The following is a 228,597-nucleotide window of genomic DNA, read 5'->3' as shown; positions in this document are numbered from 1 at the left end:
TAGAGCAGCATCAGTGTTATCTGATAAGTTGTTTCTCGACAGCATGATATTTCTACCTGGTTGTGTTCAGATTAAAAAGCTGCTATTACTCTTTGTTTTCAGAGGACAGCAGAAGCAGGCCTCAGACCACAGGGGCCAGATAGATTTGCAGGCAGCCCTTAAGCACTCTCAGAGTTATGGTTTTAATAGAATAGAATAACCATGTGATCCAAGTCAAATTTTTTGCTCCCATAAGTTGAAGTGATGCCTCCAGTTCTGTCACTTCTAGTGGCCAACATGCAGCTCAGAAAATTTCAGTCTGTAGAAAGGGGAGCAGGCAGGTCATCCAGCATCGGGAATGAAGGGAGGAGATATTTTAGTAGTAGTTCCAAACATAAAGATGTTAATCCCTGCCTGAAGGGATTATAAACTTCAGCTTTTTACAGTTCAAGGAGCAGCCCCTACCACTGTTAATCGTCCCAAATAACTCTTCACTGAGAGCAGGTTAAAAGGTCTGCTGCAGGAAGTACATTCTCAGTGCTTCAAATAGTCCTGTCAACGTTGAACAGAGTTGGAGATCTCTGAAATGCAGACATGACATTTCCTACCTATTACAAACCCTTTGTGTATTTTTTAACCATTAGTGTTTGTCAGGGTCAGCAACTTCATGGTACACAAAGGAAGCCAGAGAGCAGGAGAAATATATTGCATTTGCTCCTGAGCTAGGACTGAGCTCTGCCATCCTCACCATGCTGGTTTGGACATGTCTACACGTGCAGCATGCCTCCATCTGGTACCTGAAGGTGAGACTCCCAGCCACAAGCACAAAAGAAATCAGGATTTCAAGAAAATCCTGAGGGATCTTTAAGAAATGCCATTACTCTGAGAAATTAACACTATGAAGAATCAGAATTAAACTGTTATTTTTAGAAGCAGAAAGTCTGTTTAAAAGGAAAATTGCTGGCAAATATAATTCAAATAGTATGTTCGTGTAGCTGTAAACCTCATTCTTTGTTTAATGCTTGCATTCTCAGCATCTTTGCAAGTGCAAAATAACAGTTCTTTCACTTCTGGGCATATCTGTGTCCTTTCATGTCATTGAACCTTCTTTCTCCATTGCATCTGCCACGCTGAAGTGTGTCAGCCAATGTGGCTAACCTGTGGTTAACACTTGCTACAAAAGGGATTATTTGTAGCACAAAGTATTTAATCTACAGGACTTGGATGTGGTGTAAGGAGATGTACATGGAAAAGACTAAAGAAAATGCTTCTTCTCAGCTAAACAGATGTAAACCTGTGACTTCATGATGTGCTTCTGTTGCACTCTATTATAAAAAGAAAGTTGAACATTTAGTTCTGCTCCAATTTTAGCATCATTTCCACAGATAACACAGAGCACTTCACAGACTTTTTGAGAACATTTTTTCCCCATAATGTTTATGGAAAAATAAATTTGTCATGCTACCTTGCAAAAGGCGGTTGCTTTGTTGACCAGATGCCAAAGTGAAATTCAGCCATGGATGGCCAGAAACAAGATTTACTTTAATCCTACTAATCCTGAGCTGTTGATTGGTACAAGGCACCATTATAACTGGGTAAGCTTCCCAGGCTTATCGCCTGATTCTCTTTGGAGTCATGAGATCACTTTGGATTCTCAATCTTCCCCTTGTAAAGGGCAATGTTCCTGTCTCATGTTCCTTTTTTTGGCTATAAGCAATAATGAGCAAAAGAAATAATGTACTTTTGCCAGAAAATCCAGAAAACTCAGGGCAGGTGTTGTATTGAGCCTGGTGATGTGTTTACCAGGGAGAGTGGAATGAGGAGATGTGGGCTGTCCTTGAGGAGATTAGCAGCCTGTCCAGGTAATTACAGGGCCTTCTTGTACTCACTTCAGTGAAGCTCCAAGACATCTTCAGAAGCTGAAATTGTACTTACAGAATCATAGAATTATTTAGGTTGGAAAACACCTATAAATCATCAGTTCCAATTGTTATCCCAACACTTCCAAGCCCACTATTAAACCACATCTCCTAATGCCACCTCTACATGTCTTCTAAATAGCTGCAGGTGTGGTGACTCCACCACTTCTCTGGGCAGTCCATTATAATGCTTGACAACTCTTTTATCGAGAATTTTTTTCCCAATATCCAATCTAAGCCTTCCCAGGCACAACTTGAGGCCATTTCTTCTTGACCAACACTCACAGGTCATTTTCCATTGGGCACTTTTCAGACACTCTTCCCCAAGCCCATAGTGTCACATGAGGTCGTTGTGACCCAAGTGCAGGACACGGCACTTCACCTGGTTGGCTCTCATACAATTGGCCTCATCCCATCAATCCAGGCTGTCCAGATCCCTCTGCAGAAGCCTCCTACCCTCCAGCTCGACCAACTTCGTGTCATCTGCAAACTGGCTGAGGGTGCCCTTGACCCAAATCATCAGTAAGGATATTAAACAGAACTGGCCCCAGCACTGAGCCCCAGGGCTGAATGTAAGTAAATCTGTTTCTGGCCATCCATGGCTGAATTTCACTTTGGCATCCGGTCGACAAAGCAACCGCCCTTTGCAAGGTAGCATGACAAATTTATTTTTCCATAAACATTATGGGGAAAAAATGTTCTCAAAAAGTCTGTGAAGTGCTCTGTGTTATCTGTGGAAATGATACTAAAATTGGAGCATCACTGAGCCCACTAGTGCCCAGCCACCAGCTGGATGTCATTCCATTCACCATCACTCTCTGCACCCAGCCACTCAGCCCCTTTTTTACCTTTCATCCAAACCAAGAGCAGCCAGTTTCTCCAGCAGGATGCTGTGGGAAATGGTGTCAATGCTGTCAGGTAAATGATATCCAGAGCCTTTCCCCAGGCACTCAGCACATCACCCTGCCATGGGGGGAGGTTGTCAAGCAGGACCTGCCTTTCCTAAATGCGTGTTGGCTGGGCCCCAGTGCCCTGGTTGTCCTGTATGGATGGCACTGAAGGTGATCTGCTCCATGACCTGCCCTGCACTGATGTCGACTGACAGGCCTGTAGTTCCCTGGGTCCTCCTTCTGGCCCTTCTTGTAGGTGGGTCAACTTTTATCAGGAGGGTTTAGCCTTTTTTTTGCTAATGGGAAGAAGGGGAGAAACAGAACTACCAAACAATTTTCAGCTGGATTTGAGGACTCCCAGAGATCTGGTGGGATCATATTGATGTTTCTCTTCCATCTGGAAGCAGCCAATAGACTTCCACAGGTTTGTGAATTATAAGGTGGGCCAAGTACTCCAGGCATGAAGTACTGACCCAGTCCCATTAGCAGCTGTACCCAAACCCTGAATGCTCACACTACCTGGCTGAAGAATGAATAAGGCCCTTAGAGTAAGGTTGTCTCTTGACAAAAATCTGCTTTGTTTACTTTTTAAAAATGTACTGATTGTGTAATGTGTTCCAACTTGACAGAGCTGTATCAGTACAGAACACTACATTTGGTGTGCTTTATACCTCACTGTAATGCTATCTGTAAATCTGCTGTCTGTATTCAAGATCCTCTGGAAAAAATTCCTGCCCTTGAAGCTTATCTTGTTGTATGGTAGTTAGAAGGACATAGATTCCAGTACATCTGATGTACCTTATGTTGCAATATTATCAAGTTAACACCATCACATCAGCAACACAATTGGAGTTGAAATAAAAAGATACATATTCAGTTTTAGGCTTAACTTTATCTAAGGACTTGTAGATAAAACTTGAAAGGACAGTAGATAAGTAACAAAAAGCTTCTGAGTCATAGTTTCACCTAGAAAGAAAAGGTGAAAGTTTTAGAGATTAAAACAGCTGAGTTATGTTGATTTTTCCTTTAAGGTGTCTTCAGGGATACCTCAGAACAGTTTTTGAAACTGTGACTCTCTTTTTTTGTGTGTTCATGGTATCCTTGAAATGAATCCTGTTCTATTTCTGAGGCTTACAGGTGCTATGGTAATACAGGCAGTAGCTGGTAGTAAACAGCATAACCTCCCACGCACAAGATCTGTATAAGGCACATGATTGAGAACACTTCTTATGATCCCTTTTAGCAGTGGATGCAATTAATTTCTTAACATTTCCCCATAGTCTCACAAAGAAGCTGAGCAATATGGAAATATAAACTGGATAATAAATGTACATCGTTGATTCATCTCAGCCCCAAGAAGTTATTCATCATTTGCTCTAAATATATTCAAACACACTGAAGGGGAGTCTCCTCTTCTGTCAGTGCACAACACATTCTTGAGACCATGAAGTCCTTCCAAACATAATTCAACTTTCCATGCCACTTTTGTTAGGGTAGAAGTAAGAACTGCATACCTGAGGTCAGTTGCTGTGCTGTTGAGGTCATCACACTGATCAACATCTCTAGTTACTGCAGCCTACCCAACTCTTGTCACTTTCCTGAGGAATTTCTAAGGGTTACTGGTTTACAGAACTACTATTTGCAAATAATATCACGAATGTATGATTTGCAAAACTAGCAGCTCAGAGAGTGATAAATGGCTGGGTGTCCTCTCCCTAATCCTGACTCCCAGAGATAGGATGTGGGAAAAAAACACCTTTGGAAAGTGCTACCTGGCAGAAATATCAAATGGAAGGAAATATGTGAGAAGCAGTAGATCCAAGCTACCCCAGGGTTTGGAATGCAGCAGGAGATATAAATGCTTGCATCTGCGAGAAGCTGCTTGAGGGGAACAAAAGAAAGTAGCATCCTGTCCAATATATCTTATCTCTCCCAAATGTGGTGCATAGGCATGACTAATAGGCCTGACTGTGCTGTTGAAGTCAGTGGAAATCTCTGCCCTGGTAAGTGCATAGTTGATTCCAGTGGTAGGAACTGGACAGTGTTGAAAAGAGCCTTTTAGCTGTTGTCATTAATACAGCAACAACAATTTTCACTGTTAATGGTCTGTCTGATACTGGAGGAGAATCCCTAAAATACCCTTTTGGAAGAGTATTGTGCTTGCAAGGAATTATTACAGTGAGGTCAGGGGATTACTCCAGTAAGTTGACTGAACTTCTCCTAAAACTTCTGTCCTAGTAATTTTAGTGGTGATCTCATTCTCCAGTCAGACAATGGGCATTTCTCCATCTGTTCCCATAAGAAATGGGCAGAGATGCCTCTGACTGTCCTAGCTTATTGAGTTCTGGTTATATACAGCTTATGGTTCTGACAGTTCACATAAATAGTCTTATTTAATGCAGACCTGATGATCTCTTAATGCTTTTCTAGGCTAAAGTTTCAAAAGAGTTTTCTCTTTAATTTAGTTTATGGCAGCACTGTATTTCACAGCTGGTTTTAATGTATTTTTGGAGACTATATGGAATCAGTGCTTGAGTTACAAGGTATGTATATCAGATGGAGACATAGCCACCATTCCTTGGCAAACTGTTAGATCAAATGAGCTGAATCTCCTCTACTTTATTGCCTAATTAATTCTTGAATGATTGCTGAATTGCTGGAGTGGGAAACATTCCAACTTTGGTCACAGTCTGTATTGGGTTATGTCAGAAAGGATTGGAAAGTGAGGGTTTTCTTTAATCTGGGTACACAGAGGGAAACTTCTAGGTAGGTGGGCAGGGATTGCTTTTGCCTGCTTTTACAGCTGAATAGCAAGAGGAAGCAGCTCTTCAGCCAAGGGTCAAAATCTCCAGGGAGGAGCAGATCCTACTGGGAAACAGGACCATGAAAGTGCTCACACTTCTCAGTTGCCAGCTTGCCGATAAACAGGATGGGATTGGTTTTCTGCAGAAAAGTCTTCCATGGATGACTAGATTTTTTTCTGAGTTTTGCAGGCACTTCCAGGAGTGGGACAGCAGATTAGTTGGAGAGGTAAGTTATGGGCTGCTGAAAGTGGAGTCACAGCACAAAAATTTTTTTCTGAGAGCTGATCCCTGAGGAATTAAAGAAACGATTACTTAGGAAGTACATTGTTTCTGGCAGGGTAATGTTAGACACAGGACTGCCAGTGAAAAACTTTTTATTTTTCTGGAGCAGCAGTTTCCTGTTTCTGCAGCTTTATCCTGGTTTTGAGCAGAGAAAGACTCTTTGGTATCTGGCGACATGACAGGCTTACACTCCCTCCAGGAAAATAAAAAATATTTATAATACAGCCATAGGCTTCAGGAGCACTCGACACACTTACTGCCTCAGGTACAGGAGGGACAAGTCCTTAGTTCCTTTGGGTATCTCTGCACAGAGCTGCCCTATGTCTGCTAGCTGCACCTTGGAAATTTGAGCAGGAAAGGAATGAGAGCATGTGCAAAAAACTACCACTCACTCATCCCAGTGTTGCCTCCAACAATGACAGTGATTAGAAATAGGAGTCAGAAAAAGCACACAAACCTACTAATTTTTCTTTCATACTTCCAGCATCCACAGTTCATGTTTTTAGGATGTCAGAGGGTACTTCCCAGTCTCCTGCCTTTAACATTTGTGCATATAAATGCTGTCAGTGAATTTGCCCAGTTTGTCTAAAGCAATAGGGTGGAAATGTAGTTGGCAAGGATACTGGTTTGTAAGATATTGTGGGTGTTGTGGCTATGCTTATTCCTGGAATGAAGAATGCAGTGGAAACCTTATGAATGAATGACACTGCTTCCACTTACTGTGTAAGCTCAGGCCAGATCTCTCAGTGGGTGTAACTGAGGTCAGTGACCCATGCATTTTTTTTTAATGAATGGGATAAAATAGCTAATAGAAAATTCTAGATATGAAACTTAGTGGCTGTTTTACATCTGGATGGCAGGCAATCAGCTTTGAACTGCTACCTTGGCTCGGCATTAGGGAGCTCTTCTTTTCCAGCAGATTGAAGCTCCTAGATAGGAGTCAACCAGAGGTGTAGGAGCTCAGCACTGCAGTGAACACCAGCAGTGGATCCAAGGCAAAGTCCTGTATCAGTACTCAGGCAGACTTTGTTTTTCTAAATGTTTGTTGAGATGCTTTATGTTTTTTTCCCCTCCATATGATTTCTCCCCAAGTATCACCATCCTTTTCCCTGGCACTTGGCTTATGTTCTCATAGAGTCATAGAGTCACAGAATATCCTGATTTGGAAGGGACACACAAGGATTACTGAGTTCAGTTCCTGACTCTGAACTTCTTCTATGCTACACAGTCCTCTGAGGATTCAATGGTGACCTCCTCAGACATAATGTGGAGTTTCTCTGCAATTGAAGAATTCCCCCTGGAAGACTGGTGCTCAGATGGTGTGCAAGCAATGCCTTCCTTCCCAGTGCCTTGGCTCACGTCTGCAGTAGTTCCCTGGGAGCAATTTTCCCTGAAGAGCTATCTCTGACGGGCCACGAGAGCAAGCAAACTTTTGCAACGAATAAAACCTCTGCAACAAGACCCACTGTCTGTTTTGGAGCAAAAGCTTTCATAAAAAATCACAGAATGTAACAACACATACTAGCTGAGTTAGACCCTCAACAAGTAAGTGAAAAAGATAATGCAGAACAGCACCACCTCATGCTGTCTATCACTATTGCAGCAACAAACACCTCCTTTACATTTTCACTGCTCTTATCACTATCAGACTTCCATGGACCGGGAAAAGCAATTGAGAAAAACTAGCCTGTTTCTAAACAAATGTCTGTTGGCCACATATGAGCTTATACCTCTGCTGGTCACATTACCCAGGGATTATGAACAAAAAAATGTTGAAAACACTCCTATTTAAACTGTATTAAACTTGTACAAAACCAGACCTGTTCCAAAAGTCCCTCTGTCATTCAGTGGTAGTTACAGAGGAGGAAAACTCTCTCAGTGATATGCTCCTACCATGATCTCTTCAAGGACTGGAGAGAGGAGGATACTGAGCTCTCAGTGTAACAGGGAGCACACTGGAAGGTAGGTGCTGCTCTCCAGAGTATTTTTGCCTGCAAGAGTGTTGTCTATAGGAGCTCATGGTAAAAGCATGAACAGAAACGTGCTTGCTCTTTCATGGGCCTCCTGAGAGAACTGCATTGTATCCTGGATCTAACACTGGAGACACCCATTTCCCTGCAGTGCTTAATATGTAAAAATGAAGGGGGTTGACTTATTAAAATACTGACTCATCAAAATTTGCAAGAGACTAACTCTTCTTGCAGTTTTAGTGCACTTTTTAAGTCTTTGCTCAGAACTAATGCAGACAAGGACAATATTAAATTCACTCTACAAAATTACCTGTTTCTTTTCTTACCACATACCTAGGAAAGTTTTAGGGAAACATCATGCCTCTTCAAAGAGAAATTAAATGAACATAAGAATATTCATATGAATAATGTAAATCATATTACTTTACAGGACCACTTTTCATGCTGATTTAATTAATCCATATTCCCAGAACACTCAATACTTTTTTTTTTCTCACTGCAAGCTATTATTTACACTATCAACTTACTTGTGGATTATTTATCCTTAGAGCAAGTCAGAACCAATGTCCAGAAGGTGAGGAAGAAGTGGCCCGAGATGGTGGCCAAGAGCTGCAAAATGAGGCAGCCCTAATGCACCCACTTGGGTGCAAGGAACGCTGCTCTGCTGTGGTGCCCCCACTCTGTCTGCAAGAAAACAGGATGGAGGGAGGCAGGCATGTTGTGTCGTGGCAGCTTAAAGAGGCAGGAGCTGCTGATCTTGCTGAAGAACCATGCCCGTGGCTCCTGCAAGAAACTCAATTCACCCCTCATGCTGCAGAGCTGTGGGCGCTGGCACAGCTGGTCTCACGCCAGCATCACTGCTGGAGCTGCCCAGGATTTCTTGCCTGCCCCGTTAGCCCAGTCAGCTGTGGTTTGTGTTGTGATAAGCCTCCTTGGACAGAACCACATGAGAGTGCTGTAAGTGAGCTGGCCCACAAGGAACACTTTTATTCTGGGAGCATTTATCTGTTTTGGCTGCTCTGTTGTATGCCTGTGACACTATAGCATTCATCAATAGATATAGATCAGTGTTTGTGTGCTCAGCACCTTTCTCACATCTGAATTTTTTCCAAACCAACAAAGTTACACAGATCTGGTGATATGTCTGAAGACTACAAACTTCCTTTTTTCTGCTCCAGCCTGTAATATCTGCCTGCTGCTGATTAGTTTGCTAATTAGCAAGGGTGGACCAAAAAGAGAAGGAAAAAAAGAGCTTGTAATTCAAAGACATATCCCCCAGGCACATAATTGAGGGATCACCATCTCCTAAGAGAAGCTGCTTGCCCTGCAATACATGTATTTATATTTCACATTGCATGCCATATCCTGCACTTTCTTTCAGAAGAGTTAAATACAGCAGAAAATTATACTTAATATTTTAATAACCTTTAGCAGTGAACCCCTAGCCTCACTGCCCTGAAAAGGAAGAGACCCAGGAAAAAAATACTTATTGGAGTAACTTTAATTAGCTATGCAACTTGCTCAAAATTTTTGCAGACTTTCAGCACTTTCATGAAGATGGGCTTGGTTCCTCAAGCTTGTTCATACAGAACGACCTGAAGTTATAAAGCTCCACCAGATGCAAACCCAGCAGCATCTTTTCTACCAGACACAACTCCTCAGTTTCACCGCAGCCTCCCTTGCAGAGTCATTGTGGCTATCAGACGTGTAAGCTTTGTTTTGTTTGCAACTACATTTCCCACATTAATGAGCAGCCTCAAGAGTTAAAATTCAAGTGAGAGGACCGTCATAGCACCTTCTGTGCTCCGAAGGCACATGCACAGCGCCTGTCTCTAGCTCCAGGTGCTGTCCTGCTTTGGACAGAAAAGATGCAAATGCGGTTCCCATTAGCAGGGCACTCCTGGAGGACCACACAGGCACATTCCTCTCCAAAAGCGGCCTCCAGCCTTTCACTGTGTCAGCACAAAGAGTAATTCACATGCATATGAATGCATTTGGCTAATCATAGTGTAGGGATAATTCTCTGTATATAATTACATGCAGTACTAGGCAGTTAACACTGCAGGGATGTTAAGGTCTGCTTACATGTAAGAAGGGGGATGGAAGGTTGTTATGCAATGGGCAAACAGGCAGTTTTAGGCCTACTGGTATATTGTGCATAGACATTGAGCCAAAATCTATATGTAACTCAGTGTAGCCCTGATTAAAACCAAAAATAGCTGTTGCTGGTGATGTTCAATTTAAACTCTATCCCCTTATCTTGGTCAAAAACTTATGTCTTTGCATGAGGATCTCCATCATAGTGATAGCTGAAGCTGCCTGACTTCTATGCACCGTGCTTGCTGTCTCACTTTCAGAAGTTCTGAGCAGCTCTATATCTCATAGGCAGCAAGGGATTAGCAAGTACTTAGTATCCCTGAATATCATGACAGCTTTGTCTGGGCTTGAGGCTTTTCTGAAAACTGTGAGTGAAAGAGAAATGTGGAGCCTTTTGAGTAGAAAGAAACGAATACAAACCTGAAAGCAGAATGTCCTTTCCTCTCTTTTTTAAAATAACAAGTACAATTCAAAACTGGAGAATAATTATAAGAGAAAAGTAAAACAACATCCTTGAATTAGGTGTCAAGAAGGTGGAGAAAGCAATTTACACCACTGGGGATACAAGAGACAGGAAAACTCAGAAATATGAGCAACTCAATGGCAAGGGAGATCCAAGCAGTCACAAGCTATGAGGCTATTTTCCAAAGCTCAGGAGTCAGGGTAAAAAATGATGAGGTTTTAAAGCAATAGAAACTTCTGTTCCAGTTTCTAAGCATGGAGAAGATACACCAATCTGCTTTTGTCCAAAGCTATTTTTTGCTCTGCTGTCACCACAACTAGAAGCTTAATTCATACAAGCCAAGTTTGAAATCATTGAACAATTAGTCAGCTTTCTAAGAAACAGCAAATATTAATAGACTTGTGAGAAAGTCTTATGAACTGGCAAAGCTGAATTAGGAACCCCTGGTGTCAGAGCAAACCCAAACAGAGACAACAAGAACTGCTGACTGAAGCCAGGGCAAATCTCCCTATAAATCCTGTGTGAGCCAGTGATTCTCTGCGTGACCTTTGGCAAATCGTTTGGTCTTGGTTTGTTCCTCTGTCTACTCAGCTGGAAAACTGGGTTAAAAAAAAAATAAAAATGCAGGAGTGGACTGACAACCAGATGCTGAGCATGAGCTAAGTCTTTCCAGGTAAATAAATTATTTAAAAATAATTAAGATAACAAAATGTTAAGTATCTCTCATGTTTTACTCTATGTATTTACTACTGGACCCAAGCCCATTTCCCCCAGAGGATGTACATGGCCACAGTTGAGAGGAGGGATCTGGTGCCAAATCAACAGGGAGAGCCATCAATCCTTGCAGGGTATATTGGACTGCCAAAGACAACACTGTGATAACAGCAAATCCCCCCCAGATTTCCAACCCAGCTCATGGCTGAGGCCAAGGCCAGGTGCAAATGGTTTTCTTCTGTGCAGAAAGGGACAAGGAAGCTCCTGGGAGCTTGAGTTGGTCTCTGTGGAGCTGAGGAAACCCCACAGGGCCAAGGTCTCTCACTGGGCTGGTTTGGATCCTTGGAAGTATTCCTGTAGTTTCTGCCAAAAGACAGGCCATTTTCCTTAAATCCCATCCCCCCACTTCAAAATAAGTCAGACTCAATAACCTTTCAGACATACACTGCAGAAACCATTTGCTAGAGCTTGTTTTGTGGCGAGGCTGGGGACATATTACAAAAGCAAGGGGGAAAAGGCTGTTGGATTGGGGTTTGGGGTTAGGTTTGTGGTTTGGTTTGTTTGGGCTTTTTTTTTTTAAGCTTTGATTTATTGCCAAAGTTCACTTACTAGCATTCATTTACCTCTGTTGGCAGGCTGAGCATGCATGCTGCCTAACAGATTTATCTGTTAGACTGCTGGGTGGTCACCATTCTTGTGCTGTAAGATTAATTGTAAAAACTCCTAGGGCAACTGGTACTGGGAAGTTTAGGCTGTATAAGTAAAATAATACTGCATTTTTCTCCATGGCCACATCTATCTACAGTAGGGAAGTCAGGAACTGCAGCAGACCAGTGGTGCAACTCCTCAAGCCAGGGGAGGGGCAGTGGCTCTCTCAGCACAGACAAGGCTTGTGTACCTTATCAGCTCCTTCTCCAGTCCCAGCAAGGCAGCAAAGCACTGAAAACACTGAAAATTGCCTTGCTGCTCTCTTTGTTCCTATGGGAATGCCACAGCTATGGGCTGTAAATTTTTCGCTCCCATGGATTTCCAGACCTACTGGCTCTGTTTAACCACTGGTGAACACGAAATAAGTTGCTGCCTTGGAAATTCATGTCTGAGTCCTCAAAAGGATCTAATTATCTTTTGACACCTAAATGCTATTGATTTCTCTTAGTTTGATTTGGAGGTCAGCACAAAAATCCCTTTTGGGACCTGTGCTTAAAGCCAATGATCAATGAGAAAAATATAGTTAACTCAAATTGCTGTGGTCTGAACTGTGCTTTTCTTATTGTCCTGCCACTGTGGTGAGTTCAGGAAATGTTCACAGAAAGCACTGAGTAGGCACTAATCCATCACATGGCTCCATCTGGGTATCAGAGGTCAGTGATTTGGGCTGGGAAGGAAATTGCTGGCTTCCACCCCTTAGGGCCAGACAGCAATCACCAGCAGCAATGATGTGTGGAAGCACAAGACCTTCAGTGCTGACGACTTGTCTTATTTGAGCCATGAACAAAACCTGCTAAGCCAATAGGAGCTACTTCCACAGAGGTAACTCCACTGGCTTCACAGCCTTGTAGGACCCTTACAGCCATAGTTGCACGTGGGAGCTATTGGGGATGCCATGTGTGCTCACACCTGTGCTGCCAGAGGTGTTTCACCAGTGAGGGGGGATTAATGGGAGTCCCATTCCCTGGCAGATCCAGTAATTATTGTGTTTACAGTTCTTAGAGTGAGGGGAAAACTCCATTGTAGAGAATATTTTTAGACTGATACATTTTATGGGTTTGCACTGAGTAAAAGTGAACTTACTTGCCAGTTCAAATATCAGTTTTAATAAAGCTTAAAGAACTTTGCCAGTTTGGGAACATAGGGTGCTACTTCTCTAGGGTGTAGAGATTGCTGTCTGGGATTTTTTTTCTTTTTATGCTTCAGTGACCATTTTTTTTGCATTAGCATTAGCTTCTCATTTCCTTACAACTGAGTGGGCAATAACAAGACCTTAGACACACAGGGACTGCTGCTAAACTCACAGGCACACACAGCAAGCAGAAGCTTCACAGTAGATCGACCAGACTTCAGGCAGCAAATAACCCCCTTCTGGCTTTCTGATGTTCCAGCTACAGTATGAAAAGGTCAAGTGCCAGATAAAAGCTGCAGAAATGTCCCCTTTCACTTTGTGTTCCAGGTCTGACCCTGTGTTACACAGTGCTTGCACAGCTGCCCATCAAGGAGGGAGAGTGGCTGGCTTGCATCCAGAGGCTCCCAAATCAGCCAGTGCTTGGACAGCCCAGGCTCCCCAGGAGCTGTGAGCTCTGATGTGTGACTGAGACGACAGAGTTTCCCACCCTTGATCAAGCTGGTGGAAGATTAGCAAATGCATGTGCCTGTTTGCTCCTGTGTTGAACAAGCAGTCCAGCATTGGTCTTTCCTGGTATTTTTCCATAATTCCCCTTTCCAGGGATTTCTCCAGCTTGTTTTGCTTCCTCTCCCCCATATTAGCTGCATCTCTGCAAATGTGTCTCTCTTCTGCAGTGGTTTCATCACACAGCTCTTTCAAAGGAGAAGAGACCTTCACCACTGCTTTCTTCTTCCATCATGAAGCCACACTTGCCACATCTGAGCAGGCTAGCAAACTAACCTTTCTCCTCTGCAGCTGCCAAGCCAAGTCCAGGGTGAGAACGTGAAGGTTATTGTGCATGCTCACACCTTTTTATTTCCAAATAAAAATTTCCCAAAACCTTTACTAGGTTTCCAGGAAGTCATCCATCAAATGCACAACATCAGCAGAAGGTGGGAAGGAAGCAAAGAACTGAAATAAATTTTCTTAGACCAGAGCTTTAGACCTCTACTTTTTTTCAGGCTGGAGCAGTCCTGGATTACAAGAGCCTTTGGAGGTACCTGAGAAAGAAAATAAGGTGACACCTTCAGAGGGCAGGCAAAGCCCCTCAGCAGATACATGTACTCAGTGGCTTTTGACTTGTTGGTCCATGAAAGGATCTGCCTTGTCCATTCCAGGGTCTCTGGAAGCAAATCTTTGCTCTCACTCTGATCATACAAACTAATCATGCAAATGTTCTACTGTGGGACAAGATTATAAGTGTTGCTTCTTAAAGGTCAGAAAGGCTTGCTAAGCCCTATGGAAACCTAGGAGTTGAACTAGGTGACCTTTAAAGGTGCCTTCCAAACAAATTATTCCGTGATTCTATGAATACCTTGAGAGCCCACCCCCAGTTATGGTATGTTAATTAATGACCATAAACTAACTCACTCCTGTCTGTCAGAGAAGTATGTCCATGAGCATCCTGGGGCAGCCTCTTCTTTACCACATTACCATGATCACCCCCTTGTACTCTTCTTTCCCGTAGGTAGCTCAGTCAAGAAAATGGGCTGGCAAGGGTCACTTTGTCCTGATGATCAATCTCATGCAATCAAACTGATAAGTCCCCTTCTCCTTTGGCAACTTTAGTCATGAAGGTTCAGATGCCTGTACCATGTCAGGGACAGAATGAATAATCAATGATAGAAATGGAAAAAAAGCTTACAGAATGCACTAGACTTTCATTTTCTTCCTCTCTTAATTATGAAATTACATTGTTTGATAGAGTCTTTTGTAGTTGTATCTTGCATCCATTTTAGTGGAAGTTTAGAATGAGTGAGAGTTTTAGTAGCTAATTCATGATAACCATTGACTATATAACAACATTAGTGCCAGAGAAGATGACACTTTAATGACAAAGTTACCAGTTCTCAATGGAAGATGAAGTATTTTTTCTGAAGCGCATTTGTAAATTCAATGCGTGGTTAAATTTCACTCTCCGCCTTTGAGCACAGTGGTTAGTCATAAAAGCAGATCAGAAGGTGGGGAACAGAAAACACAGCTTTGCAACAGCTCCACTCCATTTTCCTTTTCTTCTTTTTTATCAGTAAAAGGGACAGATATTTTTCACAAGCAGAAAGCTGCTGCTGCTATTTTTTTAACAGAAAGGCCTTCTTGCCTCTCTCAGCAAAACTGAAGCATTCTTGTCTGTAAAAATGTCACATCTTCACCTGGGGCAAATTCATGGAAATTTACAAAGATTTACAACAAGAAGCAAAGTTTTAATTTTCATGAATATGCCCCAGGTGAAAATGTGACATTTTTACAGAGAGGAATGTACCATTCTCCTCAGCAAAAGAGTACTTTCCTAAAGAAATAGCAGTTCAATTTTAAAAGCTGCCTTTCATTTCATTTTTTAGATCTACAAAGGAAAGTTTAATGCCCCTGTGAACTCCTCTCCTTTCCCATTTTTCCACGAACTGGATCTTCTCAGTTAGAGAGACAGTATTATTTTTATTGTCATTATATTTAGTATTCTTAATCACGGATCAAGACGCCGTCATGCCAGGCACTGTGTAAAGAGAGAACATAAGGCTGGTTCCTGCTTCAAAGAGCCGAGCCCCATGGCAAGAGGCAGCAGCACAGGGAGAGTGTGAGAATGAGACAACAGATTATCAGCAGAAGAGGTTTAGAAGTTGATATACTGCAACCACTTTGCCTCGTGCTGGGAGAGGGGAGTCACCACCTATCAAGTCACAAAACCTTTGAATTTGAGCTAGGGATTAAGGACAGACTTTGAAGGATCTTGCTCGTCTGCAGAAGGCAGAAAAAGATGAGGCGCAATGCCATTAATGCAAAATTCTCCATTTGTCCTGCTGTCACTCAGATAACGAGTTGCTTATATATGAAGACAGGACTGATATAAACACCAGAACAGAGCACTGGAAAGCAGAGAAGGATTTAGGGGCAACTGTGGCATGAGAAAACAACAATCTTCTGCTACTGAAGAAGCTGAAAGCATTGTACTGGGGTACAGCATCAGGAGTACCACTTATAAACTGTCTGACACACCTCTTGTCAACTTAGTGCTGCCAAGGTCCTGCCTAGGGTATTTCATTCAGTTCTAAGCACATCTTAAGGGTTTTTTTGAGAGGCCAAAAATCCCATCCCAAGTACAGTTCTTCAAAGTAGCAAAATCAATTAGAGATCTAGAAAATACAATTTATGAAGTAAGACTGAAGGAAATTATGTTGTTTAGTCTAGAAAAGACAAGACTGAAAGGAGATGATAAGTATCTTGAAATATATCCAATTTATCTGCAAATATGGGGAAATAATTTTGATGAGAAGATGGGAAATAATGGACTCTGATAATCGCAAACGAGATTCAGGATGAACATGAAAAGAATTCTAATAATAAGGATGATTAAGAACTAGATAGATTGGCTGGGGAAACTGTTACATGTCTATCATTGTTTGTTTTTGAATAAGAGCTTAGGCAAACATCTGTTGTGAACAGCTTAGGTACAAGCTGATCCTGCTGCTGGGCAGAGAAGGAATCAGGTCTGTGGTAGGGCATCAAGGTGCTCTGAACCACACCAATAGCCCAGCTGGAGCTGCATTTGCCTGAGGGGTACAAAACCCCCAGCCAGACTGAGCGGAGACACGTGGGAGAGACTCTGAAATGTGCTGGGCAGGCCCATCTCTCACAACCCTTTCAAAAGTAGTCAGAAAATTTATGGCATGTGGAGTGTAATTTTTCCTGTGACATGTCTTAGAGTTAGGGGTCCTCAGTGTGTGTGTGTGCTTGCGTACTTTGCAGTTTTATGCAGCTTTTTGAGAAGGTGATGGACACCGGCCCTCTGGAAGCCAAAGGAAAGCTCTCAGACTTTTTAAAAGGTTGTTCCTCAGTCATTCGTGTCCTCCACTAATTCAAGGGCACCTCTGCTCTGCAGTCTTTTCCAGACCAGTCTGGGCAAGACTTAATCAGCATTCATAAAAAGAGATGATTGCTCTTAGAGAGTGTAGAGAAATGGGAAGCAGGAAACGTGGTTACATTGATGAGAAGTACAACGAGTGAGGCTTGAGTACAGCACTGAATCAAACCACAAAAGTGCACAAAAAAGGGATTCTGGAGACATGCAGAAAAGCCAGCAACTTGTGCTCTCCCAAAATTTGTTCTGTGGTTTGGAGATTTGGGTCAGACCACACAGATCAGAGGGAGTTGCAATGACAAGGGTGGGAAGCAGGGAGACCCACACTACAGCAAATGAAATCCTAGAAGCAATTTATAGGAAGTGCCTCAGTTTTAGCCGCCTGAAATCCCTTTCAAGTGGAGCAGGAGGGAGAGACTATGGCTGCCACAACATCCTGCTGCTTCCACTGCTGCACAGCTTTGAAACAGACATATTGGGGTCTGAAGGCATGAGCATCTGAAAAGGATTACACAGACACTCTGCAGCTCTATTCTATGATATGTAGCTTGTCCTGAAAATGGGGAAGAAGCTTTTCCACTGTTACCGGGGTAGGAGCAGACACATGAACAAGTACCAGAATGAAAGACATGTCATAAGATAAAATCATTAAACTTTGTGACACTTCTGCTCCTTACAGTATGGTGGCATATTTAGGAGTACTTAGCTCTATAGTGTTTGCTTGTTTCTCTTTGAGCATTATGACTTGATACATGAAAACTTTGCTCCTTGGAAAGACAAACACCTTGTGATCCACCACAGAGAAGGGATGGTCAAGAGACAGCTTGTTGCATAGAAACCACTTTGGTTCTTGTCCTTCCATCCTGCTGCTATCTGCAGCTGCAGCTTGCTGTGTAGTCAGTTAAAAGCAATAGTTCACTGAGATTACAATTCTGTACTCACCCGTCTTGGCATCACAGATGCATGGGTGCCTTCACAGCTCTCCTGCTAATACCATGGGATTTACCCAAGACTGGCCATGGAAAGTGAAAACAATGATCTCCCAATGCCTCCACGAGGAAATAAAACATCTGGAGAACATGCATTCAATACCTCAGCCCCTCGTCTGCAATGCAACTCCTTACCAAGTGTTTCTGCCCAAAGAAACAAACCATAAGGGTGAGTGATACAGACAAAAAACCATAGTAATAAAAAATTCCTGACTCATCTCAGACCTATCCCACATCAGGAAGTTGCTGCATGTGGAACCTTTCCCTGAAGGTGCTGTCTTTCTGCCTAGCACCAGTGCAGCTCTGGAGAGAGAACAACCACAGAAACATGAATGTCAACCACATTAGGAGAGTTTCAGAAGCACACCCACACAGGTACCAAGTTTCCAGCAAACAAGGGGAGTGTGCTGTATGTGAAGCTGCACTGTGGATGCTGTCAAGTGTATTAGAAGCAGGTGGAAGATTTATCTCTGCCTACATAGACTGTCTGAGTTTTCTTCCAAAATTTACATGGAAAATGTATGTCGCTACTGCTGAGGAAAATTAATAATTTCTACAAAATATGTGCTTCATTCTTGAGTTCCCTCCTTTCAAATAAAAGACAACAGATTTTTTCCTTTTGTAGAAATTTTTTTTTCTTTTTCGGAGGGGTGGTAGAGCAGTGCAAACCAGAAGTGACCAGGAACGTGTTTGTCCAGTAGACAGGAGAGGACCCCCCAGGAAGTATTTTTCCTGACAGGTGGTCTCCTTCTTCTTGTGAAATGCCTGAAAGACCTGGATAGCTCTACCAAAGGTAGATATGCACATGGGAGAGGAGGGTGAGTGGAAAGAAGGAAAGAGATAACACATTACTTTTGAGACTAATTTTGACAGGAAAACACTCTGGAAGTCAGGTCGCCTATGGAGACTGATTCATTTCAGCTTGAAGCACAAATGTGGTTGCTAGCCTAATCCCCACAAAGCCACAGAGAATTTCCACTAAAGAGTTCATTAGACTTTGACAAACTATATGCACGGAGCTGTGTGTGTTTGCTGGGCTTTCCTGAGACAGTAGAAAGTGTTTAATACATCGCCAAACGTCTTAGAAGGGAAGGTGTATTTTCTCATATATTTCCATGTAAAATCTTTTTGAAATATTTATTCAATGTAACCCCAAAGCTGCCATGGAGCTCCCAGGAACAGCTCTGACCTTGGTAACAGATGGGAAATCAAGCAGCTCAGCTCTGAGAACAATCTTCCCAAGCTGCTCTCAAGTTTGATGTTGCAGTTTTATGCAGGAACTTCCCAGTTCAGTGCCCGTGTGGAGAGAAAAAAAGGAAAAAACCAAAAAGGATGTTTCTATTCACCAGCTCAGCCCTTACAAAGTACTATTGTGTTTCCTTCCCAGGGAAGTGCCTAGGGAATTAAGACATTATTTCCTTAAGGACTACCTGCTTCAGGGATTTCCAATGATTGATTTTCATGTTCCTTTTTGGCAGTCTAATTCACTGTATGCCATCAATGGTAAAAAACAGCAATCAAATTAGATCATATTATCAGCATAAGATAAAATAGTAGTGGTTTTATTTTTTCAAGCATTTTTATCTCAATAGCACAATTTGGAGCAAGTCCAACACTCAGAAATTCTGTAGATTTGCTTTTAAGAGCCCAGTAGGGGGTTTTCACAGAAAACACTCCAGTATATGAAAGAATTTTTGAATAGCCAAGCCCATTTACTACAAGATTTAATGTGAGTTTTTGCAGTGTGATTTGGTGAAGTCTGTGTTTCTGGTTGCTACTTCCTACCATTATGTTTTCATTTTAAAATGCAGGAAAGTTTTTCTTTTTAAAAAATGTTATTACACTAAATAGCAAAACAAGCAAGCCCTTAATAGGATTATTACTCTAGCTGTAACGTCATGAAGTTTGTGGGAAGAGAAACATCTTTTGTTAGAACTACTGACAGGCCTTGGAAAAATAGACAAGTCATTTTTTCATGCCTGAAGCTGCTATAGTCAAAGCCCAATTCTGTTTGTCCTCAGAGAGAATGATGAACTCTTACTTTGATGGAAAATTTATTATCCCAAGCACAGCCATGAACTCCTATGCACGTCTATTAGTGAGCTGTGCTCTTAAAAGCTAATGAATCTTCCATTTTTTAGGCTCTGATACAACCCAGCAAGCTTGTTTAAGCTGATGATGTATCCTCAGCCACTGGCATGTCAACCTGGGGCTGAAGGAGCAGCACAGCCATGAGGAGAAAGAGATTTTGCAGTGATTGAGCACCAGGCCCGCACAATGCAGGACCATGCTCCTCCCTTGGTTTCCCTGCCCATGCCACGAGGGTTGGATCCAACCCAGAGACATGGATAGCTCAGAAACCCATCCCAACTCAAGCCATAAAACCAGACATTGAGGTGATGGAGATATCATGACAATGCCCCACTGAAGAAAAGGCATGAAAGGATTCCTAGCTTGGATGTGTAGGAAAGGGTTCTTCACGGGCCCTGCTGCCCTCAGTGCCTTCCTATGACTATCCCATGGCACTCTAATTAGAAGTGAGTCCATTACAGACTGCTATCTGCAATGTAAAACAGTTCTCAGTTCTCAAATGTGGTGTTCACACCACTATCCAAGCACCAATGCCCTTTATCTTGTCCCTGCCACTGCACCCCTGCAGGAGAGCACTGCACAGGATGTGGCCCCAGCAGTTTTCAAGTGATTTTGGCTGGAAACCAGTGGTTCATCACTCTGTTGTTGAGATACTTGAGGATGGTGTAGTCTACTTTACAGACAATGAATTAATGCCTTTTGATAATCTCCAGGAATTAATGCCTTTTGATAATCTCCAGGCATTGTAGAAAGATGGCAACAACCATCACAGACTTGCCTCAGTCTCTAGAATCAACTCTCTCCAGCTGTCACCAGGAAGGGCCTGGAAAGATATAATCTGTCATTCAAAACCTTTTTTTAACTCTGAAAAATATTGATGAGTATTTGTGTTTTCAGCTATCAAAACGAAATCCATCTTCTCAATAGCTTACCTTGAACTTCTTAGCCACAAATAAAAAATAAAACAACAGCTAATCGTCTCTTTTGCCTTCATGAAGCTCTAGCTGTGTATTTTTCCCTATCTTTGCACACAGCTGAGAAGGAGCTGAGCTACCTACTCACTTTCATGGCTGAGAAAATTGCCAAGGAGGTAACTTACCCCGCAGAAGTTTGCAAGACAAAGAAACTTGCCCCCAGCTTCGCTTTGCTGTGCAAAGGGCATCCTTGAGAAACCACCCAGCACTCCTGACCCGGCCTGCAGCCCCTCAAACATTGTACTGACAATGCATGGGTTTTTTGGCTGAAGAGAGAAAGGGAGAGGTTTCACCCAGCTCTCTCAGCCAGGGAGATGTTGGGTCCCTCCTACCACTTCTGGCATAAGCTTGTTTTGCTTCTTGTGAGAGTTTAGGATGCAGCTGAGGAGTTTTCAGCAACATTTTCTGGGGTATCGATGGCCCAAGAGCAGCATAGTTGACAAGGACAGCAGCCAGCTCTGCCATGCCAAGGGCCAGCTTGGCCATTTATCAGGATAATAAGCAAAGCAATTAATTTGCATATAAATTACTTAGGATTTTAATCAGAGATTAATAAAGAAAGGTTATGGTAATTATCTATACTCATATATCTATATTATCACAGCAATAGTTCTTCACACAACGCAGTGGCCAACATCACTTGCTCTTGGGGCTTCAGAGAAATATGGCTGGAAAAGAAAAACCCACTGCTCTGCTGAATCAAACTTCTCCACATATGGCTCTTGTTTCAGCAGTGACTGGACCCCACTAGAGCACGGGTTCCTCCTTTCCCCAGGGGACAGGGAGCTCTGCAGCTCCCGAATCCTCACCTCCTGCTTCTCTTCCTCCTTACTCTCCTCACCAGGAGCCACCCTGCTTCAGCACAGCTCCAGCAGGCTTGGGCTGCCATCCAGACTCCCTGAATTGCCACACATGGACCCTGCAGCATACCGTGACCTTGCTAAAAAGCCACCCATCAAGAAAAAACCCCCAGTGCATCAGTCTTCACTGGCAGGGATCACCTGCCTCCACCATGCCTGTAATAGCTGGGAAGACACTGGCACAGGGTGTGCACAGACCAGGGAGAGTGAAAGAGGGGAAAACAGCTCTCCCTCACAAACACTTCACTCTGAAATAACACAAAAGCTCCGAGAGATTTATATTCCTCTGTATTAGCCTTAAATCACAGATTTGTCTGTTAGTTGGTGCTGTTGATTCCCTTCTTACACACTCAGGGTCTTCATGCATGCATTGGCTGCTATTCAGTTTAGAAATGGAGACTGGAGTTCAAGTTTTCACAATAATCTCAAGCATTTATCTTTATAAATTATTAGCTGCTATAGTTAGTCATATAAAAATAGAGGATTTTAAGTCAATACTGCCTAGAAACTGCTATTGCATGCAAGAGAAAGGAAAAGAGATCTTTGTCCTTAAGGAAATGCAGGACCAAAACTATTCCCTGAGCATAGAGCTGATCTGTTCAGCACAGCTACATCAGTAGCCCAGCAGAGTAAGGTCAAAGAGAATCTGTAATACAATAAAACAGCAGCTCACTTGTCCTTATTTAAGGATTCACATCCATAGACACTGCTAAACAAAAAACTTCTCTAGCAGGAGGGTACTGGAACACATCATCAACATGAAGGACTTGGGTGTTTTTCCAAGAAACATGAAATGATCTGGGCTTTAAGTTTCATTTTCCTCAGCAATGCTAGGCAAGAGCAGGCACAGCAAGACTATTTTAGCTTACTTTTTGTTAGTGGTTTGCAAACGGAAACTCAACAGCTTAACAGTTTAACACAGCTGGGGATATTCAGCTTCAATGACTAAATATGCCTGAAATATGTCATAGCTGACTTGGAGGATTTTATATTTATTCTGCCCAAAGACTTGCTGGAACACTGTTTGGCACCACAGGTAATTGGCTCTGCTCAGTCTCTACATTCAACAAAGGAAGGTTCCAGATTTTCCTGTCCATGGGTGAAGGAGATGATGTTTTTCAGTCTGTCTTGGTGGCAGCTTTCAAGATTTCTTTTCTGAGGAGTTATTGAGAAAGGACTGATTGCCACTCAGGGATGGGCTGGGCACAAGCCAGTGGGTAGGGAGCAATTGGTGCATCAGGATTTAATTTCTCTCTTTTTTCTTTATTTTTTCCCAATAATATTTTTTAAAAATTTTCTTTCCCATCCCACTGGGAATGAAAATAAAAAGAAGGCAGATTAGTCTACAGCTACTTCTGAGAAGGCCTTCCATCCAGGTACAGATTCACAGGGATGAGCAGAGTTGTGGACAGGAAAGGAAAAAAGAGATTTGCAGTTTCTCTTGCCTATTAGTAGGTCCTGTGCCCCTCTGGCTACACATTTTCTCCCATCCCCTCTTCTCCTGATCTGCTGAAATCTCTGAAATCTGTTGAAACCTGTCCTCATCTTTAACAAACACCTGCCACCAGCACTGCCTTTTACCTCTGAGATGTTTTTGTCCAAGCAAGCACCTCCCCACCTCCTCCCAACCTCCTCATCCTCCTGGGGCACTGGAGGGCTCTGGCCCTTCCTCATCAGCACCTGCTGGCCCAAACTGAGCTTGTGGTGGGTCCTGGCTCCAGTGCACGTGAGGATCATTCCTAGTTCATGTTAATCTGCCAATGGGAAAATCTCATTTGTCTTTCTCACTTCAATGTGCTCAAGATACCACACAAGCACCTTCCCCACACCTTCCTCCATATGGTACTTCTCAGCCTGGCGGGGTGCTTGGTGAGAAGGGTGGAAATTCATGGGTGAGATGAGTGGAAAGGAGCAAGCAGCACCTCGGGAAGAGCTGACAGAGATGCTGCTGCCTGGTACAGTTGTGCATAAGGACCCAAACTTGTGTCTCTCATTACTGAAGACACAACTCAGTGAAAGCACCCCTACTGTCCACTTTGTGAAGAACTTTCTAGGTTATAAAATCCCCCCAAAAATCAGTGTGGAGGGGGCTTTAGGAGGTCACGTGCTCAGAGCAACTCCAGTTAGAAGAAGTTTCTCAGGGTTATGTCCAGTTCTATTTTGAGTGTGTCCAAGAATGCAGAAACCACAATGCCACTGGGGAGTTTGTTCCAAGGGGGTGGTCTAGTCCAGAAGAAGCAGGCATCACCATTTCCCAGGAGATTCAATATGTGCCCACCCTGGGCCTGACACCACTGGAAGGTCTGAGAGAAGGAAAAACTCCAGCTCCCCATGGGACTCCTTTTACATGCCCTGGCATCAAGCTTTGTTGCTTTTTGCAGCAGGGGAGTGGGGCCATTAGGATCCTTGTGTCCAGAGAGGGGAGAGAGCAGCACCTGCAGCACCTGCCTTCTCATGCAATGAGTGACACCATGGGCATTGAGGAGGCTGTGAGCTTTAGTGTCACCCTCTTGTCACTCCCTTCCATGGCTGCCATCCAGGGGTGCCATCTGGTGTGATGAGAGTGCTCAGTGCACACACTGTGGTCTGTCTCATCCTCAGCTCCAGGATGAGCCATGCAAGCTCCTCTGGTTATTGGGAGGAACATGACTCTCCTGAGAATGGGTCCTGACGAGAGGCAGCAGGAACAGTGTACAGCAAGCTCCTGGGCTGTCCCTCTGAACACAGCATGGCCCCCACTGGCATCTTGTGTGGCCTACAGTTCTCTTGTCCATGTCCATCATGCAGAAAATTTCCTGCATCCTGACTGTAAAGATAGAGTCAAAGTAGGACATTTCCTCAGCTACTTCAGGGCTCATTCTTTGTTACTGAAGCACATCATGTAGCAGTTTGCAATTAAAACCATCAACAGCATGGAAGGCCATACCACAATAGCTTTGTAGTCAATTATTTGATTTATAATTAAACATGCTGAATTTCAGCTTACTGACTAGAAAGTAGGACAAGTACTTTGTATTTGCCTGGTTCTTAAAAAAAAAAAAAAAATGGAAAGAAAATCCAGGAATCCAGGCTGCAGTTTTGATAGCATGGATAATTTCTCTCCTACAGTGTGGGCTGTCTAGACAATGTAGCGGGTTAGGACAAAGTAAGTTTTGGAATGCAAATTTTAAGTATTACCATCACAACAATTAGAAGCCCTAAGATAAACAAACAGCTGGTGGCTAGGAAGGCCCGTTAGCCATGTGGGAATGCAAGCAGGGAGAGCTTGCACTCGTGGGTCAGGTTGGGTGCTCCCCCCATGGGGTCTCATCCTGCTGGGTTTGGCCATGCTGCCATCGGCTGAGGCAGTTTTGAGCCAGCACTTTGAATCAACCCCAAGCATCGCCATTTCCAGCTGCTTTTTCACTCACACACCAACATGTCATTGATCCCTTCATTCCCTCTTTACCTTTCCCTCAGATCAGGGAAGATTTGAAGGTGGTTTTCAGAGTCCTGTAAAGGACATGGAGGAATCTTTTATGTTTGCGGAGTCTGAAATAAAAGACAGAATAAAGAAAAGGCCAGGAATGAGACTATTCTCAGTCTGTTGGACCCACTGAACTTGGCTTTGTTAAAACCTCCAAATCCTTGCACTTTTGGGGGCAATCAAACACATATTGGGCTGGACCATCTCAGCTAGGCACACCAGAACCTGACACCTGTGGCCAAGTTTTGCAGCTCTTCATCTGTCTTCCAATTTTTATGCACATAGAGTGATATATGGTTCATTCCATGGGCATCCTGCAAGCAATAAGCAGTGTCCTCGGGCTAAAACCAGGTTTTACTCAGCTGAAGGACAGAGCACTACACTGGATTTAGCCAGTTCATGTTCATTCTTCTCTGAGAAGTGGTGAGTGTATCTTAAAGCTGTTACGCTTTTCTAACCACTTCATACAATTAGCCTTGAGGACCTTTTGAGAAAAATTTTGTAAAATGTACTCTCTCCACTACTCTCTTGTACCCACTAGATTTTGTTTTTTCTTCCACAGCTTTGTAAGAGGCCACTAGAAACTTACAGACTCTTCGCCTCCGCTGGACATGCCACAAAGCTTATGACAACTGCCAGCTCCCAGCTCCTCTGGGATTTCCATGCTCATGTAATGAGAATGAATGCTGAGCCACAGCACATTGTTCAAGATCCCAAACATCTGTTTGTGGGATAGAGATTCTGTGTATCCATACAACTCATTCTGAAAGTGACTTTCATGTGAACACATTGTGACTTGTGCTCAAGACTTGGATGTTTTTCCTACCCACTACATCTCTGGAGTAGCAGAAAGGCTTCAAGCTGTGAGTGGCCAAATGTGTATTTATCTGATATGTTTTTATACCTGGAGAGAAGACTTAGTTTCCTGTGCAGACAAAACCTGCCATTACCTTTCCCACACTCTGGCTTTTGAATATCTCCATTACTTATCCTTGAAAAACATTTACCTTTAGGATCATTACATGGCAGTGAAGTAAGGCCTGAGTAGTGGATATCTGCCTATCCCACCTCTTGACAGTAGAAAAGGGGCTTTACTTGCTGATTTGTACATTGGGACATTTCTGTGCCTGCTTGCTAGTCTGCTTTTCTACAGTGGTGGTGAACTGCAATGTGTAAACAAGACTATTGTGTCATCAGAAGAACCTACCTAATTGCATGTGACATTTTAGGAAAGTGGAGCAGTAATGTTTCCCTGTTTCAGGTGTAAGTTTTCAGCTTGATCAGTAACAAGTATGCCTTAGTGCAGAAGTGGTTCCTCTCTTCTGATGAGCCTAGCCTAAGCCTAGTTCCAAAGGCTTGGATTATTTTGGTATTGCAGTGATTGCACATTCAGAAGAGGCAGATTCCTATCTTGAGAAGGTTGCAGTAAGTGGCCTAATGCCTTGCAAGAGTTCAGAGGAGCTCAGAGGTGTTCAGGTGATGGGTCAGGTTGCAAGACTGCAAAACCACTGACATTTAATAAATGCCAAACAAGGAATGTTCTTTTTGTGTGTCAGATGCAATTAGCACAACACTAAAAGTACTCAACATGGTTACAATTGTCACACAGAAAAGCAGTGTGCAGAGTAGAAGCGACTGGATTTCAATGCAAGAAAACAAAAAAAGAAGAAATTTCCACTTATAAAAACACATATTTCACTTAGTGCATTCTTCTTGCTCAAGTCCCATTCCTCAGCAGACAGTCAGTAGTGGATTTTTTTTCCCTATTTTAATCTTTAGTACACAGAAACACATGTTTTTGTAACCATGAGGCTCAAATGGTAGAGTACTAAATAAGGGTTATGTCCAGTATTACTTCAACAGCAACAATTGTTAAAAATAAAATTAAGACCATTTTGCCATATTTCCTTGCTTTGTCATCCAGCCATTTTTCTCAAATTAACTTTTCAACTGCAGAGGGTGGGGGTTTAAGTATGAGGGAACCAACTGGGATTTTTGTATGACTAAATGTTATTCCCTGGAGTGTGGGAAAGTTTGCATCAGCTGTTGCCAAATCCTGCCCACCTCCCAGTGAGCACAAGGCCATGGCCTCTTGCTGGGAAGGGGCAGATGTTCCTCTGAGCCCACTAAATGGGGAATGAGGTGACTCAGAGTGACATGGAAAAATTTTCTTCCTCCCAAGTCATGGCTCAGGCATAACACCGTACCAAGTGTAGTTATTTACCTCTCCACAGTGTCAAACAGGAGCATCCTTTTTTCTTTCAGCCAAATATCCAGAACACCAGCAGAGAACAGGAGCGCCTGGCTGGTTTTCAGTCTCTGGAAAGAGACTGTTGGCACATCTGAGCTCCTGGGAAGGTTGGCATGCTTAGACAGGCATTTCAGCTTCTGCCTGCCACCACAGTGTCACACCAGTGCATGGTGGGGACCATCTATCCAAGCAGCAGCCATGTGGGTTTTACAGATAAACATTTACTATGACAAACAAGCCAAAATGAGCCTGAGGGTCAGCTCCCAGCAGCATAAACCTTCCACAGTGCATCCTCCAGCGCTTCATCCAGCCGTGATTAAACTTTATGGTTAGTGGTGTGGGATCCTGTTGGCATAACAGAGCAGCAGTGTCCACAGGTGCTGCCTGTGGCCAGCGATTCTGAATGCCTCTGGCCACCACCATGTGCTGTTCTTTACCTTCCCCAAACACCACTGTACTTCTCCCTCACTGGCTTTAGGCTGTTTTGTTTGATAGACAGAAGTATTTTCTGCTCCTCTTCCTCTTTAATGTCCTAGTCTTCCAGTGAAATGTTTACTTTTATCACACCTGCCATTTCACCAGCTGTAACCTGCATCTGAGACTGCTGGCAAGAACAGAATGTTCTGGGTTTGCCAGTTCACTTCCCCGTGGTCTGTAATTTTGTGCATGGACTCCAGTTGCCACCTTCCTGGCTTCCCACAAGTATCTCTATAGAGGAGGTGATTGCAGAAAACTTCTATCTGGGACACTCCAAGAAGGAAGCAATTGGTAGTTGATTCCTACCCAAAGCTAGCTATGTATTTTCTTTTCTGTATCTAGCAGATATGAATCCCTTCCCATAGCCAGGTGTCTGAGTCTTACTCAGCATGACCTGGCTCTCTTCCAAAAAGCCAGTGTTCTCATTTAAAATCTGAGGAGTGATTTGTTTCTGAAAGTGTGCAAAAAGCCCAAGAATTTCTCATCGGTAATTGGCACTGAAAGATGACTGGTTTTTTTCCGTGAAGTTTGCTAGATCTCATTACTGGAACTTAATTTCTAAGAGCCACGCTGCCAAACATTGATTAGCACACTAAGAAGTATTAGAAAAATGCAGCAAGTGTCAAAATCTAGTCTATGTCTCCAAGCCTCACACCTTGCTTTTTCATTACGTTCATTCACTTGCAAAATTCATTTGCTTATTTTTGGAGAGCAAGAGGGCCATTAGGGAGAATTAAAGAGGATCTACCGAAACTGAGAAAGAAAATCTTAAACACCTGCACAGGAGAGAGGGAGGGGCACTTCAGCAGGTTGGCTTGAGGCTGCATGATTAGGACTGTGTGTATTCCTAGGAGAACAGAAATTGTCTGGAATACAGGTCTGCAGTCCAGAACCTACTTCATCCTGGAAATGCTGGTTTCTGCTCTGAGGTTTCTCAGCTGCAGCTGGGGTAATTACACCCACAGACTCATGAGCACGGCAAAAGTGGGGAAGAATTTGTGGAAAGGAGAAAGCCGCTTACATTTTGTTATCGCTCGGTGGAGGTAGTGAGGGATTTAGCCTGATTACACGAGCTGCACCTAATCTTTCATTCCCCAGCACCTGCCTCTTGCAGGGACTCTCATCAGATAATGAGGAGTGACACACGGTGTGAAGTGCCAGCCCTATCTAATCCACGCTGTCATCACCACTGTCACAAGGAAGCACTACGGGAGATAAATTTAAGCCTGACTGCTGTTTAGAATTTGGATGTTGTTTGTTGCTATTTTAATGCAACCACTCTTCAACTCAATTCTCTAACGGAGGCAGAAGGAGAACTGCTGAGTTACTGATCATGAGAAACAATTCCAGCTAATTAGTGTTTCTGACCCACATTGGAAAGAAACGTGGTTGGTTTTCCCCCCTGGGTGATTGTAAAATGCATCTTACAGAATCTCGAGTCTGATGTAGAGGACTCACTGTAACTGCTGGATTTAGCACCTCAGTACCTGCTTTAGGGATAGACTTTGTGAAAACTTTCTGACTATTTTATATGCAGTTTCCCCAAACTAGCTTTGACTTTTCAAAGGTCAGATGTAAACTTCATTTTGTGGCACTGTCTTGAGCCCACATGATCAACTGTACATAACAAAACAAATGCATGAGTCGGAAAATTTCTCCTGTGAGGACTGAAGTTCTAGTTTGATTCTTCCAAGAGATTATTATAAACGACTGCGGGAAAATGATGAAAAAATGTAGAGTCCTTTCATAATTCTTGCACTGAGAAATAGAAGAAAAATAATTCCCCGTTTTTCTCTATTTTGTTATATAATCCTTGATGTTAGAGCTGTGATTGTATCTCTAAGCCTTTTCCTTAACAATTGCTAATTATAATGCACCAGCCACATTTCTCAGATAGTAACTTCTGACCTGGTCATGCAGAAGTTTGCACTCATGTTTAAACTCCTGTACTGTGAACAGCCTCCTTGGCTTAGAACTGCTCCCTGTACAGAAAAGTAGAGCCTGTGTTTGAAGTCCTACAGGAGGACTGGAAGTTGTGACCTCTCAAACAATCTCATTCAGCTCAGCAGCTGTGCAGAAACCTCCTTGCTGCCTGACATTTACAGAGGTCTACCCACACAAAAACAAATGGCAAGATTTTTTTCTCAGTCTGTGGCAATTTAAGATAAAAAGTTCAAAAATATTTTCACATTTATTTTTCCTGAACCAATGAAAGGAGCATTTTGCCATCTCCAGCACTAACACCCATTACCATTTTGGAGCATGCACAGTGTTTGCTTTGCTGGCAATGAGTACAATTATTGTTTGAAGGACTGAGAAGTGAAATTCTTGGAAGTGGAACTCTGTGGGCTTTCTCCAGACCACAGTATCCTCCCACATGTGTCTATAGGACACAGTGCCACTGTGGCTGTACAGAAGCCAGGGGTGTGTGTGCTGCAGTGGGATTAGCCTGTGAAAAGTGTGGCTATCCATGGGGTGCCCACAACTAGAGGGATAATATATACATTTCTATCCTCTTTGGAATATTGTCACTTGCAAGGCACTTTCCTTGGTAGGTGCAAGGTAAGGTGCTTACCCTGTGATAAATGTTACACCAAAGAGTAGCCAAAAAATCCCGCATTTGAGTCCACAGGCTTTCCTATGGGATCCTGTCAAGGCTCCTGGTAGACCCCAAATCTGAACTGCAATTTTTCTTGTAAGCAAATGAAGCATATGCTGACCACAGGGGCTGTGGACCAAATGGGCTGCTCTACTCCAAGACCAACAACCACGTGGCTTCTGCAGCTGCAAGTCTGAAAATCCAAATATATTTAGACTCTTGTAGTATTGAACTCTGTTGCTGACTACAGAGGGGGTTAAATACCTTTTTGTCATCCCCACTCTCACCAGCAGCAACTGGACTATGATTCTGGATGGTGGAACCCCGTTGCTGAGCAGCAAGTTTCTATTTAACTGAGCAAAGGTTTCAAGAGTTATTATCATATTTTGTTTCAGAAGAGGAAAACATAGAATGATTTGTGTTTTCTGGTTGTGTGTTTTCTGCTACTGCATGAAATTTTTAAAGAAATATTCACATACAGTAATTTTGTATATACCTATTACTACAGAAATTTTGCATAAAAACCATCATGCAAGCTCTGCTCCCACTCACCCCAGTCAGTGACTTCACTGACTGAAGACTAAATACTGATCACTAGGTCAAGATCAACATGTGGATTTTGGTGTATTTCTTCAAAGAAAGAAAATAAAATCATTAAAATGAGCAGACCCTCTAAGGCCCATAAACAGCTTCCCAGCCTCTTCCTTGAGAAAAATAGAAAAACGGAATTGTCAGTAGACTTAAATTCCCTATGCAGGGATCCCTACCCCCACAGGAAAATCCTAAATGTTCCAGAAGCCAAAAGTACTTCTAAAAACCTAGCTTTAAATGGTAGGCTTGCTCTCTCCCTTGTGTCTAGGGTATGAGGTTAATTACTCAGAAATAATTATAGTGTCATAAAGGATCCTGCTGCATGCAGCAGAGAGGTGGATACATACAGTGCCACTGCTCCTCTGCCATCATCTGGGAGTCAAGATGTGTCACATCCCTCTGGGAATACAGCACCACTGGCTTCTCATTGGCAATAATGCAGGGGTCCCTGGTGAACCTTTATGCAAATGATCCCAGTGATAAATGAGAGAGGGGAGAAAAACAATAGATCCAGACTAAAATTAAATAAACACATTTCCGACGTTCATCAAAATTTATCTCTTGGTCTCTCAGTCAACTTTATTCACGATCTTCTTAAAGTCCAAGCACCTTCTTTGCTACTTGTTTCATATCTCTTTACTACAAGAGAACCTAAATTACAGCCACAACATGGCTGAAGTGTATCCTAACATACTCCTAAAGTTTAGAAAATCCAGGTTTCTCTGCATTCACTGGCTTCAGACTCAGCTACAGTTTTCTTGTCCTTCTTTGCTATTTTTCCAGCATGACTTGACAAACCATGGATGTCTGGTTATGTCTTTATTTCAACCAAGACATCCCAGTTGATCTCCACTTCTTGGTTGGCAGGAAGTTAATGCCAGTTTAACAAAGGTGACAATACAAAAATGTTCATGAAAAATCTCTCTTTACTTTTCTGAATTTATCCTCCAAATCTGACTTGATTTGATGTGTGAATTGTGAGCCATGTCTTGATCCATGTCAGATGGAATTGCATTTGGGAAAAATACAGTTTTTAGTATATCATTTACTCCTCACAGAGGAAGAAAACTCATTTCAGGTGGAATCCATGTTTCTTTGTAAATGCAGAGCTCACCAGCTGAGGAAGACAGCCTGGCTAGGTCTAGGACAGGGACTTACCACTCTCCTCAAATACTCACAGAGCAAAGAAATCCTCCCAGCTGGCACTGGTTAGGAACACACAAGCTGAACTCTGTGTGTAAGATCCCTTCACAAGACTTCTTAGAAGCAGCAGTAGCACAGGTTACAGCTGGTCCTCTCCTCTGCACCCACCTTCCATTTATTTTTCCTGGTTTTCCAAACAAGAGACTTGAGTGGATAAAGAATATGAGCAGTTGCTTTGGAAAGCAGAAGATCTCTATGGCTGCCTTCTAGCGATGGGGTGGAAAGAATTAGTTTTTGAAGACCACCCCAAAAATACTGGAGATCTGCATTCAATTCATCCTCAGACAGCCTGAGGGAATCAAATTCATCCCTGCCTTGAGATGGACCATGCAGAGGAGAATAGCTTCTTCTCATCAGAGAGAATTTGACATTTATTTGGTAAGAAGAAAGAGGATCCTGGCACCACTTTAAAAAATTATCTGTAAATTTCATAAAAAATCTCCATGGTGAGGGGGTTATTTTTACCTCTCTTCCTTGCCTAATTAATGTTTACTGATTACATGTGAAGTGGGACAGCTTCAAGCTTGAGAGATCTTTTCTTGGAAGTACTTTCTCACTGAGTGATTGACTGAAGCCTGCATCTCTGAGAGAGGCAAGAATAAGACCTGCCCCTTCCATCAGTTTTTCCCAGTGGCAAAAGATATGTCCTTTTGCTCATAAGAATCTGAGACTGGAAACCAAAGGGATGGGTATCAGCTGTCTCAACTCCCTGGAGAAGGTCTGTGTGCTAAGCCTGCAGTGGTTTTCTGTGTCTCTGCAGTGCTGTGGGTCAAGGAGTTCCTGCTGGCACACCTCACTAAGTCACAGCTTTGGGCAGTGCTGTTGCCTTCTCACACAGCTGGCAATGGGATTTGAACTTAAAAAGATGAAAACATCCTTCTCAATGCTCAGAGGTACTCCCTGAGCTGAGCTGAGCTGAGCTGAGCTGAGCTGAGCTGAGGGATGACACACTCCCAGCTCTTTGTCCATGTCAGTCATCCCATCAGTTGTCCCTTGGCCACTGGCACATGATGGACACCAGCTTGCTTGCCCAGCTTTGCTTCACTTGAATATTCACTACAGTGTGCAGCAAGATGCCTCTTCAAGCCACATCCACGTCCCCTTGATGTCTGCAGGCTGAAGTTGCCATGGGAAATAGGGAGGCTGCTTAAACCTCCAGCTCCTGTTTTAAAGACCCACTTGTGGAGATAGAGACTCCTGGCCAGGCAAGCTTCTGGGAAACTGCTCTCTTTTCAGGGAAGAAGAAAAAAAGACATGGAAGCCTTGCAGTCCCACGATGCAACCTTCCACCACAGGTCTTATTTTAATATGAAGGCTTTGGTCTTCCCTATATAAATGTCCCTACAGTGTAACTGGGCTCGCAACCTAAGTTGCTCTAGAAATGCCAGTGGAAAAAGGATCACAAGGAAAATGTGAGTAAATACACAAGTGCAAATGCTGTTTTGCATATTTACTAATTCAACCGTAACAACTGGACCAACTGAATACTGCCAGATTATTTAGCAATATTGTAATTTTAAAACCTGTCTAATCTTGTTTAGCATGGTGGCTTTTGAGAAGTACATCTGAGATACTGACCCTCCTTACAGATGCTGCAGAAAAAGCTACAGCAAACACATCAAAACCCAGAAGGATTTTCATGTAAGTCAATGGGCTCCACTGTGACCTCCTGCAGTGGTTTGGCTGCACACATGTTCCTCAATGCTTTGGAACTTTGGTTTGTGTGCTGGGCTTGACAGGGATGGCCCGTGCCCACTAAGTACCTGTTTCCTCCTTTAACTGGAGCCAAGTGATCACCTCACACTGCTGGCTTTAGTCTTTATTCATCTTTAAGCAGGCCAATCACGTCTGTGCTATCTCTGTTAGATATCCAGCACTAAGCTCTGCACATACAACAACAAAGCCACCATGAAGTTATTCCAGCCGGAGTAACCATATATGCTAAACTGGACATGTGAAGAAATTCTTGCAGGGTTAAGACTTGGGGAGCTGAAGAAATGTGGCCTGATTTGTCAGGGAGTCAGCTGAGTGCTCAGATCTCCTGATGAATTCAAAGGATCTGTAGGTTCTCAGCACTTCAGAAAATCAGTTTGCACCAGATTTTTATAACAGAATGATGCCATGCTGCACTTAAAAATAAACATTTCCCCCTCCTGCCCCCTCTCTGTGTCCCATTTTAACTTACTTTTTTTCATTTGACTTTGTCTCTAACTTTCTCAGTAGGAGCAAAGGAAAAAAATTGCTAAGTTTTAATTAGAAAGTAATCTTTCAACCTACAATGTAAGCAAGACTTTAAAACCAAGAAAAAATGTTGCAAAGCCTGTTATCCTTAGTTACAAAATAAATATTCAAACTATGTCACCATATTCTTCATAAATATCTTTCAGCCGTTCTTTTTAAAAAAAAAAAGATGAATTCTTCTGTATTACTCTGAGTTTAAAGTAGCTCAAATGTTTGGTCTACTAACTTTGACAATGTCCCTTTAAGTTTTCTGATTTTTGTGGAAGATCTAGCCCTGGGGTTTTTTTGGCTTAGACACAGTACTTGTCAAAACCCTTCAGACTCTCTTACTGAAGTGGCTGATGCTGTTCTGGAGGTTTTTTCTTAATATTATTCCTTTTTTTTCCCCCTCAGTATGACCTTATTTCCAGCTCCAATTTCATGAGAAAATACGATCGTGTCAGAATTTTCCTTTGGAGAGAATTTTCATTTTATGGATCTGACAGATTTTCAATTTCATGCTTTGATTTGAAGTTTCTGTGATTCTTTTCCTCTTTCATTTTAATCTGACAGTCTGTGAGGCTAGGGGGATCTATTCTCAAATGGTTAAAGCAAAAGGTTTTGCATCAAGAGATCTGGATTCTATTTTGGTTCTAATCTCCAGACTTGCTATGTAATTTCACCAATATGAATATATGAGTTTGTACGTTTGTGTGTCTGTGTGTATTTTGATGGGTCCTGTCTTATAAATACATAAATAGACATTTAAATACACAACTATAGGCATAAAAGGCAATAATGTCTACCCACCTTCTTTCAATTAATGCTTTTGAGTATTTTAAGCTTCTTGGCTGTGAAAGGAAAAAAAAAAGAACAATCCATGTGAGCATTATGCTATCAGTTGGAATGCTCTCTTCAGCAGTTCAATTTCGACATATTTACAACTAACATTGATTTGCCAAAGTTTTTCATGTTTGTGCATTCGTGCAATATCCTAAACACAATTTTATTTCAGCAAACAGATAGGGAGGGCTGCAGAGCTGAGGTGGTTGCTAGAACGAGTTTAGGCTTCCTGGCCAGTGACTGAAAGGCTCCAGCCACTGGTAAATAGGTGCCTTGAGAGCAGACAAATATTGCCAGAGTTTCCTATTCATCTGACAGAGAGAAATTTAGGTGCCTCTGCTCCATAGAGCATATCTTCTTGGGAGATCTTCAAAGGCATTTACTTGTCAATAGGGAAATTGGGTAGTTACTTTAAAAAGACTATTTCATTAGGTGCCAAAAATGTAGATGCAAATTATGTGCTTATGTTGGCTGGATCCCTGTCACAGAGATGTGAATATTTGGCTTCAAGAGTCCTTCATCTGTTTCTCATCTTGTGGTCATTTATGTTTTTTATATTTCTGTGTTCATAGGTGAGGAATTCCTCATTTATAGAGGTTATCTGAAAATTATTTAAAAAAAAAAAAAAAGAGGTCAGTCCAAAATGGACAAAAGATCAAACTGTTGAGCGCTGAAAATACTGCTCCATGAAAATTGACAATATTCCCATCCAGGCTTAGAGACTCTGTGCTGTTCTTGCAGGCTGTGTCTTGTATTTGTAATCAAGATCAATGCTTTCCTCGTCTAGCTGTCAAACACAACTGGGAAGGGAATGTGGCAACCCACAACTTCACTTACACAGTTCAACTATTTTCTCATTCATGAATTAAATGGGAACTATGGGACTATTTACAATTTGGTTATTAGCTGAAATGTGATCCATGTAATTGGTCATAGAATTCATATTTATTCTCTCTCAGACCAAAAACAATTCCAAGACCATAAAAGAGGTTTCAGTCTTGTGCCACCAGCCTTGCCAGTGAGAGTGCCCAGGTGATGACTATCAGATGAGTTTTCACATGATTTTCATGTTACAGGGCTTTTTCTGGCAAAACAAAACAGAAAAAAACCCCCAAAAGCATTCCAAAAAAACCCTCCAAAACACCACCAAAAAGACCCAACAAACAAACAAACAAAAAACCAACAAAAAAAACCCAAACAAAACCCACAAACAAACAAATAAAATATAAGAAAACTTATCTACTTGAATGGTGGTGGAAAGCACATAAAAGGAGGTCTGATACTGTGAAAGAGAACTTGCTATTGTCTTCAAATACCAGTATTTTATCTGCTACTGCTCATTCAGATGTGATCTGTGTCACACAGAGCTTTTCAGATCTGATGAATGATCTGATTAATTTTCATTCATATTAATTTCGAGGGGAATAATAAGCACATAAGAAGAAATGTGTCTCTTCCATCTCTGGCTATACACCCATGAGTTTGGGCCATGGAAGAGACTGGTTCAAATGCTGTCAGGACCTGAAATCCTGAAAGGATTTTATTCTTGGTTGTGTGGAGGGACAGTAAGTTCTTTTTGGCATGTTTACACTGTGTCTGCTACAAGTGGCTGGAGCATAAACACAAATGGTGCATCATGAGAGTCATATTCTTCAATGAAAGGCACTGCACCTAGAAAGCAATATAAGCTGAGAGGGAAATAAACTTCAGAGGAAATAAAAATTCACAGAAAAATGCTATGTTTTAACTAAGATCACATGCATTGTTTCAATAATCGTCTTTTTTTTAAAGCAGATTTTAAAAACGGCTGTGACACTGATAACTTGCTGCTAATATCAGTTTCTCTGTCTCCCAGGGAGGGAGCAGATCCAGCAGCATCCTCAGCTCTTGGCAGGCCCACAGAGCCATGGCAGAAGGAGCACAGTGGCATAAGCACGGCCCTAGGGGAGACTTCTTAATCCTCCATTAAGGTGAGGAAGTTTACCTTCAGCTGGGAGGGGGATTCCATTTTACTTTTGACAAATTTGGCACAGGAAAAGGGTACAAATACAGGTAGTCATTGAGAGCACATGTATCTCATGTTTTTACAGTAAGTTACTGCACTGCAATTTCCTGAATAATATGCTGTGTATGGTAACCTACTTAATTATGCTACTTTATTTTTCTTGAAATATACTCTCTTTTTGGTTTTGGTTGGTTTAGCAGAAATATGGGGAGGTAGTGAGCAGGGATGGGTTTGAAGTGGGAGAGAGTTATATATGTGTCCAGTATTTTTAGGAATTTATTTCAAATTGCAACCTTTAACTCAGGCAGCTTTTCTCACTTCTCACTGAGCTGTGTTCAAAAGGCCAGGTCAGTTGTGTGTGAAGGAAGCCCCTCAGAAACACTGATGGTCCCCAGCCACTGATGCCCCCCATGTTTGAAGGCTGGCTGCTCAGTGTTTGGGCAGCATAGCTTCCTGCAAAGGACACCCTTCCTCCCATAGCCACAACCTATTTAGTCCCATCTGGTACAGAAAACACTTAGAGAGCCTCCTTTCCTCCTGCCAATACAATTGGAATTTGTTGGTCTCTAGAAAACCATCCCACAGTAAAATGCATCAACTTTTCAATTAGAGGAATGGCAGATCAACCAGTCCTCTTTTCATATCTCCTCCAGTTCATTCCCTGTGTCTCTTCATCATCATTTCAGCCTTGATGCCATTGCTTGTGGAAAGAGTTTATTTGGTTGGCTTCATTAAAATTGCACCTCTTCCAGAAAGGTCTGAAATCCCAGCCATGCTGATTCCTCCTCAGCAGGAACTTCTGTGGATGAAGCACAGTGTTTTTTGCAATACCGAGGACAGACACCTTCTAGGTGCTATTAGTTTCAGGGACAGTTAGTTATTTTAAGTACCACAGAAGTACTTCTCTAGTAAAGAATATTGCAATGCTGCTGGAATGGCTGCCCACTGAAAATTTCTAACCCTTTTGGGGAGGAGTGGTATCACTTACTGCTCACCATCAGCAAGCAGGGTGTTTGCTCTGAGGGAGCTGTGTGCCCTCTCTCGATGGTCTCTGTGGAAAGATTGGTCATGTGAAAGGACAAGATCTCCTTTCTGCTCCACAGAGGGATGAGCGTCAGGGTCACAGCAGCATTTTGTGATTGGATGCTAAGGCTTGGTACTGTGAACCTGAGATGTGTTCAGGGATATGAGAGAGCATTAGGTCTGTCACAGCACTGCTGAGGGACAGCCCCTGAAGGTGTGGGGCAAACTGTCCTGTTAGCAGTGGCCAGCTTTCCTCTTGAAACTTATTTTAGACTGTGTCTGGGGGCGGGTCTCAGCAGCAATTAATATGTGGGGCAGTGTGGGGGGCAGTGTGGGGTACTGATTTGATAGCACAAAGGCATTTCAAGTTGTTGGAATGAATCATCCTGTGGGTGTATTTGTGGCTCCAGGTCCAATCAAGAGAGCTGAGGCAGCCTGGCAGAGCTCTGCACCCTGCTTTCAGACTGCTAGGGCTGGAAGAGAGGAGCCCCACTGGTGTCTCAACCCTTTCCAGCCTCCACAGGTTTGATTTCTCCTCTATTTTACTGTGTCTGCTGGGACACAAGCCAAAGCCACACGGAGCTGGATCTGCTCCTGATGTTCTTCATGTTCCCACTGTTCATCTCTAAGACTTTGGGTTGGCCCTTCAGAGGAGCTGAGGCCAGCAGGGAAATTTGGAGCTTGATCAGCTTCCTGAAGGGGGAGGTGAGTTTAGATTCAGTGGGTTGTTTCAATCACATCCCCACCAATATTTGCTAGAATAATAAAAATTCATTTCTTTCCATTAGCTCAACTTGGATTTGCTATGTTGGTGGTCTCTTTTTCTCTATTTTCTTTAAGTCTTTCTTATAAACTTAATCAAAACAAGTTTTCTAGATTTGCTGAGTGATTCCATGACATTTCCTCACTGCTGTCTTTCATGTCTGCTTTGCCTGTCCTCCCTGTCCTGCAAGGATCCTCAACACAACCCTCTGAACCCACGTAGCCCCAGCCCTTCAGTCTTCCCTTCGTGAGGCACTGACACAGGCTGAAGTAGGCTTGATTATTTGACAGAGTAAACCTAAAGGGTGTCTCTCTGCTGCTCCAAGGGAAAAATCCCTGACACTCATCTCTGATTTACAGCTCACGTCCTACGTGACCAGCAGCTCTCTGTCACCTCTCCCCTCTGTGGCTGTTTTCCAGACACTGGCTCATCATGTCAGTCCTGAGGTACCTCACAAAATAGGAAACTCATTGTGTCATGCTGATGGGTGGTGTTAGAGGTGGGAAAGCCCTGTGCCCCAAGCCTGGGTAGAGGCATGCCTGCTGCTCAGAGGTCAGGGTGCAAATCCCTCCAGCACCCAGGGCTTGCTCCCCTGAAAAGTCCATGCCACCTCTTCTCCCATCCTGCATAACTGTGACCTACCTTTCTGCATCCTTTTACTGCTCTCTGAAGGGATGAATGCCCTTTCTTAACCTTGCAGGAATGTGAGTGCCTACTGACTGGAGGGGATGTATAAAACCTGTCAGCCTGTACCTAATACCATGTGAAGGTGCTTACCTGGAGACACTGGGGCATGAAGACTACAGTGTGCTGCTGGGGAGCAGGAATATTTATTGGTGGCTTTAGGCCTGACAACCTTTTCTGGCTGTCAGAGTGGCAGAGAATAGAAGTAGAGACAGATTTGTGCTTCAGCCCAGCTTTAACTACTACTAAGGAATTTATTGTTCAATCATTAACATTTTACGTAGAACCTACTTCCTCCAAAAGCTGCAGTTATTAGAGGGGAAGGAAAGCTCTTTCTGTCCTTTCCTTGTTTCCTCTAAAAAAACCCAAAAAACCCCCAAGCTATATATCCTGTGGAGTGTTTGTTTTGTTTTAAAAGTCTTTGCAACAAGATGGTCAAAAGTGTCAGAAAAAACCCAGCGGTTGCTTCGTGGTTTTCCTTGATTCATTGTGTTCCAGCTGACCAGCTGCAAACTTTTTTTCATGCCTTCATTGTTGTTTTTACTGTCAGTGGTTTTATTGCTTGATTTCTAATCGGACATTTCTTGCAGGTGTACCTCCAGTGGTAAATCAAGGCTGCCCTTGATTCTTTGATCCGGGTTTTGAAATAACAAAACCAAGCACTTATCTGTCCCTTTTATCCAGGTGGCTGTGTACTTTGCCAGCACTAATGAGTCTGGTCTCACAGCACCGAGGAGACAAGCTGTAAATAACTATTGTCCCCATTTAAACAGAGGCACAGAAGGCTCTCCCAGCACAGCAAGGGAAGGCAGTGGTGCAGTCAGAGGAGCACACCCAGCTCTGGCTGCCAGCACAGCCTCTCTAAACTGACTTCCCCTACATCCATAATGACACAGGGAGAGCAACAGCAAGCTCTGCCAGGTGCCATTGCTCCTTTGTAGGTAGAAAGACTGATCATAATAATGAGAATACATGAAGAAGAAGTATACCTCATCTTTAAAGTGCTTTTCAAAAGTAGTAATATAACTTCCCAGGTACACCCTTTGCCCTGTGATCCCTGCTCAACTTACTGAAACTGCTTATCTGCTGTGCTCTTAGTAATTACTGCCAGAGCTCAGGACATTTTCTCCTGGGAACTAAGGGTGTGCATGAGACAATGGGAGCAAGTCAAAAAAGAGAAAGGACTACAGCATCTCCCTCTTAAAAATTTGCCACCTCTGCTGTGCCTAGACTGCTGCTGTGTCTCCAGCTGGAGACACAGAGGTGAGTGACCCATCTGAAGCTGCAGGGCAAACCAACAGGAGAAGTAGCAGTGTTGCTGACAGGAGTGGGTAATTTTGGTGTAGCTGCCCAAGCTCGCCCACTGAAATGCCACCTCATGAGAAATGACACAAAAGTTGGCTTTTAGTGGCCATATAATCTAGTAGCAGTTTGATATCCACTGCTGACATGTTTTTCCATCCCCTCTAGAACTTCAAATTTTAATTAAAATTCAAATTTTAAGAAATTAAAGGTTGTATATTTCTTGTTATGGTGCAAACTGTGTCCAGGTATAGCTTAATGCACAGATGTGATTTTAGCTGGAGGGTATGGTTTCACAGGGCAACTCAAGCTGAATGACTAACTCACAGGTCTGCTGTTTTACTGGTCCAAATTGGCTTATCTTACAATCAGATGAGTGCCAGAGCTGGTGTAAGGAGTCAGGGAGGTGAGGAGTGGGTAGTTCAGACTGGAGTCTGGGGAAGGGCATAGAGGGGATCCAGGATGGAGGAGAATGAGCTCTCCTCTCTTGTAGCAGCAGAAAGCTTCTGGTTCAGCTCATCCATCACCCAAGCCCTTACTGACCAGAGATCAGATCACAGCAGGGTCTGGACAACTGAGTCACCTCTACAGCTGCAGGGGGAAAGCTTCTGAAGGATCTCATGGCAAGCTCATTGCTCCAGGCCACCATGGTGTGGACTCAAAACTGCAAGAGAGGTGTCAGCTTGGGAGAAAACAAAGGCAGCTCTGCTACCAAGATCCTGCAAGAGCAATTAGTATTGTAGGTTGGTATTGTACTCCCACAAGGGATGCAAGTTAGTGAATGCACTATAAAAAGTAGGAAAAATAAGGGAAAGAAAATATGCATTCATGAGCCATGCTAGTTCAATAAAATGATAAACACTTAATGGATAATCATTCCAAAACAAAACCAAACCAAAGAGGATTGCAGAAAGGTGGAAGAAAATGCAAGTGCAACTGAAACGAGCTGGAAGACTGTGAAATTCTTAATGAGGTCTGAAGTGTGTAAGGTAAAGAGAGGAGCTGGTCAGAAATTTCTGCAGACTTCTCCCTCTAGAGTGTCTCATAAAACCCCATACAGCTCAAATTATTTTACTCCAAGACACACATTATAAAGAAAAACCTATTATTAATGGGAAATTTTCCTGATATGAAAGGCAATATGAATTTGATCTTGTTCTTGCCATATGTCTTCTGAAATGACAGCTAAAGACGGCTGAATTGCCTCCAAGCACTAGGCAGTTGTTACTGACTAAGGAGCTTTTTTATTGGGGAAATTATTATATTCCTTTCCATGATAATAAAATTCTTCATAACCCTCATTAAAAATGCTAAGACTTCCCAGGTAGCTGCTGTGCCCTGCCAGAACATCGTGCTCTCCTGGAGTTCAGGCAAACCCAAGTAATGTGTAGAGCTGTCTGAGTATTTTCAACATCTTTGCAATCCTCCTTTAAGAACTTGTGATTTGAATAAGCCCAGGAGTGTCCTGATGCTTCTGAGCTGATTCTTGTGCTGCTAATCTTTGCTCCACTATTTTTAGATAATTTTCCAATCTGCTTGCTTTTCAGTTACATACTCGCTCAAAGTGACGGCTTATTTATGTGGTCCCGGAGCGTTTGCTGTTTGCCTCAGTATGTCAGTCTGAGCTCTGCAAATGCTTCCTGACAGAAGTAAGCTCCAGTTCCCCTTATCCTTGGCTCCCTGCTGTAGGAGAGGTCTCCATAGGGCACCCGACCGTGGGGTGCTGGAGGAGGAGAGCAGAGTCCAGACCCCTCTCTCACTCCCACTATGTGCCCCTGCTGCCTGCTGTTAAAAGATAATAATCAATACACAGTATTCTTCCTGATTTCAAATATCCAGAAAGAGTAAATGATGCTACAGAAGTGTGAATGCATTGTCAGCACACAGCAGTGCCCCAGCCATGGCTGCAGGAGGGCCCTGTGGCACCTGATAGAGGCCAGGGAAGGTGCCCTGGAACACTTCCAAGCTTGGTTTTGCCCTGTGTCACCCAAAGATAGGCACACAAGTGAGGCCAGAGGGTCTTTGTGGGCTCAGACCCCCTCGAGCCCATGTTTGTGCAGATGTGCAGTGAGCTGCAGCAAGGAACAGGGTTAAAAGTTATAACTTGTTTCTTAATCTATTTTACTCCTGTCTGCCTTTAAACAGCTGCAAACTGAAGACTGATGGTTGGAACTTGGTGGGTACAGGAGCCAGGCTGCTGCATCCTAGCCCCCTGGTCCCAGGGATGCTTTGGTGGTTGCATGGAACCTACTTCTGCTCCCAGATGAAATAAAAACCTCCTCAAGAGCAGTGAGATACCCTGCTGCTACAGCCTTAAGGGACAGAGAGGGGACTTGAGCCATGAGGGTATGTCTGCATGTCTGTTGTCCTTTTCACCATCTGAAGTGCTCCCAGATGAAGAAATGAAGCTTTATTACATTCAAAGCTTCGTTACAATAAATAGTTGGATGGATTCAGAGCTGCCTTCTGTGTCTGAAGAATGGGCTCCTCAGGCTGCAGCCACTCAGTGTGAGCTGCCAGTGGTGAGTGACATCTGTGTTGGCACTGCAGAGCAAGACTGCCATTTTGCTGTGAAAAAAAGCAAAATTTCTTTATGCAGACAGGCAAGTTTCACCTTGACTTAAACTAGGACAACTCATGCAACGTTCGCTACAGGAAATACAGTGAAAACAAACCTGTGATGGCAGAGAGATGGGCTGGATGGTTTTTGCCCTCATCTCTGAGTCTATAAAAGTGAGGAAATCTCACTTAGGGTCATATCTGAGCATCTCTGTGGATATTCACAAATCTGTCAGGTTTTGCTCAAAAAACAGCCCTGAGCTGTTCAGATGAGACAGTTCAAACCCACTCTCCTTCTCTGCTGAAGGAGCCGAGATGCAGCAGAGGGTCAGGGGAGCATGTTCCAGCTACAGTGCACAGTTTGTGTTTCACACTCCCATGCAAACTCTGTGTGTTTGCACTTTTAGGAAATGGGGCTGCCCTCGAGGAAGAAAGAGAGGTTTATCTGAGCTGATGCTGTGAACAGCACTTGGCTGCTATAGCTGCCACTTTTACTTAAGGCCAACATGTTTTACACAACTGCAGATGCTGTGGGTGTTGCAAAAAATCAACAATTGCTGACAATATATCTACAGACGAGCCCAAACCAAAGCTATTCCTTGAATTTTGAACACTGAACTTCACTGGAGTGCCAAATGTTATTTACATATGATATAGGCAGAATCTTAAATCCCAAGATTCTTACAGCTAAAATCTTGATTAAAAATAGATCCAAAGTAGCCAGCTCAAACCCCTCAGTAATTTGTTTATTTTGGGTTTCTTTCTTTCACTTTTGTGACTCAACAACCTGGCAGCAAAAGGCCTCAGTTATTCTTATTATACAGGGCAGTGTGTTTAAAGAAATTGGACTCAGTTATGTAGGTTATGTTTGTCTTGCCAAACTACCTCTTCCAGCAAGGAGTTACGTAGCCAGTATAGTTTCTGTGTGATAAATATCTCTCATTTCCTTCCAAACCACAAGTGTTTTTTGCCCAGAGCAACAGATCTCCACCCTCTGTGCCAGCAGCCACCTCTGCCCCTTGGCACTGCCTTGTGCACCTGTCCCCATCGAGGGTGCCCAGGCCACCTCTTGCCTGGGGTGCCTGGTGCTGACAGGGTTATGCAGCAAGGGCTCATCACCCACTGAGATGTCAGCTGCACTTGGCTGGTGCAGGGTCTGGGAGCCCCAGTTTCACAGCTGGTGAAGCAAAGGGGATAGAGATTGGTTCACCTTTAGGACTGCTGTGTACTACAGTGACAGAAGTCCCAGGGCAGATCATGTGTTGAGAAAAATGTGTCTGTCTGTGGGATTATCACCTGTCTGTGCCATATGCAGGTATGCCCTGACTGAGAACAGGAGCCAGCAGGGACATGTGAAAACCTCAGTGTGGTAAAAGTACAAGCCAGTGCTAAATTTACCATGCCAGGTCATGGCAATGCAGCAAATCCCTTTAATCAAACACAAGAGGTTGTGCAGCTAAACAACTACTTCTTGATGGATCCTCAGTGTTTTCATGTGCTTATACCAGGGCTTAACCTTCATATATGAAGCTGCTCACTGGAGAACACAGACTTGCAAGAAAGTTTACTGCAGACCCTCTTTGTTCCCGTATCCCCTCTGTTCAGACCTTAAAACCTCCTTGCTCTTTCCCTGGCAGCCCCTTTGTCACCTCAGCACTCTGCTCTCCCTGCTCAAGTACGTGCTGCTATCTGCTCCCACCTGCCTGGCATGGAGTCTGCCTTAGGTCTTTATTCCAACAGCAATGCTTCTGGAAAAGCATGGCTGATCAGGGAAGTGCACATGTAAATATCCTCCAGAGAGCAGAAAAAGAAAATTAGAAGAGGTCAGCTTAGCTTTTCCTCCCAAGCACCCAAAATACCCAACCAGTTTCCAGAAGGTAACTAATGTTGGGAAGCTGAGTCTTCAATGGGAAGAATTAAGGATCATGAGAGATGATGCTGTCAAACAGGGCCATTAGAGTCAGTCAAAGAAAAAAGCAGGAATGTAGACAACTGCAGAGAACCACTGCTGTCAGTGGTCCTTCCCTTCTTTTTTGAGTATGTGCTATTCATAGACTTCAAGGGCTCCTAAGTTTTCAGTTAAAATGAGTACTAGTGCAAAAAGTGAAGTCTCCCTATGGATTTATTACTCTAATAAGGAAAAATGATGGAATGCCTTGAGTCAGCAAACCCTGCCCTCTGTACATACAACCCACACAGGTAACTACTGACAGTTCATCAAGATCAGCAGGAAACAGGCAGGGGAACTGGGAGGTGGCAGAGGCCCATTTAATTGTGCAAGCTGAGGAAAATGGAAAATAATATCAGAGGGCATCAAAAATGAGAAGAAAACAAAACTTGACCATCCTTTCAATAGGCACGACTGGTAAAAAAGAGCTTTTTTAAATCTCTAGTGACCTTCAGAGATATCCAAATCAAAAGCAACAAGGGGCTGGGGGCAGGTGGTGGGGCAAGATAGGGATGTAATGACAGGCTGAAGGAAAATAAATAGCCATGAGCTTGCTGAAGATCATAAAGCCCTGACTTCACCCTCCATATTTGTCATGCAAACAAGACAATAGCCTTCAATTTTCCAAGCCTCTCACATTCAAGTCCCTTTAAGGCACCTCTTAGTGAACAGGCAAAATGTAAAGAGCTGAAGTTACAGCCCACTCTGGGAATGACCTGATATATCTACTTTTAGAAAATTTTATTTTGAAATTATAACTAGTTTTATCTATTGAGGATTTTTTAATGTTTTAAATTAGTCATGATTTGCATATTTTGGAAGAAACTGCAATTGTCTTTTATTTAAATGTGGAAACAAAATGGAGCTTTCCTGGTCCTCCAGTCAGCACTCAAGGAGGATTAACCAGCATGCAGTGTATTTCTCATTCAAGCTCATTTGGTCTCTTTTTTTTCCCCCTAGAGAATTTCGGCCTCTTATCTTCAGCTGACAATACACACCAATCACACCATCAGTGCTGAAAGACAGGCTAACATTTGTGGCAGCAGCTACTTCTCAACTAAATCCCCATGTTTACCTTGAGAAATGTCCATCATTCTCCAGTCCCAGGACCCAGACCTTGCAGTGTTGGTTAATGGCAGCATTTACCAACTGCAGCAAAAGCCTCATCTGAGCAAACTTTACCTGGAGAGGCAACTGGAACAGCAATGGCAACCCATGGACCACCTTTCCCTGTGGGAGCCAGGACAGCCAGAAACTCAGCATTGGGAGGTGGAAATATTTTAGGTCAAGAGACACCTGACCCCCTGGAGCCTCACTCAAAAGGGGAAGTTAGTGGAGGTGATAGCTATTTGATTGAAGTTCCTGCTGAAGTCTCCTGTCATCTAGAGCTGAAAGGAAATTCAGCCCCCTATCTCAAGAAGTTTATAAGCTCAAACTAAAATTTCCAACAAATACCCTAAGTTCTGCAAAGATCAAGTGTAAAAGCTGGAGAATTTGTCAGCTAGCTCAATGAAGTGAAGAAAAAAGAAGTGGGAGAAAAAAGAGAAGGGCTTTTAATAAATAAAATGCAACCAGAGCAGTAAAATAAGCATAGTAGATTCAGTATTATTTGTTTTTATACTAATTTTATGCTGCCCCCACAAACTCAGTATACCACAGCTTTGTATATTAAGAAAATATGTGTAATATGGAAAGAATTAAGGACGTGTTGCAGAGGTTGCTTTAGAGGAGGGTCGCTACATTTGGCTGTCTGAGGAATGTGTGTGTCAGCTGACTGAAGCCCACAGAAGTGATTAGTGAGGGAACCCTTAACAACGCTGCATGTCATGCACATCTTGAGGTTAAGGAGTTAATTAGCTCTCTCAAAACTGTGGTTTCATGACTTCTGTAGACCTGGGAAGCAAACTCAATGGCAGTTTGAACTTGATCCACAGTTTTCAAAATTCATTTCACAAATACAAAGGCTAAATATGTCTCCTTTTAATTCCTGCAGAGCATTTTAATGCTGTGTTAAACAGCTAATTCTGTGAAGAATGAGGCAGCCATGAACTACATAAGTGTTTACCCACCACCTCCTCTGTTTTCTCCAACCTTCTATTTTCAGGAAAGCTTTTCCTTGATTTATGAAGTGCACTTCTCCAAGAGTTCAAGTGTTTCTACCTTCCACAAAAGCGCTGATGTACAGCATGTCCTTCAAAATGTCCTTCCTGCCCCTGGGAACAAGCACTGGCCATTCTTCCCATCAAACCATCCTCCTCCCACCCATATAAGCCTGAAAGAATAAATATTGTCCAAAAATTAACAGCTCAAGATTTTATAGACTGAAGGAACAGAAAGATGAAAATTATGAAAATGTCCTGGTGTCTTTATCACATACACATGAGAAGCTCTGCCTGGACCCACCGTGGAGGGCACTGGATACCCTCCATCCTGGCAGGTGCTGCCTGCACAGCTGTCCTGTGAGTGCTGGGTGCCCCTGGCAGCCTCATCTCTCACCTGGACTCCAAACTGCTCACACCCAGGCCACTGCTTTTCAGCTGAAGCACTGGAATGTCACCATTGAGAAAACTAGGAGGTCTTCCACCAGAGGAGTCCCAGGCCATTTCCAGCTTTTAGAGCTGTCTCCAGACAGACCATGGAAATCAGAGATAAGACACAGATATTTTTCAGACAAGATGTACCCAAGGCAAGTGCTGCTTATGTCCCCCACTGCCACTGCTGGGAGGTCTGCACTGTGCTAGCCCAGTCTCAGGGTATGCAGGTATTGCTCTCTGTACTGCAGCCTGTGAGCAAATTAAACCCAGAAAAAGCCACAACTGAACAGAGGAAAAATAACCATTTTTTCAGATCAGCTGCTCTGATCTGCTCACATTTTGCTCAGCTCCCCACACAAGCAAGAGAGATGCATGATAGACATAATCTATAATCAAATGGATCTTTGCTTACCACTAACATGCAGGCACCATCAATCCTACCTTGGCTGAGGCCAGCTGGCTCCAGGTGAAGCCCCACCCTCAGCCAGCCTGGAGTAAATAACCTTTCCTGCAAACCCTGATCCATGTCCCTGCACTGGCTGGCAGGCTGGGAAGGTACAGGGCAAGCTAACAAGCTCAGGCAGTGGCTGCACAGAATCCATCTTTTCAAACAGTAGATGTTGGGATTGATGGCTGTGGACACTTTGTGTCCCTGCCAATAGCTGCTTAACACAACTATGAGTTTCTGCACCAGCAGCTTTAAACAATAGCAGAGGTCCTTCATGACCTCAGCTAAATCTTTAACCTAAGAAGGGGAGAGGAGCTTTAATTTGCACAAGCACCTGCAGTTTCAGTTGTTTGAGTTTTTTTAAAAACAGCTGGGCTTGTCTTCTCTAGATATGAGTTTTTCTAGAGATATTCTGCATTTAATTATCAGCTGGGATAGTAGGCTTGCAAGCACAGCTGTTATTGCAACATTTCAGTGCTTTGACTTTCAGGCCCAGATGGAGCGAGCTGTGCAAAAATGAGGAATCAAGAGTAAAGCAAACTTTCTCAAACTTTCAAAGCAACTCGATGTGAGAAACAGCCTGGGATGGATTAAGAGTGCCCATGGGCCAGCTGAGCCGATGAGTCACGGTGCCACACGGACGTGACACCTCGCTGTGGTACCCTGCCCTGCACAAATGCTCAGAGGAAGGGCTCCTCCACACCCTGCTGCCCTAAATCTCTCTGCAGTGCTGGGTAAGGACTTGGCTCTGCTCTTGGTGAAATAGCCTTAGTTCTCTTCCAGGAGCCCATCACAGGTAATGGCCTTGGTTGCAGAAGGTGTTTGGCTACTGAGTGTAGACATGGGGATGGCGTGGGCTCCTGGCTTGGCTGCTGATCCTTTCCTCAGCCCTGGCTGTACGAATGGCCTTGCCACAAGCCAAAGGAAGGAATTAGTTTGGGGCAAGACAACATGTTTTTTGCCAGGTTGGTGTTAGCTCATTTTTCTCCCCCAGTCAGGCAGCAGCAGGGCTCTGGGGCATTGCCGTGGCAGGAAGGAGCAGCTGCAGGGCTGGGAAGGCAGGAGAGCAGTGCTGCTGCAAGGGGGTTTAAGACACAAGAGTGACAGGCCATGGTGAGGTGCTGGCAGCCCTCCTGTGCTCACCAGCAAGGTGGCATGGCAGGAACCTGCCCTCCTAAAGTGCTCTTCTCTCCATCTTAGTGCAGAGAGAGCCCAGGCAATTGGACATCAGATCTTTAATTCCTTACCAGGTGGAACCAAGAAAGGCCAACTCCACCTCTGATAGCTTTCCCAGACCACAGAAAAGGATCTGAATCCAGATTTACATGGCTCATGCCCTAATGCCTGGACTATCTCTCCTATCTGAGAGCCAGACTCTCGTCTGCAGTGTCAGTGGCAAAGACAGCCTCAACCACTTTTTCCTCTCATAAATAAACAGATTATTTCCTCAGGATAATATTTTATGAATATAACTGTAATCCACCCCATAAATACCCACATTTACTAGCAGCTTCCAGTCAGTCCCACCAGTTCAGGTTCCCCAGTTGTCTTCATGCTAATGCTGAATAAAGTCCAGATCTCTATTTCTTTGTTACCTGGTTACAGATAAGGGGAAAAGCATCCTCTCTCTCTTTGGGGGTCAAAGAATCCAGTCCACAAGCTTAAAGGAGTGAATTTCTAGGAAGGTAGGATTTCAGACAGCTTTGTGGAGCTCTCCCTATTGCCTGTGCAAGAAAATAATCTCTTTGGCTGGCTCATCCCATATTAGCTTCTCAATTCATCCCCCCTACTCCCGAGCCAGGACCATCCTTACTTCATTAGTTCCCTGAGCCCTGTTGCACCTGCCACATACATTTTATTAGGTCACTGCTGATTAAATAATTCAGTCTCTCTGAAAAATTACATTCCTCAAAAAAGTGGGTTATGTGCTGAGGCCAATCCTGTTTGCCTTAAGGAAGATCACTGCTCTCCTGCCTCTCCAGGGCACAGAAACAAGAACTCAGTTTCATTAATTATCCCTGGAGAAACACTCAGCTAAATAATTATGATCAGCTGCTGCCTAAACATAAGATACATACAGGCTACAAATCACAAGCAAAATACAGTAAGGAATGTCTTCTATGGATATGGTGGTCAATGCAGATGGGATATTCCCATTTCTAATCCCAATATTGACCTTGTTTTATCAGGGAATCACACACTGGTTGAGACTGGAAGGGATCTCTGGAAACCACCCAAGTCTAGGTGGCCCTGCTTGAGTTCTCCAGACCCATGTCCAAATGCCTATTGAACATTTCCAAGAAGGGAATCTCTACAACCTCTCTGGGCAATCTGTGTCACACTCATACTGAAAAAAAAGTGTTTCCTTTGTTCAGAGGGAACCTCCTGTGCTTCAGTTTGTGCCCATTGCCTCTAGTCCTGCCACTGGGCACCTAATAGTCCAAAACATTTTCCTCTGAGAAGGTAAGCCTTGGTCCTAGAGGAAAGTACAGGACACACAGGTTTAATCCTTTGCAATGGGTCCTTGGAAGTCCCAGTTACGGAACCCTCCACTAGTAGCAGGACCTTTAGGCTATTATTTATACACTGAATACAATGCTTTAGGATAGGAGCAGTGCATTTGCATGGGTATCAACAGCTCAAGAGCACTGCTGCCTGTTTGCTCTCTCCCAGTATTGACTGTATTTCTTAAAGCTCCAGCTGTTGGAAGCAAGGGATTTAAACAAGGGTAAGCTTAGCTTTAATTCAGAAAAAAATGTGGTCAAGAATTAAAAAGGCACCCTGAGTAAAAATTCAGGGGTCAGAAGTCACATTAAGCAAACTTCCCATTTAATTTTTAGATCTCACTGTTTTAAAGCGCATCTCATGGGTTCATAAATATCATTCACTGAGGCTTGTCACATCTTGGCCAACATGATGCACAGAAAGTGAAAATGAAACCTCTTTTAGGTAAAATTGTTTTTCCTACTAATTTCTTATGCTCCTAAAGAACTTCTAGAATTTAGTATACTTTTGCCACTTTGTGATGTACATTGACTTCGAAATTTATTCTGCCCAAGCAATGAAGAGACCAGTCTCTCTGAATAGTGTGGCTACCCTTGACCTGCACAGTTACTGCTTTAAACCTAAAGACTTGCCTACAGCAAATTTACACAGGCAGCAAACAAGTCCACATTTCCCCTGTGTCACCCACTTCCCATTGCAGTAAAAGATGCATAATGAAACTACTGTCAGAAAGTAACAGCTACAAACAGATACATCTAGGTTGAGGATTAACATAAATAACTTGTGCCCTTCTAACAGATGAGGGGATTATATGGTATCCTATTGTGTAGGCAGTGCATATATCAACCTCATTTCTTTTAGACAAAAGCTAAATTTGAGGCCTGAATTATTACTTCTTCTCTAATGATAAAAGACAGCTGCATAAGGCAAAATGTGCAGTATGTCTGAGCACAAAAATGAGTGCAACTCTCAAAAGGCCTTGCAAAATTCAAAGAAGAGCAATAAATCCTCCTGTTTAAGGGAAGCAAAAATTGAGACATCCATTACTTTTATTAGAACTGATTTTGTTATCTCGCTCTTCTCCTGCCTTTGATCTCGCTTCTTCCTGAGACAAAATAGATGAGTCTGTTAATGAGACACCTCAGCATGTAAAATTACCTGCAAGATGGTCCTGCTCCTTGGGAGCTTCCCAAGCCCATGCTCAAGAGTCACCATTACCATAAATTCCAGAGCAACTCCTGAGCTTGGGATTTGCCTTCTCAGGAGATGCACCAGCAATGCTGTTACCCAGGAGAGTGGAAATCAAAGAGCACAAGGTCTGAGGACAGTTTATATCCTTCTGAAGGGACACCTTTTATTAGCACTGTTTTTCAGGAAGATACAGACTTTCAGCTAAGGACTGCCTCTCCAGCTCTTGCAGAAACTTTTCAATGCAGTTCTCTGAAAAATACAGTTACAGAATGTACATGCTATGGGCAGGGCAGCTCACACCTGCATCTGATGGTTTACAAAAATATTATAACTTTAAAATGATGCTTCAGGTTTGATGCAAACACTGCAAAAAGAGTGAGAGACAGAGATTCACACTGTCTCTTACAAACTTGTATAGTGTTATTTACAAATTCTCAAATCATTAGTATGATCCCACCATTCCAGGATGCCAGCTGATATTTGCAGGGCTGCCAGATAAAGTGAAAAAAAGAAAATAAGAACTATAAACTCCTAGGTGTCATGGTGCTGTATTTTAGAGTTACTGCTTTAGAAATGAGATGACAATGAACTGGATTCAATTCGGCTACCTTACTACTACAAAAAAAAAAAAAATCCCAGAGAGAAGCAACAAAACCAACTAGAGACGAAGAAATGTCTGGAAGAAGACAGGCTGAAGAAATGGGAATTCCTCTGTCTATACTGGAAAAAAATAACACAGGAAAAGATTAAAAAAAATACATATCAAATAACAAATCACAAAAGGAAAAGTAAAGCAGAAACTTCTGTAAATATGTCTGTATAGATCTTATACTGCTGAGTGTGCATTGCAGGTATTTTGAGTTAAGGCAGAGAGAAATGACTGTGGTCAGAAGTGAAGCAGGGCCTTGAGCACATGCTTCAGGTTCCAGAGATGCCAGAAGAAACACTAGCATATCAGCCAAGGCAGTGGTCACCCAAACTCTATTTACTGAATTGGTTTTGACAACTTTAGGGCTCTTCCTTTTTCCTCTAACACTTTTTTAGCAATGCATAATGTCAGAGTGACATCTTGAATAAGATGGGCCAACTTGGAGCTACAGCCCTGTGTGTCCAGTGTTAGTGCTGCTATTAGTCTCAAATATCATTATTTCTGTAACTTTTCCCAAATTATGTCATGCAGTCTTAGGTTCCTGTGCTCAGTTTGAGCTGAGTGCAGGTTTCCACTAACCATTTCAATACTCAGCTTGCAGAGCTGCAAGTCCACAATAAGACCATATCCATCCAGATGATGTGTCATAGGGGCCCCTTGCTTCATCACCTGCAACCAAAGCCACTTCTAGAATCAACTAAATCAGAGCGAAGTTGTAAACCCAACCACACATTTGTACATGAGAACAAAAGCAAGATGAGACCCCTAGGCTATGGGCTGAAAGCAGGACCAGCCAGTAAGCACCTGTGCTTTGCTCAGCCTTCCCAGTTTGTGCTAAACCAAGCAAGAGGTTTAGAAAACAAGGCAATGAATCAAACTAGAGAGAAGAGTAATGAACTACAGCTGAGGATCCAACTCATTCAAATATGAATTAGGCTAAGTTAGATTTATAACTAAGGGGGAGGAAATTAAACTGTATTTTTCTTCCTCAAATTAGAGCTTTCCTATGGTGGTAAAATTCAGAGCAGGAGGAAGATGCTGCTGGCCTGTCTCCACCTCAACACCTGCAGGCCAGCACTAGCCCTGGAGCCTGTCACACTTGACCCAAACACCAACAACTTGTTTGCTTTCACTCTGACATTGCTCCAAGTGCACTTAATGGCCAGCTCTAATTGGAACACGACATACCTGCAGCAGCAGTTTGAAAGGCTGTACAAATAAATGCGTATGTGTTACTACTTTCTTTAACATGAGTGATTGGGTGAGTGATAGGAATAAATAGACTGTAGTGAAATAGGAAGGTCAGTTCCAAATCACAGCCCCTAAAAGTCCTGGGATGCTTGGATCAAAGTTCCCAAGGATTTTTGCAGCAATAAATTAAAAAAAACGCAGCCCTGAAGAGGCAGCTTCTGAGTAACACAACCAGATATTTGGAGAGCAACCAAAGCAATAACTTTTTTTTTCCCCTCTATGTGGTATGGTACTACATGCTGGAAACATCCCTTTCCCAAGGAGGGTTTTTTAGTCCCAGGAGACATTTTGATGAATAGCTTCATGTGACTGATGACTCTGGCAGTACTGGTTTCTTTAGCATCCAAACTGAGACACCCAAAAAGGAGTGGCTTTTCTGTTGGTGGAGAATGGTGCCCCCATTACGACCCACTGGGAGGGCCAATTGCTTTTGGAAGTGCACACCTTCTTCATCCAAGGTGATTACTCTGAAGGGAAATTGCTGTAAGAACTCATTAATGAAACAGGAAGCCATTATTTCTGACCAAGTATACAGTGTCCTTTATAAAAAGCACGAGGCTGGAAAACAAATCCAGGTGAGATCACGTGCTGGCCTTTTCCTCTCAGATCAGAGTGTGAAAACTGCCGTAAACAAAGCATGCTCTGTATCACTCTGCTCAACACCAGTTTTGCTGCTTTAATACAACCTAGACCTGTGACAGACAGCACAAACTACTGAATTGAATGACCTTGGAAGGGAGCAGCTAATGTATCACATGGCAGCCCTACTCCAAGCAACCTGGTAGCAAGTGGAGCATTTTAAAGCATATTATTCTTTCGTGTGGGCATGGTGCAAAGCGGTGGAGGCACACTGACTTCCCTGGCACCCCAGGAGCATAATTACCTTTCCAGAGTCACGTTTTTTCTCCATCATGGTCCTACTAGAGCTGACATACTGCCTCCTTCTCCTCTTCCTCCTCGCTGGGCTCTGGATGCCATTTGCTGTCACAGGGCTGACACACTATCACTGCTCTGCTCCTGTTGCAATTATGTTAAGATGGACTGGACTGACACCATTGTCAGTCCTTTATTAAAAACTCTTCATGCCTTCTTTCAGGCAACTCTGACTCCTTTCCTCATAGGCAGCTCTACATAGGCCTGACTCCTTCTCTTCTCTCTGCAAGTTTCCTTCATCCTTCTGCATGACTGCCTAACCCCAACCTGTCCCTTACCCTGCTGCCTATCCTGTCTGTCCCTTGCACAACCACATGTCTCTTCCTCCTCACAGCACAGCCAGCAAACTCCATCCTCAAACTGCAGCAGTTCTCAAGCTCCACCTGCAACTCACTCTCAACCAGCTGCCCCACTCTTTTATAACCCCCATCCTCACTGGGCAGGCAGGGCTGTCTCCACTGCTCAGCAATCAGTACAGCTGTAATTCATTGGGAAAGATTGCCTTCTGCACTGTCCTTACAAACCATCCTCCCACATGCTCCTGCTCATCTCTGGAGGGCAATGAGGTCCTGGTGGAGAGCCTGTGGCAGTGAGGTATTACCTGCACATCTGCCAGCTGTTATACCCATGTTTTATTGAAAACCACAGCACACTGATGAGCTCCCTACACGAACCAAGGATGGCATGTAAAAAGATAACATTTCTTGTGGGATCAGCCTAAGCTAAGGAAGCAATCTCCCCCTCTCCCTCCCATCTTCTCTCCCTCCCACAAAAACTAGACTAGATGCAATATATAGCCTTAGTCTTGTCTAGCCCATCACATTTCTGATGCATAAAGCATCCTCAAAACGTCCTCAGACAAGATATTTTTCCTGCCTCGTGCAATTTAAGTTAGCAATCAATAAACACAAACCAATCCAGGATTTAACTGGGAATACTGATTCAGCATGTAGTAGGGGGACTACTGAGCTAACACATCTGGGACACAGCTAATGCCACTGCTTCCAGGTGTGTGCCCAAAAGGGTGGGTACTGAGGCGATACTGGGGACATAAGAGCCCGCTGCAAGTGGAGCTCACATCCCCAAGGCCTCCTGCTCCAAGGTGCATTTGAGGGCACTGTAATACAGAAGGAGCAACGAGACCATGAAGTGAAGGAGCTCTGGTTCTGCCACAGATACCTAGGGATTCCATTTCTAAGTTAATTTTCCTTTATTCTGCTTTAATACAAAATCCATGTAAACATCCCACTGAAGCACGCTGTCTTGTAAAGCAGCACTACCTTAAAAAACAGGAGAAAGAAAGGCCTTTGAAGCTTCTCCTACTTCTTTTGTTTCCCATTTCAACTAAGAACTTTCCTCTGGAGCAGGAAGACGCATTTTTAATTTTTAAGAAAGATTATTGGAACCATGAATTTAAATACAGAGAGCCAATCTAGATTTGTATGAAGACACCCCAGAGTACCATCTAATTGTAAAAACTAAGAATGGAGGAGCCATCTAAATCCATCCCACTGCTGATGGAGAATAGCTCCCCACAGGATATTTACAAGTTTTTAACGCCTTGGCCTTGTGCCTCACGTGCACCAGAGACATACTTTTAGGCCAATAAAACATCCCTTGTCATGGCTTAATGCTGGAAGAATTAATTTATCACTCATTATTTCCTCTTTTAAAGCTCTGCTCTTTGGATAGCTGTGACATAATTCTTAAAAATCACACTAGTTAAAGAGCAGAATACGCTGTCCCCTCTGGCTCCCTGCCCACAAAGGGCAGCTATTCAAATGGTTTCCTTTTCCCAGCTTAATTTCAGCTCTTGCAGCTGACAAGGGACCAAACCCACTGATCACAGGGATGCTGGGTGGAACACCTGGAGTCCCCTCGCAGGTCCTGCCTGGCCACCCTCCGACTAAGGGTCTGTTGGAGCCCGGGAATGGCTTTTCCTTCACAGTGGTGAGAATGTCCCTCTTTGGGCTAAATCAGGGAGTTATGTCTGAATTCTGTCAAAGCAAGGCCTGACAAAGCAAAGATGAAGTTTTGACTTAACTGGAGCCTAAGGAAATACGATTTCACTTCAAATAAGCCTGTCTCTATTGTGTACACACAATCCCAATGTAAGTGATTTCATCTTTCAAAGCTGAAGGTCAGCCATTTCCACATGGTATTTTTTCCACGGGGTGTCACACTTTCTGGTCTCCTGGCAGATCTGTACCATCAACATCCTAAATAAACCACAAAAGCAAGGCAATTTGAACTCATTGGACGCTTTTATTTTAATGTAGCACCCAGCTTCATATCACATACATTTTCCAAAATTAGATGGACATAGCATAGAACACTATACATTTTGCAGCGTACCACGAGGACAGTCTGCAGCTGTGAAAACAAATTACTTAAATCTGGCTATCTAATTTATAAGTTAAAATTCAAATATATAATAGCCTTGGGGTATTTTTTTAGATTAACAACCATAATGCTTGCAATACAACTTTTTTATATCAAAAAATCAGTAACAGAGTAAAACATAATGCATATGTTCATAGCACATATCAAGATAGCTGAAAAAAGCTTCAAAATACATAATCTCTTTTCAAAGATACTAAATCACTAAGATTTACTTTTTTCCTGAAAAAAATATTTTACTCTTTAGTCAATAAAATATGTGGTTTCATGAACCCATGTATTTTCTTGTCAAGGACTGTGTATGCTGAAGACTGAAAGACTGATGGTACTGGAAAACAGACATCCCTCATTTCCCAGCTAGCAACTTTTACAGGATCTCTTCCTCCTGATTTGGAAGCTTAGCTGTGAGGAAAGCAACCTATGCATCACCAACAGGCAATTTTCACATTATGCCCATCCTAAATGCTTCCTGTGAAGGTTTCCAAATCCCAACCTCTGCGGCCATTTACCATGCACAGCCTCACCACCCTATGCTGGCTAACCTTGGCAGTGTTGTAGAATCAAGAGATTGGTTTGGATTGGAAGGGACCAGGAAGATCATCCAGTTCCAACCCCCCTGCTGTGGACAGGGACACCTTTCACTATTCAGGTTGCTCAAAGGTCCATCCACCCTGGCCCTAAACATTTCAAGAGATAAGGCAGCCACAATTTCTCTGGCCAACCTCTTCTAGTGTCTCACCACCTTCACAGTAAAGAGTTGCTTCTTTATATCTAATCCAAACCTGCTTTCTTTCAGTTTTAAGCCATTCCCCTTCGTCCTATCACTACATGCTCTTATAAAAGGTCTCTCTCCAGCTCTCTTGTAGTCCCTTTAGGTACTGAAAGGTGCTATAAGGTCTCTCCAGAGCCCTTTCTTCTCCAGGCTGAATAACCTGAACTCAGCCTGTCTTCATAGGAGAGGTGCTCCAGTCCTCTGATCATCTGTCAAGCTGGAACTGTCTGGATGACAGCCAAACGAATTCCTCTTCCTGATGTGGATATGGAAGTTACAGCAGGAAAACTACTGCCATGCAGTCTGAAGATAATATTTTGACTTTGACAGTATATCCAGCAATTTACCAGTAACCAGGCTGCCTTGACTAAATACAGTTTTGCTACATGACCAGAACTCTCTGGAAGAGCAAACTGAGCTTTCTGGAAAGAGCTGGTAATGTTTCTACTGCATCCTAGTATAATATTAATAATTAGGAGAAGGACATTGATCCTTAAGGATTAATGTGTGTTCACAGGTAGTTTGTTCAATAAAGGAATGACTCAGAAATGGAAACTGTTTGCCTTGCTTAATTACCAGGTCATTATTTATTTTGAAAGGCTCAAATAAAAATGGCTTATCTACAAAGGCAATCAGTCACTACACTTAGCTGGGCATTTTTCTTTTTTCACCACGGAATTACCATAGATTGAAGCAAATACAGGTGTCAGGTGATATAAATGTTAACAGACCCATAAAGAAATACATGAACAAAAGGAAGACACATGAGTGCACATTTACACACACACACTCTGAGGAAGATCTTTATGTGCTCTGCCTAGCCCTGTTCTGCAGACAAAAATATTTCCTTGCCCCTGAAGACTTGAAAAGGAGCACCAGGCTCATGGTCAGCACATTGTCTCAGATGCAAGGACGTGTGCTCCTGCTCCATTTATCCTCTCTTGCTGGGCATGTTGTGCTCTGCCCAAGTACCTACAGAAAGCACAAACTGAGGACAGTGAGAGCTCATGCATGGGAATGTGATCCCACTCCTTCATCAGGCTGGCACCTGGGGCAGGCAGACCTTACTTGCTGTTTTGGGTCAGGGATGTCAGGGACTTAAAGCTGATCACTCACCTGTAACTGAAGAAAGTACCCTGAACATTAGGCCAGTGAGGTCTCCCTTTCTGACCAAATGGTATTTGGACATAGGAGTATCTCCCATCCAAAGTTTGAGAAAGTAAAGGTTTCTGCAAGAAATTATGATTTTGCTTCACCCACATTCTTCTAAAAAAAAATTAATTTTGGAGAAAATCTGTAATACTGGATTGAGATGTGAATTTGGACCAGCCAGGGCCTGTTAACAGTAGCCATGAGCATGTCTGGATGGAGCACCTGCCAGAAGCACTGTCATAGCTTCCTGATGCCTTCTCATCACCTCAAAATGCTAACAGCTTCCCAAGAAGAGACACATTTTTTCATTTTGTATGGGCTATCATAAATGCATTGAGATACAGAAGAGTAACCTCCTGCATCATATGTATAACACATCAACACCTCTCCTTGAATATTTCACTTTACTGATGTGTGAAGTATTGTACCATCATCATGGCTGACATTTCACCAAAAAGAATACAAATCAACTCACATTCTAGTAATTGAAGCTGAGTGGGGTATTTGATTGCAATGCTAAAAATGCAGGTATTGTTAAATGCTTTTATTTATTAATTCAGTGGTAAAGTAACAGCCAAGCAAGTATTTCATTGTTGGCTAAGCAAATATCATTATTTCCACTGAATGAGAGAAACTCCTGGATTTTAGAAGGGAGACATGTGAAAAAGACAGTATAAAGCAGACTCTTCCACTCTTCCCTTGAACAGCATCTATTCCATGAACAACTCAGGGGAAAATGGGAGATTATTTCAAAGGAAGTTCCTATCAAACATGAAAAGTCCTCCACTGCCTTAAAAATGCAATGTGCACACTTCTTTGTAATAATTTAAAAGCTGTCCTTAAAAAATCACCCATAAAAAACAAGTGTGCCATACGATTATTTCCTATGAAATAGTAAGGTCTTATTAACTAAATGACAATGTATGAACTAAAAAGCAAACAGGGCGAGCACTTAACCTCATTAAATCTCAGGAATGACTCAGTAGTATTATGAACAAATGAAACAAACGATGATAAGTTCTCAGCAATACCACCATTAGCAAAAGGGCAGTGGCTCTTTTGCAGATTCCCAGAAAAGCTTGCATTCCTCACATTTTGTCACTGACCAGGAATGACCATCTGACCCCAGCTATGCAACAGCCACATGAGAGAAGTCCCAAATCCAGAAGAACAGTTGTTGCTTGTTGACACAGTAATCTTTAGTTGAATAAAAACTAGTGCCTTACAAAAACAGACTTTCAGCACTCTGCCAATGCTTATTTTCACCCACAGACTTCTGGATTCATGTCCCCCTTCCACGTTCCTTTCAGCAAAAGTAGACTGTTTCCTTTAAACACTTTAAACACTCCCAGTGATGCCTTGCTTATCTCTCAACAAAACTGTTTGCTGCTCCAGTGCCCTCTGATAGCCCATGGCAGCCATTCCATGACACACCCCAAGGAGAGGTTACCCAGCTGCTTCAAACCTGCTTCTCTTTCCTCTCAGCCCCAGGGCCAGCCTACAGCCACAGGGAGCAAGCACCACACCCACAAGGGTGACAAAATTGCTGCACGGCGACCACATACACTTAAATCAGGCCAGTGAGACACGTGCAGGGTCATGCTCAAGGTGGACAACAGGTAGGTGACATCTCCTTGCAGTAAAGGACACCACACCCATGGTGGGAGCAGGGTTGGCATTATTATGTCTGAAGTCACCCAATCCAAGAGTATTGCTCCAAGAAATACAGCAACATTCATTAGTCATCTTCCACTGTAAGAACTGACACCAAAGCCACCAAACACTGCATCCATGGAAAACTCCCTAAGGAATTCAGCTGGCCCTGGATCAAACGCAGGTTAAAGATTAATCTTTGCTTCTTCGTTTAGAAAATAGATGGCCATTAGCAGCTTTCTCCTATCAGCAGCATCTCCACTGATGTGCAAAGGAACCTCAACAAAAGCCTGCTGTAAAAGGCAATTACTTCCATCTCACATTTTATAGCCTCATACATAGCACTTCTGCTATCTCCCCTCTTCTGGAAGTACAGTTCTTGTACACATCCTTAAATCAGTAGCTATTAAGACAACAAAGCAGACTAATACAAATGTACATAGAATAGCTTTTATAAAAATGCCCTGAATGCATTTTTAACCTCTTGTAAGAAATACATTGTTGGTTAAAGAAAAAAAAAAAAGAAAAGAAAAAAGCTATACACCAGCCATCTCAAACATGCTAAAAGAATGCAGAGATACTGGTAGTTGCAAGCAAGTGCTCAAATACTGGTGATTAGAAACAGCTGTAGCTCAAAAAGATTTTTTTTCCTAATTTCCAAAATAATTATATTTTAGTATTTTTTACTGTTCTCTTATATGACTTCAACTAATAAAATACAAGTTCTCTAACATTAAAATACATCCGTGATTGCATAATAAACAGTACTAAGAAAATAATTATTTGACATGTGATTGAGGATAAAGATTCTGTACATCTTGCAAGTTCTATTCCTATGGTATGTTAAATCCACAGGTACTCTACAATGATACAATCCTACACGAATCAGTAACATCCAGAAGCACATCTCAGAGGATGAGTTTTCAATTTAAGCAAGAATTCGGGAATGCTGTACCTCTTAATGATCAGGGCAGGAGGTGCTGCCAAAACGCATATAAACCAGGAATTCTTTACATAAATAAAATACTCTCAGGTTATTCATTTCAGTGATAAACTGCATTTACACATTAGGCTGGGAAGGGGGAGGAAAGAAGACAAAGCACCCCCACTCAGAAATATTCCATAGTCAGGTATTTGTTTTCTGTACCTTCCTCACCTGCAAAGGCAAAATGTGCGTAATGGGGTGAAGAGAGAGCCAGCAAAGCCAGTCCTCCCCCCTGCCTTGGCAGAGACCCTGCTCAGCTGCACAGAACTCCTGTCCTTGCAGGGCTGCTGGACACTGCTCTGCTGCTGCTCCTGCACAGCCGTGTAGGAAGTCACAGGACGGTGACAGGACGTAGCTGCTCCAGCTGGGTTTCCAAGGCAATGCGCTCCTTGTGAACCTCCTGCAGGAGGAGAGGTGTGTCAGAACTTTTGGGATGCTCACATGCATCACCCTGCTCCAGGAAAGGGCAGCCAGGCAGGCTCTCACTGAGTTCTTATGAAAGGGCTCCCTGCCAGTGTGGGAGCTGGGCTGCAACTCCTCAGGGTCTGCTTCCCCATTTGGGCAGGCTCAGAGCCCCAGAGTGGGACTGCACTTGAACCCCACTAAGCCTCAGTGCAAGATGTGCTTGAGGAGTGCCCATCAAGTCTTCTGGTCTCCATAAAAACAGCAGAGCCCTGCTCCATCAGAAAGCTTCCAGAGAGCAATACAACTTGAAGGACAAGTTAAGTTTTCTTCTCTTTTGTGAACTTAGACAAACTTCTCTGTCTTTTCCTGCAGAAAAACCCCGGTAAGAGCATTGGCCTGCTGAAGATGGAAGCAAATAAGACCTGACCCAAGGAATGATGGCAATGTGCTCTCATTAAAAGCTTTCATCTTTGTGCTTATTTCAATTACTGTCCTACATTTTGTTCTGATTTCAATACTGCTGGAGGTGACGCCTAGCAGATTGCAGGGAGCTTTGTCTCTGATTTTCACTGTGTTCCTTACCTTCAGCTGCTGCTGGAGCTCACTGTTCAACCTGGCGAGCACAGCATTGGCTTCTTTGTTTTTTCGTATAGCAGTCTGAATAGCCCTTTTCTGCTTGGAAGACTGTCTGCCAGACACATAAATACAAGACAGTTCAATTAGGAGTCTCAACACTGGCTGATGCCAGAAGAGCAGCCACCCATTTTGCTCTCTGCAAACTGGCACCCTGGACTATGCTTCAAAGACAAGGTACAAACTACACATTTAAGAGAAAAAAAATGTAACACTGTAATGAGATGGGTGAATCAGGTGGAATATTTCAAACTTGTTAACCTGAATGACAGAAATACTTTATGCTGTCTCAATTATTTCAAAATCACTGCATTCTCACTGAGCTTAGGAATGATCCCTGCAAAACTGAGCTTACTGCAGCATCTTTGCATTAACTCCTTTTCAGAGACTTGTAGAGTTTAAAGAGTCAGAAGTGGTTAACAGAAAATACAAAAATTTTTCTATGCTGAAGGACATTGGCATGAAAATTCTGTCTCAGAGTTTTGCTGATTATGATGTTTCTTTACTTCAAAAATTAACGCTTCTTTTATTCAAAGCAGTCATTTCCACCAAAACCATATGACATCACAAACATGAAGATGACTGACTGACTTCCCTCAGCTCTTTTGCTGCTAAAATAAAGGATGTATCTTTTTTATTTTAAGAACTTATTTTATTAATTAAGAATTTTTATTGCTTTATAGCCTGTGGTAACTGATCTGGAGGAAATGACAGATATGCAGACAGGTATAAAAAGAGACAGCTTTACATAAGGACCAACCTATTCAAAGCAAGAGAGATAATAACAGCAAAAAAAAGAAAGAAAATATAGAAAATACCGATTGAATGTCTGTTTTCCAAATAGATTATTTTAAAGTTCTACATGAGGAAACAAGAGCTCTTTAATGCCAGATTTGATCTAAAACAGATGCCCTATTTAAATATGGTCCAGTGGCACACAGTCCCCATTAGCTCTTCTCTCTTAACAGAGCTGATGACACTGATTTTTGCAATAGACTCTTTCCCGCAGCACAGCGACAGGACTTTATGCTGTTATCTTCCAGTGAACTGTCAGTTTTCCACTTCACTGTTTTCCTGCAAACTACTCTCCACAGGCTATAAAGTAATAAATGATAGGGAAAAAAATAAAAGCAGGACAATATATGTCTGTGGCCATTTTAACATTTTAGGAAAGATATAGACAAGACAGGATTGAGATGTTAACAAATGCTGTTATCTTTGAACCACTATGGAATATGCACTCCCAAAGCACAAAATAGTACTTTAAGAGCATCCTAGGAGTCTTATTACTTATTCTAATCTCCAATTATGCAGCTCAGATTCAGTCTACTGATAAAGAGTCTGGCAAGAAACGCTCAATTGATTTGGGCAGCTTGATTTTGTATCAGACTGAATCAGATGTCTTTTGCAAGGCCCTGGATGATGGTGGGGTATAATATTTGCACAGTGCTTCAGCTGAGGGAGATGCACAGAACCAAAAGGGTTTCAAGTGCCTTCGCTTACCATTTGTACAGCCCCCTCTTCACCACTATTAAACATACATAGAGTGAAATCCCTACAAGTCTTTGTTGCTGACAGCTTTGACAGCTGTATTTACAAGAGCAAACAACACATGTTGGGTTTGGCCATTATCAGATGGACTGCAAGTGGTCTGTGGCTCATCTCACATCAGTGGAAAGCCTATTTCCAACATGCCTTGCAATGAAGAAATACCACAAAGATATGACCAACATCAAGCATTTCATGACTCAGCTTCCTGGGCATTAATTTGGTCATATCTGTCCACACAAAGGAGCAAAATTCCAGAAGACATGCAAAGCAGAAACACACACCCTCACATATAAAAGAAGTTGTGTTAGAGATGCTGGTGTTAGAGATGGCTGAACAGCTAGGCTTGCTCCTCAGCCATGTCTACCAGGTACTGAAGTAGTGAACTGAAGTACTGAACCTTTGAAGAGGTTATCTACCTATCAAATACCACTGACAGTCACTACAGGCTTAGTCTGCATTTGAGAAGACTGATGCAGATTTCAGAGACCTCTATCTTGTGAAGCATTCTCAGAAGCAGAACTATTAAGCACAAAATTATACAAAGAGCAAACCCTGCTACATCAGATCTCATGTTGCAGTTTGGCATGCTTGGTACAGGTTTTTACTTTTGGACTGGGAGGTGAGGCTTGACTGCTGGCAGGGAAGAAGTCACATTTATAGTGGGAGAAAGCTCGGGGGTCTCCAGCCCCTGTGCCTCGGTGCGGAGCTTCCTGCGGGCAGGTTTGGAGGGTGGTTGAGCAAGAACAACCTCCTGAAAGGAAAAAGCACAGCAATGTTAACTCAGGCCATATGTGTCCCATCATTAGGCTGGAGGGTACTTGTGACACATAAATTGCTGACAGCTGGTTAAGATTTCATAATTTAAAGACATACAGAGCATAATTCCAATTTGGTAATAGCCTCTCAGATTTCTGACTTTGAAAAAGGAACAGTAACTCCTACAATCCCTCCATGAATGAGAGGGAGTTTTGCCTTCATCTGGATGACAGACTCCTCACAACTGGGTTGTACAGCTTAGCGTGCATTGGGTGGAGGTGGAGGGAGGGGTATAAACACATGTACTAGCCCCCAGGTGACCCAAAAGCATTAAAAACAGAGCAAGATTTATTTTTGACTATGCTCAGTTGGAAAGAATCAATAATCATTCACTTGCATCCCAACTTACTGCCTCACACATCTGGCAGTCAGGCCTTCTCCCTTCTCCCCTCCTCTCTTACATGAAGCAACATTGAATACACTTTTGAAATACAAATACATGAAATTATCTGTGCAAAATTAACATGATGAAGTATAGAAGCCCAGCTATTTCTCTTGATAAGTTACATCAAAGAAATAGTCTGGGTTTTCTAGGTAAAGCAGTGTCTTGGATTTTATGACTTCAGTGGTAAGAAGTGTTTTCATTATTATAAATTAAGACATCCTTTCTTTTGCAATGAGAAGTAGTTTTACCACCTTATAGCTGATTTAAATTATAAATATAAATGTATCCTCTTCAGTGTATTTTATTATTAGATCTATTTTACAAATGATATAACTATTACTGCCTCATTTCATGAATAACAAGCTAGGACTCAAAAAGTTAAATTGACTTGAGACAGGTTTTCTCAGCAACAAAGACATAATCAAAGATGAAATTTCACTATCACACATTTTACTGGGCTAGATTACCTCACTATTGTGTTTTCACCAAATGTTAATAAAAAAACCAACAAATTAATGGGGAAACATTTAATGACAAAGCAATTACAAGGGAAAAAATCAACACTGTAGTAAGCAGCCTGACTCACAAGAAAAGACTACTATGAGTGATACAAAATGTAACCAAGACCATCAATCATTCATATTAGAAGGGTTGCAATTATTAAAATAATCTGAATTATAAGCAAAAAGGTATAAACATTAAAAAACAGTTCTGTAATTACTGAAAAAAAATCTAAAAATACTGTCAGATGTTCCGATCAGAATGTCAGCACATCATGATTGCACAGATCTCTGGTAATGCCATGCTCTGAAATCTTCTGCACAGGCACAGCTCCCAGCAAACACACCCCATACAGCAAGGGAGGAATTTGCATATGCCTTCCACAACTGTAATGCCAAACACACCATCCCAGCCTACCTTAAACTACCCAAACCCTACCAAATGCACAGGATAAATCCCTCTTCCCTTTCAAACACAATACTGTATGCAATGTCCAAGCAGATCCCTGGGCAGGGGCTCTTTGGCTGCTGCTGCTGCACCAGGCTTTGCAAGGTGGGTCAGCAGTGCAACAACCACCTGCCTCCCACAGCCTGGGGATTCACTGCATTTTAGGGAACCACGTGAGATGAGGGTGAGCATGAAATAGATGGACCAGAAGGACTTCATTTCCCCAGCAAGGCTACAAAGCAGAGCAAGGAAAAACCAGGGCCAGGCTAGAAGTAGCATATGATGAGCACAAGCAGAACAAGGACACTGCCCAAAAAGCCCTGTCACAGGCAGAAAATTATGACACCGTATGTTTGCCTGTGACCTCTGTTGCACTAAGAAGTGTGATGGTGCTCCCTGGGCAAGGAACATCCAGCACCTGCCAAAAGTTCTTGGTTGGGTTGAGTAAATGTCTTGCAGGTGCCCTCTGGCTGCAGGAGGGGCCAGAATGGGGAGGATCTGTATTTGCCCCCCATCCAAACCTGCTCTGGGTGAGGCTGGTGGAAGGAGGTGGTCAGGTGGTGGACCAGGAGGAGAAAACACTCACAGCCACTGCTAAGGCCACTCCATCCCTAAGCAGGCCCCTTTGAAGTGTGCCATTTTAATTTTAGTGCTTACTTTTTATAAATGAAAGGTTCATACAAAAACACATTAGAAACTGCACATTTTGAGAAAATCTCTCCCAGTCTATGTGCCACACATTTAGTGGCAGATCCTGACCTCTAGCAAACAGGTGTGTTTACATCAAAATCTAATCCTCAATAACTGAAACCAAGAAGTGCATCACAATTTGGAGGAACTGCAGTGAGACAGGGCTAGAGTACAACCAAACTCTTTTTTGTTTTCCCTAAGGCTCCACAAGCCCCTATTGATTTGAAATAAATGGCAAGCTGCCTGTCTCAAAGCACGTGCATCAATGTGTACATACTAAGAGGTTTCTTAATGATTTATCCAAGTTGATGTCACATATGATCACAGTTCTCTCCAGTGTCTTGACCTCCAGAGAATGTAAACATGTAAAAACATAACCCTAACCATCTGTTTAATTGCTCTTAAACTTAAAACAACCACATTTGTTGATGAAGGCAAATCACTCCATAATGGTACAATGTGTGCAGATCTCACCTTTTTTGCTGAACTGTTTTCTTCTGCCTGTGATGGGGGTCTGTTCATCTGAGGATGTAATTCAACCTCAGATGGTTGCTCTGTCTGCAACAACAAATCAGTCATTGCTACACCCAGAAAATGACTAGCAGTCACATACAATAAAGTCAATCAAAGGAAATGTTACACACAAAAGAAAAGTTACTTGAACAATTCAACAGTGGGTGAGATCTAGGGCGATGGATGAATGGATAAGTCTTTCGCAGATTTTTAATGAAATCATATTCTTGCATTTTATTGTGCTGAGAAAATGGGAGAAAAGTTTTTTTAGTGAAGCATTAGGAACCATATCTCTGAATGTAAACAATCTAGTACCCAGAGTTTTTTCAAGAATTACTATTATGGCCTAAATACTCTGCAAAAAACTAAGAGAGTGGAAAAAAGCTAGAAAAATCTTGGATATGCCCTGTCACCTTATTATCACCTGAAACTGATGAAAATCCATAGGAGTAAGCCTCTGTCTTTGAAGTTTGTGAGGCTAAAGTGACAAAGCCGGAATCATACCAAAAATTCCAGCAAAGTTACTGAAAACACAAGTCACTAAAAAGCAGACAAGTCTTCCCTCCTCCCTTCTCACATTTCAAACAGAAACCCTGAAAATTCACCACCCAGATCTACACATCTGCAAAACCAAACACCTGATTCCCAAAATATCTGACTGGGAATCAAATCAAAACACAGGGTTAACCCCTTGCTTTGCCTCTCATGAAAGTTTTTTGCACCCTTTGATTTCCTGCACCAGGACAGGGCAGAGCACCGGGGAGGGTGGCAGGATTTAGAAGTGCCTGTCCCCAGGTGCACAGCAGTGAACACGATATTATAAAAACGGTGTGGCTGTTTTCTGTCCAGAATGTATGGGCTGACTCTCCAAGATGGGCAAGGCAGGCGGGAGCAGGAGGCTGGGGCCACTTGGCACTGGCAGCCAGACTCTTCTCCTCTTTCCCAGCTTCTGCCAAGTTGGAGCCTGGCTGGCAGTGGCCCCCGGCAGCAGGGGCAACCTGCCATCCTGCTCCCTCCTCAAACGAGCCTTGTTTCTACACAGGTGAAAGCCTGTGCTTAAAACCAAGCCCAAGGCAAACCTCAGTCTTTAAAGGGGCCAGTATTTTAGCCATCATAACAATTTGTTGCACAGCAAAGGACCTAACTCACTGCTGCCAAGAGGTTTCTGCATAGGGCCACCAAGCTCTGTAGCAGTCACAAGTTTCCAAGTGCCTAACTGTAAGTTAAATAAAAGCAACAGAAAGCACTGAATTTTGTATATTTAAAAAAGAAGGAACTTTTCTATGCCATTTTTATTTCTTCCTTCCATAACAGACACAATAAGAGCTGTACAAAAAAGTGCATGGGAGATGTATTTCTGTGGTACTGTTCTTCTCCAACCATACAGTAATCAAACATGCAGAGAGAAGGAAGTTTTGAAATTATTTTTTTAAAAGCGTATGTGAATTTCCTCAGGAGAGAGGGGAGAGACGGACTGACAGATTTCTCTCCCACCCTTTTTTAAGTGTGCTACATCTGTAGTATTACTGATGGTTAAAAATACCCCAAAGAGCCCCTCATACTGTAATATTTCCAGTATTTGAATATGAATATCTTAATTTTTTAAGACTTTAATAACTATCGGATGTTTAGACTTGAATTTTGAAAAGCTTTTTATATAATGAAGGGCTTCCTCCCTAAATGTAGTTTTCTAGTCAAATAGAGTGAAATGGAAAAAAGCAATTTTTTTTGTGTATCTATAAAAATCAAAGACCTTTAAAAGTCCATTGAATGCAACAGAACATTTCTTTATCATCAAGCTGAATAGCCCATAACCTCCCTGATTTCTACAGCCACTTTTTAAGAAACGAAGGCTCTAAGCACTGCTAGCAGTAGCCTGGCAAAGTCCACAAGGGTTTAATGGATGATTTGGGGATGGCAAAGCTCAAATGAGTAGAGCCACACAATAAGTTTGGGCCACATCAATTTGACAACCCATTCCTTCATTTAGGGACAGCAAGAGTAAACCCAGCCCTTCAGAGAGGCATGCAATTCACATACTATAAAGTGCTCATGGTGGTACAGCTTTGCTGCTCAACACAGAACAGTGCCAGGGTGCAGGAAAGACAACTTTTAATGACCTTTTAGTGGCAGGAGCACTAGATACCTGCCTTAACCTGGCCAGGCAGGCAGTTTCTGGTGCTCACACTCTTGTTGGAGTCTACACTAAAACTTGCATCAAAAGCAAGAATATATTAACTTATTCCATAGAATGGAGAGGAAAAAAAACCAAAACTACCAACTCCACGTTATTTATGTATAGATAAAAAATGAAGCTTTTGAAGAACCAGTATGTTCAAACAGTGTAGAAGTAACTGAACAGATTGGTATTCTACGATGTCAGTTTCAAATAATCAGAAAAATCGAAATCACTGTCAGATAAGGGGCCTAGAGAGGGAAGAAAAATATAAAAAAACCCAGAACCCGAACTTCTACAGAAACACCCTCTCTTTTTTCCTTTTATTTTTTTTTTCAAATGGTCTCATTGCAGGAGAATACTGTTTTAAACCAAAGGGAACTGAAAAGGGAAAGAAAGGGTAAACCTTGTGTTCCGGTGAAAGCAAATATAGATGGCAGTGAAAACATCAAAAAGGGCAAGATTTCAAAATCTGTGAGAACAAGACATTTCTTGGGAGCTGAGTGCTGTGATGTGTGTGTCAGGGGCAGCCTGCAGCCCATGCTCAGGGCTGTGTTGTGTTACCCACTGGCTGTGGCTGGGTCACTGGGCTGGCCACAGCTCCCTGCTGCCAGGACGTGGAGATGGCAGAGTTCAGCAGCCAGGGTGCAGGGGCTGGTACAAATAAAGAAATAGCTACATCTGACAGAAGAAAATCAAAACAAAACAAAACAAACAAAAAAAAATATCAAACAACCAAAAACCAAACCAAAACAACCCCTCCCAACCCCCCCCAAAAAAAGAAAAAAAACAAACAAAAAAACCCCCAAAAAACTACAAAACCCAAAAAAACCCCTATTTCTGGTGATGCAGCTCCTGCATAATGAATCAAACCAAGTGACTGCTGTGTCCCCAAACTGCCACCTAGTGGCACAGGGACATTGCACTTCTGAGTGCCTGGCACATGCATCGTGCATGGCTGCGAAGAAGGTTTGCTGTGCAGCCAGCCCAACAAAGTCCTCTCTGAGAGGCTTTATGAATACATCTGCACGCTGATGTTTCCCCACATTGCTCCCACGCAGATTTTAAAGGAAAAATAAGTCCTGCTTTTTCTTTTGGCAGAAGGATTCTTCGCAGATTTCCTTCACTGGTTTGGATGTGGGGTATTTGTAGCCTGCTGGTATTGGGCAGAGACAGGCTGGCTCAACAGTACTCTGGTCCTCTAGGGAAGTACAACAAAAAGGAGATCGTTCAGGAGCAACTGAGGTGAATTCTCTTTAGTTCTTCATCATTTTAACACCATGCTTAGCATAGTCTGCCCACAACTCATTCAGAAACATGGCAATAAACTATCCCCCTCTGATCACAAAAATGTATTAAAATTTTCACACATCTTGGCACAATTATCTTTAGGTTTAAATTCTTCACTGTTGGTTTATTAACTATAAATCATGCAAATGGTCTTCCAAAAGAAACTCCATTTATGGTAGTGTAGAAGTGCTTTGATGGAGGTGTCTCACATCCTCAGAATGGAGTAAACTACTGACACTGGGAATGCTGCTCTGCTGGCTGGGATGGCTGGGAACACATAGAGGGTTACAGGAGATGGGCAAAGAATATCCTGGTTGCCTGCACTGCTCATAGTGCATTGCAGAGTCTGCAGACCAGGCCTATGGGTACCTTGATTTTGGGAAGCAGGGTAAGAGACCAGAGAAAAGAGCAAGAGAGTGCTCTATTCCAAATCTCCTGAATAACAGAATCACTAGGTTGGAAGAGACCTTCCAGATCCAACCCACGCCCTAACACCTCAACTAGACCACGGCACCGAGTGCCACATCCAGTCTTTTTTTAAACACATCCAGGGATGGTGACTCCACCACCTCCCTGGGCAGACCATTCCAAGAGATTCTCTTTGCAGAGAGCAGTCCAGTTATATTAGCAGACAGTATCTCTTGTTTGCTTAGCACAGCCTCAACTTTTCTAGGAATAGCCATACCCTTCTCATTCTTCCAGGCAGAAGGCAGAACTGGCCAATAAAGTTTCTGTGCAATGGCCACAGATAGAGCCCAATCTGTGGCCTATGGCCAATACTGAGCACTAGGACAAATAATTCCTCATCGTGAATGAGAGTGTTAAGAGCTGCAAATGCTCATTATTTCGTCACAGGATCCCTGACCAGCCATGATCCTCACTGCTCTATGTGACCATACTTAACAGTACCTTCCTACAAGAATATGTAAAGCTCACTTAGGCACTGAGTGCTTTGAAAGCCTCAGATGAAAGATTTTCATAACCATAAGAGAACACAATATCTTAACAACTGCTTCTTCACTTACATTTCCAGTTCTTTTGCTTTGCAATGCTGGATTACACGTAGATTTCACATCCACTTTTCAAGACAATCCATAACTGATGTTCCAGAACAGAAGATCTACACCAAGCTTTCATATTTCTGTTACCTGATAGCCTTTTTGCAACAGGTGAAGTATATATATATATTCAATCATTCCCACAATTCAATTTCGCCCACACTTAAGCTCCAGGCTAACTTTACACATGGAAATAGTCCCATTGTAGTCACTTGTACTACTCACAGAAATGAAATTATCTTTGTGCATTCATTGGAGTAGCCCATAATCATTACCTATATAGTGCCACTGCTTAGCTCTGCAAAAAACTATTGAGAACAGCTTATCTCTACAAAAAAGTAGGATACTAAATATGCTTAATGCTCTGCATGTGCCCATTTCAATCTTTATCATCTCTGTGTAAGTTCATTTAAGAGGTATTTTGCTCCTTTCTAAACACTCATATTTTTGTGCTTAAAGCCAATTTCTGGGAGTCGAGACATCTCAATTCCAGTTTCTGTGAGTCTCCTGCATCCCACACTGAATCATCAATTCTTTTTATTGCTTATTACAGAAACCAAAAATGCTAAGACAGAAAAAAACCCCACAGGGATGCAAATGCAACAAGCTGCCAGGGTCTTAGTGTGCTGCCTGCTTTCTCAGCACTGTGCAGCCCTGAAGTTTTGATAAGCTTTTTCTTTCCCTGAGCTATCTGAGGGCTGGTGATAAGGTTGAGGAGAAAGGCAGTAAATACAAACAAATTGCTGCAATGTTCAGCTCATTCACAAGGAAAGAATAGGACCCAGATGGAAGCATTAACAATCTGTTTTAATACTTCAACTTCCACAAAACCAGATTAACGTAAGCTAGAAAGGCATATGTGCATTCCACTAGAGATACAGGCATTGGGTTCTTAGCTTCTTTTTTTGTTGTTATGATAAATGTGAAGCCAAATTAAAAAATTGTTACAACACATTTTAATTAAGATACTCACCTTCTTCCACTCTTCCAGAAACCTCTTTAGAACGGATTTTACAGCATCCATCAACTACTCCTCAAATTCAATTTTAAATGTGCTACTTTCCACCACTTCTTAAATCGCAATTTATTTTGTCTGGCTGTCTTAGATTTAATATATAATTTTCATGAGAGGAAGATAATCCATTTGTATTATATTAAAGCGGCAGATGGCAAAATCTTTCATGTTATAGAAGACTTTCGGTTTCATTACTGTTACATGCTTCTTCAGCACCCATTGCATGGCTTATACAACATATGTTATTCTGCAGCCAAGACCATGAAGATAATCAAAAAAACCCCAACCTTTCCTTGCACAGTGGTTGTAAATGCAAGCTAAAAAGTATTCCTTTAATATAAAAATTACTTGAGAGAGTACCATCATGTATAAAATTGCATGGTGCCAAAAGCAAAATCTCTACTTTTTTGTGGGGGAAATTTTTATTTATGTAACAGAAAAGCTCCTTTCTATAAAATTCAAGGTGTCCTGCCAGCACTTAAAATTCCTCATGTAATTTCACAGAATAAAGGAATGCCTGAGTATTTTCTCCAAACAGCCTTGTAAGACGTCCAGCCTCATCCTCCGTGTATCCCTGCTTTAGCCAAAGGCGCTGGTGTGGGGGGATGCCTGGAGCCTGCACATGGCCAGCCTGCTCTGGAGAACCGGAGTCTCAGCAGGACTGATGGGAAACCTTCCCCACCTCTTGGCCTCAGCATGGGCACATGTAATTGATGGTTCAAAATCCAGCCTGAGCCACAGATTCAGCAGAACGTGGAGGCATGTTAGTAGAGACAACTTCTTGAAATGCATCCCAGTTTTCACTTGAAATTCTGGATGATGAATGGCCAAAAAGTTTCAAGGAGCTATGAAGTATCAAGTAACATTTGGAGAGCAGAACATTCAATACATTAAAAAGAGTAATATTTTTGCTTTCCAACACCACCAGGGCCTGTGACTATGCAGGGTGACCCACCCATCACCCTTCACAGTGCTTAATTTCCAGGATTTCACCAAATCAATAACATATAATGGTAACAATGGCCACTAAACTGACAGCTGAATTCTGAGCTCATATAACACAGTGAGATTTTAATCTTCAGAGCTGCACTGTACTCAGGGTATTTCAATTTGATAATGTTAACAGCTGCCTACCTATTCTACTTCACTTGAATGCTTTGCCTTCACCCACAATTTTTTCAGCGCCTGCCAAAACTGCCAGCATGGAATCAGTGGGAAAAACACTTCCCAAGGTCTCCAGAAATAAAAGTGCAGCACAAACCAGTGTGAATTTACAAAACCAACAGGCTTAAAAAATTGTGACTCTGGGAAAAGAGACCAGGAACATCAGTTTTTTCAGCCAAGATACACAGAGTTTTCTTCCAGTCCCACTGTTTTCAAATTCCCTTATACAGCACAGGCAGGATTGAAGATACGCCTTCATTGCTGAACAGGAAGGTACTGAAATAGAGTAATTTAAATAAAGGAATGTTGCTCTAACTGGGCAACATTGCAGATAGTTAGCTGATGTTGGATAAAATCCTAAAGTTATATTTGTTTTTTGGTGTTCATCCGTAATTCCTATTAACATAAATATGTTACTAAATCTCCCAGAGAAAGCAGCTGTGGTAAATGACTTCTGTAAGCTTAAAAGCCAACAGTAATAAAGTATTATTTTGTTTTCCATTAAAAAACTAACAACAGGGGCTTATATGAAATGTGCATACATGTTTGGCTCCAGCAGAATGTTATTCATGAGCACCCAAAGTTATTTTCTATCTGAAATCTGTGTCACTGCAAATCATCTGCATAGCTATTGCCTTCCTACTGTGATTCTTGCACCTCCATGTTACACAAATTTTCTCTGTACAGCCCTGGATCTGTCCAAAAGTTTTGGGGCTGCCTTTATGCTATTTCTCCTTGATGACTTAAGTTTGCTATCAAGTTAGGAACACAGGATGAGGAAAACTTACAGGCCACTGAATTCCATTCTCTAAAAGCCCAGAAAAAACTCACAGTAGGTATCTCCAAAAGCTACAGGTTATCTCTTCTATATGCTACAGCATGCCATGGGAAATAAGCAGAGGTGGGGCATTGCCAGTATCCTAAGTCCACAACAGCTTGTAGTATATGAAACATTTATGGTCAAAAAAGTTGGGAAACCAATATGGATAAAATTGTCCTTAAATCCAAGAAACTACTGCAGAATTGCTAAATGTGAGATGTGCTACTAGAGATCACAGAAGGTGTCAGTGAAGTTACACACAGGCACAAAAGGAAGACACTTCAAAATAACAAATCAAAAAAAACCCCATCTCGTCTGTGTGTAAGTGCTTTTCCATACACAATCTTTCCAAGAACTCTTTACAGAATTGAGGCAAAACTTTAATGACTTTTTTTAATAGGAAAGCGATATGAATTGATTAATTCAATAAAAGAGTTCATTCTGCAATTCACAATGTCTTACTCTAAGTATCAATGCAAAATGGCTTGGGGTGCAGAGAGGTATGAGCTGGAATTAGGGTTAAAAGATCATGAACTGAAAATAATGATGTATCCACACTATTTAAACTGGCCTTTTTTCCATCTTTATTTATTCGGGTTACTGACAGGCACCAGAGGGACCTCAGATAAAAACATCACTGCATCAGAGAAGTGTCTGTTGAAAGCTCTGAGGAAAACTTAAATATAGCTTGTAGATTGATACAAAGTCAATAAAATGCTGACTTTGGCAATGGAGGCACATCCTGAGAAGGAACTACCATAGTCTTTTAGAGGCCATCAAGAAAAAGGAAACACAGAGTTATATCCATCAGCTCCAAAAACTGCCATAGAAGCAAAAAGAGATGCAGCCACCACCTGTAGAGGTGTCTGCCCAGCAGAGGTGTGGAACAGCACGGGCTGGCAGCAGCAAGCTGAGAGAGAAGCCTGCCCTGAGGCTATTTGCCATAAACAGGTCCTCACAGCATCCCAACATCGAACCTGCCACAGTAAGCCTGTGCATCCCCTGAGCTGTGAAGTCAAGGCCACAAGAGTATCAGCTCTAAGTATCACCTTGTGCTCTGCTCACCCAGTGATACAGCCCTTGTCCCTCGTAATTCAGCTGCCTGGACTACGGAAGCAGAGTTGGATGTGGGCATAATTTAGGAAGTTTGTGATTGAGAGGAGGTATTTGGCACACTCTGAATAACCAGTGATTCAGTAACTCACCAAGGTTGATTACCTTGGAGGTTCTGACAGGAAAAATAATGTTTTCCTAAAGGCTGAAATAATTCTACTAAAAAGCACCACAACACAGGACCAAATTCAACGTGTCATTTCTATATTCTGGACTTCTGATCCACTGAAATGTAACACCTACCCCTGGGTGCCTCTGTTTTATGCACTTTGGTCTTTACATCCTATGAGTCCTTTAATCTCACTCTAAGGAGCCAACTGGTTCAAGCTGCTTCTCAGTCATCCATAGAAAACTATAGTCCTCAGAAAGAAATTATTTCCCTCTCCTCCTCCATCAACTGATTTCCAAAGCTGAGCCAAAATAATCATATCATGAGCATACTTATAAGGTGCACAGCCACCTGAAATATGCAGGGTTTGCTTCACGTGCAAGCTACATTTGTCATTAACAGTGCTTAACTGCAGGTGTTCAGCAAAATGACACTAAAGAATGATTTTCAATAACACTGTTGAAAAATAAGTTAATACAAAAATTTAAGGAGAATTTGGTAAATCTTGAAACAAGAAAAAGCTGAATATGCAATTTCAGCCTCATGGCTTTTCTTCAGGTCTTGATCCTATCTCAGCTTTGAAAGCAGATCCCTTCCTCCAACTTCTCTGTGCTCCTTAAATCAAGGTCCCACTGGACTATGGTAATCCAAATGTTCACTATTGTTTACATGTTATTTGCAAAGGTCAGCTCAGCTGAATTATGACCCCATCACTCATACTTCTCCTACTATCTGTTAACTTTATCACAGACAGGAATGCTTGGAGAAAAAAAATTAACAATCTCATGAGCATGAAGCTTATTGTATTTTCACGAACTGGTTTAGATAGAGTTTTGGAAGACATGAGTACAATAGTATTTTGATATTTGATTCAATATCTTTAAGTATCATCAGAAGTAAATTAAGTAAATGTAAGTGAAGCATGTTAGCAAAGCATCAGCTGATATGCATTACTGAGCAGGCAGAGAAAGCACTCTTTCTTTTTAAAAACCAGACCTTTGTAATGGAGAGGACTGGATCAAAACTTCCACATGAGAATCTTCTCATGTTTATCATTTTAGAAAGGTCCTGTATTTTGCATGCCCCATGTAGGGTGAGCAATTGGTTCAGTATTTGGTAAGGAAGCTGCTGGACATGCATAAACAAATTAAGTTGTCCCTCCTCTGCTAAGGAAATGCAACCTGATCACAGGACAAGAGAACAGACAATTAACAGCATCTTGCTTAAAACCAACGGGTTTGTTCTGTGAGAGGAGAATTTGTTGTAGTTAGTGCTTTCCCCACGGCAGCAAGAGGGCTTGCACTGCACAAAGCCAGCACTGTGGGAAGCTGCAGCAGGGGCAGGAGCAACTGCAGGCACACCACTGGGAGGCAGGGAGCTGTGCTGGGGATCTGGGATGGGGAGTAGGGAGCTGTACTGGGGATCTGGGACGGGGAGTAGGGAGCTGTGCTATGGGATCTGGGGAAGCCAGAGGGAAATGCTGCTCTCTGGGGAGTGTCAGACAAAGCAGGAATGTGATGGGGGCACTAAGGGGTGTGTGCTGTTAGCAGCATGGTTAATGCCATCCTGACTGGGGAAACATGCAAGCTCAAACCAGAGTCTACAGTCCTCAAGTCAGAAACTGCACTCAGTGCTAGTAAGGGATGGGGAGAAGGAGAGCACAAGCTGCTGATGGATGTGTGTGGCAGCAAGCCTCTAAAAATTTCTATCATAAGCACTGTGCAGTAAGAGGTGCTCAACAGCACACTCTTAAGGGTACATCCAAAGCTCAAGTGATGACCATTCTAGCCTAAGGAAGGTATCTCTCCAGCTTTTTGTATGTGAGGCCTGTCAGCTTCCCTGTGGATTTGTTTTCTATCATACACGTCATAGAAGTGTATATATATCATATACTTCTAAAGGAGTAATATATTAAGCATATTGCTGCCTAAGACTTAACACAACCAACAACATAGAAAAATATTATGCTCCTCCATCATTTCCTGAAAGGTGAGGAATTATATTGATGCAGACATGCATGATTTCGTCAATTTGTGTTGTGCTGTAGTTGTGTCATGCTCTAAAAACAAAACCCAAAAACTCACTCCAAATTCAAAATAAAAGCATAGCACTAATGGTTTGAAACTTTGAAATTAACAACATAACTGATGTGGCATTCACTTCCTTCAGCATTATTTTTTTCAAGCCCATGGGTGCAGCACACACTCCCATGTCATGGTTCCCTTAGCAGGAACCTCAGTGTTTTCCCTCAGTGTTTTTGAAGCTCAAGAAACAACTAGCAACAGCAGGTATCAAGCCCATGCCTTCAGGCATGAAACTCATTTTAGGAGACTAACTTTGCTAGCCTTTTATTTACACTTAGGTCTAGTGGGTGCATGTCAACTCCATGGCAAAGAGGTTTAATTACTCTGTAATTTGACACTGCAACATGCCAGCCAGCCAGACACAGGAAGAAGGACATGGAACTGCAAAATGCAGATTTTCATTAACTTGAAAGCAATAACAACTGCTATGTCCAAGCCAAGTTGTGCTAACCACTGCAGCAGTAACACAAATAAACAAATAGCACATAGCAGAGAACTAAAACTTTGTCCATACCTGAGATACAGAAGGTCGAGGGGGCAGTGCAGGTGGTGGTGGGGGCAGCCAGCCAGACCTCACAGCTGAACAGTGGGAAAAGAAGAAGATGATGATTAAATACCCCAACCAAACAAAATCACTGTAATTTAATTCCAAATAAACCCACAATTAATTCACAGGATAAGTGGAAATTCCTCCTAGTGAAGAGGCAGTATTCAAGATTTAAAACAAAACCCAAACTTGATCTTTATTGAGCAAAAGCTTGTTTGAAATAACTTCATGAATAGTGAATGAGTAGTGATTTAATTGCTGTAAACCCCCAAATGTTATGACAAAAAGCAAAGAAAGAAGCCAGTCAGCCACAAAACCTGTAGGTAAAGCAATCTAATTCCAGTTAAAGAAACCCAGAAAGAGGGTCCACTTGTTCTTCAGACTTTCTTCTTTGTCATTAAAAATATTGCCCTTCTTAAAAGTGACACTTTAGCACCCAATGTGGACACTAGCATTCACTGTGGAAAAAACACCCTGTGATAGAGTACAGCCTTAAAAAGAAAACATTTGCCATGGAATTAATAGCACAAAGGCCTAAATGAACCAAAAAGAAATCCATTTATTTCGTTTTATATTTTGTATCTGCATGCTCTTACTCAGAGGAGGTATTTCAGAGGGAGGAGGAAGACAAATCCTAACTGCCAATTCAAGCCCCTATAGGACAACATAATATCAGCTTTGAGTTTGAGCCAGCAAAAGGGACGGTCATAATCACGTAGGTGCAACGCTGTAATTTTCAGTTTTCTTAAAATACCTAAAACCCATTTGGGACAAAACTACAGAATAGATGACAGCTTCCAAAGGCAACTGTGAGGAGGCAGAGAGGAGGACTAGGCTGGCACAGATACATCAACCAGGACTAACTGGGTTACCCTCCCCAAGCTCCTGTTGCACTGAATGCTCAGCACTTGATCTTGATGGCAAAGACACCAGACAGTTCATCCTGCACTGCTGTATATTTGTGTAACAAAAAACTCCCAACAGTATTAAATTCAGAAATGCTCTTTACCACAATAATGCTAAGCAATCAATTACATTTATACACTTTCTATTTCCACTTCTATTTTAAAAAGACCACAAAGACCATTAAGAGCCATGTTATAGCTTAGCCATTTATATATTTTATATACCAAATCTAAAAATGCATACATGGTTGAAAATAATAAGAAAAAAGATACTAACCATACAGATAATTGCGACATGAGTAAAACTGTGTGTGAAAACATTGAGAACACCCATATTGACTATTCACAGCTCCAAAGAGACCTGTAATATACTGGTGAGTTTTTTCCATTTTCTGTTTCATCATCTCTTGCATCTTATAAAATGAAGCCTAATATGGCACACAATACCAAAGACAGAGTTAAAAACAACTAAAACAGAAGTTATGCCAGGGAGCCCCTACAGGTGTAAGAGAGATTAAAAAAACAGTCATCAGGATCCTTTCTCTTGCATTTAATTAGTTCTGTTTGTAAGACCATTGCAATAACAGCACGATGTGGTAACTACATTCTCCATCTCTCCAATGCAACTGATCTTTAGAAAGGAAGAAACCTCCCTTTCCTTTAATCTGAACTTCAGGTTATTACTTCATTTATCTGGGCACTGGCAGTGGCTTTGGCATTTACAGCTTGTGACAATATTTGAAAACAACACTTAGCTCAGACACTTAATACTGGGAAAGCATCTCCTGAAGTCATTGGACATACTGTGAAACTCCATGAGTCTCTTGGGATTTGCCCTACAAAATTATAAAGGGAAAAGTAATTGTTCCATAAAATAGTCCAATGAAAAAAACCGCATCACCACACAAAAAAAAAGCCACCACAAAAAACTCCTTCTTCAGCTTTCAAAATGCAACATATACGAATCTAGCATTAAAGAAGTTAGATGCTTACGACATGTGTATTTGACCCAGTTTCCTCTTTTTAATCCTAAAAATTCTAGCTTAAGCTACTCATGAAATATTCATAGAATTCCTGCTGTTGCAGAAGATCTTTGGCCTGTTGTTAGAAGGAAATCATGCTTATGTGAGCACAATTACTAGCAAAAGTTAGCTGACTTTGGAGGACCCCTAACAACTTACAAAAAAATCCCCAGGCTTCAGCTTTCTCTGGTGTTACTACCCTAAAAGAGGACAGTATGAGCAGACACTTGTAGGTTTTCCTGTACTTTGGCAAGTAATTTGTGCTATCTGGCTATTCCAGAATCCTCTCCTTCCTGGGAGACTGCCCTGCACAGGTCAGCTCTTGCTGTCAGAGATGCCAGCACCACTTATCTCAGAGCAAACACAAATACAGGGGAAGGTTTGTTTCCAAAATGAAAGCAAGTACTCTGGGTCTGAGCAGCAAACAGATAAATAGACAAATGTTGTGCTTCCAGGGGCATGCCTCAGAGCTTGGAAAAGCTGATGTCCCTGATCTTTGCAAACAAGTCTTGACCCTTTGCAGAAGCCCAGGGAGCTGCATGGGCCTTGCACAGGTCCTCTTGCTATTGAGCAACTTTTGCTGATATTCAAACCAGGCTGAGCCACAGAATCATGGAACAGTCTGGGCTGGAAGGGACCTTAAAGATCAACTCAATCCAAGCCCCCTGTCACGAGCCGGGACATTTTCCCCTATACCAGACTGCTCAAAGCCCCATCCTGTAAGGCAAATCCCACAGAGGGCACTGTGGAAAGCCCATATAGGTACCAGTAAAATAGATTTAAATATCCATATCACATGTATTCCTGTAAATGACAGCATTTTCATGCACTAGTTACTCCCACAAAGATAGTGTTTTCAGTTCAAAAATCTTCACCTAGCATGTTTACACTTTAAGACAGATTATCTGCATGGAAACTTTCCAAGACCATTTTGCTGCCCCATTTTGGCAATCACAAAGCTCTGATAGTACTAACATGACACCACACCAGATCAAAAAACAGGTTTTCCAATCTGAAGGTAGATTAATATTTTAAAACAAACAGCAGGCTGCAATAGTATACTCTGAGAACTGCTCATGCCATCTTATCTGACCATTCTGCCTCCAGCCTCCCTAGCAGACAACAACACTCAGCACTTAATCATTATTTGTGTCAGTGAAAAATAACAATCCTAGGAATCACCCAGACAGCTCCTTTACTTATTTGATGTAGGAAGAGAAGATGAAGGAAAAAACAAAAGTTTTAACAGCCCCCACAAATGTATGGAAGTAGGTCTTTAAGTCACTAGATACAACCACAGTGGAGAATCCCAAAACTAGGGTGAACGAGTCTGGGCCCATGGGATCCTTTAGAGCAATAAGAGCAAGGTGCTGTACTTCTCTTACCTGATGACAGTCATCTATGCTTTTGGTTTTCAGTATTGAAGAAAAAACTGGCATAATACACTCAGCTTCTGGACGCCTGATATTTTTGAAAATTAATACTGGAATAGAAGCATATAAAACTACATTTCCTGAAATATTTCCATGTCAGATATTTCATATTAATTCCTTACACGTGGATGACATCTTGGTTTTAGATGTCTATCACCTTATCTTGAACATCATCTCAGACAAGTTAAACTTTGGGTAGAAAAAATGTACATCCTTGTTCCCATCTGAATTGAATATGTATATAAGCAATCTCCTGAAAGAAGGGAAGGGTGCTTTTCCTGGGTCAAGGGCCATTTTGTACCTTGCAGGCCAAACTGAAACTAGATCCTGCCTACTCAAGGAGAATGACCTCATCTCAAGTCAAAAGAGAATCTGGCTGATGTATTTGGCATTTTTCAAGTGGATGCCACAATACTGTTGGATCAAGGGAGAGGCTGGTTGCATGGTAGATTTCCATCAGCTTATGCTGCTTCAGAGTCCTGAGCTCCCAGATCAAGTTTAAAAAGACACCAACCAATTAATATTATCAGGAAGCAAAGGGAGTAAGATACTGCAATCAGCTCAAAAAAGATAAGCTAACAGAATGAATTATTCTTCAGTTCCCCCAACTACCTAAGGCTTGGCTCCTCAGGGAAGCCAGCATTTTCACCCTTCCACTCTGCCACTATTCTGGAGAGGTTTTTGAGATATTTTTCCTGCTTCTGTTGCCAAAGGCAGAGCACAGAAAAGTTCTGTGTCTAAGCTGGTTTCTGTTTACCTCCTTCTTACTAAACTTCTATTCTTGTTCAGTGAAATTAGTACTTGGTTATCCCCTAACACTGACACTATTCTTTGCACAACTTCATTTATTTACCTTCCTAACAGAAGCATTAGTAAGTGATTGTGAAATAACCATTTCTCAAGAGGTCTGATTTATTAATTCTCACTACTATGTCTAAAAAATAACAAACCAAAAAAGCCAAGCCAAAAAAAAAAACCACCTGTAAAGCTTCAGCCCGGAATATAAATTTAATAAAGGACTCTAGTAAGGTAGTTGTGAAATACCATTGATCCAGGGATGTTTCAATAATTCTTGCTAATGTCTCCTTGGAAGGTAATAGCATTGCAAAAAAACACCTGTTTTAGACTCCTGACATTAACTTTGTTACCAGGTTTGTAGAAATACTGTAAAAAGCATTGCCAGTGGAAGAACTCTTCTCACATTTAGTTTTGGGAATCTGCTCAGCAGGCAGGTTCTTGTCTCTCAGCAAATGATGCACACACCTGATGTCACAGACACACACTCTTGTTACAGGTCTGTTTCATGTGCTAACCATACAGAATGTTATTTGTACCTTAAGTGAGTGGAAAATCATCCATGTACTTTCCAAGTAATTAGGAAGAGATATAGCCAGGCTTTAATTAATGTTTTTGCACTATGAACTCACAGGTGTGACCATTTAGGACACCGTGATGGGTCACCTCCAAATCAAACAAGCAAAATATCATTGGAGGTTTTTTATGATGTCTGTTTTTAATGTCCTATCTATGAATTTCAGCATGTGTTAAGAAATTCTGTAAAACAGATTATTTTTAAACATCTCTTTTCTGGTTTATGTCATATATCCACAACATCTGTATTTTTACCTCCCTGTCCCTTGTTTTCCTTAAACCATTTCACTTCCTAGTTACTATTTTCTCTACCCTTTCCTTTTCTGTGTGTTTCTATTTGGGGACTGTTTCTCCCTCCTCCCTTTGCCCTTAAACAAAACTATCCAATGTTTTGTTCTGTCTCACTTCAGCTTCATTCTCCACCCACAGGGAGGCACAATCCCTCCACTACCTCCTAGAGATCCATGTTCCCAGAGCTTCTCTCCTCTGGACACCTGGGGGGCAGTGCTGGAGATTCCAGCACGGGCCATCCCTGACCACTTCCAACATGGGCACACTCAGAACAGGCACAAGGGAGCCAGGAAGAGCAGGGGGCTACCAGCCACCACCCCTCTGGTCCCTCCTGTGGCTCACACACTTCCTGGGGACGTCTGCATCTCCAGGGTCTCCCCCCAAGGGAGGCAGCTTGACCCCTGTTCCACACAAGACAGCAGATCCTATCTTGTTTAACCTATAAAGTTGCTCCATGATGGATGAACATTTTTTAACAGAACAGAGTAACCCCCACAGGATCATAAAAAAGGTCAGTGGGGCTGGTGGGGCTAGTCAAGAACATTCCAACCTTCGCAATTTTCTGTAGAGAGTTTTTGGATTAAAATTTAATTTCTAACAACCTGCAACAGGATGAAAATAGACTGCAAATCATTCTTCAGTCCCTGAAAGAGCTAAGATTAGATGAAAGGGAAAATATGATTTTTTAAAAGTTCCATTTATTGACACAAATTGTAAAAAAAAAATCTACACTTAAAAGGCTGGTAAGATTTACCCCAGTCAAGTATCATCCCAACTCAGCCCTTAGAGATAGACATAAAAAACTAAAAATGCAAAAATAAGTGACCCCATCAGATTCCTATAATGTAATAACTATTCATCCATTTATATCACTATTTTCTACATCTTATTTAACTTTAACTATGTTCTTGTCCAGTTGGGCAAAAAACTAAGTTACACAGTTGTAAACACATAAATCCTTCATAAAAAATTCTAAAAGGCTGATAGGCACAAATCTCTTCCATTCAAATAAGAAGGAAGACATGAATATTTCATATTCATGAAATTCTGAATATTCAGAGTAAGCTCAGTTCAGTCATCAAATATATTCTGAAAGGGAACAGGACTAGAAAAAAACAACAGCTCCAGTACCAGATTAGGGGCTGAGTCTCAAAAGAAAAAAATCTCTTTTCTGACTCAAAAAAGTACTTTTGCAGCAATTATTTTTAAAATGTATTTCATAGTCAGAGAAAAAAATATGAGTAGCAGCTCTATTTTGTGTTCTCTGTGCTCTGCCAATAAGACATTTTTAATTTGTCACAACCCTTACAACCAGTCACTCATTTGACTCTACGCTCCTCACTTGATGAAGCCTGCAATGTCTTGTACAATATGCAAACAATAATTTGTGAAATGGCATATTTGGTGAGGGCATTTGCTATTATCTCTTCTCTAAAATAAAGGTCCTTCAGAATTCTCATCTTCCTGACTTAATGTTTAATGGTCTGATTAATAAACACAACACAGTAACGTGCAAGACAGTACAGTATTACAGCATTAACAAAATCCTGAGAAAGTAGCTGGATTTTACTAAATCAAGACTAATGTAGGAGCAACAAGTGAAAGGAGTCCTGAAAATAATTTACTTAATTAAATTCAGTCATAAAAAAAGAACATTACTATTCTAAGTTCCCCTTGTTACTTTGGCTTTCAAATTAAATTTTAGTTAATAAATCTGTATTATAGAAATACAAAAACATAACTGCACCACTCGTTAAGAGCTTGTCTTCAGCAACTGCATCTTTTAGACAGCTAACCTCAATGGACACAGACATTTCCCAGCAAATACAATTGAGCATAACAGAATATAGAAAATAATACAGTAATCATGCTTATCTAGGTTAGGTTTTGCAGGTTTTTTTGTACTCAATTTCATGTAAACAAAAGGGAAAGTCACTTGCATTTGGCTCACTAAGCTAAAAAGACAATCAAGCTGAAAAGATATTCCTGACAACAACTGGGACAACAGTATTGTGATTATTGTTTGGGCCTGTTTGCATCAAAACACCTATGACGTCAGAGCAACAATCATTTTAATTCTCAAAATCCTTTTTCCTACGCAGTTATGAACGGTTTCATTTTACATGTAAACTTAAGACCATTCAGAAATACAAAGAATTTGACTTAGGCCAATATAAAAAAACCTAATTTAGCTATTCACAAATCTCCACACTTGGCAAATAAAACCCACCAAGCCTGTAAGCTCAAGGAAAGGATGTGCTTAATTGAATGAAGTAATGGAAGTCTGATGAAGTAAGGAAGTAATGAAAAATCTTCTTCAAATGTATGAAAAAGAGGGTAAAACGTGATGCTGAACAGTCTTCCTTTAGCACTAATGAAAATGAGAGGGTGCAGAAAGACAATTGTACTGATTGAGTCTTAATGATACATGTACCACTTCCAACTGCTTGGGAACACGTGTATGAAGGAATACAGGAGTGACGTGGGATGCACACCAATAAATTCTATTCCCTTGTTCCTTTCCTGTGAACACCAAATTAGAACAAACAGGACATTTTCTTGTCTGGCAGTCATCACTAGCCCAGCAATGCTAAGTACAGTTGACAGATCTGACTGTAGTCAAGAAAACATCATCTGTGACAGGAAATACTGCACTTGCAAGAAAGTGCTTGTTGTGTTTCCACCTGATCAGGTGTGGAACTTAACACCTCACATTTTAAAAGAGAGAAAACCCCCAAATTGCTAGCCCCTTGTTGCTGGCTGAAACCAGGTTACAGTGAGTGCTTCCTTAGAAACCTATGTAAAAAATGGTGCCTGCATTCCACGTGTTCTTCACCACAGGGACAGCCACAGCAGGAGGTGAGTTTCAAAAGCAAATGAGTGCTGAAAACCTCCAGTCAAAAATTCATTTGTAAATAGTTGTATGGCTGTTTTGTTCAATCCACTTCCAGATAACACAAAACCACACTGTTTATAACAATCTTGTCGTTTCATCAAAGCAAATTCTCTTTTCCCAACAAGTATCCTTTGTTCAACAGAACTGTTAATTAAAAGTAGAAATGAAACTAAATGGGAAATAAAATGCATTTCAGAGGGAACTGTATGAATCTAATAAGACTCACACTGCTGTCACTGCCCAGAAATAAATTCTTTGTCAGCTGTCATGGGCAGCAAACCGAACTGAACAAACCATCAGATGACAATGGGTGCATTTTCAGGTTTTAATACTCAAACTGAGACTTGCCCCAGCCCCAGAGTCACCTCAAGGCAGACTCTAGCTTACTGCTGCTGCTGAGGCTAGAAGGTGGCTGGGGCTCTGCTGCAGGATCTCTGGGCTCTGAGCTGCCCCAATTTTGGGCCCCTCAATACCCAGGTCTTACTCTGAGAGCTCTTGGCTCATATCTGGCTAGAGACTGGGCTAGGGGAGAAATGAAGATGTAAACTAGGTCATGTATGCATTTAAAATGACATTATTGTTTCCACTTAAAACCTGCTGTTGTCCTTCCAAGAATGCATAAACTCCAGCCAAGAATTTTCTTAACATGAACACAGGCCAAATGCTAGAGATTACATATTCAACAGAAAGAAATACATTGAGAATGTAGCAGCAGGATTTTTCTCAGATGCTAACATAAAGTCTACACAAATAAAAACAAAAATAGAAGCGATTCTGTCTCTTAACAGAAATTCACTTGGATATTTCAGAAAGTGGTGCCTTCCAATAAGTTCTCATGCTTTTTTATGTCTGTTCTGGGTAACACTCATTGCAGCATCCCAGAGAAGTACAGCCATGAAGGTGCCTTCTTCAAGTCCAGTAACCTCCCAGTTCAATAATTTTAAAGCACATTTCTACAGCTAATGCATTTCTGGACACGCCAGCCATCACAGATAAATATTCTGTGTATATACTGGCCAGGAGAAAGGCACAATAAGATAATGACAAACATGATATAGCAGCAGTAAATGAATAACAAAAGAAAAAAAAAATCCAGTACCCACAACAGGGATTTGCCACAGTCTTTAACTGAATTTAACTGAAGTATTTTTCTTTTTCTGCCCTTTAAGAAGGAAATAAACAAAACAAATGCTTCAAAGCATTTTACAATTAAAGAAATTATACCTATAGAACAACATTACTTATGTGGAACTGAAAACAAAACTCAGTACTAGTGAGCATTCCTTTGTAGATCTGGAAGCAGATTATCCACCAATCTCCCCAAACTAAAATTATTTCTGAGCTACAATTAGTAGGATAAAAACTAATGCACCAAAATAGGATTATTCTAGTCATGGTGGATATACATAGAAGAATAGAATATCCTGAGTTGGAAAGGACCCACCAGGATAATCAAATCCAATTCCTGGCCCTGCACAGGACACCCCAACAGTCACACCATGTGCCTGAGAGCATTGTCCAAATGCTTCTTGAACTGAGGGCTGGTGCCACGACCACTTCCCTGGAGAGCCTGTTCCAGTGTCCACTTCACAAAGCTGAAGAACCTTTTCCTGATATCCAACCTAAACCTCTTCTGACACAGCTTCAGGCCATTCCCTTGTCACTGGTCACAAGAGGGAAGAGATCAGTGCCTGCCCTTTGTCTTCCCCTCCTGAGGAAGTTGTACCTGCAGTGAGGTCTCCCCTCAGTCTCCTCCAGTCTGAACTGACCAAGTGACCTCAGCTGCTCCTCACAGCTTCCCCTCCAGACCCTTCACCATCCTTGTGACCCTCCTTTGGACACTCTCTAATGGCTTAATGTCCTTTTCATATTATGGTACCCAAAGCTGCACACAGTTTGTTAACTTCCCCAAAAGAAGCCGCTTTGTGACTTTTGAAATGAACCATTGCAAATTCAAGATGTTAATTTTGATTCACAGAATTACTTCTTTAAGAATTTACATTCTTCTTTCATTTGTGTTACAAGCAAAATTTAAACCCAAGTTTATTTCCTTCCAGTTATACTTGTTATCTGGATTCCAAGATTTGTTGCAGTAGAAAATGTGCACTTGGCTCTGTTTTGGGATTTATTTTGATGTATAACAAAACCAAAATTGGAGGTACCAGATCCCTCAAGAGGGACAAAGATAAGGAATTACTCCTTGGTGTAAGGCAAAAAAAAATGTTTATTCCTATTGAGTTTCAGGGATTAGCACACATAGCAGGACTCTTGAATTCTCTCTAGTGTTTGCACAAAAAAAGTCCCATATAGCAAGAGGTAAAACTCTTTCTACTCCAAGAACCACATTAGAGAGCCCAGTTAAACATTCCTTGACACGGTCGAACCTTGGCTTTCTTCTGAAGCATAAGCATGACCGTGTTTAGGCTGGTCCTTTAGTCAGATGATTGGTGTGCAGCACACAAACCTCTGATCTGTTCAAGGGCACTGCTGAGGCACAGCCACGCTGGGTGACTGCTGCCCTCAACAAACAGCTCCTCTTCCCACTTGAAGGCAAGAGGCACACTCGAAGGGTAACGTGCTGAAAAGCCATTTTCTTTCAGTTCACTCCAGCTGCTATTCTATATTTTTCTTCCCTCTCCTCAACATGCACCCATGTCAAAAGAAATTACCCTTTTTTTTTTTTTACTCTGAGTGGCTTCTGATTGTTCTCATGCATATGTTAGACTTTAACATCAGAAATGTTTGCTTTCTTTCTCCCAGTTTAAACATTAAGGGTTTTCTTCCTGCTTCTGAACTACAAAAAATAAATAGTAATGAATATCAATTATACTGTAGTTACTGATGAGAGCTGTCTAAACAGCCAGACGAGTTATAAACAGCCAGTGATGACAGACTCCCATATGTTAAACTTCCCATTACTGTGCAAGAAAACCTTATAATCACCTTAATTATAGAACCAGTGATTTTTCCCCTCAGTGGCCATGTAACACAAGCAAGTGCACAAGCAGAACTCCTGTTCTGCAGTGCACTACTGTCTGCAGCAAAGGCCAGCTCATGCACATATTGCCAAGCATTTCTGCAAACAGATCAAGTTGCCAAGCACGCAGCTAACCTGAATGGTCTCAGAAGCAGCAAAGAAAGCAAACTTTACCTTGTGTGTTTTGCTGAAATATCTTGTTCAGATCCAAAGAGGAAGCTCTGGAATGTGATTTTTGAGGCCTTGGAGGTGGAGTAGGGGGCTCTTCTCCCTTTTTCATAGCATCTTCTATTGATGTGCTAGAATAAGACCTAAGGAAAAACATGTTGGGGAAAAGCAGAAAATATTATATTTAAAAAATTAATTTTAAACAATTATAGTGAATAGTACCTAAAAATACACTGAGTAGAAGTCAGATTCATGGTGGAAATTCCTTGCCCTAATGACTAAGAGTTCCCTCTTATAACAACACAGATTTATTTGGCAACAGAGGGACCTAAGCATGTGGAGAAAGGAATGAGTCATGCTTACAGGGCTAGTATTTTTTAAGGCTTTTTGTAACACAGCTTGAGGCCTTCTTATGTAACTTTGCCAGCAGGATAATTGTAGCAACTATTTTGATTAAACCAAAGTAAAATTCCCCATATACACCCCTTGGAGTTCCTGTTGCCTTTCCCAACTGCAGGGGTAATGTTTATACAGGTATAGATTCAACCGACCTCTTGCTAGTACACATTTCGCAATTGTAATATTCTCACTGGTAGAATACATTTTTAACTATTAGAATAAATTTTCCATAGGAAACTATCACCAAATTCCACAAAATCCAGAAAAATAGAATGGCTCCAAAGTCACTACAACTGGTCAAATACATGTCTCAGTACCTCTTTCCAAGCCCTCTCACAGCACATTAATCCCAATGTGGTGTGGTACATTTGCAAAGAATTTTGATTTTCATGAATACTGTTCAGTTTTTTCAGCTGTTGTAGTTATGAGTTTAGAAAAACCAAGACCAAGCAAGACCAAGATTCTGTTCAAAACGAGCACTGGCAACATGAGATGTTAGACTTACTGTAACACATTCTGCATGTCAGGGCAAGACCAAAAGCACATTTGAGTAAAACAGAAATAACTCCTACTAATGGCAAATGGACCTTTGGACCTTTTTTTTTTTTTTTTTGCCAAACAAGTTCCTAAAACCCAGTGCCAGCTATCCAATTAAGAGCATATTGAGCAACATCCTATTACTCTCACTCTCCAGGTCCCACTTTGTCCATTTATGAGCCACTTTGCACAACCACTCATAAAAAAGCTAATGGAGATTCTCTGTCTCCCTGCTTTACCTCATACAACTTCGCAGGACTCCTAGGTTTTTCCACTCCATTATTAATTCCATATAAAATCACATTTTTATTCCTTTTAATCCAACATCTTCATTCAAATCCCATTCACGATCTTCTTTAGGGAGAAGTTCATCAGGATTTGGTATTCCTGCTTCCCCAGTTTTCTTATCTAGCTTCTCAACTTTTCTCCTACTCAGTCCTTCCTTTACTTCTTCTAGAACTACTCTTTTTTTCTTCATACAGAAACATATTTCTAACCAAACTTATGTATCTCCTCCAGCTAGGTTTATATGTCATCATCACAGATTTAATAATACTATGCATAGCATTTGGATTGTTACAATGAGATGCACCATCCTGTTTCCAAGTCAATAAATCACAGTTAGTAAACAGTACACGCACATAGACAGCTTTCCCAGCAGTCTCACAGTTTTTCTTAAAGCAGCCTGAATCACTGATTTACTCCATCCTCTTGTTCTGGTTCTGCTAGAGACAAGACTTCCTGATTTGCTTCTTTCTCTAATAGGACTGTCAGAGTCCTCCTCACCCTCTGAGTCAGAATTTTTTGGACCCACCAGAGGAGCCACCAACAATTCTACTTGTTTATCATCACCACCAATTTTACCAGATTTATTTTTCACACCACAAATTCTTACACTGTTTTTATTTGTTTTCTCAGTTACTGAATATATTCCAATCTGGTTTTGAAGTTCATTAGTACACATTTTTTTCCTAACATCCGAATCATTCTTTAAAGAGAAAAATAATTTCCCCTATTGTATTTCATTCCATTTCCAGCAAGCACGGCAGGTCCAAGTTCAAGGATGTGCTCAGGCATCTTTATTGTCAACTTCTGCACTGAAGCAGTGACATACAGTCAGATGTGAGAGATGACATACAGCCACATGTGACAGAGTAGTTACATTCAAGTGACTTTTTTTTAAACTTGTTTAAGCATTTGGTGTTCTGTGTATTTGTGCACATTTTTTCATATTTGCAATTTAGTAACACAGCAAGAAAATTTAAAACTCTGCAGAAACTAAAAAGCTTTGGCTAGAAGCAGAAAAAAAGCACACAAGCCAGTTCAGCCTTCCCACTTATAGGTCCTAAGAACAGAGGATTTCAATCTTCAATCACCATGCTTATAGCTGATCCTCTCTTACTAGCAGGCTTTGACAAACCTGTAAGCAGACAGCTTCTGATTATACTCTCATTACCCAAGGAAAAAAAAACCCAAGCAGAGTCCTCTAACTAGCACCAAAACCAAAAACTTTAAAGTGAATTCACAATATGACTATACACCAGTAGGTGACAACCAACTCAAGAGGTAATCCATTTATATAGAATATTTTCTGGCAGAGGTTTCCCTTTTCTTTCAAACATCCAAATTCAGCAGATGTCACTTCTAGCACACAACAGTCCTGAAGTCCTTCCTCACACACCAACCAACCCCAGCCAAGCACACGGATGCCAATAAAGGGATTCACTCACCCACACCTGAGAGCTGAGCTACTGCTGCTGTTTCTGTGGGAATGTGCAGTGCTCCCCTCCATTTGAAATCTCCGTGCAGGCAGCAAGGGCACAGAATTGCTGAGGATGTTCCCTGCAATGGGGTGTCCTGCCACAACACCCCTGGGGCTGGGCTGGAGGCAGTCACCACCCTGGCAAGGCAGCAGGGCTGGGCAGACAGGCAAAACTTCCAGCACCTTATGACCAGAGATCATGGGGCCCCAGTGCAGTATTTATGTAGGGTCTATAGCTTACAGATTCCTCCTGGTAAATCTGTCTGATCTGAGCTGTACTTCCAGTACAACACCAATTAAAAAAAAAAAAAAATCCAACACCAGTTCAGATGCCTTGTATCTAACACTAGAGGAACATATGCCTTTTCCTGAAACAGGAATGAAAGCAGTACCTGGATCGTGGTCTGGCTCTGAATGCATTAGGTTCTTGAGCAGCTGGAATAGAAAAGAGAAAAGAACCACTAAAACATCATATTTTAAATAAATGTCTTTAGCTACAGAATCAGTGACCATTAAACATGTGAGTGTTGCAAATGTGGATGTGAGAGTATACTCATCTCACATGAGGAATGGGGATTGATTTTCATTTCTCCTTCCCCTTTGTTTTTGCCCTAAGAATTCAAAAGCCAACATATAGTGAGAGCTTCACCTTTTTAATTTGGTTACCCGAACACAGGAAGAACAACAGGTCTGATAGTCCTGATCTGTAGTCATGGATGTAGTTGTGATAAAGCAATGTAAGGAACAACAGAAACTTTTTCTAGAAAACATCTTCTTCTTAATCCAAGTATCTATTACTTGTCCTGCTTCCAAAAGCACGAAGGTTTATGTCCTTCCTAAATAATTTTAACTAATTAGTATAAATGTACATCACCCATTACACGTCATGTTGAGACTGTTTTGACCTTGGGAAGGAAAGGTATTTGAAGGAAGAAAGTTTTAAGTCTAAATGTTGACCAAACACATTTCCATTAATGTAAAAATGGGTTTCTATTATTTGGATGAATTCCAAATATCCTGCCACATGCAGGTTTTATGTGATAGGAAAACAACAGTGTTGAATTATCATCTCTGGGTAATTCCTCAAGCTGTTCCTTAGTTTACATTGTCTTTTCTGTTACTCTCCTTACTAGAATCAGATAATTTTGAGAAAACATATCTGCATGATTGCTTTCAAATTCATCCCACTGAGATATCCTCAAGGTATTACAGCAGCATCAATGATCCCAATACATATACAAAGTGAATCCTTGTATATTTTCCCAGTCTACTAATCAAGGTACAACACTCAAAAGAAACAAGTAGGTTGGGGAAAAAATAATTGTCAGAATTTCTAGCTGCCTTCAGATATATGCCTACTTTCAAGTCAGACATTTATCACCAGCTGCTACAGAGCATTTATCATCAGCTACCACAGAGCATTACCTGAGAATACAACAGATCCTCCCAACCACAGAGCAGGAGCTGCTGGTGGCAGCAGCTGGCAAATGCTGAGTGTTTAATGCCTTGCACCGTGGTACTGCACAGACCCGCCATAGGAGGCTTTAGGCTCACAGAAAACAAGTAGCAGCATATGGCACATGTACAGCCACACACTAGCTCTTCATAAAATAAAATGCTTTTAGGATCATGCAGAGCTAGTTGGTGTTTTGGATAGAATAAACCCCACTGCAGCTGGAAGTGACCACCTATAAAACAAGTTCTAGTAGATTGTCATCACCAAACTGGTTTGTTCCAGATTTCTCTGCAGCAAACTCTTCCTAGCAACTAAAGAAGGGAGAGGGAATTAATATTAAAATATGCGGTGGTGATAATCCTCCTCCCTCTCTCTGTGTCAAACTCCCAGAGAATACAACTTCAGACACTGCTTCCCTACAGCCATATGACCCAATTTTCCAATGCTGAAATTGCTGATTATTAAATTACATGCACAATTATTAAATATGCCACTTAGAAATAGGAAGTATAAATCCTTTCCAAGCTAAACCATGTTTAAGAATCTTCAAATTTTCCTTTTCTTATAGAGATTGCAATTCTATTCATACTTCTTTTAGAAAGCCTTTCATATAAAAAACCTGTAGGTAAAACTGACATTCAAACTCTCCAAGGACATCCTGTTGAGGTAAACAGGAAAGCACATAAGGAAGAGAGAATTCCAAAATGACTACTAATAAAAAATGATAGCAATAGAATGCTACTGCCAAGGATTTTCTTCTTAAGCTTTTGAAAAACTAGGAAATTCAAGGCTACAATTACAGAATACCCAGACTTAGCTTTCCTTTCAAAAGAAGTAGTATAATACAAAAAATACTATGAAGCAGGTATTTCATTATTAGGCCATACAAATAACTGTGGCAGGATTTCCAAGAAATGTGCAGCTATTTTGGTACGTTCAATCTGTGCACACTTCATGTCTGAGGTTCAGGTTTATACACACAGATGACAAAATCATTCAAGATGATACAAAACTATTTATCCAGTTTATGAGTTTTCCATAGTTCTACTGCTACGGTTACACAAGCCTAACTTTGCTGAAATGGATAAGTTAAACCTGTTGAGTAAATAATTTACATTGATTATTCAAAAGTTTGTATGATTCCTGGAGTAGTGGAGCCTGACGGAGTGAGAAGCTTGGTCTGCAGTAATTACAGAGGGTCTGAAAGTTCCTGTTTTGGGTGTTGAGCTGCTCCTACAGGCCTCTTGCAAGAAAACTTCATTTTAACATTCCAAAGGATGCTGGTTTGGTAACTTTTGACTGTAGCCTAACATCTTGCACTCAACAGCTGCCTCCTTATTTTACAGGCTTAAGATTGGGTGGAAAATTGTCCTGAAAAAGGTGAAAGGCTGAAAAAAAAAAAAACCAAAGCATTCCCCACTAGTCAACATCAACCTCTGATTCATCTTTTATTGGTCATCTAGGGAGAAATGTACAAGTTAAATACTTGGAAGTTTGGCCCTCAATTCTTTCAAAGGCTAAGGTCAACAATGATCCTGCACTTAAGAGTCTAAATAAACTGGCCAGATATAAAGCTTATAAAGTTCTTACTGATTTCAAATTTCTACAGTATCTGATGGCAGAGAAAACTTTCACAGATTATCATCTTTCCTGAGTTTACATAAACAGCCTAAATGAATAACCAAAGAAGCATGTAAAATTTCTCCCCCTTCATCCCAAATGAGTTTTCATGCTGGAGGTTAATGATTACAATGACCTTTCAGAATGGTGACTGGTTCTGAAAAACCACTCAATTACTGTGCTGCATCTACTCCACTGGATAGATAAACATTTTTACTTTTCACATCAGTTGTAGCATGCAACCTGAGAATGTGCTGGCTCAAATCCTCAATGTGCAGCACAGCAAGAGTGGAACCCCTGCAGGGGAGAGGAGCCATGATGATGGAGTGAAATTCTGTCACTGTCTCCCTTGGTATACAAACACAGCAACACTGCTGGAGGAGCACAGCAGCATGGGAAGACCTTCCTGACCAGGAGATGAAAGACACAGGGGAAGGAGATGTGTAGGTGACAGTAAGTTTTTTTTCCTAAATGTACTAAAGACATAATTGCTGAACTGAAAGTAAAACTCCCCTGTGCTCCTGGGCAAAACCAGGGGGAAGGAGAACGGAACAGAAAGTCGTGCAACCACCCTCCCCTTTCCCTGTGAGGGATGTGCAAGAGTGTCTGTGTGTGTGTAAAGGAGAAGCAGCAATCTTTTGAGAATAGGAGCTCAAGATAGCAAATCTGGCAGCTGCCAAGTGTTTGGGAAGAAGCCAGGAAAAAAGATTTGGGAAATGATGCATGCAGCTGTTGAGCAGCCATGAATAAATCGAGCTATAAGACAAAACTGCTGTGATAGACATGTGGGGTCCAGTTTCTTAATCAAGGATATCTTCATGAGTAAAAACACTAATGTAAAAGGAAGAGAAAGCAAGATTTTAGCTTGACTGTGACCAGGGAGGGCTTACAAAAACTCTTACCACTGTAGAAAGAGATTAACAAAGAGGAAGGCAAGGGAGGTCTGATGAACTGAACTGAATGCAGGGGAAGTTTCTGGAGCAAATAAGTAATTTTGACATATGCTGTTCCAAAAATAACATTTTCCAGAATGATAGGAACAAGGAGTGTATGTTGGAGCTGGAGAGAGAAAAATCGGGAGTGGTTTCAACAAAGAAACAAGCCTGAGTCAAAAGCTTGGGTCAGCGTCTTAAGTGCCTCCAAGGTCTGTGTTTCCAAAAGGCTCTCTGTCCTGTGACTCCTTGACACAAAATAGAAAAGTTGAGCTTTCACAAAGAAACAGGCCATTTCAGAATAGTTACCAAAACATTACATAGTTATTCTATACTTCAGATGAGGTTTTACCAAGAGGTACATTATCCACGCTCTTGCATCTTGCTTATAGCACAGAACTTCAAAATCTTTAAAATGGCTTAAAACATTTGCAACACAGGAAGAACCCATAAACTAACAATGAAGGAAAGAAAGGAAGAAAACCTTTTGATCGCCTGAAGAGCTAATTAACGTTTATCTTACAAACAGTAGTCATTATGAGGTAAAAGCTAGTATCAGTAGGAAAATAATACAAGAGCAAAAGGTTCTTTCAAAAATTAATCTAGTTACACTAATTTAGGCTTACTGTGATATAGAAACACTTGATCAAAATTCTCATGCAAGTAACACATGGCATTTTTTTTTCCTTACCTGCTTTCACAGTCAAGTGCTGAAATTCCTTTGGTATAGTTTTGAGAGTAGTGCTTACTTTAAGAGCTTAAGGAAAAAAAAAAAAGATAATTACTTTAAGTATGTGTGGGTATAATCTAGAAGTATCAGGCCTGAGAAATGAACACCTAAACTGGTATTAGACATCTTATAATGCCAAACATACTTGAAAAGTAGCCAAATACTCTCAGAAAACTGAAGCACTCAAGTAACAATTTCCAAGTGCACAAAAGTCAAGAAGAGAAAGAAAGACCTATGCTCAAATTGCCAAACACTCTCCAATTTTGAGAATTTGTGGGGTGGAGTGGTTATTCCCCTTCCACATTCCCCTACACATCCTTTATAATGGAGCTCTTAAATCCCCACAGTGTATTTGATGCACTGTAAGACTCAGTGTTAAATGACTACTTGGAATGAAATCTCTCCTCCTCTAGGATAAACCTGCTTCAGCAAGAAGGTTGAATCAGATGTCCCTTCCAACCTTAACAGCTCCATGATCTGCCTTTATCAAACAAAATATGTAGGAAAAGTTTTGGGTCTTGTAACCCAGTTCAGTTTACATTATTTTCCAAATTTAACTACATTATAACCTAAGTGAAGTTAATGTACTTAAATACTTTTGAAAATGCAGGCAAATTTGCTTCTACTGTCCTGAACTGCAGGTTCTTGACTTCTGGGGAGATCCCCTCAGTCAGGAGAGCAATCTGCTCTCATGTTTGTCCAATAGTAATAAAAGGTAGAACAAAAGTATTTGTTCTTTGGCTGAAAAGGTAGCAATCTGTGTCATAAATACAGCCTGTCTTCATCCCTGAAGGAGGACTGCATGTCTCAAAACAGGTTCCCATGTGACTTAACACGTCAGCTACAAAAATCAAAGCACAACTTCGTCATCTAAACAGGGAAAAAATATTCCCTTAGTAAAAAGTAAATCTTCCCTAGACATTTTAAAGCAATAACCTTCAAGGTTCAAGTCCTTCACTGGTTCATTTTACATTTTACAACAAAACAAACCTTGTCAATAAAACACTCATTTCTTGGAATATGCTGACGTGTGAAAATGTTTTACAAACACACGTCAACTCTTGACAAACTTTCTTTGAAAAAGGGACACTGGGAATCTGTCAAACCCTGTCACACCTGAGTGTGGAAGGTGAATCAGGAATGTGGACTACCTGGTCTCACAGCTCTGATGCAATATTAAAGTGTGGACATCTGGGAGGCCAAGATATTTTTTATTTTAATTAATACATAATCTGCAGCTCTGTTCTGTTTCTACAACAGAGGGACAGCAAGTAAGAATTGGGAAAAGGGAATATAAAAGGGAATGAATGGCTGTGTGATGATCCAGTGCCAATTCTGGCAGCCATAGAAGCTATTGCAGCAAAAAAAGAGAAAGATCACTTCAACTTCACATGACTCCCTGCTGATGGATGTCAAAACAAATGAATGAATCTAGTCTTTTCAGTCCAATTTGACCAAAGTTTTTGTTTTGCAAGAAAATACAGGGATTTTTTTTTCAACTAGGAGTAAAAACTGATTTTGAAGTGTTGGTTTTTCTTGCAAAAATGGAAATTGAAAATTCGGCACAGTGTAATTTTACTCTCAAAAACTTCCTGACAACAATTTAAATTTTAAGTAAGAAGCACATTATTAATTGCCTTAGGGCGAGACATATTTTAGAAGGTACATTTCATATCATTCACATATGATAGAACTAATTTTGAAGCAAACTCATTCATTTATTTGTCTTCAACTCAGCTGATGTGAGTTGGCTCTTTAAATCTTTAGCAACACACAGCCAGCTTAGAAATTAAACACATCATTGCTTCTGTCAGCAAATATAGGGGCTTACTAAAAACACATAATTTAAACCCTAATTGAAAAAAAAAGTTATTTATTTGAATACCTTGTTTGTCATCTTTCTTTCCATCTTGTAACAGGGCAGAGTTATCAGGTACCTCTTCAGTTGATGACTTCTAAAGAAAGAAAATTTGTTAATTACACTGATTGTTACAGCTCATACCTTTCCACAGTCAAATATTTCAGAATACAGATCGACACAAATAATGGCCACACTTGCTCATGCAGCACAATTTCTTTGTTAGATAAAGAAGAATAGAGGACCTGTAGAAAGACAATACAACTCTGCTTTTCAAGGTACAGCAGTTCCACCCCTGAAATCAGTTAGAGGAGCATTTCAACAGTGAATGGCTGCAGGAGATAAGGACTATATGTAAAGAGAGGCTTCCCCCAACAGAGCCATATGTAACACCTGTGCTAGGAGAGATGAAAGCTTCTCCAGGCTCCATGAGAAAAGTCTCTCTAACCAAAACTCCAGCTGTACTGCAGAGCCTGGTGGGGATGCTTTAAAGGCTCCTGGCTGATGTGGCTGATCCTTCAACTACTCTTTTATTTCAACATGCAGCCACAGAGATGGGAAAAGCCAATTTCATTAGCAAGTCTACTGGAGGGCCCATTCAGGCCTTTGATAGGAAAACAGGGAATTTCTCCCCAGTCTTATTCCTTAATTTTCTATTATTTCAGCAGCAACTTATAGGCATTTATTGTTCTTGGAGCTCCTGCTGGAACAAATTCTACCTCCATTATGTGTAAGAACAAGAATACACTCTGCAACCAAATAAAACATTCAAGCAAATGTCAGAAACCCTAAACTTCTCTAAATATTAAGTGATGCTGTTTTTTTCCCAAGGAGCATGGAAGAGGTTTGACCTGAAAATGCCCTAAAATAAATTTGGCCTAAACAAATGAATTGAGAAACTTAGATTTCATAGACATTTTTAAAAGACCACAAAAATCTCAAGTCAGTAGTTCAAAAAGGAAAACTCCACAGTAAAGGTCTGTGGGATTTGTTTTATAAAGTTTCTGAGGAATGGGATACCTGAGGAATGGGATAACCTTTTCTGGAAAGCAATGCAGCAAAAATACGGCTTGAGGACTCTGAAAATGTATGAACAAAACATTTCACATCCACAGCTAGCCATACACTCAAGTGAAGAACAGGAGACCACAGACCTAACTCAATGCATGCTTTAATTTATGGAATGACTTTCAGAGATTTCAATGAACTGTGAGCATGACATTTCTAAAGGGAGCCCAGGGGAACCCCAGCCAGTCATTTTATGCATGTTTTAACTTTAAGATTTTGGCAGTGAGAAAACTTGCAGAAAAAAGCAAAGGAGAGTGGGAGACAAAAACTTAATAAAATAAAACCTGTGAAGACAAAGCTTCCTCGGTAAACAAAAATCAGTCACCCATGTCATTCCCAAGCATAATATCAGCAGCCTTGGTGCATTTTTCAAGTTTAACAAAGCCTAGCATGCAGGTGACGTGTCTCCTGCCATTATTTTCTTTATGAATGCATTCAGGAACTGTTTCTATTTTATTGCAGTATTGTAGTTCAGCAGTCACAGTAAAAACAGGCATTTGAAATTAAATTAAATATCCTGAATGGATGATAGGTGGAAATTTAAAAAGACGTGGAGGTAAAGCATAACAGATTGCATTGATAATATAATATTTTTAATGTAGTGATCAAGTATCTAAAGTATAAATCCTCAACTAGCCAAGATACAAATGAAATTACAACAGTGAATTGCTGCACTTCCCACTGAAGGAGATGAATGGAAGATGAATTATTGACCTCCCAAGTGATACTCATTCAGTGCATTAATTCTGAATGTAAAAACATGAGTTGAACAAAAAAAATCAAGTCAAAATGATTCTCAAATCACTTTTGAGGAGATTTTAAAGTCCATAACCTTGGACAATGTAAACTGAAGCTTTTTAATTATTTGTATGAAAGATACATGATTATGCATTTGTTTACATTTCAAATATAATTTAACTCTATATTATACCTATATCTTCTTCTTCCATATTTTAGGTTGCAAGCCACGCAAAATAAGGTCACAAGCAAGGGATTAGGTGATTCTGGTGAAGGACTGCCCACACTGCCAACATACCAGCACCCTGCACTACCAGATCCACAGTGCTGCTCCCAAAGCCCAGAGTGACTGCTGTGCTTTGGCCAAGCTGCTGTAGGATGAGCAACACCTCCCAGGGATACAACATGAATTTTAACAGCTCCAGAAGATACACTGGCTGCAGCGTTGCCCAAAGTGAACACTGTACTCCACAGAAGCTGAGGAGACTCTGTTTGGTGGTACCACTGCCAAGATGGATGTGATGAGGAAGCAGGTGGGTTCTGACCCAGGGACTCCCCAGAGCAAGGCATTGGGAGGAAATAGCTGGAGAACAGCCTTGCTGAGCTGCCATGACATACCATTATTTTTAAACTTGGAAGACTGTCAGAAGGGCCAGTTCCTGCAGTCAGTCTGCCACTTGATTAACCACCTTAACACTAAACCTTTAAATCCCACAGCACATATATTGAGAGTTGCAATATTCAGGCACAACTCAGTGGCCATGACTAGTTCAGTTCTAAGGGATCTTTAAAAGTTTGGGATTTTAACCTCAGTGTTAAACTCTTCTCCTTAATTCAGTTTTGCTTGCAGCAGACTTCTTGGAATCATACAACGGTTGGGGGTTTGGAAGGGACCTCTGGAGATCTAGTCCAAAGCTCCTGTTCCATCCATACTGTGTCCAGTTGTGGGCCCCTCACTAGAAGAAAGGTGTGTTCAAAGAAGAGCAATGATGCTGGTGAAGGGTCCAGAGCACAAAAGGAGTGCCTGAGGGAGTTGGAGTTGTTTATCCTGGAGAAAAGGATGCTCAGGGGCATATGAAAGATATATCAAGTGTCTGAAAGAAGGCAGTGCTGGGCTAACAGTTGGAATCGATGATCTTGCAAGCCTTTTCCAAACTACGTTATTTTATGATTCTAATTCTGTGCTGAAGCCTTGTATTTTCAACCAATTCAGACTGAGCAGATACTTCACCTCAACACGGTCCATGTGTCCCACTGCCCCTCCTGCAGCAGCCCTGAAGGACACCAACAGGGAGAGCCTGCACATTCTCTGCACATTCCAGCAACTCACAAATCCTCAGTGATAACCATGAACTCTGTTATGTGGGAACATCTCTTGAAAAGCCTGTCAGCCCTTTCCATACACAGAAGAAATGGCTGAGCTGAGAGTTTGAGATAGCTTAATGAGAAGCTTAGAGATTGCTGAAGTCCTCTCAGAGACTCACAGTCCTATTGCTCACATGGCACAGTCTGTGCAGCTGGGCTGGTCCAGCCCCCTCCCCTCTGTAAGGTAAGGACCCAGCCTACACCTTCTCACCTCCGTCCGACTGAAGTCCCGACTCTGCTGACTGCTTGGCAATGGCTCAGAGTAAGAATCAAATAGTGCACAGTCATGCATGGGCTTCAAACAAGCTGCAGGGGAGAGAAAAAAAGAAAAAAGTTAAAAAAAAAAAAAAAACAACCAAAAATCCTAAAAACCCAGAGCCAAACACAGAGACACACCAAGTCTTCTTATACTTCTTAGAAACCTGTTCTAGCATAGTTTTGCCCTTCATTTCTACATCTCACCTAATGGATGACAAACACCATGAAGAAAATCTTTCTATCTTGCATCTTAAGTAATTCGGTGTCATGAAAGGGATAGCTTGTGTAATTTCTGCTGTAGAAATAATCGTGAAATTTGGAAGAAATCTTTTCTTCTCCCAGTCCAATATCAATTTAATTGATCTTATAGTTTATACCTTGTTCTCTCACAATGTTAAAGGTATTTATGTTACCTTGAGCTGCAATTTTGACTGTTTCAATACTGAAAAGTATAGTGGAATCTACATTATACTCTAAAATTGAAGGCCAGCAAAAAGCAAAGCACTAAGCACTGTGGGTGCTGTAGTATGTACCACCTTCAACTAAACAACATTGAAAGCAAGAGGGAAAAAGAAAAAAGACATATCTAACTTCTCAAAGGAATTTTGACAACAAGCTAATTTCTATCCCACAAGCTCGGGTCCTTCTGCTGGTATCCCTCTGGGATTAGGTCCTCTGAGATAAATCTCTCTTATGAGCTGGAAAACAACTTCTTTTTAAAGATCAATATATTAAAAGGCAGAACAACCACATTTCTAGTTTTTGGCTCGCATTTATTTTATCTCAATAAATTTAGCTCTTGAAAATCTGTCTTAATTTACAGTACAGTGGGTTACACACAGGGCAAATAGCTTTTGAGATTCTGCAAATCAGTTTTAATAAAAAGTTTCCAAAAAGAAGGTGGTGGGTCAAATTGCCAATGGAGCTGTGCCAGAATAGCATTTGGACCAGTTGTGCTTCTAGTTTACAGTACAAGTTATAAAACTAACAAGATTGATGCATTCTTAAATGCTTTTTTGCGCCCAGTCATTTTATTTGAAGCTTTAACAGCACTCTTATCAGATGCAAATACTTCAATTGAACCAAATTATGCCTCATTCTGAAACTAATACAGCAACCTAATAAAAACCAGTTTCTAGTATTCTTCTTCGGGGTCCTAAGAAGCCAAAAAATTTTTGAAAAAAAATTCTAAATTTCACAGAAATCAAATTATGAAAACATGAAAACACAAGATTTCTCTTGAAAACTGCTTTTGACATTTTAGGTAATTGTATGAGACACTTACAAATTTGTCAATGCTTTTATTTCAGAAGTAATACAACCAGGGCTCTACACTTTTCTGTGATTCACAGGTTTATAGTGTGTTAAGATGTTCTGCTTTTATTAATGCAAGTTTTTGTATAAAGATAAAATAATCATAAAAATAATCTGTCTCTAAAAAAGACAGATTTATGAATCCTGACCAGAAAGCAGAATGAGCAGGAGATATTTTCAGACCCTCAGATTAACCAGAATTAGCTCATTAGCTGAGGTATTTAAGGACCCAAAAGAAACAATTAGTCCTTTCACCTCTTCCATGTAGATTTGCTTGGAATGCTTGGTTTCATGCAACAGCATGAAACAATCATCTAAGAAAATGGTAGAACTAAGTGCTGAAAGGGACAAATAGGGAAAAAGAGGAGCCCCAGGGAACAAATGCAGCTTACCATCCTATTTTTCCCATTGACAAAATGATTCCCTGCTACTAGAGATAGTTATTTCCGTTGCAGTTTTACCCAAAAAGGTTCAATGTGAAGACACATCAATGAGAACCTGCATGGATGAGTTTACAAGCCAATTTATCATGAGACCAGGCATGAAAGTAGTGAACAAAGTGGTGGTCCTGGAGGGAAAAACGGTAGTTATAATTATGACAGGGGAATGTAATTAGAGAAAGTGATGAACATTTCAAGTGCATATTTTCCAGGAACTATTGCTTTGGACATGAATATAGTGGATTACAGGGAACACGACTCCACCAGAAATTATTTCACAAATGTGATATGGGGTCAACATTTAATTTTCCTAACTGCAGCTTGATTTGTTCTTTTCTTGCCTTTTAATATATTCAGTGTCATCAAATTTAATGGAGATTTTATTAGGTCTTAAATATTATCCTTTAGCACTATAATTATCATCTGTGATTAATCCTTCTTGCCCTCAAGAGTCATGCACATTTTTTAGATATAACAGTATATATTTCAACATTAATTTATAATTAACAGAGACATAACTGAAGAGAACAAATGAAAGGGCAGGTCTTTCACTGCACATTGTTACTGAAGTATGTTATATTTTGGATTAATTCATCCTCGTGCTACAAAAATTGTTGTAATCCTCCTGTCATTAATGCAAACTACCCACAGACGAACTTGTGGATTACATAAAATAAATTACAAAAAAATTCAACCTTTGATATAACCAGTATCTCCACCTAAAAAAATACACTAGCACATTAAGGTATAATGCAGTCCAGTATCATTTTTACCAAATCTTCAAGAGATAGATACTTTAAGAAAAAAATCATCAAAATAATTAAAAGCTATATCATAGATTCACAGACTGGTTTGGACTGGAAGAGATTTTAAAGATAATCTAGTTCCAATCTCCCTTACCATGGGCAAGAACACCTCCCACTAGACCAGGTTGCTCTGTGCCTTATTCAACCTGGCCTTGAACACTTACAGGGGTGGAGCATCCACAGCCACTCCGTTCCAGTGACTCACTGTCCTCACAGTAAACAGCCTCTTCCTAAAGTCTAACATAAACCTGTCCTCTGTCAGTTTAAAGCCACTGCTGGATTCCCTTTGCTTTACAGGTATTCATCTGCCTCCTTACCTGTCCTGACACCTGAAGCACAGTGGGGCAAAGGGGCAGACATGAAGAGGCAGGTAACTGCTCCACTTTGCATCCCTATCTCTATGCTTTGGTATTTTACTTCTTCAGCAATCACCTCATAACCACAATTAAAAACACGTGCCTTAAATGCAGCAGGAGATACACACATTACACACACGTTGGGATTTCTGAGATGGCTGCAGGGACATGGCTTGCCACAGGAACTTTACCTGCTTGCAGGTACTCTGGCAGCAGTGTTTCTGGCAGTGTCTCAGGCAGCTGGTAACCATTCTTCCTTGCAACCACAAGGTGGAAAGCGGCACAAAACTCAGGGAGTGTCAGCGCCCCATCACAATCCACATCACTCAGCTCCCTGTGGATAAAACAGGCACACGTTTTCCAAGGTGTTACCTCAAAGAAACATATGTGTGCCATCAGGGGGGAGACAAAAACGCAACTCTGAGAAGGGATATTTTAACACAAGACAAGCATCTCTGCCTTGTACACTTGATGCTGACTTGCACATTTGGCTCAGGGAAGATGAAGAAAGTCGATTTTCTGAAACTGACTTGCCGCTTTTTTATTTTTCAGTAAAGTACATTTCTTTAATACATTATGCCATTGAGTATGACGGTATGTGTATATTAGAATGTGAAATACATAATCTATATTTATAGACTCATAGGGTGGATGGTGCTAGAAGAGACTTCAAAGATCATCTAACTTCTACTACCTCGCCATGGAAGGTCAGGGAACCTTCCACTAGACCAGGTTACTCAAAGCCCCATCCAGCCTGGCCATGAATATTTCCAGGGATGGGAAGTCCACAACCTCTCTAGGCAATCTGATCTAAGGCCTCATGACCCTTAGAAGAAGTCCTTCCTAATATCTAATCTAAACCTGCCCTCCTTTAGCTTACAGCCATTCCTCCTCGCCCTATCACTGCATGCTCTTGTGAAAAGTCCCTCTCCAGCTGTCTTGTGGACCCTGCTTAGGTGCTGGAAAGCTGCTAGAAGATCTCCCAGACCTTCTTCAGGCCAAACAGCCCCAAGTCTCTCAGCCTGTTTTCACAGGAGAGGTGTTCCAGCCCTGTGATTAACTTAGTGGGCCTCCTCTGGACTTGTTCCAACAGCTCCATGTTCTTCTGATGCTGGGGAGCCCAGAGCTGGATGCAGCATTCCAGATGGGGTCCTTGCCAGAGCAGAGCAGAGCAGAGGTGCAGAATCCCTTCCCTTGCCCTGCTGGTCCCACCTCTTTCGATGCAGCTCAGAAGGTAGCTGACCTTCTGAGCAGCAATTAATTGCACATTGTTCCAAGGGTGGAATTAATCTTCCAATATTTGGAAGCACTTTTGGCTAATCCATGCAGGATCTTAAAACAGTTCAAGCAGAAAAAGGTAAATATGGACTTTAGCAATTATTACTTAGCGCCATTGACTAACCCTTAAAAACGAACAAAATTAACGCTCTTGACAAATTTAAATATTGTTGTTAACTTCTCACTAAACGGTTCTCTCTAATTCTAGCATGTTTCACAAACACTAAAGTTAAATTTCAGAAATTCAAGAATTCAATTTTATAAATTAATTCTTTGCAAAAATTGATTGATATTTTATCTTGGGCACATGGTCTAAAAGAAACATATAATTTCTTACTCTTTGAAAGTAACAAGCATTTCTCAAACTGCTGAGGTTATAGTGACAAGGACTGAAACATCCCATGTGTTTAACACTGCAGCACACCTTGATAAATCACATTTTTGCAAGTATCTACTAGAAAGCAATACTTTCCGTGAAATTCTGCATAGAGAACAAGTTGTGTCAGCAACAGAAATAAAATCTGATTTGGTAACATATTAGGTTAATCCATTCTTTTTAAGTAATCTTAAATTTAAATTCCAACATTCAGTTCCCCCAGCACTATATTTCTTCAGTTGTTTTTTTTTTTTTTATTTTCACAACTGACAATCCGCTTTGAAAAGATTCCAGACATATCCTTTGACCCTGACAGATGTTTAGGCTCTTGCAAGCTTTTCCTCTCATCTCTGTTCATAAAAGCATATATAAAAACAAAATCACTATCAACATTTCTGATCCATGTTTAAAACTGTTTGTTCCTCCTGTCAGATATGCAATGATGACAATAAATTACAAAGCACCATGTCGTTGATGAAAATATAATAGAATTCTTGTCAAATTTTATCACGTACAGTTCCATCCGCAATTGTTTCTCAATAAGCTCATTAAAGGCAAGAGCGCGGGTTCATTAGAAAAGCACTAATGAATTATGTAGTTGTTTAATTAGGCCTCCTCTGACAGAACAGACAGAAACATAAAACCAGCAACACATGCAAAACATTCCAGAGGTGCTTCTCCTCTGCGTCAGTTCATGAAGAACGCCAGTTCTTTGAGCTAATGAAGCTGCTTACAATACACTTAAGAACAGCTCTCAGCTACCTCGCTGTTCAAACCTTCCCAGTCCTGCTGAGTAGGTGAACATCTCTCCAGAAAACAAGTGTGTCAGGAAGACCAATGACCACCCTGCTGCTTGAGCCTCTAAGTGATTCTGGAGATAAGAGCAATAATTATAATTGAAGATACTTTTAAAATTTAACAAGAACTCTTGAATTAAGCATATTTTAAAAGAACATGATAGGCATCTCCAACACTATTCCAGTACTCACCAGATGTGAGAAAGTTCCGGGATGGGCAGCTTTGATTTTGTGAAGAAATTCTTTGCTACAGAACCTGTTGGGAAAGCATGCCTCATCAACCATTGGAAACTAATTCTCCAAATTCTTCCCTTTGACCAGATCTGCCATGCCAGAAGCAGACAGTTAATTTATGTCTGAGAGATGCTCAGATTAATCAGATGCTACTATAGATGCTGGACCATTTGTCTCCTCCTGAGTAAATGACAGAGAAAGCCAGACAGAGCTGTTGACCTCATTTCTCCATTCCCTCCATATGGGGAAAAATAAATAAAGGGAAACCTACTTTAGTACTAGTAACTCTAACCTGCATAACAAGTATGTCACCAATGATGAAATAACAGACACCAACAGCCCTGCTTTACCCAGAAGTCATGTCTATGGCAATATAGTGCTTTGACATATGCACTGCTCTCCCAAGATGCTGCTTCAACCATGACTTTTCCCTGCAGTGAAAATTTTATGGACGGGGAAAAAAAGAAACTGCAGAAGATTCAGCTAGCACACAGCTCCTGTTTTACTGCAGGCATCCTCACTCACCCTGCCACAGCAGCCCTTCTCATACATCCAGTTAACAAACACATTTCTTCACCATCTCACATGCACAGGCCGTCAGGGAAAGCCCTGGAAGCCCTTCCTGGTTACAGGCTTACAAATCATAAGGAAACAAAGCACAGACTTTTGGGACAATAATCCTTTTCCCACTGGGCAACAACCGGGGAAAGAACCGACACTGAAAAAAAAATTGTTCTTGAAAGTAAACGGCATGAAGGGGACTTAAATCAGGTGAAGAACTGCTGAATCACTATTCACTCTATCACAATTTCAGTTAGAAGCAGGTCATTTCTTTGAACTTTGAACTTGGCTGGATCAAAGCCTCCTGAACCCCAGTGATACAGCAGGTCTCATTACAACTGCCTCAGTTTAAAACCTGTGACATATTCCTTGCCAGACCAATTGTCTGTACATGGTCAAGTCTCCTCTCATAAGCAACCTTCTATTCAGGATGGAAATCCAAGTATAATCAGAGTCATCTCAGTATGCTCTTAACAATATTTTTACCATGTGTGTGCTCTCCAGGATTGTTTCCTAATTACCTAGAGGTCAAAATCTCAGTCCCTCAGAACCAAAAACCCTCAAGCTTGACCACCCAGGGCAGTTAACTGCATGCTTCACTGTCATCATATGAACACTGCCACAGTTCTGCTGGATAAGCCAGCACAACCCTCAGGGGTTTTTCAACTCAATATACACTGCAGGTGTGATCTACAAATAGAGCACAGCAAATGCAGAGAGCTTATTTTAATTTTTTTACCAAATTGCCAACATTTCTCCCTTAGATGTAATTATTTTTCTAAAATCAGGGTATTTAGGAGAAAATGGCCACAATATTGGTTTGAATAGTCTGCCTTAAAAAAAACAAAACCATAATCAATTCTTACAAATGTGCTGCCAGAGAGAAAAAATAATTTATTTACTTAACACTTTTCACCTCCCAGTCTGGTGCCCCTATTTGATGTGCACAGTGTTTGGTAAAAATTACCTGAAATAAAGGCATTGAGGTCAGGCTGCAGGGACCTGAACTGGTTAATGTAGTAATCTCGCTGCTCCTCTGTTATCCTCCAAGGGTCATCTGAGTACTGGGTGCTGCTGTCCTGCTGCTCCCGCTCCACTGAAAGAGACTGAAGGGAGGGACACTGGCACCTGCCACAGGGAGGGCACCAGAAGGGCACTGGGAATCTCAAGAAACCAGACTCACACTCTTCTATGTAGCAGAGACAAATTTTCAGAAGACAAGAAGCAGAAATGGTCACACTGATGACTATCTTACTACTCACCTGATAAAACTGATGCTATGATTAGGTATCTTTACCCCCTGCAATTAAAGGAAGCTTTACATGACCAACGCTCAAAGGAAAAGGAAATCTGGCTACTGCTGACCACTAGAAGGCCACGTCATACTTTATTACCTCTAGATTCATTTTGGGGGTCCATTTTTTCCTGCCATGCACACTGTACACCTCAAATGGATGGAGCCAGTAAAGGAACTTAAGCTGCATTTATGCAGCTTTGTGAATGAAAATTTATCTTTGCTATGAAACTACATATTTAATCTAGGAATGGTGGTGCAACTATGGAGATATTCAACGTCTGGACTCTCTGCTTACCCTAGTAACTCAGCACTCATGCTAAGTCAGGGAGACACACAAGCCTAGAGATCCCCTCAAACTTCTATCACTTGCCAAGGTTTAAGCAAAAATCCTCCTTTGGGTAAAGGAATATTCTGGAGGAGAAGGGTATTTAATCCAGTTATTTCTTTGCTCTGTCTTGGCTATCTGATTAACTTGTTTAAGGGAGGCCTCTACCTTTTGCAGGTGGGATGGAGGTCTCTACAAGAGGGCTGCCAGTACAGCTGGTGCCTTTGTTAAAATGGAATAAATGAGTATTCAGTATTTAAGCCTGCATGATAACAGTCTTAAAAAGGGAGGGTAAGAATGAACAACAATTAGGTGTGAAACCCTTTCTCTGACATATCTGTCTATTTCCTAAGAATCATGCAAAATACCAGTTCTGAAATACATCAAAAGATCCCTGAAACAGGCAACATCATAAAGTTGTAAATTAATTTTCATTTCAAAGTGCTACACAAATGCACCCAATTTCATTTCAAGTTAGCACAAATTATGTGACACTACCTGTAGATCTCTTCTGGAGGCTCAGGTGACATTTTATTGTGGGTGTGAGGTGCTAAGCACTCAGGAAAAGTCCGAGTCTTACTTATTTAGGAAAATCACTTGCTTAAGAGAGCTTTGCCCTCCCTCAGGGCAAATTAATTGTTTGCATAATAAATGCACAGCAGGCATACTGAAACACAGGAAAGATCTGTTTTCCCAACCAGCAGGAAAATATAAGACCCATTTTCATAAAAACAAACAAATACCCAGAAATTGATATATTTTGTTTAAGGTGCAATTTAACCAACTGGAGTGAAAAAACAAAATATGCAGAATGTTTGCCATAAATACTGTGCATGTATTACAAAAGGCAATCTAAATCTAGAAGGAATCTCTGTGAAATTTCATGTACTTGCAATGAAAGTGTTTTACTCGACTTACCTTCAGCAATTTAATTAATTTGATTATTTATTTATTGCAATTTCTCCATCCCATATGATTTCTTCCTCATATACCAAAAAAGCACACTTCAGTCTCTACTCTAAAAACACCATGGAGAATACTTTTCACTTTCAAAGTGAGAATTTTCTGCATTTTTTTTTAATTTCTCTGCCTTTGAAAAAAAAATTTTAGGTGTTTTAATTGTTTTGTTAGAAGTACTACTAAAGAAAAATATGCAATTCTTTACCCGGCTAGGAGTTGAACAGGTGAGTGCAGATTTGGCTCCATAATTCCCTGAAGATGGTCCATCTTGCTGGTGAGTAGAGTGTTTGACTTCATAAGGAGCTACATTAGACATTTAAAATTAAATATATAAAAGGATAATTTTAAAAATACTGCTAAGCTAAAGGAAATAATGAAATACCACAAGATCAAGAATGCAGCTTGTAAACATTGTATCAGAGCATCAAAGTCCATTCAGTCAAGCATCTACAAAGTGAACCTGGTATCACTGTATCAAAGTCCATTTTGTCTTATGCAACAAAATCCCATAGTTGTCTCTCCCATTGCATCATTCTTCTTCAGACATTACTGAGACACTGTCATTTATACACTGCTAGACAACAGAAATCACTGTTCATTATGTTTAAATATACATTTATATAGTTGCCCATGCATTTATACATTTTATACACTTATAGCCACATATAGCACGAGAACTATTTTAAGTAAGAAGAAATAGTTCAACTGGGCTATAAAAAATATGCTTTGACTAAGCTATCAAATAGCAAACCATTACTTCTCCATACAGTTTTCCTCTCTTTTCCCAACTTCCATTGAAAATCAAAATACATGACTCGCTACTTTGTACTATTTGGAGTAAAGTTAGTGAAGAAAAGTAACAATTTCTTCTTCTGCTAAAATAAGTCACTTAAGCTCCACTGTAGCAAATATAGTAGGCAGTGACACAACAAGACATTTAGGAACAATGTTTTAAAAACAGGGCAAGTATGCAAACAAAAAGGCAACTCACTTGCAAACCCTTACACAGCTGAGAACTGCTGCCAGCCTATTTAAAATTTACCATTATAAAGTCTGTTAGACCTTAAAGACTCATGATGAAAAAGGAGTCCAAGAAATCTTAAAACTTTTGATCTCAGGAAGAATTTAAAAATTATACCCCTTAACCCCTTTGTTTTCCTAAGGGCTTTATCCTGTATTGTAACCTATGTTTTTTCTTGTACAAGTGACAGCTAACTTCAGATTAAAAAAAAAAAAAGGAAGGTGAAAGGTAGGAAACCCTTTAGATGCCCTCAGAGGGGATATTTAAGCAGGAATTCATATGGCTGTGTGCTTGCTAGCATGAAAAACTTTCAGAACTATAAAGGAAAATGTACATAGTCATGGCTGCAGTTCCCTTCAAATGCCCTGTACAGTGCCAGGGTCAGATCTGCAGCCCAGCCCAGGGCAGGGGCACAAGCACCTCCTCCACAAGCACTACACACAGCTGTCCTCTGGAGTGCTCTTCAGGAAACTGGAAGGGTCTTAATCTTAAAGACCACGACGAAACAGCAGGTCTTGCATTAGGCCTGGCATTTGCTACAGCACAGGTCATAAAATGTTAACCACCCACTGCCACTGAGAATACATTTAGCTGAAGTATCACCAGTGGGACTAAAATAGGAGAGATTCCTTTTCTGGAAAATAGGAAAAATTGCTTTCTGAAAAATAACCAGTGTTCTGCACCTCTAAGATTTTACTACCTTAGAAATCTGAGCAGTTAAATAATTAATTTTGGAAGACGTTGACAGCTGGACTGGATGCTGCTGTCCCTAGTCACTTCACATAGCTGCTGAGTCCATAAGAAATTTCACAGAAGTTACATTTGCAACCAAATTCAGAAGGAAAAAAACCCCAACACCGAAAATACTCCCTCATAGCACTGACATATGTGGGACAGAGTGCCAGGAAGGAGGAGAGCACTCGACAGGTACAGGGTCAGCCAGTCCTGACAGACACCCCCTGCCCTGCTCTCTGCCACGTCTCTTCTTCACTGGGGCAGAACATGCATTGTACCAGAAAACAGCTGCACTAGAGTGCTTCCTGCAGAACTAATCCCACCTCTCAACAAGCTGCAGTTTACCTATGCAGCAGGGGAATGCCTGTGACTCGGTGCTGGTACAATTTTCAGGTGGAGGCCACTTTATAGTGTCAGACACATTGTTATCACAGCTGTACTGAGGTTCAGCTTGTTGAATAGCTCTTTTGTCACTCATTTGTAAATAAGGACAGAAGGTGAAGGACTAGCATGGTTCAATCTTCACTCACTGCAAACACACTAACATAAAGCAGGAGTGATGATGGTATGCACTAGTGCCTCCTACTGCCACCAACTTGATCACCACGTTGCAATTACAAGAGCATAGGTGCTTTACTATTAACATGAACCTGTAAAACTATAGTTGAACTGGCTTCTGCCCCATTAGGCTCTTATTAAAATCTGAATGTTTTCCCACCACTCTAATGACATCAAAATGAAGGACAGAACATCTATGCAGTGCCTTGTTTTTGTCTGAATTGCCCAAGTTACACTGTGGGACTGCTTTTATATTCTCATCCTATTATTATTTCTGTTACAAAACCAGAGATATTATTATCTGTTCTTGCAAAGGAAGGTTCACTTCCAATCTGAAAATTAATATGCAGCTACTGAAATCAGGAGCAGGCTTTTCTTTCCCTCTAATGAAACCAAAACCTCATGTACTCTGACAATACTTGCAGGCTCTCTGCCACTAGGCTATATTGCAGAGCCTTGTCAGAGATTAGGTATTAGCATTTGTGAGCAGTCACACATAAATCTAATTTAATAGAAAGTGAATAGGAAGACAGGATTGAACTGTCAAAATAAATTGATCAAATAATTTTCCAAAACACCAGTCTAATTGAATTTTTAAATCATTAGGCTGATTGTCACTAGCATTTTCAATCTGGATACTTCTGATGGGGGGGGAGGGGGAAGAAATAATATTTGAATGCAATGTGCTTTGCTGTTTTTATCCTACCTCCATGCTGCTGTTCCAGCCCACTTCTTGCTTTACCATATCCATAACTTAGGGGTATTCTCTGGTAAGTAGATGGAGAAGCAGGAGGTGAGCAAATTGGAGACATCGGAGGAGATTTGGGTTCCTATTTCAAAAACACACCAACACAAAACACAGTTCTGAGACAAAAATTGTAAGAAACAATCAAATAATGCTGCAAAGTGGTCCAAGTGCACACAATATGATGGACAAACAAGAAAAAACACTGCAGCATCCTCAGGCCCTTTATTTCCAAGAAAACGTTTAAAATAGACAAGACAGGATTTGGTACTGAGCCTTTGAGAGATAAAGCATGGCAGTGCTATAACAAAGCTTTACAATGGTCAGCTCAATGTATTTTACTTCCCAAGATTCCTGAAGTAGTAAATGTAGAAGGCTCAATGTGTGTGGATAACTTCGAATTTACATAGTGTGAGTGTGTTCATTGTGGGAGATCATTTTTCATACTGAAAAAAAAAGTTCAAAAAATTAAAATACAGCTCTGGATCGGTATTTTAAACACTGTGGATTTGTAAGTATCTGGGTAACTATCCTAAAGCTTTCTCTTTCCTTTGATTTACTGAGATTTCTTGAGAAAAGAATGTAAGCCTGAAAGGTTGTACTGAATAAAGAGGAAAATATAACACAACACAGATAATTCAGATGGAGCCAAGAGTTTGAGGGCAGTGTTCTACTCTGGTGTCAGTACACAGAGGACAGGCATACATGCTCTTCTTCCTCATCCTGTTATTCCACCTGTGTATGTTGTCATCAGCTCACTCCTGCTGGCTGACCTTGGGCTGGGAGCGCCGTTACTGACGCCTACGCACCAGGATAAATGTGGATAAATGTTCTGGGAAGATAAAATTGCTTCCACCAGGCACTTACAACATGACCTGATACAGCACCAAAGGAGAAGGTGTCAAGCCTGGGGAAAATTATGCAAATCAGTCTTTATGAAAATGATGCAGCACTGTGAAGCTTCTTGTATCTGAACATGCACTCTCTACTCTCCTAAGTATAGGTAATATGAATGTTCCTTGGATGCTTCATTAAACTGGCATCTCAGAACAACAGATGCTGGGACAATGTTTCACTCGGAAAAAAGAAAAGCAGGTATCTTCTGGACTACTCCTTGGGGAGATAAAAATGAAAGAAAACTTGGGGACCTTACCCCACCCAAAAACAATGGCTCATGATTGAATACCTCATCTCCAATTGAGTATTTCCAGAGTGACTAAGGACCATTACCATACTTGCATGGGAAATCACTCACTTTCCTGTTCTGTTTCACAGACAGATTTCTATTTGCTGCTTTTCCCACATCCTTTCCAAGAAACAGTGCTGGATTAAGTAGGAGGAAAACACTGAAAGAACTTACACAGAATATTACAGAGCTGACTGCTTTATACAAGCTCATATAGAGAACGTTCTTCAGAGAAGCACCTGGCATGTATCAAAACCAGAATACAGGCATGATGGGGATTATTTGTACTTCAGGAGTCCATCTCCTGTCTAGTATTGGAAAAGTGAGTAAGCCCCTGTGAGTGTAATCATTTATAGGACTGGACCCAAAATAAGGATGCATAATGACATGTTGGCCTGAAGGAGACAAGCCTGTTACCTGTTTGTCCCCTTCATCTGTTCTTTTGTAGGAATTTTTTTCCAAAGTTGCATGTGGAACCTGAAATTTAACTCCATGGAATTCTGCTGGAGTCCCATAACGTACTTCAGTGTCATTTTTCAGTGCCATAAATCGTGGTAGAGGCAATTCTTTATTAAGAGAGAGAAAAATTCAATTGAGACTACAGAACATTAGAAGCACTTAAAGCAATATCATCTTGTAAAACCAATGAAAAGTTTATCTATTAAAGACTGCTAGTTATATTTTGTAACATTTTTAAGTGTGGGACTCCTTTGATTATTTTATGTCTTAATAAAAATATGAATGTTACACAAAGCTACATTCACTAGCTTTATATATAATCTTTCCATGCAAAGAGGAAGAAATAAGCCCTTGTGCATGTTATTAAAGCAAGTAGCAAATTCATTTCCTGCCTTCAAAACCTTGCCTGTAATGAAAAGAATAGTTTCCCACAGAAACTGCGGGACGGATAAATTAATCTGTCAGGATCACAGTATCCTCAATGCTGCCGTCACAAAAGGAACCAATCAGAAATGGAAGGGTTCAGAGATCACACCAAGGCCTAGAGAGACAGCTGTGCCAAAAGGTCCCATGTCGCATCTGCTGTGCTGAGCACGAGACTGACACTTTGACACTCTTTAAGATTCCCAATTATTTTGCAGAAACACCATTTATTTTTGTGCACAGTCACCCTAAAAGATCAATACAATTAAAATCAACAGAATGCTCAACACCAAGCAAAGCCATTCATCCATTATCTCTGTAATCTTTCACACTAACAATTACAACCACAAAAAAAGTAAATCAATTGGAATTTGGTACATGTTACTCACTCCACTCTAAAGATGCTCATATGTTTTCTGGAGAAAATGTAATTAGCACTGGAAGAGGTTTTATTGAAATTTTACTGACACAGTAAGTAAGCAGAATGTCAATACAAAGACTGCAAGTACTTGCTTTCACTCAAATTTGTGGATTATTTGCATATGCTGGACTTGTAAAAGATACAGAGTAAATCTCAGTCCAGGTTTCTAATTCAGTTTGTTGAGAATTTATTGTTGTGGTTTTCTTTTTTTTCTTTTCAATTAACATCTTTAAAAAGGACAGCAATGCAAAAGAAAGTGCACAAGCTGTCTGTAAGGAAAACTGACAGACAAATCCAGGCCACTTGTCTTCCCCCTTGGTTCAAGCTCCTGTTCCAGCAAGGCACTAAACTGAACTGTGCCAGCTGCATCTGATCCCTCCACTGGTCAGGAGCTCTGCACCAAGGGAGCTCAGCTCACACAGCTCATCATGTGCTTGCCATTCTGTCCTTCCCTCCCTGGGATGGGGCAGACCTGGGAACCCCCTCCCTGTGCCTTGCAATGCACATGAATTGGACGTTTCATTGCCCTTATCAGGGACAGCAGAGCAGAAGCTGTGCTGGGAGCAGTGACCTGATTGCAGAGTTGTGTGTAGGTGCTGCCTTTCCAGCCTTTTCTCTGATCTTGTGGCTGCTTGCACTGCTCCTGCAGTGGGATGGTGCAAGCACAGCCTCAGGGCACGGCTTGAACACCCATCCGGGATATGGGAGCTAAGGGTTCAGACCTGTTCAAGCTCAAGCAAAAAGCCTTGTGTTCTGAAGACTGAGCCCTGCTGAGGCAGAGTGTGCATCACTGAAGCAAGAACACTGAGTTCCTTCCAAGTTGCTATCAAGGTTTCACAGCTGAAAGGGACCTACTTTCTCTCTTCATCGCTTGAGTTAGATAAGGCTCTTTCAAGAAGCTCTCTTCTCCACCAAAAATGGTACATTTAATATTAGTGTCAATTCATTGGGAAGAATATAGCTGTTTTAAAATCTAATATACATTTTCGTACCTATTCACAGTAAGCACTATGATTTTATCTCCACCACCCATTTATTCCAGCAGGATTATTTGCTAAAGTAGATGAGTGTTCCAATCTGCTCCGCACAGAGGGACTCCCTGACCTGCCCATGTCCCCCACAATGTGCCTCCACCCAAAGCAGCTATCAGCTCTCACTCTGGACAGCTGTCAAGATTAGAGGCTGAAGGTGAGAGAGAAATGCATCTCCCACACTGATCATCTGTCATTCCTGCTGCTCCTTTGTAATGCCTTTTCCAGAGGGGGATGTCGTCTCAGATCTGCCATATCTAAAATTCACTGCAATTTTCCACCACTCAGAGCACGTAATATTGCCTTCCACTCTTTCTCTGCTCCTTAAAATTGTTCATAGAAACATAAGAAGAAAGAGTTTACCACCATGGAGAGCTGACAAGCATTGAAGAAAGTGAGAAACAAGTGCATAGCACTGCAAGCAAAATTTGCTACTTACCATTCTTAATGCTCTCAATCCGCACTGGGAACCCTGACTGTGCTGCTGCAATTAACTTCAAAGCAATATAAAATTGAGCAGGACCAAAATAACCCACACGCTTGGCTCCACAAACTTCAGTAATCTAAGAGAGAAGAGACACATTGTCAGTGAAATGCATTTCCCTCTTCAGGAACATCTCCACATAAACAAAGCAAAAACTTTAAAATGCTTGTTGTCTTTGAAGTTTCTACTATGCGTATTTGTTTCAACTCAGAACATTTGTACACCAGAGACAGGTTGGTAGCTGTGACACTTTTCAGAAGCACTGCTGGTTAACACTGCTATCCTAAAAGAAGTTATGGGTTCTCATACTATGTAAGATTTTAACAGCAGGGGAAATTAGAAGTTCTTAAGTACCCTGTCCAATAAAACATTTCCACCAGAGAAACTGTGATTTCTTTGGAAAATTATACTTAATATTAGCCCTAGCAACAACAGTTCAGATAAATACCGTAACTGGAACATAAACACAACAAAAGACCAACACAGCACAATGCTTGAACAAACACTTAATTTTTTGTGTGAAAAATTAATATGGTCTCAGCACTGAAGTTTAAATTCTATGTATATTTCATTATTTACTTCACTCTGCCTCTTTCATGAAGCAAAGAGCACCACGATCACACACTCAGACAATGCCTAAACAAACAGCAGATATCAGCAGGTTTTAAGCATAGGCGCCAATTCTCCCACGCCTGGAGCTCCCAGATGTTCACAAACAACCTCAGACAGGCATTGAGGTTAGAACAAAACTCCATTTGCACCACGCATAATAGGAAATCTCAAATTATTTTCCTGAAAATACACCTAGATTAGCAATGTCTACTGGCTGGCGAGGTGCAGCCCCTGTGACAGCTCTCCATGGGCAAGTGTTGCTTCTAGAAAGCCGTGTCCATGGAGTGGCTCCCAAGCTGCAACAGCATGACAGAAAGTATTAAGTTGCAAATAAGCAAATAGCACAAATAGTCTATTTTTTCTGACTTATTTTTATACATGTATATACACCTACATACACAGTGGCAAAATGTCAGGTCAAACCATTACTGAAAAAATCAAATGTTTTGGAATGGTAATTCTTACTAATCAAAGACAATTGTTTCCAAGCAAACCCTTTATTCTCTGGATGTGCCCTTTGCTTTGACAGAATGAACTCTGGCAACTTTCTCTTTCTACGATTTTCAGACTTGGTCACAAGACACATCAAATAGTTTTCTTTGTCTTACTGTTTGATGAAAAGGGAGATTGAGTCTCTGTGTAAGGACAGCTTCAATTAACCAGAAGCATTTGTCATTCTCTTTCCTCTACTTTTTTCTCTGTAACTGTGGCCTTTTTTATTCTGCCCTTACCTCTATCACTGGCCTTGCTTCCTTTATTTTCCAGTGGGAAAGCAAGGCACTTGGGATGTGCCCGAGATGGATGACTGGGCACAACCCTGGTAGCTTTCCTGAGCTCCAAAGCAGAGTTCTCCCCGTTGGTCCTGGATGCTCCTAATTCACTCAGTCCCGCTGCCCACTCCACCCACTTCTGCATGGTCCTTTGCCAGCCAGCAGCCCTGGCTCTGCCTGGTGCAGTGGTGTGGAGCACAGATGACTGGACTGGATCCGTGGATATGGAACATGCACAGCAGCTGCACTTCAGACTGCTCCTCATGCTCTGGGGACAATGCTGCTGCAGCAGGTATGTGAGAGAAGCCACCAGCCTATCCAACAGCCTGGGGAGAACCAGATGGAGAAGGGGCACAACCAAGCTGAAATTCAATCTGGGTTCACAGCTCTGGTCTGTTATGGGAGGTGTTTGCTGTATGGGAGGGCAGCTGGCAAAAGCTGGGCACCCACCAGCAGCCAGGCCCTCGCTGGAGGCTGCGGGTGCTCAGCTCCTGTGTGACCCACGGGCAGTGCCTGGGACAGCTCCTGCTGTGGGGCAGCAATGGCACACAAAGTCCCTGGGAGTGCCCACAGGGTATACCCTATAGGGACTTTTCTCCTCTTGGACTCTTTTACTGCCAGGGCTACGCTTCCTGCCCTGCCTATGCTTGCTGAGGTGGAGCAGCAGTGTCACCATGATGTGTTTCTTCTCGCTGGCTGCTGGAAAAAGGCAATACTGAGCAGCTGGGACTTTCACAGAGATGCTACTATCTTCCTGAAGAGTTCATTTTCCATATATTTTCTATACATTGAAATATTAAGGGTGTTGAATGCTGCAAATGCTCTGCTTGCTCTTCATATGGAAACATGAACATTTTATTCTGAACAAGCAGGCTAAAAATTTTTATCAAGGACATCTCATCCATCAAAAAATACAGTGATGTTTCTCAAGCACACATAGCCAACCAATCAGAAACTGCCTCTCTGTAATTTTGCTTTTTGATGATAATAACAGAAATAAATTTTGTAGACACAAGGTTTTTTGTTGTTTGTGCAACCAAATTCTGAATGATTTGTTAATGGTCCAGAGCAAAAGATAGAAACTGACAGAGTAGTTAAATTTATTACACAATTATTTGTGGGTATTTATATAGATTAATTGCAGGTACAGGCATTTATTCTCATCAGGCTCCTTGTCCAGTAAAAGCAAAGGGTCTTGGGTTCCTTCCAGCCAGCATTTTACACTATCTGCATCAGAACCCTGCTTAGAGGTGCCAACAGAGCAGCCCCTCTCTCCAGCAACCACAGAAGTTGGTAGCAGATTAGCCTTTATCCAAAAGTAAATCCTCATGCTGCCTGCTCAAATTTCCCTATCAGCTTAAATTGAACACTGCATTATTTTTTTGTTTCCTGGTTTTACCTTTCACAGGTCAGTGCACATAGCTTTTTGATGGGCAGTTTACAATTAGTGATATGCAATTCTGAAATTAGGCTAGTTTGAGTGATGCACTATTAGGACTATCCCAAGGTCCATCCAAGTTAAAGGCACTGCATATGAATGTGATATGGTAATTTTTCATTTAAATCCTTGAACCAGTTGTCAGTTTGGGCTGCATGCTTTTTAGCAAGCCAGCAAGGAAAGAGCTGGTATTTTCTGCTTGTGCACTGCTAAACAAGCACACATATAAATAAAAAAAAACTTGCATGCCTTGATTAGGGATTTTAATGCAGAACTATTGACTGTCCAACTATATCACAACTTTTCCTTTAATTCTCCAGCAGAAAGCTGTAAGCCTCCAGTGATAGCAAAATATTGGGAAAAAAAGTGTAACAAAGAATGTATTGGAAATAATTTTTCATGGTGGTGGGTTACAGATGTTGTTTGTCAAAACTAACCACAGGATGATAAACAGAGTTAGTCCAAAATCACACAGAATCACAGAATGGCTGGGGTTGGAAGTGACCTCTAGAGGTCCTCGAGTCCAACCTCCTTGCTTAGGAGATCAGCATCACCTAGAGCTGGTTGTACAAGACTGCACACAGGAAAGTTTCAAAAACGTCCAGAGAAGGAGAATCTGCCATTGTCACAGTAAAGAAGCTTTCCTCATATTCAGAAGGAACTTCCTTTGTTTTCCTTTGTGCCTATTGCCCCTTGTCCTGTTTCTAGACACCACCAAGAAGCCCGGCTCCATACTCTTGACACCTCCCTTCAGACACTTACATACATTGACAAAATCACCCCTCCATCTTCGTCAGGCTAAACAGGTCCAGGTCCCTCAGTCTCCTCCTAAGAGATGCTGAAGTCCCCTGGTCATCTTTGGAGCAGTGATGCCTAAACTTTAACCACCTGGACCCACCTCCATACCTTCCAGACCTCTAACGTATGGGATTCTTCCAAGTAGATCCTAGAAGAGGCCAAACCTAGCTCTCCTGAAATCCAGGGCTGGGTACCTAACTTTTTGCCCTGTTTCCTCCACACAGGTTCATGAACTCCACCATGTCATGGTCACTGCAGCCAAGGCTGTCCCAACCTTCACATCCCAAACCAGTCCTTCTTTCTTCATTAGTACAAGGAGTAGCACCGCGTCTCTCCATGCCCTCCAAGAGCACTGACCTTGAAAACACACTGGGCAGGCCTAATTTAGATTGCAAGAACTAAACTTCAGAAACTGAATGAGCTGAGAGCTGAAGTTTGTTTTCCATAAGTAGAAAAAGGAGTATAATCAGAAATAACTATACCCTAATCCTATGGACAGGCTGAAATGGTCATCCTGGAGCTTCAAGGCAAAGGTAGACCTGCGACTGACTTTTGTTGTTTCATTTATCTGCTGTGGCATCCTCTGTATCATGATGGCACACAATTTTTGTCTGTTCTCTGTCACCCTGCTGCTACCTGCCACATAGATGGTCACTGCTTGTCATTCGTGGGCAAATCCAGCTCAAAGGCACTCACACCTCCATGTGGGCTGTGGGATCCTGTGAGAGCACCTGTGAGCTGAATGAGTCACCTCATTTGAGAGAAAAAGGTGGTGACCATCACTGGCTCCTACATTAAAGGAAATTTTCTCGCCACAATTTCCATCTCAGCGCAACCCCAGAATGCACATCTATTTTACTTGTCCCTGCTCAATTTATAATGAGGTAGAAATATTTTCCAGTTTATCAACTTCCTCTGAATTTTAGGGAAGATGTTGAAAAGTTTCTGCCATTACCCAATGCACACCTCACCCAGTGCTCTTCCAAGGACAACCAACTGTGATGCTACTGCTCTGACCTCAACCACAGAGTGACCTCAGGCTCCCTTTTGGGTCAACCATCTGCTTATAATAGTTTCAAAGACAAATATTTGCAGCAGTGGCTTATCAACAGCTTATCTCAAAATTGTGTCATGCATCTGACCCACTTTACCCTTTTTTTTTTTTTATTTTGTGTTTACAGACTCTTTGATCTGCTTGTTATAGACAAGTTTTGCTACATTCTTAAACAAGTATTTCTCTCTCAACGGATCATTGTTCAGACATTTGTAATACTACTTGGAGCCCAGGGCTACATATCTATTTCTTCAATATTTAAAGCAAAGTAAGAAATAACACATCAAAGATTACTGACTGGGAAGGCAACAGAAATATGCTGGGGTGTTACATTCCCAGATGCACATAGGAAGAGGCTCTGCCATGGATTAGGTTCTTTACCTCTGCTCCATCGTATCAGTGGTATTTCTGTAACTATTTATTTTATTCTGACATCTTGTCTTTTAAAAACAGATGTTTTATCTATTTTAGACTTTTTAAAACACCACCAGAAACGCTCACTAAAAATCAAGCTATTTTGAACAAGCAGGATTCCAATGCTTAAAACAAAATTGGAAACAGCTTAGTTTATGGTACAGAAGAAAACGCATACATAGTATATTTTTAAAGAGCTAACTTTAATACATTCTCATTGTTTAAGCTCTGCATGATCATCACTTTGCATTTAAGAACACCATAATTTTAAATTGCAAGGCAAGCAACAGATAAACTGCCAAAGCTTCACAACTTCACATAACAGAGTGCTAAAAGCAGCAGAGAGCAACACTTGAGTTAGGCAAAAACCTGCTAACAGCACCATCAGAGTTTCCCTAAACTCCCTCCTCCTCCTAGAGTGACCCAGAACCATTCACATCTGCCTGCACTAGTGCCCCATCACACCTTTGCATATCTGGGGGGAAAGCACTTTGCTTTAGGAACAGGGAAACACTTTTCCATCAGCTCCAAGCAGAACATTTTACGGCAACACTGAGAACCACAAGGCTCAGGATTCAGTGCCCACTCTCCGTGCATGGACAGCCAACAACCACCAACAGAACTGCATGAAACAGACACAAAACCAGGTTCAAACAACTCCAATCTGACAATGAAGCTTAACAGAAGAACCATTTTATGTACTGGAAAATGCTGATTGCATAGCAGAGGTTAAAACTAACCCCAACCTGTAACACAACTGGTTTTAAAGAGCCTGTGAGCAGGAGCAGGGCAGTCACACTGGTCAGTGCAAGGGTCTGTCCAGTCCTCTCTCTTGTATAACAGTGAGCTGTGGATGCCTAAGGAAACCCAAGCATGCGAATCACGCAGTACTTCTCTTCAAGTGGGAAGACTGGTAATGCCAGCATACCACAAGTCACAAAAATATTGATCTGAATTATACAGCTATGAGGACATGTGAGTCAGCACTGATAACCAAAAGATTTCAATTATTAAGGAGTGTTGGCAAGAAAAAGTTTGCCAGGGAATAGAGGCTGCTGATGCATGCTAATACTTATAACCACTGAAGCACACCTGAAAGAAACGCCATCTCCTATGCTCAACCTTTTGTCTTTCATATACAAAGGCTGCTCAACCATTTACCTGCATGTGATGCAGAAACGCTGGACACTTTCATCCCATGTCAGTCTCATAGGGGAGTTTAAGAAGCCCCATTCCTGAGAAATACCTGACAATTGCCACACCAAGTAAATTATTTTTGTGATAACGCTGCCTACAGCATTAGGTCAGAGGTTGTTACATAGATTTGCTGATACTTCATTCTGTTTTTGATAGGAAAACCTAGCACCACCTTCACCAAACATATGCCTTTAGGAGTATGTGAAAAGCCTACAGAGATGAATGAGATGAAGCAAATTATTTTCAAAAACTCCTTACCTTTTTTTATCACTATTTGGAAAACAAATGCTCCAAGAACAGCATTCATGCATCTAAAGTTGTTCTGGGTTTCATATTCATTGTCTGTATCGAATTTGTATTAACAAGATGGATAAATATAGCACATGTTAATAAATATGTGTAGGAGTAGAAGTAAAATTTTAGTAATGCTTGAAACACAAAAATAGTCTGAAAACAGGTTACTCCAGCTTTAAGAACTTGGCATAAAGATGTCAACAATCAGTACATATTTTTAATATAAATCCATTTTTTCACTGAACTGCTTCCCATTCTTTGTAGATAATCAGTTTGCATCTTGATATGGCAACACAGACACTCAGCAGGTCACTCTCTGAAATGCTGCATGCACAGTCTTGACAAAATTCACTGTTAAAACCTGAAAACCCACAGAAATTTGCAAAGTACACAGAATTGAGTTATAGTTGCTTTATCTGCTTTTCAAATCTTGACTGCAAGGGAGTAAGAGCAAGTAAAATGGCAAGCATGGAGCTGTAACACTGCCCCATCCTAACAAATAAATTGCAGAAAATTTCCACAAGGGTTATCCAAATTTCTTCTGATGCAAGTCCCTGCCAAGAGCATTTAATTCTCTTGGACATGAGTTTCATAAAGTTTCATAAAGCTCATCCTACAGATGGTTAACACCATGTTTCATACATTGCAAATATGGTAAAGGCACTACTCATCCCAGGATTTCCGTTCATTTTCCTGCTCACCTCATCTCTTTCAAGAGCACATCTAGGGACATAACACAGAGAAGGTCCAGAACACGAAAGAATAGAGCCCAGACTCTCCAATTCTTGTCCACTCAGCAGAGACATTATGCTGAACTCCCCTTACCCACCAGCAACTGACATTGCAAGAGCCTGATGGAGGCAGGATGTAACCATCCACATCGAAATTTGGCCAGGGCTGGAACCAGGCCAACCAAAACACCCATCTGTTCCTAAAAATTTCATTTTCTGGAGGTTGGACGAAAATTGTATCTAAATCTTACTGCTAGTGAGAGTGAATGGGGAGCTGCTTTTTAGCTCGAGTAGAAATGCCATGTTTTGCACAGGAGCTGCACCAGTATCCTGTGGGAATGAAAATACAGGATGATCATGGGAAAATTAAAGGACAACACTACTTTTAGCATGCAAAATCCTTGTGGTTTGGGCATTTTACACTAGATCAGCAACTAAGTTGTTAATTATTTCAAGTAATACTTTACACAAGCAGCATATCCATTAGCATATTTTGATCTTGAGTGTAGATTTTCATTGACTTAATATATGGCACTCATTTATAAGCTTGAGTTCATTATTAGTCCAATGTATTTCAAAATGCAGGTTTTAAAAAAATCTATTCAAAATGCCATGTGCATATACATATGCAAAATTGAAATTAAATGTAACTTGAAACCCAGCCTTAAAAATCAAACCTTTGAAGGAAAGGTTTCTGCAATCTGTCTAAGCCTTTTTTTACAAAAGAAAAAATTGTCTCTCCACTGCTGCAGTTCAGATCTGGATTAAAACACCTACCATGAGGGTTTTTAAAAAAAAAAAAAAAAAAACACTGAAAACACTGAAATTTTATGAAGGAACTTGAAGCCATTTAAAATGCTGGACTCTCCAAGTCTGCACAAAAGCATATAATTGAATCTTGGCATTTGTCATTCATACAGAAAAGCCTTATCCTATCTTTCTTAAATTTTAGTCTCTTAACAGCATACCACAGACTGAGAAACAACAGATTTTTCTGAAGAAAAAAAATAAATCCTCATTGGTTGGGTTGATGCCTTATTTCTTGTTGGAGTAAAAATTCAGTTTGGTTATTACTCACACAAAACAAATGTGTATTACAGAAAATTCCACAAGGTGTTGCTAGACAGGATTTCATTTACCCTTTGAAGAACCAAACATCAATTCTTTGTTGCAACTTATTCTTCAATAAATGAGTAACATATGAAGCTCTGCAATACAACTCCGTTTTGTTCTCATGTTAAAACATCACCATAAAAAGCTTCAGCATAAGAATAGTCTGTGAAACTATTGCCCCCCACCCATAAAGAAGCTTGCCAGAATCACTTAAGGTGCAAAGAGTATCTCCAAAAAGGCTGAAAAACCTTAGCATTAAGGAAATAACATCTCCGTGGACACACCATAATGTGTTATGAACAATCAAAACATCTTCTCAAATTCAGACTCTTTTAGCACCTAAGGAAAAACAATGGAAATTACTGCTAGATAAATGCTGAAGTCAAGTATAGTGAGGAAAATGAGCAGAAAGGCTTGTAATCTTTTTTGTAAAAGTAAAAAAATTAACTTATCAGAAAATTCTTTCAACAGTTCCATTGTTAAACTCAAGCCAAGGCTACCCAAAATATGTGCCTTTACAGTCAAATCTTTCTTTTCCCATTCTGTCCAAGTAACTGCATTGCTAGAAGTGAACCCCAGAGAACAAAGTTGTTTTAAGTCACCACTGAGAAGTCTAGAGGACTGCCTGGAGACAGAGCTGCAGTGTGCCCCTGCTGCCTCTACAACAGCTGCCTTATTATTTCCACATTTCTGTAACTACAAGGAAATACTTCAGGAGTTTCACTCTCAGATGCTACGCCAGGATAACTTTATGATCTGTTCCATTTGTAGGAGTTCCCAGAGCTGAAAGCATACCAAGAGTGACCGACAGCAAACCTCATGACAATTGCCGTTATCTTTACAAATCCAGGCAAAAACATTTTTCTACTTATCTTGGAAGGTGAGCAGCCTTTTCTTCTTAGCAAACATTTTCCTACTTGTTGATGGGACACAACTCTTCCAGCCACCACTGGCAGTCTTGATGCACCCCAGCACAAACTAGATTTAAATAAATTCCTCATTTCTGATCATACTCAAACAAGGCATCTAACTCAATTTCCCTCTGTACAGGGACAAAACACTTGGATGCTGAGCTATGGGAACCATGGTTTAATTGTGCAGGATAAATTTGTGCGGGCTGTAGGTGACAAAAGATCAAACACAGAGGACACAATGTTGTATAGAAAGATTACAGAAAAACATCCAGTGTTTAGCTTTTTACATTTTAGTGACAATTTGCATCATTGCAGTACAAGGTCTGTGAAGAAATTCAAAATCTTTTAAATTTCAGGATGAACATGAGTTTTCTACTGTTTGAGTTCAAATACCCAGGACATCACCCTAATAACGAGGTACTCGGAAAAACTAAAAAGCCATAAGCAGAGGTCACTGGCAGAGGCAGTAATCAAAATTCCCCTTTCAGCAGTAATCAGCACTTAACTCATTTTGCCAAGCTCTTTTGGCCTCAGGCAGCAGTAGCACTTCTGACTTGTGCAGTGATCTGTTCTTCAGGTTTCCTACCACAAACTCTTAAAAAATCCTAGCCCAAACCTCAAGAGACTTCCACTTCTTGTTCCCATGCTGCCAGCACTATGGCCCTTCCAGAATGGCCCAGCAGGTCAGGGCACAGGCAGTCAGGCTGTACCCAAAAGCACCCAGCTGTAATCCTTCCACTTCCATGGGCTCATATCCCTGAGTGAAAATTTTCAGAGGAATCTGAAAATCCCCTCCCTTGGGAAATGTGCTGACAAAGGCTTAGAGCTAACTAATTTTTCTCTAAAAACTTGGCAATTGAGTCAGGTTTCCCATGACTTTTGGGACAAACCCTTTAAAATGCAAGAGAAGTAACCAGCTTCCACAATTATCAAAAGAAATAAAAGCAGAGGTAGTGACCCTAAACTGAGCTGAGACTTGAATTTTGTGCAGCTGTGCTGAACTGTGGATCAGCTGCACAGCTGCCCATGGGATCCACAGGCTGCCCTGCCAAAAGCCCACTGAAGGCATAGTGGGTTCTCAGGGCCATGGCAGGGCCACAGGCAGGCTCCTGAAGCACCTGTCAGTATTCCATGCAGAAAGCATTCCCAAGATATGCACCTGGGAAATATTCTCAGACCCTACCAAAATATAGCAAACCAAAGCCAACCAGTGATACATAGCAGAGCTGGCCAAAAAAAATACAGCAAAGTTATCAGCTCCAGGTTTCTGGATTGAACTTTTGAAAGCCTGGCACATGGATCAAAGCTGGATGGCCTCTCCCACACAAGACTCTTCAACAGGAAGATTTTTCTACAAGACAAAAATCTAGCTGATCCCTCTGGGTCTATTTGTTTACAACAGGCCTTAGTTCCAGTAAAGTAATGGAATAAAGCTTTTCTTATACATTTTTCTCTAACATATGGTTTATAACACCAGATTTTTTCACTCAGGCCAGTGCAATACAGATGAGAGCTTAAACATTCAGTTCAGCAACACCTTTACACTTGCTTTCATTACATTTCCATCCTACTCTTTAATTGCTTAAAACAACTCTAAGACCAAACATCACAATTTGCAAAAATAAATAATGCAGCACTTAAGAACACCGTCTGCAAAATCTTCCATAGCACTACAGAAAGATATAATTGTCCAGAATTAAACTTTAGCAACATGATTTTAAAGAGTCAGAAACCATTCAGAAAAACTACTTTTTTTTTTAACCACTTACAAAAATTCAATCCTGTACATTAGAAAAGAAGACCAAAAGTCTTAGAGATTGTTTTAAATTATGCCTTTTCCAAAACCCCAGAGGGAGCAAGTGATGAACCTTGTTTTCCAAATCTTGATGGCAGAGTGAAGATTTGTGCAGTTTAAAATTAATTGACGTTATTAGGAGCATTGCACTCAATTGAAATGGGCATAATTCACTGACAAAGAGGTGAATCAGAAGTGAAATTCTGTAAAAGGATTTTCTAACCACCAATTCAGTGGCAATTTGTGTGGAACAGCTTAGGCTGGTTCACTCTGGAAAGGCAAAAGTCACTTAATGGTGCAGCCTATTTCTCAGCTATCAGAGATGCTGCATGACCCATCACATGTCACTGCTGCAGCATTCCTGCTCAAATTTTCACTCCCATTCTGATAAAGATAATGATGGCCTAAATTGCACTTGCAAAAGATTGTCGAATATTGCTTTGGACTTCTAAAACGTCAATAATTGTCTACACAGGGTATCTGTGCACCAAACCAAGGAACTCACACTTCAACAGCTGAGGGGAGCAACTCAATGGCAGAGATTGGTGATAGGTATGCAAATCCCTGTTTCATTTCTCCATTCTTGGCATCACTTTCAACAAAAATTTATGGCTCAATATAGCAAATTAATAAGGGAGAAATTAAAACATTGCACAGAGCAAAGACTGCTGATTTATTCAATTTGGAAAAGATGGGTAAAATGGTGAATGATCTGCGACCAATGTTGCATGCTGATTTCAGCTCTCTGAAGGCACTAATGATCACTGCAGGAAACATACTACTATCTGCAAAGCAAGAAATAAAGGTCCAGTTGAATCTTAGTGATTTTAAAAGGATATGAGTACAATTATTTGTGACCCAGGTCTCATTTGATACAGAACTCAAAAAACTCTGAATTCTGTATCAAATGAGACCTGAATCACAAATAGCTATGCTCAAATCTAAAGTACATGAGCTAGAACTTCTTTAACCCTGCAAGAAATCCTTCCACAATCAAACGGGACAATTGACAAATGGAGCATAACCTAAAAACAGGACAATAAGTTTGCATTTGCCATCAGAAGACACTTGCGTGCTTGTCTTCTGCTGTGCTGCATATTCAGTATTTACAATCTACTCTAATAACTATTATATTAAGCAATTATTTTGCATTGGCCCATCATTCAAGAAAATGAAGCTCAGCAGAGATGCACTGGGAAAGAGCAACTGCATACCAGTTCCACTCATGGCTGTTGCTGAAACACCTTCTCCAGCTCTCAGCACAGCTGTGTGTGCAAGAGGAGCTCACAAGGTATTTGAGATGCAAAATTACTCAGTTTCTCATTTGTTCGGTCTTAATGCAACAATTAACGATATGCTTATTTTAATGCACCTCTATTACCAAGGAGAAAACACAGCAGGCAAAGAATTTAAGAATATTTAAGCTGTAAGGCTTTTATGACTTTCACAGGACTTTCTGGAATTAATCTAGAAAAACAAAAAGACATCTGTATACATTATTACATATCAGAATAAAAAATTATTTGCAAAAGCTTGTCACATGAAGCTTTTCTAAATATCTGTTCATTTTTAGCATTACTTTGCTTCAGTATTGAAAATTAAGCCTATGCACCAGGACAGTGAATGAACTAGCTAGCAATCATTTTTCCTTTCAATTGCTTTATTTTCTTTCTTGTTCTTTAATACTGGGAAGTTTTATATTTAGGCAGAAGTCTCTAGGCAAATTATTGCTTAAAGTAAATGAAAGCTAAATACCAGAACTCAAGCCTGTGTTGCATGCCAATTCATGTCTTAAAGGCAGCAGCCTCTTCCTTCTCCTAACCCTCTCCTTATACTTTGCACAATTTCTGCACTAAATGAAAGAGGAGTCCTGCAGCACAAATAGTTTACCATGCAATTAAACCCCACAACATATTCACAAAGGGAGCCAAAGTGCAGCAGCTTAAAAGGAAGAAAAAAACGAAACAAAACAAACTGCAGAGGACTTTGAATAAAATTATATTTTACTGAGCACATATTCTTTGAATGATTGAGCTAGAAATTTTTTCTTCCAAATTTCTCTCTCAGATTCATATTAAAACAGCCCCATGTGAATTCACTAGGAAAGCTCAAGGGCTGAAAACCCCCGAGTTTCTTAACTGCTATGTTAGTTTGAAGTCTAACTGAGAACAAGCAGAAGTACTTAAATATATACTCTTTCCCCTGTTTTCCTTGCCTAAACCATTTAAACTCCTCAAAGTGCAGGAACCGCTTAAGCTCTTAATTCCCTTAGTGCTTTTGCACAGGAATCTGTTGGCTTAGTACACTTACAACAACCACTTTGTTAGGCATGAGAAGCAAGATAACAAGGAAAGTTCTATTCCCAACACTCCCCTTCACTCCAGTCCCACCTAACAAATATTGCTCTACTTCCCCAGCTGCTGCCCAGCAAGACTGCCACAGAAAGTCCTGTCAGTTTGGGATATCTCAAGTTCTATTTTACACTGAGAAATTAAATTTCACATATTCCTATTACTGACAACTTACTGAAAGAAAGTTTAAGTGAAGAGGAAAATATTTGAGTACAACACAAAACGCATTATTGCCACATTTCTTCACTTGTAATTTTTCAACTATGGCTTAGTTTTATTTTGCTGTTGAAATCGGGTCTACAGTCAGAAAGCAAGACTGGTTTTTCCATGTGTAAGTATTTAAAATAGATATAGATTACATTTCAATGTTGGATTTGAGGGTAGGCTGACAGGGAGAGAAGGGATGATGCGAGATACTGGGAATTTTTGGGAGTGGGGAGAGGAAGATGTTCTAAGTTGCTAAGGCTTGCATAGGGGTGGGGGGGAAAAATGCCAGTTTTACATCTGCTCTCCTGGTGACCCATCCACCAAGAAAACAAAAAAGCACCTCCACTGATGATCTGCTTCTCCCCAGTTGTGGGCTCATTGCTGACGAGCCTGAATGGCAGTTTTTCTTCCTTCTTCAAGTCCTCAGCCATACTAACTTTCTAAGTTGTTCTATAGCATCTGCACACAGGAGTTTCAACACATTAAGAAACTGTTTTAAGTAGAAAAAAAAATCAAACTATTTACCCACAAGCACTTATTCTCTAGAAACAAATGAGTGTATATTTATTTTGCAATACTATCTGAAAGACTCACAGATTTTATTAAAAAGTGAAACATCTAATCTATGGTATGACACTAGTTCTGAATTAAAATGACTTGCCTACTCTAACTAGCAACAAGAAATTAAAAGTCACTGTCCATTATACATTTTAAAAAATGTAAACTTCCCAATTCTCAGAAAAATTTCTGGTGAGTATAAATTCTTAAAATATTTGGGGGAAAAATAAAATTTAAAAAAAAGCCTTTTCTCAACATGTATGGCAGATACATTACATTTACTCACTACAATTTCAAAACCCTGTTTGGGATTGATGTCACAAATCATTCTGACTGTCAGCACTGTATGTACCTTACTGGCACAAAGAGGGTATTTAATACTGACACATAAAACACAGCTTTGAAGAATTTTATGCCAATAGATTCAAGTGATCTTGAGGTACATGCAAAACCAGGATGAATTAACTCTGACAAATAACAAACTGTGCTGCCTTTTTCTCTCAAAAACCCCCTAAGAACTACACAAATTTACTGATAATCTGCATGCTCCTATGCAAACAATAACAAAAAAAATGTGACAATGCAAATGTCACAATGCATTAAGCAGGAAAAAGCATTCAAAATGTCACATAAATAATAGAGTTAGGAACATGAATTAAAAATGTATTTTTCAGAAAGATAACCTTATTGTTAAAATAGCCATGCCCTTTCAGATACTTATTTGCTTACCTGTATGTTTCATCCTTCCAGATTCAGAAATAGAAAACCTTTTGTTCACAATGAACAAGTCATGCAAAAATGACTCAATTACACTACAGTTTATAACAGAATTTATTTGTATTCTGTACCTTTCTTTTTAATGTCACAATATTTGGGCACCATACCCAGGCTCTTATTGTTTTAAATCCCTCAGAACTGCTTTCACAATAATTCCCACAACACTGAAAATCTTTGGCACTATAATGTCAAAAGGAATTAATTCAAACTGAAAGAATACAAAACCTTTTGTCCTTTTAAACAAGAACTTTTAATGAGGTATATAATTGTACTCATTGCACATCAAGAATACAAATTTAATTTAGACTGCATCAGAATACCAGATTTTTTTTTTTCCCCTTCTTGCTAAAAAAAGCTGGAGGCACTTCCACAGAGTATTAACCTTAAAAACCTTGACACTCCCCACAGGAAACTGATTTTCTACAGAAACTTTCGGAAGGGTTCAACTTGGATTCCTGAGCAAGACATTTGGGTCCCAACCTACAACAAAGCCCACAGATGAGACTGCAGCATATGGAAACCAAACTTACTGAAAGAGTCCACATCGGATGAAATTTTGAGAACATGATGAACAAAATGGAAGGATAATAAAAAAAACAATTCTAGAGTTTAACATTTTTCCTAAGTCTCCTTATTAAGCATTCTGCAATGTAATTGTTTGCACAGCAATTTGCTGATTCTTCTCTGAGTCTTGACAGACATATCAGATGGTCATCATCCGACTTATTTTGCTCCCAAGAGCTTAATATATGACTTATTTTTAAAGGAATTAATAAGAAACATTTCTGATTCAAAAAGGAATTTACTGTGAATTCATTCCCTTACTGAGAGATTATTTTTGTGGGGGTTTTAATCTTAATTTTGGGGTTGTTTGTTCAGTTTGGTGCCAGTATTTACAGCTGAGGGTCATTTGAACACTGGGCAACTGTTACAAGGCTTTTATTTTCTGGTCCACAGCTAATGCTGGACTCAGGGACAAGAAGTGTACATGGCAAAGTGTGCACAAGGAAGCCACTAACAGAAGTATGTTTTTAAAACTAGAATTTAAAGGAAGGAACACAGACATAGGTGAACACACCATACAACACAATCCACCATTTCAGCACATGTAGAAACTCCAACCCTGCCTTGCTGGAAACAAACATACTTTTATGAACTCTTTACAGATCAGCCCACTGGGACATAAGGCAGTTTCCAGACAATTCACTGATGGACAGTCAAGATCCTGCAGTTGGTTGATGCATTTTGACTGTCTCGAGGGCCATGATCAGCAGAATGGTGGCACAGCCCTGTCCACAGGGAGGATCTTTCCTGGCACTGCAGCTCCCCAGGACCTTTGAAAACATACCAGTGTGCCTCAGGCACAACAGAGTCCCTGCTCAGACCCCAGAGGAAAGCCACAGCGGAATTCCCACTTCTCTGAAGAACCACTCCCATATGGGCTTTGTTCCTACATCCAGTGTGACCATTTGCACTGTTTTCTGTCTTACTAGCAAACGCTACCTCAAGATTCTTGATGAAAAACTTTCTCAACTTGAACTTTCCCAAGACTTCCTGCAGAAATATCCAAATTTACATGTCAGTTTGCAGCACTAAACTAAAAGGAGGCATGGTAGCAGTTGGCTTGTAAAAGGAGAAGAATGATCTGTTCTTTATATCCTCTGTACACCAGATACAAATAACATAGGGCTTAAAAACAACCTTGGACCCAAAGATTAGGCAGCAGTAGAGTCCATTAGCTATAAAAATTGTAGAGTTAGCACCAAAGATTAACTAATTGCTCAATACATGACAATGGGATTTTCCTATGGGTAGGAAAGGGTATTTAGGGAAGCTCCAAGGTCCTTTCCATGCTTGTAGATTATTCAGCCTGTGGCAAAGATGTGGCTGATGTGACCACACCACAGAACACTCTCCAATTCTTTTCAGAATGCATTATCTTTGGTGTCCATTTGGTTTGAAAAAGGGCAGAGGTGTCAAGAAAAGCATTTCCCAGCCCATGATTTTCACAGGTGTTATCAGTACTGCTGACACAGCTCAGCCTCTTCTTTGTGCTGACACAGCCATCAGGTGTCACGAGTTGTTTCTGAACCAATTAATGTTTCTGCTACAACTGGCCCATGAAAAGTGCTATGCTGTACTCATGCTGCCACATGCCTTTTTCTTAGGGGGAAAAAAAAAAAAAAAAAAAGCGTGGAAGGCCAGGAGCAAGGGATGGCAACCCAGGGGCAACTTAGGACACAAGTCTGTGTCTTGACAAGACTGTGCCCACTAGTCCCTACCTCAGCAGCCATTTCAAGAAAAAAGTACAGCAAGATCACTAATTTTCAATTACACCTAACATCTACAAAAACCTCAGATGTGCTTTTACTGATTACCCTTTCTTTTATTCCCTGTCATACTCTGAAAAGGGAAAAAAGTCAAGTCTTACTGGGCAACATCTCTTACTAATCAGCAAGCCCTCATCCTTTTGTACACTAAAGGGATCCTTGATCACTCCAGATTCACTGGTCTTCCTCCCTACCAGCTTCTTGCTCTAAAAGCAACAGAGTCAGTAATGAAGTGAAGAGCAGAAGAATACTCAGATCCAGCTGAGCAGGACTATGGGGATGAAGGTGTGCATTGCCCACTGACTGTATCCTGCTTCTCAGAGGAACCTCAGCCCTGGCATTTACAGGACATGCATAAACATCTCTCTAGACTGGGGAAGCTGGTTAAACACAATCATACATCCTCTGAAATTATTTTGCATTCCAAATAGCTTTTCAAACAAACCACATCACAAGCATTTTATACAGCTCAAGACCTAAAACACATTTACAAAGTCAAAAGGTACATAGTCAAGGTAAGTTTGGTTCATAATTAGATAATCTTACATAATTTTTTTCCAAGATTTAGTATCAGCAAAAACACTTCTGCCATGAAATGAATGGTGGAGTTTGTTATTTTTAAATTCCTGCACACAGCTGTGCAGGTTTTGTACAAAAAAGCTTTTTCCTGCAACGTTCATACTTAAACATTTTTATAACAAAACTTTAAAAGTAAGACAAATGTTCCTTCCAGGTAAATTAAAACAGGCAGCAGAGGAATACTAAGAAATTAAGGAAAGTCTATTACTCAATTTTACTCATTAAAAAAACCCAGTGGTTTTTATTAAGATAAAAAAAAAAAAATCTGTAAATACTTTCAGAAGGTTCCACAATCCTCTTGATTAAGTATGAAATAGATATGGAGATAATTAATGAGACAGATATATCACAAGAGAAATGTTTTGTAGTAAGACAATCTTGCTGCAAAGGAGACTTAAGCAGAAGAATCTCCTGCACACCAGCACAACTAGGACAGCTCTCTTACCACAGGAAGTGAAACCTGCAGGGACACCACTGCTAAATGATCTAGACTTCTTAGACATAGCTGAAGAAATTACTGCCTCCTCACACAAACGAGAGAGGAATGAGCAAATAGCAATGATATCGGGTATTTAATTTAGAAGTAGCCATCAACTGCAATATGCTGAGCTGGCCCACTGTGTGTGAGGAGCTCATCTCCTTGATGTGCCAAGGATAATCCAGCTGTTCACCTCAATCTCCATTATGAGACATCACTTGGGGTCACTGGGAACCTGGGCCTAAGTACAATTTAAAAAAAAAAAAAAAAAATATGAAGGTGTTGAAGGAAGGAAAGGAACAGATATTCTCTCCAGCTCCCAGGCAGATGGTAGTCACAAAGGCTGGAAACACTGGGAGAAAGAACTGGCACACAAGCAACAAGAATAGTGCTGGGGCACATTGTCTTCAGCTTCATGGGGAGTTAGAGGGAATTTATAGGACAGACAGCTCCCAAAGCCCTGCAGTGATGAAATGGGGGCGCAGGTGCAGGTCATCCTGCAAAGCACTGCATGGGCAAGGGGTGCCTCCTGGCAAGCCCTTAGGGGACAACCTTAAACCTCTCAGTGGCTGTGGCCTATTTAATACCAGAATATTTGAGAATCCATCTCCACTTGCATTTTTCTTAATGCCAGAAAGCTAAGAAAACCAAGGAGGTGATAGGATTCAGCTCTAGTTTCAAGGAAATCTTCTCAGAGTAATGCATTTTAGCAAGGCATACAATTAAAAAAAAGCCCAAAGTAAAGCTGACAAAAAGAACAAGAACACATCCCTTCCGTTTCTCATCCCTCTATTTATTTATTTCCTGGCAGATGCAGAGAAGTGCTGAACCAGCAGCTCTCTTGGCTGGTGGAAGTCGCCAGCTGGGAACTGGGGGAACAAAGAGCAGTGCAGGTGGAGCTGTGTGGGAAGAGACGGGGGAGCAAAGAGGGGCACAAAAATAGCGACACAGAGCAGACATGGAGACACCAGTCCCTGCTGCTCTTCTCCACTCACTACTACAGGGATTTTTAACATGCTATTTTACAGTCATCTTTTATCTCATGCCCACACCACTCTCTAGAATCATGGAATCATTTAGGTTGGAAAAGACCCTAATCCAGCACTGCTCCAGGGACAGTGACTTGACTACTTCCCTGGGCAGCCTACATCGGTCAAAGAGTTGTCTTTGAATAGCAGAACCAATAAACCTCAACTTTCTCTAGACCCTTGCCTGGAGGTGACATTCCTATAGGGATTCTTTAATGCTAAAGTGATTCTGATTAACTAATAACTGACTAACTGATTAACTAATATTAAGGCTGATTTCCTTTTGGAACATTCCTCTCAGCAGCAAAATTAATAGGCTTTTATTTTACCAGATGACTTAGTCTTCCACATAACTCTTAGGTACTCTTCAAAGCCTCTCAATTTTCTTGAAATTTTGTTGGAATAGTTAACAAATTCTTAAGTTATTACAGAGCTGAATTAATAGCATCATTGCACAAGCCTCACTTCTTTCGAAAATCAGACCAAAGAAACCTCAGCCTATGACATAGGAAATTGACAAATTTTAGATTACAGTAAGAAAGTAGAATAAGTTGTAATAAAGGAGACCATCTCTTTCTTTTAGCTGAAAGCACACAGCTATGTAGGAAATAGTAAAATCTTTCAGGAATATAGGTTTGTGGTTAGTCATACAGTGGTAACAAAAGGACCATTAGCTGATAGGTTATTGCTAGCAGGAGATAAAATCTTGAATTGAATAAAAAACAGGGTGATGTGTTAAGCCAGCCCCTAACATGGAGCCAGATGAGGGATGCCTTTCCTGCAGTATACATTACACATTCAGAAACTCAAAGGCGTCTTCAGCCATTTGACCATTTAATGGTTAATGAGACTGATGGGTGTTCCCATAAGGATACAAATAGCCTTCATATTCTCCTTACAACCTTGGTAATAAATGAGCTACTGCTGCTACAGAGGGGTAAACTGAATGTTCTATTGCAAATAAGTACTTCTAGCATTGTGCTTTCAGCAGTTCTACATAGACCACAAGAAAAGGGGAACTAAACAGAGAGCAAGACTATCATTAAAAGCATTGACAGAAAATTCTAACAAACAGAAACATCACCAGCAGAGCAAAAGAAACATTTTATATTACATAGTACTGAAAAACCATTTGAGGTTAAACATTTTTTAACTGTTAAGTTTGGGAAGTGGTCCACTATGGCAATGTATACTAGCTTGTGATTCAAACACACCTTTCCTTGGAACTATACAGCTCCACTATGCTCTTTCATCATAAAACTATAGCCCTGGCCATCTTAGAGCAATGGTGAAATGTTTTTGAAATAGCTTAACGTTCATCTACAAAGGAAAATTTCTGTACAATGTTTCTTGCAAGACATGTTGTCTTGAAAGTGTCATCAAGAAGCAAAGCAGAATTCCAGGTATTTAAAGTTGGTCTAAATAATTTCACTGCTCCAAAGTTTTTCTCTGCAGAGTCACATATGACCCAAGCCACTCAATGAGTCAGTGCTGAGAAAACTGTAGAAGTGCTTTTCTGGGTTAATGCAAATTTGACCATAGGATGCTCCTGCAACTCTCAATTTAGGGCCCTATATATTGCCAGAATCCTCCATATGGATGGGAATCAGGAACACAGAAAGCTAGATAGTACTTCCACGTATTTAAATGTATTTCATATCTACAGCCCTTGACACATGACTTCTCTCTCTTTTCATTAAAATGTGAGAAACCTATAGTTTGAAACCTAACTTGACCAACTTACTAGAAGGACTATAAAAGTCTTATGGTGCTCAGCTATTAATTAGATGGTTACTAATATTTGCACTTATATATTGCCAAATAATTTAAACTATAAAATTTAAACTATGTAAAAAGCGGCAGGGAATAAAGAAAAAAGATTCACAAATGTCTCTCTTACTTTTGCCCTTCTAGATGTTTCCTTCACTCAGATGTTTTACTTTAAGGTCCATCCTTCAGTACCTGAACAGAATACCTTCATTCCATTTCCAGAGTAATCTCTTTTATTGCAGGGCTTAAATTCAATAGTTATACTGAAACCAAGTGCCTTGCTAGACTTAACTAAAGCTTTACCTCTTGCATATTTCCCCTACAATCAAATACATGCATAGTAAGTAATGCAATCTAAAAACAGCTAATGAGTATTTCCCATGGAAAAATACTCCTTTGGAGAATATACTCAAGGACAGTCCTGATTTAGTCTAGATCAAATAAAAGATACAATTACTCTACAGCTGTGGGTGGAGGAGGGGGTGGAGAGAGGGAGAAAGAAAATAAGGGACTGATAACTTGATGTAAATTACACTAAGAATTATTTTCCTGCTGACATCAGTACTGCCCAATCCTGCTCTTTTCTTGTTCTGAAACATTTGCTCTGGTCAGTGAACCTGAGTCCTGTCCTGCTGTGAGGTAGCAGGTGCTGTAACACTGTCAACCCCAGGCTCCCCATCCTGATTCCTTCCTCTCACAACACTCAAAAGATGTTTTGACAGACATGACTTCACAGCTGTATTATTTTAGAGGTATACTGTATCACCAGAGTAATAATATAGTGCTGTTTTTAAAAATAAGTCCATGGTTAGCAGCAGGATATAATACAATTCCAAAAAAACCCCAAGCATACTATCTGTTACAGGGGTACATCTCCATCATATATCAGGCATAGAAAACAGAAAGCTGAGGCTGTCTTCATTTCTAACCTTGGCAGCACCTCATGAAAAAGTCAGCCTGAAAACTGGGTAAGATTTTGGTTTGTTTTGGGGAATTTTGAGGGGTTATTTATTTGTTTTGGGTTTGGTCCTTCTCTTGTTGTTGCCAGGCTTTCCAAAAGATTACCCAAAGACTCTGTAGGAAGCTTCAGATCTCAGCACAGCTTCTCTCTTTAAAGGTTACTGGGCTCTAGCCTGATTCATCTTCCATCTGCAGCAGACATTTATATTTATAACCTGCTCACCACCATGATACCTAAAGCATCTAATAAAAACCAGAAACAAGCAGCTTCCTGGACCCTGCCTTCTATTAACAACAGAGAGCAGCTGCTAACAACATAATTGGGTTTTGTTTATTTTTGCCTTCTGATCTCCTCCCAAACCAGGGAAGCCCCAATAAACACTGGCCACCTGGATGCCTCCTTCAGGCTCCTCCAATCTCTTTCACATCCACTGCTTCCAATGACATTCACTGCTGCCCTGCTTCTACTTATCAGCCTCAGGTAAGGTCTTCGTTCATACATTCTTAAAAGAGGAAACTCAGTTTAGCCTATCTATTCTTTATGCTTCCAACAAGCACCATAAGGGATCTCCTGTAAGTACCAGAACAGAAAAAGCTGCTGGGAGATATGAACTTCACATGGACCAAAGTCAGAAAGGAACCCAGCCAGTAGCAGACATCAGCCCACCATGACCTGCAGAAATGTACTACCTACTTTGGAATAGGCTTATTTCTCCTTCTCATTCTTCTTAAAAAGGGTATTACTATATATTAGGTTCAAAGGAAAATTTGTTTCTATTAACACTGAAGTCAGAGTGTAGAAGAGACAGCCTGAACATATGGGAGATGTCCACATTGCTAAATAAGAGAACACTTCTAGCAGTTACAATTATCTAGGTCTTCTGTAATGTTCAGCAATAATAGAGAAAAAGCTCATTCTTCAGAGATTGAAACAATTTTTTTCTTACTTATCAGGATGAGCTACTGACAACTCTGCATGGCAGATCTGACAGCTGGTGTCTCCCTCATTCAGAAAGCAGTGGCAGAAAGCATTTAAAGTTGCTAAAAACCACTAGAGTTAATATCCATGAAGTGGCAAACACCGCACAAAAAACGTGAGAAATCTTCCCCAGCTAGATGGCAGCCAGCAGATCCAGTCAACTTGAACTAAATTAAATGAAAATACTGCAACATCTTGAATCCCTTCCTGAAAAATGAAAAAAAACCCAACCCAAACTCAATTTACTATGATTCCAGTGAATCTTTAAAATTTCTACCAGGAAGGGAAATGGATTCTTTCCAGGTCACCTTAACACAAAGGTACCATAGAGTGCCATGGAAGCTGCTTGTTTTGATGTTCCACACCTTTGTGGCTCCTCAGCAGGTGACATCTCTGAGGCACCACAGTGCCCCTTCTGAACAGGCTGCCTGGCCACCACCACTTCTACCTGTAATGGCAGAATTAGTGGAAGGAACAGAAAGGAGCTAGAGATGGTGCACCTCTTTCCCAAAATTTGTGTGTTTAAGGTGTCACAGTGCTTCAACATCCAAGCAGCTCAAAACACAGTGTTACGATTTAATTCAACAAATTACAAGCTCTTAAACATTTCCAAAGCAACTTCTCTTGCAAACATCGTTAAATTTGCCCTAGAAGACAGGAAGAAATTTTGGCATTTCCCATAAAAACGCAGTTCTGGGTTTTGTTCCACTTTCAGACAAAATGAGACTTAACTAGTACAGAAGAAAACAGAAATTCTGTGTCACATAATGCATTTTTCCCACAAACAAATCTCTTACAGACATATCTACCACTTCATCAAAATGTATATATTTTTTAAATGAGCTTCTTTCTTCCACAGTTACTGTTATTTGGTTTTTTAGACTGGCTGCTCCAATAAAACCTTGATGCTTTCTGTACTCCTGTTTTATCATATGTGGTATGTTTCCTGAGTTCACTTCCCTAGTGCTTACAACTACAGCAGGTCCTTTTAAAGGCAATATGGCAAATACACAAAACATTATCTTCTACAGTTGTGCAGTTATCTTTATCAATAACATTTATTAAAATCCTTCTTTAGTCAACAGTTATTTTTATAAGACTGAAGAGTTGTCAAAGGTTTTCTCAACTGAAGGTACACCCTTGCTGCTAATTCCATCACATGTGGCATATGCTGAAGACACTTCCAGACACTCCCTGCCCTTCCTTGATCTTATATCCAGTTTACCTCTACTTGGAATCAACATATCTTTTAGAAAAGCAGGTTAAAGTTTTTCTCTTCCACACCACTAAACAAAACACTAAAAATACCACTACTTTACCCAACATGTTTGCACCTTATGTGCAGAAATGCGTCCTTCAGTCAGTGAGAATCTATTTGTTTGTGTCCAAATCAAGGGCTTGTTCTCAATTCAGCTAAAGAGCACAGGATTTCAAAACAGCAACACTAGAGTCAAGGATGACACCATCTCCAGTGCCCATGTACAGTATGCCAGCATCTATGGCACATTTTCTACCACAATTTGCACTTGCAATTCTATCTGTACACAGTAAAGGAAAAGCAGCCTATAGCTATTAAAATATATAGATGTTCTTATAAAGACATCAATTATTCAGAGGAGGGAAAGCAAAAAAAAAAAAAAAAATTCAATATATACAGAATCACACAAGTGAGTTTTGGCCTCTCTCCCCTTTTATTCTTATTTTAGGCATTTGGAACCTCCAAGTACTTCACCTTTTGCTGCTCCGTTGCCATTACTGTTCGCAACAAAATAATTCTGACTCTGTTTGTTAGCCCACAGCAGTCACCCTGTTTTGCAAATGATTAGACACATTGTTTTGTTCTGAGCACCATCATCTTGGCTTCCATAGGACATCATTGTGTAAATTATGCCAGAAGTAAATAATGCATGAAATGTGAAATGTTGCCTATGCCAAAGCTGATCTAATGTTTCTTGGTGTGGAAAGAGACTTTAAGAAAAAGAAAGGATTAAAAAAAAAGGTAAATTAATTTGAAAGGCTCACACCAAAAAACCACTTGAAATTTATAATCATAATAATAAAGTAATGCTACAGACATTTGCTATTGAAAGTAGAATTCAGCTTCATGACTCATACCAGAGTGAGCAAGCAGACACCATGGACCATGTTCAGACAGTTTGAATTCAAGCTCAGCCAAGTGTTTCCCATTAACCGACACTAAATTTTCAGTGCCACCAAGCCAGTGGGAATTATGAGGCCCAAATCCAGTATTTTATTATGGCTATGCCCAAAGGAGCATATCCCCACCACTTCCTGACAATGAAGGGGACCAACCCAGTCCTGCACATGAGACTGGAGGACTACACAGGTGCAGGGCTAAAATACTAGAACCAATATTTGCAGCTTTTTTGGATGGGGGAAATACTGCAGGGCAGAAAAAAACCCTACAGACATAAAAAATAAAGCAGAAGAAAACACTGAAGATGTGCTCTGCTACTCAAGCTATCAAAAGTTACTCAGACCCCCCCCCCTTTTTTTTTTTGCAGGCTTCACAGTGCTGAACGTGGGGCACTCCTGTAGCTCTGCTCAGCAATGTGTGCTCATTGTCAAGGCTTGCATGGCTCCAACAGGCATAAGAGATGATTTAACAGGCAGCCACTGAGTAACCTCAGAGTAGCTCTAAGCAGCCTGCTCCAAACCAGACAGTGCCCAGGGTACAGAGGAGCATCTCAACACCCCACTGCAAACATAGCACGCGGTCTGAAACAAGTGGCAGCACCCAGTGTCTGAACTTCAGTGTTTGCAAGGCAAATTTTTGTGAAAAATAAGCTATTTAAAACATTATTCAAATATTTATCTCCAAAGAGATAAGACCTTAATTTCATAATTATCTAGATAAAGACCTGTCTTCTTAGCTGGTCATCATTAAAACAAGACTCTTACTTTAAAAAAAATACATAACATTTTTGCTCTGAGCACAAAGTAATAATTCAAAATATATTTCAGCAACCACATCACCTAATAGTCATCTTAATTCTTATTTTATAAGAAATTTGCTCCATTATAATCGTTAATAAGAGACACATCTACTTGTGTGGCTATGTATGACATATGCAAAGTTAAATTTAGCTGAAAACTGGAATTCATTTAAAAATACACAGTCTTCATCTGCTAAAAAACCAAAAGCTACACATTTCTTATATATACAAAGATTAGGAACTTTATAAACACATTCTGCCTTTTAACCGTTTTTATAAATGAAGTAAATATAATTTGCAGTTAATGATTTGGTTGATGATTTCTGGTCACTATGTCCTACCAGATCACAGAACTAATGGATCTCATCCCACCACATCCTTCCACCTCATCATCATATCTAAGAGGCAGGAATAAAAAAAGAAAAAAAAAAAAAAAAAAAAAGGAATTTTTAAAAATAGTGATTAAAAAAGTTATTCCTGACCAAATTCTCATTTTTATATAGTGTCAACCAATACTGCTGCTGAATACAATGCATAAAGAAAATATTCCTTCTGTTCAGGAAAAGGGGATTACTATTTGTCCCCAGTTGATTTTCTACTCTGCCAACCTCTTCTAGTTAATTATCCACTAACTCAGCTGTTAAACTGTTTGACTGTCTCAAAAGTTGAACTAGCACATATGGCTCATTAATATTTTATTTTACCACACTGTTGGTATGTTTAGACATTAATACACCTAAGAATCTTGCTTTACAAATATTATATCAGACGTATTTCTCAAATCATAGTATTTTAAATTTAAATAGGTCGTTTATCCTGATTCATTGCCCAAGAAATGCTTGTTCCATCTTTCATGAATCTATCTTGGCTAAGTTTTTCAGCTCAGCTAAATTAATGTTTTCAGACTTTTTACCATCCCTCCTTCACAAGGGGTGTTTGAGCCAGATTCAGCCACTAAAGTGAATTGTGTTCAACATCTCCTTTGCAAACAGGCAACATCAATCTGTGTATAACATCACAATACTTGACAGCAGATTGCAATAGATACACACAAGACTAGAAGAGGTTATACTCTGAGGTTTGGTGAACCCCACTGCATTTGTGTTAAGTACCATGACAAAACCACTTACTGAAAACATAAAAATGAAAACCATTCTTCATTGTCCCTGCTTCATACTGCAGCAACCTCTCATGAAGAAAGCTAACTCTTTTTCATCCCAAAGGATCTTTCTCCCTCATCCCTTTTGTATTATTTTAAATCACTGACACAGCAAAGCATTACTTTCTTGGGAAATTAAATAATTAAGTGATGCTTGGCTGTTATAAGGGTTAATTACTGAAGGCTGCAGGCCCTGACCAGACGAATTCTGACCATCCCACTGAATGTCTGTGACAAGCAGGTCTAAGAGTTTGTTTTACAGTGTGATTTGAAACACACTTGGAAGGAATGGCTTCTACAAATCATCTACTGTGTATGTCAAGGCACTCAAAACTACTAATCTTGTAAGCAGTGACTATGAAGTGATAGTTTACATCACAAAAAATAGTTTAAAGATGTATTAAGACCTCTATTTTATTTTTTTAATGGAACACATCAGCAAGATAGCTCCAGGTGAAGTTTCACCCTTTACTTTGTTGCAATTTTAAAATTTTCTTAGTAAAATACTACTGTACCTTTCACATCTGGGTATTTCATTTTCCTACCGACATAAACACAAGTTTGCCTGTGACTCCAGAAAGGCAACGGCAGCTTAGCGGATTGTGGTCAGAAGTACTGATTCTGAAATGCCAGTTTCCCTTTCCTCCTCTGGCTGCACTGCTAACATGATGTACCACTCTTTTGTTTCTTCCTGACTCAAAGACGTCAGTAGGGTGCAACTTCTCTCTAACACCACTTTTTGATGGACCAACTGTTCACTCAGCAAAATCACACGGCCAGCACAAGCATAATGGCACGTTCTGTCAACAGCTGCAACAGAGTGAACTTCATTTTTGTAAAATAACATTGAGTCCAGACTTTCCTCACTCAAACAGCTCTCATTGTAGCTGCCACAGTTCTTTTTCTTTTCTGCCTGTTCGAAGCAGATAGTTAGTTCCACCCCAGCTATCATGCAGGTAATAATTTATACTTACAAAATTAAGAAAAATAAATCTCAGAAAGCCAATCCTTACAGGCTTTTTCCCAAAGAAATATCAACTTAAACATTTTTTTTTAGTCTATTCACACTTCTGCTTTTTGAACACAATACAGTTAAAGTGTAGAATTGTAACTATAGAGACAAGGCACAATAAACACAAGTTAACTCACGAAGTCTGTGGAAGAAAAGCACGACGTTTGTCTGTGTTCCCTATTCACACAGTGCTGGAAGGAGAGTCCAGCTAAAAAATGCAGTGCCTGTACAGCTCCAGCACCACACAATTAGTACTTGTCATCCTTGGAGCTCAAAATAACACAGTGTGTTCGTTTGCAGAGGAAAGAATGCATTTTCTTAAGAAAATTGGATCTCTGTGCTGATAGTGCCAAGTCCACAAATAAGATTAAGGTTTATAAAAGTGAGAATTAAAGATACTGTCAGACAACCAAGTGAGAATTAATGAAATAAGTGAGAAACTAATGAAAAAAAATAAGCATTTTAGTGTAAATCTTGAGTCCAATTCTGCTCCCCAATTTCTTAAGACAAAAGAGACAATAGTAATGTCAACAAACAGCAAAACTAGCACAAGGTATCTCTCTTTTGCTGATCAAGGGCAGTGATTTTCTAAAAGTTTATTGTATCTGAGATGCCTGCAAACATCAGCCCGTGGCTAGTTGGCACACTTGGGCTCTCAGACTCAAGCAGCAGAGGCTGTACATACTTGCTGGTGGCCAGCTTCAAATCAACTGCCCCAAATGAGACAGGGCAAACCAGCCACTGTCAGCACCTGGCACAGCTGTCAGGGTGGAGTATTGACATCCCAATGCACTCAGGGAGCATAATCCAAGAGATCTTTCAAGGAACAGAATCAAAACCCCGGAGAGTTTGCCCACATGGGCACACAAACCTGTTTTATCACCCACTGATGCCACCAGTGGTGTCTCCAGCCTTCATCCCACACCTCTGCCTGCTGTTTCCCCTTGTTAGAAGGGTTACTGATATTGATCAATGTAACAAAGCATGCTGTGGGATCACCAATGCTTTTGTGGACCCACTGAGTCCAAAACATTTACTTTTTTCAATATTTATTTTTTCTTTGTAGAAATTCAGTTCTTTTCCCCTTTGTTACAAGCCTAAAGCATAGAGAACACCATTTTCAACCTCATCAACATGTATATATATAAATCCAGCAGATGCTGATGAATTTCTTCTAATTCTGACAGTCTGCATAAGTGTATGGTGCATGACTAGTCTGCTCCTTCAACATAAATACTGTAAAGAATAAAAACAACCCCAGCACAGACCTTTCAGGCAAATAATTTCAGACATTTTGCACAGTTACTTTAAATGCCCCTGGTAAATGATCATTGTGCAAGTCTAAATACAATCTTAATGGCTCTGTCTTTAACCAAACAATATGTCTAGCCGAAGACTTTCAGTACACTGGGGAGGTATGATTATACAGTCCACAAAACCCACGCTATTCTGCCCCTGTCATGCCCTTCTTTGTCCTATGAAGTGTCTGACATTTTTAATTTTAGTGCTAACTGCAACCTTTTTTTTCCAGAACTGAAATAACTCTTGCTGAGTTCATTGTTTGATCCTGTCTGTAAGTAAAGCGAAATCAGTACAAGCTCTGCCGCACTCTACTGCCCAGCAGAATTGCTGGCTCTAATGAGCCTGGGTGTAATGAATCTGTGTTCAATCACTTCATTCTTAGCAAGACCCAGGAGTCTCGGGTGCATGCCATCTGCTCCGACTGACCCGGCTGCTCTTGGATTTTTTCCATTTATTCCAGCATTTCCTCTTCTGCCACATGCTCTCGCATTGCCTACCTGCTCTCTGCTACCTAGCCTCTTTCATCCATATAACTTCTTGGATTAATCCAACAAACCTTTAAACCAAACCAAACCCTTGCCTGTTTGCTGTCGGAGAGCACACATCACTGCTTTTCCCCTAGGAACTGACATCCCAAACAGCACTGCTCCATCTAGGAGGCACCCACTGATTTTTGTCTTGACAGCAAACCCTGCCATTACAGGAAAGGAAGTGGAGGGAGATTTTCTGTGATGTCTGTGAGCATTATCCTGATGAGTAATAAATCTCAATCAAAAGGAGTATAAGGAAAAGCTTCTTCTTTCTCAAAGATTTATCCCACTTATTATACAATACAACTGAAGACAACAGCACAGGTCTGAGAATGCCACGGCACTAAATGTCAGTTCTGGAAGCATCCTGATTTGTAAAGCAACTCCTCGAAGAATGCCTTGAGAATAAAAAGCTGCAAATTGCACATAGCTTACAAAACCATCCATAACTATCTCTTGCTATAGCCCATGCAAGGGCCACAGAATGGTGTTAAGTGCCTTCTGGATTGTGCAGGCTCTGCTTAGTAGAAATCCAGAATTGGTTTCCAAACCAAATCTCCCCATTTCTGACATGAATAAACTCAGCATGACCATTTCTCAGTCGGTCAGTAGGGATGCTGCCTGTATACAAAGCACTAATAGTGACAGATGGGGAATTTAAAAAGCATTAAAAACTCCAAAAAACGTTCATACTCAAAAATTATTTCAAAGAAAGCATGTTATCTTAACCCAAATAAGCTGTCTTGGTCTAAAATAGGTGTTCCCTGTACTAGCAGAAAACGTATACCAGGAATCTGTGCATTGCTCCCCTAACTGTTAGAATGGTAGGATTTTTTAAATGTGAAAATATTAGATTGCATTTTTGCAATATAATAAGACAAAACATCAGAAAAATATCACAAACAGCATTGTGGGATTTTCCCTATCAAAACATCCTCAGTCATAATTTATTTTTTTTAACTCATTCCATTAATTCATTTTTCCCGAGGTCTCAGTAAATATAGGAATACCTGACAGAGGTGGGTTCTGAGGACAGGCATGCCAGCGGTAGAGCAGAATGCCACTGTGATTAGTGCCCTATAAACAAGAGGGGGAGGGAAGGAAGGAAAAAGAGAAACAGACCCAGATCCCACAGGCCTTATTATCTGAATATTTCTGAAGCCAATTACAGGCTTCTTTGCCAGTAATGTTCTGCCCACAGCACAAATACACCTGGAAATAATCTAAAATAGTACAAAAGCTCCCAGAATGTCAAAACCAACCAACAAACAAATTCAAAAACAAGACTCCTCAAAACAAAACCAAAATCAATACTTCACCATTTCCAGGTTTAAATCACACATTAGTACCAAAACGATCCTGAAAACAAACTATGATAATAACGTAATAATAAATTTCACTGAAATGATAGGGTAAGAAACCACATAGCAAAAATAAGAGGGTTTTTTCATACTTCTTTGAAAAAATAAGCGGCTATTCGAATAAACAGCCTTATTTGAAATTAAATGCCCTGTTCTTCCTCTTTCCAAAAAGAGGAAAGAGGAAGAACACTCCTAAGTGCTCTATGTATGTGAAATCTCTGCTTTCACCACTTGATTCACCTGCAAGACCAAGGTCACAGTGTGGCTCAATAAGTAATACAGTGTTTGGTAAGATTTTTGTTTTACTGATCGGATAACGAGCACAAGTAGGAAGAAAAACATCCTTGAAAAACCACAATTTTCATTCAGAATCCCCTGTGCAATACGAATTTATATAACCCATTAAGAGACGATCTGCCAGCTATCAGGACAACAGTAGAGTTCACTACCTTTGGGCAGTACCCAGGTACATGACCTCCACTTCAACGTAACTTTTTTCAGCTTGATAAGTAAAAGCTATTGAAGAACAAAATTCCTGAAAATAAAGTTAAATAAATAAATAAACAAACAAACATCCTATCTCTGTTGAGGAAGTATTAGGCAACTACAGAGTGTTAGTTAAATTACTAATCCACAGGTGGAGAAGACCCAAGTCTGGTTTCTCCCTGTTCCTGAAAACTGGCTGGCACCAGCTTTCTCCCAGCCCGGAGAAGCTTTTCCTCAAAAAGCAGGAGGGCTCCTCCTCACAGCCCCTGTTGGAGACCACTCCTGGGGCTCCGCTACTCGGACGGGGCAGAGCCTCGCATTTGGCACCTTGTATTCGCGCTCTAGAACCAGCACTAAACACCGCAACAGCATTTTATCGACGGTTGGGGTTTTTTTTTCACTGAAACAGTATTTAGGAAAAAACCCTCAATGGTAAACGGCACGTCCTTTCATACAACCGCCTTTATGACTTTTAGGGCCCTTTTGAGAAAGCCGACGGCACTACCGACCTGACAGGAGAGCGCGCCCGGAGCCCGCGGGTGCCCAGCCCGCACGGGCGGCCCCGCACGCACCCGCAGCCGGAGGGCAGCACCGCGGAGCGCCGGCGCTGCCAGCGCAGTCCGGAGGACGGAGCAGCCCCGGCCCCGCTCCGCTCTCCCCGCCGCCGGCAGGGCTGTGCCTCGGCCCCGCGGGCAGCGCAGAGGCACCGGCCCGCCCGCAGCCCCCAACTTCCCGGCGGAGGCAGCGCCAGCCCCTCTCGGAAGGGCTGCGGGAGCAGGTCCCGTCCCGCACCCCCCGCACTCCGGGGGGAGCTGGAGCGGACACCCCCGGACCCACCTGGTGCAGCGTGTCCGGGGGCAGCTGTGAGGCCCGGAACAGCTCGCCCACGCTGCTGCCCCCGGCGGCCGCCTCGGGGGGCGGGCAGCACCGCGAGAAGAGCTCGGAGTAGCGCTGCTGCTCGGTCTCGCTCAGGGGCAGGAGCAGACCCCCGGTGCCGGCGGCGGAGCCGGACCCCCCCGCCGGCCCCTGCTCCATGGCGGAGCGGCGCAGGCACAGCCGCTCGGCGGGGCAGCGGGTGCCGCGCCGCCGGGGAGCCGGGGGACGGACGGGGGGACAGGAGGTGTGGCGGGGCCGGGGGTGGGACGGGCGGCGGGACGGGAGGTGTGGCGGGGCCGGGGGCGGTGCCGCGCTGCGGCGGCGAAGGTGCAGTCCCCGCCCGGTGAGCGCCGCGCCGGCTCCGCAGTGCCCCGGCCGCCGCCGCCGCCGGCCCCGCCTCTGCCCTCCCCGCCGCCCCTCCGGCTGCCCGTCCGCCTTCACGGGCCTGCCGCTCCTGCCCCGCTGCGGGACGGCACTCCCGGCGCTCAGCAGCACGCGAGTTTCTCTCCAGAGCGTGGAATCACTGAATGGCTTGGATTGCAAGGGGCCTTAAAGAACGCCTCGCTCCCACCTCCAGGCCGTGGGCAGGGACACCTCCCGCTAGACCAGGTTACTCACTGCCTTGTCCAGCGCGGCCTTGAGCACTGCCTGGGACGGGGCTTCCCTCACCAGTAGCGGGTTCAAAGTACCACCTGCTGCTGAACGTGCCACGTGGGCACCAGAGAAGAAATGGCATAATTCGATACCCTGCAGTGAGTCCTAGTCGATTAGCCATGACGGTTTGAGAGAGAAGCATCTCACTGTGTTCTCTACAGCCTTTGCTTTAACGTGAAGAGCAAAGAGCCCCTTGTTCATGGAGACGACATTCCTCTTTATTTCTTCCCAGCAGTTGTTCGGGGAAATTCAAGGAATAAGCTAATCACAGATACAAGGTGATCCTTGTAAGTATCTGTGACGCACAGAGGAGTCAATGCAGCAGCTTGGTGCATAGACATGGCCTGGCCCAGGAGAAATCAGACTTACCAGCTGTTTGTTTCCATCCTGTACCATTAGCAATGTTGGGCCAGCGTCGTTACCTGTGTTCCTGAATGCAAAACATTTGGGACGTCAATGTGGTTTAATTTTTATATGTTTCTTTACTATTAATTCAGAAAAAATATGAAATCCAAGTGTAATAATTTTACATAACATTTTTACTAGAAAATAGTTCCATTTGTGGTCTGTAAAGAAAAAAAAATAAAATTACTAGCTCTTCACTTCTGTTCTTGTTAACTGAACATTGTTATTCCTTTTTAAAATCTTTTTTTTAAGCTACTTTATCATCTTCACACCACATTTCTGTGCTTTCTTCTCACTTGCACAAAACATGCAAACTCTTAATTCCTCTGATCCAAAATGAAGATCTGTTTGTGCCTTCTCAATGTGTGGAACGCTGTTAGATACAGCTATTAGCAGGTGAATAATTGATACTTGTGTTTAAGGATGGAGTGTTATGGAGAAATATTTTTTTCTTTTAGGGATGATTATGATGGTATTTTCTCATTTTAAAATATATTGTTATGCAGGAGGGCAAGACTATTTCAGCAACTGAGTTTTGTAGCTCAACTTAAAGTGGCAAGTGTCTGTAGTAGCTCAAAAAAATTAAGCAAGTCCTCTTGAGAAGGCTCTGCAGAGTGGAGAGTGAATGACCCCCTCAGCTGCAAGGTACATCACCTGGAGAGTCCTAAGATGTCACTGGCCTTTTTCTCTATCTCCAGCCAGAAGGAGATATGCTCTGAGGAAATGGTGCGAGCCATGTGAAGAGGATGTAGGGCCACACCTAACTATTGCCATATTTAACTATATGACTCTCATGATAAAATATCTTTAACCTAGCTTATGGCAGAACAGCTGGCTTCCAGCTGAACTTGAACAGGAGGGATGTTATCCTGACAAGCAAAAGAAAACACTGTGAATAATTTGTGCTAATTGTGCATCTTCCTGTGCCTGATGATGCTAATTTGTAACTGACCAGCTCAATACTTGTGATGTCTCATCACAACAAATCCGCCCTTTGCCAATACTCCAGCAGACACCATTTGATCCTTGTTGATGTATCAGCCAATTCTTTAAAGTTATTCTAAGGTGGACCCTGGCAGGAAGGTTTTGGAAACACACACTGTCCTGAACACAAGCCTGTCTCACCAGCCACACTTCTTGCTGCCAACATACACAGCTGTTTTTTTTTTTTTTCTCCTTTGGACAATTTTCTCTTCTGCCTTGACCTTTAAAACTTGCATTCCTCTCTCCATACTGCCCACTCTGATCAGAAATGACACAGTGGCTGTGTTCACAACCAGTCTACCCCAGTGTTGTTATCTCCAACATGTTGTCTCCAAAACATGAAAGAAGTGAACTACCATAAGCTAAGGGAGGAGGCAGGGAAATCCATGCCCTTTATGCCTGCAATGTAAGTGTGAGCCTAGAGGTGTACCAGGTGTGAGGTGACCACCCCAGTTTGCCTTTGGGGAATAGAGTGGTGCTCAGGTGTCTGCCTGCTCCCTGCAGGTGTTCTGTACTCAGCAGAGCCAACCACATGGACTTAATCTGCTGCACCCACTCCTTATGTGGAGTTTTAATCCACTCCATGTGCCAGAGCCACTTTCTGTACAGTCCAGTGCACCTTGTGCAATGACATTTACAGCCTTTGTGTGCTTTAAAGTTCTTGTGAGGGTACATTAGTTCAGACTAAGAGGCACTTAATGATAACAAAAGCCATACAAATATCATAGGAAGAGAGATTCAACCTTCCTGTTTACATGGAAGCTGTGACATCATTTCAGATTATAAAGCTTCCTTACAACTGAGAAACACTACACATCAGTATCAGAATATGAACAATTCAAGTATTTATTTTTTGCTGGAGAAAATAGTCAGTAATGTAAACTGAATTGAAATCTGACTTATCAAACTATGGCTTAGATCTGTGTGTGGTCCTCCTTCCCTCCCCACCCAACTAGTAATGCAATTACTCTGAAGTCAGCCAGCAGCAGTCCTGCAAACAATTGTGTGATCACGTGTGGGAGGGAAACAGAGGTCGTAGTAAAAAAAAAAAAAAACTAAAATAAATACTACTTCCAAAGATGTGCTAATAGCAATAACAGTAACATGGATGATAGGTACATTTTTGTTCAGGATATAAACTGGTATAAATTGTCATGTATAATATGACATAATACATAACCTCCAGTAAAAGAAAATTTCCCAATATTTTAGTATTTAGAAGATCCTGGGAATTTTTATTTGAGCAATAAAACCAAACACTAGTTACTCAAATTCATGTGTTATTTCAGAAGTCTTAGGGTTGAGATCGTGTCAGACTTGTCCTGGTCCAAAAGACAAGAGATTTGCCTGGCAGCTGCTCTCCATTGACAGTGGAAACACTCCATATATCGCCAAGTAAAGCTTTGGAAACGCATGCAAATGGTTGGCTGGAAAACTGTGATTTAGCTTTTCCCAAACCAGCTCAAGTGAATCTTACCCATTGTTCCTCATAACAATTCTTTTTATTTACTTGCTTTGCAAAATCAAAGAAGACTTTGATGGGGCAAGCAACTGATGGGGCATGTTTCCTAACCATAGTATCAGACATGCTTGGAATATACTTGACAAGCTTGCTGTTTAGTGTATACATTCAGCATGCAAATACTCATATTCTTTGCATTGTTGCTTACATGAAGAGATCCTGTTTCTAAGAAAAGCAGGAGAAATGCTTAATGTACTGTAAAATTTGATTCCTTATTCTCCAGCTTGTTAACACCTTTGATGAAAAAGACTAAGAAATAGTAACTGTTTTCTACTCTGACCAATTCATTGTTTTCAAAAATTAGATGGCATCATAAACTGCACATTGTGGAAGATGCGATTCCTGGCAGGTTTTTTGTTTTCCGTAAGCAACTGAGTACATAATCAAGAATTAGAGTTTGTGTCACAAAGTATTTGACAAATATCCATATATTTATTAGTTGGGAGGAGAGGAGGGAAGGAGGGAAAGAGGACCACACACAGATCTAAGCCATACTTTCATAAGTCAGATGTCCATCCAGTTTACATAACTGACATAATTTCTTTCTAGCAAACAATAAATACTTGAATTGTTTTGATTTACTGGTATGTACAGTTTCTTGGTTCCAGGAAAGCTTTGTAACTTAAAATGATATCACAACTAGTTGTGTTTAGAGATTCTTTTTATAAAGTCCTTTTATGAAGACTTATGCATGTAGTATGAGCTTTAGTGGCAGAAGGCAAAGCCCATGCACACATTTTTGTAAGAGCAAGGACAAAAAAAGTACAGTGCTTTTTAGGTATCTTTCCAGGAAAGTACAGCTGCACTTCTATTGATTTCCATCATAGTGCCTCCAGTTTATTTCCAGCCGTTTAAAATAATGGCTTCATGTGAAATTGAAAAACAATTTAGGTGCACGTTTGTTTTTCTTTTAGTTTTAGTTTTGAAATATCCACTTACTTTTTATTCCATAGAAGCAATAAACCGAGAACTTGAACATGTTCCTCTATCATTTGTATTTTAACTTAGGAAATTAACAAAGCCTTCAGCGACTATTCAAACACTAGATTTCAACCAGAACACACCAAACCTTACTTTGCAGGGTGATCATTCCTAAAGGTCCTATCATCAGACACTTGAATGCCTGAACCAAGAAATGCTGCCAGGGAAAATCTATGTGATCCTGGAAGTCCCACACAGAAAAAATAAAAATTACAAACTATGTAAATAAATGAGGGACTTATTAATGTCTTCTCATACACACACAAGATAAAATGTAAAAGTTTCAATATACTCTGAAAGTTAACCCATTCCTTGTCTCATGGACAAGGAGAGAAACACATGTTAGGCAGAAGGGGCTATTATAAGAGCACAGATGATAATTAAAGAAAATTCCTTAGTGCTTTGTGTGGCAGCTCGTGTACTATTGCTTGTTTCTTTTAACTATCTGTTACTGGTAACCACACTCCTAAGTGAAAAATAATCACAGAAAGGCACAGAGACATTAATCACTGCAATGAAGCCATGAATGCAAAGCAAAATGTGTATTTTCCATTTGAAGAAATAGCAAGTAAAAAATCACTGTACATTTACTCATCTGTGTGTCCTGCAGCTAACGTGCTGCTCAAAATTTTGCCTTCAACCTCGGAAACAAATTCTAATAAGTGTTCAGTTACGAGATAACCTATCAATCATAAAGGACTTTCAGTGCTGCTACTGCAGTCTAAGTTTCCTATGTAGTTGCAACCTAAATCAGTTCCCTTTTGGGCAAATAGTATATGCCCTTATGCCATTTTCCTGGTTACATTTTAGCATAGCAAGTGGTCCACTTGTCCTTCAGTTAATTAATGAACTCAATATAAACCACAAACAAATCAGCTACAATTCACTCTGGCTTCTGCTGTTAGTACAGACAGTGGAGATAAACCAACAATAAATTCTATTTACGACTCATTTTCTCATGCAAAACCAGCTACAACAATGCCATTGCAGCTGCAGAAAGTATCGTGGCAGGCACTTTGAGCAGGAGCGTGCACTGTGCTGTAAAGCTTGTAACCTGCACATAACAAAGCTTTTCATTCAGCATCAGCCTGAGAAGAGCTGTACTGTCACTGCATGGCTGTTTATGCAAAAGGCACTGTAAGAGCAGCCAGTCCTGCAATGTGATAGCAACCTCCAGCTCTCAAATCCTACATGCAAAGACGGAGAAAGCCACAGCCGGCTCATATTCCCCAGCAGCCAGAGCTGCGTCTCCCTCACCCGAGGCACCATGCCCCAGCTTCACTACCTCTTCACAGCCTCTCACAAAGTGGCGTTTGTCGGAGCTGGGCAGCTGTGCCCGGTGCAGGGCAGCGGAGCAGGGCTCAGGAACAGGGACTGGTGGAGCAGCTCCGAGATGTGCCAGCCACAGCCCGGCTGCAGAACAACTCTGATACCGTCATGTAGGAATCTCCTTTCCCTTGTGCCACCCCTCTAAGTTCACAACAGATACTTGGGATATTGTTTTCAAAGATAAGAAACCTGAGAGATCTGAGTGGTGTTGGTTTGGATCAGGCTTTTTTTTTTCTCAGCAGCACAGGAGAAGGTCTTCTCCTTTTCTTGTAAAGCCCTCCCATAGCAGGGACAGCCTCGGACAGTCAGAGCCCCTGAGACAACAAACAGGAGATACACAGGAAAAATAACACAGACCATAGCTTGACTCTCAATGTCACAGCCAGCCCAAACATCTCCAGCTTGTTCATTGTCAGCAGCCAGCAAGCAGGGGAAGGTACCAGAGAGGTAATTCAGTGCCTCCCATGTGGAGGGCAGAGCTGCAGAGGTGAACACAAGAGGTCCCACATGGATTACACAGCTTGACCTGGGCCACAGTGAAGACAGGACACAAATGACTTATGGCATGGTCACAGGAACAACTTTCCCCTGGGAGCCTCTTGCAGCATAGAGCAGGATAGTCTTCTCAAATCCCTCTTCAAACTATGTCCCCTGCTTGCAGACTCCAGGACAGAATAGGGATGGCTGACCCACTCTTCACAGTGTATTGCCAGCTTGTTTCCTCACTCTGGACCAACTTCACTGAAGGTATTCCTAATTTACAGGAATGTGAGAAAAGAAATGGCTTCTATTCTTTGCAATATTTTTAAAGTCTTCTGTAGATTTGATACTGAGGTATCTAAAGCCACAACTTAAAACAGGAATAGAATCAGGCCTGAAATAAAGGCTAGTCTATGCATATATATTTTTGTGTTATTGAGCCATGTCCATTATTATAAAAATCTTATCTTTTTAGCTACACGTGTTCTTATTGCCAGTATTTGACTGACAAAGACTAAATTTTGTTAGAGTACTACTTGATTTGTCATTTATATACATTCAACATTTTTTCAGTGTAAGAATTCCAGGCAGTTGACAGCTGACATATTATTATTCAGTACAGAGATGAGATATTAAATCTCATCACGGTGAAGAAAGATGTGTGCAAGAAAGATAAATTAGTCTTGTGACTGAGGAGTATATCTTAGTGAGACTCAGAAGTGTGGTACTGCTCCTACCTTTGCTACATTTGCTGTGCAAGCCTACAGATATTCTTTAGTAGAAGTAAAAGAAAACATTTTCCAATCATACTGCATACTCCAATCATACTCCAATCATACAATCTTGTGAGATATAGGCAATCTCCTGTGAGATATAGGCAATCTCTTGTGAGATTATTGGGCATTGAGACACTCTGAAAGGGTGAAGGGGACCAAAGAAAAAGAAAAAGAAAAAGGAAAAAAAAAAAAAAAAAAAAAAAAAAAAGAAAAAAAAAGAAGGACATTTCTGCATAGGCAGAGTTTAAGCTCTCTTCACTGGTGCAACCTGTCTCCTGTCTGAGCATTAGCACTGAAGAGCTCAGGTTTGCATGCATGGATCTGACTGGACATATCCTGTGTCTCCCTTTGCCTGTATGGATCCTCTTGGACATATCCTGTGTCTCCCTTTGTCACACAGCACTGCAGGACAAAGCAATAGATGCAGCCTTTCCTGTTTACTACTCTGGGCGTGGTACCTCAACTGGCCCTAATATTAGCAAAACAATTCGAACTGGGCCACAGGATGTGTAGCTACTCTCTCGTGCTTGGTCAGTTACTTGTTTACAAATATTTCTTACAATACCATTCCAATTCTGCTCATAACTAATATTTCAATCCCTTCTGTTCAGGTGTAGGAACACTGCAGTGAAACTCAGGATTAGTTCTGTCCTGAAAAAGCATGGCTAGAGACAAAAGGTTTTACAAAAGATTGCCATTCTACATTAAAACTTCCAGGGATATCAGGTGGTTTTGCTTTTACGTATCAAGCTATTAAAAGTGTCCATGTCTTGTAGCCTTGTGGAAACCTCAAAGGGATCTGCAGAAGCCACAGGTGAAGCATTTCAAACTAGCATGGCTCAAAAGCAAAGCCCTTTCCTGGAATCCCTGGATTTGTAGTGAATATGCACCCTCTTTCCTAGCAAGCAGACTAGCATTTTTGAGCAGTTGTATTTCTGAACACTGTTGTACTTTGCACTTAGTTTAAACAATAAACATTTGGCAAGACTTGCCTTCTCTAAAACTGTGCATATTTTAAGGGAGGAATATTTACAATGTGTTGGTTATAATTTAATGAACATGCAGTGTATTAATTTGAAAGAGTAAGAATTGTTCAGATATCCTGGTTTGGGGGGTTTTGGTTTTGTTTCATAAGGGGGGTTTGATTTTTTGGTTGGTGGGTTGTTTTTTTTGGCAGGAGGTTTGTTGGGGGTTTCTTTGCTAAGTTTTTTTTTGTTTGTATTTCCTTCCAGGTAAATAAGATACAATTTTGTGAAATGTATGTTCTAATATAGTTACAGAAGAGTCTACTTATTTCTAGAAAAGAGTTGCTGTCAATGTCATATGTATCTTGTCAGTATTGTATTTATTAACTAGCAATATTGGAATAAATCAATATGAGTAATTTCATAGAGTATTAATATCTACAGTCAAAACCACAGTATGGGATAAGGGGGGGTTGTGGGGGGAGGGAAATTTTACTGTGCTTTGTAGCATAACTGAGTGTTTCTTGTGCTAACTCTTGGCACTTAAACAGAGTCAGGTAATTCTGTACCCTGACAGCAAGATCTTTTTGTACTTGTTTACCTTTAAAATCAATGAAAGAATACTGAATTTACATAGGGCTACACACAGCTGCTAAGTGAAGCATGTGCTGGTTAATGGTCTAAAAATTTACTATAAGATAGATAGCACTGTAATAGATTTGCAATAAATGACCATGCCAGATGAGGCCTGATCTCAGTATGATTTTCTATTTTAGTGAATTGTCATTGAGTCTTTCATGGAACAGTGCATCCTGAACAGGCATCTAAATGAAAAGGCATCATCTAAAAAGTCAAACAACTTTTCCAGTTATAAGAGATGCCATGGAAAGAAAATTAAATACAAACAAAAGGGAAAGTTAAAAAGAATAGCTAAGCAGGATGACCGGGTATGAGTTCTGCAAAATTCTTCAATATTTAAGAAATGTATAGGAATTTAAAAAAATCATATAGACAATTATCAGCTTTCAGACAAGTATATATCTTCTCAGATATTCACATTAAAAACATTTCAGCAAGGAGAGAAAAGATTATGGTATTGCAGGGTAATATCAGAGATGCTTGAAATTCATAATAGAAAACCAGTCCTTCTGGGACATTCAGTGAACAGATGTTCAGAGTATCTGCTGCTTGGAATAGTTACAAATCAAAACTGCGAGAAATATTATAGATGCTGAAGTCTGCAAGAAGGACAGATTCTCCTTTCTAGATTTTTTTAATGTCAGCTCTATTAATCTTTGATCCTATAGATTCAGAAGAATCCAATTATCTTATCCTGGGAAAACTCAGCAGAGATATGAAAATGGAAAGTTATTTAGTTATCAGCATTCCTTATGTAAGAAAAAAAAAAAAATCAAACCAAACCAACTAACCCACCCTCAAAAATGCAAGATTTTTGAGAAGCAAAATTTCTGCAGCGTGGCTTTCCCACATTTCTCTCTTTTCTGGATACCTGGATGACCCCAGATTTTCCCCAGTAGAAGCACTAATTTTGGTCTGTCTCTACCTTCACAACATCGATAGAAAGCTTTAGTCAAAAAGGTTCTTCTTTTCTGGAGGCTTGAAGAGGTCAGCATTAGGTCTTATTTGCAGCAGTCACCCAAGCCCGTGCACAGCAATCTCATAGCATTATTGAAATATTTTCTTCTTCCTTTGTAGAACTTCCAGGGTTTTTTTCTTGCTTTCTGCAGTCCAGTGATGGAAAAGAATCAGCTTGTTGATCCTTCTTTCCTTTCCTGAAGTTTTATCCTGGGCAGATATGTATTGCTCAAATTCAAAAAGCACTTGCTTGTAGCTTCTCTGGATCGTCTGTGAAATTCAGCATCCTATGCTACAGGGAGAGAAAGCACTATAGCTGCCACAGCAGTTATTAGCCAAACCCTATATTATCAGTTAAATTAATACTGAGAAAAATCTTCATGCTCAGGAGGAAGAAAGTAGCATGCAGCTGGCAGGGAAACTATATTAAACCAGATACTAATCTCAGCATAACCAGAATTAATTAGGAGTAATTGAAATCTACTTCTCACTCAAGAGAGTAATTTTTTTAATGAATATACATTTTCTTATCTTTATGTTTGAACCTTTAAGATTATGATCACATTTTTAAAAGTTGCTTTGGTTTGATAACTGAAAATTATATCTGACAATAGATGTCATTGTGTTAGGATTGTTCTAGATAAAACATCTTCAAAAAAAAAAAATTTAAGAAATAAAGTGCCCCACAATTAGGAAATATCACAAGCAAAAAGCCTATGAAATAACAATGTTATTTCTGGCCTTTTGTGGGCACAGAGGCTGAAAACTGAAAGGTAAAATAAGTTCCTTAATTTTCAGCCATATTTGCAAAATAGTGATGGCATTTTCCAGATTATCTGCAATGTGGTAGATGTGGCCTTACTCTGTACAAATATGCATAGGCACAGATATATACAGTCTGGTCTGACTTCTAAGGATACAGCGATTTTTTAACCATATTTCAAAATACAGTTTGCTTCTACTTCCACAGTACTAAAGTATCACCAAGAAAAAAAATTATCTTTTCTTTTGCAACACTTTTACACCTATGAAAATTTATGTAACTATGTAGCCAATGAGGCACGAATAAGGCCCATGGTTACTGGGAGGAATTCTACTCTGTAATTGAATCAGCCCATGTGGATCTCAGCTCTCAAATCAGATGAAATGCAGGTTGTTGTGTTTACGTATGGCAGTGATGTCTGTATTGGTTTTCTCAGGAGTAAAGATACCTATCAACATACTGCACTAATGACAGGGCTGGTCTGTAACAAAATTCCTCACAGTAAAGGACAGTCATACCTTAAAATAAAAAGGAATACAGAAGAAAAAAGAAGCTCAGCTGATCCTTTTTTTTCAATACTGCTCAAGATATTATGAACATGAAGCACCTAAAAATATCTGAATATTGATTTCCTCACAGTGCTGATGTTATCAGTTGTACTCGTTTCTCTCCAGTGTATCTGTTTGCCCAATTCTCTTGGTCTTTTACTTCTGCTACTTAACAGCAAAAGCTGAGGATGTTACTGCCTCCCAGTAATAGTTGGTAAACAGATGCTTTTCAGAGCAACAGCTGCACTTTCACAAAAAACTTTAATTTTCTTTTGCAATTTTACAATGAGATGAAGTAGCTGGAATGCTTTGGAGACAAAGGAGCTCATGAATAATTCACTTGACACCTTTATACTGAAGTATGGGTGTCTTCATTAAACAAAATTGCCTCCTGTCAAGGGCAGTGAGAGGGTTTTGAGAGGAAGGCAACGTTGTTTCCGTTTGAGACCTCAGAGAATGACAGTTGACGGCAAGGTGGAACTTAATGTCAGTATAATTTTTTTAACTTTTTGTTTATTATTACCCTTTAAATAATTTCAACATAAAAATCACTTGAGTTCAGTACTCTGGAAAATAATGCAAAGTAAAAAAATTCTGCAGGTATATAGATTACAGATGCCTGTGGCCAGTGAAAAAGAACAGATTATGCCTATTTACACATAGGGCTAAAATTGCATACAGCAGCATACAAGGTGTTTTATCCATTTTTTAGTATGAGGTGGTGCTGGACACCCTCCTGAGTATTCCTGAGGGTTCCTGGGGTTCCCCCCAGAGCTAGCTCAGCTAGGCCAGCGTCCTGGGGTGGTTCAGCCCCTTATCTGTGGTTCCAAACACCTGCGGGAGCATGGTTTTGTTAAGATCCAGCCAGATCCTTGGCATTCTTCCCCCACCACACACACCCCCGAGGCAGAGCGTAAACTGCAGGCACTTAACATCCTTGTGCTGTCTCACTGGCAGCATCATGAGAGATGCCACTTTGGTTAATTGCTGCAGAGCAGGAGTGCCAATTTGGCTCTGGCTAACACAGGATGTGGATGGAAGCATGGAGTCTTTCTCTGTCGGTAGAGAAGGCTGCAGGGATCTGAAATAAGGTTAGAGCCTGCGGCTCTCCTCCAAAATACCTGCCTGCTCAGATCTTATAACATCTCAGCTTTCAAGCAAGTCCCTGAAGCTCACACAGCCTGTAAATGTTACTGATGGTGGTGTGAGGGAGCAGGGAAATGTCTTAATCGGGTAGTAAACACTGCATTTAATGAATTGCACAGACAGAAGAGCTGGGACAGGGCTTACAGCAAAGATCCTGAATTACCAGCAGAGCCACAAGCCTTCAATCGGGGTCTCTCAAGAGGGAGATATGTGGAAGAAGCCATATCAAGCTATTTAAAATGTTTTGGGGAGCTGTTCTAGAAATAACAGTGAACTACTTCCTTCCAACCAGGGAACCTGCAAACAAGACTGGAGTAAAACAGAGTGAGAATTTGCAGGCTAGTTCTTCAGAGGGATTCCATGTGTGCACAACTACTACTAGAGAATAAAGAATGTTTGTTAACATTAGTGTATTAGTTAATGTTAGTGTATTACTCACTAGAAAAGTTGAATATACTAAATCAGGAAAAGGCATGTTATTCCATACATCATTTGAGAATAATCTTGTGTCAGTAGAGTCCTCTGGGCAGAGGATGCAAAATCCATGTTAACAAATACTTTCTGACTTCCAGTCACCCCTATGTAGAGAGCTTGACCACTAAAAGTACTGAGGATGTGTCCATACTGCAATCAGTCTGTGACTGCAGCCTGCAGAGACATTCCAGAGTGAACTTATGGCAGGTGGTTTGGAAAAAGATGCTGCAGCGTCTCAAGGTGCCCAGCACACTGAATGTTTACCTGAATTTTTAAATGGGCTTTGGAGCCTTTACTGATCTATGTGTATCATCTCCTATAGTCTCTTTAGCTAGTCTCAAGCTACCTTCAGTACATCTACGTACGTTATATCTGTCTTTGCCTTAGGGAAGAAATGCCATGAGATCTGTGCCCTGACCATGATCCCACAGCTGGTGAAGGAAAGGTGAATACTCCGACTATAGCATCAGTAAAAATCTCCCACTAAGTATTTTTTCACATTTCCACCCTCAACTGTGTATATTTGTGAATATTGCAAATAGCTGCAGCCTTCTAGACAAAACTACTATATTAAAAAGGTAAACTTACTGTCTACCCCAGCTAAATACAAGAAGCAGAGCTGATCTCACTTGGAAGCTTTTGACCAGCTTTAATGAGAGCTCTTCTACTTGCTGGTACTTTTTGATGACAGTGCATCACTGCTATTTTGAGTCAGCCTGAGTTTGGTGCACTGTGAAGAATTTTGTTCACAGTGATTCAGCTGCAGTGCTGTTAGCAGCATTAGCACGGACAGTGCTGCCAGCAGAAACCTCAGGAGCAAGGATAACTGGCATGATACTGAGAGCAATACAAAGCTGTTGACAAATACAGCTCTTAGTACCACTGACTGTGCTAAGCAAGGATGGAAAGCCTCCTGCAGCTTGCTTGGTACAAGCATAAGTGCAACGTCATTCTTTGGGCTTTCAGATTGTCTGGCTGAACCAAGGAACACTATGGGAGGCTGCTGAGTGATGCTGTCTGGCGATGATCCCATGCTAAAAATACAATGGAAGATAACTGCTAGTCTTTTCAGAGTTTTCCTCCTCAGTTTTCTGTGGCTTTTATATTGTGCATATATGGTGTGGAATGGGAAACAGAGCACCTCATTTTTTCACTGAACCTCAAAGCTTCTTTGGTTTGGTACTTCTTTTGCTCCTAGCTGCATTTCTGTGAAGATGTTTCATGGCCCTTGCATGCTAGTAATTACAAATTATTAAATCCTAGGGATTTACACATTCTTGTACCTCTCATTGAGGACAACTGACAATTTATGGACAAAAACATAACACCTGTTAAATTTTAGAATCAGTGAACTTCTAGCCTTTTATTCTTCATGCAGATCTTCTATTGCAGTATTTTGAAAGCTGCATTTCAAGGCAAAAACCAAATAGTATCTCCTTTTCCATATGGTGGAAAAGAGAAAAACTTTTCCCCAATTTATCTCCTGAGTGACTAATAGCCATACTTCTGGATCGGATGTGAGCATTGTATCTATTCCGAACACTCTTATCACCATTTCCAAGGGGTTTGTAAAGGATGACAAAAAGCTATGGTACAGAAATTACTGTGATGGCAGATTAAAATTCCAAGGCTTGTGGGGTTTTTCATTTCAGAAACAGTTGCAGTGATTTAAGATGCTGCCAATCCTTACTCTCCTCACTACCCAGGCCCAGTTATATTTTCCAAATCTCTCACAAGTAACATTTATGTGATTCTAAGCCAATATCATATGAAATCTAGCAGCTCAAGATCGACTGCCTCTCACAGTAATGTGGCTTCTCTTACTAAACGACTAGATCTCACAGTAAAGTGGCTGAAGAAGCATTTTGCTCTACTGATTTCAAAAGGGAGGACATTGAAAATGTGAGTCTGTTCACCTCCGGCAGGAGGACAACAAAGAGTTGGTCAATAACAATTTATATTGTTGCAGCTATTTCTTTCCTGAATGTGTTTCCAAGACCTAAGCTACAATTTTGCAAAACTAAGGGGAATAAATGCAGAGTTAAACTCTGCAGCTGATCACAAAGTTGGTTACTGCACAAACATTTTTAAGTGCTGTGCAATTTTAGTGACTACTAATTGCTTGCAAGCCACTTATATAAATCTAATCAAATAAACCAAACCTTTCTAAGAATCATAAAAGAAAAACTACTCCCTTTGGCTTCACAGTCCTCATTACTTGGCTAGATGCATTTGTTGAGACAGAGCTCCACTAGACTGATTCAAGTCAGGATAACAAATCCCATATTCCAGATGACAAAACATTTTCTATTAGGCTATCTTTCAGAGGCAAATCTCTTATATTGGCAATTCCCATCTTGTGACTAAAATTTATTGTAATTTGAACTGAATACTCTTTATTTTCAGAGACAATGAATGTCTCTGAAATGATCAGTAAAAAGTTTGAAATTATCAATAACCTGTCATAACTGAAAAAGCGTCAAACCCTAGTGTGCCTAATCTTAGGAGAAAATAATGAAGTATCGATTTTAAAAGGTCTTTATCAAGATTTCTTCATGAGCACTAAAAATGAAGAACTTGCGACAATGTGTGAAAGGTTCCATTTTATCTGCAGCTGACCTGACATAGCACACCTGCACCCTGAATATATGCAGCAAGAAGAAACGTCTTGAAATATGTATTTTCAAATCATCATTAAAATGTTTTTGTACTCGGAGTGACCTGCAGAAAGAACTGAATTAAAATGCTTGGTCTGGGGGGAGGGGGAGTTTCAAATTTGATAATAAATGTATTTTTTCTTCATATAAGCTTTGTATTTTCATACAAGCTGTGAGACATTCACTCACCTTCTTTGAGATATTAGGATGAATACTGGTTAGAAAGCAGGAGTAGTAGCCTCGAGTCAAAGGCAGGTAAGCAGGCATTTAAAAAGATGTTCAGTTGACTTCACTGCAGAGTGATAATTAGTTACACTCAAATGATGTCTCTTGAGGTAATGCACTTGAGAGCAAATCTGGCATGCAGCTCAAAGTTTTCTGGGGTCATAGCTCGTATCCTCAGCCAAGTATGCTCAGATGTATTACAAGTTTCTTTACAGCAAAAGGTGGAAAAACTTTTTTTGCCATGACAGTGTATAAAGTTAGGTAACAGAAATACTAGAATTGGTCTGGATGAAAATCCACAACTGTACCAGAACAAACAACAGAGCAAAGTAGCAAAGCCACAGCACAGTGGAAGAGCCATTCCCCTCCCTGTTACCTCAGCACTGACACAGACCATAATCAAAAAGAACAGAACAGGCAGCAATCCTATTGAATATTTATGGAGGATAATAATAAACAAGGTTGTTTAGCAAAAATATTGTCCATAATAACAGTTGATTCCTAGAGAGTTTAAAAACCTGTCCAAACCCATTTCTTGTCACCCACGGAGAGGAACCCAAGAGACATAGTGAGGACCTGAAAGCTATTTGCTGCTGCCTTCCATGGCATACAAATGATCCTGGCAAAACTGGTCAGGCATGCATGTCTTAGTAATTGCAAGTATGTGGGCATGAGTGTGTGAGTGGATAATATCAATTTGCTTAGGGAATTGTAAATTAAAATCATGTTCTGTCTGCCTATGTTCTTGTACTATCTTTTATTGCACTAACAACCTATGAGGACTATTTATCTCCAGTTACATAACACTTTGCTGTGGACCTGGTGTTGTCTTGAGTTGAATGGATCAGAAATTCTGATACTGTTCTCACAACACATCCTTCAGAAATTTCAGATTTGGGTAATTGTGGGCTAATGGAGTTTTCCAATATATACAAGTCAAACTTAGTTAATGGTTTTGAAAGTGAAATCGGACAACTTTGGCATGATTGCTTATGGAGAGAAAGAGCTGGCTCTGGTAACTCTGTTAAACTCTTGCAAATCAGTATCCTGTGAATTGGTGTGGTCAGTCCAAATGCTACTATCATACAGCTGTGTAGAGCAAAATGGCCCAGAAATTATCTCACAGTTCACCCTTCAGCAAACAAGCAGGACATCATAAGAAACAGCATGTTTTAGCCATGAGAGATGTATTTTTTCCACATTCTTTTGCTTGTTCTTTCCATATCTGCTTTGTTTTGGGGAAAAAAAGACAATTTTGGTGGAAAGCAATGTGCATATGCACACAGATACTTCCTGACTTTAAAAAATCTAGAAATATAGCCAATAGCCCATTTGCACAGAACTCCACAGCACTTGCTGATGTAAAGCTTGGTAAGAAACAGCATATCCAGCTGATGGCAGAGATACTGGTGCTTCTAGCCCTCACTTTCCCATGAGAAAATTAGTTTGCAGAATGCTGTAAGCCCTGTGCATATTTCAGAATTACTCTATGCAATAAGCCAAATGTTAGCTGCTATGCAGTGTATTCAGTAATTTTCATGGAGTCTCTTACTTTGCTTTTCTCTTTGCTTGACAGCAACACTTGTGCCAAAAAAGGTTGGGTTTTTTGTCCTTTTTTAACACAAGTTCTCTCTGCTAATAAGAATTTCTGAAGTGATCAAACGTGATCCTGTTAGGAGAAAGGGTCAAAGACCCATTTGTAGTCTGTGTCTTATGCTGAAAGATCACCTAGTAGGCATTATCAAGGTCCTGCTGCATTCTAAACACAAACAAATGAGAATCCTCAATAAAACTTCCATCTCCTCTATGGCACCAACTCCCCAACCAGCTCTGTTGCCCAACACTTGCAAGATTTCAGTGGCAGCAGCTGATTTCTCACTTTCCTCTGAGACAGTACCTGCTTTGGCACTTCTTCAGGCTTCCTGTAAGCTGCTGTTATCCCAGAAAAAAAAGAAGGGCGAGCTGATGTCTGAAAAAAACCCCAGGCATTGTGGCTTAGTATTATATGCTGTCCTACCCCACTCAGAACAGGTCTTCACACAGACTTAATTTTGCATTGTTATGTGAACAACATATAAATGCCATTATCGCTTACTTAGAAAAATGTTACTTAAATACAATGTATTTCAAGAATTCTATTATATTAAAAAAGCTTTCTTGTCTTCATGGCACACTTTTGAGTCTTAAGAATGAATTACAAGTTTTACCTGACTCTGATGGAGTTTAGTATTCTTTTATCCCTTCTTAGGAGGTGAGTTCTGTGCTTTCAATTTTGGAATTAGGTTTTTTCCCCTTGCTACTAAATGTCCATGTTGCAACTTATTTGTACTGTATTACAAAAGCTTTGTTAAATAAATGTGTCTGGGATTTGTGGTGAAAGGAGGGGGAAATTATTATCCTTAACTCTTGTAGCAGTTCAGTCCCAATGAAACTGTGATTCTTCTGTGACCTACTCTCTCTGACCACCATCTCCTACATACATAAGCCTTAAGAGACACAAATGACCCAGTACAGGAGAGGCTGTGGGTAGCTGTACCAGCCAAGGAAAAGTCTGAGGGAGGAACTAGGTTTCACTTCTCTGGGGCCCTCATTTTCCCTGTGGTTGATTGTGAGAATGTGCTACATTACCCCTTAACAACCTGTGGTAATTTCTTCCCTTCCCTTTCTCTAAGTGTATGGAGAACGGGGAGTGTTTCCACATTTCAGCCCACTTCAACGTCTTGTGTTCCACATGTTACCAGAACATTTCTCTTCTGAACATGCTAGGCCTTAATAAAACACATACAAGATCAACAGTATACTGCCCCTAGATATTTCCACTGCCGAGCCAAGTAAGTGGAGAGAAGAGACTGATGAATGACTCCATGGCCACACATGGGAAAGAGGGAAAAGTGTTTCCAAATGTTCTGTTAAAACCTGTAACATACTTTTTAAAACTCTCACATTTCAAGTCAAAATCCCCTGAGACAGAATTTCTGACCTTCACTATCTTTAACTGTGTGTTTCCATATGTGCCACTGCCAAAATGCTGAGTAGGCATTAGAGATATACCTTCAGTACATCATTTTAGCTTACAAGATGCTTACTGTGAATCCAGATACTTTGTTCTGAAACTGGGGCAATTTCACTGCAAATACTAACCAGAGCACATAATGCTACCTAAGCAAATGCCACTCAGGCATTACAGATGATCAGATAATCAGATACCAACATGTTTAAGAAATATAAGCAAAGAGCATTTGAAAATCTACCAAAAAGCTATCTGTATTCCTTTCAACAAAACAATATCAAAGAAACGAGGTACTTTATGTCTAACAGTAGCAAATAGTACCATGGAATAGAAGTGGATCTGTAGAGTAAAACAATTGTTTTTGAGGACCTTGACTCCATGCTAAATATATTTGATAGGAGCATTAATAATTTTAGATTCTCTTTTGTCTGGTTCTGTATATCTGACCCCTTCATTGGCAGGTGGAACATATTTCTGATTTAGTTTCTCTGAAGAAGGGTTCAGTGACCAGCGCTCCGTGACCAGTCTGCAGTGGAAACCAAAGTGCTCTAAGTGGGGACAATCATAAGGTTTGTTTCAAAGTTCACTCCTGATCCAAACTAAAATGTTAATGTTAACCCCACAAGACATGCAGTCAGGGTTCTGTTCTCCTTTGAGAGGCAACCAGATTCTCAGATAAGACCAACCCGGACTTATCTGAAAAGTTATCTCTCCCTTTTTCTTACTTGCTTGTTTCATCCAGGCACAGCTCCCCCGTAAGTATTCACAAAGCCACACTGTGTGTCTTTCAAATTCAAATTTCAGTTCTCTTTCTATATTTTCTTTGCTGCCATGGAGGTTGCAACCATGAGAACTGCTTATTTTGCTCACCAATAATTGCCACCTTGCACTGCCCCGTCTTCCTGTATCCAAACGTCCTGCTGTCAGAATCCAAGAAAAAGACAGATCTTCAGGTCAACAACTGGCATCTCCCTTCGGTGTCTGCGGAGTGCTGACAGAATGAGGTGCTGCCCTGTGCCTGTGGCATGGAGATGTTACAGTAACACATAACTAATAACAGAGCCATTCTGACATCCAACCTACTGCATCTGTGTCACTCCTCCAAACAAAAAATGAGGTTATTCACGCCCTCCTTAACCTCCTATGTGCAATGGTTTTAAAGTAAGAAAGAGCCAAAAATGACTTTTCACACCGAAATATGTTGTCGTGTAGTCTATACTTGTTTCCCTAAGCTTCAGCAAAAAACAGGTCCTTCCTAAGAAACAGGGCAGAGGTGCTATGTTGAGAGTTATCACTGCTCTACTCACACTGCCTCACTGCATCTCACAGCAGAGAATCACAGAAAGACAAAACCCTAAAGTCAAACGTTAGTATTCTGGGCATGGGGCTAGAAATCTGAGCTAGTATTAGCAGTCAGCAGTTCTGATTTCCTAAATTACTTTGGCCAAGTTGCTAGGCTCTGTTTACATTAGATTTCCAGCTGTATGGAGAAATAATTCAAATATGAAAGCTTAGATTTTTCTAAAGCCCCTAGTGCTAGGGATTTTCTCAGTTGATGGATGCTTAGTCTCAGATACCTTTTAAAGAGACTCTCTGCAGTATCTCAAATCACAAGATGCTTTTAAAATTCAGATTTTATTTAATTTGATCCAGTTGTGCTGCCTCTCAGCAAAGCAGCAATTTTGTTAAACCCTTTTCCTTTAAGAAAACCTCTTTGAAGAATATTTTAAATGCATGTTAAATAAGGTCTCAATGGTGTCCCATGATAATGTGAGTTCCTGTACTCGTATTTAGCTCAGTTGTCTCCCACTGAAGTCCTAATTATATATCCTGCTTATACCAATAACTAAGTAGGAATTTTAAAGCTTTCCTCCCATGCCATCAAACGAAAGCACATGAATGGAGTTTTCACCTTCTTTCTCAGGTTTTACATCTGCAGAAGACAGACAAGTGGCAGAGAGACAATACTCCTAGCTGGATGGTTCACAGAACTGAACATTCCAGACTTGGCAGTGAACCAGCAGTAGAGTGCTACAACTATTGACTTGCATAGCCCATGGTGCAGTCTCACGACTGGTGCACACTAATCTGAAACAAGAACCTGAATGAACCATCCCTGCTCTTGCCCACGGCCATGTCCTCCCCTTGGTGCTAGGTTTAAAACGAGGAAGACATGCAATGAGTATGCTCAATCTGATCATCTGGCTGAAAATCAACTCTGCAAAAAAACCCAAAAGTCAGCTACCCTGGGGATCTGATTCAGCTCCCCATTGACCTCATGAATGTTAGCACTAGGCAGAGCAGAAGAGTGAGCAAGAGGGGAGACCAGCTAATATTATCATGATCTTAGACTGGCTTAAACTGTTCATAAAAATATCCTCTGAAATGTTTAGCAAAATTGGCAGCATTGAGCTGGTGCACAGGGAATATAAGAATGTGTCAAGTACTGGCACAATAAGGCCATGCCACTATCTCCATTTCTCCCATTTGTGAACATGTGGCTATACCACTTCAGCTGAGTCACCACTGGGAGTAACTAGCAGAAACAGCAGCAAAGTTTATTTGCTTGGGTACCCACCAATTTTAGAACTGACTGCAGAAATGTAAACAGGCACCAACCTGGTCTCAGCAGATCCATCTGCTTGTTCCTTCTTCCCTTACATGATGCACACACTGTGAATCCATAGTTCCTCTGGCCCCAGCCTCCACCTCCCAAAGTAAAAGGCTGCATGGATGTCTAACATGACACCTGGGTGCAGGACTGTAGTTCTTGGTATTTCAAACCCTTGGAAAGAAGACAATATAAAAAATCAAGATCTCTAGAGCTTCCAAAGACTGCACATGAGGGTGTTCTGCCATAATGACTGACTAAATCAAACAGCATAAACAAAAATCTTCATTACCACAAAAAACAGGATCAGTGAGCTGAAACAACTTGGCATGGTTCCTGTCTCCGTGGATTCACCTCTGAGATATCCTGAACCTTGAAGACAATGCCGTTATTAATTGCTTCAAATCTCGGAAGAGTAAGAGTGAAGAATACAGAGAGAAACCATATGGTGACCTCAGAGAAGTCTCTGAAAAAGAAGGCTTGGCAGCTCAGGTGGGGAGAGACATTCCCGAAGATTAGAAGGCAAGAGTGGAGATCACTTTCCTTCACTGAATACTTGCAGAGACTTTTAAGCCCTAGAGTGGAAGCTGAAGAGGAAATGGATTATAATAAACAACTCCCTTTCACCTTCTTTGGCATGAAAGGCTGAGACTTTCCTGTGCTTCGGCATATCATTGAGAGTAGCAGTTTGCTTCAACTCCTTTCCATATAACTGAAAACAGCAGTGTCTGGATTACAGTCTCCTTTGATTCCTGTGACCCAGACACAGACTTGGGACTACCCAATTTGTGCTCCCTAAGTTCCTCCAAGATCACAAAGAGGGAGGTCAAGGCAACAAGCAACAGGGAACTCCATTAAGCCAAGTGCTGGAAGCTTCAGTAGTCAGAATTCTCCTTCAATTTTATTGAACATCTCCCCGTTGGCATTAATTTAAGCATTTGTACTTCTAGTAAAATAGATTATTTGTCGTAAAAATTTGCATATCTGCTACATCTATCAAAAAGCCAAATTATTTTCTGTTGAGCAAAATGTTCTCTGCCATTTCTTTTAATATCCCTACAGATCTGCAACTCCACATATGGGAAATAACCTGTCCAGCCCAGAGGTTGCAAGGCTACAGCAGACTATACATTGAAAACACATATTGGAAATATATAGCCATGAAAAACAGTGCATATTACAGCACTGTTTCATAAGATGACCTGTTAAAAACTACTCACATATTCCCCTGCTCTTCTGTAATTCAACCAGTTTCAGTACTCTGCAAAATTAATAAAAGTGTACCAAGCCAGTTATATAAACATTGATATCGCTTTCTCAAATAATCTACCTGCTATTATACATGGAATTATTTTTTAAAAAGTGTAGAAAATGCTAAACAAATATCACAGAGCATAGATATAGCCCAGCAAGCACAGTTGTTGAGGGAATATTGCCGTGTCCATGCAAACAACAAAACGGTGTTCAGCAGGGTTGGATTAGTCTTAGGTCAGTGCAGTGCTACTTTGGGAGGTGAACAAGGGACTTGTTATATGAGAAGAGGCTTGGTTTGTACTTTACAGAATAAACATATTCCACTTCAAAGGTAAAACACTATATTCCTGAATACTGAAGGAATCCACAAGACTGCTATAGGATTTCCTCTCATTTGCAGCTCGAAATTCAATACAATCTACAGCAGTTTGCTGAAAGTGTGACAAACAGTGCTAGTTATCCAAACCCTGCAGCTCATGAGTTTCCACTACAGCATCCCAATGGTGGGGACAATGCTGCCCAGAAGGTGCAAGAGGAGTATTTGTCTACAACGCTGGATTTGTCTACAACGCTGGATATAATCCCAGTGAGTCATGCTTTCCCCTAAGTACTGACATGCCCATAAATGCTCTTTATTCAATGCAAAGCAAAAGCTGCCATTTGCACACGGCTGTGCAGCACTCAGATGTTGCACATCAAGGTAAAACACAGTCACAGCTATTTAGAGGTGAACTACTGGAGACTTGCTGTCATTAGACAAACCCCAACGTGCATGTCACAGAGAACATGTCCAAGATACGGCTGCAGCTCAAGACTTTTTGTGACAGCAGTATACTGTTTAGGTGTGATTGATTCTGGGGAGATGATAAGTGCTGGGTAAATAAAGAGAAATATTGGATGAGCAGTGGGGAAAATAAGCATGGTCACATTTCAAGAAATTCTGAGTCAATATTTGCATCAATTAAAACAAAGTGTGTTTTTCTCATCTACACCTTTTAAGAAAATGATGCTTTATTCCAAACAGGCTACTGAGACTATGCAATGATAGCAAATATATTAGAGTAAAATAACTGTTGGGGCTGCTATTTTACTTTTCCAATGGGCAGTTTTGGGGTTTTGTGGAAACTTGTCTTACCCTACACAATTTTCTGACTGAGATGGTCATTCACAGTAATACCTACACCTACTTGCTGAGTTATGCTAAAAAACATCCATCACCTCTGCATAATGTATAAGAGACAGAAGCAACAACAAGCCAGCTAATTCTTTGCAGAGTAATAAATCAGCATACGTGTCTTCAAGCCAAAATTAACAAGTGCATATAATTCTTCATCAATATATCTGCAATTTGAAGCATGATACAGCACACTAAATTGAGGATGCAGGAAATGGTGTTTTTTTACTGAAATGAAGATGCAGTATTTGATGCTTAGGTTTGAAAGAAGTATAGCTTAATAAAAATGAAGCTTATGATTCAAGTCACTCTTTCACTTCAGAACTATTTATGGTGCATTTTACACATACTGCAAATGATGAACAACAGCCTCAGGTAATTGCTTTCCTTATAAAGTGTGGGAATCAAAGGATTCATTTTAGATGTGTGGCCGCAGATATGACCATGTCAATGAATTGCAAATAGCCAACATAAGAGCTGATGATGTGCTGTCTTTGATACACGTAGTGTTATAAATTGTCTCTTCCATAGTAAATCTCAACGGGAGAAGAGCACTTAATAACAGGATTTTTGGTGCAGAGTTTTAACTGAAAAGAAAATATGGTTGTGCAGGTGTAATTGTTAACAAGGAGAAGAGAACTGTGCTGGTCACTTACCAACTATTTTGACATCTGGATGTAACAAGTTTTGTTCACCAAAGCTAGTACTAGTTCTGGAAGCTATTATAATCCAACTGGATTTCCAGATCCTAAACAGAGTTGGCAAAAATTTGTGGAGAGCTGGGGAGCAATTCTTCACTTATAGTTCAGCCAAGCCCTACGTGACATCATTGAAGAACAATTTTGTCCATTATTTTTCAAAACTAATTCACATTTTCCCTGTCATATTCCAGGTAAGCTGTGGCCACAAATACTACTGTTTACAAAAAATCACAAAGAGCATCACAGCCAAATGTGTATACATGCTTCATCTTTCAAGGGGATACACAATCACCCTTCTGGGAGAGCCAACAGAGGTCACTTAAAGCCAGGAAGCCTGACAGAGATTTCCTTTATCCATCAAGTGATCAATGCTCTGTAACAACACACAGGCTCTGAAAGGTTCAGTCTTCACTCTGAAAACATTTTAGGAAGGCCTCAGCACTTCGTAGGAGTAGACACATACTTGGCAGCAAACACCAAAGCATCGAGTAAGCAGTGCCAAAGGGAAGCTGGTGCCACATCTGGCAGAACAAGGCCCTGTGTCTGTGTTAACTCATGCACTCCTATGCAGCTGACTACTGTACAGCCTCCATGCAATTTAACAGGATTCTCATTTCAAATAAGTAAGCCATGCATAGGTATAATTCCAATCTGTGCAGGTTAAGGAGAAGATTAATATATACTTATTAACTTCCCAAAAGATTTCTGTTTTTTAACGCTGATCAGAAAAGTAATGGTTTATTAGGGAAAGCTTCCAATTGGAGGAGCTGGCTGCCTTCCTCAATCTTATTCCCTGATTCCCATGCTACAACCTTTGGCTGCTGTTAGCAGCCTTGGAGTCTCCTGCCTTTGCTAGATATAAACATTTTCCAGAACTGGATTCCTTGTTTGAAAAACTGGTGTCCAGACCCTAGAAGGTTCAGTCCATGAAGAGTGTCCTCACAGAGGAAATGAAAATTAAATGCCAGCTATTATTTGGCTGTTTCCCTCTCTCTCCTGCCACCATCTATAGCAGTGAGCTCCATTTCAGAGTTGATTTTTTTCTGTTCTGGGACTCCAGACATATGAGCCTCAGTGATACAGGATTCATCTCTGTGAGTTTAACACTGAAGCAAGGATTCATCTTAAGACTGTAAGTCACAACATGGCAAGAAAACACATGTTATTTGGAGACAAATAGTTCATTTGAATCTTTAAAGGCATTTGGGAGAATCTAATCTGATTCATAACTGCCTCTATTTCCATTATTGTTCTGGAAAGTGTTATTAGCTGCCAGAAAGATCTACCCTGGTTAAGGCAAGCACTGCTCATTGAAAGCAGTTAAATAAAATCATAGAATGGTTTGAGTTGAAAGGGACCTTAAAGATCATGTCGTTACAGTGCCCCTGAACAGGGCCGGGACACCTTCTACTAGGTTAGGTTGCTCAGAGCTCTATCCAGCTGGCCTTAAACAATCTTTTGACTAATGATTGCTGAAAAGAGAGATCTGTCTGGGCAGGCATGGTGATCAGGCTGTAGGTTTGATTTGGATGATGGTAGGGTCGTATGCTTGATTTGTACGTGGCTGCTCAAACAAAGCCATGCCACTTGCCAGGGTATGAGACACCACCACTCACCCCATCAGAGAGCAGTAGAATTTGAAACTGTGGTAACACTGACTAATCGTGTGTCTGACAGTTCAGTAATGCAGTGCAGTGCCTTCCATGCCAAAACTGCAACTAAAAAATAGTTCAAACATACGTTTCTTCTAGAAAATTAAGCAATATTCAGTATCATTGCTGAAAGAACAGTAACTATTCAGCTGTGGCCACTGTAACCATTTTTACTTAAAGATTTATTTACCTGGTCTAGTGGAAGGCATCCCTGCCCAACAGGGTAGTTGGAACGAGCTGATCTTTAAGGTCCCTTCCAATCCAGACCAGTCCATGATTCAATGATTCTATCATTTCTAGTTGCGAAGGGGGATTAATATCCAAGTTTTTAATGTACTTTAGGACTCATTAGGTAAGACATACTTAATAGAGGTGTCCTCGGAGGCGCTGCTTTACCCACAGCCCCACCTCGCGGCCACAGCGCGGCCCAGCCGCCTTCGCCTTCCCCCGGCCCCTCCTCTCCCTTCCCCGGCCCCACCTCTCCTTCCCCCGGCCCCACCTCTCCTTCCCCCGGCCCCACCTCTCCTTCTCCTGACCCCACCTCTCCTTCTCTCGGCCCCTCCTCTCCTTTCCCCGGCCCCACCTCTCCTTCTCCTGGCCCCACCTCTCCTTCTCTCGGCCCCTCCTCTCCTTTCCCCGGACCCACCTCTCCTTCTCCTGGCCCCACATCTCCTTCTCTCGGCCCCTCCTCGCCGTCCCCCGGCCCCACCTCTCCTTCCTCCGGCCCCACCTCTCCTTCCCCCCCGGCCCCTCCGCGCCCGCCCCGCCCCTCCCTCGTCCCGCAGCCTCTTCAGGGCCGAGGGTGCTCGGAACAGGGGGGGGTTTCGTGGCCCCGGAGTTCTCTGTGGACACCCGTCCCTTCTTCCTCCCGCCTGCCTTTCCAGGGGCTCCTGTGCGCGCTCTCTCCCTTCTTCCCACTCCGTTTCTCCCTGCCGCGTCCTCCTCCGCCGCCTCCTGGCGCCGCGTCTCGCCCGGCATGGCGAGTAAGGACGGTAGGAGCGCCCCTCCCTGCCCCTGTCCCCGGCCGGACTGTGAGGGTGCGTGCGCCCGGGAATGGTGGAGCAGAGCTGGGCCTCTCCGGGATTCCTCCCCGAGAAGTTTCCACGGGAGGTGGGAGCGGGGATGGCCGGCCACGGTTTCCGTCCCGCCGGCCGCCCCCGAGGGCCCTATGGGACCCTGCTCCTGCCCCGTGCCCACCCGGTAGAGCCTGGGCCGGGGCTGCGCCCCCTTCACTCCCTCCTCCGTCGGTTCATCCCATCCCTTCCCTTCTCGCAGTGCTGGAGGACACGGTGGAGGAGCGTGTCATCAGCGAGGAGTACAAGATCTGGAGGAAAAACACCCCCTTCCTGTACGACCTGGTGATGATGCACGCCCTGGAGTGGCCCAGCCTCACGGTGCAGTGGCTGCCTGATGTGACCAGGTGAGAGGACGGGAAAGTGCCAGGGAAGCGCACGGCTCCTTTTCTGTGTGTGCTGAGTTGCTTGAGGATAAAAAGCCGTGCGAGCCGAGAACAATTTGGGTTAGACTTCTCTTTGTTAGCTTGTAGCGCTTTATTTTGCTTACAGCTTTTAAAGCCCTTCGGGTGTGCGGAAGCGTGGAGGGAAAAGGTCACAAGTTGATACTTCATCGAAGTCTATATTCGCCTAGCAGAAGGAGAAGGTGTTGTGAGGTGTGAACACAGAAATCTTTCTCAGTTTATTTCTAAATAAGAGATCTAGTGCTCATCTACAGTTAATTTTGACCGAGAAATCTATTTACTAAATTAGCTCATTATTGAAGACTGTTTTTCCTTATGTGCACTATTATACTCTTCTGTCCAAGCTATAGTATCTATAGTATAAGCTTGATATCTTTTAAGTCTGGATTTATTTAAGAGAATATTCTAAAACTGGTTCTTTGTATCCTGGTTTTGTGCCTGGTTCTTTGTTGAATTCACATGTTAAAATTTCCTATTCTTCCACACCCCCCTGAAAACAACTCTGGGCTCAGTTTAATTTCTTAAAGAATCATGAAGATGGGGATAGAATTTGTTCCTGTGCCAACTAATATAGAACTTAAATTGTTGCAGTAACAGCTCAGGGTTCCACTGAGGTAGTGGCCAAGGACTGGTGTAATGTAGATTTAGGTAGATTTTAAAATATGTGCAAGCTTTGTGCAGTTGTCAGAGGATGGTCTCCTTCTTCTGTAAAGTTCCACTCTGCATATGGGATGTTTTACATGTTGGTTAGGTGATCACTTCATTTGGTGTACCAGGATGTTTGGGGACGATGTTGAGAGATGTGAGCTAACTAACTAGTCATGGCATGGAGAAAATGCAGTGGGGATTTGAGGGTGTGGAGCCCTTATGAGGAACACTTCTGCTTGCCTCGTATTTTGCAGATTGACTTAATATTCAGTTTAAAACCTGGTATTTTCAATTATCCAGTGTCAAAATGTCCAGCCATTTAAGGCAAGGACTGCTTCTTTGTCTGTCATCTGACATGATGGGACACCTGTTCCTGATACAAGTAAGTGTGTGTGCATTGTGTTTCTTGCTTGGTTTTGTATTCTTCCCCCTCTACATTTGGAAGTGGTGTAGTAATATCTGTAGCAGTTTGATTACCCAAATGATTCTGGATTGCTTAGATTCAGGCAACATAATTAGCTCGTTGCATTCAAGAATGCAGAGGTTGCTTGGTTTTTACTGCTCAGATTTGTCCTTTCAGAGATAAATGGCACCATCCATCCAGCGGTTCACTTTTAGCTAAATGTTGCATTCAACCACCAGAAGAGAAATTTGATTCTAGTTAAGATAACTGGTAAAAGCTTCTAAGAGAAGTAACTAAAATAGGTTGACACTTGTCACCTCAGGATTTATGTTTTATGGAAAGGGGTATTGATTGTTTCCTAAATCAATACTGTGAGACTCTAGGGAAGTTAGACCAAAGTGGGTATTGCTGTCACCTTTAACTGCTGTGCCAGCTGTCCCTTTCAAGCCACAGTGGCAATGTTTACTGCCTTGTATTGTCACTTAAGCCTTGCTGGTTGTATCTTTGGTTTGCTCATGGCAGACTCCAGTTTGCTTTATTGTGCAAGTCTTTGCAACAAAGGGGAGGATCTCTTAAGGGAGTGTCTCTTTTCTAGCTCCCTGAAGAGGTTTGGCTCTTCAGGGTTATTGATGCAAGCCATGGAACTTCTGGAACTGAGCACGTAATTTTATTCCAACATTTATAATTCTAAACAGGCCAGAAGGAAAGGATTATGCTCTGCACCGGCTGATTTTGGGAACACACACATCTGATGAGCAGAACCACCTGGTTGTTGCCAGAGTCCAGATTCCCAACAGTGATCAGTTTGATGCTTTGCAGCCTGACAATGAGAAAGGAGGTGGGCATGCAGCATTCTTAGCTTCTGTTTGTGTAGTATCATTACTGCTTTCAGTTGTTCTGATAATGATATTCTAATTTTGTTAAATACAGAAAGTGGACATATACTTACCAGTCCACAGCTGTCTAATTCTAGACAGCTAAAAATAGGAAACTTTTTGTTTCAGAAGAGCTTAGGTAATGTTGATATGCAATCCCTACTACAATTTCTACCAGTTCTCAGTTGTGGTGAAAACTGGTACACATCTACCTCAAATAAAGACTAAAGCTCTGAAAGAGGATTCCAAATATCAAAAGTGTTAATGCTGTTGTGTTACATGGTGAGTCTTTCCTAGTCTTTGTTTATGTTTAATAAGGTTCTACCACTCTTTCTGGGCGTAGGGAAGATGCTGTGGAATGCTGTTTCAGTAGTCTAAAATAATGGATTGGATAAACTGACATTTTTCTGACAACTGTAGAATTTGGTGGCTTTGGATCTGTGACTGACAAAATTGAGATGGAGATTAAAATTAACCATGAGGGTGAAGTGAACCGTGCCCGTTACATGCCACAGAATGCCTGCATCATTGCAACAAAAACACCTTCTGCTGATGTGCTGGTGTTTGACTACACTAAACATCCTTCAAAACCAGGTGGGTCAGATTCCTTGGAGCTAAGCAAAATGCCTCTTGTCAAAGAGGAGTAAACTTGTGTTTAACTGTGACTGGGAGAGAATTGCTGAGCTCTGGGACCCAAAGAAGAAGACCCATATCTTCAGTGACTTTAACTGCCTGGTTATGCTCACTTTTGTAAAAGAATCTTGGTAGAAGCAGCACTCTCTGAAGAAGTTAATGTATAAAATATAATTATTACAACAGAAACAAATTTCTTGGGTAATAATGATGCTCCTATGGATTGATGTACAAGGAAATGCTAAATGAAAGGAATTTACTGTCTTTCAGACCCAAGTGGAGAGTGTAATCCTGACCTTAGATTAAGAGGACACCAGAAGGAAGGTTATGGCTTATCATGGAACACAAATTTGAGTGGACATCTTCTCAGTGCATCAGATGATCATGTAAAAACCATATATTTTCCCCTGTTTAAAAAAGCCCAACTCCTCCTAATTTATGCTGCAGTAGAAAATTGGAGAAAATCTGTCCTAGTTCAGCTGTGTATTATTATGTGGGGAAGCTCTCACATATTGTAATTACATTTCTAAAGGCTATGAGTTGGCTTTAGGCTGTAATCAACCACAAGTTCTTTTTAAGGTTTTTGCTGTAAGAACATAATGTTTTCATAGTTGTCTACTGGAAGAAACCCTTTAAACTGGTTTTAGTCAAGACCATAAATTAGTAAGACTCTCAAAGATCAATAACTAATAGCTTATAAATTTCTTTGTGAACTTTAAAAGTGTAAATTGCTTCTAAATAATCCTTGGGCCTTGAACTTGCAGGAAACTGATTGTTAATTTAGCTCTCATTAATGGCATAATAAGTGTTCTTTTTCAAAAGAAAAGAGCTGCTTCAGGAGTGTTGTCTCTTTATATGTAGAGTGTGATTGATTATTTATTTGAAAGATGATACAATCAGTCTTCATTTCAACAGAATGTGGCTTATTTACAGACGGTGTGTTTATGGGATATAAGTGCTGGACCCAAAGAGGGCAAGATTCTTGATGCAAAAGCCATCTTTACTGGGCACTCTGCAGTAGTGGAAGATGTGGCATGGCACCTGCTCCATGAGTCTCTGTTTGGATCTGTGGCAGATGATCAGAAACTTATGATGTAAGTTAGGAGATTTTTGGGTAGGGCTTGCTGTGTCCTGCTGATGCCTTTTTTTCAACCTAGAAATAAAACAACACACACTTTTGAGAAAATATTAGTATGGGAGGTAATATAAAAGTGAATCTTTATTGGAAGCCTGTGGGCCAGTTATGGATGAATGTGCACAAAAGCCCACACCCCCATAGGGGTGCATACAGTTTTCTAAGTTTAGTAAATTAGCATAATTGACAAGAAAAGCACCAATTAGGCAGACACATGCTAATGCAATTACACCCCAGGTCAAGCCCCTTCTCTGGAACCGCCTTTTGGAACAGGCTGTACTTTGTTTATGAAAATGTGTCTTGATGAGCCATTTTCAACCTTGGTAGACAGGGAGAGCCAAGATAGGATAGGGGCCCTTGGAATAGTTTTGTCTTTCTGCCTAGGAAAAGGGCATGGAAAACTAGCCACTAATACAATAGGCTGTAAATGTATGTGTAAGGAATACAGAGAATATATAAAAGAAAAATGTAAAAACCAAAACAGCATAATTTCCAATGGACCTAGTCCATAGCACTTGGATAAAAAAAGGTCTGAATTTTGGAGTGATTTCATGTAGTTTTTTTTTGGCAATCAGCTACAGTAGTGGTGCAGATTCACTGAAATCTACATGCCAGTTAGTGTGTTCACAGCACTTGAAAAGAAGATGTAACTAATATGTATGTCAGCTTCCTGGTGCAAGCTGTTCATGTACAACAGACATAAAATACTGAAGGTTTTGGAATTAAAACTGTAGCTTCAGAGTTGAGTTTAACAATACAAGCTGTAGTGAAAAAGAATTTCCTATAAAAACTTAAGTTTGTTTGCTTTCCCTGTTTCCTCCCTGCCCCCAACCCTTCCCCAAACCATTCACTGCCACAGCTGGGACACAAGATCTAACACCACGTCCAAGCCGAGTCACTCAGTGGATGCTCACACGGCCGAGGTCAACTGTCTGTCCTTCAATCCTTACAGCGAGTTCATTCTGGCAACTGGCTCTGCTGACAAGGTTTTCACTTGTGTATATTTTATATTCCTAAGCAGTGCAGAAGAAAGTCATTATGGTAAAACCAGTTTCTTGTTGCTTGTGTCTCCCAGACAGTGGCTCTGTGGGATCTTCGAAACTTAAAGCTGAAACTCCACTCTTTTGAGTCTCATAAGGATGAGATTTTTCAGGTGGGCAAACTACTTACAACCTGTAGAAAAACCCAAGTAAAGTACTGGTTTGGACAAGAATATGTAGATTTGTGTTCTTGCAACACAAATTAATCTGTTGAACCAAAATTCACTGTTGAGTTTGACAATTACAGACAGTACCATGTAGTTTATTTCTGCCTTTTCCCCACTTAACTTTGAATCATGTAGTCAACCACTTCCAGATAAAAAGATACTGGGTGTTTGCAAGTACCTTAAGTACAAGTAGAAGGTTTATCTAAAATAATGTGCTGTAGAGAGGATTTGGATTCAAACCTAATTTTGTGAACTCTGCCTATTTAATTAGGTGCAAGTAAGAGTGATTTTTAGATGAATTACACAAAATATGGTAAATCTGTAATAGTGAAATAATGTTGTCTGTTCAGTATGAGAGATCTTAAGACTAAAGCAATTTGTTTGAACTACTGGATAGCCTCTGTGCTGGAAGAAACTTGATTTACAGAGTATAGCTAAAAATTAGTAACAGGGTGCTTTAGAAATCAGTAACTGCTCCACTGAAGTTTTCTTTCAATAGGTTCATTGGTCTCCTCATAATGAAACCATTCTTGCTTCAAGTGGTACTGATCGTCGCCTTAATGTGTGGGATCTAAGGTGAAGAGCAATTCCTTTCTGTTAGTATACATCAACAGATGGTTAAAAAAAAGGCTGCAGGCCTGCTTTATTTGGAAGGTTGGATTTGTGCTGTTCTCTAGCTTTTCTTGCTTACCTCAAGTCTGGTCTTTTGGGTATAAATAGAAACAGCACGGTACATCTAAAGTTACTTCTCCATCAGAATTTCTTGTTAATAGCATTGTTTTCTGTTGTTCACTTGTTGCCTAGATTCAAAAGACAAAACCTGCAACAATGTTGAAGTGGTAGGATAAAAAGCAGTTCTTTAATGAAAGCTTTCAGGTGCACAAATACGGCTATACGTGTATACATGACAAAGGATTTCTGCAATTTTTAAAAGGTTAATTAATTCGTTTCTCTAGCAGGTATATCCAATAGATCAATTGGCCCAGTTAAACACCCTTGGGTCTGCCCCTTTGGAGTTGGTCCAGGAGTTTCTTTGCCCTATTTCTTGTTATGTCTCTCAATTTCTGGTGGAAAACAAAGTGTCCTTGTCAGAAATTGTGTTCTTCAAAATAAGACAAAACAGAATTTCAGGAATGTCTTAGAAAGGGTTAGCTAATTATTCTAAAATGTGAGTGAAGGCAGGAAAAGTACTAGAAATCATACAACTATATATTAAAAATCTACTAAGCTACAAATGTGAAAAAGGCTAAAAATCTTTAGGCATCACATCAGCGATTTTTACCTCCATGTGCTTCTCAAGATTCCATTTCAGTAACGACAGTGCCAGACTGTTGATGTGTTATACCTGCTGCTTATAGATATTTCACAGTGAGAAACACCAATGGCAAATATGGGAAACAAAGGCCGGGAACTGTTCAGTTAAGCTGACAAAGAATGCAACTGTCATTTTAGTAAAAAGTATAATCTACTTTCTTAACAGTAAAATTGGAGAAGAGCAGTCTGCAGAGGATGCAGAAGATGGGCCTCCTGAGTTGCTGGTAGGTACCCTTTTGTTCAGGTTTCAGTGTGCTGGCATGCTGTGTGGCAGTGAGATGTCTTGTTGATGCCTTTCCAGGCATCATTGTCACTGTGCTGCTAAAACTGCAGCTGTTCATGAATCTTTTCACCTCCATGGTTTCCAGTCCATTGCTAATTCTAATTTGCTGTAGGCTTCCTCTCTTCAGTTCTGAAGGTTTCCCCATCTCTTGTGTAAGTGTTCTTAGAGATAATCAAAATGAAATATGGCTGGATTTCACAGCCCAGCCCTGTGTGAAAGGAGACCATTTTGAGGATGTCAGTTGTTGCTGTAATAGCAGGAACTGTTATCTCAAATGCTGTCTCAGCAACTGCATCTGTGTCCATAAGCAGTGAATGGGAAGCAGTTGAGCACACACCTTCCTTATGTCTGTTGTGCATCTCTAGTAGCAATTTTTTCTTTGGATAGTCGTTGACATGATGAATTTAGCTTAAGAATCCTGGGTTTTGAAAGATTTCTGTAGAGTTGAAATGGCTTACTGAAGCTTGTGGGTTTTTTTTTAACAGTTTATTCATGGAGGACACACTGCCAAAATTTCAGACTTCAGTTGGAATCCTAATGAGCCTTGGGTAATCTGTTCTGTATCAGAGGACAACATAATGCAGATCTGGCAGGTGGTGAGTGTCACAACAGCTCTTGTGTTACTCTGAAGCTTGTATAAATGAAACTGAAAAGGCTTGTTCTTCTTAGGGAAGCTTGTGCCTTCAAGGACTGAAAGTTGTCCGTGCCATATACTTCTTGATCTAATCAAAAAGTGTGAGACTTTTAAAAGAAAATAAAGACTAAAACAACTTGAATAAAAGCAACTACTAGTTAATTCTTGATTCCAAGACCTAGGTACTAATTAAGATTTATTCTTAACAAAGCAGTTGCAAACTTATTTCCAATATTAGCCAGGACTTACTTGTGCCCTTTCCCTCCCCCATATGTTGGCTGTAAAGCAGGATGTCTTTTAAATCCCCAGTTAGTTCATATTACTTCGCATTACAGGAAATGGATCAGCTATCTTAGAAATGTGGAATAAAGTAATTTGAGAATAAATTGAGTTAAACTCTAATGGACTTGAATGTATTTCACAGGTCAGGCTTCTTTTTTTAGTACCTGCTCTTGTTTTGTGTGTTTAGACTGTGGTTGAAAGAATTCCAAATAAAATGCTCATATAAGGGCTAGTGGTTAAATGGCCACTGCTTTTGTTGTTGAAATGGAGCAATGCAAGAATGCAGCTGCCATAATGTAGCCACTGTGTACACATTGCTAAATTTGGCAGACCTTTAAGAAAGGGCAAGGAGAAAATCCCTCCAAGGAGGGGATGATGGCTGTGCCACCTTGGTGTTATCAAGGTTTTTTTTTCTATATGAAGTGTAGAAAATTGTATTACAAATGATATACACAGTTGTTTCTAAGCCATGTTTTATTTCATCAGGCAGAGAACATTTACAATGATGAAGAACCAGATGTAACAGCAGCCGAACTGGAAGATCAAAGAACGTAACTTTTCTTCTTTAAGGAACTACTGGGAATGACATAGTCAAATTCTATTACTACTGTATACATAAAATAAAGCCCTGAAAAAAAAACCCCTCAAAACCAAATAGCAAACCAAATGCCAAACCAAAACCCCACAATCACTGGGCAGAAGCGTTATATTAAAACAAGAATATTCCTAATCAGATTAAGCAAAAAATATGACAACTCAAGCAAGCAAAAAAAGCTTGTTTAATCAAGTTGTTATGGGATACCTTTGGTTCTGTGGGCACTTTGAGCTGTTACATACTGTACAGCAATTAGCTTTAGAGAAAATAAGAATTACTTAATACCTTTGTCTGTATTTTTAAATAGCTTCTTGTAAATAAAATGGTCACATCTGTACTCTTCACACATAGAAACTGTATTAAAAAAAGCCCTTTTTATTAATATATAAAGAGTTTTTCACTTTTACACACCACTTTTGGCTTGGTTTTGCATAAATAAAATCTATTCAAAAATGTTTGGTGTATTTCATGTTCACTGGCATAAATTGAATGCTTCTTGCATTCAATAATATAATAAATTTAATTGCTGCTTGGTGATAAAGTTATGTGTTTTTTTTAGTTTAATACTTAGCCCACAGTTAAAAATCTGGGAAGATTAGAGTTGTCTTCATGCAAAATAAAAAATTTGAATAGAGGACTTTTTCACAAAGGGAAGGGGTATAGGAGGAGGTTTAGGGAATCCCTGGCAAGAGCCAGTAGATCTGTAAAGCTCAAGCATAAATCTTGAGCAGACTCAAAGAACTTTATGTTTGAGTGATTGGTGGTTGGATTTTGTTTGTTTGTTTTGGTGGATTTTATATATTAGGGGGTTTTTTTGGGTGGTGGTAAAAGCACTGTCCAATATCATTTTCTTAAGGGCCAAGGTGCCAGTGCCCTCTCAGTGAATTGGTGTCACCTGTGTTTGGTTAGAGCCTTCCTGTTGTACTTTTTACTTGAGGGAATTTGGCAGTTGTCTAAAATACATTAGTGTCTGAACAAATAATTGATAAACAGTTTGCTTCTAAACCTCGGACTGACTGAAAAGCTCAAGAATTTTATCTGTATAGTAGCAAAATTTCATTGTGTTTATCATGAATGTAGACAGCAGATGGATAATATTGGGAGCTGTCTGGCAAATCTAAGTGTCTGAGTTTATAGCTCTTAGCTACCTAAGACCTTAATTTAATTAATTGATGGCTGTCCTGATCTTTCTGCTCAAGCTGAAAAAAAAAAAAGAGATGATGGTGGTGACTGACAACTGAAAATGTGATAACTTGCTCCCCTCTCCACTGGAACTGTAACAAGTTAGTAGACTGCTGGGCTCAGGCTGCACATCTGAAGCTGCCTGTGCTGGCTCTGGCTGGGATGAAGTGCATGTCTGTCCAAGCAGCGATGTGGTGCTGGGGCTGTGGTTTGGATTTATGGCTGGAATGGTGCTGATAAGGCACCCGTGCTTTGGCTCTTGCTGGGCAGTGCTTGCACACGGTGTAGGCTGGGGGGAAGGGGTTTGAGCTGAGGAGACACAGCTGGGACTGCTGACCCCAACTGGCCAAAGGGATATTCCTTACCTTAGGCCATACTCAGCAATAAAATGGATGGAGGAAGGTGAAGAGGGCCTTTCGTGGTGGCCATTGGGCATTGACCTGTGTCAGGGAGGGGGCAACTGCTTTCCATTCCCCCCTCACCCACTTCTGAAAATCCTCCAGCTGTTCCCAGGAGATTTTCTTGCTGTTCTCTTCCCTGCCCTGCTGGGGAAGTGCAAGTGACAGCACATGATAAGTGTCAAACACTGAATTCTGAGGTGGTTTCTGGTCAGGCTCTACATTCTTTTGACTATCATTTTGACACACACAGCTCTTGAAAAGCAGGAAATGAAGATGTCAGTGGCCCAGCTTTCCGAAAAACAGAAATACTTCCCTGAGAGCATGGTGGTGTCTCCTCCTGGTGCAGATAGAGCGGTGCTCTGTGACATGACCCCTCCCTGCTGCTGGTCCTCTTCAGTGCTTGCTTCAAGGAGCCTCGTGGCTGCTTGGCACCAACATGTAGAGCACAGCTCATCCCTAGAATTGGTGATTCCAGCTTTGTGTGTGAAATACAGTTGGGGTTGTTTGCTACAGTCTTTTTACTGCCTCAGTAACTGAATGGGAGAAGGAAAGTGGAATGTAGTAACTGCACTGCTCTTCTCCTTGCTTTTCTTATGCTTTCTTAATTCCCTGCCTGCTGTTACCCCCCTGCTTTGGAGTCACTGGGTCACCATGCAGGGACTTGTCTCTCCACACCTTTTTCAATAATGGTTCCTAATAAAGTGATGCAGGTAGGTGCAAAAGAGCTCGAATATTCCTCTGTAAGGCTGAGATGCTGTTGAGTTGAGCAGAGAGGTGACAAGTGGACAGGATGTGCTAAAGAGCATGGAAGGTCAAACCTGCCAAAGGGCACCTTGGCCACTGCTTGATTGACTGTGCTTTGGTCCTGCTGGTGTTCTGGGTGTACAAACACTAAAATTCTGTGCACAGGAAATGGAAATTAATGAGTTCTCTAACTATGGGTTTGGTTTGCCAAGCCCCCTGCCATGGGCAGGGACACCTTGCACTAGACCAGGTTGGGGCTCCAAACCCCATCGAACCTGTCCTTGGACACTTCCACAAATGGGGCTTCAAGGCATCCACAGCTTCTCTGGGAAACCTGTTCCAGTACCTCACCACTCTTACCATAAAGAATTTCTTCCTAATATCTAATCTAAATCTACCTACCAGATCTGGATCTGTAGGGATCACTGATCATTGAAGGTGGTACCTTGAATGTCCCACAAAGCCCTACTTCCATCTAGAGCACAAAGGAGCAGCCACTTAGGGCCTGGAGGTGCAGTCAGTGCCTGCTCTTACAGCTGAAAGGATGGGATAATTAATAAGGGAACAAAATGAGAGCATAATTTCATTAACTATACCTGCATTTCTATGTGCAGTAGTAAATCCAGCCCCTGCACTGCTTTCTTTTCCCCAAGTCTGGATTGTCTTTCTCCAAAACCTGTGTTCAGTCCAAAACAGTTTCCTTCAGTAGCAGCAACCTCACACCAATCTTTTTTAGGCAGCTCTAAGACGGCTCAGTCCTGCAGCCAGTATTTAATTAGGAGAGTCTACATCTTATTGGCTAAAAGTGTTTTGTACAGAGAATGCAGTGCTGGGAACAATATGGTTTTCAATTTGCAAGTGTTTTTTTTTTTTTTTTTTTTTTTTTTAATGCCTGAGTAGCATGTTTGGAAGATCCTCATATTGAAGTGTATTTATCTGAATGCCATAAGATTTTAAAAGCTGCTGCCTCCCACAGGAACTAGATTACTGCTTTTTGGTAGTAGTAAATATAATGGAAGCTGAAGTTAAAAAAAAAAAAAAAAAGAAACAAAGCAGTCAACCTGAACAATGACTCCAGCAAGAAACTTATTTATTGCATTAGACAAGAGTTACTTTAGGTGTACTTACAGATTATACTTGGTTCAATGTGTTATTCCTCCAAGTTCATATGTGCTGGGGAAAGGAAGCACACCATCAGGCTTTCCATCCACTGGCCTTTCTTTTCAAGGGAATTGTGTACAGTTTTGCGACTTACCATTTTTGGATTGGCTCTTCCCAGAAGACCAGGTTTAATGAAAACTGTAATAGGTAATCTAAACTGAAAAACTGCCAGTTTAGAGGGACTTCCTCCTTCTCAACACCTATGTATTTGATGCAATTTTCCAGTATTTTTTCTCTCCAAGCTTTTCAGCCTACACCAAAGAATGTAAATTCTTTTCTCTTTGTACTGAAATACAGCATGAATGACAGTGAAACTATAAACTGTATTTTAAACCAGCTGTTTTATTTCAGCAGACATGTTTTCTGGAAGTTGAATGACAAAAATCTTCAGCTAGGCTCTTGTCAGACCACACCAGCACATTCTGGAGAACAGCAGAACTGTGGCAGAGTGGTCTTTTATTGCTAATAAAGCCAAGGAGCATCACAAATTTTTGCTCCCACTTTTCCCTAAGAATGGGATGGTTATCATCAACTCCCCTGAAGATGAACTTGACAGAAGTATTTGTGAGGAGCTGCAAGACATTAAGGCTGAAATATTTTGAAAGACTGGTACCTATACAAATCTGAGAGCACATGTAACGCTCCTGCATTCTGCTTCAGTGTGGCAGAAAGCAAGTTTGGGGTCTTCCTTTACCGTGTATGAAGAACTGCATTTGCTTTTATTGTAAAATGCAAGACCCTTGAGAACATGAACTGTGAGATAACAGGTAATTTTTGCTATGTAGCCACACAGTTTATGCCATTATCCATACTATACTTTATTGTTTTCCGTGTGTAGGTGATGCCTCTTCAGCACTGCAACAGCTGAACAAAGCTGTGTAAAGTAACTGTTCCCTGTAGAGAGTTAAGTCTAACACCCAGTTTGACCTGTTGCTTGATGGCCACTGAGATGTTTGGTGGGGTAGATTCTTCGTAATTCTTTTAACATCAGCTTCTGTCCTGTGAGTTTCAAACCCAAAGCTTCTCCCAGTTCAAGCAGAGTCAAACAGGGATAACAATGCTTTGAGAGTTCAACTGTTCTTCCCCTTTAAAAGGCAATGGATTGTTCTTTTAAAACATCAACAGTGCATAAAATCCATATTCTGGAGAAAAAGGTTAGGAGAAGAGTCAGTAACCACCCAGTAGGAAACATCAGATGCAAAGCTTTGATGAGCAGGATTTATAAAACAAGCAGCATGACCAAGATCAAATAGTTTTATATGAATATAGGCATAAGGGCTAGAAACCAACCAAACAACTCCAACAAATTACACAGATTAAATACCAGTATCATCATGAACTTGACAGAACTGAGGTAGCTATTTTAACCCTTAACAGGACATAAACAGTGAACTACATCAATATGGAGTATCTGTTACATGGCTGTATTCAGATTAAGTTTAAAAATTTCTAACTTAAAATCATTTCCCCCCTCAGCTTGTAATATCATGATGTAATAGGGTATTTAAATTTGTAAAGGCTCTAAGAGATTACTTTCTTGAAGTAGAGCTGTAGGAGAAGTGTTCTTGGCATAATCTGGAATTACACAAAGACCTGTTTCAACTGTCCCAGTCCATGAGACAAGCACAGCCCAGATCCCTATTCAAACAAGAAATCCAGAACAATGTGCAACCCCAAAGCTAAAAGATAACAAACAGTTCTAAAGGAAATCGAAATAAAATTTTCATGGGCACCACAGTACTCTTAAATTACTTAAAAGTTCAGGCTCAATGGGTGCCAGAGTCAGCAAGGTCTGTAAAAGCTAGCAGAGTTAGATAAAGCTGAGTTAGGCTGTTAGAAGGAAATATAACCTTCCTTCAAGAAGAAATGGCTAAACAAGAAGAAAAAAGTGAAATTATCAAAATTTAAATGTAAAACTTAAAAAAACCAGAACAACTCAACCAAACAAAACCAAACCAGAAAGGAACAAAAAGTATCTGTGAGGAGTAACTTTCTAAAGGCCTAAAACAAAATATCTCTGACTACATCAAACACAGGTGCCTGGAGGGCTCGGAATGCAGCTGGGAAAAGAGGTTCTTCCCTCAGACCTACTCTTCACTAGACAAGTACAGCTCAAATGTGTGTATACATGTTTGCATGTGCATTAGCAGGAGAGGCTTAGCACTTGATCAAAAAAAATGAAAAAGCCAAAATCCTCAGCTATTAACTGCAACCAAACTTCCCTCTAGCAAAAGCTTGCAATTCTGACCAGCTTTCACAAGGAACTTAGCAAGACGGGGAAAGTCGAAGGAAATAACAGGTTTGTCATCTGTATCAGCATGCACTGGAAGAAAGGACAGAAAGAGGTGTTTACACAGGAGCAGAGGCAGCACCTTTGAGGAGCCAAGTCTGAGATAAAAAGGAATACTTTGAAGTGTAAGGAGAGCAACTAAGAACAGACAGTGTAGTTGGATTTCAAAATACTTGGCACAGGTCTAGAAAAGACTCAGGGGCTAGGACCTCTGTTGCTCGCTTTTTATACAATGGGTATCTTCAAACAAATTAACAAATTTTTTAAAATTAAAAAATTAATGCTATCTTCAAAGAGCCATAGAGCATGAAAGAGTATGTTGTTGTAGAGCAGTTCCAAATCCTACCTAGAAAAAACAGACACAAAGGAAAACTGAACTCAAAACCAGTTCCAAAACAAAACCGTTTAGGGAAGTTGCCACATGTTAAAAGAGTATATACCAAAAAAGGCAAATAGAACACTTTTCAGTATTAGGAAACTAGGAGGAACAAATGACCCCACAGAGTATGACAGAATGTGGAGCACTTGATGAACTGACTAAGAAACCTTGTTTTAGATAAATCCCCACATTTTTTACAGTGCACCCAACTGAACTATGATGGATACATTTTTGGAGAGAGAAGGCATGAGCAGAATTTGAAGCAGGCAGGGGCAGGTTCAGCCAGAGCTCCTGCCCTTCATGGTCCAAGTGACCCTCACCTTAAGACACTCCAGGTGAGGTGAGCAGAGTGCAGCACCTACTCACCCCTTGCCCCGGGCTGCTCCCACCAGATACCACCAGGAATGTGCAAGTCACTGCCATGACCCCAGAGCAGCCCCCTCCCAGGGCAGCTCACTCCAACAATACACTTGAAATCAAATTTCACATCTTTTAATTTTCACTCTTGACTTTTCAAATAAATACAGTTTCAGCAGATTCAGTTAGCAGACATGAGTATGATAAAGAAAAACTCAAGAGTCCAATATATTAAGCATACTTATTTACTTAATCTATACAGAATTGAGTAGATAAAATTTCAGATTCACATTAGTGAAAAATCTCTACAAAATGTTTTTGAAAAGCAAAACAAAGACTGCCTGTTCATTTATCACTTTTCCTCATGAAAGCAGACATGGGTTGTAAAAATAAAGCAGTGTGTTTAGCACAAACTAGATTTCTGCATCACTTTTTTCACAGTTATTTCCATCTACAGTCCAAAGAGGTAGATTTTCTGCAACACCTGAGAATTGAACTGTAACATAACCAGGTGTAATGAAAGGAAGGACAAAACAATACAGATACAGCCCTAACTTACGTGTGTACGTATACACATATCCGGGTCTTCAATCACAGACAACTTAGCTTTTTGCAGCGTAATCATGGTGAAACTGTCAATCAGGCCCCAGTTTTGACAATCAGAACACACTCATCTCAGGCTACATTAGTTTACATCCCAAGGTAAATGGTTTGTAGTAGTGGGAGAAAGGCAGTAATACAAGGTTACTTAAAAACCCAACTGGAGCCCCTCTGGCTGCAGCCTGGCAGTGCAATAGCCTGCAGTATGGCAGATCAGTGACAGTGCCGAGCTTATCCCTAGCATCAGTTTGTATTTTTTTAAAACAACACTTTTTAATCAATGCATGAAACTTTGCTGACTGGTTTCAGGAAGTAAAGTACAGCTTGCCTTGGCCAGACAAGTTGCTATGATAAGGTATGTTTAGGGTAGAAAATAGAGAAAATATCCCCGTTCTAAAAGCCTTTCACTTGCGGCATTCTGCTTCATTTACATATTTAGCCAGTGACAAAGATACTTGTATTGCTGTTCTATACATCTGTTGTGTCTCAAAAAGCCCTTTAATTTATTCTTGCAGCAGGGTCTAAAAACTCACTCTTGCCTCCATGTAAAACAAGCACTACAGAAAGAATTGTTCAGAATACAAACATCCAAATAATAAATTGTAAAAATAGAAAACTGCATGTCCTACCTTGCCAAGGGTATGATGCACCAGATAGAAAGTTTTTCACTTTTCCTCAGGAAAATTACATCATACATAGTGTTAGCTGAAAACCAGTTCTCACAACACTTGTTTTTTAAGCTTGATTCCATAAAGCAAGCAATTTGAACAGCAAGTCTGAAATATTTCTTTCCAGTTATTTTTATGCTATATGGTTAGCAAGATTGACATTTCAAAGCTCTGAATCTAACCTGACTGACTGCTCATTGCTACCTTCTTTTCATTCCTGCATTGTGCTTCGACCACAAACACCAAACCCACACAATCTAGGAGAAAGATGGCCAGCTTCCCATTTGCTCCATGTCAGAAATATAAGTTTTGCACAGTTCCTCTTAGTGGTATGAGCTAAAACACATGTATCAGGGCTTATATAATCTTTCTCTCCAAGACAGCTAGGTTATTTCAACAAACATTACTACAGGAAAAGGACTGAGAGCTCAGTGCAGCCTGAACATTCAAGTAATTTAGCCACTGAACTGCCAAGGGCAATTGGGGTGGGAAGCTCCTTGAGATGTGCTTGATTCAGAAATCCCCTCCCAAGTAAGTGCAAAAAACTTTAAGTACCAGAAAAGGCTACACATGTTCATATTTCTTAAAATGTCAGCAACCAAAACTAGAAAGTAAATGCATAGGAACTAAAGTTAGGGGTAGCTTTTAGTTAGATGACATTGCCTTGCCAAAAATAAATGTTGGTCCTAGTTCCTTTCTAGAAAAGAAGTCATAATGTGGATATCAAATTTTCTAGGAAAATACAATATGGTTTAAGGTTAATAAGGGGACTTTGCTTGTGGTATGTTAGTATAAGAATGTGAAGTACCATCTTTACCAGATAACCTGACTGGGAAGGCACTCTGCCAACTGGTGCAGCTTTGAGGTTGAACGTGCAGGAAATTCCACGTTGTACTTCAGGAGATGTATCTGAATCTTCATGTTCAATTATAACCAGTATAGCCTTAACTAACACTTAAATACATCACATACCTGGCTTTTAGAGGAAGTCTATATGTCAGACTCTTGTCTTCCACACCTCCAACAGTAAGTGTCTTACTTATCAGCTCTTCAGATAATCCAGAGGTGAATGGGTTTCTCTAGTCAGGATAATCATGTGGTGGACACACTGCAGCTAAGAGGGAAGAATGTGACCAACACCTGTGCAACAGGCTCCACAGCTGCAAAAATCCCACTTGGTAGCATCACTGTACATTTCCCCACACATTTGTATTCAGCATGTTCACAGGTAGGGCAAATAGTCCAAACTAACCTTTACAACACAACCCTGAGACATCTGCAGAAAGCTGTACACCCTGTTTCACCAGCTGCAAATTAATGTATTTCAAAGCTGTTTTTTCATACCACAAAGTACATAAAACCCTTTAAACTTATCTTTTACTATAATCTGGACCTTTACTTTTTTATTCATCTATATGAAACCATATATAGGGGAAAAACTGATATTTTTACTGGCCATTAGGCTTCTTTATGTAGATAAATTTACTGTAAAAATCAATAATCTTTTGTATACTGAGTGGCAAATCAATGAACAAAACCAGAGTGCTGTTCTTTAAAACAAAAGTGACCTGCTGTCACCATTTTCCCCAAACAATATTAGATCTGTACAAAGTCTTCCATGACAGTGATTTGTGTTGCGGGGAGGAAACACACATGCATCCTTTTATGGAAAAATATTTTCTTTTAAAAAATGAGGCAGATGTGCAACACAGTTGTGGAAAATTTATAGTTTAAGCTATTTAAAGCTGCTATGCAGCTTCCTGTACCACATAAGTCCAGTAGTTCTAAGAAAATACAGATATGGTAGAAAAAGTAAGAAAATTTTCACCACAAAACCAAATAGTTACCACCAACAGAGAAAGTTTTACACAAAATATATCTCTCAATACAGTGTTTACACTTCAGTTTAGTCTACAGATTCAGTGCCAGGAACAGGACTTGTTGAGACAGTCTTTTCTGAGCTATTTCCCGCACGTGATTCCGCATCGGGTTGGATTCCTGGTTCCATGTCAATGGGAGTTCCCAACTCCTCGTGGGAATTGAGTGTGCAGGACTGCAACACCTGCACAGCCAGATCCACGTCTGCTTCTCTAAGAGAAACCTGCTCCTTGAGCACTTCCACCTTCTCATTCAGCTCGTTCCTTTCCGTCTGAAGGGCCCTGCACAGCTTCTCCAAACGCTCCAGTTTTATTTGAAAGCCTTTGTATTCTTTATCTCTTACTGTTTTCTGAAGGACAAAGGAAATAAAAACTGTGATACAACCATTTCCCTCCTTAAATTAATGAAAAGAATCACCACTATTTAATCCTGAATATTAAGTCTTAATTAATCCAAAATTAGGCCAAATTCCAGCTAAACTAGAGCAAATTTCCACAGAATACTTCACTTAGCCATGAGCTGGAGTGGCAATGGATGCCTTTCAAAACAAGCAATGAGAACTACATAACCACTTAATGCTAACTATAAGTAAGGGCCGGGCATCAGCCAAGGCCCTAACATGGAATCCCACAGCACTGTCAACTACAACCCAAGTAAGGGTAACTACAGGGAGAAGGGCACAGAAGTAAGAAATCCACAATGCACCAGCAGAATCCAGGCCCGAGTGTACCACACCCATGGCTCTCCTAACTAGCTCCTTGTAAGAAGGGAGGGAAAGATAAACAGCAGTGCAGCAGATCCTACTCAACCAAGCAGCTTGCCAAGGCCAGCCCTCACACACCTGAACCAGGCCCTGGACAGTGCAGGCAGAGCTGCACTGCACAGCTCCTGCCAGACTACAAGTAATGGCATTTTGTGACCTCAAAAGCAGCAGCAATGCAAGAAAGCAATGCATCTCTTGCACAGGGGTTACTTCCTTCATGCCCATCTTGTGCATTTCGAACAGATTTCTAGTTGAAACTTTGTTCAGCATATTGAAATACAGTCAATTCCTTCAGCTTGTATGATTTCATACACATTATCTCACCAATTAAACAGTAAGCAAAGCCAAGGCTCAATTTTCTTTGTGCCATCAGTTTAGATTTACATAGCAGCCTTCCATTTTCCATGCCTGAGGAGGACAATAACTTACATAACAGGAAACATAATGCAGTCAATCCAAGAAGAGGCTACAGTGTATTACTTCCAGTTCTCTAAAACTGAAAAACTGTTATGATATTCTCTAGGACTCAGGCTCTAGCTGAACTACACTGCTGCTTAAAAGATGATTACCTCTTCAGCCATTTGCAGAAGAGCCTTGTTGTTGTTTTCCCATTTTGTACGCCATACAATGGTTTCCTTTTCCAGTTTCTTAATCTTCTTTGTCATCTACAAAAGATAAATAAAAGATTTAATTTTGTGGCTTGTGTTGCAATATAGGTGGTTTTACATGAGTAATTAGACTTCTTAGCATTACTTTCCAAGTCCAGTTTGAACAAGTTATTTTGGAAAAGTGCTTCTGCACAGAATCAACCCCACAAATACAGATTCTGCATTCAAAGAAAACAATACTGAGGCTAAAAAGAAACAGACAATCAACTTTCAAGTATAAGTAATAGAAACCTCTCAGAAAAGAAGCTTTAAAAGATAAGCACAGCCAAAGAGAATGAGAACCTATATTTGATAAAACACTGAAATTACAATTTAGGTATTACTTAAGAATGTCAAAATACAGTAAAAAATTACATTTCTCGTCCATAATTCTTATACCCTATCTTATGATCCACATTAAGTTGTCAAAATATTCTTTATGTTTTCAGAGGGCAAATGCTTATAAAATATAAAATGCAACCCACTAACAGTATGCATTTCTATATTACTTTTTATGAAACTAGGTAATCCTATAAATACCTTCTCCATTTCTTGCCTGAAAGTTGTAAAGAGCTCATTACTTTTTGCCATGGTAGTCTGGAATTCTTCAAACTTATCCATGTAAAGAGAAAGCTATTGGAAAAGAGGCAGGGACATTAATCTGAACAGTGTATACAAATACAAAAATATGTAGGTACACAGCAAAATGAAACTAGAAATAGTAAAACACGAACTTACGTTTTTCTTTTAAACTATACTACAATTTCCATTTGAGAAACACATAGACCTTGTCTGAAAATGTGCTACTCAAATTATATGTGAAGTAGAGTCCTGTGTTTATAGAACAGCAATATATTCTGAAGTTAAAAGAATATTATATTTAATAAAATGCTGGAAGACATCACAGTTCATCACTACTTCATTTTTACTTCCCCACTGGAAAAAAAAAATTCGGTGGACATAAACATATACAGGAAATTCAGCACCTGGTGGGTGAAATTAAAACTTAGGAACTACCTGCCTTTACACCTTAACCAGCCAAAGCTAATAACCAAGGCTGGGACAAAATAAACAGAATTGATTTCAGAAATCAAAATACACATTCACAACCAATGTAATCTGCCCAGTGAACAAAAATCATGGAAAGTGAATATTGAAAAGAAATTCACGTAACAGTGAAAAGTATTACACTTTTAAAAGTCAAGAGCATTAACATTCAATGACAGAAAATTTTCTTGCCCTGCACCACAAGGTAGATCAACAAGAAAGAACTGCAAAATATGTTTAAGAATATAGTTAAAAAAACCATGATTCATAATCAGTGTGTGATTTGATGTTCTAAGAATACATGACCATTTCACAGTAACTTCTTACTCCCAGTGAAGAGTAGTAGGTTCTCTCCATTCTTACACCAAGGGTTACAGTACAGTACAATTCAGAGGATAGAAATACTGTGGTTTGCTCTATTAGTAAAGGGAATTTCATAACAGGAATTAGCCTAACTTGTCAGCAGTGCATCATGACTCTTTGCCATTATTGTCAATGAACTTTCCAGTTCATCTTATTCTACAAAAAAATCTGTTGGCCCCAAGAAACCACTAACTAGACCCACCACTGTAACTACTAAAAACAGTAAGAGAGGCAGATTTAAATAAAGTGTAACTAGCTTGGAAAAACCATAGGTTTTTAACCATGCTTAGTTTTCTATCTAGAAGTGTCAGGATATTCCTGTGTTCAAGTCCAATGGAGATATGTGTGATTGCGTCTAACTACATACACATACTTCAAACCTAACTCCTGGAAAGCCTAGAAAAGAATTGGGTACAGTGACTGTGAAAAAAGGACATGGAACAGCTCAAAGACACTATCATGGTTTAAGCTCAGCTAGCAACTAAGCATCACAGATGGGGATGCTCACTCATCCCCACTCCCCACCTCAGTGGGATGGGGAGGAGAATCAAAACTGTAGGTTGAGGTAAGGACAGTTTAGTAATTGAAACAAAGTAAAACACAAAAATAATAGATAATGAAAATATAGAAGAAATAACAAGTGATGCACAACACTGTTGCTTACCACCTACTGCATAATGCCAGATCTCATTCCTAAGCCCACATCAGCCCCCTTTCTGGGTAACTCCTCCAGGTTATATATTGGGCATGATTATGTCCTGGTCTGGAACATCCTTTTGGCCAGGATCATCTGTCCCAGCTGTGCTCACAGTTTTTTGGGGTTTTTTTTGTATACCTCCTCATTAGCAAAGCATGAGACATAATAGCCCTTGACTTAAAATAATCACAATTTAGCAACAGCCAAAACATGTGTGCCATCAGTGTTATTCTTACAGTGAATCCAAAATACAGAAGAGAGAGAAATTTACTCTATTCCAGCTGAACCAGGACAGAGACTTCATACAAAACCTCAAACGAAGCAGTAACAGACACACAGTGAAGAGAACAGCTACTGCTTCCCACTGCTCTGGTACTGGCTCAAACTTCCATTTTCCTGTGCCTTGTGCTGAGCTCACATGCAGTCAATGACTGAAAGTGATCCAGAACCAAAGCATAAAATCTGAAGACCATCTCTCCTCTCTGAGGGGATTTTGCTGTAGCATTTACATTACAACAAGAAAATAATTTGAAGACAGCAGGGTCTGTGGACTGAGATAGTCAGGTTACTACATCTGGATAACTACAGGGATAAAAGGGACATTGCTTGCTCCCAATCCTCCACAACAGGTGGTGCTGGAACAGTAAGAAACAGATTCTAAAACCCACCCGAGTAAAAATCCCCACACAACTCTTTACAGTCACAAGAGAACAGTATTTCAGAGAAGCCATGCTTCCCTAAGCTTTTCTTCTTAAGCTTTCCTACATTCTAGTCCTTGTAGTATTAACACTATTCATTTAGAAGAGCACTAACTCCAGAAATTCAATGTTGAGCACTTTCCAAGAATAGCACTCTCCAGATGTATTAAACAGCAAGTACAAAACACCAATTCTTTACAATTTATATTTCATGCTTCACTACAGTAGAGTTACCTACTGGAAATTAAATTTAAGACTTAATTAAAAAAATACAAAGTACTCTTCACAAGCATTTGATGAATATTAAGTTTTTTCAGATGTTGCCTTATGTTCACTACAGTCACAAATCTCTTGGTATTTTCTTTTTGGAACTGTTACTGAAGACCTCTCCATTAAAATAAAATGATACCTGCTGCTTCAGCTGAGCTTCCTGTTGCTTCATCTGTTCACATTTGTGTCTGGATTCTGTAGCTTCTTTTAGCAGCTAAAAACAATTCAAAAAGCCATATAATGAAAAAAGTACTCCCAAAATGGCTTAACTCAGTCTATGATTAAAAATAAAAAAGCATTAACATCACCTAAGGGCTATTCAACCATGTTTTTTCACACAGGCTTTTTTATTACTACACTATATTTTCATATATACAATTTAATGCATGTGATGGCATGCAGACAGTTTTATTGAGACATTTCTCTAACTGGTAATATGAGTCAATATTTCTATTTCTCTAGCAAGTTTGAACTGCTAAATTATGAATAGTTAGTTAACAAACTGTATGTAATTTATAACTGGTTTGTAACCTAATTTATCTCCCGCTTTCATTTCTCCAGTCATCATGTTATCTTTGCAGACTAGTTCAAACCAATTTTACTTCAATTTGACACCATTTTGTAGGTTCATGTTTGAAGAGATTTTCACCTGCTTACAACTCAGGTTTAAACTCTGATTTTCAAAAAAAACTGAAGAATCCAACACTAGATGTTAAATTTAAGATTATATAGAAAAAAACAATGGTTTTTGTCTGGAAGTTACAGATTCATTGGAAGAAAACTTCTTAGGAGACTGCAAGTATATTGCTGATTATCAACATACAAATAAAACATCACACACAATTTGGGGGGCAAACAGAAAAACATGTGCTTTATTCTGTATTTGTTCTCTCTTGTAGCATAAAAGCAAAGGTTACAACTCTTGACTGCAGAAAGTACCTTTGGTGGTCTACAACATGGTCCCCAGTATAAGAGAAATTTAAATGATATCTAGTATATTTGTTGAGTAAATGCAAACAAGAAACATTACTTGCCTGTTAGCATGGACATCAATATTCTAGGCATAATATACAAAACTTAAATCTCAGTCTCCTTGTTGAAATCTACCCTAACTTCAAAAGATGGTCCTCTCAATTAGCTATTTGCTTTAAATCAGACAAAGTCTGGTTTGGTGAGTTTTATTTCTCTTAGCATATACAGAGTTCACTTACAAATTCCCGCTCTCGCTGATGTTTTTCCTCTGCTTCTTTAATAAGTTGGGTAGTTTGTTGAAGTTTGGCATCCACAAGTTGCTGCTGCAGTTCCTTATGTTTGAACACTTGATCAATATGCTGAAGGGAAAAAGAAAATCATAATAGTCAAACACAGTCTGCTAATCAATGAAGGCAAAGTACTGTTTGGGGAAATGCACACTGTTTAAAAGTTTAATGCAAAAGAGAAAGTGGTGATAGACTCTTTTACACGCCTTTTTTCTCCCTTTATCTCCATATGTTGTAATTATCCTTTTTTGTCTTTCATGGAAACCAGGTGCCTGTTTCATTAAGTTGGTACAATACTGTCAGTCACTTCACACCAGACATTTCAAAAATCCTGTAATAAGCATTTGTACATCATTGCTTCTAAAGTTGGTTTATCTATCTCTAACCCTTATTGTGTTACTTCCAAAAGCTCTAGTCTTCGTAATTAAAGAAAAAGTTCAAAATGGGCAAAGTTTGCAACAAGTTTTATTTGGCTCATGAAATCCCACAAATCATTGCATTTTGCACGCCATAAAGTAGCACAAGGCAACTTCCTATCTTTTCTCTATACAGTCTCAAGGTAGATACAAATATTCCATGACTGCAAAAGGTAAGGAATTACCTTACAGAGAGCTTTCTAACTAACTGATCCAGATTAAAAACAAAACAAAAGCCCCTTCCAGAAACAGCTGAGAAATTATCCTCCAAACCTCCTCTGCCAACTAAGAACCAGCCAACTAATCTTAGCTGTAGAAGTCCATGCAGCTCAGTTCTTTCTTGGACAAGGAGGATTGGCTGTTTTCCATCACTGTAGCTTGGACAAGCTAGCTCATATCCTGGTGCCAATTAAAGAGAGTTCAGTTAGCCCTAGAGTAGAGACATTTCCATGACACCTGGCCAAATATGTTCTTAAAGCATGATAGCTCACTTCAATTCTGTGCCAACAAGAGCAGCTATGTACACAAAAGAGCTTCCCCAAAAGACCCCAACCTCAATGAAATGGAAGAAATAAGACAGAATAACTCTTATACCCCCTCCCATTATAATGTGAAACTATAATTCTGAAGAACTTCAACTCTTAATACATATTTATGTTGGAAGTAATCTTTGGAGGCCATTCAATCCACTCAGACTAGGGTCAACTTCAAAGCCTGATCAGGTTACTCACACCTTGCCCAGCTGAGCTCTGAGTATGTCGAAAGGCAGAGGTTTGGCAATCTCTGGACAACTTATTTCTATTTGATTACTTTCATTGTGCAATACTTTCTCCAACACATCTTGAACTTAGATATTCAAAACCAGTCAGGAAGGGCAGACAGTGAGCCAAAGAGCTACTAAACTTCCCTTAGTAGAGAAGTAAAAAGCATAATTTAAAAAATTATATATAAAATGGCTGTAAAATATGAGTTTTTTCTCCCTTTTCAGTAATTATATGATCCTTACAGCCAAGGAACTAATAAAATCCCATTAGAAGTGTACTGTAAGCACCTCTTCTCGCAATGCATACTGTTCAATGAGTTTCTTCAGTTTTTCCCCCAGCTCAATGTTTTCCTGGCGGAGCTTGGCATTATGTATATCATGCTGTTCCAGTTGAGCCTGAATTTCATTCAGGGTGATCTGGAAGTGTGCAGTTGCTTCTTTCCGTCTTTCTTCTTCTTCACGTGCTTGTTGCATGTTTTCTTCCTTTTATGAAAAAATATTCATAAAATATTTAAATATAAAATATTAAAAGTGTTCAGGTCAAACCATGCCCTTTTTGAGTCAGAAACAATGGCAGCAATTCACTTCTGTACAGTTTCAATTTCTTGAGTGCCAGAACTAACATATAATCATAACATGCCATGCTGACTACCCATGTGAAGTGTGTAGAAAAAAGAATGTAGAATGTGCACAACTTTTAGAAACTTTTATCTTTACCACTACCAACATTACTCAAAGGCTGGTATTAAGATGCTACATAAGTACCTTTGCAAGTGTCAGCATTATCCAGATGTAAAACCCAGCACTGACACTAGAATGCAATTTTTCATGGCAATCACAGACTCTTATTTTATCTTGGCTCTCTTCCATTTCACTCCCATCAAGTCTATTCTGACAGAATTAAGCTTTTTGGTTACCCTGCCATTTCATGCTGCTATTATTTCACTTGTGCTATTTTTTCCAGCAGTTACCAGCACTGCTCCCAGAAACAAATATGACAAGATCAAATACAACAAGTAAAATGAATTGATTTGGGGGAGGGCGGGTGAACTTGGATTAGCAATCTATCCCTGTATTCCTTACCTTAAAATCAGCTACACTTACACTATATGCCATTTATCTCCTACACATACAGGTAACAGGCAAAGTGACAACGAGAAAAGCAGTCGTCCCAATTTTAAACAGTGATCTGTAAGATTTCCATCACCAGCAGCACAGTAACTTATTTACATAAACCAACCTTCAAAGTTTTGTTGTGACGCTGAAGCTCCCGACAGAGAGATTCCAGTTTGCTACGTGCCAAAATGGCCTTGCTATGCTCACTCTGCAAGTGCACTTTCTCCTTCACAACTTGTGCTTGCTTCTTCTGCAGTATTTTCATTTGCTTTTGAACATTCCGGCTCTCCTCCAACTATAGTTAAGAGAGTAAACTTGTTAAATAAACATAGGTGAAACCATTTTTATGCAACTAGATGAGCACACTGAAGAAACTTTTGAACATTTTGGATGAAAACAAGGAAATAAAATTTCATTAAAACCCCAAGTTGATCTTAAAGAGAAACTGCCATCATCCATCCAGACAATTCTAAATGTATAAGGACAGAAAATTAAAACATACAAATTCCAACATAACATTTGCCTTCGAGGAACAGGCAGCATGGACCTGTCGTTGACTATGACCTATCAGCCTGCTTTCATCTACAGGGGTAAGAATAGCCCTCTGAAAGGAAGATGTGGCAGACACAAAAGCCAACTGAGACTGGCTTTTCAACAAGTCACAACTTTTCCCACTCTTATCTTCAAAGTACATGCAACTGTTTATCCAACAGGTCTTGTTTTTGCTATCAAAAAGAAAAAACACACAACTGTATAGAGCTCCTTGTCAGCAGGAGCTCCTACAAAGGGAAGCAGTAATTGACACAAGTTTGTAAAATGCTGTGGTATTTCAGAAAAGAACAGACAAAAAAACTAGCAGCCCTGACAAATCAAGTCAGTTACTATTACGACTACATAATCCAGACTTTAAGAGATCTGCAGACTCAACCAAAAAAAAAGTAAAAAAATTAAATTTTTTGTTCTATTTCCTTTAGGCTGTTTACATGGTAGATGACACAGTTAAACTCTGTATACATATTTAAAAATCTATTCTGTGAATATCCAGTGAAGTTTATTGCATTAATATCTCAGAGTATGTTCCAATGTACGTTATTTTTGGGCTCCCTGAGAAACCATATTATTTAGAGGCTGTTTCTTTGCAAAGAAGGCAACAATGTGAAGTGTTACACTGCTCCTTATTAGACACTGCCGCAGTCTTGGGACACCACAGGAAAAGAGGGCTGGCAACAAGGGACATCACTGTGACAGAAGAATAATACAATGCTGGTTTTCTGAAAGAGCTCAAAATAATGCTGAAGCACAAAAGAAAGAATAAAGTTAAGGACCTCCATGACAACAGTAAATTAAACGTGTATTTAATGCAGTTTAGGGAAATGGAACATTAAGGGAGTATTTTCACATCCAAATATAAAAAGCCCTTTTCTTGCATGGTCAGAAAACACCATTTCAAGTGGTTGCGCTGTCTGCACACCTATGAAACTTCAGGCCTGTAAAACTATGCCAGTGTGAGACGTATCACCAAGGATGCAAACCTTCCTGCACCATAGGCTGATCTCCTGATAGATTCCAAATTACGGAAAAAAAAAATTGTGGAAGATCTTTTGCCAGGAGAGAGGCATTCCTACCTTCATTGTACAGTCCTTTTCATGAGACACCACTGAAAAACCTGACAGTGAGCTTTAAAGATGATGAATCTTTAAAAAAAGAAAAAAAGCATTGTAGGTGCACTGTCATAACAGTTCAAACCTCTGCTGGCATTAAAGCTGACACCTATGCCAGTGGCTCTCCACCACTATCATGAAGAAAAGAATGCATCTTAAAAGGAACACAACCAGATCCAACCTAAACATTCTAAGTGGAACAGGGGCATTCCTCAAACTCATTTAGCTGAAACAGAACTATTCTTACACCCAACAAACTCCCACCCAACTCTTCAGCCATTCTGAGCATCATGAGGAAAACAAGTGGTTTTCTAGGATGGTGACTCTGAATGCTTACTCTGCCTACAGGCTATTGATCCTCTCCTGGGAGGGCAAAAACCATAACAAAGACATCTCTTCTGACTACCAAGCTTCTTGAAGGAGATTACAATTTATTTGGTCTAGCTGCTCCCTAATTGTTTTGAGAACTTTCCATCAATAATAAAACCCAAAGTGAAATAGGGAAGACTCTTTTCTTTCTGCAGATTTGAGGGATTCATACTGGCCTAGCTCCTCATGCAGGCTCTCACCACCACTGTGATGTGAGACAGGAGCTGTGTGCTTAAACAGAAAAGGCATCACATGCATGAGCAATTGCATAAGGAACAATTAACTTACTGCATTTTTCTCTCATAGTAGCGAAGCTCATTTTTAGGTGGGCTCCCCATCCTTGAGTTACAGTTCAAAACTATTATTGTTTCTCATTTAAATGGAAGTGACTTCTTAGAGAAACTGCTAGTTTTACAGGAAATGCACTCACATGAACCAAGAGCACATGAGAGAGAACAAGGAAAACAAAGCAAAAACGTAACAGACCCCCACAGAGGACTCAGGATTTCCATAGCAGAATTAATCTAAGCTTGTTCTTATGTGATCAGTATTGCCTCTGTGAGTAAAAAGACCACCTGCTAGATCATTCTCAAAGTTTTGGAGACAGTATAAATCTCAAAGGAAAAAAAAATATTTCAGAACAGTTATGCCATGTTGTGCAGCCACTGCCATTTTCAGAAATATTTGCATATGATACACTTGACAGTTACAGAAAAAACTTATGCTTTTGTAATTTCTTTAGTTTGCATGCATTTTATTACTACAAATACGGTGGGAAGACATATACACACAAGACTTCCAGTCCTTCCATTCCTGTCTGTCCCTGTCTAAAGAAAAATTAGTCAAGTATTGTTATCTCCAAGAACATTCTGCAAAGTAAATGAACTTATGAACCCTCTCCTCTAACCCTCCAATTTTGTGATCAATTATTTTAGACTATAAATTACTATTTAGCCTACTTGAGGCAGGAATGCACTTTACAAGCTGCTTCTTTTTAGTTTGTTACTGAAGAAATGCAACCCTTTCTTTCTGTTCCTTTCCATGATCAGAAAGCAAAATTAAATCTAGATCTTTCCAATGTCCCACATTTCCCAAAAATCACTAAAGAGTTAAATATAACTGGACATTCCCAGCCTCTGAATCTCTGTATGACAGTATATTCTTTCTCTTTATCCTACAATGATAAAGCACTAGCACAAAAGCATTATCAAGAACTGGGAAAATAATTACTCCCAAAAGAACTCAACTTTTCTGTTAATCCTAGTATTATGCTTCAACACTAAGTTATCAAAACCTGTTTTTTCTTTGGATTTGGGCAGTCATGTAGAAGTGAAATGACTATAAGAAAGTTTGGCTGGAGCAATAATCAGTCAGCCTGAGTGTCTTTTTTACCAACACTGTAACATACTCAAAATCATTAACTGTCCTTCATTAGTTGTTCTTGCATTCCATAATTAATATTAACACATGAATAACTTCTGCTATCTTTACAAATTACTTACCAGATCAGCATACTTCTTGCACAGGGCTGCCAGCTTTTCTTCTGGAGTAGAAAGTGTGTTCAAGGCTTGCATTAATAATAACACTTCTTTTCCTATGAAATGGATGATAGACAATGATACTGAGAAAGAAAAACCATATACCAGAAAAGCAGCCTGTCTTTAGAAGTAAAATAAAGATTCATGAGAAATTAGCCTCAGTTGTTCCCTGGTTTGACAGCTGCATAATCCTAACAGATGACAAATGGGAAGTCATCACAAGATGTCATCAGCAAGAATAAATCTGTCTTGCCCTAAGTGCCATTTGACAGCTAGGATAGCAAAAATTACTGCAATATAAAAACACAAAAATATTTTTGTTTTATAATTACACAGATAAAAAGAAAAATCTGAAAAAATGACATCTAGAAGGTTAACTATTAGCAGATATGTTCTTAATATGCATTTAGAATTCAATTATCAGCCGTGCTTTGGCAGCATTGAACACTGCAATCCCAGATTTAAACCAGAAAGTTAAAAAAGTTGATTAGCAATTACCACGTTATTATTATTAAAGTTCATGTAAAAATAGCATTGCCAGCTGAAGGAGTCTTACATATGTATTAAGAACTGCCTTTCCCAAGTAGAAGTGCACACACAGTTTCTCAAAATATCCTGTTACGGGTGACAAGCTTTTGGCTACAGAGTAAATTTGAGACAAAGAGTAAATCCATAGCTACTTTACAAAAATATTAAAGCCATTTAAAAATACAAAACGTCAAAGAGAACACACCCAAAGTTTTCTCTTTGTGTTTTTCACTCTCTGGATCTTGTTGGCCATCAGGTGGATCAGTACGGGCTTCTTCTCTGCCAGGAGTCTCCTCACGGGACTCTTGGGAACAGCACGTGGAGCCCGGGTGCTTTCTGCTCCTGGTGATGTACTCGGCTTCTTCCAAGGTGCTGCTGCTGCTCTCCAGGCTGTAACAGTTGGACTGTGGAGACTGCAACGCTGTATCCGACAACTCAGTGCACTTGTTCTTCACCAGCTGATCCTGGTTATTCATTCCCATCTCCCCTGATCCAGCTGCTTCTTCCATGGCACCAACAACCACCTTCAAAATGGAAAGCAGGAAGTGGATGTAAACAGTCAAGCAAAGGTGTTTAAAATTACAACTTCCACCCTTCTTTTGCATGAAGAAATAAGGGCAAAATGCAATCCATCTTAATGAAATCTACATAAATACATTGTTTCAACGGCATAGAGCAAGAGCTTGAACTACTTGAATCACAATGCCAAACACAACACTCAGCTCCTAACTGGAGAAGACTGGTTATAACAAGAATGATAAATAGGACCAGAAACACTTCTGAAATGGTAAAATTCAGATCAATTAAATTATCCAAAAAAGTGAATATTAACTGGCTTCAGGCTTGGACTGCTACTGCCTGTGATTTGTAAGAATATATTCTTTCTGCTCAGTTAAACAGAACTTTCTCTAAAGATATCCTAAAATGCTAAATGTTTAATCACAATCAAAAAGTTAAACATCACCAGTTGTTCTATAACACTGCTGTGACATAGTCATATTTTAGAGCAGAATACCCAATGTTCTCTATTAACACTCTCTAGTTTATTAAGCATCTCCAGACTTCTCTCTCAATCACCTGAACATTTTCAATTTCTAGAAACGTTTCAGGCTGGTGAGAATTGGGAGGTGTTTGGTTGGGTGTGTTTTGGTTTTGTTTATTTGGTTATGCTGCAGAGGCTGGGATTCAAGACAATACTTGAAGGTGGTTGGGTGTTTTTTTGCTGTCCATTTGCAATCCCACTATACAGCATGCATGGATAGTTAGAAGCGGGATAAGCAGAGCTGAACTCACTGCCACAATTCTTGTTGATTTATTTTCAGTGAACTGAAGGTAAATTTCCTTAAAATCACAAGGAATTACAAAAACAGAGCTTGTTTATACACAGTTATGCTGTTAAAGCACAAACTAATTTCAGATTACCTTATATTTTCATATTAAAAAATGTGCTAATTCTTAAAGCCAGAGGTTTGCACTGGGTTTGCTATTCTGCACAAGACTCTTTTTTTTTTCCCTCTTCAAAAGGAATTAGCCAACATCAAAGGAATTCAGCCAACACTAATAATATATTGTGAGAGTATTTCAACTCCAAATTTGTTCAGCATGCTTGAAAAGGTTATTTAAAAATCATTAAACAAATACATCCTTTTTTTTTTGCAATATTCATGCATATCAGCTTTCTTCTCTATTCTTAAAGCAAGTGCCTTTGTTTAGACCTTATCTCAAGGTAGATTCATTCTTGAGGAGATGGAATTCACACAGTGTCTTTCTCAAAAGATAATAAGCTTTTTAACTGCAAATAATCTCTATAGACATTAAGAAGCAACGTTTGACTCGCCAAGGAGGATTCACATTGCACAGTTCTTATATACTTTATGAACAAATATAAATACACTGCAGTTTTATTCTCCAACCATGTCAGACAACATACTGATAAATGCCTACAAAGGTCATGCAATAATTGAACTGCTGGAACAAACAACCAATTATAACATTTTATACCTCTAAAAGGTCATCTGTAAAATGCGCATTTTTTTCCCCTTGGCTTGTCTTAAACTACGGGTCTTCCAGGAAAGGCTTACCCCTCTAGGGTCGGCCAAATAAACACAAAAGAACAACTCATGTCACCTCTGTGTATGTACCAATGGCTGAAACCATGGCACAGATGTTGTCTAAAACTCAGAATTCATACAGAAGCTGAAGACACTGTGTCACATTAAGCTAACAAGACAAGAAAGATCAGATTATTCTAACACATGATACCAAGAGTACCTGCAGTACCAACAGAACAGCTGAAACTTGCAGTTTTTTATTTGTATAGAACATGAACTTCTGATTCAGATACTTGTACCCAAGTAGCCATGCAAAACATAGAGAAAGTCTGCTTTAAACTCACGGGTTTGGCACCCAGAAGCATTAAGCATTTCCATAAGCATACCCACAGAGAGACTTTGGAGGGTTTTTTTGAAAGCAGAGCACAAAATTGCCGGCGGCTCCAACAGGAGCTGAGAAAGGCTGACTGGCTGCACTCACAGATTGAACAGCAGCAGTGCCCAAGCTTCCCGGGCTAGCAATAACATTTGTGCAACTTGCTCTAACACAGTTTACAGCCAGATCGGTTCCTCAACTCACTTCACTGCACAGCAATAGGCAATCCTGCCAAGAGAAGTGGAAGCAGGATGACTGGATAGAAGCCAAAGCACGAGAGCCTCTAAAAAATAAAAGTCAATCTAATCGAATTCAGAGCAAAAGGAACTAAACACACAATACCTGATTCTCACCACAGGTACACACTTAACACTGGACACTGAATGACTGGAACGTCAACAAGGCCATGTTTGTGAGCAGTGTGTATGAGTTTGTGACTGCTTCAAACCTAGTCAACTGAAAAATTTTCACTGATTTTTATCTGAGAAAATTCTATAGTTTCCAGTGAAAAAAAGAACAACTACTAGCACGGGCATACATGTGTATAAGTCATGAAATGCCAATCTCTTTTTGAGCAAACCATCATAGTAACCTAAACATCAATTCAGAGCTGGCAATTCACATGCATATTCTAAAGCATCTGGAAGTTTCACGAAGTGAACATCACCACCTCATTAATTCAGCAGAGCTTTTTGTTGAAGTCAAATTAGGTGTCAGTTCAATTTTTTACTGACAATAATAGTTTCTAAACTCTGAGTATTCTCTATTCTTTGTCAAAAAAGCCACAAGGACTTTTAGAATTTCAGGCTCATTCTCCAACCTCTAACAGAAAAGGAAGAAATAACCTATCAGAATACTGAATTGAAGAAAAAGGTTTGTGTACAAATGTCCTGTATGTCTCCAACACATTTGAAGATTATAAAGATGGTGAAAATATACAGAACTTGTCAACCTTCTTTTGGTTTTCCAGTGAACATGGAACAAATCCAAACTTACTGACAAGCAAGTATGCTCCCTGCAAAACCAAAGCTCGGTGCAGCAGTAGGCAGGCTTTGTAAAAATATCCAGTTTTCTTATCTTAAATACAATAACAAATTGTTGACCACAGACTAGAATACTGTGTTCAAAAAAGTCGTTCTAGCAGCAGCTAGAACAATCTGACAGCATACAAACAGAAAAAAATCCAAAACAAAAATCCCTTCTTAGTTAAGACTATCTGTCAAGTCGTAGCCTGTAAGTTCTAGCAAATCTGACAGTACTGGTATGACATATTAAAATTCTAACTTATTTAACCTAAAATAGAAAGTGTTTTCATTTTAAAAACCAGAAATCTGCTATTGCCTGACAAGGGCCACAAACACAAATATCTAGATGGTTTCCTGATTATGACTAACAAAGAATTTTCTACATTAGCTGTAACTTTATATATTAAAAACATTAGCTAGAAGTCTTAACAGCCTTCATATACTCAATGCTATTCTTAAAACACTTTAACTACAGGTAGTTACAGATTTGGTCTGTATCAAGCTTCAAGCTGGAATATAGGAATAGTAGACAATACATGGAGAATGTTAAGTACTAACCCATATTAATCACTGAACTCACTCCCTCCTTACTGAGGCAATGGTGAGAACAACCCTAACTTTTACCTCTCATCTTTTCAAATGTGTGCTCATCAGACTAGTGAACTTCTCAGTTTAACATTCCAGCCAGAACAGAGTACTTCCCACAGCACATTGTATAATAGTGCTGATTCAGTACTGGCTGAATAAAACCAAAACAAAACTACCCCAGCAAAGACCTTCTACTGAAATCGCTGCCACCTTTTCTAGCTGTTACCATGCTCTCTCAGCTTCCAGCCATCTTCAAGCACAGGTGGCTCAGGATCTGACAACCCAGAGTCACACTATTATATGCCTAAAACGATTTACAGAGAGGCAAAAAGAATACGTTGCACAGGTAACATGCAAATTCATAAGATCACAAATTTATCAAAACTCTAAGATATGTATGACCTATCTAGCTGTGAAACCAGCTATTACAAGATGCTGACATTTCTGAATAAGCATGTAATCTTCAAGCTACTTATGAGCTACAGGACAAACCACTTGAAGATGACTGTAGGAAAATTACTGGCAACACTGCTCCTGCTCACTCCAAAGTTTTCATTCAGTCTCCTGCTTTGTCTCTTCAACGTATACCTCAATCAAAAAAGATGCACATCAAGAAAACTCTACTTTATTCCATACCTAAAAGATCATCAGTATACAAGACAGATATCCTATATGTGAAAATGGCTATGATCACAAGAGCCTAAGTCAGCTCTCCTTCAAACAGTACAGCTTCATGAACATGTACTGCACATAAGGACAGAACAGACACTTGTCCTACCACCATACCAAAATATATTACAAACCCACTAATTTTTTGTTCTACTACCTACACAAGTCTAAAGCACACAGTGCTACCTAAAATATGCTGTGCTTATTACCAGTACCATGTTTACCTGTATTCCATACTCCTGTGCATACACATATGCAATCTTTCCCTAAATCACCTGAAAATACTTCTCTGTACCTTTTAATAAAAAAAAACATAATTAGTAGCTGCATCAGAATTCATTTTCTCCTGTATGTTAGCTAATTATCCTAAAAAACATAAGCACTAGCATTAATCTATGAAAACAACTCCTACATAGCCCACAGTAGCAGTTGGACTGTGCTGTGAAAAGACTCTTCCACCCTTAGCCTTTGGAATTGCTAATACTTTCAAGAAATATCCCAGTGCTCTGGAACAAACATACGTACATAAACCAGATTTTCACAACTTTAAAGACAATCTCACTATATAAGTAAATATATAATCAATTTTTCAACATGAGACTCCAAAAGAGATAATTTGAATAATACTGTTCAGCTGGCTACATTTTCAAACTTATTTCACATGCAATTGTCAAAAAGCCTTATACCCCTTATCCTGACCCACTGCAGTAAAAAAAACATTGCAGCAATATAGGTTAAATCATATTTATCACAAATGTGTATACTTCGTAACAAATATTAAGCCTCCTGCATCCCAGCAATTTACTTTTTCCTGATAACACAGAAAAGCTTATTTTGAAAACATGTATGTAATACACTTTTCCTCAAATTGATTTCTCAACAAACCATTATGTTAAATAAAGTCGCCATTTTTGGTAATAATTTTATTTACAACTCCTGCATGAAAACTACCATTTTAGGATGTCATAAAGTTTGGGTTGGAATTTTATAGCAGACGCACCTTCATTCACTGGTCTACACACAATTATTCAGATGCTTCTGACCACACGACTAGCTTACTAAGGTTATTTCTCCATGCAATACTTCTCTATACTGTGCTCACTGACCTGAATGATCACACAGTCTAATTACACCTTTCTCAAACCTAATGGCCTCTGAGGTGGCTTCCCCACTGAACAAGGATCTTAGATGTGAAATCTGAAAGTCATCTCAACAAACATTCCACCATGTTCTGTCATTACATTAACAACTATGTTCTATGCACTCATTTATCTACTTTCAAAACACCAGACTGAGGAATCTACAGTATTACTCATCATTAGTTTCAAAGCTCTCCAAGGTTAGAAGTTCCAACACAGAAGGACGACTATTAAGAAATACTACTTCCTAAATTTGTATTTTACCTTCTTAAAAGTCAGGCAGACTCTCTGTTAGCAGAATTCCACCATGAAGTTTCATGGTCATATAATTCAACACCTGGTCTTCGATATTGGCTCAGAAACAGTCTCACATGACCCCTGTTTACAGTCCTTACTTTTTCCTGTTACCCTTAACCACACTGGGTTTTTTTCGCTCTTTCAGTGGCCTCATGACACAGATGACATGCCTGCTTTTAAGAAAAAGCTTTTCAATTTACCTCAAACACAAGGGGAAAAAAAACCCCATCTCTGCTCTCATTTAGCTTAAGACATTAAAACAGTGGTGTTGCATCTCTCACATCACCACCACCCCAGCCACACTATGATCTCAAGGCCCACTTGTTAGGCCTTGGCCTTGACAAACAGCACCCAGGAATAAGCTCATCCAGAGCTTATCACAAACACTGTCTGCTCCCAGGAAATAGTGATGGCTAACAAGCTCATGGCTTTTAACAAACATCCTTGTAAACTTTTTTTTTTTAACATGAATAACAACCCAAGTAGAACAACATTTTTGTTATGGGACTTTCAAGGGAAGTTACCAACCCAAACTGGAGCCAAGATGAAAAAATTACCATGACTAAAGGCCTCTCTCTTGCGACCCTATAGACAGCGGTCTGAAGTGAGATCCCCTGAGCTCTCCTGGACTGTGGCAGGCTGTGGCCAGCATTTCCCTCTGGGGGAGCAGCTCTCAGGCCCAGCAAAATCCCATGTTTGCTATTCTTAGAGGACCACTACCAAATGCTCGTAATGCAGCCGGGGCTGATACCACTCCTCAAGGCTTAACTCTTTGCCCGTTGAGAAGACAGAAAGGAATCCAACTTCATGTACTCCATGAGTACTTCCCTGGATCTGAGGGGAATTTTTCACAGATCTGTACCTGGTGCATACTCTTCAAGACTGTGTCTGTGCAGTGTAAATACGCTACAGCAAATGTACTGTGAATGCTGCTCTCTGTGATTCTTAAGTGCTTTGCATTTGTGAGCGACGCCTGTGACTTACAGTTGTACTGATAGCAAACTCTACAGAATCTTTTGTTAAACTGGTTAACTGGAGGCATCAATTAAGTGCTGTTAAGTTCAAGTGCTTTTGTGCTTAAACTATCAGTCAAGCCTGGGGCTAAGTTTGGCAGGGGGATTCACTCTGAACCACATGACTGTACAGGAGGCTCCCCCTTATTTATTTTCATCCTTACCCTTTTCCCATCCTCAGCGTCCACGCTGATCATTTTGTTTGATTTTAGTTTTAGATCGACTGGTTTTATTGCAAGTTTTTCTCTGCATGCTTTAACCATACAGTAAGTATCAGAGTGAACCTCGCCAAGCAACTCTATTATGCTTTTTCTTTTATACAAAATCTGCTTTTGCCAGTCATTCTTTAAGCAACCTAAAAAATAAATGACAAACACCTCCTGTAATTCCAGCAAAAAATTCGCTGCAGGAACTCAAGGCTTACATGAAAGCTTTCAGGTCATTTACCCACAGGACAAAGTGCTGCACATCTAACGAGACCTTTTTTAATATAAGCATCTGACACAGGTGCTAATTAAGAAAACATTTAATATAGCATGAATCACTTCCACCAATGAGGTTTCACTTCCTCTTTACTATAAACTTAATAGTTTTCTAGTCACCCACAGTATGATTCTGGAAAAAGCAGGGTAGACAAGTTCTGAATTCCCAACGCAAACAGGTCACAAGGAATCTAAAAATAATATCAAGGTAGGGGGAGGGAAATCTACAAGAGAGTGCGGAACAATTTTTAATTCACAAAAAAAATGTTCAAATTAGAATTTGCTTAACATTGCCTGCCATATATCACCTCTTTAAAATAATTAAATTCCTTTTGATTGTATTTAAAATTATATGGAATGCAGGTTTGTTTTTTTTTTTAACATCATCAACATCTGCTTTTATAGTAGACACTGAGGTTATTTACAAGTTACTTCTTATTAAAGAACTAAAAAAAACACACTGCAGAGGACGGTGCTTTTCGTGAAGAAAACTAGCTCCATAGCTTCCTAGGCCTTTTTTAACAGCCAAAATAAACCATCACCACCAAGTTACTATTTCTGAGATATTATCCTCTGCAGCACGGAAAAAAGTTACCACTAAAAAGCCCCTTATATTTATGTAAAGGCATAGGACGAGATACTTCAGAAGCACATGAGATTAGCAAGGCAGTTCTGTCACATAAAACACTGAGCTGGTGATATTATATACAGGAGATGAATTACAGCATATTTTAAGTCTTTGCCGTTGGGTGACCAAGCACAGGTATTTTAAGCTTTTCCTACACGGATCTGCAACCAGAAATTACTGTAAAATCCCTGGGAACAGCCCAGCTTTCAGTGTGGTTTCGGTGGAAAGCGGAAAAAGAAGAAAACCCAGCCTTTTTTTTTTTTTTACCATTTCGGAGGTTAAGAAATAGTGGCTCCCGCCACCCCCGCAGGCAAAGCCACCGTCCGCTCCCGCCTCGCACCTCGGCCGTATCGAGGGGTACCGGGGGGCCGCCGGCGGGACCCCGGGGGGGCGGCAACCTCCCCTGGCCCCGCGGCTCCCGCCCCCCGCGCACCGGGCCCGCCACGTGCTGCCGCCCCCGGCGGCCGCGCTCGGCAGGGACCGCCCCGCGACCCTCGGGCAGCGCGGAGGGGCCGCTCCAGACCCCGCGGGGCGAGCGCGGCTCCCCGGGGGCCGCGCCAGGATCTCCCCGATACACGCCCGCGGGTGCCTCGGCGGGTCGGGCCTCGGGGGCAGCCCGAGATTCAGGCTCCCGGGAGCGGCGGAGGCGGCGCGGGCACTGTCCGCCTCTACCCCTTGCGCCCGGGCCGGGCGGCCGCGTGGGGACGGGACAGGCGGAGAACGCGGCGCCGCGAGCCGGTGCGGAAGGTGGAGCTCGTTCCCGCCGGGCCCGACCGGGCCGTCGCCTCACCTCGGAGCTGCCGCTCGGGGCCGCCGCCGCCTCGTCTCCGCCGCCGCTGAGGCTTGGGCTCCGCCGGGTCGGTCCCGCCGCGCCGCCGCCCCCGCGCGTCGCCATGATGTGACGGCAGCATCCAAACAAGTGCCGAGCGCGGGGCACCGGAAGTGCTCCCCGGGGGCCCGCCTCCCTCCCGGCCGCAGCCAATCGTCAGGCAGCTCTACGGCTCACGTGGGAGGCCCGCGCCCTCCCTGCCGCAGGGCGTGCTGGGAGTTGTAGTCCTGCCGTCGAGGAGAGGGGGCACGGCATGGCCCCGGGCGGACAGCGTCAGTGACGGCCGATCCCTTCCCTGCCCGCGCTGCATCCCGCCTCCCTCCTCTCGGTTCCTGCCTCGGTCATGGCTTTGAAGTCGCGGCCAACTCAGCGGCGTATCCGTGACGGGACAGGGGGCGGGACGGCCAGGGTCAGCAGAATCAAAGAGTGCGTCAGGCTGGAGGGGATCACAGTGGGGCACCTGGTCCAACCTGCTCGAGCAGCGCCATCCCAGAGCACAGGGTGGCGTTCACGCGGTTCTGGAATATCTCCACTCAGGGAGGCTCACTGGAGATACTCAGTGATACTCGGCTGCTGCTTCTGCAGGAAAACTGGGGCGTGCGTGCGGGGAGAGCGAGTTACGCAAGGAAGCTGTGCCAGGAATTGCTCTGCGGGTGCAGCCGAGGCCGGGGCTGCCCGTGAGAGCCATCGCCCGCCCCCGCCGCGGGGCTCCTGCTCGGGGCCGCCGGGATGGAGGGCGCGGCTGCGGAAACGAGGATTCAACACACGGAGCGGAGAATGAAGCCAAAGCACACCCGCGCTGCCGGGAGTCACCGTCCGTGCACACGTGGGCCTCGGGTGTCGGGGACTGCACGGGGATAGCTGAAAACTGGAGGAAGCAAACATCCTAGGAATACATGTGTATACATATGTTCCTGCTTTCCGGGGAAGTTAGCTTACCCACTCCATATGTGACGGGAACTTTGGAATTACTGAATAAAAATATCACTCTAAACCTCCCTAATCACGTAGTACTTCAGAGAATAGGTCAAGTGTCAGTGTTGAATAAAGTAGCTTCAGTGGGGCAGTAACTGCTAAAAATATATTGTCCTTACATCTTAAATCTATACTTATCAGAAGTATTCAACTGTTAATTTCAAGATGAAAAATAATTTTACATTTTTTGGTATCATCCTGATCTTTAGATAGAAGTTTTGTCCCCCCAAAACACTTGTTCTTTTACAAACATGAATAATACTGGTAAAAATTCTTGGAAAAAGGAAGAAGGCCCACTCCTTTTCCCTAGCAGAATGTTGTTTTAGTATTTTCCTCATGCATCCCTTCTGTTTGAGACTGGCAAAAGATCCATTTATCAAACATGCTCTGTTTGATCCCTGATAGCTCATGAAATCCTTAAATAGGGCTTTAAGATTACTTTTAATTTCTCCCAAGCATTATATATATAAAGCACGATTTACAAAACATAAATTACTTTTGCACCATCCCCCTTTCAGACATTTTTTGAATGGAAGGAAGATTAATTGCAAATACGAGCTACTTTGAGAGAATGGAGTAAAGAACCACAGACCTCTTGCTGTCTGTAATAAAAGTAATTGTACACCCTATTTTGGTGAATTTGGGTGTCAGGGAGGTTAGCATACATTGTGCAGCAGCAGCAGGCACAGGGCTGCTCTGTCAAGGAGAACAAAGTTTTCTTCAAAAATGATCAGATGTTAGAGAATATATTTCCAGCAGTAGTGCTTTTCACACATGAACTGTGTGGTTTTGGTTTTTTTTCTGCTGATAAAGCAACACAGATAAATTATAATTGATTTGTGAAGGAAGATACTCTTCCTAGTAAGTCAGTTTTCTAGAAGATCAGGGTTTTTTTGAGGATAGCTGATGCAGGTGTAGCGTGAGAGGTACCATCAGCTTCAGGACTCAGATCTCTGGTGCACTGTTTGCCTGCTGTGCTGTTTTCCTCTGGAGAATAAAAATGAGAAATTGAATGAAAAGAATTACTTTTGGTATTTTAAATTATATTTAACATTCTCTCCCTGTGTCTCTTCTTGTGTTCCTGTGAACATGCTTTCCCTCAAAAATGCACTTACCAATAAAGTGCATGTCAACAGTATGGGAAATTTATATTCCATTCCTGCAAGTAAATACACGTACTGAGAACATATTTTCAGTTGTGCCCTGTAAATGACCTTGCTGGAGATTGCTCGTGCAATCCTACGCACCAGGAGCAGCCAAGCAGCTGTTCCACCCAACTGGCCCTTGCCAAGAAGGTGTAGTGGTCTCAAGTTTTTGACAGGCAAGAGGCTGAAATTATAGGAAAATTAGTTCTTTTAAATTATTATTTAGGATATAAGTAAATATCTATTGGTAGAAATCTTTAGTCATCAACTATTTACAAAATTTTGGAGTACTCAGTTTTTACGAACTACAGCCAAGTTATGTGGTTATCATCCTGCTTAAGAGTAGTCTGACTTCATAAACCTTCTACACTTACCAGCCAGGTTGACACATCTCTTAGGTACTTCATTGCCCTCATTGCAGAGGCACTCCCAGGCAACTGGGTGAAAAATTAGTTCCTCCATTATGTTTAAACATATCAGCAAGGTGACAACTAGAACAAAACGTTCAATTCTTTAACCAAAGACAATTGAGAAACTGAAATAAAGATAATGTTTCTTTCCTTACTGCGTTGTTACAACATACAATGCAGTCAAGAAACTATTTAATTTTGTCCTTTTCTCATGATGATTGTGATAATTGCTTCTACTGGAACTTTGAAGAAGGTCAGGACTATCAGAATTTTTATTGGAACATTTCCCTCTGTGATACTGAGTAGGAGCAGTAATTCTTCCAATGTTACTTTTCACAGAATAACTAATCAGAAATGAAAATAAAGGCAAGTGGGAAACATAAAAATACAAACAAACCAAAACCCCAACCTATATCACTACATTTCACAGGATCCTAAAATTCAGTGATGGCTAGGGAAGTTGCCTGGGGTCCACTATGGACAACACCACAAACATGTACTGGCTGGACATACTATATAGCTATAGATAAAAACAAACAAGATGCTGGGGTACATGTGGAATGAGATGAGAAGAAATACAGAAAATAAAAACCAGGATGTGTCAGCTGGGTGGTGCTTCCTTGCATGTGCTTGTTGCATGTCACACCTCCCTCCCAGAAAATTACCTCTAAAGGTGAGTATTAAAGAAAGCTGCTACACACTATCTGGTATATGGAAAACTTCCCCCATTAAAATTTGAAATTTGACAAGAGTGAAGTTTGAAACTTCTTGCTTGGCTCAAGAAAGTAGTTTGTGGGAAAAGAAGACAAGGAAGGCAAAGTCAAATTCTTCTGTTTTCCTATGTCACATTGCTCAGGTTAATTCAAAACCAATAAAAAAAATTTTCCCCGTAACACATCAATAAATTCTTATCCCACAATACCAGGGAAGTAATGAAGTAGTTTAAAAAAAGAGCTGTACTTTTTAATGAATAAGAACAATAGCCAGTTGCATGTTTGTGCAAACATACTTTGCAATAGAATTCAGATGTCAGCCACGGTTAGGGAGGGAGGTGGTTGGTGTGGGGCTGGGTGAGCCTGGCACTGCTCACTCTGACACTGCTCCTCTCCTGGGTTACAAGGGCCAGGACTGGGGGCCTGGCACCCAAGCCAGAAGCTACTCTTGCACTTGTGACTTAAATATGCTGGTGATTTTCTTTGTTCTTTCTTGCTTCCCCAGGGGAAAGGGATGCAGACCACTCCCTACTGTACCCCTTGGCACCTGGCCTCAAGGCTGGGTTGTTTGCCAGCTCTAGTGGCAATAGTGCAGGGACCGGGATGGAGAGATTGCTAGCTGACTCAGGGCAAACATTATTAGTGGTCTTTCTAATTGCTTATAATCATTCTGTTGTCAACATGTGCTCAGACATGTCAGCTGACTAGTAAGTACATCCACAGCCAGAGAAACACAAAGTGGGTTGGATAGCAACATTCCTCCACCTGAAAGATCCTTTGCACCAGTATTTTCACCTGCTTAGGCAATGTTTCCTGCTCTTTCATGTACATGCCCACTAATTTTTTGACACTACATCCCAGCAAGAGATCGTTGTTTCCACATCCACAGCAAATATCTGTGGAAGCTCCTCTCCACCCAGTAACATCCTTACAGCAGGACCTTTCATCCACCCAACACATGATGGGCCTGAAAGTCTCGTTGCACATGATACAGGATGAAAGGTGGTGATGATACCGTTTGAAGTTTAAATTGCTGGCATCAAAGGACACAAGGCCAACATTAAAACATTTCTGAAGTAAGCGGGACAAGAAGCTGGGTGTATCAACTCATTCTCTGGCCATTATTTGACTGCGAGGTAAACAGGTTTAATTGGGAAGGAGAGGAAATGCAGAAAAGCAGCAGTCTTATCTGGCTCTTAAACCTTCACATTGGTGTATGGAAACCATAGCCACGAGAAGAAATAAATAAAAGCAACTGCAGAATTATTGTTTTATGCAGGCATACAAATAAAAAAAACTCCACTAAGCATGGTTTTCTTTAGAGCATCATATATCTAAGAAGGCATCAAATATTTATTCTTCTAATTTTATATAAAGCCCTTAACTAAAGGCATTTTACTTGTCTTTCCCTACTTTGCCAGAATCACATAGAGAAAATAACCTGTGTAGTTTTGGGTTAATTATACCTCCCGAGTTTATCTGGAGAGGTTTGTCATAGATTCATGAATTCCTGAATTAGCAAAGGAGAATGTCCCCAACTTGCCCTTAATGCAAATCAGTTTTTTAGGAAACAAAGCAAGTGATTTCGTTAATTTCTACAGAAAGTCATCTCATTACAAAAGATAGTGTGACAAACTAATGCTAATTATTTTGGTTGTCCTTTGTCTCTCGATGGTATCTAGTTAAAAGTAGCCAAAAAGTACTTCATAATTTCTTTAATATATTTAGACACTATGACACATGTGGGTTTCCATTTATATGTATGATGGTCTCTATCTATCTATCTATCTATCTATCTATCTATCTATCTATCTATAGCAAATGCTATAAATAGGCTATACTGAGAATAAAACAAAGCCATGCATATCTTCGGATATTTTTGTAGAAATTGTTGTTTTCGCCAATACTTAACTAAAATATATAGAAAGAAAATAGAGCAAGGAATTAATTGACTTGCCATTTTGTTAAAAAAATTAGAATGATGATCTAACACACACAAACGATCTAAATATTTAAAACAAAGGAGAAGAGCATTGAAAATTAGTATTTTGGAAGGAAAATCTATGAATGGGTAATGTTAAATAAAGATCCACTTTTATATTACTAAAATTATCTTGAGATTCATTTCTAGGTTGGGAAAACAGCAACAGCATCACCCCTAGCAGAGCCTTCAGTTGTAGCTAAGCTGAGGAAAGATGATGTTGAATTTTGGTGGATATGGAGGCAACGTATTCTGTGTTAAATACTTTAAAGGGAAACTGAGTCAAGATACTGTAAATGTGATTGGTGCCACAGGGGTAAGTGAAACAAAGCCTTTCTTCCAACCGTTAAAATTTAAGTTAGGAAAACACTGAGTGATTCATCAACTCCTTTACATGCCAAATTCCCCGAAGCCATTATTGGGGAGGGATTTATTAGAGAAATTAGAAGCAGGAATCAAATTTCCCAAAGAAGGGGGAGTGAAAGTTATAATTCCTGAAACTAAATTTGTTGAGGCAGCTGCTATTTTCATACAGGAGAATTATGGAGAAATTCCCAAAGAAGTTGAAGATGCTGTCCAATAGTGATTCCAATAGTGTGGGCCAATGATTTCCCTGGGAGATCCAAAGGAACTGAGCCTGTGAGTATTACACTCAAAGTAGGGTATACACCAGTAAGGCAGAAACAAGTTAGAAATCAGAAGGCCGTAGGGGATTGGCACCTATAATTAAGAAGTTCCTTCAACTTGGGTTATTAGTGGACTTTGAATCTAAAGGTAATACACCCATTCTGCCAGTAAAAAAGGCTGATGGCAAGAGTTATCAATTAGTGCAGGATTTAAGGGAAATTAATGAAGTAACAGAGGATATACACCCAATTGTAGCAAACCCCTACACTCTTTTGACCACACTGACAAATTAATTAGGGTGGTTCAGTGTTTTAAATCTCAAGGATGTCTTCTTCTATTTCTGTGCATAAGAACAGCCAAGAACATTTTGCTTTTGAGTGTGATAATCCTGAGATAGGGAGGAAAATGCAGCTCATCTGGACAGTTCTACTCCAGGGATTCAAAAATAGCCCAACAGTATTTGTAAACCAGCTTGCAAAGGAGCTGGAGGACTGGAGAAGACAAGAACCAGGAGGGGTTATTCTTCAATATGTTGATGATACCCTAATTACAGCTAATATGCAAGCTCACTGCATCCAGCTCACTGTAATTCTGTTGAACCTTTTGGGACTAACTGGGTATAGAGTCTTGAAAGAGAAAACACTGGTTACCAGGAAAACAGTAGTCTGTCTGGGGCTAGAAATCTTCTGTGGACATTGACAACACAGCAGAGAACAGAAAGAAGTAATCTACCGTCCTCCAGAGCCCCACACCGTGAGAGAGATGCAAGCCTTCCTGGGAATGGCAGGTTGGTGTCACTTATGGATACCAAATTATGGACAAATTATAGCAAAATCTCTATATGGAGCCTTAAAGGAGCCACAAAGGGAACCATCGTGTGGACAGAGAGCACAAGGGCTGCATTTAAACAGCTGAAACATTCCCTGATGTCAGCCCCAGCTCTGGGGCTGCTGGACTTAACTAAGCCTTTTGAACTCTTTACATAGGTGTGACTGAATGGTGCTCTGGGGGCACTGGTGCAGCACCCTGGAGGAAAGGGCTGTGGCCCACTTACAAAAGCTAGACAGTGTTAGCCAAGGGTGGCCTGGGTGTTTGAAAGCCCAAGAACTGAAGAAGATGGAACTGACATCATGGAGATGAGTTCTACCACTGGGGACAGGGTGGTATTGGATATGTGACAATAAGGCCTGAAAAATCCTGCCCAGAGATAAAGATCAGGCTTGTGCCCTTAGGGCTGAAATTCCAAATATAACAATATTTGATCATATGGAAAATCCAAATGGGAGGAAATAAAAAACCTGTTAATGCCCTTGTTACACATCCCACACTTTTCCACAGTATAGTCAGAGCTTTCCTTCCCTCTTTTGGAGTACTTACAGACAGTAATTGTAACATCTCAGCCGTTATTGAGATTATTGAACAGCATACTGCAGATGCAACTTTGGCCTTACAGGAGGAAGTCCATGGTCTGTCTTGTGTGGTTATGCAGAACAGAACAGCTCTCTCAATTTCCTATTTGCTGAACATGGAGGTGTATGTGCTATTATTAATACCACTTGTTCTTATGTGGACAGAGTGGAAGAGTTAGGAATGATGTGGATGAAATTTGGAAGGAAACTAAAATTTTACATGAAGTAGCTTCCAGAAATAACACCTTAAACTTTGACCATATCTTCCACACCCTCACCTCATGATTACCAAACTCGGCCTGGATAAAAGAATTATTCATAATAGTTGTAGCTATAGTTGGCATCTGTGTGATAGGTGGTGGGATAACTGTTTGTGTAAACTGGTGCTGGGGCTGAATGTGGAAATAAGAGACTAGATGAGATAGAGTCTTGTTAGTCTCTAAAAAAAGGGGGGAAATGATGCCATTTTGGTTTTTACCTTTTTTTTTCTTTTAGATATTGTCTGTTTTCTTTACACATACATTTGTAGCTTTGTAGCTTGTAACTGTAGCTTAGCTTCAGCATTTCCTAGGCAGAAGACAAAACAAATTCCAGGACCCCTATGCTATCTTGGTTCTCCTTAGAAACCAAGGTTGAAACCAGCTTTTTGAGATATATTTTTCTAAACAGGGCCTGTTCCCCACTGCAGGCAGGGAGAATTTAGAAGATACTAGAACTGGGAAGATTACTTCACCAGGTGCACTGCTAATTGTGGGGCTCTTGTCAGATATGTCAATGTGCAAAATCTACAATAACTGTACACACATCACGCAGAGTATGCATCCTTGGTGTTTTCCACCTAACAAGCTGTGCACCTGAGGATTCTTAGATAAACGTACCCCTTTTTATCACCCTGTGTCTTGCTTGTATTGTTAGGATCAGAGAAAAAGGCATCAATGGTACGACTACATTCTTGACACAGCCTCGGGACTGAGGGCCCAATGCAGCTGCTACTGCTTCACAGGGCACAGAGAATAACCAGACACACTTTGCTCCTTTCTATGCAATAGATATTGCAGAGTAAAAGTCAATAATATGTGAGTGGCCAACGGTTCAAGGATGCATCTCAGAGTCCAGCAATACACTCCTGCACACAGGGTTGTTCTTTAAATGCATGAGGTTAAAATTGACATCCTGCACTTCAGTATTACATACATTACCAACTGACCACCATGATCCCCAAACAGCAAGTAAAAAAATACTGAGGCAAAAAACTAAAAAAATATAAAGTTTACTAGAACAATTCAGGAAATTGAAAGCTTTGATTAACTTTGATAACAGATCATCAGTAAGTGATCAAATAAAAATGTATGGGAACTTCTCACAACACTTTTGTTATTCTAAGATTTTACAATCTTTCCTCTTTCTTCAGGCAGATTACTAAATTTTAGAAATTCCATACAGGTATTAACTAATACCAACTGGAATTATAAACTAATAGCTGAAGATGATTGTTCAGTGCACAGAATAAGTAGAGATGCTGGTATCTCAGAGCTATTCCAAGCTAACCTCTATGATTCCTGGGTGATCTTTGCCCCGTTTCCCAAAGGTTAATTAAAAAATCTGAAAGTTTATCTTCTAAGAAAATTTGTTAACTATCTTTTGATTTGTTGTTTGCTTCTTCTCAATGTTTTGAAGAACTGTACTTTTTGTCACTCTGTATCCACAGGATGATGTTACTTACATTCATTTTTGTTTTCATTTTGTCACTGATTTCATAGCACTGCTATGCTGGATTTTAGCATCTGCACCATACCAGTGCTTGGAATGATGTTGTTAAGAAAAGACAAGCCCACTTGCTTATGTAATATACTATTATGACACATTTGGGTACAAAGGCATGCAAAATTCACCACGAACATGAAAAGGTCTACCTGTGCTCCTCTCATGTGGCAAGTGTAATGCAGAAACTTTCCCTCTTCCCATGCACAATAAGAACTGCTAGGCACTTGTAGCACCTACCTAAATGAAAGGCACGGGGCAGGTCTGAAAACTGCAGGACTATGGAGAATTTACTTCAGTTTTCCAGCTTAAAACCAGATACCCGGATTTGAAAATATTAATATGACTTTTGATAAGAGACTTTAAATATCAGAGCTCAAGTCAGATTCAGCCTTGCTACATTATTATCTTTTTTAAATGCAAATTTAAGCAGTGGGTTGGTTTCTTTTATTTTATAGATATACTTGCTTTTCATAAAAAGGGAAAAATGAAAATTTTATATGAAGGAACCATCTTTTGTGATAAATGGAATTTGATATCTATGACCACTATATAGGTCATGCTTACATGAAAAGAAAAATGAGGCTTGATGTACAAGCCCCACGCAAATAAGGCCATCATACACCTGAAAAAATTAGGAATGATCAGGCTTGTTTTTAAGAAGGTGGACTTTTGGAGCAGTGATTTGGAGCTCTCAGTCATCCAGGGAATATTTGCCACTATCAGAATAGAACTACTCATCTTTATAGAAGGTATCATGTCAAACTGTACAGTAGACAGATCTTAATGTCCCCAGCTTAAATCCACAGCAGATGTATTTGTCAAGAGTAACCACTGAGCTGTGAATAGTCTTATAAGCATAACAGATTTAACTTTTGTCATCTTTAATTAATCCCAGATATAAAAATCTCCTTAAGTACCTCTTATTTACTGTAACTTACCTCGCATCTGTTAACTAAGTGAAAAATCCTATAAAAATATAAATTGTGCTTAAAATAGTTTGTAGTTCAGAAGGTGTATGGCAATAAACTAATTTGAGAAGCCAAATGTATGCAGGTTTAAAACAATTCTTTTTCCACAATGAGAAATAGAGAACTTTCTGGCCAAGTTGCTAATGGAGACAATTTTAAATAGTCCTTTCTTACAGTAACAGCAGTGGAAACTACTTAGCTCTTTTCATTTCCCACAGGATGAATATTGACTGAGTAATTACAGCTATAATCTCTTCAGTCTCTTTACAAAAGTTTTCTGCAGAATTATGTCATTAAGACAGAGCTTACTGTATGTAACATGCCTATAATTCAATTGTGCTTAATGGCTCCAACCTACTTAATTTTACCCATTTTCCTTTGTATTTGGCATTCCATGAATGCTTTGTCA

The 228,597-nt window shown here is 40.8% G+C and overlaps 3 protein-coding genes, 1 long non-coding RNA gene and 1 pseudogene across 7 annotated transcripts; 2 read left to right on the top strand and 3 right to left on the bottom strand.

Annotated features, from left to right (window-relative positions):
* Positions 1–57,454: 57,454 nt before the first annotated feature.
* On the bottom strand, positions 57,455–152,070 carry REPS2 (RALBP1 associated Eps domain containing 2). Of its 2 annotated transcripts, XM_014875844.2 has the most exons (18): positions 151,873–152,070; positions 119,037–119,160; positions 116,681–116,829; positions 115,039–115,162; positions 112,224–112,321; positions 110,404–110,542; positions 108,834–108,897; positions 106,382–106,524; positions 103,228–103,322; positions 99,873–99,942; positions 97,949–98,014; positions 93,642–93,684; positions 90,558–90,694; positions 79,456–79,520; positions 68,074–68,157; positions 65,366–65,511; positions 63,159–63,264; positions 57,455–62,571 (listed from the first exon to the last, which is right to left on the bottom strand). In XM_014875844.2, exons 1-18 carry the CDS (start codon positions 152,068–152,070, stop codon positions 62,503–62,505), a joined length of 1,920 nt encoding a protein of 639 aa, XP_014731330.1. In that variant the 3' UTR covers positions 57,455–62,502. The 2 variants fall into 2 exon arrangements, with proteins under 2 accessions (XP_014731330.1, XP_088016358.1); XM_088160232.1 differs by lacking the exon at positions 68,074–68,157.
* An 18,693-nt stretch (positions 152,071–170,763) lies between these two features.
* Positions 170,764–173,693, bottom strand: LOC148224936 (uncharacterized). The gene is made up of 3 exons (XR_015801998.1): positions 173,330–173,693; positions 173,046–173,211; positions 170,764–171,444 (listed from the first exon to the last, which is right to left on the bottom strand). It is a non-coding gene; the product is annotated as an uncharacterized LOC148224936 (long non-coding RNA).
* Positions 173,694–178,439: 4,746 nt separating this feature from the next.
* RBBP7 (RB binding protein 7, chromatin remodeling factor) lies at positions 178,440–187,759 on the top strand. Of its 3 annotated transcripts, none has more exons than XM_014875887.2 (12): positions 178,440–178,810; positions 179,094–179,238; positions 181,042–181,184; positions 181,642–181,815; positions 182,125–182,240; positions 182,788–182,948; positions 183,849–183,975; positions 184,065–184,142; positions 184,696–184,772; positions 185,677–185,734; positions 186,279–186,389; positions 187,196–187,759. In XM_014875887.2, the coding sequence occupies exons 1-12, from the start codon at positions 178,795–178,797 to the stop codon at positions 187,262–187,264; spliced, it is 1,275 nt and encodes a 424-aa protein (XP_014731373.1). In that variant the 5' UTR covers positions 178,440–178,794; the 3' UTR covers positions 187,265–187,759. The 3 variants fall into 3 exon arrangements, with proteins under 3 accessions (XP_014731373.1, XP_088016357.1, XP_088016355.1); XM_088160231.1 differs by having other exon boundaries at positions 178,588–178,810; positions 182,770–182,948; XM_088160229.1 differs by having other exon boundaries at positions 178,780–178,801; positions 182,770–182,948.
* Positions 187,760–196,788: 9,029 nt separating this feature from the next.
* Positions 196,789–218,285, bottom strand: TXLNG (taxilin gamma). Its single transcript, XM_014875837.2, has 10 exons — positions 218,158–218,285; positions 209,305–209,623; positions 208,536–208,627; positions 205,128–205,298; positions 204,176–204,370; positions 202,661–202,780; positions 201,589–201,663; positions 198,915–199,007; positions 198,297–198,392; positions 196,789–197,313 (listed from the first exon to the last, which is right to left on the bottom strand). Exons 1-10 carry the CDS (start codon positions 218,260–218,262, stop codon positions 196,993–196,995), a joined length of 1,587 nt encoding a protein of 528 aa, XP_014731323.1. The 5' UTR covers positions 218,263–218,285; the 3' UTR covers positions 196,789–196,992.
* A 6,524-nt stretch (positions 218,286–224,809) lies between these two features.
* On the top strand, positions 224,810–225,852 carry LOC148224935 (syncytin-1-like; annotated as a pseudogene).
* The last annotated feature ends 2,745 nt before the right edge of the window (positions 225,853–228,597 follow it).

The sequence above is a fragment of the Sturnus vulgaris genome, chromosome 2 (genome assembly GCF_052056855.1).
Source record: "Sturnus vulgaris isolate bStuVul1 chromosome 2, bStuVul1.hap1, whole genome shotgun sequence".
NCBI lineage: Eukaryota > Metazoa > Chordata > Aves > Passeriformes > Sturnidae > Sturnus > Sturnus vulgaris.
Note: the sequence above shows the minus strand (reverse complement) of the source record. Positions and strands in the feature narration are given on the sequence as shown.

What these genes read in the sequence shown, in the direction of transcription:
- REPS2 (XM_014875844.2), bottom strand. Translation starts at nt 152,070, where the DNA reads ATGGAGCAGGGGCCGGCGGGGGGGTCCGGCTCCGCCGCCGGCACCGGG. An exon ending in CCTCAATGCCTTTATTTCAG is followed by an intron (nt 108,898 to 110,403) that starts GTAATTTTTACC and finishes CTTTCCCAACAG; the next exon opens with GTTCTGTAGCAAAGAATTTC. An exon ending in CCGGAACTTTCTCACATCTG is followed by an intron (nt 106,525 to 108,833) that starts GTGAGTACTGGA and finishes TTTTATCCACAG; the next exon opens with GGAGCTGAGTGATGTGGATT.
- RBBP7 (XM_088160231.1), top strand. An exon ending in GCCTGACAATGAGAAAGGAG is followed by an intron (nt 181,185 to 181,641) that starts GTGGGCATGCAG and finishes TGACAACTGTAG; the next exon opens with AATTTGGTGGCTTTGGATCT. An exon ending in TAAACATCCTTCAAAACCAG is followed by an intron (nt 181,816 to 182,124) that starts GTGGGTCAGATT and finishes ACTGTCTTTCAG; the next exon opens with ACCCAAGTGGAGAGTGTAAT.
- TXLNG (XM_014875837.2), bottom strand. Translation starts at nt 218,262, where the DNA reads ATGGCGACGCGCGGGGGCGGCGGCGCGGCGGGACCGACCCGGCGGAGC. An exon ending in CCCCGAGCGGCAGCTCCGAG is followed by an intron (nt 209,624 to 218,157) that starts GTGAGGCGACGG and finishes TCCATTTTGAAG; the next exon opens with GTGGTTGTTGGTGCCATGGA. An exon ending in GCAAGAAGTATGCTGATCTG is followed by an intron (nt 205,299 to 208,535) that starts GTAAGTAATTTG and finishes TCTTAACTATAG; the next exon opens with TTGGAGGAGAGCCGGAATGT.